Source organism: Bos indicus x Bos taurus, chromosome X (genome assembly GCF_003369695.1).
Source record: "Bos indicus x Bos taurus breed Angus x Brahman F1 hybrid chromosome X, Bos_hybrid_MaternalHap_v2.0, whole genome shotgun sequence".
Classification (NCBI taxonomy): Eukaryota; Metazoa; Chordata; class Mammalia; order Artiodactyla; family Bovidae; genus Bos; species Bos indicus x Bos taurus.
The window spans coordinates 129,684,102-129,972,459 of NC_040105.1; the positions used below are offsets into that span (position 1 = coordinate 129,684,102).

Consider the following 288,358-nt stretch of genomic DNA (forward strand, 5'->3'; position numbering starts at 1 on the left):
TTGCCATGCCCTCCTCCAGGGGATCTTCCCAACCCACGGATCGAACCCAGGTCTCCTGCATTGCAGGTGGATTCTTTACCATCTGAGCCACCAGGGAAGCCCTAATATTTCATTCTAGAACCTGGAGAAGGTGTTAGGATAGATGAAATTAAAATGAAGTAGTAAAAGGAATGACAATCAGCATAGAATAGAGGTTAAGAATACAAACTTAAGTCATTCTGTCTGGTTTCAAAGCTTGTATGGACAACTTACTAGCTGTATGACCTTGGGCAAGTTACTTACCTTCTCTTTGAAATGGGGTGACAATAATATCTACAAATATTCTTTGTTATGAAGATTAGAAGAGTCAATATTGCTATAAAAAATAGACTCTATGAGTGTAGTGTTCGTTGCTCAGTCTTTTCCGACTCTGTGACCCTATGGACTGTAGACGTCAGGCTCCTCTGTCCATGAAATTCTCCAGGCCAGAATACTGGAGTGAGTAGTCATTCCCTTCTCCAGGGGATCTTCCCAATCCAGGGATTGAACCCGGGTCTCTTGCACTGCAGGTGATTCTTTACCATCTGAGCCACCAGGGAAGCCCCAGTAAGCTCTATGGAAGTACTCAAAGAATTTAAAAAATAATTTCAATAATGATGACTTTATTTTTTCAGAGAACATTAGGGTTCACGTATCACTTATACAAATGTTATCTTGGTTAATACCCTCTGGGATATGCGTAAATAATCCCATTTTAGAGGTGAAAAAACGAAGTGCCAATAATGACAACAATCACTAACATATATGTGGCATCTATAGTGCACCAAGCACAGTAGTAATCCCTTTACACTTGAGTGTGTGCTCAGTCCCTCAGTTGTGTTCAAGTCTTTGTGACCCCGTAGACCGTAGCCCTCCAAGAGCTCTTCATGGGATTCTCCAGCCAAGAATACCAGAGTGGATTGCCATTTCCTCCTCCCAGGAATCTTCCTGACCCAGGACCACATCTCTGGCTCTCCTGCTTTGGCAGGTGACATCAAAATATGGTCATGCCTAAAACTTTATCATTCTAAACACAGGTATTAAAATGAAGGCAACTAATGCAACTAGGGATTACCATACTAAGTGAAGTAAGTCTCCTGCAGCTTTCTCTTTAATCCTTAAAATGTCTCTACAAGGTAAGGACTTTCCTACATATGTATATGTAACATATATGTATGTTGTGCTGGCTCAGGTGGTAAAGCATCTTCCTGTGATGCGGGAGACCTGGATTCGATCCCTGGGTCAGGAAGATCCCCTGGAGAAGGATAAGGCAACCCACTCCAGGACTCTTGCCTGGAGAATTCCATGGACTGAGGAGCCTGGTAGGCTACAGTCCATGGGGTCCCAAAGAGTTGGACACGACTGAGCGACTTCACTTTCACTTTCTTTCTTTCATACACATCATATTACATATATACATATAATATATGCAATTAGACATTATTTTATATGCATGTTATTTGTCCAAGTCATTTGAGAATAATTCGTAGACATAATGGCCCTTTATCCCTAAATACTTTAGTGTAAATTTCCCAGGGGTTTCCCGAGTGGCCCAGTGGTAAAGAACCTACCTGTCAATATAGGAGACATGGACTCAATCCCTGGGTTGGGAAGATACCCTGGAGAAGGAAATGGCAACCCATTCCAATATTCTTGCCTGGGAAACCCCACAGACAGAGGAGCCTGATGGGCTACAGTCCATGGGGTCACAAGAATTGGACATGACCTAGAGACTAAACCACCACATAATTTCCTAAAAGCAAAGACAGTGTCTGACATAACAACAGCACTATGATCAAAATCAGAAAATTAACATTGACACAGTATTTTTTACCTGTCTACAGACCTCATTGGAAAAGTCCCTGATGCAGGGAAAGACAGGGCAGAAGGAAAAGAGGGTGTCAGAAGATGAGATAGCTGGATGGCATCACCAATGCAATGGATATGAACTTGGGCAAACTTTGGAAGATGGTGAGCGAGAGGGAGGCCTGGCATGCTGCAATCCATGGGTTAGCAAAGAGTTGGACATGACTGGGTGACTGAACAACTACAGAGCTAGTTCAGATTTTGCTACTTGTTTCAATAATGTTCTTTTTAGAAACAAAATTCAGAAACACATGGTGCATTCATTCAGCTGTCACGTCTATTCAATCTCCTTTAACCTGAAACACAATCTTTTATGTTTAAAGACTTTTTAACAGCACTGACTAGATAGAATATCCCTGTTTATGTTTGTCTGAGGTTTGAAAGTGAAGTGAAAGTTGTTTAGTTGTGTCTGACTTTTTGCGACCCCAATGGACTTTATAGTCCATGGAATTCTCCAGGCCAGAATATTGGAGTGGGTAGCCTTTTCCTTCTCCAGGGGATCTTCCCAACCCAGGGATGGAACTCAGGTCTCCTGTAATGCAGGCAGATTCTTTACCAGCTGACTCCTACTTATATTCAGGTTATGCATTTTGGGCAGGAATAACTCTGAAGCGAAGTTGGGTTCTTCGTGCACCTTATCAGGGGACACATGATGTTGATCAGTGCCATTAGTGGTTATGTTAACTTTTTAATTTATTTTTTATTGAAGTATAGTTGATTTGCATTGCTGTGTTAATTTCTGCTGTACAGCAAAGTGATTCAGTTATATACATTTATAAATTATTTTTATATTCTTTTCCATTATGGGTTATCATAGGACATTGAATATAGTTCCCTGTGCTATACAGTAAGACCTTGATGTTTATCCATTCTATATATAATAGTTTGCATCTATTAACTCCAAACTCCTCCTTCATCCTTCCTCCATCTCTTCTCCCTGCTGGCAACCACAGGTCTGTTCTGTATGTCTGTGAGCCAATTTCTATTTCATAGATAAGTTCATTTGTGTCACAGTTTAGGGGCTTCCTTGGTCGGAAGAAGGAAGTAGGTAAAGAATTATTTACCTGATGGTAAAGTATCTGCGTGCAATGCAGGACACCTGGGTTCCATCCCTGGGTCAGAAAGAGCCCCTAGTGGAGGGCTCGGCAACACACTCCAGTACTCTTGCCTGGAGAATCCCATGGATGGAGGAACCTGGTAGGCTACAGCCCATGGGGTCGCAAAGAGTCGGACACGACTGAGCGACTTCACTCCACACACGTCATAGTTTAGATTCCACATATAAGTGATATCATATGATATTTGTCTTTCTCTGGCTTCTACATTTATTAGTTGGCTTCCTACTCTAGGAAGGATCTTCCCCTTCTCCTTTTATTTCTTATATTAATATGGACTCATGGATTCTTATTTTATTTAATGAAATAAAACCCTTTAATATCATTTATTTAGAAACTTGAATTATCCTTCATCTGGTTGGTGGAAGTCCCTAACAAATGGTTCCTGTTTCCTTTTGACATATGCCCTTCATGCTTTGGACAGTTTCCTACTTTCTGGCACACTTAGGTATTACAGACTCATCTTGCTTTTTTTTCCTGCCCAGTCTTGAAATCAGCCATTTAATGACTTTGGGTTCCTTTGAGCATTTGGAAATACCGGGCGTTAGATGTGCCCAATGTTTCTTGGATGTTATTCCTTCTAGGCCCCCTCTGTGAGCAAAGCTAAAAAGTAGACACATATATTCACCCATATACATCTATATCTATTTACATATCTATATATTAGTACACATTCAGTTCAGTTTAGTCGCTCAGTCATGTCCGACTCTTTATGACCCCATGAATCACAGCATGCCAAGCCTCCCTGTCCAGCACCAACTCGCAGAGTTCACTCAGATTCATGTCCATCGAGTCAGTGATGCCATCCAGCCATCTCATCCTCTGTCATCCCCTTCTCCTCCTACACCCAATCCCTCCCAGCATCAGTCTTTTCCAGTGAGTCAACTCTTCGCATGAGGTGGCCAAAGTACTGGAGTTTCAGCTTTAGCATCAGTCCTTCCAAAGAAATCCCAGGGCTGATCTCCTTCAGAATGGACTGGTTGGATCTCCTTGCCATCCAAGGGACTCTCAAGAGTCTTCTCCAACACCACAGTTCAAATTAGGTCACTCTAAATCCAATGGCACCCCACTCCAGTACTCTTGCCTGGAAAATCCCATGGATGGAGGACCCTGGTAGGCTGCAGTCCATGGGGTCGCTAAGAGTCAGACATGACTGAGCGACTTCACTTTCACTTTTCACTTTCATGCATTGGAGAAGGAAATGGCAACCCACTCCAGTGTTCTTGCCTGGAGAATCCCAGGGACGGGGGAGCCTGGTGGGCTGCCATCTGTGGGGTCGCACAGAGTTGGACACGACTGAAGCGACTTAGCAGCAGCAGCAAATCCAATCCAACAATACATGGTTCATTCTATCTTCCCCATCTTTCTGCATGGCAAACCCATGCCTCCGAGTAAAAGAAGCCTACAAACTAGAGTTTAATATTTTTTTTAGGGTTCTCTCCATCTTCACCCTGAGGTCATTGTCCAAATATTGTGTTTAAAAGTTACTGGAGGGCAGAAGGAGGGACAGACTGGCATCCCTGCTTCCAGAAGTGTCTCTGCACTAAGCAGCTTGTAGGCTCTGGGCACACACCAAGATGCCCCAGAGGAGGGTCAGCGCAGTCCAAAGTGCAGTGAAGAGAGAGCCCAAGAGATGTGCAAGGTTGTCAGTTAAACTTGTTGCTACAAATGTGAAAATGAATCCCGAGAAGGCAGCAGGAAAGGCTAAATCCTTAGGCAGAAAAGTGCAAACAAACGGGAAAAGGGAAACAAATGGCAAACAGGCTGAAGAGACTAAGGAGCTGAAGACTGACCTGCCAGAAAAGAACAGAGACCGAGCAGAATCTGGCCTCTCATGAAGCAGGAGAGAAAGAGGCCAAGTCAGATAATGAATGAATGAAGCTTGTATCTCTGCACCACCATAGCACTATTTTTCTCAACTATTTTGTAAATGCAAGCTTTTTTAAAGTAGCCTTAGAAACCTTCTTAAGAAGGGAATGCCTCTCCATCTCATTTGTTAAGTGCAAATGTTTTTATTCCAAAAGTGAAATCATTTGCTTCATTTTTGGTTTTGATTTGCTTTGGTTTAAACAAAATGGGGGAATATTGAATTATGGGTGGGTTTGACTATCATAGGTATACATCTAATATTTTATAGATTGAGAGGAGGTAGATTTTATATCCTATAATACAAAGTATGTGAAATGGCAATTTGGAACCACAGTCATGCATTTAACATCTTCATCATTTTAAATGATTTCTATCCCATGTTATTTTTAATAGAATTGCTTCTTAAAGAAAAACAGTCCTTAACCTTGGTTTTCCCTGTCAGAATTGTGTGCACTTTGTAATGTATTTTTGGTTGGGATAGTTTGGTTTTCCTAATAACTTAGTTATATGCTGTGAAAGATAAAAAAAATCATGTATGTAGTGTGTATGATATTAAATTGTGAACCAGTGAGACACAGTGCAGCAGCTTACCAAACTTTTGAAGGTATTGGTACTTGATACCCTTTTAAGGAAAATTTGCCTCCAAATTTTAAGCTGAAAATCACTTAAATAACTATTTAGAAAAAATTACAAGTACATGGCTTTGTATATTTTTGGTGCATTCATTAAAACTTGAACAAATTGTTTATCATATCTGCATACTGAGCTTGAAAACAACCAACAAAACTGCATAAATTTACAAATTAATTAAAAAGGTATTTGAATTAGTGTAGTTATGTTATTCATTAAAAATAAAATCTACTACATCTGTTACTATTCATGTTCCATTGTAGGGTTTTCCCCAATCCTTGTTGATTTTCTGTTTATGAGTGTGTGCAACATTAGCATGGTTCAAAAAGTTAGAAATATTCACAAAGGAATCGTCAGAGAAGTGTCACATTTACTTTTCCACCGTGTTCCCACCCACCCTAGAGGAAACAGATCTGTTAGTTTCTAGTTTGTTCTTCTTGTGTGTTTTGCATAAATGACCAGATGCATGTACATTTTCTTATTTCCCCTTATTTCTCAAACAAAATGTAGCATATTGCAAACCTGTTTTACACTTTGCTTTTTTTAACCTAACACTATCTCCTGGAAATCACCCCACATCAGTTCATAGAGATCTTCTTCATTATTTTCTGAAAATTTTTATTTTATGAAACTGCATAGTACTCCACTGTATGGAGGCACCGTAGCTTAGTCAACCACTTATAATATTTTGCAGCTATAAATAAGGCTGCAATGAATAACCTTGTGCATGTCTATTTTTGTATTGGTGGAAATGAATCTTCAAGGTAGAGTGGGCTCACTAGGTCAGAAAGCAAATGCACTCGCAGCTTTGTTAACTATTTCCAAATTCCCCTCCATAAGAGCTGTACCAATTTGCATTTTAACCAGAAAAGCATGAGAATGCCCATTTACTCACAGCTTCACCAACACAGTCTTTATACTTTTTTGTTTTTGAAAATCTGGTATATGAGAGATGGTATTCCAGTGTAATTTTACTACGCATGACTCACTATGAAGGAAATTGAATATCTCTTTATATGTTTAAGGACCATTTTAAAAATTGGGTGTCGGTAATTTTCTTTTCATGTCATTTGCCCATTTTCTAACAGATTTTCAGCCTTTTCTTTCACTTTTTTATATGGTAGAGATATCAGCGCTTTGTTTATGATATATGTAGCAAATATTTTCTCCCAGTTTCTCTTAGTTGTTTTTGCTTTGTTTCTTAATATTTCTTTATGTCTATTTTTTGGCTGCAGCACGTGTGGCCTTCATCGTGGTGCGCCGGCTTCTTTCTAGTTGCAGCTGGTGGGCTTAGTTGCCCCTCAGCATGTGAGATCCTAGTTCCCTGACCAGGGATGGAACCCTCGTCCCTGCATTGGAAGGTGGATTCCTAACCACTGGATTTCCAAGGAAGTGCCCCTCTCAGTTGTTTTTTGATCTTGATTGTGATGGGGGTGTGTGGTTTACATGCATCAGTTTTTATGTAATCAATTTATCCCCCTTTTCTTTTATTTCCTCTTCATTTTAAGTCATATTTAGCAAGCCTTCTCCCACATCTAGGTTAAAGAGGAATTCACTCATGCTTTTTTCCCCCTAGGATTTGTTTGCCTTCATTTTTTCCATTTAGATCTCTGATCCATATAAAATTAATCCTAGCATTTAATGTAGAGTTGTATTCTAGTTGTATTCTTTTTCCAAATGGCTAACTAGTTTTGTCAGAATCATTTATTAAAATCTCCATCTTTCTTGATAAGAACTCTACTGTCTTTTCCTTGATAAGGTCACTGAGGCTTAGAAAAAGTGAATGGCTTACCCAGTGCTACACAGGTGAGAAAATATAATCAGACATCTCTCTCTGAGGGGATGATGAAGACCTGAAGGGTAGGCGGGCTACTGCTATGTGAATATTTGGGGGAAAAAATGACCCAAGTAGGGGTAACAGCAAATGCTAAGACCCTGAGGCAAGAGCAAAATTGGCCCATACAAGGAGAACGTGTCTGGAGAATGATAAGCATGGGAAGAGTGTATGAAATGATGGCAGTGTTGGCAAATCCTTGGTGAGGATTTTGATTGGACTACAAGTGCCATGGGAAATTTCTGTAATAGTTTTAAGAACCTAAGTAGTGAGCTCTCATTTATGTTTTTGAATAATCAGAGCTGGCTACTGTCTGAAGAATGGACTGAGAACTGGGAGACCAAATATGAGCCTGTTGCAGAATTCCAGGAGAGAGTTGCTGGTAGTTTGCACCAGCATGATGGCAGTAGAGATGGAAAGTGGTAGATAGATTCACTTATCAATGAATGTAGTGAAGTCCAGAGCAACAAAGGGCTTTGCTTTGGCAAACTGTGCCTCATCCCCTACCATTCTAGCAATGGTAATTTGAGTTGAGCTCTACAGTGATAAGCAGACAAACTTAAGATGCTTAATCTACTAAATCTTTATTAGCTTCAAGTATGAAATGGTATACAGACAATTGTGTTCATCTTTGACGCTTCATGGTTTATTAAAACGATGACTGCAGGCTTTCCTGGTGGCTCAGTAGTAAAGAATCTGCCTGCCAATGCAGGACGTATGGGTTCCATCCCTGGTTCTGAAAGATCCCTCATGCTACAGAGCATCTAAGCCCTTGTGCAGCTAAGCCTGTGCTCTAGAGCCTGGGAGTTGCAACTACTGAACCCAGGTGCCACAACTACTGAAGCCCACACGCCTATGTCCTGTGCTCCACAAGAGAAGCCTCCGCAGTGAGAAGCCCACGCACGGCAACTAGAGAGCAGCGCTGGCTCCCTGTAGCTAGAAAAAAACCCACACAGCAATGAAGACCCGGCACAGCCCAAGATAATGAATAAAGAAATAAAACTTAGCAAAAAGACAGAGACGAATAACAAGTGTTAGCAAGGATGTGGAGAAATAGGAACCCTTGTGCCCCTGTTGGTGGGAATGTAAATCGGTGCAGCCACTATGGAGACAGTATGAAGGTTCCTCCAAAAATTAAAAATAAAACTACCATATGATCTAGCAATCTCACTTCTGGTTATATATCCGAAGGAAATGAAAACAGAATATTGAAGAGATATCTACACTCCTATGTTTATTACATTATTTACAATAGCCAAGATATGAAAACAACCTAAGTGTCCATTAATGGATGACTAAATAAAGAAAATGTTGCACACCCCCCCACACACACACACATGGAGGAATATTATTCAGACTTGGGAAAGAAGGAAGTTCTGACATTTGTGACCACATGGAAGGACCTTGAGGGCTTTATGCAAAGTGAGATAAGAAAAACAGAGAAAGACAAATACTAAATGGTATTACTTAAATGTGGAGTCTCCAAAAGTCATACTCTTAGAAACAGGAAGTAGAAATGGTGGTTACCGGGGTCTGAAGGATAAGGAAAATAGGCAAAGTTGGTAAAAAAGCTAATCTAAACTTCCATTTGGAAAATAAATAAGTTCTGGCATCTAATGCATAACATGGTAAGTATAGTTAACAATACTCTATTATAATCTTGAAAACTGCTAAGAGAGTAGGTCTTAAATATTCTCACCACATGCAAACTAGTACAGCCACTATGGAGAACAGTGTGGAGATTCCTTAAAAAACTGGAAATAGAACTGTCATATGGCCCAGCAATCCCACTGCTGGGCATACACACCAAGGAAACCAGAACTGAAAGAGGCACGTGTACCCCAATATTCATCGCAGCACTGTTTATAATAGCCAGGACATGGAAGCAACCTAGCTGTCCATTGGCAGACGAATGGATAAGAAAACTGTGGTACATATACACAATGGAATATTACTCAGCCATTAAAAAGAATACATTTTAATCAGATCTAATGAGGTGGATGAAACTGGAGCCTATTATACAGAGTTAAGTGAGCCAGAAAGAAAAACACCAATACAGTATGCTGCTGCTAAGTCGCTTCAGTCGTGTCCAACTCTGTGCGACCCCACAGACGGCAGCCCACCAGGCTCCGCCGTCCCTGGGATTCTCCAGGCAAGAACACTGGAGTGGGTTGCCATTTCCTTCTCCAATGCATGAAAGTGAAAAGTGAAAGTGAAGTCGCTCAGTCCCGGAGAAGGCAATGGCACCCAACTCCAGTACTCTTGCCTGGGAAATCCCATGGACAGAGGAGCCTGGTAGGCTACAGTCCATGGGGTCGCAAAGAGTTGGACACGACTGAGCGACTTCACTTTCACTTTTCACTTTCATGCACTGGAGAAGGAAATGACAACCCACTTTGGTATTCTTGCCTGGAGAATCCCAGGGACAGGAGCCTGGTGGGCTGCCGTCTATGAGATTGCACAGAGTTGGACACGACTGACGTGACTTAGCAGCAGCAGCAACACATATATATGGAATTTAGAAAGATGGTAACAATAACCCTATATGTGAGACAGCAAAAGAGACACAGATGTAGAGAACAGTCTTTTGGACTCTGGGAGAAGGCGAGGGTGGGATGATCTGTGAGAATAGCATTGAAACATGTATATTATCATATATGAAACAGATCACCAGTCCAGGTTTGATTCATGAGACAGGGTTCTCAGGGCTCGTGCACTGGGATGACCCAGAGGGATGGGATGGGGAGAGAGGTGGGAGGGGGGTTCAGGATGGGGAACACATGTACACCCGTGGTGGATTCTTGTCAATGTATGGCAAAACCACTACAATATTGTAAAGTAATTAGCCTCCAACTAAAATAAAGAAATTAAAATAAATAAATAAATAAATAAATATTCTCACCACAAAAGAGAAATGGTAATTAGGTAAGGTGATGGAGGTATTGACTAATTGTGGTGGTCATCATATTGTAACATATATATATCAAATCAATACACTGTACATTTTAACTTACACAATCTTATGTAAATTATATCTCAAGAAAGCTGTAAAAAGAATTTAGTTCATATTGTGTAAACAAAATTAAAAGAAAAACTAAAATTACAGGTTGAAGCAAATATAAGATTCTCATTTTTAATTTTTTGTTAATAAGAAAAACTTCATTATTTCCATTGGTTGATGTTATAATGAGTGAATATTATAACTTACAAAAGCCTTTATACTAAAATAATCTTCTTATTGCTTTTTATCAACTATTATTAATTATATTATGTTAAGCTTTAAAATAGTAGTCAAAATAAGCACTTCGCCCCTCCCCCCCCCACCCCAGATATCTCCACATCCTAATCCTCAGAACTGGTGGATATGTTACCTCACATGAAAAAAACTTCAAAGTTAAGATTAAGTCCTGGATCTTGTGACTGGGAAATTATCCTGAATTATCTATGTAGGCTCAATCACAGAGGTCTTCATAAGCAGAAAGGCAACGTGACTATGGAAGCAGAGAGAGAGAGAGAAAGGGAGAGAGATTGGAAGCTAGCTTTGAAAATGAAAGAAAGGAGCGAAGAGCCAAGGAATTCAGGTGGCCTCTAGAAACTAGAAAAGGCAGGAAAGGGATTCTCCCTTAGAGCCTTCATATGGAACCAGTCCTGCCCACACACTGATTTTAGCACAGACTCATTTCAGACTTCTGATAACCAGAATTGTAAGAACCTAAATAAGTCACTAAATGTGTGGTAGTTTGTTAGAGGCAATAGGAAATTAATACAGATTGACTATAATAACGTCTTAGATTAGTTGTTCATTTGGACAATCAAAGGATTAGATTGCCTTTTTAGGCTGAAATTTGACTGGTGTACATTCTGATTAATAGAATTTTCAGTTTTATCTTATTTAGTTAAATATGAAAAATTTTAAATACAGAAAGTACAGAAAATAATATAACCAACTATGTATCTGCTAGCTAGACTTAAGAAACGACATTTTGTCATATTTGCTTTGGAACTCTCTTCCTTCTTAAAGCATAAAATATTACTGAAAATATGTTACACTCTCCAGCTTTTCCCCTTCGCTTCTCTAGAGCTTGGTATATGTAAATACAGTGTATATTATTACATTACACTATACATGGATGTATTCATAAACATTTTGTTTCTGTGCTTAAGCCTATGTCCAGCTATGTGCTGGAAATTGACACTAAGATGCTCAGTTGCCTCTTTCCTTCAAAGTATTCTCCTGTCATAAACTTGCCGTTTCTATCCACCACACTATGAGTTCAGTTCAGTTCAGTTCAGTCGCTTAGTCGTGTCCGACTCTTTGCGACCCCATGAATCGCAGCACGCCAGGCCTCCCTGTCCATCACCAACTCCTGGAGTTCACCCAGACTCACATCCATTGAGTCGGTGATGCCATCCAGCCATCTCATCCTCTGTCGTCCCCTTCTCCTCCTGCCCCCAATCCCTCCCAGCATCAGGGTCTTTTCCAATGAGTCAACTCTTCGCATGAGGTGGCCAAAGTACTGGAGTTTCAGCTTTAGCATCATTCCCTCCAAAGAAATCCCAGGGCTGATCTCCTTCAGAATGGACTGGTTGGATCTCCTTGCAGTCCAAGGGACTCTCAATTCTCCAACACCACAGTTCAAAAGCATCAATTCTTCGGCACTCAGCCTTCTTCACAGTCCAACTCTCACATCCATACATGACCACTGGAAAGTTACATAGACACAAAACCATTCTTGTCTTTCTCAACTGCTCAGCCACCAAGTCCTACTGATTAATAGAAATAACAAACACCTCTACATGTTCTTTTATTTCAGTTACTACCATCATTATTTAATTCAAATCCTTCTTGTAAAATATCAGAACTAGTCTCCTAAGTATTTTCTTTCCTATAATTTCTCTCACATGTTTGTCCTTACTACACAAAGTCACCAGATTTTTCAAAACTTTTACTTGACCTTGTTTTCAATTCCCTGCTCACAAAGCATCAAGGACTCTCTACTGGACAAAGCACAAACGCTTTGTGATACAGTTAAGTCTCTGTGCTTTCTGACTCCAACCTATAGCCCTTTGTTCACACATCTGTTAAAGCCCTAATTTCATTGTTGGGTAATTACTCATTATTGTGCCTTAAACCCTCACCAAACTATGAGTTCCTAGAGGCCAGGAACTGCTGAATTCATCCTTGGCCTGGTTCATGTTTCATGTTCAATACACAGAAGTTTACCTGAATAACGCTATAATTTTAAATCACAGAAGTCGCCTGAGAGTGGAGTAGAAGGGTGAGTGGTCCAGTATGGTACTTGTCCTTTGCATAAAAGAGAGCTGTTTTCTCATTTTTCTTCCTCTCTTCCTTTCTCATATGGAAACTAAACTTTTGAGGTGCTGCTCTATAGTTTTCTTTTCTTACAATGTCCTTGTCTGGTTTGTTAGCAGAGTAATAACTGGCTTCATAAAATGAGTTGAGAAGTGCACTGTCTTCTATGATCTTTTGGAAAACTATGTGAAGTATTGGAGTTAACCTAATTTAAACATTTGGGAGATTTTACCAGTGAAGCTCTTTGGAACTGGGCTTTTCTTTATGGTATTTTTAAAATTACAATTTTAATCTGTTTATTTGATATGGGTCTACTCAGATTCTCTACCCTGATATCTCAGTTAGTGAAGAATCCGAGTTGATTCCTGGGTGGGGAAGATCCTCTGGAGAAGGGATAGGCTACTGACTCCAGTACTCTTGGGCTTCCCTGGTAGCTCAGCTGGTAAAGAATCTGCCTGCAATATGGGAGACCTGGGTTCCATCCGTGGGTTGGGAAGATCCCCTGGAGAAGAGAAAGGCTACCCACTCCAGTATTCTGGCCTGAAGAATTCCATGGACTATATAGTCCATGGGGTCGCAAAAATTCGGACACAACTGAGTGACTTTCACTTCACTACTCAGATTCTTTACTTCTTTTTAAGTCACTTTCTGTAGTTGGTGTCCTTTTCTATGTTAGTTTATTGTCCTGCAATTGTTAATAATTTGTTGTTTAGTCACTAAGTCCTGTCCAACTCTTTTGCAACCCCATGAACTGTAGCCCACCAGGCTTCCCTGTCCATGGGATTTCCCAAGCAAGAATACTGGAGTGGGTTGCCATTTTTCTTCTCCAGGGGATCTTCCCCACCCAGGGATCAAACCCTTGTTTTCTGCTTGGCAGGCAGTTTCTTTACCACTGAGCCACCAGGGAAGCCCAATTGTTAATAATATACTTGTATAATAATCTTTTTTATTTCTGTAGCATTGGTAGTAATATCTCTCGTTTAACCACAAGTTTAGTAATTTTAGTTTCCTCTCTTTTTATCTTGGTCAATCTAGCTAAACTTTTGCCAGCTTTCTCTGTCATTGCAAAAATCTAATTTTGGTTTGGTCAATTTTGTCCATTTTTTTTTTTGTCCTATTCTCCATTTCACTCATTTCTGCTCTAATCTTCGGTATTACATTCATTTTGCACACTTTAGGTTTAGTTGGCTCTTCTCTTTCTAGTTTCTTAGGTTAGAAGTTTGGACTATTTGTTTTAGATCTTTCTTGCTTTTTAATTTAGAGCTATAAATTACCCTTCAAGCTTAGCTTTTGCTGCATTCTGTAAGTTTTTGTTTGCTGTGTTTTCATTTACATTCATAGTAACATACTTTCTCTTTTGTTTTCTTCTTTGACCTGTTGTCTATACAGTGTGTGTGTATTTGGTAGTGTGTTAGTCTCTCAGTTGTGTCTGACTCATTGCAACTCCATGGACTGTAGTCTGCCAGGCTCCTCTGTCTATGGAATACTCCAGGCAAGAATACTGGAATCGGTATCCATTCCCTTCTCCAGGGGATCTTCCTGACTCAGGGCTCAAACATAGGTCTCCTGCATTGCAGGCAGATTCTTTACCACCCGAACCACCAGGGAAGCCTTATTTACACAGTGTGTTGTTTAATGTTTACATGTATGTGGCTTTCCTAGATTCTCTTCTGTTACTGATTTCTACTTTTACTCCATTGTTGTTGAAAGATGTACTTTGTGTGATTTCAATCTTTTTGAATTTACTGAGACTTGTTTTATGGTGTACCACATGGTCTATACTGGGGAATGTTCCCTGAATTCTTGAAAAGAATATTTATTCTGCTGTAGTTGTGAGGCATGTTCTATAGATGGACGTTAGGTCTAGTTGGTTTACTAGTTGATTGTTCAATTCCTCCATTTCCTTGTTGATCTATCCATTATTGTTCTATTGATCTACTGTAATTGTTACATCCATGATTGCAAGTGGGGCATTGAATTCTCTGTTATTATTGACCAATTTGTCTCTTCAATTCTGTCAGTTTTGTTTTATGTATCTTAGGACTGTTAGGTGTCTTCTGTTGTCAGGTGTCTATATATTTATAATTGCTATGTCTTCTTGAACGATCAACTCTATATCATTATGAAGTGTTCCTCTTTTTCTCCATTAACAATTTTTGTCTTAAAGTCCATTTTGCATAGCTATTCTAGCTCTTTGTAATCATTTGTATGGTAAATCATTTTACAGAACTCTGGAAATTAACAAAGACTTTCAGCTATCCAGAGTTCAGCAAAAGTTGTTTCTGAAAGTTTTTCCAGTTTTTTCACTGCTTTTAGGAAAGAAATTTCAGAGGTCCCCACTTTGTCATTTTTGCTGATGTCACTTCTTGATTCATTCTATAAGGACATTTAAATATTTTCCTAAGCATCAAGTTTTGGAATAATTTTGGTATTAATGTCTAATATTATTATGTTGTGATCTGGGAACTTACTCTATATGAATAACTTTATTTTGTTAATTGATGGAAGTTTTTGTTTTAACCTGGAATTTAAGAATTAGAAAAATCCATATTTAACTGAAGTTTAAATGGAAGCCTGCTTTAATTTCATTTTTTGCTGAAACTTTTTCTTAAGTATATAAATTTACTTTCATGGACCACTCAGGACAGAGATATTAATGAATATCAACACAATAATTTTATGCTGATTGAGGATTTTGCAATGTTCAAGGGTTATTCAAACATGTGCTATGGTGTGTAACAGACCTGGGTTCAAATACCAGGCCTATTACTACTATGTGAACTTGGACAAGTGACCTAACTTCACGGCCTCAGACAAGTGACTTAATATCACTAAGCCTCAATTTCCTCATCTACAGAATTAAAATATGTGACTTTTTAAAAACAGAGTTATTGTCAAGATTAAACAAAATGGCAGATGTTCAGAATGACTGGAAGAGAGGATATGTGAAGAAATACGTGTAAAATGTTACCCAGGGCCAGATCACAGAGATGGGCACATGCAAAGTGTTTCATAAACCTTTATTGCTTTCCCTATTTCCTTATATAGATATCATAGGAAAATTGTAGAAAACTGTGCTCAGTGTAAGACTAAGACATCCTTCCTTCCAGAAGATTTGGGGGTATTTGTTAACGAAATTGGCTGACTTCCATCTGTTTTTTGTTATTTGCTTCTCTCTGTGTAAAAGTTAATAACAGCAAGATTCCAGTAACTTGAGAGTTCTGATTGGTTGAGTTCCAATGAATTGAGTTTTTACCTACCACTAATAACTGAGAGTTGAGTTTAACTTGAGAAATAGCCTCATGATTCTTTGAGTATATTATTTGCAAAGGAAAAGTATTAAAACATGGGGAACACATGTATACCTGTGGCGGATTCATTTTGATATTTGGCAAAACTAATACAATTATGTAAAGTTTAAAAATAAAATAAAATTAAAAAAAAAACTAATCACTCAAAGACCTATGATAAATTCTGTATTTGATTATTTATTTTAACAGTCTTGAGCAGCATCAAGTATTATACTTCTACGAAGAAATTCATTCAGTAAAGTTTTCTTCAAATGAACTAAAATTAAGCTTTTCCCATTCATTTAGCTTCCTTTGTTTAAATGTGTTTTGTGTTGAAATACCAGTAGAAGAATAAACGCTCTTAAGTCAATTTGGGAATAATTTAGCAGCAGCAGCAGCAGTTACTGAGAATTCTTCTTTCATTATATTTAAATGTAGTCCTCTCCTCAAGGGTTTTAACCTCTTTTCAATAGCACCATTAGGCATTAACATAGAAAAAGTGAATCAATAGTAAATCTCAAGCCTCCTTATTCTACTTTTAAGTCGACATTCACCTTTCTATTCTATTAATCTATCTAAATTCAAAAGTGTATTCCTTTCAATTCCGTTCTCTTCAACTCTTTCTTATGTTCCCTTATAGAGATGACAGGAATACAATAGCATTGGTTTTTATAGTGTGTAAATATGTATAAATATTTATCCCTACTTATCTACATACACATACATCTTATTCTTGAATGTCTGTTTTGGGGTCTAAAAAATGTATCCATCTATCTCACTTATTTATCACAAAAGCCCTTTGAAATCAGTGCCTTTAACCCCAGGTTTTGTCTTTAGAAATAAGGGAGCCTAGATTTTCTTAATCCATCTTAAATTGAGTTTCTTACCCTTTCCTCACTATTCAAATAATATTCTATATTTTTTAAACATAGAAATAAGTGTTGTCCCTTTGGGGGTCGTGCATTTATTCCAGTGGGATTCTGAGATTTTGACCCACACTTTTGGGAACTGACTTCAGGGCTTATTCTAAGACTCTCAGTGGTATAAAAATTTGGTCTTTTGAGAGTGGATTTAATTTTTGGAAAGGATATACTGTCTCCAAAAGCCAAGCCTGATGAGCAACTGGGGGTGGATCAAACTGGGTAATGCTGTTTTTGTTCACTGATAAGGTGTGAATCTGAAGGAATGAGTGTGCTTTTTTTTTATATGACTCAGATACAGGCTCTAAAGGCATTTTCCCAAAGGTGCTCCAAAATGTGAAGTACTGGCACTTAAGAGGTTACTTTTGAAAGACAAAAGTCACTTGTTTTAAATGCTGAGACTTTTATTGAAACAAAGCAGGCTCTTTGCTTTTTAGGCAGGCAGTGGTCATTACAGCACAGGGGACCAGCCTGTTCTGTGATGATTTAAGTATAATTTTACATTCACTGACCGCACCTTCTATAGAACAAAGGCTCCAACCACTCAGTAGGAGTCACTTATTTTGAAAACTCTAGGCTTTGCCTACTTAAATAACACATAACCTCTTCAATGTCCTTGGTAAGCACTGGATCAAAATGAAGAGTGGACTGAATGTCCTGCTGCCGTAGAAATTGAAGTCGCTCAGTCGTGACCAACTCTTTGCTACCCCATGGACTGTAGCCCACCAGGCTTCTCTGTTCGTGGGATTTTCCAGGCAAGAATACTGGAGTGGGTTGCCATTTCCTTCTCCAGGAGATCTTCCCAAGCCAGGGATTGAACCCAGGTCTCTCGCATTGTAGGCAGATGCTTTACCATCTGAGGCACCAGGAAGTCCTGCTGTGCTGCTGTAGGAAATACCTTAATGAAGAGAAGTGCCTCTGTTAATCGGATTGAAGAATCTCAAAAGTTAGGTAACCTACTCCAAACCTCCCAAATATAAAGAACTGGTTGTAGATTTATCCCGTGCTAGTAGAACTGAGTGCTAGTAGAACTCAGTTCAGGACTGAGTAACCAATGGAATAGGCAACATTCAACATCCTTTCAATCCTGGGTGGCCACAGTGTGAAAAAGGACTTTAAGGGTCCAGTGACAGAAACATGCTGGAAAATAAATAATGGGATTCAGGAGAAATCACACTCAAAAGCAGTAAGGAGCAGTCACAGCTCTGTGGCACCTTTCTTCTTGCCACTGAAATGTAGCCAACACTTCATGGCAGGGTGTGCAGCGCATTGCACGCAGCACATGGCACAGTGCTTTCCTGAGGGTCACTAGATTTTCATATTCCTTTGAAGAAACCCTGATGCCTCTCCTTCTAATGCTTTGTTTGCAAAGTACAAGCATATAGAAATGAGCCTTGCTGGAGTTCTTAGAAGCTACAAACCCACGGTTGCCAGCTTTGGGTTTTTCTATTATATTATGCAATGACACAATCAAGGTGCTCAGTTCTTGAACCATTATGCAGTAAATGAGCACACAGGTATTCCTTTAAGAATGTCCACTAGTAATTCAAGTTTGTTCTGTGGCATATGTTTCCTTAAAAGAGAAAGAGCCCTTCAGAGGGATGGTACTGGCCAGAGAGGGCTACCACTAATGGATGCTTTGACAAGTGACTTTTACAGCTAAAGTTGGACTACTCTTTTCCTTCTGGCTTTGATCTAAGCCTTAGTCATTCATTACATATTATTATAAACCGTCGATTTAAATTCCACTGCCTTTCCTCACACTATCCTCCTTGGTCTTCCTTTCTAGGCCCATTAAAGGAATTGTTTCTTAGAAACAGTATGAAGAGAAACCAACAGCCCTGCGATATCTCCATATTTCCTTCTTTCCCCACCTCTTACTTACTTCTCTCTCTCAAAATCACCTGCATTATGAAGTCTTCCATTTGTACCTGAGTGTGTGAACCTTTTAAATTTCACATAATACCAAAAACATAAGAAAAAAACTTTAATAAATGTACTACTTAAGCATATGCCATTTTAAACGTTAACTTTTCCTCTGACCTATGTAAAATGTAAAGATCTAAACAGTATCATAATCACCCTCCCACTTAATTGTCACCAAGGCAACCGGAACCTTCAAGCAACTGGCAAAATTTTCCATTGCAGGTAAAATCTGGGGAAGCACTGCCCAGGAAGCCTGCATTCCAAAGCTGGCTGTCTAGGTCTTCCCACACATGGGAAACGTTGAAGTTACTCAGAAATAGATTACATGTGCTAATTGCAGCCATAGATGGTTTTGGAAGAGAAGGGATTCTGTGACTTTCACCTGCTGATTGTGACACATTATTGGTTTGTGTGCATCTGGGGCAAAGGGTTCAGGGTGGTATAAAAAGGGTTGCGTTTACTAAAGAAATATTGTTCCATACACGAATTGTCTTTAAGGTGCTAGAAAGTGGGTTTCTTTTATTCTTTTTTAGAGTAAACAATGACACAGACTAGTGGAGAAGTGCAAATGTCAATTTCTTTCTCTCTTTGCCTTATGAAATAGAAAAGCAAATCTTAGCCCTTAGGATGAAGTGGACAAAGATGGAGGGTACTGGGGGAGGTAGCGAAAGGAATCTGAGAGATTTAACACATTCATCTCTAATTTCCTACATTCTTCTGAATCATTCTCTTCTCTATTCTTGGACCTATACAAAATTTGGTTTTCATCGGTGTAGGGAAGTACTGATTCAGCTTGTCGTGGGGCACTCTCAGAAGATATCTAGTCCAGCCCTTTTCACTATTCTTTTGTTCTTTCCTTCATTTATTTACCAAACATTTTAAAACACTCACTCCATTCAAGGTGAAAGTGATACAAATATAAATAAAGCATAGTCCCTGCTCAGAAAGAGTTCACAGCCTAGTCGGGGGAGGCAGAGATGTAATAACAGAAAAGGAAGGGGTTGAGTTGTGTCCAAAGTACAGTGGAGGCACAAAAGGGAGAATGATTACTTTTTCCAAAGGAAGTTTAAATAATGATAATAATCCAAAGAGCAGGTGACACCATTACTGATGAAGAAACGAAGTACAGAGAAGGGAGGTGAGTTGCCTAAAGTCTTGTGGGAGGCAGACTGTGACATCACCTTACCATCGTCACCGATGTCACACTTCAGCACAGTAATAATAAATTTTAGCCTTATTCCTATACATTAGTGAGGATACCGGAACCATTCCCTCAAAGAACAACACAAACAAAATTATATTCTCTTGTGGAACACAGGATGCCAGAAAGAATGATTAGAGGGAAAGATTCAATACTTCCTCTCCTTTTACTTCTTCTTTCTTTTACTTCTCCCCAGCATTATTCTGCTCAGCCAGAGCTACCCAAGACAGCCTAGACTTGGGGCTTCATAAGTCTTTGTCTAAATAAGCTGTCACAAAGGTTCAAGGTGTATTTGTAAGAGTGAAGTCTTAGATTTGATAAAAGATTGTATTTCTAAACATCCATAGCTGAGAGCTTACACCAATGAGTGCACATGTCACCCTCATCTGGGAGTAACAAGGAGTCCACTCTGCTGGGGCAGCATCAGTAGAGAGGAGTTTTACTGCATGAAAGGAATACAGTCTTCCCTTCTCTCACATTAATCTAAACACCTCATTCCCCAACGATGCCACTCTCTGGAAATGTTACTCAAGTTACTTACAATACAGAATTCAAGGGGCTCCTTTATGAAGCCATCATCTGAGGGTTTTGCTTCACAAGGTTTGAACATTAAGAAAAATAACAGCAACAGCCGACACAATCTGGTAATCTGCTTTTATCATTACTTGTTAATAATAAAGACAAAGTTAAGGAATAATTAGCTTACTTCTTTCTGTAGCATATTTGTGAAATACGCCCATATCCCTTTTAGAGATAAGACATGTACATTAGAGGCCTTCCCAGGTGGCTTAGTGGTAAAGAACCCACCTGCCAATGCAGCAGATGTGGGTTTGATCCCTGGGTTGGGAAGATCCTCTGGAGTAGGAAACGGCAACTCACTCCAGTATTCTTGCCTGGAAAATCCCATGGACAGAGGAGCCTGGTGGGCTGCAGTACATAGGGTCACAAAAGAGTCGGACACAACTAAGCAACTAAAACAATAGCAATAATGTATACCAGAGGGAATAAGATGGTGGATGATTTATCTAAAGAATATGGAAAATATAATAAATCGGTAGTGCTAGAGGCAATGACACAGACACTCAGACTATATCTCAGGAGCAAAGATGGCTTGGGGTCCATGTATCATGACATGCTAAAGCTGAATGCTATTTTATTGCTCTATGTTCTCTTACCCAAGACTTCGACTGTCTTATTGGCTAATTTTACTTGTGTGAAAGAGGGAGACCAATGGATCCAGCTGCCAAGACAGACAGTGTGGACATGCGGTGCCAGGTTCATGCCGTAACTGGTGATCACACCTCAGTAGAACCTTGCAACATTTCTTGTAATCCCAGTGGGGCATCCCCTGAGAGGAGACAGCAATTACGTGTAGTGGCTTTCAGATGTAAACAAATGTTCATGGGGGACTGGCTTTTAATCAGTCAAGTCATTTCATTCATGGCTTGGGTCAAACTGGAATGAAGGTTTCTGATCAGGGAAAGAACGTATTCATTTACTGTGTCAGCCAGTGTTTTAAGAACTTAGGTACATTTCTCTTTTCCTTCAGAGATCTGACTGTACAGTATATTTAAGGCTCAGAAAGCACTTTAGAAACAGACTGTATCTTAAAAATAACTCTGTATCCCCTTTTGTACTTATCTCAAGTACACTAGTATGCATTTGACCGTTTTCCATGGCTATTATTTCTTATGACTCAGGGCCATATGCTGGAAAGGGGTAACATAGAATATTATGTTTTTATGGGAACTGTGGTAGTACCATATGGCTTTTGTTTCTCTGTCTCTATCTCTTATTAACTGTTCTTCACAAAATGCTCTAAGATGATAACAACTGAGAAAATCATTTTAAAAAATCCATAGAAAAGACATGTTAAAACTTTATATCAAAACGAGTTAGAAACTATAGTATCATTTCTTCATTCATTGGTTGGAATGAAACCAAAACTGTGCAAATGAATGGGCAGATGTGGAAAATGTGCGCTGTATACACCAAAGGATCCTGAACCATGATAACCTGCAATTCCCTTGTCTCACTGAAAATTTGGTAAGACCACAATTCCTCTGAAGAGCTGTGGGCAGGATGTCAACCCCAAACAAAGAGAGATGCTAGGCACATTGTGGCATAAAAAGAGGTAAGTCAAATCCTTAAGGAGAGTTGTATAAGCTAGTCTGGGAAATGAGATAACATGCAGAGGAAAGAAAAACACGAAATCATTAGGCTAGCAGTCTGTGACTGATTATTAAGCTGTGAATCAAAGTAGGGAATGGTTAGGGGCAAGTTTTCTGGGAGTTTGAAGACTTCAAGGAGTCCTTGCAGAAAAGTAAGATTTGGGTTTGGGTTCCTTGGAGGAGTCAAGAATTGTGCTAAGACTGAAACCTAGACAGTGTATTCAAATGCAGAGACATAACTTTGCCAACAAAGGTCTGTATACTCAAAGCTATGGTTTTTCTGACAGTGATGTATAGATGTAAGAGTTGGACTATAAAGAAGGCTGAGTGCTGAAAAATTGATGTTTTTGAATTGTGGTGTTGGAGAAGACTCTTGAGAGTCCCTTGGACTGCAAGGAGATCAAACCAGTCAATCTTAAAAGAAATTAACTTTACATATTCATTGGAAGAACTGATGCTGAAGCTGAAGCTTCAATACTTTGGGCACCTGATGTGAAGAGCTGACTCATTGGAAAAGACCATGATGCTGGGAAAGATAGAAGGCAGGAGAAGAAGGAGCCGATAGAGGACGAGATGGTTGGATGGCATCACCAACTTGATGGACATGAACTTGAACAAGCTCCAGGAGATGGTGAAGGACAGGGAAGCCTGGTGTGCTGCAGTGGGTCGCAAAGAGTCAGACACGACTAAGCAACTGAACAACAGCACTCATTTAACATTCCATAAGTGGTAGACACACTTGTAAGTGCTTTGTAATTCATTTGTCATAATCATTCTATGAAGTAAGCACTATCATTACTCTCATTTTTACTGAAGAGGAAACTGAGGAACAGAGAGATTAAGTTACTTGCCCAAAACCACCCAGCTAATGAGTGGCAGAACCAGGATTCAAATCCAAACAGTCTAGATCCAAGTCAATGCACTTAGCCACTACAGGATGCTACAATTTGCTGAACTTTTCTGAGATCAGTTTTCCCATTTAAAAAATACGGAAAATAATTCCTTTTGGTCCAATTGTGAGGAAAGATTAGACAGGCAGTGAAAGGAAGGCACTCCATAAAAAGCTGCTGCTTTTCTTAATTTCCTCTCTTGGAAACTCAGCCTTTTTCTGGTTCTTAGAAGGAACCCTGACTTGGTATTTTCCAGAATACCTTTCCACTTGGATCTTCTACCCCTGCTTGATTCTTGAGCCCATCACCATATTCCATTTGTTTTTTGAGTGCTCTCTTAGTACATATTATGTCCCCAGCCTCCAGTGCCTCCCTCACTATATGGAGTAAGTAAACCTCCAGAATATAAGCCCTCCTGGTCAGTAGTTACAGAACCATACCCAGCTGTGTTAAGACAGCACATCTCCGAAGTAATTGGAGACTTCTGTCCACTATAGGCACTTCTGTACTCAGCAGGTACTTCATAAATATCTCTGTTGATTGTGGGCTTCGCTCTGTGCTATGTGATGCATAGTATACAAAACAAAGAGAAAAAAGAAAAGGAATACAAAACAGGATAAAGGGAGTAGGGAAGACAATAGGGGCCAAGAAGTTCTTCCTCCAGGGTATTCTTCCTACCCCGCCCCCACCCCTGCCTGCACCATTTAGCCATTCTTCATCTGCTGGGCTGAGGTGCCAGCTTCCAGTGTCTAAATAATCTGATAAAAGTAACCTGTGCTAAAAGTGTTCATCTAGCTAACAGGTTAATGTGTTATTCTTCCTGGGTAATTTGTTCATTTAGAGAAGGGTTTTTTGAGGACATTATGGCATGATGTCAGGAAATTTCACATCTCTTTGCAGCTTGGAGAGGAAGAGAATGCCCCCCTCCAACCTAGGCTTTCAGGATTAGCCTTCGTCTGATTTCTGTGGTCATTTTCAAAATCTCTCTGGTGCCAATGCGACTGTCTGATGTCTTTTAATATGCCCCACCCAAGTGTGATTCAAAGGGAAAAACTCATGGTCCTCTTCTTTTGTATTTGGGATGCATGTGATCAGAGGTAAAGAATCTGCCTGCGGTGTAGGAGACTTGGGTTCAATCACTGGGTTGGGAAGATCTCCTGGAGAAGGAAATAGCAACTCACTCCAGTATTCTTACCTGGAGAATCCCATTAATAGAGGAGCCTGGCGGGCTACAGTCCATGGGGTTGCAAAAAAGGCAGACATGACTTAGCAACTGAACAACAAAAATCTCTCTGGCTGCTAAGTCACTTCAGTCGTGTCCGACTCTGTGCGACCCCATAGACGGCAGCCCACCAGGCTCCCCTGTCCCTGGGATTCTCCAGGCAAGAACACTGGAGTGGGTTGCCATTTCCTTCTCCAATGCATGAAAGTGAAAAGTGAAAGGGAAGTCACTCAGTCGTGTCTGACTCCTAGCGACCCCATGGACTGCAGCCTACCAGGCTCCTCCATCCATGGGATTCTCCAAGCAAGAGTACTGGAGTGGGCTGCCATTGCCTTCTCCGAATCTGGACCCAGGAAGAAAATTCTCCTGATTGCAAGAGGAGCTGAGAAATGGGCTATTTGTCCATGGATGAAATTAGTCAGCACTCTTGATCTGGTAGGCAGAATTCTAAGTGCTTTACCTATGTTATCATTTAATTCTCACCACAAACACCATGACACAGGTGCTATCTTTGTCTCCAGTTTTAAAAATGAATCACAGAGAGAGTAACTTGTTCAAGATCACACTCTTAGTAAGTGAGCACAGGGAACGGGGCTGTAGGATCTATACTTTTAACCATCACAATCAACATCTCAAATTCAAGTTTCCCTTCTTGAATAGCAACAGCAGATGGACCAGACATAGTCACTGGCTCACAGCGATTCACTACTGAGGCACACATTCTCATGCCACGCCTCCCATTTGCAGGCCAGAGACAGATCACTCATCTGGCACTCTGACCTTGCTAGTAAGAGCTAGTAGGAGTTACTCTGGGGCTGATATCACCTTGTTCTTTTCTGTGTTGCACAAGATTGACAAGGAACTGGCTCTCAAGTTCTCCTTTCTCCAGTCCACACCAAAAAGGGAAGGAGTGCTTAAATCCCAGTGGTTACTCTGAAGGTTTGGTAAGGAGTCATTCAAGTGTGACTAATTCTATTTTGTAAAAGTAAAAGGAAGATGTGCCAAATTATGCCTCCTGTATGACTATAGCCAAGAGAGTCTTGTCTTTGTCACAGGCAAGCCCTCCAAATCTGCAATGGCCTCCACCGACTCTCACGAGTGGAGCACTGTGTTCCAGGGCCTGTAGGTGCTTTCAAACCTTCATCATATATAACACTATAATATATGCTAAAAGGAAGGTTCTAGAATTTTCTGAATTTCATTCATGAGGAAATTGAGAGAGATTAAATATTGTCTGAGGTCACTACATTACCAATAGATATTTTTTAGCTTCTTGCTCATTTTCTGCCTTTGTTCATTACCATTCAGTATCATCTCAGGTTCCATGATTAAAGGTACTGGTTCATACTGATATTATATTCATAATATCATGAAAGCAAAAATGTAATGAGATCATAATTATTTTTTCAGAGACCATAATCATTGTACCAACATGTTGCATGGAGGTTAGAGCATGTTTTAACATGAGTAAAAGTTAGATATTTAAAACCTCAAAAATTGGAATAGGAAGGATTTCCTATACATGCGAATGTAAATCTTTCATATTTATGTTTACTGTTTTTTCTGTGGTGACAAATCTAATGAAATTATGATATGGAGTGTTTATTACTTCACATCGTTTAAAGCCTGGCAAAAGTATCTGATTCGGCCTTGGTCAGGCACAGATTGTTAAAAGACAATTCAACTTGGGTGCCTTTTAAAAAAAGAACTCAAATCTAATGAATTTGTCTCTCATTTTTAGAAGTAGTTGCTTTACAATGTTGTGTTAATTTCTACTGTGCAGCGAAATGAATCAGCCATACATATACATACATTGCCTCCCTTTTGGACTTCCTTTCCAGTCAAGTCACCACAGTACATTAAATAGGGTTCCCTGTGATATACCAATGTTCATTCACTTTCAAAATGAACAAAAACAGGAGGACTTGCCTGGTGGTCCAGTGGTTAAGAATCCACCTGCCAATGCCCAGGACATGGGTTTGATCCCTGATTCAGGAGGATTCCATATGCCGCAGTGCAATTAAACCTGTGTGCCACAGCTACTGAAGCCCGCGTGCCCTAGAGCCTGAGCTCTGCAATGAGAGAAGCCATAACAACAAGAAGCCTGAGCTCTGCAACTAGAGAGTAGCCCCTGCTTGCTGCGGCTAGAGAAAGCATGCTCGCAGCAAGGAAGACCCAGCACAGCCAAAAGTAAACTAATTTCAAAAATGAACAAAAACAGTGTTTATGTCAACACTTAAAAAGAATACATTTCTGTCTCATATTTTAACCATTCCAAAAGCAGAGGTACAAGAAAAAAGCTAAGGAGCATAAAAAGGGGGAAAAAATGTGGAGTAAAACAGGAGATGGGCTTCCCAGGTGGCAGTAGTGGTAAAGAATCCATCTACCCATTCGGGAGACTCAAGAGACGTGGGATCGATCCCTGGGTTGGGAAGATACCCTGGAGGAGAAAATGGCACCCCACTCCAGAATTCTTACCTGGAGAATCCCATGGACAGAGGGACCTGATGGGCTACAGTCCATGGGGTCGCAAAGAGTTGGGCATGACTGAGCAACTCACAAACAAAGGGGGTGATAGAAGAGAAAAAGAGAGTTGAAATACAGAGAAATGAAGAAAGAGGCAGAGGGCCAGAGGAATATTCATAAAAAGTAAAAGAACAGACGTTGAGAAATGCAGGGGAAGGCAGAAAGAAAAAGCAGAAGGTGAGAGAAATAGAAGCAGTTTATTTGATATAGAGGTCAAATATTTCTCGAATTTAATAGTGTTTTATTGGACAGGTTGCCAAAATAATAAAAAATTTTTAAAATGTCCACTATTAGGTTTTTTAAAAAAAACCTAACAGATTTAGATATAAATCTGTAGGCTTTCCTGATCATTATCCTTATGAATACTCATGGATGCATTTAAAGTGAAAAATCTAATCTTGCAGTGTAACATTTAATTAATGTTATTTCTTGTACAATTTTCTGCTTTCCTACAATGCTCACATTATTTCATTGTATTAATATATAGTAAATAGCTCAATCCTTCCTCTATTGTTGGATATTTAGGTTGTTTCAAGGTTTTTTGATATTCAAAATAAGCTGCTCTTTTTCCCCTTTCTTTTGAATTATTAGTTTAGGATAATTTCCCAGGGTTGGGATTCCTAGTTTGAGGACTATGAACATTTCTATGATTGTTGACCCAGTTAGCAATGCCATCAGCAACTTGAATGAGTCTATTCTTCCAAAGTCTGTAGAGTATTGAGTTTTATATTGTTATTTTGGGCAATTAAATTAAATATCAAATGGTGCCTCCTAGTTAGAACAATATACAATTCTTCTAGAGTGATATTCTTTGACCATTTGTCCCTTGAGGATCTGGTAATTGTCTTGTACAGCCTTAGTACCTCTGTCTACAGTTTAGATGCTAGTTCTATATCTGTGATCTTCCTAGCATGCTCTGGTGCTCAGTAGTGTCCGACTCTTTGTGAGCTCGTGGACTGCAGCCCACCAGGCTCCTCTGTCCATGGGATTCTCCAGGCAAGAATGCTGGAGTGGGGTGCCACTTCCTTTACCAGGAGATCTTCCCAATCCTGGGATCTAACCCTAGTCTCTTATGTCTCCTGCATTGGCAGGTGTATTCTTTACCACTGAGTCACCTGGGAAGCCCCTCTTCCTAGCATTTCCACCATTTAATCCTAGTTTTGAAAATGGTTTTACATTGTTTTTTTATGTTGTACTCTCCAACCAGTTTTTCCTTTACTATGTTTTCTATTACTTCAAGGGCTTCCCTGGTGGCTCAGCCGGTAAAGAATCCACCTGCAATGTGGGAGACCTGGGTATGATCCCTGGGTTGGGAAGATCCCCTGGAGAAGGGGATCTCCAGTATTCCGGCCTGGAGAATTCCATGGACTGTATGGGTCAAAAAGTCCATGGGGTTTAAAAGAGTCGGACATGACTGAGCAACTTCCACTTTCACTATTCAAAACTTTAAAAATTCCTATGAAAGTGAAAGTTTCATCTCTTTGTGACCCCAAATTCTCCAGGCCAGAATACTGGAGGGGGTAGCCTTTCCTTTCTCCAGGGAATCTTCCCAACCCAGGTATCAAACCCAGGTCTCCCACACTGCAGGCTGTTTCTTTACCAGCTGAGCTGCAAGGAAAGCCCAAGAATACTAGAGTCAGTAGCCTATCCCTTCTCCAGGGGATCTTCCTGATCCAGGAATTGAACCAGGGTCTCCTGCATTGCAGGGGGATTCTTTAACAACTGAGCTATCAGGGAAGTCATTAAAAAAATATAAGAAAAATTCCTATAGTTAAGTTAAATACTTAGTCTATTCCTATTTTTTTAAATTTTGTTTTAAAGAAAATTTTAAAAATTAAAGAAAATTTATTTAATTTTTTATTTCATGTGGCAAGAATCACTATATCTGGTAAGAGACAAAGCCTTCTGTTGATTCCTCTCCATACTCATGACCAGTTACCCCAGGTGAATTTACTTAATAATAGGTATTTCCCCATTGTTTTGTTATGCTTTATTCATCACATATTCTATTCTTACATTTATTAGAGCCTTTTTTGAGGTCTCACTTTTGTGTTTACTGATCAATATTTCTGATTTTCATCTGAATTCTGCCATTTCAACTAGTGTTAATTTATAACACATTCTAATATTTGATAATTCTTTTAGACTTTTGTTTCCCTAGGATGGTGATGCACAATTAATACTACAAATGAATGTGGTATCTTTTTTGGAATGAGAGAGAGCTTCATTTGAATAGTCTGCCTCTATAAATCAATTTGTGAAGTATTAGCTTTACACTATTGTTTCTTACCAAAAGGACTATTAGCTCAGTCGGTAAAGAATCTGCCTGCAGTGCAGGAGATCCGGGTTCGATCCCTGGATCTGGATGATACCCTGGCAAAGGAAATGGCAACCCACTCCAATATCCTTGCCAGAAAATCTCATGGATAGAAGAGCCTGGTGGGCTGCAGTCCACGGGGTCACAAAGAGTCGGGCACGACTGGGCGACTAACACTTACTGACTTATTGGTCTTACCATTCAGAAATGTAGCATGACTTTACATTTTTTCATACTTCCTTTATTTCTGCCATTAAGATTTCATATTATTTCTTTTTCTCACACTCTTGAATATATTGACTTATTTCCAAATACCTTAGTTTTTTTCTTTTTTTTTGCTTTATTGGAAATGTATTACTTTTCTGACTTAGTGATAGGTATTTTGATGTGTTGAACTCTGTAGTTTTGTCTAATCGCTTGAAGTCAATTCTGTGGCTTTTCCAGGTATCTACTAATGTTATCTAAAAATTATCTATCTTTAATTTCTTCCTTTCCAATAATTCTAATTTATTTTCATACCTTATTACCCAAACAAGAATTTCCAGAAACACCAAACTTATACATGAATAAAAGCTCTCTTGTTTAGGTCCAGTTTCTAGGAAATGACTTTGTTTTTCTAACAGGCAGAAGACTAATTCTTTGTTTTTTAAATACACATCCTTTATTATATTAAAGAGGTAGCTCACTATTCCTATATTTGAAAGATGTTAACTATAAGAAGGAGTTAGATTTTACCAAATGCCTTTTTGGCATTTACTGAGATGATCACACATTTGCCAATAATATTGATATTTTTTACTAACATCTTTACATTTCTTGGATAAACAATATGTGACCAAGGCTTAAAATTATTTTAGTACATTTCTATATTTTGCTGGCATCATTTTGATAATGCCCACATCAGTGAGAGGCAGTATGGCATAGCAAGTGTCTGAATTCAAATCTAACTGGACCCCACAATTGCTTAATTCAGTACTGGGTTGTAATTAAAAGCATGGGCCCTATCGGCTGAGACAACTAACTTTAGATCCTGGTTCTGCCACCTAATAGCTTTGCTAGTTTCTTACTTTGGATAGCCTCACTTTCCTGTTCTTAACATGGGGACATGATAATATTTACCTTATAGAGATTGTTGTGAGGATCAAGTGAGCTAACTTGTGAAAAACGCTTAGCACAGTGCCTGGCATGGAGTATTTCCATATTAGATGGCTGCTATTATAAAGATCAGGCTTGCCTGGTAGCTCAGAAGGTAAAGAATCTGCAATGCAGGAGGCCTGAGTTTGATCCCTGTGTTCTGGAAGATCCCCTGGAGAAGAGAATGGCAACCCAGACCAGTATTCTTGCCTGGAGAATTCCATGGACAGAGGAACCTGGCAGGCTATAGTCCATGGGGTTGCAAAGAGTCAGACATGACTGAGCGACTAACACTTTCACTTTCATTTTAAAGATCATATTCCTAAGTGATAATAAGCCATGTTTTTCATATCACTTTATCTTTTGAATCTATTCTTACATTTGTGCATCATTTTTATCTGTATCATTCTTACTATATTTCCCTCTGAAGATAATTTTAAGAAATATACTGTACATTTCAAAACTCATGGATAATTTGTATAATGTATCAAAGGATAGATTATATAACGTATTCAAAGGATCCTTCAAAGGCTTGGGGAAGAAATTGCCTTATAAATCCATTTGGCCTGGGTTTGTTTCAAAGAGAGTGATTCATTAATTTCCTGTTTTCTTCTCTGTTTATGAGAATATATTCAGGTAATTCTGAAAATTTTGTCAAAGTGAAAAAAAAACTGAATTTCAGAAATTTTGTTTCCAACCTGAGAACTGTTGATCTACTTATCTATCTTTGCAATGATTTCAGAATGCAGGCTGGTTAATGGATGGCTTTATCACGCCTTCTGTAAGAAATACGGTCTTCATCACTTTACAAAGGGGTTACCTTGGAAGCTGACATTTATTTGATTGTCTAAACCTTTTTAACAACTAGACTCTGAAGGGTTTTATTTTCCTGTTTATCTAATCAGAACTTTGTGTGAATCTCTCAATTCCCAACTACGAATGGAAAAGACTTTTCAGAAATGGATGAATAATTAGTGTCTGTAGCCCTTCAGTTGAGTTCAGTGGGCTCTTTGCCATCTCATGGACTGCAGCATGCCAGGATTCCCTGTCCATCACCAACTCCCAGAGCCTGCTCAAACTCATGTCCATCGAGTTGGTGATGCCATCTGACTATCTCATCCTCTGGCGTCCCCATCTCCTCCTGCCTTCAATCTTTCCCAGCATCAGAGTCTTTTCCAGTGAGTCAGTTATTCACATCAAGTGACCAAAGTATTGGAGCATCAGCTTCAGCATCAGTCCTTCAAATGAGTATTCAGGGTTGATTTCCTTTAGGATTGACTGGCTTGATCTCCTTGCAGTCTTAGGGACTCTCAAGTCTTCTCCAACACCACAGTTCAAAAGCATCAGTTCTTCGGAGCTCAGCTTTCTTTATTGCCCAATTCTCACACCCATACATGACTACTGGAAAAACCACAGCTTTAACAAGACAGACCTTTGTCAGTAAAGTAATGTCTCTGCTTATGCTGTCTGCTGCTGCTGCTGCTAGGTCGCTTCAGTCGTGTCCGACTCTGTGCGACCCCATAGATGGCAGCCCACCAGGCTCCCCCGTCCCTGGGATTCTCCAGGCAAGAACACTGGAGTGGGTTGCCATTTCCTTCTCCAATGCATGAAAGTGGAAAGTGAAAGTGAAGTCGCTCAGTCGTGTCAGACTCTTAGCGACCCCATGGACTGCAGCCTACCAGGCTCCTCTGTCCATGCTGTCTAGGTTGGTCATAACTTTTCCTCCAAGGAACAAGCGTCTTTTAATTTTATGGCTGCAGTCACCATCTGCAGTGATTTTGGAGCTCAAGAAAATAAAGTCTCTGTTTCCATTGTTTCACCATCTATTTGCCATGAAGTGATGGGACCGGATGCCACGATCTTTGTTTTTTGAATGTTGAGTTTTAAACCAGTTTTTTCACTCTCCTCTTACACTTTCATCAAGCGGCTCTTTAGTTCTTCTTCGCTTTCTGCCATAAGGGTGGTATCATCTGCATATCTGAGGTTATTGATATTTCTCCCAGCAATCTTGACTCCAGCTTGTGCTTCATCCAGCCCAGCGTTTCTCATGATGTACTCTGCATATAAGTTAAATAAGCAGGGTGACAGTATACAGCATTGACGTGCTCCTTTTCCAATTTGGAACCAGTCTGTTGTCCCATGTCCAGTTCTAACTGTTGCATCTCGATGTGCATACAGATTTCTCAGGAGGCAGGTAAGGTGGTCTGGTATTCCCATCTAAGAATTTTCCAGTTTGTTGTGATCCACACAGTCAAATGCTTTGGCATAGTCAATAAAGCAGAAGTAGATGTTTTTCTGGAATTCTCTTACTTTTTCTACAATCCAGTGGATGTTTGCAATTTGATCTCTGGTTCCTCTGCCTTTTCTAACTCCATCTTGAACATCTGGTAGTTCTTGGTTCATGTACTGTTGAAGCCTAGCTTGCAGAATTTTGAGCGTTACTTTGCTAGTGTGTGAGATGAGTGCAATTGTGTGGTAGTTTGAAGATTCTTTGGCATTGCTTTTCTTTGGGCTTGGAATGAAAACTGATTTTTTCCAGTCTTGTGGCCACTGTCAAGTTTTCCAGATTGGGTGGCATATTGAGGACAGCACTTTCAAAGCATCATATTTTAGGATTTGAAATAGCTCAGCTGGAATTCTATCACCTCCACTAGCTTTGCTCATAGTGATGCTTCCTAAGGCCCACTTGACTTCGCAGTCCAGGATGTCTGGCTCTAGGTGAGTGATTATACCATCGTGATTATATGGGTCATAAAGATCATTTTTGTATAGTTCTTCTGTGTATTCTTGCCACCTCTTCTTAATATCTTCCACTTCTGTTAGGTCCATACTGTTTCTGTCCTTTATTGAGCCCATCTTTGCATGAAATGTTCCCTTGGTATCTCTAATTTTCTTGAAGAGATCTCTATTCTTTCCCATTCTACTGTTTTCCTCTATTTCTTTGCATTGATCACTTAGGAAGGCTTTCTTATCGCTCCTTGCTATTCTTTGGAACTCTACATTCAGAGAGATATATCTCCTTTTCTCCTTTGCCTTTCGCTTCTCTTATTTTCGCAGCTATTTGTAAGGCCTCCTCAGACAACCATTTTGCCTTTTTGCATTTCTCTTTCTTGGGGATGGTTTTGATCACTGCCTCCTGTCCATAGTTCTTCAGGCACTCTGTCTATCAGACAAACAGATTCAAGGGATTAGATCTGATAGACAGAGTGCCTGTAGCCCTTCAGCCACCCTTAAATAGCCAGAGACTTCTGTATGGAGTCACCACAAATAGTGTTGTGGGTTGTAGGCTGCGGAGCTGTCGCTAGAACACAGCAGCAGCAAACAGTACTATTTGCTAATAATAATAGGTAATTATCACACAAGTTCAAAAGAGGAAGGTGATGTTTCACATTTCTCTGCATAGCATGACCCTGCCTGCATGTCTAGCAGTATCAGCTGACCATCTTTTAAAATGAATAATGAGTTATGTGACTTAGGAAAGGAGTAAAAGCATAATTCTGATAGAATAAATTGAGAATTCAAAAATCCCTCGGAAGCATGGTGCACTGATATATGAGAGAGTTTAACTTTTCACCTATTCAGTATCTTTAAAAAAAAATACAGCAACATTTGTTCAGTGGTGGATTACCATAATCCTTTTGTTACTAAACCATTACATAACTTTTAGAATTCTTTCCTGTATCAGTCAAAGTTAATTAGATTTATTGGAAGAACACGCCACTTGAGAGGCTTCTACATCCTTACCTCCAGTCTTAGCTTTTACATCTGTATGTGAGAATACGGAGAGTATGTTCCCTAAGTGTGTTTAAATGTTTGGTTACCCACCTCTATTTGACTGACGGAGGGAGAGTGAAGATCCATTAGGACTAGTGGTTCTGAGACTAGCCCAAAATGCAAGGGGAAAAGAAGTGTTAAGTATTCAGAGACTATAATGTACATACATTAAGAACTCATCTAGTGGATCAGTGAGTATACAACTTAATTTTTCCTGGGTCGTGCCCTCCAATCATGCCTAAGGAAAAGAAAATAAAAGAAAAGGTTGTCTAGCTCTACCCACTCTACTAAATTGGAAAGTAATTCCAAGGTGAGTCTACCCCCTGAGAGTAAATGGACCCTTTTAAAATGCTGAGGGAAGGGGACAGCAATTTCCTACCGCTTTTGAAAACACTCCCTAATGAACCCGTAGCATGGAAATTTGCCTACCTTCATTTGTCACACCAGCCTGGATACAAGGAGGACAGTTTACCAGGCTCAAATTTGTTTATAAGGTTTTTCTTCCCTTCAGTGTGGAGAAGAGAGAATAATGAAGTCTCATTTGCAACTTTCACCAGTCAGAAATGTCCAGCAAGAGACAGTGTTGAAGCTGTGCTACCCAGAGAACAACCAAGCCGTCCTCTTTGTGACCTGAAATTTATGATAAAACAATTATTTCAGCCATGAAGGAACACTAAAATCAAGCCAGCTTGTGTGGAATTAGGGAAAGCCAGTGTCCCATAGGAGACGTGGTTTGCAATGGTGGGCAGAGGTAAAGGAACTGGTGTTGACCCAAGTCACGTTTAGTATAAAGAGTCCTTTGTTGACTTGCTGTGATAACAGTTCCTCATTTGTTAGATCATTGGGTATAGAGTTATATAATTCAGCCTTGCCCTTCTCTCCAGCCTACTGCGGTAGCCAACACCTCCTACTTTTAGTCTCTGGACTGCAAAAGCCACTTCCTATACATCAGCCAAATTTGACTTTTAGAGTAGGGCAGGTCATTTGGTAAGTTGGAAGGGAGGTGCAGAAAGGTGGCTAGGAATTAGTCTCTTTTTTCCCCTCTCCTTCTTTTCAAATAACTAGAAACTCCTGCCTTTTGTTTGACTCATGCTTAGGATTCTACTCAGTATTACAAACCTATCAGACATCGCCCCTGCCTGTTGTCCTGATAACTTTCACAATGCTTGTCAAATGCCACAGAGGGTTTTTCTCAATTATTTAAAGGACAGTTTGTGCCAGTGTTCTTCCAACCATTATGATCCTGCTCCTATTATCTCACATTTAACAGAGATTGATTTCTTGCCTAATATTAGCTGGAGAATTCTATTTGGATCAGTCCGGTAGAATTTTTAAAAATGTAATTAGCCTGAGAATTCACCCCACTCTTCGATTTAACTGCTGCTTGAATACCTCCTGTGACGTTTCTGCACTTTCTGCAGGGCACGTGGAACTCTGTTACTGGGGTGAAGCAGTTCATGGCAGGAGAGCAGCCCATGAATTGCTATGAGCTTGTCACGGAGCATCCTGCATATACGTGTGTTTCAGACTACAATTGTCCTCCTAAGATTAAATAAAAAGCATGCATTGATTACCATTGGGCTCCAGTTAAGGAACAGCTGGTGTTCCTATCACACTTGCATTAAAAAGAAACTTGTAATTTAGCTATCCAGATGTACATTTTTTGAAAAAATCAAAATATATAATTGCATTTGCTTTGTCCACTTGTCATTCAAAAGTATCTGGAACTCTACCTTAGGGCTCCTCCTCCCCTTCAAACTCCGTTAAAGAGGGGAGCTATTCGTACAGACCAACATTTCCCTTTCTGAGATCAGGGTTTTAAAGGGAAATAAAGAATTTATAGAAAAGAGAGGACTCAGGAAGGCAGCTGATGAGTGTTGGTGAGTATATAAATATATATGTATTTTGTCTTCAGTGGGCCGACGTATTTATTGACTAAGGTCATTTTTGGAATTACCTATTTCATCTTATATCCAGAGTGTCTAGAAGCGTCCAGCTTCGAACCGCACTGCATTTCTCATTGGCACTTCAGGTCCTGCAGCTCTACAAACTTTGCTGCCTCCCTCCCCCACCCCCACCTCCACCCCCACCCCCATCCCCTCTGGGGCAGTGTGTAAGTTCTGTTCTCGCTTTTGCAAAACCTGAGCGTTATGATTTGCTGCCCCAGCCCCTTCCCTTAATAATGAAATGGCAAAAAGCCCTTGAAGTGGGGGCTGGGCTGGCGGGCTGGGGGAAGAGGCGCCACACCCCCTGAGAATAAAGCCCGCGCTCCGCTGCACGAGACCCGTGAGCTAAAGAAAGACTCAAAGAATATACACATCGCTACAGGAACACAGTGCCAACACTCGGAGCGAGCGTGATCTGGAGCGCTACTTTTTGGCGCTCTCCGGGAGCAGCGAGGGAGGCGGAGGACCGAGAGTCCCGGGCTGGGCGCGAAGTCGGGGGCTGCACGCCGCTGGATTCCCGCCGCGTCCGGAGCTGCGAGCCGCGCGCGCCGGGCCAGGTGAGGTCGGCGGCGGCGGTGGGGCCGGTGCGGGGCGCGCCGCGCTACCTGGCCGGGCGGGGCAGCGCGCCGCTTCCCAGCCCGCCGGAGTTGGGCGGGAGTTGCCGCTGGGGCGCCGGGAGTCCCCTTGCCGGCGCCGTGCCCTCGGCGCGCCGCGCGTGTGCCGGGCGCGGGGCACCGCGAGGGCCGCCGGGTCGGCGGGCGCTGCCGAGGACCGACCGGCTGGCCGGCCGGCGGGCCGGCGGAGGGCACGCCTTTGGCTGCGGCCGGGCGGGGTTTGGTCCCGGGTTGCCATGGCAGCCGCTCGCCGGGCCCGGAGTCCCGCGCCCGCCCGCCTGCCGCCGGGGAGCCCGGAGCGCGAGGTGTGCTCCAAGTGGACTAAACCAAGCGCTCGGGAGGCGCGGGGAGGGCCGCCCCCGGGCCCCCACTGTCCCCCAGCCCGCCGGCGGGCCCCAGGAAAGGGTCCCGGAGTAGTGGAGAAAAAGAAAATCCTCAGGTCTCTGGACTCGCAAGGAGGCTCGCCCGAGCCCGGGGGGTGGCGGGGAGGGGGGAGGGGGTCGGAGGGATGTCGCCTCCGTCCCGGAGTCCCTGTGTGCGTCTCTCACTTGACATTTTCTACCCCACCGCGGCCGACTCGAAGCCGGGTTGCCCGTCCCAGCCCCGAAGTTCTGTAGGTGGGGCGGGCTTTAATTTGCTTATATCTAATGATTTCAGGAGCCTCGCTTTAAAATGGCGGCATTGGGTAGCCACCCGTGCTAGAGGCTCTCCCCGCATCGGGGCCACCTAGCGCAGCGCGGCTTTTGCTTCTGTCGCTAACAGATGGCATGTGCCACTGTCCCCGCCACCGCCGCCGCTGAGAGCGGGACCCCTTAGCCCCTGGGTTCGCGCTAGCAGCAGAAGGTAAGGCCGGCGAGGAGTTGGGGTTGCCGAGCGTGGCTCCCTTTCTAGGGCGCCGGCGAAATCGAATGCTTTTTAAACTTTTATTTTTCAAAATGGCAAGTAGAAGGAAAAGTAGTCCTACAAGTTTGTTAACGTTAGGGGCTTTAATCTTTCTTCTTTTTCTGCTTCCTTTTTTCTCCTTCCTTTATATATCTGTATGGCATATATAATGCCTATTTTGTCATTGAAAGGAACTTCTTGTATGGCATACCATCCGCAAGTGCTTCTAGCCGCTCACGTTCCCGGGGCGGTGCGGTAACGTGGGCAGTGCCCTGGCTTTCCTGTTGCGCGGTCTGGTCTCTCTTCCCGCTGCAGAACAACACATTTAGGCAGCTTGCTTTTACTATCGGCATCCGAAAGGGAGTGAAGGTAAATTTCAGGAGACTCTTGAAAAGAGAACGTTCATTTTTAGCGTTCACACGATAAGCTTTTATGGTCAGAAAATGAAATTAAATAGACCAGCAACCCAAGCTAACATTCGGGTGATTCAGTTGTGTAGTTTTATCGTTAGTAGACCTACTGTGTGTTTTTCTGTCTGCTGACCCTTAGTTGGTGGAGCTTAATACAACAGTGAGGGTGAATTTATTGTTGCTGTAATTAAGATAGCATGTTTTCCAAAAGTTCTTCTTTTCAGATGTTCCTAAATTGCTGGTGTTTTTGAATTGGGTATGAATCCTCACAGCATAATGCCACAGGTTAATTGACGAGAAAACACCAATTAAAACAAAACTTGCAAGATTTAGTTTTGAAATAATTGCTAATTTTTCACTATGTTGACCCCTTGATAAGTCTTTGGGTAGTTACTGGTATAATGGTTGGAAAGTGGACTGTTGAACTAGCTGTACTAATGACCACACGTTAGTGTTTAATACAGTTCACCTGAGGTTTTTCCCCTCCTATGAAAGGCATATTGACCATGGAGCTTACCAGCGCCCTCGGATTTTTCTGGTTATAATCACATTTTTCCATTTTGCCTATGAGAAATCTAGTCCTTAATGTTTAAATACTGTTAAAAGTTGTTTTTGAAATGTTTCTCAATGTGTAATACTTCAGGGAAATGCTTTCATATTTGTTGAAACTTCCCTGAACATAGCCTAAAAGGGCTTCTACCCATAACCCAGGTGATATTCTTCTACCTCTGTCCACTTTTGACTTCTCCCAAAGCAATAGGAGCAACTTGGCTGGCAGATTCTCCTGTTATTAAAATAAGCAAGCTCCCCGAGGAGTGGTGGGGGTGAAGAGATTGTTTTGCACCTGTGCGAAATGCTGCAGTTTTCCTGTCTAGGTGCTGTGGTGTGCCTAGAAAGAACTTCACTGTTTGCAGTGGAATTTACTGTATAATCCATTTTTCAGATTATTGGTGGCAGAAGTGTTCAGGGAAGTTCATCACTTCACATCGAAAAGGAGAGTTCCTCTTGCAGGTAGAGAAATAGATACCTGCATTTGTGCAAGAGAGCAGCGATGACACAAAGGACCTTCTCTAGCTTTTAGTGATTACATCCTTAGACTCCAGCTCATGAAGCTTTGCTTCCTCACATCCTGCCTTGTTGCTGAATGACTTTGGGCAAATGTATCCTTAAAAGAGTGGGGGTGGCATGGGGTGGGGGGCTAAACCTTGGGGACAGAATAGACAAGCTGAACTAGTGTCAGACATTAGAAGACATTTTGTCAGTTACACATTCAGTGGCTTTCTAGACTGATGAGATTGGAGACCTTGTATGAAAATATAAGCAAAGGAGTTTGTCAGAAAAAAAAATATTTTGAGAGAGAATTGATATGGTGCTGGGCTAGAGGTGGTGACTGCATGTTTCACTCTGTTTCTTACCTCTTAGGTACTTCATTTCTCCAATTTCCTTTGCTGCTTTAATGATTCCCCTCAACTGTTCAGCCCACGCGTTTCACAACAGGTGCCTTTTATGGGGGATAACACCTATGATTCTGAGCTGGTATCCGAATTCTCTTTGGTAATCTCCTGCACCTACCTAAGCAATGCTTGGCACAAATTAGGTGCTTAATACATGTTGAGTTAAAAAGAAAAATGAGGAGTTGGTAAACTCACAGAGGAGCAGATTTTGTGCTCAGCTTTTAATTTAAACAGAAGATAGTTTGCTTTTTGTGCCCTGGCTAGAACCTCAACATTTGAAGTCATTTAGAACATTCTTTCCCTTCATTTCCTGCATTGTATTTGCCTCAAATGGGTTCCCTCGCTTCTCACTGCACTGCTAGGCTCCTGTGTAATTCATCATTCTGACCGGTAGGTGTACTATTATCTGCCCAGCTCTGCCATATGAAAAAGTAATCACAGCAGCCTGGGGAAAGAAAGGTCTTGCCTTGGGAGGCTGTACAGTACTGCACGTGCTTGGAACAGTGGCCGTGTCTGGGCTGCTGTGCAGATGCTTACTGTGTAGCTGGAGGTACAGTTTTGTCTCTCCCCAGATGTCTTTATATGTGAGAGGGAAGGGAAGGGAAGAAAAGAGTAAAAACTCCTAATGTGATGAAGATTTTCCTTCTGAAAACTGCACATTTATTCTGCTTATTAATAGCACAGTCCTTTCAGGAAGGTGGCAGAGTTGTTCTGTTTTGAAATAAATCAAACTGTCTGATAGGATTACAAACAGAGATTGGGGCCTAGCAGACAAGAATAAGTTACAGTCCATGTTTGACAAGTAATTTGATCCCGTAATTAAAGTTAGATAATGATCACTGCCATGTTACAGCTCTCAAGTGTCTGAAAGAGCATGCAGGCTACGTACACCTTGACTTTGTTAAGGTGCTCCATATGGTTGAGTTTTCTTATAATAGTGTAGTAGGGTCAACAGATGGATTTTTCTCCCTTTATAAATGTATGTGATGTCAGGAGAGTATAATTCAGAAGTTTTGTTTCTTTTGGGGGGTTTTTCTGTCCCTCGGTCCATGTGACAGAGCTCTCAATTCAAAAATAAAAGGAAACGTGTGCCTCAGATGAAATGACGTGGGCCCTTTCCCTCTAAGAGAATAAACTGGGAGCAAGTACCTTTAATTGCTGACCAACCCAAAACAAACACAAATTATGACCCAAAAGAAAGCAAATAGAGCCATATTAATGTAGGCTTTTAGATCTTATGGAATCTGGTTCTGAAGCATCCTGCTCTTCCTGAATGGGTTATATATTGCTTGAAGACAGCCAGATGACAGTGTTGGAAAGACAACTTTGAGAATTAGGATAAATAAGTTATCAATTACATTATCAGGTGTTAATGCTATCCGTTTGACCTAAAAGGGGTCAGAAAAGTTTTTTGCCCCAGATCCTTCTAATAAATACACAATATAAAACCATAATTTACTTCTCCTTGGTATTAAGTTGAGCGACTATGGGGGAAAAAAAAAAGAAAAAAATAAAAGAGTGATGGGGAAATAATGCAACTGGAAAGAAGGACCTTATTTTTATTTGCGAAATAAAGGTACGCCTAGGTTGTCTGGGCACAAAGAAGCACACGCAGTGCACAGTGTACAAAATAGTCTTCATCTTAGGACAGTTTATACAACCATGCATTGATTTATTCCCAGATGATTATAGAAAAATACCTATTTTTACAGCACTCCTCCAATTCTAAGAATGAAAGAAAAAAACTTCACAATAAACTATAGTAAATGTTTGCATTACACTATGTCTCTCCAAGGCTCTGTATGTTGAACTCCAGTAAGTTAATTAGAATATGTTGATTAGAACTCAAGAGGAAGCAGAAATGAGAAAGCTTGATTTAAGTATGTGTGTGTGTAGGGGTGTATACATGTAAGTGAATATACATGTGAATGTATATAACATGTACAGTATATATAACATGTATGTTATATATTCACATACATGTCACACACACATACATATATATATATTTTTCTCCTTCTATATGTATATGATCCTTTTCAAGGAACTCAAGCATAGTAACCCCAGAACTCTTCATGATAGCCATGAGACCAAAGTGTTAAGGGAAAAAAAGGAGACTGATTAATAGAGATTTAGAAATCAATTAGGCATGCTATTTAAAATATTATGTCTACTCTTAGGGCCTTTTTTTAATCAGCATTACATTGGCTCATGAGTAGAAGGAGTGATTTGTTTTTAACATTAGACAGAGGTCAGTTTTATGACGACACAGTGGATGAACTTGAAGGGCCCAGAAGGAAAGGGCCTCCAATTGAGAAAGGCAGTCTGGGCAGAATTGCAGGAGATTGGCACTGGACTTCTGACAGGCTGTGTGATCTCCTTAAGGCCGTAGGAGCATCCTAGAGACCGGCAGTTTGCTTCATCTTGTTGTCCAATGTGGATTACTCAAATTAACTTAAAATTGTCCCACCAGTTTTTTTGAATCTTGAGCTCCTTGGCATCGCCTGCAACTGGTGTGGAAATTTGAGACTACTTTCTTAAGGCTTATTCAGGTTTCCTTGAATGTATGCTGCTGCTGCTGCTAAGTCGCTTCAGTCGTGTCCGACTCTGTGTGACCACATAGATGGTAGCCCACCAGGCTCCTCTGTCCCTGGGATTCTCCAGGCAAGAACACTGGAGTGGGTTGCCATTTCCTCTTCCAATGCATGAAAGTGAAAAGTGAAAGTGAAGTATGAGTAACTCCTTATTAGGCAAGTTCCTGGGTCTCCTTTATATCCCCAGTGCCTGGACATAGTAGCTGGTACTAGTGTTAGTCACTCAATTGTGTCCAGCTCTTTGCAGCCCCACAGACTATAGCTCCCCAGGCTCCTCCGTCCATGGGATTCTCCAGGCAAGGATACTAGAGTGGGGTGTCATTCTCTTCTCTAGGAGATCTTCCCAACCTAGGGATCAAACCCTGGTCTCCTGAGTTGCAGGCAGATTCTTTACCATTTGAGCTATAGGGAGGGCTCTCAGTAAAACTTGGTTAAGTAAATGGGAGAATATTCTTTCTAACTTCTTGTTTTATTTTATGAACAGCCTTTCTGTGATTTCAGGTAGCGTTATCTATTTTTTTTGACAAAAAATTATCAACAACAAACAGGGTATCGTGCTTGACGCCATGGTAGCAGCTCTGCCACAAGTCCAGGGAAAAGCAGGCAATGGCAGCCTTTGGGCTGAGGCCTCAAGGAGTAGCCTGAAAGCCAGCTGCTCTTTTCCCGTCACCTGTATTTGCATTTAGTGTATCCCTAGCACATCCCAGAGAAATCAGTCCGCAACCAGAAGTTGTGTAGAAACAGTCCTTCAAACCGTTTTACCAGGTTAAAAAAAAAAAAAAAGGAACAAAATCAGAAATACCGTGACTCAGATGCCTCATGTCATGTATAGTTTAGAAAGTGATGAAGTCAGACAAAACCCCAAAAGGACACTGAGAGCTGTCTCATTTTCACTCAAAACACTGATTGCCCATTTAGAGGGTGAATTTGCATAGGTTTTTATTTACCAAGATACAGGTGTGAATAGCGCCTCTTTTTACTGTATCCAGAAAGCAAAGTCCACCCAGTGGAAGAGACGAGCTGCCATTTCAGATCCACCACAATCATCTTTTGTGCCCAGAGGACCATGAGGCTTTAGGTACAGCTTTTGCAGTCTCTCCTTATATAGCAGCATGAACAAACCAGACAAGGGGCTGTGTTTTTATTTGGCAGGGGGCAGTTGGCCTGTTAGCAGAAACCAAGAGAGTGGAAGAACCAGAGAGCTTGCATTTCAACTTTTGTTTTTAGTCTTCAGCCTTCACGCTGGAAAACAAAGCAGAAGAAAAGTACCATGTATAATATTAATTTGGACATATGTCCCATAGTATAATTTCTCACTTTTTTTTGCTTTACAAACTGAGAAAATGAGATTTTCACATAATGTTAGGGTGGTTGCTTTATTATGATTGGATCCATGTACTCTGTAGTGGTTTTTCCAAGTTCTATTTAAAATATATAGAAACACACTCAACTAGATGCGTGACACGCTGGCAGAGATCACATTCCTTCTCAGCACCCTACTGTCCACCGAAATGCAGGCACTCCATAAATAGCCCAAATTTTTATTAAAGAACAAACACATTGATGTGTCCCCCCGTCCTTGCTATCTGTTATCAGTGAGGCTCCCAGAGAAGAGGAGTGGATTCTTTTCAGAGGTGATTTTGAGCAAAATTTAAACTCTCAAGTTGTTGATGTCAGCATCTTTCCTAAGTGATTGGATAGCATGAAGAAAACCTTCTTAGCTCACCCAGAAGTATGAGGTGAAAAATATACAGATTATAGGGTCACTTTTTATGTCTAAGAGCTTCAAAATGTAGAAAACCATGGGGGTGGAGGAGGTGCTGGGTAGTCTGATCTTTTATAAATGCCTGTAGCACTGACCACAGCCACGGGAAGGGACTGTCTATAAGTGTTCTGCCGGCTTTCTGAAGCCAGGGTCTGGGCTGGGATCACACTCACAGTGTCTCCCCAAGGGAAGGCCTTTTTTCGGAGAAAGAGTTTGGCAGAACTTTGGCCAACTAGCTGCCCTGCTACCGTTTAGTAATCCTCTTTCTTTGATAAACCTGGTTTTGCTGGGGGATTCATTTGGACATCCCGAGAGCTTCAGTGTAGCAATAACATGAGAGCAAAACGCTTGTACTTTCCAGTTAAACTTCCCCTCCAAAGATCTTTGGTGATTGAGAAGTTGAGAGGCTACAGAAATGTGACATAGGGCTTGGCATTTCACAGTTCTGGAAAAAAGACAGGAATCCCTCCATATGGTGTGAAGTGTGTGTTGACAATAGTGAAGGATCTAAAATGTGATTCCCTTAGAGACCTCTCATACCTGTACATACTTTGAGGTTACACAGGTCATATTGTGGGCTGGTGAGAGACAGAGGGAGAGAGAAACCAAATTGAAGACGCTAGTTCCTCTTCTCTGGGGTATTATAGTCTGCAGTTCTCTCTTTACTCATCAGGTGCATGCAAATTGTTCTGAAAACTGACCTGAAATTAACAGGAAACATCTAGGTTATCTAATGTCTGATCCTGAACACTTTTACTTTTTACTTTTTCTCATGTGGTCTGTTATTCCTGTATTCATTAAAATGCAGAAGTTCAAGTGACTGGTTGTGTGACCAGTCCTAAGGAAATTTTTTGGTAAAAGTTACATTTTTCACTTTCAAGTCTAGATCATCTAACAGCTCCCTTCATTGCCTTCCATCTTATCCCCAAAGAAATTTCCATAATATTTTTAGCCATCTATGAAAACAGTTCCGACAGAGGCACTGAGAAATAGTGACAAGCAATGACAGGAAATGCCGTTTGCTCTGGTCTCCTTCATAACTTAGTGAGGCCACAGCTGCCTATTTGCTTTTCGCTTCCTGTTTGGGGGCTATTTGGGTCAAAAGTAGCAGTGTTTTCCGTATAGAGATGATTTTTTTTTTTTTTTTGGCTTTATTATGTAGGGCCACGGTAAATCTGTCACTGGACTGTATATTTTGTATATTTTATGAACTGTATCATGTGGTTTGAGTTTAATTTGGAAGGCAGTGCTTTTACAATAAAGATCTGCTCACCACCCCCCCACCACGTGCAGCTTTAGGGTCTGGGGTTGCAGGGGCATTCGAAAGTTTATAGCTCTATTTACACAATAGTGATTGCTGAGAAGGGCATTTCCTGCCAGTTAATGACTGGTCGGAAAGGCCAACGGTCCAAATCCAGGGAGAGAGGACCATTCATTAGATGCCACGAAGGGACCAGGACGCTTTTATCATGAAGTGGGGGGGAGAAAGTGAAAACACAGTCTGCCTTTTGAAGAGCCCAAAGCAGTGCAAGCAGAGCCAGATATGGAGGTGCTGCTTTGTGGTGTGAAAAATGGACCTTTTTTTCATGACCAGGACCAAGTGACTTTCCCAAGAGGGTACCCAATCAAGACGTGGATGAGGAGGGCATTTCCTGCAGGTTGATGACCCATGGAGAGAAGACAGAGAAAGATGAGGGCCCTGAGCTGGCCCAGGATTAGCTGCCGAAATGGTCAACTCACAGGTGTTACAGTGCCCTTAAAAACCTTTAAGATCACAGGATTGAATTTCCTAACTGGTTGGATAACCAATTCATTGTGAAGTGGACAAGCATTTAGGGATGGGAAGAATGATCTCTTTTCAAGGTCAGTTAAGCAGGACACCAATATTCTGTTTCAGTTTCCTAATATAAAGAAGGTAAATAATATGTATGAAGAATGCTTCACCTCTTGTGAAAGGAAGTATCTTTGAGGGCTGTAATAGTGACCATTTAACCTAAGACATTCTCAGGAAACAGTTTCGTCACAAGTATAATTCTTGCCTGCTATAAAGCAGCTGAGGTGTGAAGCATTTGGCATTGATTTAGAGCAAAAGCAGAATAGGCCCAAGATTAGGTTCACATCCAGGAATCCCTGACTTCCTGGCCTGTCCTTCACTCCCTTAGCTTCTTAAGCCTTCATTTTGCAAAAATGTTAAATGTTTATAAAGGGTAAACATCTGCTCTAAGTTGTTTAATAGATACCTCCATGTAAGGGGGTTCTGGGACACCCCCACTTCAGAACTTGGCTTAGTCTTTTACCTTGAAATTTCCTTCCATATCTTCCAAATTTGGTAGGGGAATGGCAGGGGTGGGCCCGGCCTCTGAAAAACAGGCGATTGTAATAGGCCAGGCACCTGGATTTCTTCATGGGATTGAGTCATCTGTCACAGGCAGAGCACACCAAATATTAAGTTTCATTTTTGGGTCTGGAAAATGTCATTATATGCTTTTTAAATATTCAGTAATCCAAAGATTGCTGGTCATCACCAGCTCCAAAATGAAAAGAGTTTTCTGAAGTTTAAAACACTCTACAAATTAACTGTATACCAGTTACTGTTGTTAATATTAGATGATACCTCGAACACATTTATAAACAAAAAAGTGACTTGGATGAACTAAACAAAAAATTACAACATGATTTTATTGTTGAGAATTCTTGCATTTGAATGTTAAGATACACTCAGATTTTTCAAGCTCAGATTCAATATAATATTCTGATTTACAAAATGTTTTGGATTAAGAACAAACAAGGTTCTTCTGAGTAGATGTCCCAATGACCTGAATATTAACATGCATTTATAGTTAGCAACACGGCTGCGTTTAAATAATGATCCAGAAACCTTAGAGGTATCTTGTTCTAAGAGGTTAAATACCCCTTCCATCTTCTTGACATCATGTTTTGTTTAGCAAACCCTTTCTTTGTGGGTTATCCCCAAATATATTTCATGCTGGTTCAGATTCAGTTACTGTAGTCTGTACTAGTGGCCTCATAATTAATGAAGATTTACCCAACTATTAGCAGAGCTAATACCATTACCGTGTGTCATGTGGTAAGTCTATTTTTTCTATCAGTGCAGTCTTCAAGTGGTGGGCAGCAAGTCATGTGCATAATGAAATCCACTTAAGAAGTTATGACTAGCATTTCTTTTAAACAAAATTGAATAGAATATGTAGCAAGAAAACATCAAAATATATCAGGTAATACATTTAAATATTTTTGATGAGACTGTTATTTCAGATCTATACATATATATATACTTAAGATGTTGAACTGTGTTTCTTATTATTTGTTGCTGTTGTTTAAAAGTTTAAAAGTCAATGTTTTAGTAGATTTTATTTCAAACCAGGTCAAAAATGATTTTTCCTCTTTTTTTTGAAGGGAAGGTAGTCAAGAGATACAAGGGACTTGGTTGCTGACATATTGAATGATGTTGTTTAAGTACCCTGACAGTTGTGTGTCTGTTTTTCAAACTAAGAAGTGAGACATTGCTGTAGGAATGCTGTAAGATTTAACATCTATGATATTGCTGTAGTTCTCAGGGTATGCACTTTATGTAAGTATTATGTTTTTACCAAGTGATGTTGATAGACCATGAGACACAGGAAACAATGGTACCTATGAACAGAAGTCAGAAGAGGACATCTTAGAAAAACAACAACAATAACTAAAAATCTTGAGCTGGCTGGATGTGAGGTGCTTCTAGCAGCAAAAGAATGGTCAAAAAATTTATGTGTAGAAAAAAAGCTCACATTATTATAGGATGAATTTAATGTAAGTGTAAAAAATTTAAAAATTGGTTTTTACAAATCTAAAATGGTCATATCAAGAAAGAAGAAAACTGATTTTTAAATAAGTTGTAAATGTACACATTTACCATATGTTGGAAGAAAAACCTGTGAGTGGCTTTTTTTTTTTTCTGCAGTGAACAAAGGCACACATTAAAATGAATTGTAAAATTGTGGATGGGAGGTGTAAGATGGAAGTTAAATATACCTAGGATGTTGATGAGAAAGTGAAAGCCACTCAGTCGCGTCCAACTCTATACCACTGAGCTATCAAGAAAGTCCTGTTGATGGGAATGATTACACAGATAAAGACGACAATAGTCATAGAGCCTTCCTAATTACTTTTTTGGGGCTTCTCTTGTGTCTCAGCTGGTAAAAGAATCCACCTGCTATGTGGGAGACCTGGGTTCCATCCCTGGGTTGGAAGATCCCCTGGAGCAGGGAAAGGCTACCCACTCCAGTATTCTGGCCTGGAGAATTCCATGGACTGTATAGTCCATGGGGTCGCAAAGAGTTGGACACGACTGAGCGACTTTCACTTTCGCTTTTCACTGATAAGAATTAAACCCAGCACTAGAGAAGAAAGGATTTACTCACATAAGGTACTGAGTATAATCCATTAAGAGGTTGGAAACAGCTTTAGAAATCTGGACAATTTGTGCATATTCCTTTGAATTAAATCATTGTTAGGGAGAGTACAACATAGCCATCTAGGGTACTGTTGTGTGTCCAGTAGGATCATAAGCATCCACCCCCATCCCCAGTTCTCTCCCAGTGCCATGAAGCCTCTTTTATGACTGGACATGTTGACTTCATTCCCAAAGGTCTTTTACTGTGGACATCTTTCAGAGCCTTTAAGCACTGCTGTTTTCTCCACACTAAGAATATGAAATGAAATTAGGCTTTTCATCACAGACATTTAAATGTTAAACTTAAGTTACTGCTCTGGAAATAAAATACAATCTTAGTTCTAATGAGTTGATAACTAAACTCTGTCACTGTAAATGAGTTTCATCTCCCTCTTCAGATATACCATATTTAAAACTTAAGAATAGAGAAAGGCTTACACATCTAATGGTTGTGTAATTAGCAATCAATTTATTAAATGGGATGTAAAACAAATTAAGCACTGTAATAAAGTGTTATACCATCACTGACAGAAATGTTCCGTGAATTACTCTATTCATGATGATAAAAACTAAAAAAGGATGGCTGAATCTGCATATATTTCCCTATCTTTGGAGTGACAGGTTTTAACTATTTCTTGTTCTGTTCATTAAAGCTGTTTAGAGAGCACTAATATGTATGTTTTTAGGCCACAGGATAACTTTGCCTATAGCATCTGTTTCATCATAAACATTTTAGTAGCTAGAGTAGTTAAAATAAGATGTGGGCCATTTAAGTGTGAGTTATTCAGGATTTTCAGCTGCAACAAGGATGTGATGGTTTTGTGTGTTTGGGGCAAACAAAATTTGCCATTGATTTGGGATGTCAGCTACTTTTAAATTTTTTAATACAATTTTAAAGGTTCTATTCCATTTATAGTTACTATAAAATATTGTCTATATTCTTTATGTTGTACAGTACATCCTTGAGTCTTTCTTATACCTGATATTTTGTGCCTTCCACTCCCTCACCCCTCTGTTGCTCCTCCCCTCACTGGTAATAACTAGTTTGTATCTGTGAGTCTGCCTCTTTTTTGTTATATTCACTAGTTTATTTTCCACACATAAGTGATATTATACAATACTTATTTTTCTCTGTCTGATTTGTTTCACTTAGCATATGTCCAGCATAATGCCCTCCAAGTCCATTCATGTTGTTGCAAATGGCAAAATTTCATTCTTTGTTCATTGCTGAGTAGTATTTCAGTATATGTATTTATTTTTATTTTTAAATTTTATTACAGTGTAGTTGATTTACAGTATGTTAGTTTTCTGTATACAGCAAAGTGATATATGATCTATACATGATATCTATATATATTCCTACTATATATATGATCTAGTCTATATATAGTAGTGTGTACATATTAATCCCAAAGTCCTAATCTATCCCTCATTCCCACCTTTGGTGACCAGTAGTTTGTTTTTGAAGTCTGTGAGTCTGTTTGTGTTTTGTAAATAAGTACATTTGTATAATTTTTTTTAGATTCCACATTTAAGTGATATTGTATGATATTTGTCTTTCTATGTCTGACTTAGTGTGATAATCTCTAGGGCCATCCCTGTTGCTGCAAATGGCATTATTTCATTCTTTTTTATGGCTAAGTAGTATTCCATTGTGTGTGTGTGTGTGTGTGTGTGTGTGTGTGTGTGTGTGTGTGTAGCACATCCTCTTTATCTTTTCATATGCTGATGGACACTTAGCTGCCTCTTTCACTTTAACCCTGTGGGGTTTTTTGTAAATACTTGGCAAATTAATAGGAATAAAAAGAAGCTATGGAAGAAGGTGTGTTACATCTGCCTAAACCCCAATCTGTCATTCATTTCACACATCATCCTAGCTTTTCTCAAGTCTGAGAAATATAATGATCTCTTGTGTAACACATCTGTCAAATTTCATTGAAAACCTCAAGGTATACACGGAACACAAGACCCTCAGTTGGTGAGTTTGTTGATTGTGAATGACTATTTCCCTTAGAAGGCAGTGAGACTGTGAGGGCATACTGTCTTCTAGAATGAAGAAGGAAGATTGAAAGAAAGAAAGAGATGCTATATTTACTAGTCTTTTGCTTTTGTAATTCCCTATAACTTATTCCTCATTTTTGTGGGACCCTATCCTAAAGGAGATCCGTCCTGGGTGTTCATCGGAAGGACTGATGCTGAAGCTGAAACTCCAGTACTTTGGCCACCTCATGCGAAGAGTTGACTCATTGGAAAAGACTCTGATGCTGGGAGGGATTGGGGGCAGGAGGAGAAGGGGACGACAGAGGATGAGATGGCTGGATGGCATCACTGACTCGATGGACGTGAGTCTGAGTGGACTCCGGGAGTTGGTGATGGACAGGGAGGCCTGGCGTGCTGTGATTCATGGGGTCGCAAAGAGTCGGACACGACTGAGCGACTGAACTGAACTGAATGGCCAAGAAAAATTAAGATGTTGGTATTCCTATTGGCAGAATTTTTCCTAAGTGAGGAAAGCTTCTTGGTTCTAAGAATTGCCACCATTTTATTTCAGGAAGCCTGCAACAATTGGACATAGGAAAAACAAAAGCTTGGTCCTCTCGGTTTCAGGAGAGGAGCTCTGGTTCCTGTTGTTCCTCATGTCGGGTAATAATTCAAACAAAACAAAGCAAACGCCTCTTGAAATGAGAGGTTGACTGGTTGGTTTGTTCTTAAGTGAAAATAAGCTGGTTTCCTTGAATCCCTGTAGAGGGAGTGTTGTGGAGGACACATCCAGACTTTGGAGTCATTAAACTTTTAGCTTCCTAGAGCAGAACAGAACTGAGGCAATAAGAAGTCAGAAAGTAAAATCAACACCCATTGCTTTTGTGTCATGAAGGGTCCCTTTCTGATTTGCTAGGTATAAAACTTAAGCATGTGAGATGTCAGAGGCTTGCAACTTCCCTTGACACCTTCTTATGCTGGCAGGCCCGGAGTTCTTGGGTGGCAGTGCTTACTACCACCTTTGCCTCTAGTAATGTATTATACTTTTTAAATCTTAATATCTGTAGGCAGGAGTTTATATATAGGAATAAAATTTGAACCCCCATTTTCACAGCCAATAAAAAGGTCCTATAATAGGTGTTTATTTAGAGTCAACTGACATTTATCGAATAGTTACTGGAGCCAGATGCTCTGTGCCCTGCTGCTGCTGCTGCTAAGTCGCTTCAGTCATGTCCGACTCTGTGCGACCCCATAGACAGCAGCCCACCAGGCTCCCCCCGTCCCTGGGATTCTCCAGGCAAGAACACTGGAGTGGGTTGCCATTTCCTTCTCCAATGCATGAAAGTGAAAAGTGAAAGGGAAGTCGCCCGTCGTGTCCGACTCTTCACGACGCTATGGACTGCAGCCTACCAGGCTCCTCCGTCCATGGGATTTTCCAGGCAAGAGTACTGGAGTGGGGTGCCATTGCCTGTGCCCTGCTAGGTGCTTTCATTGTTGTTGTGACATTTCCTCTAGCTACAAAATGCAGTTGGTTCTAGCTAGGCAAGTACGCTCTTTCACACCAGTAGATATTGGGCTAAATATTGTACCTTCAGCTCTTTGCTCACTTTTTAATACAACCCCATACCACCCTCACAAACACAAACTAATTTCTTCATTGTCCAGTCATATTCTCTTCATTATTTGGGGACCATCTCATGACCTATGGCCTCCCTCTTCCATCAGTAAAGAAATTTATTTCCTTTTCAGTCAAGCCAACATTAGTCTCTCAATCATCTTGATAGAACAAATGACTGGTGGATGGTGCTACAGTTGTTGTTGTTGTTGAGTTGCTAAGTTGTGTTGTCTCTTGATGACTCCATGGACTATAGCACACCAGGCTCCCTGCCCTTCACTAGCTCCCAGAGTTTGCTCAAACTCATGTCAATTGAGTCAGTGATGCTATCTAACCATCTCATCCTCTGCTGCCCCCTTCTGCTTAGCCTTCAGTCTTTCCCAGCATCAGGGTCTTTTCCAGTGAGTCAGCTCTTCACATCAGCTGGCCAAAGTATTAGAGCTTCAGCTTCAGCATCAGTCCTTCCAATGACCATTCAGGGTTGATATCCTTTAGGACTGACTGGTTTGATCTCCTTGCTGTCCAAGGGACTTTCAAGAGTCTTCTCCAGCACCACAATTCAAAGGCATCAGTTCTTTGGCACTCAGCCTTCTTTATGGTTCAATTCTCCTATCCATACATGACTACTGGAAAAACCATAGTTTTGACTAGATGGCCCTTTGTCGGCAAAGTGATGTCTCTGCTTTTTAATACACTGTCTAGGTTTGTCAGTTTTCCTTCCAAGGAGCAAACGTCCCTTAATTGCATGCATGCAGTCATAGTCCACAGTGATTTCAGAGCCCAAGAAAATAAAATCTGTCACTTTCCACTTTTTACCCTTCTGTTTGACATGAAGTGAATGAAACTGGATGCCATGATCTTAGTTTTTTTTAATATTGAGTTTCAAGTTCTACAGTAGGGTGGGAAATAACAGAGGATGAAGCATAAGGAGTCAGGAGTGTGAAATGATGTTGAGTGAAAGTGCTGCTGAAACAGCTACGTAGAAAAGCCTAGATCAAAGTTGTATGAAACTTTTTTAAAATGCAGAGACATAGCAGAGTAAAGCCTTGGAGTCAGTCTCTTACCCCTAGGAGTGGTCCGGCACAGCCCAAAGGGAGCATCAGAGGAGGAATCGCTTTGTGCCACAGAAGCAAAGTAGAAAGTTTTTAGAAGGAGAGTGCGATATCAACCAATATCAAAGGTATTATGTAAATTGAGTTTTGGTATTTTGGTATTTGGTTTTGGTATTTTAAATGTTATGGGTGACTTTTTAAACACACGAAACCAGTTTGCAGAGGGTTGAGGAGTAAATGAAAAATTGGGAAATGAAAGTGGTAATGATTGCTTTTTTGAGACACTTGATTAAGAATGAAAAATGTTGGAACTTAACAAGGAAATAGGATCCAGGGAAGGAAGAGTTTGTTGTTGTTTTAGGGTAGGAGTGGCTGAAATGTGCTTACTGGCCGACAGGGAGGCAGAGGTGAAGCGCTCTTTCATCCTACTTTTACTCTTCAAATGTAGAATACGAGAAATGTTTGTAAGTCACCAAATAGATATTGAGTGCCTACCCTACTTGCCTTGCATCTCGGTTAATATGCACAGTATTATTTGTGCAATCTGATTGAGTAATCTGTGAAGGGCTCTGGTGTTTATTCTCTTTGTACAGGATTAAGCCCATCGTAAAAAAACTGGGATAGGTTTGGACAAAAACAAGACAGTGGAACTCAGCCAAAATAATAGATAGGGTTGTTTTTAAGTAGCTTTAGAGACAAGTCAGTGCTACTGAATTAGTGAAAATGTGACTGACATCTTTGTATAAGTCAGGCTCAGTGAAAATGAACGAGAAGGTGGTAAAAGCTATAAAAAATAATGATTCCAATATAACTGCCAAGGATGGACTTTTACTCTGTGATTTCCCTTTAGACTCAGATTCAATGTCAGTCCTTCATCAAGTTAGAAATTTTAACATGGTAAGCAGCTTCCCTAAGTTGTATCTGGCAACTTTAGTTTTTTGTGGATTTTATACTTTTTAATATGTAATTTAAAAAATAAACTTTGGGTCCAGATTCAATTCCCCTCATTTTAATCACTCTCCCAATTCTCTCTTCTAGGATGTATTTTGTTCTTCCTTTCTTAGAAGCTGATGATAATTGGTACGAATATCTCTAATGTAAGCCTTGTATTTAATGTCTAGGGTGATGTCTGATTCTAGACAAAAAGAAATGGTTGCTGCTTTGAGATTCTGAAAATGCTTTTTACTCTGGAGAGAAGACAAAATGATGCAAATTTTGTGTCATGTTGAAAAACTTAAATCTTTGAAGTTACTGTAAAGGTACCGATGAGCTAAATCAGCATTTGCCAAACTGTGTTTATTTTGCCATATTTTTTTAAGTGGAATGCCTGGGAATTGATGGTTAAAATAAATACCATATTCTGAGGATTAAATTATACTAAAGTTACCATCCCTTTTCCCCCCACTCCCAAACTATGTATGTATGTGTGTGTGCTTAGTTGCTCCGTCGTGTCTGACTCTTTGCGACCCCATGGACTGTAGCCCACTAGGCTCCTCTGTCCATGGAATTCTCCAGGCAAGAATACTGGAGTAGGTTGCCATGCCCTCCTCTAGGGGATCTTCCCAACCCAGGGATTGAACCCAGGTCTCCCACATTGCAGTCAGTTTCTTTACCATCTGAGCCACCAGGGAAGCCCCATATATATATATGCACATACATATGTATACACACACATATATGTATAGATACATATATACATACATATGAGTGGGTATGTATGTGTAAATAATTTTTTTCAGCTTTTTTAATGCTACATTATAAATTGCTGTGCAAACATGACTTGTTGAGAAGAATTTAAGAATACTCCATCAACAGAAATCAAAATGGTTTAATAATATATTCCTGCCAAGAAGACACACTCTACAAAGTCAGCAGTAACTTAGATTAAAAGATGCCCCCCTCCGCTGCAAGGGAAATATTTGTTAAGTATAATTCTAAAATGACTATGAAGAATTTGCCTTTAATTTCTTATTTATGATTTCTAGTTTCAGCTTCTTCCTTACCATTTTATACTGGAGAAAATAGTATTTCTATACTATCCTAAATAAAGAAGCAAACGAATTGGTTTCACATTTAAGTTACTGAGAGTATCTTTTTACTTTGTTCTGGTAAAAACAGGCAGCAGATCCAAAGTTGAAATAATAGCCTGAATGGGCTGATTAAATCTGTGATCAACAATTTAAAACTCTGCTTGATAATTGGAAGAACTGCAAATGAAGACAAGTTTATATGGTTGGTTTAAATTAAGGCTATTGTTTTGAGGGAACCAGACAGCTTGATAATCAAGTTGTGAACTCTGTGCATCTCTTAACAAGTTAATTTAATCTGATATGTCTTCAAAGGCCATGTTCCGTGTTACCAGTTAACAACACCTCACAGGCATCTGAGCCCCTTCTCCAGAGTCTGCTCTCTGGTTTATTACTGTTACAGTGATTTATTGGATTCAGTAAAGACATTGAATTTGCAAATGAGCCCTTTGGGGGTTATAGTATCAATAATAACAACCTCGCTGAAACTATATTTTTTAACAATGATGTTTACACATTGAAATTAAATAATCAAAATTATTGATACTCATTTGAATTTTCACAATTAGTGATTAAAATAATTTAAAATATATATAGAAAATGTATTTTCCCCAAAGTCTTTAATGCATTATCTTTGTATGTGTGTTTGCATGTATGATTAATACTGTAATAAATGCCGAAGAAATGACAACTTGTTTGTCGAGCTTTGAGTGGAGAAATTCCAGCAAGGAAGACAAAAGTGAGTGATGAGAAAGTATTTCCAAACAAACCTCTCTTAAAATGGCTTTTCAGTAAAAGCCTTTGTGTCCACTTCTGCCCAGCTGCATTAAGTTGCGAGAAACATTTAATTTACTTTAGAATGCCAAGTAACTTGTCTTTTTCAAAGCTAAGGAAGTCTGGTTTTGTCAAACTTGCTGTCTTTTTTTTTTTTTTTGAAAGCACTAGCCGTCTGTCTTTGAGAGGTAGTTACTCATTTCTTCAGATTCCACTTCTATTCGATTTCTCTTGTGTCTGTTCATCACTGGAGCTCCCTTTTATCTCAAAAGGTAAGCTTGCATTTGTCCCTTTAGCCTCAGTTCCTGGAACAACAGTAATGTTCCTCAACATCCATGTTGACATCCAACGGTCTGTAGTTTCTTTTCTTGGCAGGAATTTGATTCTTCCAATATTCAAATTGAAAACCATAGTCTTATATGTGCAGAGCAGTTGACAAAGAGAAGGGGGAAGGGGCAATTTATCTGACTGCAGTCAACAAGCTAAACAAATTCATATGGAAAAAAAGCAAATCTGCAAAACATACATGGAGAAAAATTAGGTATACCAGCTATGTGTGATTTCTGCTGTTGATTTTCTACAGCATGTCAACCCTGGCACCACTCCCGCACCCCCTCCACAACACATATTCACACAAACATACACAGGAACGGTTTTAACTTATGTTATAGATTTGTAGTATCTGTGGATCTTTTTCAAGTATATCTTCCTATGTAACATCTGACCTAAAATAAAACAATCATACTTTTTTCTTTAAACATAACATTAACTGACAACCAGTTTTTTAGTGTCAGAGAAGGCCTAACCCTAGAACAATTTACTAGGAAGAAAAGAGGAAAATGGAACTAATATTAAGACTATATTAAGAAGTGATAGGAAGAGGTGATGCAATTTTGTACTGTTTGCTAATGGAAACAGCTGCCGACTTTGTGCCAGGCACTGTGATAAGCATTATACACGTATTATCTCATCTAACCCTCATTGCAACCTTGTGAGGTCGGTGTTATATCTCCTTTTTACAGATGGTGAACCTGAGGCTCAAAGAGATTAGGTAGCATGCCCAAAGACGTTCTGCTAGTAAACAGCAGCGTCCAAACTTGAAGTTTTTCAACTGTGACTCCATACTCTGTTTATATTGTGGAAATATAGAAAAGGTTTCATTGAGAACCTGAGTTTGCTGCCTGTCGCTTTCACTGTGTGATCTGGGACTGAGCACTGGATAAAGCAGTGCTGCTTGAAGGAAGTAAAGATCTGGAATGACCAGACGCTGTGGACTTTGCAGTACACTTCTAAGTTACAGACCTACAAACTGCTACAAGTGGGAGGGAGAAAGCATCACTCAGTCAATAATACCTTTGTGCAGAATAAGTCTGCTTGGCACAATATTGTCAGTAACAGCAGACTTTTTAAAAGTCATATTATGGTGAGATAGAATATTAATTTATTTTATTTTATATTGGAGTATAGTTGATTTGTGATGTTGTGTTAGTTTCAGGTGTACAGCGAACTGATTTGGTTATACATATGTATACATTTATTCTTTTCTGGATTAATTCCTGATTAGGTTATTACAGAGTATTGAGTTTAGTTCCCTGTCCTATACAGTAGGACTTTGTTTATGATTTTATATAGAGTATATATGTTAATCCCAACCTTCTAATTTACCTATCTCCCCACCTTTTCCCTTTGGTAACCATAAGTTTGTTGACTAAGTCTGTGAGTCTGTTTCGGTTTTGTAAATAACATATACTATTATTTAATGGTGGTAGTGCCTGGTATTTTTATAGGAATTGTTTGTTTAGGAGATTTTCATGTCAGTTGTGCTGAATGCATGTAGTTATCACACACATTTTAAATCTCAGGTTGATTTTTCCCTGATACTTGACTTCCCAGGACTTTTTCTGTTTCACTCTGCTTTCTATCCCACTTTCAGCTCTCTTTCTTCCTTTTTTTTTTTTTGCATTGGTTATTCATTCAGCGTATCTTTATTGAGCACATCCCATGAATCAGCCATATTTCTTGGTGCTGAGGTTTTAACTCTGAGAAAGTATTCAAATAAGTTGTAGTATTAAGATAAAGAACCTAGTTTTTTTTTTTTTTTAAATAACCTGAGCATCACAAAGCATCATTATCCATAATGCCTTGGGTCTCCTTCTTTAGCCTAATCATGTTGTTTTAAAATTGTACTGACTTATTCATAATAGCCCAAAATAGGAAACAATCCAAATGCACATCAGCTGATGAATAGGTAAACATATGTGGTATACTCACACAATGGAATACCATTCAGGAATAAAAAGGAAGGGTATGTGTATTCAACAACATGGACGAACCTTTAAAATTTTATTTATTATTTATTATTAAAATTTATTCTTAGGGAAAGAAGCCAGACACAAAAGGCTACATACTGCATGATTCCTTTTATATAAGATGTCCAGAATAGGCAAATCCACAGAGACAGAATGTAGATTAGTGGTTGCTCAGAAATGGAAGGGTAGGGGCATGTACAGAAATGCTTTGGCTAGGGGATCAAAATATTCTAAAATTGTGATGATTTTGCTCATATCTGTGGATATACTAAAACCACTGAATTGTACATTTTAAAGGCTGAGTGTCATGGTATGTGAATTGTATCTCAATAAAGCTGTTACTAGAAATTATATTGACTTATGTATGATGACAGTTATATTATTCCCATTTTAAGAATTACAAAAGTTAAGGAACAGCTAAAGGGAGGGGGTTGTTGATCTTCTTTTAAAGAGAAGCAGTGGATTGGGACATGTTGAGATTCGCACTCATTCTATAACCTTTATGGGGAAAGTTGATTTGTTACAGAAAGATTCACGCTCACCTTTTCTGTTATTTGGGGCGCCGCCACTATTGCTCCCACTTTGCCATGCTACCCTCCACATGGAACAGATCTTTTTCTCCCCCACCAGCAGAGTGTCTTCCATATAGCAGATACTCACTGCTTAAGTTGGTTTAGGAAGTGTTTTGTCAGTAACTTAGTATATATGAGGTATTGAGCCAAACACTGAAGATGAATAACACATGCCCTTGAGGAGCTCACAGTTGAGCAGATAAGCAAGGATTCCACTATAGTATGACAACTGTTGAGATAGAGATGGGCAGATGTGTTTGATGGGGATGCTGAAATCCTGAGTATAGTTCTGTATCTGGATCTCATTCATCCACTCATCTGATATGCGTATCACGGCTGAGGCATTCTCCTCTACATTTCAACACATCCAGTAAGAAGGCTTCCCTGGTAGCTCAGCTGGTAAAGAATCCGCCTGCAATGCAGGAGACCCCAGTTCAATCCCTGGGTCGGGAAGATCCCCTGGAGGAGGGCACGGCAACCCACTCCAGTATTCTTGCCTAGAGAAACCCCATGGACAGAGGAACCTGGCAGGCTGCGGTCCTTGGGGTCACAAAGAGTCAGACACGACTGAGCGACTAAGCACACGTGCACATAATAAGAAGGCTTTCCCCTTTTACCGACATGGTGAAGTTTAACTGCATTTTTCTCATCTACCAAATGCCATGTATTTTGACATTAAATCTATGAATACAATGCAATTACATACTTCATTTGTAAATAAAGCTTAAGTAGAACTGTTGTTAGTATTGCTTGGCACCTCCAGAAATGATATCCTAATAGAACCTAAAAGTACTGGGATTCATTCTGTGCCCAAATATCTAGGAATATGCCTATAAATTTTAGGTTATGTTTGTGTACTTTTGTGCCCATGGGAGGCAATACAGACTAGTGATTGCAGCAAGCATTCTAGAGCATGCCCCAAATTGACAAGGGCTTTTCCACTAATCCACTGTGTGACCTTGGAGCAAGTTACTTAGTCTTTCAGAATCTCAGTTCCCCCATTTATAAAATTGGGAAAATGCTGGTGTCTACCTCATAGGATTGTTATGAGCAGTAAATGAATTAATGTACATGAAAATGCTAAGATTAGTGCCAGGCTAAGATTAGTGAACACAATGTGCATGTTTCCTGTTGTTATATTTTCAAGTCATCTGAAATTTTATGCTTTAGTATTCTGTTTTTCATAAATCATACATACTCACCTTTAAATGAAATTTAAATCACTGGAGGTTGATGTGAAGTTTTCTCTATAGTCCTTTGAGTCTTTTCACCCCAAAAGCCAAGCAGATTCTCCATTATCTGTACTTGGAAATGAGAGGTCAACTTTGACATTCCTTTCTGCTCCTTTTACAAGGCCGCAGAATTTTACAGTAAATTACGTGGCTATCTGTCAATTATCTTGATAAAATTTCCATAGCTCACACACTACTCGTGCTAAGGGATCAGTGCTTTTAGAATGTTTGATGTGTAGTTTATAAACCACAAGAAATAGAGCATACCACAGAGTTGGATTTACATTTCTTGACTGCATTGATGCCATTCTGTTGGCAAGGTTTACATGGGCATTTTTTTAGTCAGCCACTAGCATCATTGGCAACCCACTCCAGTACTCTTGCCTGGAGAATCCCAGGGACGGGGGAGCCTGGTGGGCTGCCGTCTATGGGGCCGCACAGAGTCGGACACGACTGAAGCAACTTTGAGGCAGCAGCAGCATCATTGGCCAGTACGCTATCTAGGAGCTAGGATTTAGTGGTGACTTTCAGTCTCCTACTGCTGATAAAGGTTTTTACTTGGCTCAAACAATTGACAGATACAGTCATTTAGAATAATAATAAATTAACATTGAGATTACTGGTTTTGTCTTAATTTATGGTATCATTAGCCTTTCTTCTTTCTATATTGTGTCACATTATTTCTAGTACAATGATGATATAGTCATTTTCAGGTTTAAGCACATGAAAAAACACTGAGAACGACAGGGAGGAGTGAGGGAGCCAGTCTGGCACAGAAAACAGAAGACTGGAGAAACTAGACGCTATAGTAAGTGCAGCTCAGTCCAGGGTCCCAGGGAAATCCACTTTGTTCTTTTAACCTTTATGGACCAAGTTGTTGCAATGTCCTCATCATTATACTTAGATTACAATTTTATCTTTGTCATTAAATGCTAGCATATTTATATTGTGCCCACTAAGAAAGCTTTCTCAGTAGCAGTAAGCAAATGGCTTAATTATAGCTTTCACATATATGGTCATTATCAATTTTTAGTCTGAAGTTCCCTTAGATAAAATATGTAAACAGTTAAGTTGCGCTTAAATATTTACTAACAAATAGAATCCACCTGCCAATGCAGGAGACACAGGTTCGATCCCTGGGTTGGCAAGATCCTCTGAAGAAGGAAATGGCAACCCACTCCAGTATTCTTGCCTAGAGAATCCCCATGGACAGAGGAGCCTGGTGGGCTACAGTCCATGGGGTCGAGAAGAGTTGGACACAACTGAGTGACTGAGCACACACCCACAGTCTTTATAACGTACTGTAATTATCTCTAGAAATCATCATGTGTTCAGTGACTAATAATCTAGAGCTTGTACTAAGGTAAATAAACAGAAGCAGCAATAACCAGTTCCCTTGTATTTCCTAATCATTGGCATGCCTTTTAGTCACATTTTAGATTTAAGGCGGGCTCTGTCTCTCCCTAGGAATTCAAACTATGCTTTCTCTTAGTTGGCTTCCTGGAAAATCTAAGCCTCCCTCTTGCTCAACAGCTTAAGTTCAAGCAAGCCCTTTTACATCCCTTTATAATGTCAAGGGACCTGAGTATATGGCCTGCATTAGCAAGCACCTAGTGCAAACTATCTGTGATAGTCCAGCAGTGTATGTCTGTATAGGCATATTTTTCTGAAATATTTATTAGAATAATTCCTTATTGGCTGGTAGATAGACACTGACCAGAGCACCCTTTCCACTGGTCACCCCCATGATCAGTCCTGCTTGGCTTGGATGCATGTTTAATATTTTGGATTTCATTTCTGGCTCATAGCCAACAGTGAGATCTGTCCCCTTCCCACCACCCATGCGATTGGAGCTCTGAGGCCTCCACAGTCTTTTCATTTCATGGACTGTTTGTCCCCGGTTGCATCTTAAATGCTAACTAGCATTCTGCGAGAAGAGTCATGTCCCATAAAAAGATGGGGCGCTACTCCCAGACCTCAGCTTCTAAACAGACACTTGAGATCTTATGAAAGCCAGATCCTAAAGCATTTGAACTGTCCTCATAGAGAAGCCCCCAAGCTCTCCCTGAGAGCATTCCAGAAACCACGTCATTTGTGTCTAAGTTAAGACCTTACACAGAGCAGTTGTTGCCATGTTTTCTTTGTTTAAATCTGATTTTGTAAAGTGGAAGATTTAATCAGTGTGTGTGTTTGGGAGGTGACAGAGGCAGTTGTACTCTTGAAGTCATGGCTAATAAGCATTTGCCAGTGAGGACAAAGACATACAAACTACAAAAGTAAACACAAGAATTCCAAGCATATAGGCGTTTGGGACATTTAAAAAGTGTTGAACATTTCCTTCAAGGCATGACCAATGTTTTCTTTGTAATGATAATCTAGAATTATCAGAAAAAGCCTAACTTTTTTTTTTTACTCTCCTGTGTCTAAGGAAGCAACAAAATTTTAAAAAGCATTTCAGAAAGATTTGTTTCCAGATCGATGATAAGAGACAAATATTCATGTTTTTGAATTTTATTTTTTGAAATATCAATTTTTGTTGAACACCTCCTTGCCTGATAGTGTTCCAAGAAATGAGGTGTTACTGTAATAAGACCTTAATGTGAACTTATGCAGTTTTGTAGTATCTGATGGGCCAGCAATATTAATAAAAATGATTTGTCATAGAAATTATATGGGACCAGAATCAGTAGTATAAAGAGGTAACTACTTTCATTAAAAGCACTTCCAAATTCATAGAGTTTGTTTGTTGGGGGTAAAGAATACAGAATATTAATCTTCTGTGTCCTCTTTTTCAATGAAATATAATTGAATTATTTTCTCACTAATAATCGTTTAAGGGAGCCTGATGAAAAAGGCTAAAACTGGTGTCACTATTGAATTTTTGCATGTGCACCTTTTTGCTTGTAAATATGCATTTGTATCTGGAGGAAAAAATATTTTCTTTCATTAATATCATAACATACTCAAATATTTCTTTAATAATTAAGAAATAGAAGTGTGGGCTAAAATAAATATTTAAAATTTTTTTTTGAGTTTCAGTTTGCCAGTGGAAGTTTTTTCAAATGACAGTAACACTTTGCTTATCCTGCAAAGGCTGTGTGGATGGAATTTTCATGCTATCCTGTGTTAGAGGTAGTAATCTCCTGAAGAGCGTGCCATATAGATGGACATGTCGCTTGTGTATGCTTGATGAAAAACCACATGCATTTTCTTCAGAAGCAGAACTTTGAAAGTTAAGTTCAGCTTTGTTTCATTCACACTGTAAGGAACAACAACTATTCTAATTTATTTTTACTAAGTTCCTGGTATCATAACAAAATAAATACATACTAGTTTACAAGATGTACCGTAGAGTTTTCTAGGTGCAAATATATATACTCAACGTATTTGAGGGAGGCTTTCTGATCGGCTCTATGTTAGAATTGATATTTATACTAACATGTATTTGTGAAAACCTACTATTCCCTGGTGGCTCAGAGGGTAAAGTATCTGCCTGCAATGTGGGAGACCCGGGTTCCATCCCTGGGTCGGGAAGATCCCCTAGAGAAGGAAATGGCAACCCACTCCAGTATTCTTGCCTGGAGAATCCCATGGACAGAGGAGCCTGGCGGGCTACAGTCCACGGGGTCGCACAGAGTCGGACACGACTGAGCGACTTCACTTTCATTTTCACTTTCACTATTCACTCCTGGGCTTCCCAGGTAGTGCAGTGGTCAAGGCTCGCCTGCCACTGCCAGAGGCACAAGAGACGCAGGCACGATCCCTGGGTCGGGAAGACCCCCTGGAGAAGGAAATGGCAACCCATTTCAGTTTTCTTGCCTGGAGAATCCCATGAATGGAGGAGCCTGGTGGGCTACAATCTATGGGGTCCCAAAGAGTGGGACACGACTGAGCATACACACACACACGATGCACTCAGCACTAAAAAGTCTATTATAGCTCCCTTTCTTCTACATTACTCCCTTTCCTTTTCCTTTTAAATTCTATCATTTCAGCTTACATCTGGTTTTAGAAAATGGCATTTGTGTTGCATCAGATAGTTTTAAAAGCAGGCTCTTCTTACCTCTGCTTAGCATAACTGGTATATTTGGATAGCAAACCCAGTACCATCTTCAGCAGGCACAGCACTACTCCACTTAATTACTAATCATTTCTCTTGGTATGAATAACCTGGTAAAGGAATGGAATATGGAATGAGTGTTGTTTTCTCGGGTTTTAAGTCATTTCTGATTCCTACTAGATTTGAAAACTGAATGTTCTTCCATTCTTTACGTTATCATATCAACCTTTGCAATTGTGAAGAGCGAAGTTTCTTGATTTTTAGCTAGCATTATTTGTCTTACCGATTCTCAGGTGGCAGTAGTGGTAAAGAGCCCGCCTGCCAGTGCAGGAGATGTAAAAGATGGAGGTTCGATCCCTGGGTCAGGAAGATCCCTTGGAGGAGGGCATGGAAACACACTCCAGTATTCTCGCCTGGATAATCCCATGGACAGAGGAGCCCCAATCGGTGGGCTACAGTCCATAGGGTTGCAAAGAGTCGGACGCAACTGAAGAGTCTTAATACACACACACACATAAGATATATTTAATTTTGCATTTACATTGTAAGATCATAGTTTTCCTTTTACTGAGGGTTGTTTATACATTTTTTTCAAATACAGTGAGCTGCTAAATGGAACTCAATGGTCCAAAACCCACAATCAATAAGAATTTTATCTGCATTTGGTTATTAGGAGAGAGAAAACATGAATGTACCAGAGATTATAAGGAAAATTATCCATGTTGTAGTCTAAGGTCAATTCATATTGAAGCCAAACCCCAACAGCTTCTATTAACTTTAATAAAAATTGATGCATAGGAATGCTGCCCTTAAGCCATTAAAGTATGTCCAGTAGTAAGAGAAAGATTGAATTAGGTTTACTTTCCTGGGTGTTCATTGGAAGGACTGATATTGAAACTGAAACTGCAATACTTTGGCCACCTGATGCGAAGAGCTGACTCATTGGAAAAGACCCTGATGCTGGGAAAGATTGAGGGCAGGAGGAGAAGGGGATGGTAGAGGATGAGATGGTTGGATGGCATCACCGACTCAATGGACATGGCTTTGGGTGGACTCCGGGAGTTGGTGATGGACAGGGAGGCCTGGCGTGCTGAGGTTCATGGGTTCACAAAGAGTCAGACATGACTGAGTGACTGAACTAAACGGAACTGAACTGTATGTTGTTTATTAAGACCAAAAAAAAAAAAAAAAGAACATATATTGAAAAGATTTTTACCAAAGTGGTTTCTAGTAACCACAATTTTTAAAAGGCTCACCCAGTGTTTTTATTAATTGAATCTATTTTATATGAACTATAGATTTTATACAATAACATGCTTTATCTTTTCGTAAAACTGATGAAAAGCTATTCTCATTCATTCATTTTATATGTTCATAATCTACTGCCACATTATTCTCCTCGTATCCATTAAAAAAGTTTTACCCAACCTCTTTTTAGGTACAGTGATAGCTGAGCCTTTGTTTAATCTACTATCTATATAGAATATATTTGTTTAGGAATGAAAAATCCACTCATTTTCTAAATCTTATCCACTGAGAGAAGCTGATGTCCAGTTAATTCAGCTGTAATAATATGAATATATTTGAAATACTATAAAAGTGAGAAAAGCAGTTATTGTAAAGGCATGGCCTTAGTTGTTTGGTAGCATTTATGCTTGTACTGCTAGCATTATGAAGGCAAGCCACTATGCTTGCAATTCTATTTGCTGCCATTAGGTGGTGCCTGTTTGTAAATTTCACCTTCTGGGCTTCCAATGCATGAAGAACAATGACCATGAATTTATAGTATACATGTGGATCAGATTTTTTCAATGAAAATTAGTTATTAAATTGTTCAATATAAATATTCAGTCAGTCACTAATTATAGACAGGTCAATACACCACTTTAAATAATATTTAAAGACATGAAAGTACATAATTATGAGTACCTTTATCCCATCAGACTTTATTATTAATAACCTCATATGCTTTCTTTTTTTTCCCTCAGGGAGAATTTTTCTCTTCCTTTTAACTTTGTGTTTTAAGAAGCTTTAGGCTATACGCCTTTATACAGCTTCTTGTAGGCTTTCTGTTATAGCTCTCTTCTGCTGACCTAGTTATTGTTTTTGCTGCTAGTTCTAATTACTCTAAATGACTAAGCCTGGTTTCTCTAGCTCAGGTGAAGTATTATTTCTCGGCATTTTTTATATAGAAAAGAAGCATGTCATGTATTCAGTACGATTACTCACTAGGTTTAGCTCCTTTGTAGCCAGCAGTTACAACATTCTATGCCTTACCTCAGTAACACGCACACACACACACAGCCCGAGTGCATGCACCCTTCCCTCTCTTCATGCACTGGTTTCCAGCAATATAATATACACATGTAGATTAGTGGCTGTATCTTCTTTTGGTCTCAGAAAATCCTGTGGTGGTCTCATTTCCACCAGCTAACTGCCAGCCACTGTCATGAATTCTAACTCCTCCTTCCCTTTGGACTTTGATGCTTGTATTGTTTTGAAAGCTAATTTGCATCAAATAGTAAAGATTATCTATTAACTTCCCTAGCAAGTTCCTGGCAGTTTTATAGGCTGCTTTGTAGAAAGAGGCCAGTACTCTGTTTCTTTTGAACTTTTGAAAGCATTTGTTTCAACTTCCCTTTCAATAAAAAGAATGGTATTAAGTAGAGACACAGTGGCTTCAGTTCTTATGATCACATGTATTCTCATGTGTGAAAATCAAGAGTTTAAATATGAAGAGAAAGGACAGAGAGAATGACACTGATAGAGGAAGAGAAGAAGGGAGGGGAGACTCAGATACATATACACACACAGACCGAGAAGGAAAGAAAGAGAGATATTAAAATTTCTCCAAGATGTAGAACAAAGTGTTCAATTCTGATACTGAGCTCTTGTGCTGGCTGTGTCACTAACTTTCTTGTAACTGTCACCAAGTGATTTATCATTTATAGTCCTGTTATCTTGTCAGCAAAATGAGGAAACTGGCCTGTAGATCATCATTGCCCACGCTGTAAGTCTGTGACTTGTGCTCATATTAAAGCAAAAATGTGGGGAATGTATCTTAGCTTCAGATCTGCTTGAGTTCATGACTAAACAACTCAACTGCCAATATAAGGCACAGATTTTTGTGTGTCTTATTTTATGTGCCTTCATTTTTATAATGAAGATGTATAGGTTCACTCTTTCTCCTTTCCTTTCCTTTATTTCCTGGACCTGCTGCTATCAAGGCAGTGCTTCACATTTGGGAGACATTGGTAGATATAACACTTTCATATTCACACTAAAGGAAAACAGGAACCCTGGAGTGTGTATTTCTTTCATTCACATAGACACAGTCATTCTGATTTAGAAGAAATATTACCTTTGGATAAGAGAGTATTCTAAGAGGACACAGCTTGTCTCTGTATTTCTAGGAGTTTGTGGTTATAAAACAAAGGACGTTCAGAACTTAATTGTATGCTACCTCTAATAATTTGGAGAGGTAAGGTTATCTCCCCAAATAGATTATAAACTACTTGAGGGAAGGGAATCTATCTTAAATATATTTTTTGTTACTCAAAGACCAAATGTAGTGCTATGCATATAGCCTACAAGTTAGCAATGTACTTCCTATCTGATAAAAAGTTACTGGCTTAATGGCGTCTTAGTACGGCGATTTTGATGTTTCTAATGCAACTTCCAATGCAGTGTGATAGACATGCAGCGCAGAGGAGTAAGCACATCACCTAGTGAAGCAGGTCAATGCACTGTTGCACAGCTCAGGCTCTGAGCTGGCTCTTCACTGCGTTGAGCTAACATGTGCATCTCCACACTCTATTTTTGCCCCTAGATCCATCTGGAAAAAAGAAAACACGTAAGCTTCTTGCCTTTATATTTGCTTGTTTATCTGCAGAGTTCCTCATTTCCTAAGTGTGTATATAAGGAAGTTGATGGCTTCAGAGTAAATTCACAGCAAAACACTAAAAAAAATTTTTTAGTCATTGTAGTCATGGGATGAAGTTTGTCAGATTCCTATTTCCATATTGAACAAGACAAGTCTGATGATTTATTTCAGAAGCACTTTTTAGTGCCAAGCACTGTCCAGAGTGCTTTGTAAATATTAATATTAACACATTTTAATCTGCAAACCAACCCTCTGAGATTGATAGTCATTAGCACCATTTTATGGTTGGGGAACCTGAAGTACAGATGACTTAGATAAGTTGTCCAAGGTCTTTCAACTGGGAGGCGAGAGGTGTGATTGTGAACAAGGACTTCTTGTTTCAAAATTCTATATCAACCACTATGCTGTGGTAGGTTTTATTTTTTAATTTTTTAAGCTGAGTCATTTCATTTTTTTCTCTTTTTTGTTCTCATAAGTAAGTACCTAGTTGTTTAAAGTTTTCCAATTTTTCATGAGACTTTATTCAAGTTTTCTTTATAAGGTCTGAAAAAGGTACTGCTTAAAGATTTGGAAAAATTCTACTTCCATTTATTCTGTTCATTTTTGCCACCTTGAAGCACTGTACCTTTATTTTGATCATATAAAACTTTTTCCTTTTTAATTAACTGATGTGCTAATATCTAGTTAAGTTCTACTTCAGTCTCTAAGGATACAGTTACATCAGCTCTATTTTCTGCCCCAAGGGGAGCTCTTTACTTTTTTTTCCATCTAGGTCCTTTGTTCTCTCCCACACTGAATTTATTTAAATGTTTGCTTTGACTCAAGTCAAACCTAAACATCAAATTAATACCATAATTTGGTCATTTATACATTTTTCACTTTCTTTAAATGCCTAACAACCAGCCTACCATGTCTGAAACCAGTTCTATGTCATCAGCCTGGATCTTCGATTTATGGAGTGTCCACCTCACACCAGGGATTTTCACATCTGTCATATGATTGAATTCTACTAGGAAACTGAGATGATGAGGTTAAATGTCTTGACCAAGGATCAAATCCAGGTCTTTGTGATTCTAAAGCTCATTCTATATGCTACAGAACTGACCTTTTTATTTTTCTGGGCCTTAGTTTTCTCATCTGTGCAATGAAAACAAATGGATTGAGAGCCTATTAAGTTTCAGGTACCAGGCTAGGTCCTGTGCAAAAGTGGTTCACAGAAATAGTTGCACAGCTATGATCTAACAGGCTCATGATGAGGAGTTCTGTTTGAGAACTGTTTGAAGCCTTCTGCTTGATGTAGGTGAGAAGCTGCCCCCTGAGAAACAAGTGAGATTTCTCCATTTCTATGGAAGCACATTATACAATTCTATTCTGCCTTAAAATATACACATTAATAAAATCATGTTGTACCCTTCTTTCTATAAACAGTCTTATTAAGTGTGCGGCATCACGATTGTAGTTTGCTAGAGTATTAAAGTCCATGAGAGGGAGCTCACCTCCCTCTGTGATAACCTAGATGGGTGGGATTGGGGGGAGGGAGGTTTAAGAGGGAGGGGGTATTTGTATTCATATAGCCAATTCATTTTGTTGTACAGTAGAAACTAATACAACATTGTGAAGCGATTACACTCCAGTAAAAGATTTAAAATGAAACATAAAAAAGTCCATAAGAAGAGGAACCCTATCCAGTGCCTTGTAGATAGTGCCTAAAAGATATTTCGAGGATAAATAAAGGGGAAAAATAATTTTTGTAAATATATGCATTCTTGCACACAATGGACAATTCAAAGATTTTTTTTTAAATGAACACTATGTTTTGTATACTGCCACCTTTATTATTTATATAGTTTTCAACTTAGCATTTATTGAGAACCTAGTTGCTCTAAGTACTGTGCTAGGGGAGGTAACATTAAACATACTTACATTTCTGGCAGTGTTAGCATTATTCGGAGAAGGCAATGGCACCCCACTCCAGTACTCTTGCCTGGAAAGTCCCATGGACGGAGGAGCCTGGTGGGCTGCAGTCCATGGGGTCGTGGAGATTCAGACTCGACTGAGCGACTTCACTTTCACTTTCCACTTTCATGCATTGGGGAAGGAAATGGCAACCCACTCCAGTGTTCTTGCCTGGAGAATCCCAGGGACGGGGGAGCCTGGTGGGCTGCCGTCTATGGGGTTGCACAGAGTCAGACACGACTGAAGCAACTTAGCAGCAGCAGCAGCAGCAGTAGCATTATTCTTTTATTCTTGAGTGCAGTTATAGAATCTAGAACAGTTTTAATAGAATGGTGGAAATGGAAGTCATCTTGTAGTGAGTGCAAGAATGACTGGGAGTGAGGAAGAGGAAGTATCAGTTGGAAGATATTCTAGCAATGAAGGCTTAGGAAGTCTTCCTTGAGACAGACACAGAGCTGAACTGTAAAAAGTCGCATGGATATTTGTAGGAAGATGCCTGAGGAACATGGTCACACACGGAGTGAGTGAATTCCTAAGGATATTATAGTTTGGCCTGTTAGACAGTAACCTTGTGGGCCTTAACATAAGTCATAAGTTATTTTTAAATGAAAGGTATGTAACATCTGAATTCCTAAAATCATGTCATCTATCCATTAAGATTATCTTTTCCAAATTTGTTAAAATTTGAAAATAAAATGCAAACATGAGGAGCTGTGACTTTCCCATGTTTATAGCCTTGACATCTAGTTATATATAACCAAAGTTAATCCTGAATAAATGTCTGGGATTTCCCTGGTGGCACAATGGATGGGAAGCCCCCTACCATTGCAGGGGACACAGGTTCAATCCTTGGTCTGGGAAGATCACACATGCCAAGGAACAACTTAGCCCATGCTCCACAACTACTGAGTCTGTGCTCTAGAGCCCTTGAGCCTCAACTACAGAAGCCCACATGCCATAACTACTGAAGCCCATGTGCCTAGAGCCCGTGCTCTGCAACAAGAGAAATCACTGCAATGAGAAGCCCGTATACTGCAACGAAGGGTAGCCCACCTCACCACAACTAAAGAAAGTCCGTGTCCAGCAACGAAGACCCAGCACAGCCAAAAATAAATAAAAATAATAAATGTGTGAAGAATGTATTTATGAGAGAGATTATGGTGAACTACGATCCATATGTATTCAGTAATTGGACATGCACCATCTACCCTCACTGGCTTAAAGTCCTTCATTTACTTGCCTGAAGCTAGACTTGATCTTTTAGGATTATTTGCAACTCCAGCATTCTTAAAGTCTTTATCCCTTGGTGAAAGAATCTTTTTTGACTTTTGACAAAACTAATAACCCAAGTTGTATTGTTTTGGTGATTACTTATTGGAAAAATGTTTTCTTCCTTGAGGCTTGAATGATTTTAGTGGAACAAGTACAAGTGATGATATCATCCATATTTGGACACTGGGAATTTAAGCTCAGTTTTATGTCAGTGTAAATTGAAGAAGTTTCTATTATGCTGAGAACCTTTATGATCTTTTGTGACATATGTGTGTTAGTCGCTCAGTCATGTCTGACTCTTCATAACCCCCATGGACTGTAGCCTGCCAGGCTCCTCTGTCTGTGGAGTTATTCAGGCAAGAATACTGGAGTGGGTTGCCATTTCCTTCTCCAGGGGATCTTTCTGACCCAGGGATCGAACCCCAGTCTCCTGCATTGCAGGCAAGTACTGTTATTTAAAAAAGAATCGAGGCATTTTGATTTCCTTCATTGATATATTGAATTATATGGCAGTTCAATTTAGTCATTTTAGTCATTCAGTGCTTGGTGATAGAGATGATATCATGTTAACCTAATTTCCTTATCATTCATATAAGATATGCTCACATGATTTTAAGTTGATGAACACAACTTGGTAACTGCAGTATAGAATTTTATTCGTTTTAATGAGATTCCATTCACCTGAGTATAAATGTAAATACTCTCTGTAATTCAATGTTTAAGCCATTACTCCTTCTCTTCCTCCTCCCCCTTTTTTGCTTGGCCATTTAAACTGAGTTGATTTTTGAATGATTCTTATGTAAAGTTATTAATAGTTTCTTCTTTTCCATATATGTTGGTGCTTACCTTAGTGAACAGAGTTCCTTGTTGGTTTGATTTCACCATTTCCTTAAGTTTTATTTTAAAATCCTGCTTTCTTTTCAGGCTCTTACTCAGATCATGTCCTGAAATCTTCATGTAGAAAAATCCTTTTTATTTTGCCTTCTCATTTTGATTTACATCCTCCAGGTTTTGATATAGCAAGTTTACAAATTATCACAGAGAGAGGAGATTTAAAAGGTGCTGGCTACTTTGCTGTAGTATTATAGCTTCACAGTTTTTTCATAATTTCTCCATCTTGGTTCAGTTTTCACTTTGATTCGGATAGCCATTTTTCTTATAGAGAATTTTATTGTTGGGGGAGGGATTTAGTATGCCCAAAGGCTTTTATGCTTCCCTTCTGCCAGCTGGATGCCAGATTTCTGGACCACATGTTCATTTGAATGGGTGATTTTAAACCCAATGTGTCAAGCATTTTCTAACTTATTTGCCGGACATGCATGAAAAGATATATTCAAAAAATTTTAAGCAATTCACGATCCTCTGGCTTCCATGGATAGGCAGTAATGAGCTTTCATATTGTAATTACAGGAAGCTGGGAAGAAAATTGAGAAACTGGTGATTTTTAGATTAGAATCCATGACTCTATTACTGTGACATCTGAGAACTTTAAGTATTGAAAAACTCAGCACCACTATTTGGTGACAAGTCTGGAACTGAGATTTGTGACAGATTTTGTTTTGAAATTAGACTTTAACATTGCTCGTTAATATTATCTACTTCATAGAATATTGGGATGATTGAATGAAATAATGAATATAAAACTCTTAACACAGTGTCTGGCACAAAATAGAGCTCCATAAGTGTTAACATCTAGAAATACCAGTTGTTTAATAACTAAGATACCACTTTAGAATACATCTTAAAGTCTGTTCAGCGAAACATTTATCCTTCTCATTGTGTTTTAGTGGTTATTTTGTGAACCCTAAACACACTCTTGGAATTTTTTACTCAAAATTTCCAGTATCTCAATTGATTTGAAATTGATATAGAGAATATTTTTAATGGAATAGTTGGTATATTTATTCTGACCACAGAGGACAGAAGGAGAAATGGACTCATAGACAGAAGTACGAAAAGAGAAACCAAAACCAAACATTGGGTTAGCAGGAGGAATATGCCAGATTGTATGTTTTGGCTAGCTATAATAGCAGGAGGGTCAGATGGTTATAAGCATGTGAGCTCAGTCTGATTCTAAAAAGGTTATAGAAATTAAAGAAGACCAGGTAGACTGTAGTAGAAAAGTAGAGTCTAAAGTTTGTCCACAGTAGAGAGGAAATTTAGACAAAATCATGTGTGCAAAGGTGGTTTTCTCTGAAACTGAAAGAGGGTGTTGAGGCAGTTGCATTGAAATTAATGGAAGACACAGGCCCACTGGGGTCAATAAGTCCTTTTAATATTAGTGCCAAGGGACTACCTTTTCCCAGGGATTCAAAGCTTCAGAGATCACCCTTCTGGTTTTCAGAAGTGTGAAATTCACCCATAGCCAGGAATTAAGCTCAAACATGGAAACGTGATGTCAGTGAAAGGAACTAAATGAATCAGGACAATTGGGTTAAATGTTTGGAATCTTCCCACCCATCTGACCATAAGATATCAAATATGATGAAATCAGACTATGCACTCTTCATGTGTAAACTAACAATTTCAGGCATTTTAGCCAAGTAGATGAACCTTTCTGGGCCGCTCTGTTCAAGGCTGAAGTAATCAATAGTTTACTTTGCTCCTTACTGGCTTTGATAATTCTGCTGTAATTTACAGTTATTTGGGTTTTTTTTCATATTTGATATGGGCTTGATTTTTCTATGCCTTCCTTTTTAAAATCTGAAATCTGGATTTAAACTATACACCTTACAGAAGTAGAAACATAAGTTATTTTCTCATTTATTGAGACAAGCTAGAATTGAAGTTGATAGATTTCAGAATTGTTCTTATAGAAGATGAGTACTATATTTCAGGGTTTAGGTGTTGCTTTCCATTCTCAGGGTACAATTAAAGAGATCTTTTTTCCAATTCCTTTCAACTTTGGGGGTTTTGTAATCTTTCCTTTGAGACTTGTTGACACTGACCTTGAAAGATAGAAGAGAACTATTCTACCTGGGCCAGGAAGACAACTGTATAATGATAGTATTATAGTTACACATCTTTCTTTAGTGTTAGCAAAGCCATTTACTACTTGTCCAAAATTCGGTTAAAAGATGTTAAAAAAAAAACAGCCTATTTTACATTTTCTCTAAATTTTTCTATAAAGAAACACTCATAATTTCCAATCCAGTATAAATCACTCTGAAATATCGAGAGAGAAATGGAATTCTTATTTTAGAGGCCACTAAGGATATTCTCAGGACAGTATAAAGTTTGGGAAATAGAGAACTTAAGAGTCTGTCCTGTCTGTTCTCCAAACTCTTCACTTCTAATTCTTTTTAAAAATTTCAGTTTATTGAAGCAAACAAATAAAAATATTCATCCGTTTCTGCCACCCTCACCCCTGGCAGCCACCAATCTCTTTTCTGTATGAACACTTTGGTTTTATATATGTGTATGTATGTATTTTTTTCCATATGTAAGAGATCATATGGTATTTGTCTTTCTCTGACTTATTTCACTTAGCATAAGGCCTTCAAGATCCATTCATGTTGTCACAAATGGCAGGATTTCATTCGTTTTTATGGCTGAATAATATTCCATCATATATATATGTATATCACAGTTTCTTTATTCATGTACACTTGGGTTCTTTCTATACTTTGGCTAATGTAAATAATGCTGCATTGAACATGGAGGTGCATATATCTCTTCAATTTAGTGTTTTTGTTTTCTTCAAATAAATACCCAGAAGTGGGATTGCTGTATCATACGGTAGTTCTATTTTTAATTTTTTGAGGAACCTCCAACATTACCGCCAAGAGTGCACTAATGTTCCTTTTTCTTCACATCCAAACCAACATTTGATATTTCTAGTCTTTTTGATAATAGCCTTTCTAACAGGTGTGAGGTGATAGCTCATTGTGGTTTCTCTGATGATTAACAATGAGCATCTTTTCATGTATCAGTAGGCCACCTGGATATCCTATTTGGAAAAATGTCTATTCAGATCTTCTGCACATTCTAAAATCAGATTCCTTGGCTTTTTTTGCTCTTGAGTTATAGGAGTTCTTTATGTATTTTGGATGCTAGCCCTTTATCAGATATATGATTTGCAAATATTTTCTCCTATTTAGTAGATTGCCTTTTATTCTGTTGTTGGTTTCCTTTGCTGTGCAGAAGCTTTTTATTTCAGTGTGGTCCCACTTATTTTTTATTTTGTTGCTTCTATTTTTGGTGTCAGGTTCAAAAAATCATTGCCAAGATCTTTATCAAGGAAGTTACCACCTATGTTTTCTTCCAGCAGTTTAGTGGTTTCAGGTCTTATATTTAAATCTTTAATCCATTTTGAGTGAATCTTTGTGTGTGGTATAAGATAATGGTTTCGTTTCATTCTTTTGCATGTGGCTATCCAATCCTCCCAACACTGTTTATTGAAGACACTATCCTTTCCTCATCGTGCATTCTTGGCTTCTTTTGTTATATATTAATTGACCATGTATGAGTGGGTTTATTGATGGACTCTCTATTCTTTTCCATTGAACTGTGTGTCTGTTTTTATGGAATACTGTAATTACTATAGCTTTGTAATATAGTTTGAAATCAGTACCATGGTGTGATCCCTCCAGCTTTGTTCTTTCTCAAGATTCCTTTTGCTCCTTGGGGTCTTTTATAATCCCATACAAATTTTAGAACTGATCCACTATTTTTGTAAACAGTCTCATTGGAATTTTGATGGAGCTTGTATTGAACCTGGATATTGCTTTGGGTGATATGGACGTTTTAACAATATTAATTATTTCAATCCATGTGCACAGAATATCTTTTCATTTATTTCTGTCTTTTAAATTTCTTTCATAATGTCTTAACAGTTTTCAATATATATGTATTTTACCTCCTTGGTTAAATGTATTCCTATGTATTTTCTTCTTTTTGATGCAATTGTAAATAGGATTGTTTCCTCACTTTCTCTTTCCAGTAGTTCATTATTAGTGTATAGAAACACAGCAAGCTTTTTTGTATTGATTTTGTATCCTACAACTTGCTTGAATTCACTTAACTAGTTTTAAAAGTTTTCTAATGGAGTTTTTAGAGTTTTCTATATATAATATCACATCATCTGCAAATACTTTTTCCCATTCAATTTGGATTTCTTTTTGTTTCTTTTTCTTGCCTAATTTCTCTGGATAGGATTTTCAGTACGACGTTGAATAAAATATGTCTGAAGATGTCACTTGTCTTGTTCCTGATATTAGCAGAAAAGCTTTAAGCTTTTAATCATTGAGTATGATATTAGCTGTGGGCTTGTTGTATATGGCTTTTATTATGTTCCTCTATACCCTTTGTTGAGAGTTTTTAACATAAATGGGTCCTGAATTTTGTCAGATGATTTTTCTTGAGATTATCATATGATTTTTATCCTTCATTTTGTTAATGTTGTGTAGATGTTAAACCAGCCTTCTATCCCTGGAATAAATCCCACTTGACCAGGATTTTTAAAATAAATAATAAAAATTTAAAAAAATAAAATAAATTTCATTGAGGTATAATTGACATAAATTATATTAGTTTCAGATATATTGCATACTGATTTGGTATTTGTATATTATATGAAGGTGTATGATCTTTTTAATGTATTATTGAATTCAGTTTGCTAATATTTTATTGAAGATTTTTGTATCTATGTGCATCAGGGATATTGACCTGTAATTTTCTTTTCTTGTGACAGTTTTGGCTGGTTTTGATAGGGTAATGCTGGCCTTGTAAAATGAGTTTGGAAAAGAACCATTCTCTTCTATTTTTTGGAAGACTTTGAGATGGATTGATGTTAATTTTTCTTTGAATGTTTGGTAGAATTCACCAGTGAAGTCATCTGGTCCTGGACTTTTGTTTGTTGGGAGGTTTTTGATTACTGATTCTCAATCACCTTATTTGTTATTGGTCTGTTCTGGTTTTCTGTTTCATCATGATTTGGACTTAGTCAGTAGTGTGTTTCTAGGAATTTATCCAGTATTTCTAGGTTGTCCAATTTGCTAGTGTTTAATTCCTCATAGTAGTCTTTTATAATCCTTTGTATTTCTATGATATCAGTTGTAATATCTACTCTTTTATTTCTAATTCTGAGTCCTCTCCCTTTTTTTTCTTGGTGAATAACTCTTTACTAAAGTAGCCAGCTTTCCAATTAACTCCAGGCAATTAGCTTACAGATATACATTACAGCCATGTGTATAATGTGAATGTGAAATCATGCTTCTAGCAACAATAACTTCAGAGATAGAGGATAGAACTCTTGTGTATTCTTGCTCAGGAAATTTACTTTCCCAGAAAACTCCCTTCAAGTCTACTAGAACTTTGGGCATTGATGTATTAAATTACTTGATCCTTGAAATCAGGGTGTGTTTGGTCCTCGTCCAGCTTTTTCAGCCATAAAGCTTTTTTCCTCTATCCTTTCACTAGTCTTATAAGTGCTCCTAAAAAGGATTGGAGGTTTTGTACTGAGATTGAGAGTCTGAATTTATTGGACACAATACCAGTGATGAAGTCAGGTAAGGATGCCTACGAGATAGTGATGAATCCCTTTACATGATCAAATCATGTAGATGCTACTTTAGTTTACCTCTCTGACAATAGTCATTCTTATGTGACTCACAAATTTGACTAGAGTTCCTTGAGCTGTTTGTAAGTATTTAAAGGATAATTAAACATTTTGTGATAGCTTCTGATGATTGTTTTGCAATTTGTTGCACGTGTGTGTGTTGGTGAATAGTCAGTGTTCAACCAAATCTTATCAGTGAGTAAATTGGCCATGAAAATTCAATTGAGTTCAATTCAGTATGTACTTTGGGAGGAGTGTGAACATTTTCCAGTCACTGAGGTACTGGTTAAAGTCTTGTAGCAAGAATTTACAGGATGCCGTTACAGGCAAAAAATTGCTGTCTAAATGTAATTCCTGGCATGTGCTTGTTCTGTAAGAAAATCTGAAAAAAAAAAAGTCCTTGTTGAAATTTCAAGTATGTTTTTAAAAGGAATTTAAAAGATTGAGATTGAAAAGCATTTGAGCTACTTTGTAAAATTGGGATAGTTATGTGACCTTAATGATGGGGGTCATTGATAAATGTGTAATTAAAATGAAAGCAGGAAGCTGCACTTTCCATTTGTTTCTTTATCTACTTTTCATGCCAGCCTGATTTGAATCATTGCCTGTCATATCCTCCCAAAGCCTGTGAACTAGAGAGAAACACTCTGGCTTCCACCCACTTCTCTCTCATCTTTTCTTCTTCCAGAGTGTGTCAGGTGTGTAAACTTTGCTCTGATAGTGTTGTGGGCTCCTTAAATAAAACAATTTTTCAAGGGCGGATCATTGTTAACCATACTGTGTTTATGGCCACTAAGTTTCTACTCTGCTTAAAATCTTTTATTTGTGTAGTAAGCATACACTCCTGGAGCCATTTTTAAGAATCTTCAGAAACTACCTACACCATAGTTTCTCTACCACAGTATAACCTGCTATCCTAGCTAGCCCATGTCTGCTCACCATCCTACAAAAGCTTCTCATCCTCATCTGTGCTGTTCCTCTCTCCAGAAAGTCTCTCTGACCCTCCACCCTCACCTAGGTTCTGCCCTCACCTAGGTCCTTCTCATTCTTTAAGGTCCAGCTCCACTTTCTCTTCTTAGAAAACTCCCTTGACAACTTCAGGCCTGAGTGATATCCTCTTCTCAGAACTCTCATCCCGTTTGTTGTTAATGTCATTGAATTTTGCCGTTAATTGTCTACATTACTGCTGCTGCTGTTTCGGCGCTGAGTTGTGTCCGACTCTTTGTGACTCCAAGAACCATAGAGCCCACCAGGCTCCTTTGTCCATGGGATTTCCCAGGCAAGAATACTGTAGTGGTTTGCCATTCCCTTCTCCAGGGGATCATTCCCACCCAGAGACTGACCCGGTGTTTCCTGTGTCTCCTGCTTGGCAGGTGGATTCTCTACCACTGAGCCGCCTGAAAAGCCCCAGTTGTCTACATTTTTAGCTTTTATTTCACATCATGTTGTTTGTATCTCCCAAACTCGATAGAGGTTTGTTGAGTACAGGCAGTGTTTTAAACTCATCTGGTTTAAACTTATGCGTGTGACATAAGTCTGTGCCTATAGTTGGTGGACATAATGAATGTTTGTTGATTAACCGATATTTTCCCACATGAATATTTTTTTAATTTATTTATTGAGATATAGTTGATTTATGATATTATTAATATAAAAGTTTCAGGTATACAACATAGTGATTCACAATTTTTGAAAGATTGTACTCTGTTTATAGCTCTTATGAAATATTGGCTATATTCCCTGTGCTCTACAATATATTCTTGTAGCTCATTTTATGCATAATAGTTTGTAGCTCTTAACCCCCTACCCCTAAATTTCCCCCTCCCCTTCCCTCTCCCCAGTGGCAACCACTCATTTGTTCTATGTGAGTCTGCTTTTTTGATACTCATTTAATGTTTTTATTCCATATACAAGTGATAACATACAGTATTTCTCTAACTCATTTCACTAAGCTTAATACCCTCTAAGTCCATCCATGTTGTTGCAAATGGTAACATTTCATTCCTTTTTCTTGCTGAGTTGTATTCCATTGTATATGTATTCCACATTTTCTTTATCCATTCATCTGTTGATGGACACTTAGGTTGTTTCCATATCTTGACTGTTGTAAAGAATGCTCCTTTGAGCATTGGGGGTGCGTGTACATTTTCAAACTAGTGTTTTCAGTTTCTTGGGATATATTCCCAGGATTTCCTGGATCATATGGCAGTTCTATTTTTAGTTTGAGGAACCTCCATACTGTTCTCCACAGTGGCTGCACCAATTTACACTTCCATTGACAATGTACAAGGGTTCCCTTTTTTCCACATCTTCACCAACATTTGTTATTCCACATGAATGTTTTTAAAGACCTCATCTGTTTGAACTTTTAGGGAATCATAATAGGTATTTTTTAAATAGATAAAATGAATGATGGTACAAGTTTTTTTTTATTTTCGCCACTCTCCCATCTCCATTCATGGCCAACCAATTGAATGTACATTTCTCAGGACCAGGATTTAATCTTGTTCACCTTTGCATCCCCAGCACCTGGATCAGTGCCTAGGTCACTTGGATACCCAATAAATATTTGTTGAATGCATCTTCAGCAAAATCACCCTACACATATTAAATGCAATCAGTCTTGTGACATTTTGTATTTCTTTCATCTCAAATGCTTGAACATTATAGGGTTTTAATTGCCAAGTATATTAACTTCCTGTCGTCTTCAATTTTAAATTCAGTTTTTTTGTTATCTTTTAGTGGCTCTGGGATTTCTGTCCCACAGACATAAGCAATTAACCAGTGCTTTTATATAACGACTGTGTTCAGAATCCAGTTTTAGGTTGTTTTTACGTTAAACTGGATTAGTTTTAAATATTTACATGGCATTTATTAGCAAATTCTCATAAATTAATATATTATTTTTAAAGAGATAGATCTTTTTTTATTTTTTTAAAAAGATAAACTCCTCTGACCAACAAAACCAATCACATATGTTTGAAAGAGACACTGTAGCACCTGTTTTTTTTTTTTTTTCCCTTTTATGACCAGTGTATGAACTGAGGTTTTATGAAATAAAATAATGAAATATGAAATAAAATAATAAAATAATTGCTTTATGAAATAGAATAATTTGACTTACCTGAGTTTTGTAAAAGATAAAGCTATTATCCTGGGAATATTGTGAAAAAAATTCAGTGAGGCTTTTTTTTTTTTTTTTTAAAGCTTAATGAAAAAATTCTGCACATAGGTGAAATATCCTTATTTTCAGAGACTTATTTTTTTGTTCAGATAGAAAACTCAGTTTTCCATCAGATGCTTGTGAAATCATGGTTTCCATCTGTAGATCTGAGGACCTCTCATATGCTTGAAGAACACAGATTGGTGGACCACTAAGCAAAACACGTGAGGGAAATAGAACTTGAAGCAAATTCGAAAACTTGAAAGCTTTTAAACTTTGTCAGCCTGCCAATTCAAGCAGTGTGTGGCAGGCATGTCATATATTCATAGAGCCAAAATAAATGGCCACAAGGAATTCCGAGGTAATACAGATGTAAGGAAAGCTTAAAATGGAAAGAAAGAAAACATTGTTTTCATTGTTTATTCAGGAGGTTGATAAATGCATTTAAAGAAATGCCTCTTGAGATATTGCTTTAGCTGCCAGAGAACATCTTTGTGATCTTCTGGACCAGGCATTGGCAATGTTTCTGTGTTATGTGCTGACTTGTGAAGGGGAGGTAAAAGAAAGGAGGAGATGAGGAAAATGTAGCAAAAAGTGAGGGTGAAAGTAGCTGCTGTCAGTGACCTTGCAAGCCGCTCTGGAGCAAGGTACTATTTCCATTGTATCAGTTGAAAATATTTATTTATTTTGTTTTACCATCAAGAAAAATTCCATGAGAAAATGTGTGAACCTTTAAATATATGTAATATATATATTTTTTCATGTTCTTTTCCATTATAGCTTATTATAAGATATTGAATATGATTCCCTATGCTATACAGTAGGACCTTGTTTATTTGTTTATGTATAGTAGATTGTATCTGCTAATCCTAAATTTCTAATTTATCTCTTCCTGTCCCTTTCCCCTTTGGTAACTGTAAGTTAGTTTTCTGTGTCTGTGAGTCTGTTTCTCTTTTATAAATAAGTTCATTTATATCATATATTAAATTCCACATATTAGTGATATATGATATTTGTCTTTGTCTGACTTTTTTCACTTAATATGCTACTCTCTAGGTCCATCCATGTTGCTGAAAATGGCAATATTTCATTTTTTATGGCTCAGTAGTATGCCATTATGTGTGTGTATATGTATATATACATATACATATATATATATATATATATATACACACATATATATATATATAGGCTTCCCTGGTGGCTCAGATGATAAAGAATCTGCCTGCAATGCGGGAGACCTGGGTTCAATCCCTGGGTTGGGAAGATCCCCTGGAGGAGGGTATGACAACCCACTCCAGTATTCTTGCCTGGAGAATCCCCTTGGACAGAGTAGCCTGGCAGCCTACAGTCCATGGGGTTGCAAAGAGTCTGACGTGGCTAAGTGACTGAGCACGCACACACATACACATATATACACACCACATTTTCTTTATCCAGTCATCTGTTGGTGGGCACTTGGACTTTTTCTTTATCTTGGCTATTGTACATAGTGCTGCAGTGAAACTGTCTTTTCCATCGTATCTTTTTGCCTCCTTTGTTGAAAATTAATTGACTATAGGTGTGTCAGTTTATTTTCTTGCTCTCTATTCTGTTCCGTTGACATGTGTCTGTTTCTGTGTCAGTACCACACTGTTTTGATTACTGTAGCTTTATAGTATAGCCTAAAGTCAGGGAGCGTGATACCTCCAGCTTTTTTCTTTTTCTTCAAGATTGCTTTGGCAGTTTGGGGTCTTTTATGGCTCTGTATTAATTTTAGGATTATTTGTTCCAATTCTGTTTAAAAAAAAAATCCCCTTTAAAAATCACATGAAAAAATACTTAGGAATAAACCTGACCAAGAAAATAAAAGACTTATATTCCGAAAACAATAAAACATTGATAAAGGGAATTGAAGATGATTTAAAGAAATAGATATCCCATGCTCTCATATTGGAAAAATTGGCCATGCTACCGAAAGAAATCTACAGATTTAATGCAATCCCGATCAAACTAATCATGACATTTAAAAAAATCCAAGATAAGATATTGTTGCTATCAAAAGAGCAGTAATAGACCATTCCTTATGGAAACTGAGTGCTGTATATATCAATAATTTCAAATATTAATCAGATCAGATCAGTTGCTCAGTCGTGTCTTCAACTTGAAAGCTAGAATTATGAAAAAATACTCGACTTTACGTGTCTGATAGATATGAAACTGACAGAGGTGGCCAAAGCTTAGTCAGCCTAGAAGGTTCTCAACTGACAAAACTCCTTGCTTGAAAGGGTTAGTTACCATTTAATCTTTGACCTTTCACAGTAAGAATCCCAAGAAATGCTTAAATGCTCGAATTTGAAATGAGAAAAACTAAGTAAGACATGGTCTCTATTTTTATGGAGTTTACAATCTAATAAGGGAGAAAAGTTAAGAGCCTAAAAAGTGTGATCCGTACCATAAGAGAGATACAATATTGTGACATGATTAAGAAGGTGGGCTCTGGTCTCAGACTGGTGGGTTTGAACCAGGTGTTGATGGTAGCTACATGAAGTTGTGTAAGACTCAAACCTTCCCCACCTCTCTTTCCCCATCTATAAAATGGGAACAGTAGTACTGTCTTCAAGAGGAATCCTAAAGGCAGTAAAACTTGGTAATTTCTGGGATACTGCTTTTAGTGACTTGTTTCTATTCAATAATGTTTGAGTGTGTGTTTAAGAGTGTCGTTAAGTTACAGTGCTTGATGTACCATTCATGGGTGAATTGGAGGCTCATGTTAGAATACCTAGAGTCTGCTTCCAGCCCTTCATAAACTCTCATAATCATTCTACTTAACTAGGCCTTTTGTTTCTTCTCTATTTAAATGAACATAGGAAGTTCCATGACAGCAGGGACCTTATCTGTCTTGTTCCACATCTAGAACAGTGCTTGGCATATAGTAGACATGGATAAATGTTGGTATAGCACAACTTGGAGATATTATGAAGATGGCACTACAATATGTGTGAACATAACTTTGAGAAGGAATCATAAGTACTACACAGAAATGCTTGATTTTCCTTCTTTAAGAATCCTGAGAGAGATAAGAGATAGGAAACTGCTACATTTCTCTACCAGGATCTAAGCATGAGATTTAGAATCAGAGAATCTTGCCAGGAGCTGTGCTTCTACCACTAAAGGCTGTGTAACTTCAGATAAATAATTTAACCTCCTTGAACTTCATTTCTTTCTCTGGTCTTTTTTGGGTTATCTCCTATGCTGTAGAGTATTTTTTAGGGCTCCAAAGATCAATGAGATAAAAACACTATAAAAATACTATACAAGTACAAATGTACTAAGAAATGGTAACTTTTTAAGTTCTTCCTTAGAATCATGAAAAGCAAAATTGCATTCCTATTACTCAAGTCTAAAGTAGTTAAGATAAAGTTGTGTTGTCTCCCAAACAAAGTTGATTTTTAAAATGGACCCCCTCACCCCTGGCTTTTATACACAGATGAGCAAAGCTGCACGAGGGAACCAACGTCTCTGCAGTGTCACGCCAGCTCTTTTTAGCTGTTGCACCTAGCTGGTTCTGTGCCAGCTCCAAAAATAGTTCCAGTCTGAAGGAAGACATGCAGACAAGTTCTGGCTGGAAATGTTTTGAGGAACTGGCCAGGGGCCCATCAGAGGTTACAGGCCAATTTTAAAAATGAAGAAAATTCCTTCTCCCATTCCCTCTGTCTTATATAAAATGCATGGCCAGAGTTCAATTCCTGTTTGTATTTTTCCTTTGTCAAAGTTTAAAGTTCAAATTTATTATTTATTACTGTTCCTGTACTTGATAGACCGATAGAAAAAAATCTTCCTCCAGAACCTTACTCACTGTCTTACGCGCTGAGAAAAAAAATGTTATGTAGATATACATTCTTTTGTGTTATTTTTTCTTTCATATATATTTAGGCAACCTATATGATTTAGTTATAGGACTAAATTTGACTACTTCTTTAAATATAAACTTACAAACTCACAGGACATACTCATTTAGAAGTACTTTCTATAACACAGATGTGGAAATGAATTTACTCTTGAAGTTCAACTTAGGAATACTACTTAGAAGAATTTGTATCTAAGAAAGAAAAGATTGGGATAGCCAATTCTATCACCTGTGAGACTTTTTTGTTGTTGTCGTGTCTCTTTAGACTTAATAAATAGCTTTTTCAATATATAATCCACATACTGTCCAGCTCACTCATTTAAAGTACACAGTTTAGTGAATGGGCTTTTAGTATATTTGAAACCTTGCAACCATTACCACTATCTAATTCCAGAATATTTTCATCGCCCTCAAAGGAGACCCTATACACATTCAGTAGTCATTCCACTTTCTTCTCTTCTCCAGGCTCTTACAACCATTAACTTGCTTTCTGACTCAGGATTTAATATCAATGGAACCATACAGCATGTGGCCATCATGACTGGCTTCTTCCACTTAGCATCATTTTTTCAAGGTTCATTCATGTTGTGGCATGTGTCAATACTTTATTCCTTTTTAGGATAGAATGATATTTCATTGTGTGGATATATCACATTTTGTATATCCACCCATCTGCTGATGGACACTTTGAATGTATCCACGTCTTGGCTACTATGAATAGTGCTGCTATGAACACGAGTGTACAAATATGTCTTCAAGACCCTGCTTTCAGTTCTTCTGTGTCTATACCTAGGCATAGAAGTGCTCAGTCATATGGTAACTGTTCAACAGTTTGAGGAACCATCAGACTGTTTGCCACAGCAGCTGCACTATTTTACATTCCCACCACCAATGTTCAATAGCCCCAGTTTCTCCAATTTTTCTCTTTTTTTATTGTAGTCATCCTAATGGATATGAAGTGGTATCACTTTGTGATTTTCATTTGTATTTCCCAATCTGGCTGCTTAATTAAAGAATATACTTTAAATGTTTTGCTAGAGGTCATTCACCTGACAACCTTAACCCTCCAGAATATACTGCATGGAACATATTGCAAAAGGGTTTCCAAATCTGTAAGAGTAGTCACACACCACACACCTTCTGCATGAAAGCCTGGTACTTTGTCCCCAGACCTCTCTTATAGTGAATAACTAACTCTTAATTAACATTCACGATTATGTAGTCCAGAAAGGAGCTGGACAGTCCACCATGGCAGATACTGTGGCAAGAAGGGAAGTTACCAGTAGAAGTGACGATTAACAATCTGCTACTGAAAGAGAATTATAATACTTCCCAGGACATTTATAACCCTAAGTCTTCAACCAGAGGTCAAATTATGCTCAGGACTTTTTAAGAAGGCAAAGCTACATATAATACGTTTTGGAAATATTTCCATGAAGAATGACTTAGAGAAACACGTTTTGCTCTTAAATGGATAAGCTTGGGTTTTCCGTATATTTAATTTCCTAATAGTATCTAAAAAATCAGGTGAATGTAAAGATAATCCAAAAATTCAGATTTTGTAAAATTACTGAAGAAACTATTTAAAAACGATACTGGATGCTTGGGGCTGGTGCACTGGGACGACCCAGAGGGATGGTACGGGGAGGGAGGAGGGAGGAGGGTTCAGGATGGGGAACACGTGTATACCTGTGGTGGATCATGTTGATATATGGCAAAACCAATACAATATTGTAAAGTTTAAAAATTTTTTAAAAAAAGAAAAAAAATAAATGAAATGTTTTCAAGAACTTTAATACTGCTTTTTTGATGGATTAACAATCGGTTGATTTGTCTGGTACTCCGAGCTTACTTTGGCTGTAGAAAATCCCAGTTAATTTTGGTACGTGTTCATGGTAGAATGCTGGCAAATTAATATTTATCTTCTCTGAGTTCCTGGAAATTGTTGCTGGCTGACAGTGGGTTGAAGTGCAAACCCTAAAACTGCACAGTATTCAATGTATGACCAGTGTATGGAACAGTGCGTTCTGTCTCACTTATTTGTCCACGCTGAAACTTCCTTCTGAGTTTCTCAATATCCCTTCATAAAGACTGAGACCTAAATAGAGAATACACAGAAAAAAATAAATCCAGCATCATTTCAAGGGTTTCTTTCTTGAACTGAGGCACATTTTCCATTTTGCAGTCTTTCCCCTACCTCATTTGCAGTGGGTCTCCAGCTAGTTATGTCATGACTGTTTTATGTGATCATCAACAATTACATTTCAAGTACACAGTGTCCTCTTTCTGATTTCTGGATTCTGAGAGCAGAACGAGCCTTCAAGCAGACCACAGTAAAGCCAGTTTAATGGTAGGCCTCTGGTAGCCTCTAAAAGCTGGAGACACACAGGTGTCTAAAGGTGCATAAAGGGATGTCACATCAGGGTCTGGCATTTTCTGTGCAGTGGAACCCCAAATGAATTTCTGCCCCCAAACAGATCAAAATGCAAGTCTTTTTTTCCTTTTAATTGGGCTGTTGCCAAGTCTTATATTTCAACAGTAAGTCAAAGAGGTGGCTTTCTTTTACTAGTAGAATTCTACACTGGGAAATGGCCTTCTTACTGACAATGGCTGACTATGCTGCGCTGCACCGTCGGTATGTAGATGAATGCGTGTGTGCTTAGTTCCTCAGTCATGTCCTACTCTTTGCACCCTATGGACTATAGCCCACCAGGCTCCTCTGTCCATGGAATTCTCCAGACAGTAATACTGGAATGGGTTACCATTTCCTCCTCCAGGGGATCTTCCTGACCCAGGGATTGAACCTGCGTCTCCTGTGGCTCCTGCATTGCAGGCAGTTTCTTTACTGCTGAGTGACGGGGGAAGCCCCAGTATCTAGATGCTTCCTGTTTTAAAGAGGTTATGTTACTGCTTTCCAAATCTAGAGTTTAAAACAAAAGCATTGTGTTAAATTAGCTAATTTTAATTTATTTTATTTTTGCAGGTTTCTGGAGAAGTGCCTTTTCTGAAAACGCTGCAGCTTGGATTCCACCTCAGAGCTGTATCTTTCTAAACCCGTGTCCCTACCACCATCACTGCCCCCTCTCCCCACCTGTGCCCCCAAATTTTCTTAATTTTCATAGTCATTTTCTCTCCTCCTGATTTTGCAACCAAAAGAAAAATCTTGCAGTTCTAACATCCTACCAATCTTAATCTTTAAATCCACAATATAGGGAGAAAACCTTTTCTCCCCTTGATCTGAGACCATTCCACAAATTGACGGGCAGCCAGCAGCATATGCTCTTTTGTAAGAATAATTGAAAACATCAACTGGAGAGCACAGAATCCTTTTGAAATTCTGCCAGTTATTTGAAGTAACTTTGGCAGAGGAAAAACAAAACACTCAATATCTTAACGTTGACAGTTGCCTTCTTAAGAGTTGGTCTCTAATTTGACTTTTGGTTATTCTGATACAATTTTTATTTTACGGTGGGCCTTTTGTTTGACTACTCAGACCGAATTTGACTTAATTCAACCCTAAGTGCTAACAAAGAAGCATTTCACCAAAGCAACCTGTTAGCTTTTCACATTTAGCTGGAATTTATTTTTAACCTTTCAACAGCAGCACTAATAGTGCCCTAGAGAAGGTGTACTTGATTTTGAGTTCACTTTCAATATGACGGCTTTCAGCATTGCCCTGGTTCGTGATGCCAAGTGGCTGACTTTGGAAGTGTGTAGAGAATTTCAGAGAGGAACCTGCTCTCGAGCTGATGCAGATTGCAAGTTTGCCCATCCGCCAAGAATTTGCCATGTGGAAAATGGTCGCGTGGTGGCTTGTTTTGATTCTCTAAAGGTGAGTCTCATCTAAATGCATATCATTTAAAATTGACACTTGTTGATTTCTGGGCATTTTGAAATATGTTGTACTTTGAAATTAGTCAAGTTAATAGTATGAAAGTGATAGGTTTGTTTTTTAAGGCAGGATGGAGACTTTGTATTTGTAGAACTAAGCCAGACTAAAGCACACCCATCAAAGCTCACTGACCAAGATAGATAGAGAAAAAAGTTCAAGAATTTTTGTAGGAGAAACTGTAGCCTTGCTTTACTTTACTTCTGTATTTATTATTTAGATTTTTAATGCAGTGATCATAATCCTCAGATTAACTTAGAGAAGTCCTTACTGAAATAGTTTATTATCTGTGTTACCAAAAGATACTTGGCAGGGACCAATCAGAGGGTAAATAAAGTCAGATGGAGAGAGTAAAATGTGAAAATCTCATCATCCAGGAGGAAAATGATGGCATTTTGAATTTTCTTAGTCAAAGTCTACTTTGAACCTTTAACTTGAACTTACTGCTACAATACTAGGTTCATATCATTTTCTTCCTAAATAACTGATTGACCAATTTCAGATTTGTGAGCACATTTTATAAGGAAAGTTTTATTGCCAAGGTTATCAAACCTGAATATTATGTAGTAGAGTACAAATAAAATATGAGGGAGGATGAAATATTATATAGAATAGAACATATATGATTGCAGAACAAAAAATATACTGATTTCCATGTTTTATTCATGGTTATCCTTAAATTAGGGGTAAACATGTACAAATTAAAGCATAGGAGTTAAAAATGGTCATAGATTCCTGGTTTAACTAATAAGATTTGCTATGATGCATTTGAGATTTTTTTCAAAATATGTTAAAATGAATTGATATTAATAAGAACCTTTTCAATTTCTTAATACTGTTTTACTTTATCAAGACCAATTTTATCTCATTAACATTTTTATTTATGGCTGCATTGGCTAATAGAGATGTATTTTTTTGTATGATCACTTATTCAGAAAACATTTTATCATGATATCCTATGTAAGTAGTTACTTTTGCTTATGTTTTGATTGCTAGTTTTTGTTTCAAACCATTCCAGTTCAAGAATGGTCACTAGTTATAAAGATAATGGCAACTCCTAACATTGAAAATGTCTGAATTGCTCTTTTTTGTAGCAGATATTCTGACTAAAGGGCTTATTCTGTTTTCTTTATTTCATTTTCATTCAAGTTTCATCTATAATTATTTTACGTATTATTTAAATCATTTATGTATTGTTTAAATCAAGGACTGGGCAGTGCCTTGAATAGAAAAGAGCACTGGACTAGTTCGGGAGTAGGAGGGAAGGAAATGCCTTTTAGCCAGTCCCTATAGAGGGTCCACCACTGCACTACGCACTTTACGTATCTTTTAGCCAGTCCGTATAGAGGGTCCACCACTGCACTACGCACTTTACGTATCTTGTTTCAGAAGTTCCAGACAAAGCTTGAGTTGCTTCATTTCTAATGCATGGATAATTCTTCTCTCCCTAACTTCCATGATTATTGCTGAGATTCCAGTAAGATGACATAAATGAAAAACCATGTATCACTATAAAAATGAATTAAGGCCTTCCCTGGCGGTCCAGTGGTTAGGACCTGGTGCTTTCGTGTCATGGCCCCAGATTCAGTCCCTGGTCAGGGAAGATCCCACTAGCCAAGTGGCATCCCTCCTCCCCACCCAAAAAGTGAATTAAGTGCAAAGTTACCTTCTTACTATTAACTAAACTGTTGTTTTAGGAGTTCTTCAAAACAGTTGTTTAGTTAAGGCTCTATTATTTAAAACTACACATTCATGTTTCAAAGGGACACGCTCGTATCCTCAAGCAAAGTATCACTGTCTATATGGCTTGCTCTTAAAAATAGAGTTCCTTGCAGGCTTTGTAAATTCTATCTTTTCAGGCATCTGGCAGGAAGAGATGTGTGATCTTACTAATCATTGATATAGTTCACATCGATTTTCCCATTTAAAGGCAAAAGAATGCCATAATGAAAACATTTTGAAGAAAAGTAATACGGAGCATGATTGTTAACAAAATGCAATACTGCACTACCACTTTAAAGCTTGGAAAATGTTTAGTTCAAAAACTACAAAGATACTGGCCAATGAATACTAATAAGCCACTTAATTATTTAAATACACTGTTTACTCACTGTATCCAGTGTTTTTTAAATAATTTTTGATATGTTAAAATTTTGATGACCAGACACACAGGATAAAGACGATTTGCATAATCCTTACATTCTCAAATTTTAATGAAAATCTTAGAATTTCAAATATACAATGCCTTTAAAAAAATTAATTTGCCATTTAGATAGCACATGCATCACAGTTCCATATCTGCACAAAAGCTTTGTAGTCCTGTTGTATTATTCCTTATCCTTGATATACACAAAAACCATACCATGGTATGCATGAAAACTATGCATGAAAACAGTTGACCTAAGTGGGTTGTACTACTACCATATCTACAATATACAAATAACATACCTCGATGGTTACTGCAGCGTTCACTACCACTTTGAGTTTCTGTCATTGAAACACTTTTGAAATGTATCTGTGTTCTGTTTCTTCTTCCATGAGTGGTTAAATAACTGAAGCAATCACTTGATGAGCTTTGGGTGACTGCTTTTGGTTTTTTGGTTTTTATCAGGATTCCATTAGCACTAAGTACTCTACCAGATGATGATGGTTCTTTGCCTTCATAATAGGCATAGTAGTTCACAATATCCTATACTCCTCTCATAATGAGGGAATGTTAGGAAAATAAGGAGGTTAAGCTTGATGGCTTATTGTGCATTATGCTGAAGTGCTGGGCCTATCACTCTATGAATGTTGAGTATTCAGTGATGAAGCATGCACCATCTTCAGTTAGAGATCTAGACATCACAGCCCATAGATTAATTTCCAGCTACATAAGAGTCTCATTTCATGTTGATATGTAGCTGTTTTTCTTATAACTCAGTTGCCCTGTCCACTTGGCAAAATTGATTTCAGAAAGTATTGCTTAACCCATTCTGGGCCAAATTCTTGATATTACAGTTCACAATTAATCTAGGTTAGTATTTTTAGTGACTCTCCCTTGACTTTAACGAAAGATCGTCACAGAAAATCCCAACCCAAAATCTGTGATTGTTTTCATAGCCAATATTATCTTCCTCCATACTTGAAGCAGTGTGATATCTGCCACTTGTTATCCAGGAAGGATATAAATTCTGTCATTATCTAATTATGAAAGGTCAACATCCATCACATCTGCCCACCCTACTTACTACCTTGTGTAGTTTTTTAACAAAAATTTCCTGGCAGGGGCCTTAGCAGCTGGCATAGTCACAGGACAGCCATGTCAACCTATATACATTCCTAGAAGATGGGAACTGAGCGAGGAAAAACAGAAAGCAGTGCCACACTTTCTTCAAATATTGCATATGATCACAAGCATAATAATAATATTTCGGCAAGTGAAACCAGATGTATAGGTATATTGATGTGAATATATCCTGTTAGGTCCTGAGTTAACTTTGTCCTGAGTTACCAGTATATTCTGTGTAATTATCACTAGTCACAGCAATTTCCATCCATTTGAAATTTGATTATTTTTGACTGAATATTTACCACATCCCTGTTTGCTCAAGGAAAATTTAGCAGGAGCAGAAGACTCCTAGCAACATAATCCCAAGGGTTTCTGGATTATTCAAGTTTTAGAACCATTTATGAGCTGATCAGAGAGGTCTGCCTGCACTGGAAAGAATATATAGACACCACCTGTCACCCTGAGACTCAAGGAAAGTAACATTTTACTTAAGGATCTTCTTACATTACTGACGTTAAAAAGGAAGTATCTTTGACCAGTAAAAGTCAATGCTATTTTGGACATTTCAAAAACCTCTCTTGAAAGAAAAATGGAATTAAAATCAGCATCCAAGTAAATACATATCGATGGCTCAGCCTCAGTTTAAAGTTTTTATTTTGAAGTAATTTTAGGCTTATAGAAAAGTTTCAAAAATAGTATAAGGAGTTCCTGCATACCCTTCACCCAGCTTCCTGTAATGTCAACAACTTACATACCATACATAGCACAGTTATCAAAACCAGGAAATAACTCTAGTTCGATACTATTAAGTAAATTACAGACGTTATTTGAATTTCACAAATTTCCCTCCTAATGACCTTTCTGGGCTCCAGAATTCAATCCAGGACCCCACATTCTGTTTGGTGATCATGTCTCCTTAGTCTTCTCCAATCTGTGACAGTTACTCAGTCTTTCCATATCTTTCATGACCTTGGCACTTTGGCTGAATACTGGTCACTCATCTTATAGAATGCCTCTCAATTTGGGTTTGTCGAATGCAATGTCATGATTTGATTGAGGTCGTGCATTTTTTGGTAAGAAAACCATAGAAATGATGTGCATACTTGAGGGTACTTGATGTATCTCCTCTCTCATGGTTACCTTTATCACCTGCTAAACATGGTGTCTGCTGGCTTTTCTGCTGTAAAGTGATCAGGTCTCCTTTTGTGAAAATCGATAAATATCTTCATTTATTCAACATCTCCTCAACATACCATTGATTGAAGGGTCACCCAGTATCCAAGCTGTCAAAATGTGGAAAAGTATCCATCTTAGAAGTCTCTACTTACAGTCAATCAAGAAAGATAGGAGAAAATGGACCATAAGAGAGAAACAACAGTATTACTACTGGCCACCAGAAAGACAGAACCCTGGAGAATGGGAAGCCCAAGAAATGTTGTGATGTGCTTGTCCTTGTCACCTGCTCCTATGGAGCGGCCCCTGTGCTGGAGTCAGCACCGCCCCCCCTCCCCGCCCCCAGCACCTCTAACTTCTGCATCAGGAAACAGACTTTCTGCCTTTTGTTTCATGATAAATACCATTTTCCCCCAATTTAGACAGTTATTCATCTTTATGAAGGGAAGGAAAAATACAAAAGAAATTTTTAAAATCATACACAAGAAGATAAAAATAAAGTGTAATAAACTGTAATAAAATGTCATCCCCAGTACCACTGCCAACATTATGCATTTCCTTTCACTCTGTATAGAATTGTATGTGTGCTGCATAAACCTTGCCTTACCTTCTGCCTTCTTATAGACCTCTCTCCTCCTCTCACTCCCACTTGCTGATCCTGCAAAGTCAACCTCTCCCTCCCTTTATCCTTCCTGTCAGCTTCAGATTTTTCCCCGAGTATCAGAAAATATCTAAATACTACTTGATCTTCTCCCATCATAGACTTTTAAAAAATATACCAATTATCATGGTTATTTTTTTTTCTGATCAGAAAATAAAAACATATGCTTTCTAGAAAACTGTAATATAGAGATAAAAATAATTATGAAACCTAACCTGTAATTCCATTACCCAGTGAAACCCTTCCCATGTTGGTATATGTTCTTTCAATATTTAATGAGAACTGTTTCTTTTTTTAAAAAAATGTTTCACTTGTTCCATGCAATGCAAAAGGCTTTTAAAACTTAGGAAGGAATGGTATTTTATAAATATTTTTAAATTAAAATATATTACTTTTCAAATTCTATGAGGCCATCAGAAATTATGTTTATGAGAACCATGTAATAATAATAATAGTAGTAAATTCTACCTTCTATTGACTGGGGCTTCCCTGGTGGCTCAGACGGTGAAGTGTCCGCCCTCAATGCAGGAGACCCGGGTTCAAGCCCTGGGTCGGGAAGATCCCCTGGAGAAGGAAATGGCAACCCACTCCAGTATTCTTGCCTGGAAAATCCCATGGACAGGGGAGCCTGGTGGGCTATAGTCCATGGGGTCGCAGAGAGTTGGACACGACTGAGTGACTTCACTTTCACTTTCTATTGACTACTATGTTCGAGAAACTTTTCACATGCCAACTGTATTCCTTAACCCAGTTTAGGCTTTCCCACTGATGGGTCAGGTTTCACCAGCTATATGGTCTTGGGTAAGTACCCACCCTGCCTGTTCCTAAATTTCCTCCCCTATGAAAACAATGTTCCTATTAGCACGTACCTCCTGAGTTCCTGAGCGTTCAGATGTGGTGGTGGCTCACGGTAAAGAATTCGCCATGCAGTTCGATCCCTGGGTTGGGGAGGATTCCCTGGAGAAGAGAATGGCTACCCACTCCAGTATTCTTGCCTGGAGAATCCCATAGACAGAAGAGCCTGGCGGGCCACAGTCCATGGGGTTGCAAAGAGTCAGACACAGCTGTGTGACTAACACCTGCGTTCCTAAGCATTCAAATGTGATGATCCGCCTAAGGCACTTGGAATAGATCCTGGCACACCACAAGCATTCCAGACATGTCTTTTCACCAAATAAATTCCATTCTCCATTAAAGGAACCAGGGAATCCTCAGAGTAATGACTATAGCTGGATTGAGGCAGGAAAAATATGAGTCTGTGACATCTTGTGCTTCCAGAAAGTAAGGAAGTGCTTGGAAAAGGAAGGGGCCTGATAGCTGGACACTGGAGCCAACCTGAAGAAGCACCCAGCGAGCGAAGTGTCAAGCTCAGGGAAGACAAGGAAAGACTGAGAAACTGTCAGAGATTGGAGATTAAAATAAACATGACAGATAAATACTATGTGGGATCCTGGATTGGATCCTGGAGTGGAGAAAGCACATTAGAGGGAAAATTGGTGAAATTCAAGTAAGGTCTCCAGTTTACTTAATAGAATTACAGTAAAGTTAATTTCCTGGTTTTGATAACTGTGGTATGTATGATGGATGTATAAGTCATTGACATAGGAATCTAAGTTAAGGATCTCCAGGGGTACTCTCGGAGAAGGCAATGGCACCCCACTCCAGTACTCTTGCCTGGAAGATCCCATGGGTGGAGGAGCCTGGTAGGCTGCAGTCCATGGGGTCGCTAAGAGTCGCGCACGACTGAGCGACTTCACTTTCACTTTTCACTTTCATGCATTGGAGAAGGAAATGGCAACCCACTCCAGTGTTCTTGCCTGGAGAATCCCAGGGACAGGGAGCCTGGTGGGCTGCCGTCTCTGGGGTCGCACAGAGTCAGACACGACTGAAGCGACTTAGCAGCAGCAGCAGCAGGGGTACTCTGTACTATTTTTTGCAATTTCTCTGTAAATCTAAAATAATTTCAAAGTTAAATGTTTTAAAAAGAACTTTCTTAGTCTTGCACATGCACCTTCTGTTTTTTTTGGTGCTCAGAAATACAGTGGAGTATTAGTTTTTTTGCTTTTCTTTCTTCTTCTTTTAAACTCTGGGTGTGGTAATGAGAAAGCTCTGAAATCCATGCAGTGGCTGATCCTGAAACTCACCTCAACCAGCTAGATGAGTCAGATAATTGAAATAGTTAATGAGAGCACTCATACCCATAATAGCGCTTCACAAACCTAGCAAATCAAAACCTGCGAATGTAGAATATTCAGTTGAGATTGTTACAACTTACAGATAGGAAACTAGGGATCTAGTGAGAGGGAGAGTCCCTTGCCCAGGGTCACATAAGCAATAATCAAAAGAACCTGAAAACTGCAGTGTTCTTCCAATCATTTCAGTCTTTTTTCCCATGGAGAAAAAGGAGATAAGAGAAAACATCATTTGGGATTATTGTATTTTGTTTCTGTTTTTGACCTTTGCAGCATTCATTTCATTCTGAGGAGAAACATAGAAACATACTGCTTAAAAATATGGAACGCTTCACAAATTTTCATGTCAGACTTGTGCGAGAGCCATGCTAATCGTCTCTGTATCTTTCCAATTTTAGACTATGTGCTGTCAAAGCAAGCATTGGGCTATTGTTTTACTAAACCAAAAGCATCCAGCGCTTATGGTCAGACTGTCCCATGTGACACTGGGATGCCCTGCTTTCGACGTTGTGTGGTTCTCCTTTACTTTTTGTTACTTTAGAAAGGGGGAAAAGTCATCTTTCCTTTTCCTAATATCTCCCTCATTTGTTGTTTCACAATATTGTGTTTAGATGAAGACTTTAAAATTCTTTTATTTATTTCTTTGACAATTATTCTGGCTGTTAATTTTGAAAACAAGAAGGAAGAGGGGCTAGGGTGTTTTATTTTTAGAGCAAGTTATCTAACTTAGTGATACTGCGCTGTTTTAAATCACTGAGAGTCAGAACACTGAGCTGTCTCTACTCACTTGCCCATCCTTCTCTCCAAACCCTGCAGCACTGAGTTAGCTAGCCAGAATCGGGTATTGTAATGGGCTGTGGATCATGTATAGCTTCACTGCAAGAAACTCTTTGATGTCTGATGCCGTTATAGATATACTCATTAGTACAAAGTCTGGGCCAGCTAGGGAGGTACCTGTCACAGATCAGCTGAAGATATTGCAGTAGCAGGTCAGCCTTGTTATGGGTCAAATACAGTTTTGTAAAGGAAAACAGAATCTAATCCAATGAATTTAAAATGTTGTTTTATGGAAGCATAGCTCAAGATCATTTCTCACTACCCCTTGCAGCCAAGGCTGCAGTTGGCTGCATAGTAAGAAAGGAGTTGTGATATAGCCAGGAAGGTATTTTTCAACCACAGTTTGATACCATTAAGATGGACCTTTTGTCACAGGAATCCCATTTAGTATGAGTGATCTGAAGTTTGAATACTGTCTACTGTATGTCAACTCATGTGTGGAAGAAGCTCTTTATATGTTAGGGACATAGATGTCTGATTTTACTTTATCATCTAATACTTCTCTCATGTCACATACTGTATAATCATTACAAATACTTTTTCTCTACTTCACTTTTTTGTGAAATGTGGACATAAGATACTTTTGTGCATCTGGAAATAGCAATTAGTTCTTCTAGGAACATGACTTTTCTCATATAACATCATTTACTCACTGCTGTTTTTGCCCTTACAGATTAGTTTTCTGATTGTAACATCCCCAAGGTTGTCTTGTTTTCCTCTGTCTCAGCCTGCCACTTGATTGTTGACCTACAGGTTTATATATTCCAGAGGAATTTTAGCTGTCTGTTCTTTCCTCAATATTTCTAAATAATCTTTTCATTTTTTTCTGTATTTCCTCCACTGTATAATAAGTCTTTGGTTTCTTAAATTTATGTTTTTTGTTCCCGTTAGTGTCTAATCCAGATTTGCAGCCCTGCTTAGGTTTTCAGTGTTTTTATTACTGTGCATTCAGTTATCACCACAGGGTCCAGTTTTACTGCTAGACGTAATGAGAAGTTTAACTCATGCTTTTTCCTATCTTTCTTGATACTGTTTTTTTAAAAGTCAGTAAACAGTTCCATTTGTTCTACAACCTTTTATTTTGTAAATAATCTCCACCATTTAGATTAACCATGTTGTTTAGAGTTCAAGTAAATTATTTTTCCAATATTATTCATGATGAGTTTGTATAATATGGCTTAGTGTTGCTTAGTTGCTAAGTCATGTCCACCTCTTTTGGAACCCCATAGACTGTAGCTCGCCAGGCTCCTCTGTCTGTGGAATTCTCCAGGCAAGAATACTGGAATGGATTGCTATTCCCTTCTCCAGGAAATCTTCCTGATCCAGGGATTGAACCCAGGTCTCCTGCGTTGCAGGCAGATTCTTTACCTCTGAGCCACCAGGGCTTAGTGTCATGCCTAATCTGTTTAGTGAAATAGATGTAACAATAGAGTCCATCAATTTTTGCAGCTGTTACTGGTTCATAAGCATGTGAATATATGCTTTCAGTTGGATTTTTTCTATTGTAAGTAGACATTTTATTGTAGTTGAAACTCAAATTTTTATTTACACAGTGGGAATTGGTAGAAAAGAGATATTAGCCTTTTGCTCCTCCCCATGTTCTTGTGGGTACACAGTAGACAGTGAAGGCAGTTTCCACACTGAAAAACATCCAGTGGCTTGAAAACATAGAGTCCACAGTGATAGAACCAATTTCCTGAACTAAGATATAACCAGTGTGTTAGGCATGATTTGCCTGCTAACTAGTTAAAACTAAGGTTCTGGTTTCTGTCTTTAGCATGCAGAAATGCAAACAGAAAATGTTTTTTCTCTGTGACTTTAAACTTCACCCATCTTTTATATGTGTCTGGGTACAGTGAGTAGGCAGCATTGTAGTATCGATCATCTCTTATTCCATTCCAAATACATTTTGGAGATTATATTTTTAAGATGACATTGTGTTAAGATCACACTGTCATACTGTCTTAAAATTTTTGTTCATCCTATTTATGAAAAAAAAAATAGTAATCCTGAAGTAGCCATTTGAGAAGTTTGAATATTTAAAAACTCTATGTGGTTTGAAAACATTTGCTAAATACCTATCTTAGAAGTTGTTTCTCTGTTGTTAATGTTTATACTTATCACATGCTTTGGTAAACGAACTTAAATCTTTTACCAACATTTGTAAAAACATAATCTCTAGAGGGTTTTTTTTTTTTTTTTTTTTGCAATTTCCTGGTTATTTCACTTTTTCTCTTAGCCAGAAAAGCATTCTATATGGACGCAAATTCAATTTTAACTTCCAAGCAACCGAAAAAAATTTTTTGTTTATTTTCATTCTGCTAGCACTACAACAAAGAAAGGATTTTTCCAGCTTTATTGAGATATAATTCACCTATAACATTGGTTAAGTTTAAGGTATAAAACATGACGATTTGATACAACTATATATTGGGAAATGATTACCACAGTATGCTTAGTCAACACCTCTGTCACCTCATATAATTACTCTTTTTGTAGAACATTTCCAGACTTACTCTCTTAGCAACTATCAAGTATATAATACAGTTTTGTTCACTATGGGCTTCCTTGGTGGCTCAGATGGTAAAGAATCTGCCTGCAATTCAGGAGACCTGGGTTCGATCCCTGGGTTGGGAAGATCTCCTCAGGAGGAAATGGCAACTCACTCCAGTATTTTTGCCTGGAGAATCCTGTGATCAGAGGAGCCTGGAGGACTATAGTCCATGGGGTCACAAAAGAGTCAGACATGAATGAGTGAGTAACACTCTCTCTGTTCACTATGATGCTGTACATTATATCCATAGAACATATTCATCTTATAACTGGAAGTTTGCACCCTTAGATCATATCTCCCTATTTTCCGTACTCCCCTGTCCCTGGTAACCTCCATTCTACTCTATTTCTATGGGTTTGGCTTTTTTCAGATTCCTCATGTCAATGAAATGATACAGTATTTGTCTTTCTGTGTCTAGCTGTCAAGGTACATGCATGTTGCCAAAAAAGGATTTCCTTCTTTATCATGGCTGAATAATATTCCATTGTGTATGGTTTGGAATATTGTCTTGTCTTTCAAAGATGCCCTAGAGGTAGTCTTCATAAATACCTCTTTCTTCAGTGAACCACAGATGTAACCATGGAAATGTTTGATGTGAATCATGGTATCAGCAATGGAATAAACATAGAAAATGCTGCCTTGTAATAACAGCTCTAAAAAGGGCTCCTTGTGTGGCCTTGAGCAAGTCATAAGAATCCTCCTACCTCTGTTTCTCTTCATACAAGAGCACGGAGCAGCACTCAATTTGTAGGCTTATTGATTATGGTTTACTACAAGGATTTTAAATATTAGGGGTCATTTGATGCTGAAAGTCCTGTTAAATCCATTAAGAGTTCTATATACACCCAGTTCCTCAAAGAAATTATTCATTCAGCAAATATTTATTAAAACATGTTACTTGTTAGGCAAGGACTGCACCGAATGCAAAGTTGTGGAAGATGTGGTCCCTGCCTGACCTCCTAGTAGGAAGCTGCTTGTGTTATGTGCCATAAGCCAGGTACAAACTAATCATGAAAAGAATCCAAGGGGGAAGGCGGGGGACTGGAATTACACCCAGCTGTGGTGGTTAAAGAAATAGTCATTAAAGTGGTACCATGTGAGATATTCTTGGAAGGAGGGATAGGAAGAGATTCCAGGCAGAAAGGATAACCTCAGCAAAGACAGAGGAAAAACTGTAGCATGGATTTGGGGAGTTGAGTGTTAAGTCAACCTCTGAAGTGTAGATCGTATGTTGGTAGAGGAGTAGCCTTAAAAGGAAGTGAGGAATTTGAACTTGATTTTGTAGCTCTGAGGAATCTGACAATTTTTAAGTAGAGAAATGGCATCACCAGCCTATGTAAGATGAGTGGATAGAGCCAAAGAGACTGGCGACAGGGGAACCACTTAGAAAGCTCCTATTGAAGCTTAGAAAGCTTCATATTGATGGAATGAAATGATAAGAACTTGAATTAGTGGGAAGGAAAAGCCACTGATGGGTTTGAGATGTTGTTCAAGTCAACATGGTTAAATAAGAGGGGGTTGAAATTTTACTTCTGCCTACTGCTGTTGTGTTCACCTCCATATCCAATTTCATCACATTTGAAGTGAGGATTTCTCAGACTTTTTGGGGGGTTTCACATTAGATGATATCATTTACCACCACAGCTTTTGTGCCTAGCACACACAGTACATATTAGGAGCTTGAAAAGTGTTCATTGAATGAAACATACCCCCACTTTGTTGCATCATTTTGACAGAGGAAGAACCAATATGGGCTCCCCTACAAGGGGAGTCATCTCTCCATGTATGTCTATATTTCTACTCCCAGTTCAGTTTTTACCTGAATATGAATGAAAATTGTGTACACCCATGTGTCAACATTCCTCACTCAGTCACATTTTAACCTAGATTCGATAGCCTACCGATTGCTGATTTTTGTGAATTTCTGTCCCTTAGCATTATAGAAATGTTCCTTGGCCAAGCACCTTGGATGCTCTCCAAATGTTGCATTTTGAGTGTTTTTACCCTCTATGTGGATTTTTTAAAAAATTGCTGAGTGGCCACTGTAACATCTTGGGTTTCCCTGGTGGTTCAGATGGTAAAGAATCTGCCTGTAGTGCAGGAGACCTGGGTTCGATCCCTGGGTCGGGAAGATCCCCTGGAGAAGGAAATGGCAACCCACTCCAGTATTCTTGCCTGGAGAATCACCATGGACAGAGGAGCCTGGTGGGCTACAATCCATGGGGTTGCAAAGAGTTGGACACGGTTGAGCAACTAAGCACTGTAACATTAATATCTTAAAGTAATTAGTGTGATAAGCTAGTAATATTCAAGCATCGTTTTTTGCCTTTGAATGTTTGAAATTTAATTTCACAACAAATGGCTACCTTGCAAGTAAAGGTATTCTTGGAAGCACAATTAGTGCTAATAAGGTCATTCTGAGTCACTTACAAGGTCAAAATCTGCAGAAAAGTGTTTTGTGTAAAAGGTAACTGCCTATTCCAATAAAACTATATATTTAAAGTTTAATCAATAAAGACTGTCCTGAATGTACAGTGATCTTTTAAAAGTCCAAAGAGTTTGAGCATGGAAAGGCAAAGAAAAATTCTTAGAGAGCCCATGTATTGACATTCTAAAATAAATGTACCAAGCAATCTGCTTTTTCAAAGACATGGGGAAATAATGAGAAATGTGAAAGTAATTTCAAGATGGAATTTTTAAAAGGGATTTCTAGGCTTACGCGCTGTACCTTGATATTTGTACAGTCAGTTCAATCTCTTATACCATCTCCATCTTCATCTCCATTTCACATAGTGATTTCAGTTTTTCAGGACAGACATCCTGAGGCCTTGGGTGAATCAGGACATGATTCAGGGTTAGGCAACTGACTCTAGTTCAAAAATAAGAAAAGTACCTGGGACATTTTTAGAAAAATGTTTCAAAAAAGAAGAAAACTTAAGATGGTTTTAAGTATTTAGCAGCATTCAGCTGATGTCATTAATAGTTTATAATAATGTTCATAATTGTAACTTGCATATTTGAATAAGCGACTGACAGCTAAGATGAAGCCAAGACTCTCTTTCACTCTTCCCAACTTCTAAAGGTGTCACTCTGGTGGCACATGACATTTACTCCATCTCTGAAATATTCATGATAAATTTAATCATCACATTTCACTATTCCTCCGTCAAATCGCCTACTAGAGAAACACATAAGAAAAAAAAAAAATAATAACATTACTTCCTAGCCAGAGATTGTAGAGAAAAAAGAGAGAGAAATTTGGAGACATCTATCTATCGCTTCCCTGATAGCTCAGACGGTAAAGCGTCTGCTTGCAATGCTCGAGACCCGGATTTGATCCATGGGTTGGGAAGATCCCCTGGGGAAGGAAATGGCAACCCACTCCAGTACTCTTGCCTGGAAAATTTCCATGTACTGAGGAGCCTGGTAGGCTACAGTCCATGGGGGTCACAAAGAGTCAGATACGACTGAGCGACTTCACTTTTCTTCTTTTCTTTCATCTATTGAGACAGGCTTTTCATTCTGAAATACTTCAGCTCTAATAATAATGTATTTGAAACAAAACCAGAATGAAAGTGTAATGAATAAAATAACATGCTAATGAAAGAGGGGGTGATAGAGAAAGGGAGACTCCCCCAGAGAGAGAATTATTTGTGCCATTTTTATCACAGATTATAAACTCCATTATCAATTCCTTGGCTTTCCTTGAAGCAAAAATGAAGAACTGTGATTAATTATGGCTCAGAGACATCTCGTTCTCCCCATCAGATTTCTCCTCCTCCTCAATAGCATCTCTAGACCCCTATTTTAGCCACCTTTGATTACTACCCCACTGTCTTCCTTTGATTTCTATCCCATACTGTCAAGTGCTAGAGCCCCTCTCAGCAACAGTCCCCAGGCCCCTGCAATTGCAGGAGAGAGAAGATGTATAAACTCCTTGTAGGCAGGTTCCCTGCCTTACTCTTTGTGTCGTCCATAGTATCCAGCAGTCTTTTTACAGAGAGGTGCTTATTAACCAGTGTACTTTCTTTTATCGAGCAATAAGAACAATGCAGTTCAATACATTTTCCTCTCTACAGTAGTTATCAGAAAGCTCAGAGCTACACTTAGGGCCCAGCTGAAGTGATTAACCTTATCTAGCTTTTTGAAGTTTTTGATGTAATTGCCACCACCTTCCCCATTACATCACTCTGATTCTTTGCTGCTGCTAAGTCGCTTCAGTCGTGTCTGACTCTGTGCGACCCCATAGACGGCAGCCCACCAGGCTCCTCTGTCCCTGGGATTCTCCAGGCAAGAACACTGGAGTGGGTTGCCATTTCCTTCTCCAATGCGTGAAAGTGAAGTCACTCAGTCGTGTCCGACTCTTCACGACCCCATGGACTGCAGCCTACCAGGCTCCTCCGTCCATGGGATTTTCTAGGCAAGAGTACTGGAGTGGTGTGCCATTGCCTTCTTTAGGCCCATGATAATGGTGTTTTTGGAAATGTGTCCTTATAAGAAGGACATTTCCAAGCCATTTTGGGAGAATGTAGTTGTGTAACTAGTGAGAGGGCAAGGGAAGAGGTTAATTCTATTTCCAAATTTCTTATTTGCAGCTTATTAAGCTGTTTGAGTGTTTTTTATTTTTGACATGTCAATGTATTACAAGCATTACGGTATTGCAAACTGGGGGCTTCAGTTTAAGTAAGCTGCCAGTGATACTCAGAAGTAAACGGCGTGCTGCTGAGACTACTCTTAATCAGAAGGGAAAGAATAGCGAATACTTGGAACTCCTTAGCAAGGTATTTATTTTCTTCACAATGAAAAGACGAACGTATCTTATGGGATGTCCTGTTTCCTTACTGCATCACTGCAGGGTACAACCGATGAACTTTGGTGCTTGCTTTGAGGTTTGGGAGTCTACCAATACTTCACCTTTTGGTTATCCATGTTGAAATGCTGTGGTCAACATTGTGTTGTTTGCTTGTCTAATGTGAAAAGTATTTCCTTCCTTTGAGCTTATCCTTTTTTTCCAAATACCTTTTCTGGGAGTGAAGAGAAGAGGTAGTGCTTTCAAATGAGTGTGGTTTCTGCAGTGTAGTAAAGGTATTAATTTATTGGAGAGCCAAGGAGAATTTACTAGAAAATCTTCTGCCTGCTTAAATTTGGGTACCTAACAAACATTTCAAAAGCACACCCTGGGGAGATTTGTAGAGCAAATATAGGCAACGTAGTACAGAGCTCTTAAGTACTTATCTCCATAGCTAATTGCACTACGTTTGTAAACAGAAAATGAATGTAAGTACAATAGAATTTTGAGAGGTCCAATCCTTGTTTTTGCATGACCTGGACTGGCCTTCTTTTATGCGACTGCTAACATCATTACTGAGGTCAGAGATGTGGAATTAAGATATCAAAAGCCCTTTGATATGACCTTTTAGAAACTGAATTATCAGCAACATAAGAAAATGCTCAGTAAATGGCTCAATCTATTTTTGGATTAGACAGCTGCGTTCCCAGTGTTGGGAAAGTGTTGTTGGCTGACTGGCAGCACCACCTTCACCTGGGAACTTGGTAGAAATGTAAATTCTTGGGCCCCACCCAGAAGTGCTGAATCACAAACTTTGAAGGTGAATCTGACAGTCTGTTTTAAAAGGCCCTCCTGAACACTCGAATTTGAGGACCACTAGTTTAGAGAAACCAGTGGCTCAGTTGGTAAAGAATCTGCCTGCAATGCCGGAGACCTGGATTCGATCCCTGGGTTGGGAAGATCCCCTGGAGAAGGAAATGACAACCCACTCCAGTATTCTTACCTGGAGAATTCCATGGACAGAGGAGCTGGGCAGGCTACAGTCCTTGGGATTGCAAAGAGTAGGACACGACTGTGTGACTAGCTTTCACTTTCACTGTCTAACAGTCCAGGAGAGTATCAACTAAGAATAATGTATCTCAGTTTCAGAATTCTCAGCAGTTATTATTCCTTCAATGCTTTTTCTTTTTTTCCACTTTTTTTTCAAATGGCCTCATCCTTGGCTTATTGTTTATATTCAGATCTGGTGGAAAGAAAATGACACATGTTCTGGAAGACATATATCTTTGGGAAAGTTATATTATTCTCCCCAGGGAGCACCACAATGCTTATTAGCTGAGAGAAGACATACTGCATGAGACGTACTGCACGAAAGAGCAGTTTACTTTTGTTGCTGTTCAGTCGCTCAGTTGTGTCCAACTCTGTTACACTCAGCATTTCTCAAAAAATATTTCACCACAGAACCCTCTTTTTGTGGAGCTCATGGAAACTTTCCGTGGAACATCTCATCACAGGTAGTTGGGCAAGAATACCATTGGTATGTAAATGTATGAAACCGAAAAGAAAAAGATTCTTTTAATCATTTGTCTATTGTAACACTTTGGAAGGATTAGTGACGTTTTTTATACTCCAAAAGCTCTAATGTAGGTGTCGCTAGCTGCCACAGGTGGACTTTCAAAATGTTATATGCAGCAAGTGTGGGGACAAAAAGGGTCTAGATATGTATATGGTATATATAATATGCGTTTGTATATAATATTTATTATTCTTTATAATAGAAATATATTCAATATAGTATTCAGTATAATGAGAATATTCAGTAAATGAATAAATATGTTCAAATGTGTTTCACATTTATGTGAGTTGCTCTTGGCTTCTAAGCAGTTGGCCTATTGAGAAGAAAAACAAGAAAAATGAAAAACTAGTTCAAATATTTAGAAACCGTTTTATAATGAGATTCATTTTTATTATTTTACCAACTTAGATGAATCATATTCAGAATCCCTTTGTGATAATTAATTATGTGTTAGAATTTTAAGCACCATTAATATCTTTTATAGCCTGTTATTTGTTTTGCTTTATCCTCCTAACTTTCTAGGAAAAAATGACTTGCCTGATTTTATTATTTTAATATGTGTTATAAATAAGATATAGATGGCCCCAATGGCTCAGTGGTAAAGAATCTGCAATGCAGGAGCCACGGAAGACATGGGTTCAATCCCTGGGTTGGGAAGATCCCCTGGAGGAGGAAATGGCAACCCACTTCAGTATTCTTGCCTGGAGAAATCCCATGGACAGAGGAGCCTTGTGGACGACAGTCCATGGGGTTGTAAAGAGTCAGACACTACTGAAGCGACTTAGCACAGCATAAATAAAATACAACAGCTGTTTTGGCAAAAATAAAATATAGAAAGTACCAACCAAAAAAAGTGACACTCCAAACTTTTTTATATGATAGAAATTACTTGGAATGTTTTATTCACTATTAATTCTATAGTGAATTTGTGTTGTGTGAGATCTTAAAGTAAGAAGCTTGTAATAGTAGAGAAGTGCCTCTTGACTAGATAAACTTGTCTTCTAAGTAGGCACTGGCTTGTTGCCAGTTGTAAAGGGAGCAATAATTCCTTTCTCTTTTCACTTATTTCCAAGGATAAAATTAAAGCCTGGATCTGCTTCTTTACCCTCTGCTCTTTCACCTACCATTACCAGCGAGCTGCGGGACAGCAACTGTATAACAGTCTCCAGTTCTAAAAAGAGAAATGTCCTTGGTTTTTTAACACTGTATATAAATTCCCTCCCTAGGCACATGATAAGTTGTAGTACAAAATCAAAAATTCCTCATATAATGATGCATTATTTTTTGTGGGGAAATCAAATGGTAAAACAGTTTGTAATCTATCAATTTTGAAAAAATTCACAGCAACAATTTTAGCTCTGTTGTAATGAACTAATGAAAATAAATTTTTTTTTCTGATTTGATCTCCAAAGCATACTAAACTTTACTTTTTCCCTTTGTCCTTTCAAAGTAGTTATGAAGTGTGTAGGAGCAGGAATTATTCCTAGAAAAACTAATTAACAGATTTGGAAAATAATTTAGTCGTGATCTAAAGGTAATTAGAATCCAGGGCATTTAAATCCCAGTTTAGCCCTCTTCCTAATAAAATACTACATTTATACTTAGTAAAATACTACATTCATATTAAAAATTTAGGTTTATTCCTGCTTTGTCTTGGAATAAATGCATTAGAAGTCAGAGTGTGAACTGCCGGTGACCTGATTCCAAACAGTAGATTCATTTCACCATTGGTTTTATTTATCATGATTATTTTCCCCATCAAATTGTCTTTGAAAGTATAAATACCCTTTTGGACTCTACATGTTCAATTGTGTAGTCACTTAAAAGATCTAGATTCCCTACTATATATATCATCAGTAAATATCTAGAACATTTTGATTTTTCAAAGCTGTGGAAAAACCTCAATGATAAGTTAGATTGAATAGAATTGATACGTTGACATCATATTTATATGTTTACCTGATGGATCCCCATGTTAATTTGCATTTGAAGTCTTCAGTCTTATTTTGTGAATAATGTTTACTTAACCAAAAATAAATTGACCATATAGAAAAGAAAATAAACATAACTCTTGCTTACAGGCTGAGTGGAAGCACTGGAAACAACAAATCCTAGTTCCCAGGTTCCCATATCATCACCCCATGTAGCACTTTGTCTGGTCATTAAAATCAGGTCCCCCCTAAAACTGAACCTTTGGTGGCATGTCTTTCGTGAGGTGTGTGTGAATTCTTATTTGTCTGTGTTCTTTGTGGAATGAAATGCTTCAGAAGAACACTTTGTACTTCTTTGCAATAAATTCAATCTTCTGTCATTGTTTGGGATCTTCTCTGCTTTGTCATAGTGTTGAACCTACAGCCCTCAGCACTTTTTGTAGTCTGAGTAAACCTGCTTCTAAATGGCCCTGTCGTGTTCCTGTTTTTAATTCTTCTTTTAGTGTGGCAATAATAATAGTCCCAAAAGGCACACAACCAGACCTTTCACCGAGCCCCACTTCTATCCATTCTCTATGTCCATGGGGTTTTCAGGACTGTTACTCTTGTCAGGCTGTGGTCATTTGTGCTTAAGTTTTCATAACCCAGCTCCTGATTCCAGGACACTGCTTCTTCCAGACCAACTGGCAACATTCCTATTATGTATTTACTAAAAAGCTGTGCTAAGAGATGAGATATCTGTACTAATTGTTCTGCTTTGGTTAGGATAAAAGACTTAATAATGCGTTTAAAGCCGTTTGAACAGTGCCCAGCACATGGTAAATACACAGTAAAGTTATTCAGGTGGATGTGGTGTAAAAAAAACACTGGACATTCAGTTACCTTGTCTTACTCATTCTCAAGTCACCCAAGATGCCCAGGTACTTAACAAAACAGGCCACTTGGCATACATTCACCATTTGAATAGTTTGGGGACATAGCTGACAGCCAGTTGGTATGTAATCTTTATTATAATCTTAGACGGGAAAATAGTGACCGGAACACTGGAAATATTTGAACAAGTTCGTTCTTCAGTTTAGCACACCGAGATGCTGGGAAGCGCTCGTGTACATGTTCAAATCCCAGCTCTGCTGCCTTACTTCTGTTACCTTGCGCGTGTTCCTTCCGCTCTCTGTGCCTCAGTTTTTCAGTAGAGCACTGACTTCCTAGGGTTATACTGTGCAGATTACAGGAGGTAATGCACAGACAGCACTTTGAACAGTGTCTGACATATGGTAAATATACTACAAAGTCAGCTGATATTCAAGTGGACATGGTGTGAAAAAGATGCCAACCCAAACAGCGTTCAGTAAAGCCCGCAAATGAGTTGTACTTTTATGACTACTTTCATGAAATTAGTAGAAAATATAATTTTACAAGGGCCCCAACCTGGTCTCTAAATGTGGGTCAATAATCATCACATGCCAAGGAACATGAGCTAAACCTGTAGATACCATTACTCTGTAGCCCACTCATAAAAGGTCAGAATTAGTTCGCATCTGAAGGGGGTCATTTGACCTTATATGCCAGAGTCTAGTATATAAAATCAGTGTAAAACATAAAACAACGTTAAATGCTCCACTTATCTTCAGGAGAAAAATAAGTGTGAAATATTAGCACACTTATATATATATTTTTTTTACATGGCCTAGTTTACTTCATTGTATCACTTGATCAAATATTCTTCTAGAATGAAATCTGGTTTACCTTGTATAAGGGACACATAAACTGGACTCTATTTCGGCAAGACACCTTTTGTGAAGTTTTTTAATTTTATTCTGATTTTCAGGAAAGGCACAACAAAGCTAGAGTAGATTTAACTTTTCCCTCAGCAGAATAAGGATTCTGCTAATTAAAAGGCAGGGACTAGATCTCAGAAACCTTGCTGTGCTCTAGAGGGTTTATGTTTTTAAGAAACACTGCATCCTTACAAACATTCTGTTCTCCCCATAATTCTTGTTCTAACTGCTTAAACTGACTTGTGGAGTACAATTAATAGATTTTTTAAAACTAATTAACTTTTGCTGTCCTTTGCTTCACTTTGTTTTAGATGTGGAGACAGGCATTCTCTGGCAGAGGTCTTATTTCAACTTCTCTGTAAAGCTATGAGAGTTTTATGGTTGAGGGATTGATTTATTTTAAAACATAAAACTTCCACTTATCATTTTATCTTCTTTAAACAAGCCCATTTCTAGTTACATTGTTTGTGGATGGCCTTGTTTAGTTCTTTAAATACCAGGAACAGTTTCATCATCATCAAATATTAACTGCTCGCTGAAAGCAAAAGGTGAGTTTAACAAGGTTGCCATATTTACCAAGTGAAACTGAGAGAAGATCATTGTAAAACATTTCTTTTAAAAAAGTAGTCTTAGTAGTTTCATCAAGAAGTTTTCTAATTCTGTTCACATCTCTGAAATACATTTTGGATGAAACAGTATATTTGGTAGATATTCAGGCCAGGCAGAATAGATCTTTATTTTTAAAGAGAAAGAATTTATATCAATAAACTGCTTGTTTTTATGTCAGAACAAAAACAGCAACTTGGCCTAATAAAGAATCACTTGGCAAAAAAAAATAGCCACTTTATTTAAATACACACTGCATTTGGAATTTGGAGCTTTCTTTGGAGATTGTCTGATACTCTTAAATGCCTACAGTTTTAATAACAAGTTAGTGTAAAGGGATATTTCAGCAGGACTTTTGGTGATAAAAAATATATTATCATTAACAAAATGTAGACTTAATCCATGCCTCTGAGTATTCTCATGGCAGTCCGTGTCACCCAGTAAACCTTTCTGCTTGGAAGCTTCATATTTGTTACTAATTAGGTAGTTGGGTAGGAGCGTGAGCTTATTTTAAAGTGCATACATTTGGCTCTATTGTTTGAAATATTTCTACTTATGAATTTAGCAAGACCCTGTAAACAGCCATTTGGTATGCTTTTAAATTTCTTTATCTGAAAGAAAACTTACGTTTAGGAAAAAGAAAAAGCGAGATGGGGACTGATTTTCATCTCTGTGCCTCTAATTTCAAAAATACATAGGTAAATCAATAACTATATTTGTCCTTTATATAACCTCTGGGTGGAGGGGTAGTGACTGACTCTAGAGATGTAATTATTTAATTTATTCTTAGCAGCATACTGAGCTCTGCAAAGATAAATTGTTTAAATCTAAACAATAATCAGTGCCTTTCTCACCTTTTACTCCCCTCAGTTTGCAAGATACTTGTCTACATTTAATTCTTCTTTGAACCTTGCTTTTTACTTCGAGACAGGAAATTTAATTTTGCCAAGTGGAAACCGCAAGGCTTAAGTTTAGTGCACAACTAAGACCCTTAGGAATTGAAGGGATTGCCAAATACCTTCTGACTTCCCAAATTTTAGTGCCGTTAGAACTCACTAGAGACCCTTAAGTCATGGAAAACCTAAGGTAACTGGCATGGTTTCAAGGGTTAGAAGTCACAGTGTAGGAAAGCCAGTTAGACAGAGAAGGCTTGAAGTTGTGGTTTTCAAAGTTGCCTGAGTGAAGCATTCAAACAAAAGAAGAAAGTGCAGCAGCCTTTTGGAAAGCTCTGGCAGAACTTCCAACTTTGGCCAGGGGTGCTGGGAAGCTGACTGTGGGATCTTTGTAGCCATCATAGGAAAAATCTCCATCTTGTTAGCTGTGTGGAGATCAAATATGGACAGAAATGTTCAATGTCATTTTAACAGGCCATCCAGTTCCTTGGAGTTCACTGAATGCCATGGGGCTTGCTTTGAGTTTTAAAAGGAGGAAGTTAAATTAGTATTTTCATAAGGATTCTCTAATGAAATATGTTACAGGGTATCTTAGGGAAAAAAAAATGAGGGAATGGTTTCTGCGACTGAACTGTGTTTCTTAGTTAAAGACCGGCCGATTTCTTTCTTTAGGACATGTGAGAGGGAACGTTTACTCAGCTCTGGTGGACTGTTCATCTCCAAGAGGGGAACAGAGTGTGCCATTCCTTACAAGTATTTCACCAGGAAGCTCAGTTTCTGAGCCTCCTCTCTTAGGAATATTACACAGACTGATTTCTAAGAGCCTTTCCAGCTTTACCATTTAATGTTTTTATGACATGTTGTCTATAAACATATAAGCTTCCCCAGTGAAGTGCAATTTCCTTCTCTCTGATCTAATTCTGACTCTTTGATAATCCCAACAAAAGAGCCTGAAATCTTAATAAAAAAAACTTTAGGACTGTGTCTCGTAACTGATTCCTGAATTTTCACCACTGCCACTTTTGTGTTATACCTAGTCTGTCATGCGGGGCTGTTATGAATCACCGTTTTTCCTGAATATATTATTTTGTTCATTAGAATTAACCATGTTCCTCTATATCTGCCTCTGTTTTAATATGAGTAATCAAGGCTTGACTGTAAAAGACATCTATGCAAATAATGGCTATTCATGCCGTTTTTTGCACGTTGTGAATATGTATCTGCATCCATCTTCTGTGTGCTTGTAGAAACATGATGCTTAAGCAGATGTTTTCCTGGGCTTCACTGGATGACTTTTGCTTGAATTTGAGTATGCCACCGACAGGACTGAAGAAATGAAAGTTAATCTGCTCTCCTCTCCCTCCCCCTGCTAAAAAAAAAAAAAACAACTTTAAAACATAAAAGCCTCCTCTTCCTGTAATAATTCATATGTTCAAGAAAATTTATATAGACTTAAAGAGTCAGGAGATCGGCACAGTGGTCACTCACCACGCCCTCCCCCCATCCTAGTCTAAAGGAGGAGCTCTGGCAGGCAGGCATCAAAGTCATTTGAATACACAGTTGTTGCGCCACAGTGGTTGGGAAAGTGGAGTGGCTGACTGGGTAGGGAGCCGTGTGAAGCTTTTGGTGGGAGGAGCCAGGGAGTAAAAAATTGCTTTCTCCAACAGTCAACTTCCTTAAATTCCTTGCAGCTGGTCAGGTAAGCTGGGACTGAGAGGGCCTTCTGCTTTGCTCTGGGGGAACTGAAGGCCTAGTAGAGCCTAGGCTGTTTCCAATGGAGGGGGCTGCTTATGACCTTAAGGTAAAGGGAGGTAAATGGGTTTTTGAGGATTTGACTTTATTTAGCTTAACTCACTGGAGTGGACGAATAGATAGGGAGAGGGTTGCCAGATAATATTTCGTATGGGGCATACTTATCCTAAAAAAAATGAGTCCTTGTTTATGGGAAATTCAAATTTGATTGGGAGTCCTGTGTTTTCATTTGATAAATCTGGCAACCGTAGATGTGAGCCCAGATGGAAGCCCTAGCCGGGAAGAAAGGGTACAGGCAGCCAGTGTCCATTCTGTCCTGGTTCTGAGTCGCTGTAGTGACTGGACGGGTGTCCAGAAAAGGGAGCCGAGGCAATGCTGAGAGCCAGAGATCTGACTGCCTAAGGGTGGAGGGAGACACCCCTTTTATGTTGCTTCCTAAGAAGCCTATGTAGCAAGTAGCTTCTTGAAGGTGCATGATTTTCTGTGTATTTTAATTCTTGGAGTAACAAATTCAATGTCATTCTTTTCATTCTTTCCTCTTTTTCTGTGTTTTAATGACATTTTCTGTTGGCAGCCATCAACTACTTTAAAGACAGCTTCCATGAATACTTAGCATCAGAAACGCCTCTGACTTTTGGTAACTCGGTACCTGTGTGCTTCAGTTGTTTGGGGATTTTAATTTGATTCTGGTTGTCTGTTTTGTAAACAGAGATGATACATTCCTGAGGAACATATTGAACAGATATCACATTTTTCTCAAGCAACTGAAGGTGTTAGACCACAGGGGGAAAAATTGGGAAGTGGGCAGGGAGCAGACCTGGGGTATTGGAGAGGCAGGCTTGGTTTCACTATGAACAGCAACTATGATTTTTGGTGTTATTTGTTCTTCAGAAAAAGTTCAAGCTCATGATTATTTGAGAATCAATGTTCAACGTGAATACAGCTGAATTATGGGTCTTAAGCACAGCAGAAACATTTTTGTTGTAAGAGGTCAGTAGAGATGCACAGGAAGGCCTCACCCGGTGTGATTATCCTAAAGCCTTATATTCCACCTTTGTCTAAGTAGCTTCAGGGAATTTGACTTGCAGCTGGTTAGAGAAATGAAGAGTGGGAATGGAGCAGTTGGAGGAGGCACTTTATTCTAAACTGACCCTCGAAAAGCAGTGCTCCCCTTGGGCAGGCCCAGGTGCTGATTAAATATGAATCTGCTGCAGGTTCCTTTATTCAGTTTTATAGGGGCTCTATATCCTGGGCGGTTCTTGTGACCACAGACCCCTGGGAATTATACCAGGGTTTGTGTCTGCGTGCCTTGGGTTCGTAACATTTCTGATTCAGTGTATACTGAATGACCAGGAATTTTCAGCCATGATGGTCACATACATGTCAGAGTATATATTCATTTAAAAAAATAAGCAGTAACAAATGAACTATTTACTATACCTGAATAAAATAACGGTTCATTTGAATCAGAAAACCAGGAACAGCCTCAGTCATGTGTTGGCTATTGTTCTCTTCTGGAGGAAGAAGAAAGAACTTAGGGAAGGAAATAGCAAGAGAAGCAATTAGGCTTCTAAGGCAGGCTTAGTGTGATACCCTATAAAATTATTCCCACGAAGTTTATCCACTCAGCAAACTTTTATAGAGTAGTCACTATTCACCAGGCACAGAAACAGCCCTGGAGGTTCAAAGATGAGGAAGATACAGTCTTGCCTTTAAACAAACTCAAAGTCAAATGGGGAGATAGGCATGCAAACAATTTATCAATGTACACAGTGATAAGTGCCATGATAAAACTGAGTACAAGATGCAGCTGGAAGCACAAACGAGGGAGAGATAAAAGGGAGTGGAGGAGTGGGGGTGGGAACATGGTTTCAGGAAAATCTTTATAGAGAAAGAGTCATTTGAACTGAAAATCCATATTGGGTAGTGAGAGTCTGGAAACTTGGCTTCTGTCCGTACTGAGCTGCTTGTTAATTAGGACGAGCCACATCATCAATTTGGCCTTCACTTTCTCTGTAAGATAAAGGTGCAGGAGATGTTCCTTAAAATCCGGTTCAGCCCTACATGTTTCAGTTCTGGTAATCAGGTTATCTCGTGGGCTGTTGCAGAGAACAACAGTGTGATTGTTGAGTTCCTCCTCCCTTCATCTTTTGGAGGTCACCATTCGAAAGCTTTCTTGAGGCAGATAGGCAAGAAAATTCTTCTGCTCTCCTCCCAGCTTCTTACTTATTCAGACTTGGTCTCTGGTTTGCACCAAAGTCATTGCCCTCTGTATATGTATATGGGATGTCAAGAAAGCAGAGTTCATGAGTTTGGGATGAGCAGATGCAAAATATTATACAGAGAATGGATAAACAACAAGCTCCTACTGTATAGCTCAGAGAACTATATTCAATATCCTGTGATAAGCCAGCATGGAAAAGAATATGAAAAAGAATATATATATATATATATATATATATATAAAACTTAAATCACTTTGCTGTACAGCAGAAATTAACACAATATTGTGAATCAGCTAGACTTCAATAACAAAAAAAAAAAGGAAAGCAGAGTTCAGAAGAGACGCAGTGCTGACTTGGGGGGGCGGTGGAGTGCTTGCCTGCCCTCTCCATGGTGGAGGGACGGTCAGCCTCATTAATTTTGCCTTCAGTATACTCAGGAAGTGGTTTATTAAAGCCTTTTTAAAGAAAGATTTTTTTGTCTGTATCCCAAGTTTAAATTGAGTTGTATGTAAGATTTTAAGGATGCTTTTTGTGCATATATTCATAAATGGTACAATTCTGGAGGATACACATTTTTATAAAAACAACTCTTAAGAGAAAGAAAGTGGGAAATTGCCATTAGTGTGTTGATATCTGGTGATACTCAGTTTATGTTGATGTTGCCTTTTAGCTGTTTCAGATTGTTCCTAGCCTTAAAAGGTCCGTGATGGTTGTAGGAACCATGCAACCTAGTACGGATCATGTGTTGATTGTTCCTAGCCTTAAAAGGTCCATGAGGGTTGTAGGAACCAGGCAACCTAGTACGGATCATGTGTTATTCTAAAATCACTGTTACTTCCTCTGAGAAGCCATGTCCATGCATGTAAGTATGTTTTAGTTGGGCAGTATAATCAAGAGGTTTTTTCATTTAATACATGATCATTAAAATGAAATCATTTTCTTATAGAAATCAAATCACCTATTTGTTGGCTTTATTTAACATTTAACTCTAGGTAGTGTAGCAGAGCAATGAGATGTCTTTGAAAAGGTAATCCAGTTATTATTGTATTTGAGAGGTTCCCCCCCGCCTCCCATAATTCCTAATGTATTTGAAGAAGCAAGTCATTCTGCAAACAGCTGTTCCTGTTAAGATACTGGTGACTGACAAAGGGTAATTTTCAGCTTCCTGGGGTCCTTTTCTTATTCTGATGGATGGTAGAGCTTTGTCTCATGAACATAAAAAAGTACTTTTCACAGGAGTTTTCTACCACCAAGTGCCTGGAAAGTCTTGTCTCTGACAGACTCATTCTCAAAACTCCCAAGACTTAGGTGGATTTGAATGTCTACAATGCTACTTTTCTCTTTCAGTCGAAGGCTTTGTACTGTGAAAAGCCTGAAGGTAAGGAAAAGGAATAGATTGAATTTTGGAGGTTTTATGAATGCTCTGCAACTTTTTCCTTTGTCTGTCATCAACTTTTTGATGTATTTCAGAAATTTCATTGGTCATTTTCTCCCTGTGCTGCTTTTTGGGTGTTTTTGTTTTTTTTTTTTTCAAAGAGAGTAGATGGAATAGGGGAGCAGGGAGATGTGTAGATATAGTAACACTTATTTCAGCAGAGAATCACTTTCTTATCAAATCACTTTGCTATTTTCTTGACTCAGTATCACAGTGAAAGATCTGATGAGAATGATTTGTTTTTAAGGCCAAAGGAAATGGAAAAGGCGTGAAATTGAGGCAAGCCTAAATGAGCTTGCACTCTGATTTCTTTAATTTTGTGAGTCTGCACTGAGCACATGGCAACTCTTGAACCTGTGGGTCTAGAAGGAGGTTGGACACCACTGACTTGGCTTGGGAAACCCAACAGGTGATATTTTTCTGCCAAGATAGCTTCTGGGCTGTTACAGACCTGGTGTGATAGTCTTGTGGCCCATTCACAGTGCTTAGCTGGCCTCTGGAAAACTTCACAGTCACTGGTTTTCCAAAGGACAGAAAAACAATAAGTGATTACTGTGGTGGGCAAATCCATCCTTTGCCTCCACCCCATCTCATCCATACGTGCTTATGAAATCCTTAATCCCCTACAGGGACTAAAAGCAAATGTTAGCAAATGTCAAAAACAAAGTTTGCCACCCCCTCCCCAACTCCAATAAAAGTATTTTGCCCTATAATTAAGTTTGGGCGTCTTGAAGAATGAATACAGAGGAGATTTATTGCTACCAAGTGTTGTACATATAAATATATTACCCTGAGTCCTAAAGTTGTTTTGAAAAAATTTAAGGGGCTTGGCTTTCTTTTGAAATATTGTATTTCACAGATAACATTGATATTAAATTATTTGGTCTCATCTATTGTTTCGATTGAAAATGCAGGGTTTTTTTTTTTTTCTCTTTTATAAGCGTTCTTTAACATAAGCAGCAATCTCTGGTAAGGTAGGGTTGTGCATTTGCATTGTTATAGAATTAAATTATGGATTCTGTCATTCAAAAAAGAATGCTTTATAAATCAAGTACAATCTCATAACTAAGATGAGTAAGTTTTTTTAAAATCTTAGGCTGCGTCATATTCCATACTTTAGTTTTATAACCTACCTTGATGTGATTTTTAAAGTGTAATTCTTTTTTTTTTTCTATTTCTGTATACTGTGTTTACTTGGTAAAAATCTCATTAGTTTCCCAAGAAAAAACTTAAGAAAACTTATTATTTGTAAAGGACAGTAATGTAAAAGCACAGAGGCAGGTAGCAAGCCTTTATCTGTACATTGGCAGGAAATGGTCCAAATAAACCATGTTCTCTCCCGCCCTCCCCTCCCCTCTTGATTACATTCAATGTAAATGATGTTAAAAGTCTACCCTACCTGGAGGGAGGTGGGAGTGGAGTTCAGGGTGGGGAACACGTGTATGCCCGGGGCAGATTCAAGTTGATGCGTGGCAGAACCAATACAATATTGTAAAGTAATTAGCCTCCAATTAAAATAAATTAATCAAAAGATCCCTCTAAACTGTTAACAAATGGCAAAAACTTATTGTATTCCTTTTCCTTTAAAAAAAAATCTATTGTTTTTTGAATTCCGGAGTATAAGAGACTGTCCTCGTCTGATTGGGGGTGGGTTACAGATTGTGTCCTATTTAAATGGTTATGGTTGTGTTTGCCACTGGTCAGGGTAAACTATCAAGGTGGGTTTGTGATCCTAAGGCAGTCCTGCTCAGCAAGAGCCTGGTTTCTTTTTTCAGTGCTGCTATGTACCTATCCCAAAGCCTGGGAACTGGAGCAATAGTCCTAAATGCTAGTAGGCAGGAAGACAAAAGATAGTCTAAGGAGAAGGAAGGTCAGGAGTAAGTTACTTAGAGCTGGTTAGGGGGAAGGATTTCTAAATGCAACTGCAGTTAGTGATTTTAAAAAAGGCCTGAAATTCAGAAGAGAGGTCAGAGATAGAGATCGAGATTTAAGATCTGAGCAATTGCAGTGAGAGATGAAACTTTACCCGGACTTTATTTCTCCAGGGGAAAGAGAATAAAGAGGAGAGCAGAGGATTTAGGACTCTCCCTTGGGGAAGTAGGAGGAGAAAGAGAAACCCTAAAACTGCCATGCTTGGCTGTGGAAGGCTCCACGTGCCACCAGTTCCCTTGAGCTGTTAATTTTGACCCAGATAATCCCAGTTACGCTGGGTAGAGAATCTAGAGACTGAAATCGTTGTGACTATCTTTGCCTTGCAGTAGATGTAAAGAGAATTAACATTTTCTCTTAGGGGGACATGTTAATGGAGTGGGGGGACTTCCATTTCCGCCAGTTTTAGTGCATATAAGGATTTCCTTGGGGCTTCCCTTGGGGCTCAGCTGGTAAAGAATCCGCCTGCAATATGAGAGACCTCGGTTTGGGAAGATGTCGTGGCAAAGGGAAAGGCTACCCACTCCAGTATTCTGGCCTGGAGAATTCCCTGGACTGTATTGTCCATGGGGTCACGAAGAGGCAGACACAACTGAGCGACTTTCACTTCAATTACAGTCCTTATATGTGCTGAAATTATGTGGTTGTTCCTACCTTTATGAGTTCAGGAGGACTGAGTTCATACCACCCTCAACTCTACCGATAAATGCTTTCTTTTCTAAGGTACGTTGAAACTAAGAAATTGTTTGATTTTATAAATAATTTGATTAAAAATAAATTGATCAAATTGGAGAAACAGAATGAGAAGCCTAATGGAAAATAATAGTGGCTACCTTTATTTATCAAGCTATGTTTTAAGTTATACTCAGTTCCCTGCCAGGGGAGGTAAAAGAGCCACCTCATCCCATTGACCTGATATTTAAAAGAGCATTTGCAGTGCTTCTGGTTTTGCATTATAGAAAGTGAAAATCGCTCAGTCAATATCCGACTCCTTGTGACCCTGTGGACTATACAGTCCATGGCATTCTCCAGGCCCGAATACTGGAGTGGGTAGCCTTGAGGGGATCTTCCGAACCCAGGGATCAAACCCAAGTCTCCTGCATTGCAGGCAGATTCTTTACCAGCTGATCCACAAGGGAAGGCCAACATTATAGGTAACTCTAATTTTCAGGGCCACACCTTGTTCCCAGTGAAATTACGGGAGTGCTTTAATAACAAGATAACTAAATATGAAGGAGTGATTAATATAGTCCATTCAAGCATCATAAATACGGAAAATTCATAGCATTTGTTGAAAACACTTGAACTGATTTTCTCCTGGGAATTCAGGTGGCCTAGCAACTTGCACTCTTGGGTACAAAAAAAGTTGCCTTCCCACACCCCCCCCACCAACCCTTCCCTCCAGTAAGCTCCTGCTATAAAGCATCTAAGCAACTGTGGGAAAAAGAATGGCTTGCAGTTGTGCTTATCTTAAAGGGATTATGGCAGACTTAGTAATCCAAATGGGATCATCATTAGCTGCTTTGTACAGTACTTGAGTTAAACAAACACAACATAACACATTTGACAATGTGATAAATACCTGGTCACTGACATCCTTTGCTGCCACACAGTAAACACCATAATTAGCAGCCACATCAGCATGTAGGTAACACCAAAGCCATGTTTGGTTCCACAGGACTGCCATATGATCCTGTCTGGAAGTGCTGAAACCATCTCTAAAACATTCAAATACCTGACACTCCCAAATATACTTGGGTGTCAGTTATCCAAATGATCCGGGGCCATTCCCTCTAGAATCTAAAGAACAGCATAACTGTGAGGTAGAAGAGGTTTATTTTTCAGTTAACAAAATATCAGTGAATTTCAAGCAGTTTCTCACATTATATGGATTCAGGAAAAAGAACTTTAGAGCCAAAATTGTCCAGAATAATGGATCTAAAAGTTACAAGATACATTTATGTGTATATATTTAACACTTTTCCGTATTTTTCCTGATTACATATGTAGATCCACATCCTAGATCATATTTGATTTTATGTCTCACGTTGGGAAATTTCTATTTACATCTGTAATGTTATGATTATATACTGTCCCTGATATTTTATATTTTAAATGTAAGTTGATGCATACCAAAGTGGAGCAGAGCAAGGTGGCTATGAGAATGAGTTCTGGGGTCAGACTAACTAGGTTTTAGTTCTGGTTTTGTCACTTGTTAGCTGTGCAACTCCTCTTCATCTCCTCATCTGGAAGATAAAAATGATGAGAGTATCAGTCTTAGGGGTGGTGTATCAAGACAGAATACATTAATTCACATAAAGTACTTATAACAGTTCATCCCGCATGCTAAGAGATTAATAAACTTTTCTTATTTTCTTAGCCACACCAGATTTTTAAATATATTAATGTCAATTAATAAAATCCTTCATTTTTAGGGCCGGTGTGCCAGAGAGAACTGCAAGTACCTTCACCCTCCTCCACATTTGAAGACGCAGCTGGAAATTAATGGACGGAACAATCTGATTCAACAAAAGAGTGCCGCCGCCATGTTCGCCCAGCACATGCAGTTTATGTTCCAAAATGCTCAGATGCCATCAGTTGTAAGTCACAGCTCTGCTTTTTCAAAATTGCATATGTGTGTCCTTTTTTTTGAGGGTGCATATCTACACTGGAATAACCTGGCAAGGACTTTGGGAAGTTGTCACCGAAGGATTGAGGATGCGAACTAATATGTTAATTGACACTCCGAAGATGTTATGCATGTGAAGGGAGCAATCAGGTGTGAGATTTAAACACTGGGTTGCAGGCACCCAGAATGTAGCTTATAGGGACTTCCCTCGTGTTCTAGTGGCTAGGACTTCATGCTCCCAGTGCAGGGGGCCTGGCTTCTATCCCTGGTTCAGGGAACTGAAGATCTTGAGTGCCAGAACTAAGACCCAATGCAGTAAATTAATAAATCAAAAAATGTAATTTATCGAAGAATACTAATAAAAGGAGCAGGGACATTTTGAGAGGAGGTTTGATGATTATTACATAAAAACCTTTTAATTTAGGATATTAATTCAGATAAATTTCCTTGCTCTTTGATAGTTCTGTTGTTACTTTTAAATAGATTTTTCACTTTAAAATAACTTTAGATTTAAAGGAAAGTTGAAAAGATAGTACTGAGACTTACCATATTACCCATCACCTGGTTTTCCCCACTTTTAATATCTTATATGCAGTTTATTTGTCAAAACTAAGGAACTGACATCTACACATTACTATTAACTAAACTCCAGACTTTCTTTAGACTTCACCAGATTTTTCACTAGTGTGCTCTTTCTGTTACAGTGTCCAATCCAGGGTATCAGTGTATTTATTTGAATCCTATCTGTGCTCTCTCTTCTGGTCTGTGATTGTTTCTCGGTCTTTCTGTTTCCCATGACCTTAACAGTCTTGAGGGATACTGGCCAGGTGTTTGATGGGGGTTTTAACTTAACCTAGCCACAGAGTTTCCCTTTGGTGAAATTAATATTTTGGTGTCATTCTAAACCAATGTCTAGTATTTGGATCATTGAGTTTAAATGGATCACTTAAAAAGTGATTTAAGTGTCCTACAGAGAATTCATTTTGTCTTAATACCTTAAAATATACAGTTGCAGTTTGGCCTTAGACTCTTTGAGATGGAATTGAAAACTGTCCCTGTCTACTGAGTTCTTCCAGGTCTCATATTTGGTTCCATGGTGTCTCATTCTAATTCCAGCTGGCCTACTTCCTTTAAACCATTATCAGGCTAGTACTTGGAAAGGGTTGTGTTATCTTTATTTGTAACCCATTTCATTGGTGACTACTATATAATGAACACACTGAAAACTGAAAGATGTACGTAATATTTAGATACATGGAAAGTGTGGGAGTAGGTCAGTCTGCTCTCAGCAAAACCTATCTCATTACAAAGTTGTTTCTCAGAATTCAAGGACATCTGTGTAGATAGGGCACCCCTTAATTGGTACATCTTTATGAATAATGCAAAAAACGGGTCCTAGGGGCATTAACAAGTCACTAAAATTTTGTTCCATGATACTTTTTCCAGGATGTCTAGAAAATGTTAAGTAAAATAAATAGATTTCATGTGTTTACTCGTTTGCCAAAAATACTCGCCTTGGAATTCAGTGCTGATTAATTACATTGATAAATTCGTTCCCAGAATGTCACCAGTGAGCTCCCTGGAGTTCCTCTTTGACCTTTAGTAATACTTTATATGGTTGAACTCCTCCAAACTCTGTCCTTAGCTTTCAAACGCTGAAGCATTTCAGTTTGTTCTTGGTTTTGAAGGGATAGGGAAGAGAAAGTGTTCTAGATACTGAGAATAGTATAAATAAAGCCACAGAGAAATGAATATGCTTGGTGAGTCCAGAAAATGTGAGTAGATGGGGAGTAAAGCAAGGGAGCCTTTTACCCACCGTTACCACTCTTGGCCTCTTGTGGGATGTCCCATTTTCAGACTGAGCAAAGAATAGGAGCCAGATTTTATCACACACCTGAGCCCAGCATTTCGTATGCAGCTGGAGCCTATATTTTTTCAAAGGTCAAGGGACATCAATCAACTGCCCTATTTCAGAGAACCAGAGAGCAAGAGCCTGGGGTAAAATAGGGGTAAAGACAGAAGGCAGACTATTCATCTTCTGTTGAGCCTCCTGTTGAGTATCTCCATGCCAAGTCTCAACCCTTCATGCATTATTGATCAGGGAGTGACTTTTTTGGAGTCCAGTGAGAGATTCATTGAGTTTTTCAGCTTCTTATGCTTTCTAATTTGATTCTCCATGCTTTCTATAATAGAATACATTTCCCTTTTTTCTTCAATGAGGGTAATTTCAGGCTGCAGAATATGACTGTTATGACTCACAGGAGTACTATTTATTTTGTAGCATAGCAGAAGACATGAGACATTACTTAGAAGACCCCAGGGAACAATTGGAAATTGCTTTTCTACCTTGTAGATTATTTAACAATAGCTGTTATGATGTGATAAACTGATGAAAGATTAATTTCTTCAGTTATTATGTGTACAAAAAGCTAACCTCGAGATGGTTGATATGATCCTCTTTTGTGGTCTAGAAAGCTGCCTTGTGGGCATGTTGTCATTGAGCTAGTGTGAGCAATTTTAAGTGACATTTACCAGTCTGACTTGAAAGAAATTTTCTTTATTATGGATCTTGATTTTACTATGGAAGTAACATATAATTTTACTTTGTTTCTTTGGTACCTAGTCTCCCTAAACAACTGTCTATCCCTTCTAACTGCACATCCCTCCTGCTCTGATCATCTGATTCTTTTCCCTAAAATATTCAAGCTAACGTTTAAATTTCCAGTCCTGTTGTTTGTCTGCCTGCATATTAAGACCCATTGGTATCACTGCCTTGAACCTTATGTCTTCCCACAAACCACTCTTTGATCTGTTTCTAGGATACCGGAAGAGCATGTCTGCTTTTGGAAAATTGAGTACGGTTTGCTTATTACAAGGCCACAGATAAAGGGAATGACAACCTAGATGTAGCCAGAGAACAGATTCTGTTCAGTGTGACTGAACAATGAAAAAAAAAGCCACACCTAGTCAATTTGGGTGGAATGCTTGCTGTAGCAGGCAAGTTTGTTCACTGTATCTAACAGATCTGAATTGACATTTGCAAGTATAAAATTCCACCTCAGAAAGCTTTTGGTAGCTTTATTGAGGAAGTTTAGTAAGTGACACAAAGGCTGTGACTCCCTAGTATTTTTCAGTGCAGTTTAAGAGACAGAGCTGCTGATGTTCACAGCAAAAAAAAATTATACAATTAAGAACTCCCTTTGGCATAATTAAGAGACAAACAGCACTGGAGAAGAATTTTAGGGCAAGCGGACACACTGGGTTCCAACTTCTGAGAACAGATAATGTTTGGAATTTCAGATCTTCTCATAATTTGGAATATTCATTACAGAAAGAAATTTCCAAGGAAGGATTCTCACTGCTACATGTAATGTGTGTGTGTGTGTGTGTGGTGGATATGATGTTATAGGCTATAAAAATATTTTTGAATCAGACATTTTGTATAATCTAATAAATACCTTTCCTTTCTCTGTTTGAATGTGGTTGATTCACATGGAGGCGGTTCTTTACATGAAGGTAAACTTGACCCAGTTGAGTGTATGCACCTGATGATTTATATAGAGGTTATTGGCTCAGCCATAGCAGTGTGCCAAGTCCTCTGGTCTGCTGTATGCTTTTCATGGCTTGCATTCCTGTGGCCAAGTCATAGTATTCCAAACCACCGAGTCTATAAACACAGGACTTCAGCCTTTTTCTTTATCGCAGATAGAATCATCTGATGTTGTCTAGACCTTCCCCACCATTTTACATCATTTTTACAATTCTATTTACCACATACATTTCTCAGAAACAAGCTTATATGGGAAAAAAAAAAAAAAAAGAAACAAGCTTATATGTCTATCTGAAACTGTACTAAGGAATAAAGGTGAGGTGACATTTCAGGACCAAACAGGGATAAGTAGGAAGTTCAGTAGATAGGAGGAAGGGATATATACTAATTAATAATATCAGTATTTTTAGACTCCAGTGTTTCAAGTGTTTTTATTTAATTAAATAGGAGCTCTAAGATATTATGTTACTCTGTGCACTTTTGGACTAGGACAGATTTAAACGAATAGAAGTAAAATTGCAAAATATTTATTTACTTTTTAATTTTTGAAAATGCTAAATCATTTCATAGTTAAAGATGAAAGGATAATATCTTTTCCTCACCATGATACATTATACATTTTACATAGTCACATCAGAGTTATAGATTTTCTATTTCATATAAACTATTGGCGGAAGTATTTCTGCTATCTCCCTGTTTTCAGGGCTCTTCTGTTAAAAATTATTAAAATTTCCTAGATTACCAGTCTCATGGTCAGTACAGAAGTTACAGTGAAAGTTAATGAAGATTCTTCAATGAGTTTCTCAGTTTACCTACTCATGAAATAATAAATGATGACATTTAATCTCTTTCATCTTAATGTAGTGACATTCAGTATTTTGTAAAGTGATTGTTGTGAAATGTTCAAGTCAGTAGAAGACAGGCATTATGTAGTTATAAGATTAATATGCTCTTAATATATTTATGGCTATTACGTCGTAAATATCCACAATGGCTTGAGGTTAATCAGATCATATCACAGGAGTGTTTGAAGTGGTACCATGCTACGAGCCCCAAATTTTATCAAGATTTTACTAAGTTTTCTAAAAAATTAGAAAAGATTTTACTTTTAGATATAGCAACTGAGACCTAACATTATGTGTTTGTTCTATAGATTGTTCCCAGGCTTTCCTTGAGGTTAGCAAAGGAAGGCTCTGGGCCCCTTATTTGCATGGTCTCCTTCCAAGGTCCTGGGAGGAGGCCTAGCAATGTGTTTATAAAATTTGCCAAAAATATTTGTATATTCTTTGTTCTTAAGGCTCCCCTCCTCTACCCAACAACCTAAACTGCAGGCCCCTCAGATCCTGGATTCATTCCTGATTGCAATTACTGGTCCAGGGTAGAGTAGTTATCGAGGTCCCTTCCTGAGGCTGTGTATGTCACACAGCTTAAAGCCCCTTTAACAGTAAAACAAAAGAAATCACAACAGCAGGAGCTTTGCTGCCTTGTCCCAACTCGGTTTAATACAGTGAAACGAAAATGCTACACTTCTGCCACCAAATAGAGGGCATTTGTACATGCTGTCTTTCACAGTGCGTAGTTTCTTTGATAGTAACCAATCTCAACACTCTCCCTTTATCCTCCCTTGTATATTCCCAGGGGATAAATTAAAATGTAATCGTCTCTCAGCCCATTTTGTGTCTTACTCATCTGGGGCCGGTTAGCTCAGTTGGTGAGAGTGGGGTGCTAATGAGACCATGTGGGCCTATTAGCTTTCCTGCTCATGGTCACAGTCTAAGCTCCAGCAGGTACCTCACCATGGCTTGCCGTTCATCGCCATCGAGATGAAGGCAGGAAGTTGGGAAGGTCTGTGAAAACTCATTTTCCCTGGCGGAGGATAAAGAAATCACAGCAGCAACAAGAAACAAACCCAATGCTTGGTAGCCTCACCTAGAGAGGATTTTTTTTTTTCTTAACACCATACTGTTGCCTAGATCAATAAAATTCAATGGTTTGTCAGTGACAGGGCCATGAGGAGACCTAGTGTGAAAAAACATGGCTGCCCTCCCCACCCAGTAATCTTTCCCCCCAATAATCCTAATCTGCCATAATAATCTTTATGTGCGTGCTAAATCACTTCAGTCGTGTCTGACTCTGCGACCCTATGGACCATAGCCTGCCCAGCTCCTCTGTCCATGGGATTCTCCTAGCAAAAACACTGGAGTGGGTTGCCATGCCCTTCTCCAGGGAATCTTCTCGAACCAGGGACCGAACCTGTGTGTCTTATGTCTCCTCCATTGGCAGGCAGATTATTTACCACCAGGGCCACCTGGGAAGCCATAACAATCTTTATAGATGAACTAAATATTATTTGAAACCTTCCTTCACCTAGTCTCCTCTCTTCAGCCATTCTGTGAATATCACATTAGCAATTCACTTGTCCCCTGGAACCACATTTTTTGTAATATGTTGTATATTTCAGTCTATATCACTAAACCTTTTCTTTTTTTTTTCAAAACTCTTCATTGGATACCTTTTGATAGTGATGACTTAGCCACTCCAGTTAAAAACTGCATGCATACATATGTGTGGGTGTGTGCATGCACACATGCAGGTATGTGTATACAATACCCCGTGCTTCTCATACTGTTTTTATGTAGCATTTCACATCTGTATCAAAAGACAGTTTGGGAGTGGTCTTCTGCTTAAAGTTTTCCCCACCAGAGAGCAAAACAGATGGAATTCTCTGCCACTGGTTTTGATCCCTGAGTGCTTGTTTTGTTTGTTTTTTATTTTGATTTTTGTAACTGGTCAACCTAAAAGTAATCAATGGCTTAGGAATCCATTTTGACTCAATTCACTAAATATTTCTTGAGTGTCTACTCATGCCAGGCATTTAAAAGAGTAAGAAACAGATAAAAAGGTAAATTAGAAATAGTCTCTATCCTCTACAAATATATGATCTAGCAATAGTAAGATGATGGATTAATTTTTGTTTTTGATCCCCTTAGTTTCTGATTTCTACCTGATCCTTTGTATTATTTAGCTTTGAGCTTTTTTTTTCCCCCTCTGTAGAGTGATTTTTTTTTATATGAGCCATTAAAGGTTTTGTTTTATTTTGTGTTGTTTTGGTGGTGGTGGTGCTCTGTTAAACCGCTGATAATTAAAACCCCTTGCATCCATTTATCATGGATTTGCATTGAGATATCTCTAGTCTCCAGGCTTTCTGTGGCTTTTTTGCTTTTCTCAGCTCTTGTTATTTTCCCCTTCCCCCCAAACCCTTTTTCTCATGCCTGTTGTTAAAATTAAGTAGTCATTGATTTTTAAAATACTTTCTTTCCTAGTGCTATACTGAAGTTAATTGAATTACCAATGTTATTATATAGTGATTTAGCAACAAATAATTTTTACGGCAGTTCTTGTTCATGTCTCAGTAACAAAGTTAAAATCCACCCCCCCCCAACTAAGAAAAAAGTCATTTACCCTTTTACCAGATCCTTCTCTAGGAATCACCTGCTATTATGCTGTTGGTTATAATTCGTGGCCTGCTCTACAGCTTCTTACCACCTACAGGGAGATCCAAACCATAACTTGTTCCCTCTTGCTTGCTCAACTTTATACCTATGATACCCACAATAATCTATCAATCCTTCACCTACCTTCCTCCCTTCAATGCTTCCCCTTATTTGGAGACTTCCATGATTAATAAGGTCAGAAAAGCCAGGTTTAGTTGAGGATAACTATTCACTTTTGATTCTTGAATGTATTTTTCTTCACTCTCTTTTGGGCCACAGTGGCTTATTTATTAACAAGTATGATTAGTACATAAACACCACTATCAGCTTGCATCTGTTTATAAAGTTCACTCTCAATTACTGAGGGACCAATCAACTAGTCTGGAGATTATGTGGGCCTCCTTCGGTGTCCCAGTAACACCAGTCAAAGAGTGTGGAGATGACCAAGGAAAAACTGAAAATGATTCACTTGTGCTCTTTGTGAACATCTAGTAAAGTCTGATGAAAATGAAAATGATACATTTCATTGTGCTTTGGGATTATCCAAGGATAGAAATATGCATGGTGATGGTGAAAGGGACTGCTTTTTATACTATATAAATGCTTGTAAATGAGTAATAAAATTAAGATATTATGAGTGCTAAAAGTTAAGAGTGCTATATTTCTGGCATTAAAATCAAGTCAACAAATTGTTACCACATGTTTCAGTTCAGTTCAGTCCAGTCACTGAGTCGTGTCCGACTCTTTGAAACCCCATGAATCGCAGCACGCCAGGCCTCCCTGTCCATCACCAACTCCCGGAGTTCACCCAGACTCACGTCCATTGAGTCAGTGATGCCATCCAGCCATCTCAACCTCTGTCATCCCCTTCTCCTCCTGCCCCCAATCCCTCCCAGCATCAGAGTCTTTTCCAATGAATCAACTCTTCACATGAGGTGGCCAAAGTATTGGAGTTTCTGCTTTAGCATCATTCCTTCCAAAGAACACCCAGGGCTGATCCTCTTTAGGATGGACTGTTTGGATCTCCTTGCAGTCCAAGGGACTCTCAAGAGTCTTCTCCAACACCACAGTTCAAAAGCATCAATTTTTCAGGCTCAGCTTTCTTCACAGTCCAACTCTCACATCCATACATGACTATAGGAAAAACCATAGCCTTGACTAGATGGACCTTTGTTGGCAAAGTAATGTCTCTGCTTTTCAGTATGCTGTCTAGGTTGGTCATAACTTTTCTTCCAAGGAGTATACGTCTTTTAATTTCATGGCTGCAGTCACCATCTGCAGTGATTTTGGAGCCCAAAAAAATTAAGTCTGACACTGTTTCCACCGTTTCCCCATATATTTGCCATGAAGTGATGGGACCAGATGCCATGATCTTAGTTTTCTGAACGTTGAGCTTTAAGCCAACTTTTTCACTCTCCTCTTTCACTTTTCATCGAGAGGCTTTTTAGTTCTTCTTCACTTTCTGCCATAAGGGTGGTGTCATCTGCATATCCATCTTATAAAAGAAAATGTTTAGTTGTCCACCTTTAAACAGGAGCTTAGAGGGAAGGCCTCAATTATGATATTGACTTCAGGCCAGGATTAGCCTAAGTGAGTTAAGTATCTTGCATTCATCCAACAATAATTTTACTGACACTGGATATTATTCAAGTTACTACAAAGAGATCTAGGCTGTTATTAGGTTTTATTTCTTTATACTACCTTGAGGAATAACTCATTTTAAGTAATAAATCAATGTTCCTAAGATGTCTGTGTAAACTAGAGATATTTATTTGAGGCATCGTTTTTCACTGAATTGTATTATTATTCAAAGGTGCTTCAGAATCCTTTAAGATCAAAATGCGGTGGCTCCTAAAGTTTTTCCTTTACAGGATTCCATCTCTCTCCCCATTCTTAGTTACCAAGTAGTTATTATTCTATAAATAAATAGTTAAGAATGTGAATTTTAGTAATTATGTAAAAGAACATTTACGTGAACACTTTACTATTTGTTTCTAAAGCCTGACTTCTTCAATTTGTGTAATCTTGCTACAAGTATTAAATTCACATCCATAGATTTTAATACAATTAGCGCTTTACTTCAGAAATTGAGTGCTTTATATTTTTGAATCCTGTAGAATGAGGGTCAGCAAAATTTTCTCTAAATGACTAACAAATAGGTCAGCCTTTGTGGGACAAGAGACAAGATTTGAGGATACTACATAGGTTCTTCTGTAATGAGAAAAAACAGATATCCATGCTTTTCGTTATGTCAGTCTACAAGTGAGCAGAGTGTAATTTATTTATGGAAACTGAAACATGAATTGCATATAATTTTCATGTGTTATGAGATATTACAATGTAGAAAATAACAAATGCTGGAGAGGATGTGGGACAAGAGAACCCTCCTATACTGTTGGTGGGGTTGTAAATTGGTCCAGCCACTACAGAGAATGGTAAGGAGGTGCCTCAGAAATCTAAAAAATAGAGAGTTGCCATATGATCTATTACAGGCTTCCCAGGTGGCTAAGATGGTAAAGAATCTGCCTGCCAGTGCAGGAGATGTGGGTTCAAACCTTGGGTCTGGAAGATCTCCTGGAGCAGGAAATGGCAACCCACTCCAGTGTTCTTGCCTGGGAAATCCCATGCCCACAGGAACCTGGAAGGCTACAGTCCATGGGGTCAAAAAAGAGTCGGACATGACTTAGTGACTAAACAACAACAATGACGTGGATCCATGAATACCACCCCTAAGCATAGATCCAGATAAAACTTTGGAAAGATACATGCAGCCCTATGTTCATATCAGTGCTATCTTATAGTACCCCATATATATATATAAAAGCTAATTGTGTGTATATTGGAATATATATATATATAATGTAATATTAGCCATAAAAAGGAAGGAACTTTTCAATACCATTTACAGCAAATAGATGGACCTAAAGATTATCATACTAAGTAAAGGAAGTCAGAAAGAGAAAGACAAATACCATATGATATCGTTTATGTGTGGAATGTAAAATCTGACACAAAGGAAGTTATCTATGAAACAGAGACAGACTCACAGATACAGAGAACAGACTTGTGGTTGCCAGGAGGATGGGTGAGGGGGTTGCATTGAAAGTTTGGGACTGCAAACTATTATTATTATATGCAAGCTATTATTATTATAACTAGAATGGATAAACAATAAGGTCCTGCTGTATAGCACAGGGTGCTATAGTCAATACCCTGTGATAAACCAAAATGGGAAATAATATTTAAAAGTATATGCATATAATATATAAAACTGAACCACTTTGCTGTACACCAGAAACTAATATTGTATATATCAACTACAAACAAAATAGAGAAACCACTCTTAGCATTCTGGCCATACAAAAACAGGGCAGGCTGAATTGGTTCAGGGGCTGTGGTTTGCCAACTATTACCCTAGAACACAAGCTCTTGAACAGTAAGTACTCTATAATCCCGGGGTGAGTTTCATGAGGTCCTTGAACTTCTTGAGATCACAGTTTGTACCCATATGAATTTTTCCATGGGCAGGGTCCACAGCTCTTATTAGACTCCCAGAGAAGTTCAGGACTTGAAAAATATTAGGTGCCACTGTTCTAGAGACAATTCGCCAAATTTTAGAATGCATTTCCTAAGGCCCCAATAGTTCTAAGTACTTGGGGCTTCCCAGGTGGCACTAGTGGTAAAGAATCTGCCTGGCAACACAGGAGACAGAAGAGACGTGGGTTTGATCCCTGGGTTGGGGCGATCCCCTGGAGGAGGGCATGGAAACCCACTCCAGTATTCTTGCCTGGAGAATCCCATGGACAGAGGAGCCTGGCGGGCTACAGTCCATAGGGTCACAAAGAGTCAGACGTGATTAAAGCGACTAGCACACACACACGTGCAAGTAACCAGTAACTTGTGGGAATTCCTACCCTAGCAGCTAATACTGCAAGACACATTGAGGGTAAATAATTGTCTAGGTGATCTTTTTATTCATATAGTCAGTTGTTGCCATCATTCTTGTTGGTTTTACAAGATTCAAGAAAGATGAAAATCCATACCCTTTGTTCTAAGAGAAAAGCTTTCTCATATTTTCAAATATTTAGTAAACGATTTGTAGGCTTGAGTGAACATCTGAAACATATTTAAGTGCCTGGTCAATTTGGGCTGTATATAGAAATCAGATTCAACCTGTTAGGTACCTTTTTATTTAAAATTAAGACTACCCCACAGGTTGGTTCATGTTTAGCTCAACTTACATCAAGGGCTGCAAGACAGGTACAGGAAGGATTAAATTTGCTTATTAAAATTGAATGTGTGAACTTGCGGCTGCCTGATATAACAGGTGGCTGTTAAATAAAGCTAAGCCCTTGAATGTTCAAATTCATGAAATGGAATACTTACCCTGGGGCAGAGGTGGTGGTGAAAAACAGAAATGTCCATTTGAAAATAAATAAGAAACTCAGGAGTTCCAGCTGTGCCCAAGGGTTGAGAATTTTAAAAAAGAAAAAAAAAAAAGACCTACTTCTTCTCAATAAACAGCATTATAGAATCAAGTTTATACCAAAGAGGAAATAGTTGTAAAATCTACAATGCTAACTTTAAAATGTAAATATGATACAGTATAATCTTACAAACCCTAAGCTTTTTCAGCAAGCCCCTTGCACTATTTATATAGACTTCCAATTAATTTACAGCTTGTTTTCATGAGATTGGAACATATAACAAACCTAAGAAGGTTAAAATATATTCCAGGTTAACCAGTAAATTTTCCCCCAAAAATGAAGGAAAAAAATACAGAAGTTCAGAGCTATTATAACAGGAAGCATTGCTACATGTCCATTATTCCTAAATATTATTAATTGATCAGTATTTATTAGTGATTAATAATTTTGTAATCTAGATAATTCACTCATCTGCCAGTTTTCCTTTTAATTCAATAGCTTTAGAAAATATAATAATGGCTCTTCTTGGTTCTGTACTTTTACCATTTGAGATTTTTGCTAATTTTGAGACAGCCTGAATCATCAAATTGATAGTCTGTCTTCAGTTCAGTTCAGTCACTCAGTCGTGTCCGACTCTTTGCGACCCCATGAATCGCAGCATGCCAGGCCTCCCTATCCATCACCAGCTCCCGGAGTTTACCCAAACCCATGTCCATCGAGTCGGTGATGCCATCCAGCCATCTCATCCTCTGTCGTCCCCTTTTCCTCCTGACCCAACCCGTCCCAGCATCAGGGTGTTTTCCAATGAGTTAACTCTTAGCGTGAGGTGGCCAAAGTATTGGAGTTTCAGCTTTAGCATCAGTCCTTCCAATGAACACCCAGGACTGATCTCCTTTAGAATGGACTGGTTGGATCTCCTTGCAGTCCAAGGGACTCTCAAGAGTCTTCTCCAACACCACAGTTCAAAAGCATCAATTCTTGGGCGCTCAGCCTTCTTCACAGTCCAACTCTCACATCCATACATGACCACTGGGAAAACCATAGCCTTGACTAGACGGACCTTTGTTGGCAAAGTAATGTCTCTGCTTTTGAATATGCTATCTAGATTGGTCATAACTTTCCTTCCAAGGAGTATGCGTCTTTTAATTTCATGGCTGCAGTCACCATCTGCAGTGATTTTGGAGCCCCCAAAAATAAAGTCTGACACTGTTTCCCCATCTATTTCCCATGAAGTGATGGGACCAGATGCCATGATCTTCGTTTTCTGAGTGTTGAGCTTTATGCCAACTTTTTCACTCTCCTCTTTCACCTTCATCAAGAGGCTTTTTAGTTCCTCTTCACTTTCTGCCATAAGGGTGGTGTCATCTGCATATCTGAGGTGATTGATATTTCTCCCGGCAATCTTGATTCCAGCTTGTGCTTCTTCCAGCCCAGCGTTTCTCATGATGTACTCTGCATAGAAGTTAAATAAGCAGGGTGACAATATACAGCCTTGATGTACTCCTTCTCCTATTTGGAACCAGTCTGTTGTTCCATGTCCCGTTCTAACTGTTGCTTCCTGACCTGAATTCCTGATTTCTCAAGAGGCAGGTCAGGTGGTCTGGTATTACCATCTCTTTCAGAATTTTCCACAGTTTATTGTGATCCACACAGTCAAAGGCTTTGGCATAGTCAATAAAGCAGAAATAGATGCTTTTCTGGAACTCTTGCTTTTTCCATGATCCAGCAGATGTTGGCAATTTGATCTCTAGTTCCTCTGCCTTTGGTAAAACCAGCTTGAACATCTGGAAGTTCACGGTTCACGTATTGCTGAAGCCTGGCTTGGAGAATTTTGAGCATTACTTTACTAGTGTGTGAGATGAGTGCAGTTGTGCAGTAGTTTGAGCATTCTTTTGCATTGTCTTTCTTTGGGATTGGAATGAAAACTGACCTCTTCCAGTCCTGTGGCCACTGCTGAGTTTTCCAAATTTGCTGGCATATTGAGTTCAGCACTTTCACAGCGTCATCTTTCAGGATTTGAAATAGCTCAACTGGAATTCCATCACTTCCACTAGCTTTGTTAGTAGTGATGCTTTCTAAGGCCCACTTGACTTCACATTCCAGGATGTCTGGCTCTAGGTGAGTGATCACACCATTGTGATTATCTGAGTCGTGAAGATCTTTTTTGTACAGTTCTTCTGTGTATTCTTACCACCTCTTCTTAATATCTTCTGCTTCTGTTAGGTCCATACCATTTCTGTCCTTTATCGAGCCCATCTTTGCATGAAATGTTGCCTTGGTATCTGTAATTTTCTTGAAGAGATCTCTAGTCTTTCCCATTCTGTTGTTTTCCTCTATTTCTTTGCATTGATCGCTGAGGAAGGCTTTCTTATCTCTTCTTGCTATCCTTTGGAACTCTGCATTCAGATGGTTATATCTTTCCTTTTCTCCTTTGCTGTTCGCTACTCTTCTTTTCAAAGCTATTTGTAAGGCCTCCTCAGACAGCCATTTTGCTTTTTTGCATTTCTTTTCCATGGGGATGGTCTTGATCCCTGTCTCCTGTACAATGTCACGAACCTCATTCCATAGTTCAGCAGGCACTCTATCTATCAGATCTAGGCCCTTAAATCTATTTCTCACTTCCACTGTATAATCATAAGGGATTTGATTTAGGTCATACCTGAATGGTCTACTGATTCTCCCTACTTTCTTCAATTTAAGTCTGAATTTAGCAATAAGGAGTTCATGACCACAGTCAGCTCCTGGTCTTGTTTTTGCCGACTGTATAGAGCTTCTCCATCTTTGGCTACAAAGATTATAATCAGTCTGATTTCAGTGTTGACCATCTGGTGATGTCCATGTGTAGAGTCTTCTCTTGTGTTGTTGGAAGAGTGTATTTGCTATGACCAGTGTGTTCTCTTGGCAGAACCCTATTAGCCTTTGCCCCATTTGCCTGTTACTCTGGATGTTTCTTGACTTCCTACTTTTGCATTTCAGTCCCCTATAATGAAAAGGACATCTTTCTAAAAGGTCTTGTAGGTCTTCATAGAACTGTTCAACTTCAACTTCTTCAGCGTTACTGGTCGGGGCATAGGCTTGGATCACTGTGATACTGAGTGGTTTGCCTTGGAAACGAACAGATATCATTCTGTCGTTTTTGAGATTGCATCCAAGTACTGAATTTTGGACTCTTTTGTTGACTATGATGGCTACTCCATTTCTTCTAAGGGATTCCTGCCCACAGTAGTAGATATAATGGTCATCTGACTTAAATTCACCCATTCCAGTCCGTTTTAGTTCACTGATTCCTAGAATGTCGACGTTCACTCTTGCCATCTCCTGCTTGACCACTTCCAATTTGCCTTGATTCATGGACCTGACATTCCAGGTTCCTATGCAATATTACTCTTTATAGCATCAGACCTTGCTTCTATCAACAGTCACATCCACAACTGGGTGTTGTTTTTGCTTTGGTTCCATCTCTTCATTCTTTCTTGTGTTATTTCTCCATTGATCTCCAGTAGCATATTGGGCACCTACCCACCTGGGGAGTTCCTCTTTCAGTATCCTATCATTTTGCCTTTTCATACTGTTCATGGGGTTCTCAAGGCCAAGAATACTGAAGTGGTTTGCCATTCCCTTCTCCAGTGGACCACATTCTGTCAGACGAAGTCTTAGCTCATTATATAAAATAATATCACATCAGTTAATTCCTGAAGCTTTGTATCTCATTCTGTGAGAAGTATGATATGTTCCTATAACCTGTTATATCACAGTGCTAGTTAGGGTGGGTCAGCCTTTGGCTTTTGTCCTCAAACCTTAAGGCACTTCCTCTGACTGCCCCATCATCTTTCCTCCCACGTGGTGTCACCCCTTTCCTCTTAAAACTCTTGGCCACCATGCCTTCTCTACTTACCGTGATGAGTCTTACTAGTTTGGAAGCGGGCGGGACATGTTCTTTCCATTGTTCCTAATTTGCCAGTTAGCTAATGATAAATTCACTGTGGAGAAGGAAATAATAACCCACTCCAGTATTTTTGCCTGGAAAATTCCATGGACAGAGGAGCCTGTGGGCTACAGTCCATGGTGTTGCAAAGAGTTGGACACAACTTAGCAAGTAAACAAAACTCATCTAAGGCTTCCCCAGTGGCTCAGTGGTAAAGAATCCGCCTGCAGTGCAGGAGACACAGGAGCCACACGTTCAGTCTTTGGGTGGGGAAGGTCCCCTGGAGTAGGAAATGGCAACCCACTCCAGTATTCTTGCCTGGAAAAATTCCATAGACAGGAGGAGCCTGGCAGGGCTACAGTCCATGTGATTACAAAAGATTTGGAAACAACTTAGTGACTAAACAACAAAGTCATCTTAAGGTAGAGTGCTAATGGGGAAGCCCTTCCTTCCAAGGTGAATGTGGTTTATAACACGGGTTTCATGGAGAAGGCTATGCTGGTGAAAATTTCAACTCCAGCTAGGGGGTGGCTGCATGAATATAGACTGTCCCTCACTTCCTACTCTACAGAGTCCTACTCTACCTCCATTTAGAACCGTTCCTATTATTGTGATCTAGCACAGGATGTGGGCACAGCTTGACAGTGCAACAGATGTTTTTTTTTTTAGTGAAAGAAATTAAAAAGAAAGCAAGAACACATGCTCTTAGTAATACATGAGACATCACCGGTTGTACCGCAGTGCACCTACAGTATAAAGTCACTATTAGAAATATACTACGTTTAACCAGGATTTGTTATTCATTCATTAAAACGTTTACATTTATTTTTAAATTATGTCATTGATTTTATCAGTCATTCACTATGTATATTGGGTGCTGTAGGGGAGGCAAGAGAACTATCAAAGAAATTATCACCACATTGAGAAGAAAAGATGCTCCCATGTGGAACACACTGGAAAACAGCACAGTAAAGTGATACATTATTTCATCACAGATAATAATAAAGGCAATACATATATTACACTCTTTGAGATCAGGACTGGTAAAAAATTTAAAAACCCAGTAATAGCCTTTTGCATTTCCAAGCCTTTACCAGTTATACTCTAGTGTATGTACCTTATAATCCTGTTATCTCTCCCTGCCTAACAGGAATCCTATTTAGGATATTTAGGGCCCTCTTTTAAACTGTGCATATTATCTGGTCCCTTAGATAAAGACAAGGCTAGTCAAGTCAGATTCGTTTGTAAAATAAGACCTCTTTTAAAAAAATGACCATACCATTCTCCTTTTAGGTAGACAGCAAGAAGTTGTGAAAGCTCTCACCTTTTAAAATCCACTCCTTTCTTCCTCCCTCTTTGCCTGTCTTCATAATTGATAGTGGGCTGGGAAGAAAAGCAAGTGTTCGGTAGGGCAGGTGGGAACCATGGTGGGACCAGAAGCTTTGGAGCAAAGCAGTACTGCCAGGAAGAGAAAGGAGGACAGTGAAATGAATGGGGCCTTCAGAATGCCCACATATATGATATCGATGGTGACAAGGTTTTTACGTAAAAGTGGAAGTGCTAGGGAAAACATGTTTGGAACAGACTCCATCAGTGCGATTTGATTTACCTAACTCATAAATGTTAAAATTATGTGGCTTGGTTTATCAGCTTACCAGTAAGTTTGTTACTCAAAGAGATTTGTTGGTTTAAAAGGAACTCTTATATGGGAATTAATATGATACTAAAAATAAATCAGAAGATACAGTGGTAAATTTTGATATGGCTTATGCTTTTTGAAAGACTGCTTCTTTGTGTAATAATAGGAATAATCTATTGACCTCTAACACCTTTTTTTCTTCTTTTAAACATACAGAATTCTTTTCCTGTGAATCCTGCAATTGCAGCTAATCCTGCCATGGCTTACAATCCTTACTTACCTCATCATCCTGGGATGGGCCTGGTCCCCGCCGAACTGGTACAAAACGCACCTGTTCTGATTTCTGGAAACCCACCTCTGCCACTGCCAGGGCCTGTTGCTCCAAAACCGATACGTTCAGATAAACTGGAGGTATTTGTGTAGAAATCTATGAATACTCATAAGGGTAGATATTAGCCTTATGCATAAACATTTCCAGAACCTGGTGTCTTAAATGCTTTAAATAAGTACATCTGGGTTTTAAGCTGCTGGAATATAACCTCAGAGAAGTATTAGACGTTTTACTGCTGCAGTTTTACCCTGTTATGAAGTGCACAGTTGTACAGTAGGTCAAACAATGTCTTAGTTTGCCCGGCTGCTGATTGTGTGTCTCCTCTGTTATGGCACAGAGAGTCTGGTGGGCATGCTCCAGCTTTACAGTCTGGAATTACAGTCTGTATTCACTGGTGGATCTCTACTTGCTAGAATAATCAAACTGAAAATAAAAGACCCATTAACTGCCTATGAATGCAGAATGTAAATGAGTCTCATAGAGTCTAAACCTGTTTCTCCATATTATGAATGATGTACTAGATCAGAAATATCCTTATACCTAAGAAAAGGAAACTAAAAATTGCAAACAGCTTTTTGATTTATGGAAATCCTTCAAACTATGTCCTTTTTCATAAGTTGAAATAAATAACTAGTCAGTTTCTTACAAAGTCAGCTCCATTGGCAGCTCCTCAAATGCTTGGCTATGTATCGGACTGGAATCTGTACATGTCCTTTAGTCATGGTTCACACGTCTGCTTGTAAAAAGCACATTGTTGTGTGATAAAGACATATCTTGGCCCTTAACAAAATAATCCTCTCCTGCAAATATAGCTAATTACACTTTAGGCTGTGTATCAAGTGGAGGATTAAAAACTGGTTTTCAATAATTGGTTGTTGTTGGTTAATCGCTAAGTTATATCCAACTCTTTTGCAACCCCATACACTGTAGCCCACCAGGCTCCTCTGTCCATGGGATTTTCCAGGCAAGAATACTGGAGTGGGCTGCCATTTCCTACTCCAGGGGATCTTTCCAACCCAGGGATCAAGCCTGCGTCTCCTGTATTGGCAGGTGATTCTTTATTGCTGAGCCACCAGGGAAGCCTAATTTTCAAGAATACTTTCATTTCAATGTAAGGAAAGCTGACAAACTTCCTTTGGGGACAATGGATTGTTATCTTTCTTGGAAGAGAAATTTTGTTTATGTTTATGTCTCATAGTGACTATGGCTTGACTTTATCCTTCAAGTTTTGAAATTTTTCCTAAATAGATGACAAAAGAATATGTACTGTTGCTCTTACATTCACTGGCAAAATAAATAAAAACTGATAACCTTCCAAGCGTCAATGTGATTTTTTTTTTTTTTTTTTAAGGTTTGCCGTGAATTTCAGCGAGGTAATTGTACCCGTGGTGAGAATGATTGCCGCTATGCTCACCCTACTGATGTGTCCATGATTGAGACAAGTGATAATACTGTGACCATCTGCATGGATTATATCAAAGGTCGATGCTCCCGGGAGAAATGCAAGTATTTTCATCCTCCTGCGCACTTGCAAGCCAAACTCAAAGCAGCTCATTACCAGATGAACCATTCAGCTGCCACTGCAATGGTAAGAACAGGCTAGGACTTGTCGACTCTCTGTTTGGGGATAAATGATTCATATATGCCTCAATTTGTCTAATACCCTGGAATCACAATCTTGGATAGTCATGAGTGGACCTTAAAATGAATCTCCTAGGATATAAACTGGAAAGGAAAGAACCTATTTATTCTAATTCACTAAAAGTGTCTAAAGGTAATTATTTAAAAGCTTTCCTAATGATTCTTACTGTGCTTTTTCTCCCATTTTTTAAGAAGGAGTAAATTATACAACTTAAGCAGTAAATTATTTTTGAGTGATTTTTACAGCCTAACTAACCTTAATATCCTGTGAGCCACCTAGATGGGCACTTTGCTGGTAATATCCTTAGTAACTTTCAAAAACAGAGGACTTGGAGGATGAGTTGGTAATTAAGTTCTGATTCCCAAAAGTTGATGATTTCAAGGCAGCAGCCAGGCAAGGCTTGAGGGGGAATTTCTATATGGTTGGGAGAAGAGACCTGACTATTGGGTTGCCATAGTAAGTAAATTTTGGAGAAAAGTTAGTTCTACTTAACTATGTAAGGTAGGAGGTAGAAAAAATACTTTCATAACACTATTGTATGATAGGCTGAAAAGTAGGAATTATGATTACTTAGGTTTGTCATAGCTGTCAATTATTTTGATAGGCTGTAAGCTATCCATTTCTTTTACATCCTGGACCTTTCCTCATGTAATACGGTATAACCCAAATAAGGGACAACATTCTGAGGAAAGCTCATTTTTCCTGGCTGTGGGAGAAAATCACCTCCATGACCCTGAAGCCCATGACAGAGATCTTTCCTTTTCATGAGAGAGATACATTTATTTTCAGGCATCCCTATTTATTAAGAAGGTTTTCTCATACTGAGTTAAAATCTACCTCACTTTAACTGGCACATACACTTATTTTATTACCAAAAAACGTCTATCCCTATTTCATAGGAACCTGATTCTCATGTCTTTTCTCTAAACCAAATGCCCCAAATTTCTCCAAACTTCTCTCACAGATGACAGCTCTGGGGCCACCGCACCAATGTTGGACTTGTCCCTCTTTCTCAGTAACCCTGCTCTCTCATAACTGAACCCACGACTTTGTGAAAGAGCTGAGCACCAACATAGAACACACTTATTTTCTCCCTTCATCTGGACAGCAGAATCTGTGAATGAATGTTAAAAAAAAAAAAAAAAAAGACTTCTTCACATTTTTTGTCTTAAATTCTTTTGAATGAGGGAGTTTTTAGCTATGAAAATAGGAAGGTATCCAGAATATCAATGCAGAATTTAAGCCTCCAATTGTTAGTTATTTCTGTTGGTGGCATAGAGAAAATACAGTTGGCTCCCTAAAAATAAAGGTTCTCATATGCATGGGATGCATGAGAAATGGCTTGCCTGTGCTTTGGTAAACCTGTCCCATGCTCAGTCATGGGACTTTCATATGTATGTGCCTATTTCTGATGATTTTGGTGTGTTTGGTAAGATATATATGTCAGTCCCAAATTTCCATGTAGAGTTAAATATACTATATAATAGGCCTTCAACTGATATTTTTGAACATCAATATAAAATGCCTTTCTGAGTCATCAGAGCAGAGTCTTCAAGGTAAAAGTTGCATTTACCCATAGGAATTTGTGTGAGATAAGATTAAACAAAGGGGGCTGCATGAAGAAGTTTAAACTTTCTGTATTGTAAGGATTCACAGTTGAAATGCTTTTTGAAAGGAGATTTTTTTTTTTACTCTGTTCTTGTTCATGCTCAGGTTGAAATCACTGAAAGCAACTTGTATGCATATAAAAGACTTGAAGACGTGCTATAAAGTTCCCAAATAAAAATAGAGATACTGTTAGGCCTTCTTTATCCACAGGAATAAGGAGGTCATGGCATGCCCTCTTTGGCATATGGAAGGCTAGGTACTCAGCATAAATGTGCCCATCTCCTTAAGAATTTAGAGCATACCCAGTTGTCAGCAGGACATGTTTTTAAAGTACTCTGCAGTTAGTAGAGGGAAAAATGTCAGGTCCAATTTCTCTAGTGAATCTGATCCAGGGGCAAGTTTGACTGAATATTATAAGCACAGTAGGATTTTAAAGAATTGTAGACATGAAAGGAAGATTTTAACACAGTAAGAGTAAAACCTCTTACCTTAAATTCAACCTTACAAGGTCTTAACAAAGCAAATGGTACATACCGAAATGCCCGGCGGGTCTCTAAATAAATGAGAATTGCGTACATTTTGCTAACTATGGTTTCTAGGTGAGGTGGATGGTGCAGGCGATTCATTCATTTGCTTTTTCCTTACACATTAGTTGGGAAATATACAGTTATAGGGTTTGGACCTGAAATCCTTATATAAATTGAATTTCGGAGCTACAGAATCAGACTCAGATCTACTGACATCTGTTTTTTTTCACCTATATGCCATTTATCTCCTTGATTTAGATCAGTTTGAACTGGCAAAAATCCCTTTCCTGTTAATAAGTTGCTTCTGCTAATCTCATTGTAATAGGTGAATAGATGAGCATCGCTTACATGTTAGTTTTATGTATTTTTCATTTTTGTTTTTTTCTTTTTGGTTGCACAGGGTCTTTGTTGCTGCGTGTGGGCTTTCTCTAGTTGTGGTGCACAGACTTCTCATTGCGGTGGCTTCTGTCGTGGCGGAGCACAGGCTCTAGGGTGCCCAGGGTCCAGTAATTGCAGTTCCTGGGCTCTAAAGCACAGGCTTTGTAGTTGTGATGCTGGGGTTTGTTGCTCCACAGGCATGTTGCATCAGGGATCGGAACTGTGTCTCTTGCACTGGCAGGCAGATTCTCCACCACTGACCCACCTGGGAAGCCTTCGATGTTAATTTTAAATGATTCTTTGCTGTCAACAGCATCCTGTCACATCTTGCCCACCTGATGAAGTCCTTTTCAACTTCACTCATTTGTCTAAATTAGTGAAGCTGAAAAACTTCTTCCACCCCCGATATGTTCATTTTCTATTTTGGACTGAGTATGTAGTCATATAGTGAACGACTTCATCTCTTTAGTTGGTTACCTTGCTCAATGGTGACCCTCGCAAAGGGTGCCCAGGCCAGACTTTATTTAACTGCTGCTTGCTTGGTCTGAGTACATATTTTACTTTCCTTGGTATTACTTATTAATCTATCCTTCCCTCACAGGGCCTACAGCCTGGTACACTGCAACTGATACCAAAGAGATCGGCACTTGAAAAGGTCAGTTGTGCCCCACCAGTCTTTAATCCCAATGTGTTCCACCGCCAACAGGCTCTGCCTAACGTGCCGATGCCGCAGCCACAGCCGCAGCCGCAGTTCATTCCTACAGGTGAGAATGGGGCTGGGCCCTGTAAGTTGAGTGGTGTTGTGAGTGAATACACTTTACACCAGCTTTCAAAGAAATGGTCAATGGGTATTTTGATTAGAAATAAAACAACGCAGTTATGCTCAGTCTGTTTGTATACAGAACCAACTGTTTTCCTGTGATTCCTGAAAATTAATGGTTTTGAAATCAAACTAGGAAATGCTATCAGCATTTTTCTTTTGAGCATTTCTTAATTTTTGCTTTTCATGTTTGATTCACTTGTTTCAGTCTTAAACTAATTCTTTGACTCTTAGGTATCACTTTCAAAGGCAATGGTCTGATCTCAAAAAAGTTTCTGAGCTTCAGCATTGCAAAAATAGGTAGTCTGTATGTCTTTGATATGCCAAAGATAGCTATAATAAAACTACCTTTAAATTTAGATTACAGAATAATACAGTGTATATATATATATATATATATATACACACACACAATATATATATACAGTATAATACAGTGTGTATTTATATAATACAATATAAAACAGGGAGTTTTAGCCTCTACTCTTAAATCAGTTAATATAAAATATATGGAAGTTTATCACATTTTCCTAATACTTTGCAGCGTATTCTATTACCTCCTATATTCAACTATATTTACTAGTATAACAGTTTTGTACAAAATTGAAAAGAAAAATTTAAGCCATAGTCTTTTAAAATAAACATCATATAATAGTATTATATGCCTGGACTTAAAGAAACCCATTGATTCACTGATATATTAATCAGTTAATTAATTTTGAAAGAAGCCATAAAAATCTTAACTTCTGTCTAGTTACTAACCTTAATAGTTCTTCATGATACCATTTAAAAACACAATTTTTAGCCTTTTTTGACCTGGATTTGGCTAATTTAAAACTCTAGATTTATAAGCAAAACTGTCAGAAGAATCCCTTTCCCCTTAATTTATGGCAAAATAAAACCTTGTCGGGTTGAGAGCCCCCCTTGATGAAAATCCTGTTCGCCGTATGTTCACAGTCAAGCCGTTGATCACTAGGGGGTGGGGGGACATAACAGTAGATTAGTGCCCTAAGTAGAACTTCCTGGCACCAGCTGCCAGGTCTTGGTGCATATTTTGAAAATCATATATGTAATAAATTAAAACTCTCCCTTTCATAATCAAAAGCACTTAGGCTATATTAGTCCAAAATAAATATACAACCAAGTTGAGCTAATGCCTTTAAAGAAAAAATTAACATTCATTTTTATACCTAAGAATCCAAGAATTACTCTGATCACCTGGGTTTGGGGTCTTAAGCCGTAATTATGAGCATGGGAGATTACTGGATATGCATGTGCTGGTTCATTAATATTGCTAAGAATATCATTCTAGTTAAAAATTATTTCTATCAATAAAGCTTTAATAATGAAATATCTCTTTTCTTTACTTTTCACGCTTTTCTGCATGGTGTCCAGGGCCAATACTGTGCATGGCACCCGCTTCAAGTGTTGGTAGGTTTTGTACAAAAATTCTCAACTTTTTCTAATCTGAAAAGAAAAGTGTTTTTTATTGTGACTGTGAAAGAAACAAGCAACTGGATGATATAGCTGAAAATTTTCTGAGTATTTTGGTTTTAATATGGTGCTGTCTGTTACATGTTTTTGTGAAATCACAGCAGTCGTACACTCTCAAGTTCTAGTTCATTGCTGCTGTGGTTGAATACTGACCTTGCCATTTCTGTATTTTCACACTAAAAATTGTAGCTAAAATATCTTGAAACATTTCCTTATCTAGCCAGAATGGGCAGTTTTAAGAAACTAAGAAATTGTAAAATATTTAAAATACTTCAAATGTATAATTTGTAAAGTACAACAAAACCATTCCTCCCAAAAAAGGTTACCCAAAAGATCAAAATCATTCAATATTTAGATGTTGCAAAAAAGCAAAACTAGAGCCTTCTGTAGTGTTTTGTAATGCTGTCTATAGTGTTCTAGGATGAAGTGCCATCTGCACAGAAACAAGGCACCACAAAATCATTTCAAAATGACTCTTTGGGGGTATGTGATTTTTAATAAACAGTAACACACAGAACGTTTAATTAGCCACCCATCCAATATGGTAGCCATCTCAAAACCATTCTGTGCATGCGTGTGTGCTAAGTCACTTCAGTCATGTCCAACTCTGTGACCCCATAGACTGTAGCCCACCAGGCTCCTCTGTCCATGGGAATTCTCCAGGCAAAAAGACTGGAGTGGGTTGCCATGCCCTCTTGCAGGGGATCTTTCCCACCCAGGGATCGAATCCATGTCTCTTAACCTCTACCTGCGTTGGCAGGCAGGTTCTTTACCACTAGCGCCACCTAGAAAGAAAACAAGGAAAGCGACTGGTTTGCCTCTCAGAACTCCGGGGGAGTTCACGGCTCCTGTCATTTCCATAGGCACCAGGAACAGACCAGGAGAAAATAGCCCTGTTCCATACAGGGAAGAATTACCCCACCTCACCCCACCATCTCATATCAATCCAGTTCCTTTTATCCTTTTCGAGAGTTTGCAACAGCTTGACCTGCATCTCATTGGTCAGCCAAAGTTGATGCAGAGTCAAGGGGTTTATCAAGATAAAGCAAAAACCTCAAGATGACAGCCACATAGTAGATGCACTCACTGACAGGTGAGGCCACTGTTATTAGTGATGCCCTGTCAGAATTAAAAACGTCTCCACTGATACTAACAGAAGCATTATATGCATATGATTAGGAGAACAGACTTTTGCAAGTTCATGAAATGTGTCTCCATCTACCCATTTTGTGCCTCTGCTCCCTTGTCCTTTTGCCTAAGAGCTTTGTGTAGGAATGCAAACTGCATGCTCCACTGGTACTGCTCCCTGTGCAATTGCTGTGCTCCTAAAGGGGAAACAAGAGTGTTTTTAGAACTCACATGTGCTACAATAAGGGATGGACTTCCCTGATGGCTCAGATGGTAAAGAATCTGCCTGCAGTGCAGGAGACCCGGGTTCAATCCCTGGATTGGGAAGATCCCCTGGAGGGGAGGGTATGACTACCCACTCCAGTATTCTTGCCTAGAGAATTTCCATGGACAGAGGAGTCTGGCAGGCTACAGTCCATGGGATCACAAACAGTCAGACGTAACTGAACGACTAACACTTTCACTTCACTTTTCACAATAAGGGGTGTTGATAGGTAGAGATAGATGGGCATGAGCAATTATTGCAGAGTTTCTGTTAATCACCACTTGGGGTACATTTATGGTTTCTATGACATTGCATACGTTGATTTTCCTCTCCCTAGGCCATTCACTTTCTCTGTCAACTTTCAGAAAATCTGAATTCAATCGATGTAGATGCAAAGTATTACATATGCCCACTTGCCATTCACACATTAATTCCTTGGTTGGCTTTGCAAAATGAGTTAGAAAAAAAGAAGAGCATCCAAGAAACTTTGAAAATGACATAGAAACTAGAAAAGGCAAAGAGAAATCCACCTGAAAAAAGTTGTTACTGCTGCTAGTCACTGTCGCTGTACTATTTGCAGTGAAGGCAAGATTTCATTGGATATTTACTATGAAGTTCCCCTTGGAAACTTGGGCTATTTATGAAACAATAAATAAGCAGCCTGAGTAGTTTCATAAGTAGCCCAAGTTTCCAAGGGCTTTGCCACAGATGTGCATAAAACCTGCACACATAGTCCACTGTATTCTTTGTATATGCTCTCTACCATATACCCACCAAACTATAATCTTTTTGTATGCAAATCAGGTAAGTATATTTATATGAAACTGTCCCTCTGCACCTACAAATCTAGTGACAGCACTCATGTCTGTCATGAGTTAATGAACCCAAATACCAATTTACAGTTCCATATTCCCATTGTGAATACACAACCAAGTTACTTTTCTGCTTGACTAGCTATTCATAGAGATAGCCTTGGTAAAAACAGATTTGTCCTAGGCACCCGTTGTAACCCCTTCTGAAAATTTGGCCCTTGAAGTCAACTACAGTGTGATTCTGTTCAAAAACTAACTATTGGTAAATGTTGAGAATGATTCCATTTTCCTTAATGGTAACTATAATTGGCTTTCCCCTTTTCTCTTTTTAAATTTTTCCCCCTTCCATGCTGTGTTGCTTTGCACTGACTGTGATTGCATGTTGCACCCTGGCGTATTCATCATGATGATGTCACATGGCTTGTTGCTGCGATACCTGCCACGCCCCATTCCATCGTTTATATCGTGGTTGCTCCACCCTCTCGTGTGTTGCTTCCATGATTCCTACTGAAAGTGCCCATGATGCACAGTGCTGCACCCACCACTATGTCTGCAGCACCACCACCTGCTACCAGCATTCCCTTCGTTGCAACAGCTCCAGGCAATCAGGTTTGGCCATTTATTTCACCTGTTTGGACCTAGCTAACTACAGTGTGTTGATAAGGCACAGTATATGCTTTGGGGATTGGTGAGAGATATTAGTCTTTCTTAAGCCATTCTTAGATTTAGAATTTTTCTTTTTCTGTATATTCTGGACAGATGTTCCTGCTTTGCTACACATCCTGAGATGAATCAGCAGAATAGGCTCTTTTAATTGGTTACAGATGTTACCCAATAGATTATATATACAGTTGTTGCTACTACACCAATCCTCAAATACATATACTAATTTTTTTTAATGTTTCCTCATTGGTTGAGAACAGAATTTACTTTACTACCATTTCTAGTTATTGCATTTGAACTTTTGCTTAGTACTGTCATCACCTTTGTCTTCAGGTCTACTGGAAAGAAAGATAACACATTTCTTTCCAAGGCACAGATATGCTTATCATGACCCAGTGATTACATGAGAAATTCCTTCTTATACATTAGATGTGTTTGTCATGTTTTAATTTTCATTTGCTTGAGGTTTTTACAGGCAGAGTCACAAGACAAATGATGAATTTGGGGGAAGTCTTGAAATTGTAAGGAGATACTTAAAATAATTATTGTGTAATATGATGGGTATTTCACCTTATTAAAATGGTAACCACACTTTAAGACTTTAAGTCCACTGTTGTTTTAAGTACAAGTTTGATAACCCTATAGGACACAGAGCATTAATTCATTGGGGAAACAAACCACATTCTAACCTGTGCTTTGCAACATTAACTATTACTGGATATGGTTAATATGTCAAAATTTTTCTATGAAATTGATTATGGTTTTTGATTACCATGTCCAAGCAGTGAACAAAATAAATGGAATTCTCTCAAGAAACTGTTTTAATCTAAAATCTTTTTTACTACTATAGATACCCCCATTATCAGTAGATGAACTGAATAACAGCATGTTTGTTACACAGATGTAGAAGTTCCCAGTAGAACAGTAAGTTTCTTTAAGTATTAATGTAATATTTGTAGGTTATATCTTTTATCTACGCAGTTGCATTTGCTAAAGAGTTTGGTAAATATTTTCATTAATAGACATTGCTTATCATTTTAGAGCTCAATTTAAGCATTCTAAATTTTCCACCTTGAATTGTGGAGAGCAAATATGCGATTTTTTAATATGAAAATGACAGCTGGTATTGTATTTTCCCAATGAACTTATAAATTCCTAAATGTTTTCCCATTATTCAAGGGGTATGACTGGTTAGCCAAAGACACAGATCGCTTCTGAATTTTAATCTTTTAACATTTTTCTAGCTTTGTTTTTTTTTTTTTCAATTGAAATAAAGCTAGGTAATTTTGTCACAATTTGATGAAGATGATTGTCTTAAAGATAGCAAGCAATGCACTTCTCCTGAGAATTAAAGAGCGCCTCCACATTCTGCCACTTTGTGTCGCTCCCCATGTAGGTCTAGCAGATTTGCTCCAGCTGTTTGCAATTTTCAGCAACTTAATTTAGCAATTTAATCATTATTTTCATTCAAATCATGACACCTTTTTTTGTGGTTTTTGTTGCTGTCTTCAGAGATTCCCCCCTTCACCTTTGATTTCCTATGCTTGGTCCAGAGCCTGGTCCAGAGCAACGCACTTAAATTGAGCAGTCCTTCACTTGGAACGAGTGACTTTGGAAGTCACTTAAGACTCTGAGGCATCTTAATTGATTATAGGGAGTTACTAAAAAAAAAAAAACAATACCCTGGTTCTGAATTGCATCCATTAGTCAGTGAAAGCTTGAAGTTTTCATCATGGGAGTGTCTGACTTGGTTGAAGCAGGCAACAGTGCCGATCTCTTGATGGACTGGTTCCCCAGAAGCTGACTAGCATTTGTTTCTTGCTGAGGACATGCAGGCCCAGAACACTAATGGTTCTGGACAGAGCATATAGACAACTGTACAGTACCCAAACAGGTCCCCTTAATCATAAGGAATGTTCTAAAAAGACATCTTGGCATATACAGAATAACTGAAGTAGCTGTATATTGTAGTCATCTTCAGAGGTATCGTTTGTTATAGTGGCAACTTGGGAATAGTACCAAATGTGAGAATAATAGGTTTTATAAACATTTGCCTGATTTTCATGGACTGCTTCACATCAAGGTAAACAAAAGTGGTCAAATACAGTTAAGTTTCCAACAGAACATGTTTGGGAATAGTGATTCCTTTTTGCTTGATTCCGTGAGAGAAGTTAGATTTGGCACACCATAATCATTGCAACATGTAACACATGTTGATCATTTTTCCAGAATGCAAAAATGTAATCTTGTAAAATACTGTGTACCCAGAATTCACACTTAGGCCATTCATGTGTAGGTCCAAAACATTCAGATCAAATAAAAGTTTGTTTAATACTTGCATATTTCAAAATGGAATCAAATATATTTTCTCAATATATGCTTGTTGGAGGAAGTGAATGGATGGGTCGATGTTCATCAAACAGTTTTGGCATTGTGCAGATAATACCTGAAACAGTTGAGTGCTTCTCTGATAACTTAAGGGCAACTGTCTACATTGGCATTCAGCGAGAACCATGGACTGTCATGGTATGTGACTCCTTAGTAAACATTCCCAACAGTTCAGTTTTCACAGATGTAGACTATGAAATTCAGGATGGGGAATATCTTGGCATATGGTTCACACACAGAACTAGAACAAAAACCAAATATCCTGACTCCTACCTCTATAACCATCCAATATTTCTCACTCTTTTTTTTCCATTTCAGTTGAAATTCTGAACAACAGAGTTACAGATTACCAGAATCTCTCCGTGAGGACCTCCACATGGCCTTTCTATATTCATTCACGTATGTCCTCTTCTACCAACACAACAATAAGCGTGGTGCAGTCAATATATTAAAACAAACATGCCAACCAACACATTCAGAGAAAAAATAAAGCATTAAACAAAGGAGATGTTAAAACACAAATGGAAAACAAATAACTACCATCTGTCTATCTTATTTGAATTACTATGTAAAACAGCATAACATTTTGTAATTTATCACGTGTTTCTCTGTGATTTCCCAGTAACTGTTATGCTGAGTGAATCTCTACAGTGGACTGTTGGCTTATTGTGCATTCTTGGTGGATAAATATTCCTCTGTTTTGAAGTGTTAACCTTACCAGTTTGTTTACACAGTAGTCTATTGGGCTGATTCAGAATGTAACACGTATGTCCAGTACCATTTTCCTCATTATTGTATCATATTGGATTGTTGTGTGTTGTTAGGTTTTTACATAGTATATAGTGTTTTACTGTAATGTGTGATGTTTGATTTTAACTAAAATGTTATCAATGGGAAACAGAAACACACGTGCTTGAAAAACATGACAGGTTAATATTGATATGCTCTCTCTTTAGAATATTTCTGTAGGTTTCTTGAGGCAGACATTTAAAAGGCCTCTCTTTTGAGTATATCTAAAACCTGTCCATAAACATGCATGTATATAATTTGTACCTGTAGATCTGACTTTGTATAGTACAGTCAACGTTACTAGATTTTTTTGTGAGAGAGGAAAATTACCTGAAAATAGCCGGGAACGTCTTAAAACATTAACCTGAATTTCACTTCTTAAGTAGCTTGCAAAAGCTACTTAAGGAAAATTCTGGATTTACCTTTAAATGGTTTTCTCAGCATTTAGACTATAAATTGTGTAAAGTGCCCATTACAGGTTTTGTGGCTCAAGAATCCTGTCTTCTAGGCTGAGTGTCTAAAACTGAGCGATTTGTAATCTTCAGCTGAAAAAGTGGTTCTTGGAAGCTTAAAGGTATTTTAATTACAGGTTATAAATTAAACAGAGAGAGGGGGGGCGTGGAGATAGTTTTTACATTTTGGAGGAAGTGTGTAAAAACCATTGCAATGTAACCTTTGATACAAGTGCCATTTTCCAAGTGGAAATGGCTCATGCTCTTTACACTACTCTTTGAATAACAAGGAAGATGCAATCTGGAAAAGTCAGTCAGGGTGAAGGAAAATTGGTTCCAAGTGAGGCCTTTCCTCCCCAAATGGACAGTCTTTTCTGTTGATCACAGTTGGAGACTTTGAGTATAGGCTTGGAGAAATGGCGGGGCTGGGGAGAGAGGGAGCCACTTGAAATTACTCTTCGATTCATTTAAACTTTCTTGAAAGGATGGCCACAGTTGTCTTTAGTTTCAGTTCAACTGAGTTTTCCATTTTGTTAAAACATTTCAGTGAAGGAGCAAGCACCTGGGATATATGTTATTAATACATTTTCGCCTTCCCAAACTTTATTAGCAACAGAATCTCTCATATCACAACCAAGCCTCTTTTTTGTTTCTTTGGATTTCTTTTTTTATATGTTTTGAAAATTGTAAGAGTTTGTAACACCCTTTAGGTGAAATGGAGTGGCTGCACTCCACAGAACTGACCTGAATTCACACTACTAATACTTTTGAAATAATTGAATAGCCAAGTAGAAGAGTAATTAATTCCTATGGTATGTCACATACCTCCTCCACCCCACTCAGTTATTAAAGTTACTATTATTGATCAGTGGTAGAACCACATGATAATTTGCATCGGTTTAGATAGATTTAGTATTTTCTAGTAAATATATGTTCCCTCACTGGAAAGCATAAAGTCATCAAATTTGTTGTATGTCCCAAGTTTACCATTCTCCTTCATGAAAATGACAAGCCAAGGGAAAATCAGGTTTTGGATACCTCAAGCCAGCCAGTAGTATTTGAAGCACAGACCAATGGAACTGGCAGAAACCTTTTCACCACCAGGGCATGTGACTTGTCCAGGACTGCCTAGCTACTTGGTAGAAGTTGGACCCAGAAATATCTCCAGACCCCGGTTGTTCCTCCATTTCATGTTGTCTGTGCTTCAGAACATTTGAGACTCCAGCCCCAAGCAGATCAATTTGGCTCAGAATACAAAAGAGCAAAATTAGCTCTTCAGTGGCTCATATCCTGTTGATCTTAATTACCAATTTGAATTGTGATCATCAGTGATTTCTAAGTGATCTTGCTTGTATTACACCATTGTCATCTGCTAACAGCATTGTCTGGAGTTAGAGAACAGGAGGCGTGTTGAATTTTACCTACTGGTCCTTTGAACCACTTAATTTCTATTTCCCAAAATCTTGACTCTGCACTCTAGCAATGTTACTTGTGTTTGGAGCTGAGTTTTATAAAACCTGTCCTCGGGCCTCTCCAGAAGGGCAGATTTGATCGAGGAAGGATGTATACTCTAGATGTATTCCTTAAAAGAGACAGAGACATCTTCAGTGTGATACAAAGTTTTTTGGGTCATTTGACGTTTTGATACAGCATACTGTCTCATTTTTTAAACTTCTGACAAGGATGTACATGAACAATAAACCTAGAGTACAGCTGTTTGCGTGTTGCCTTAAGCACTGGAAGACATGAATAGTGATGTGTTTTTGAGTAAGAGGTTCAGTGAGAGTTATTCAGGGTAGTGGTATTTTTGGTGCCACAGTTTTTTTATATTGTTGGCATTGTAAAAGTTGCTTTGTGAGTGAATTTAGAGAAAGAAAACTCAAATCACTAAGGTTCTGATGTGAAAGAATTTTGACAAAAATGCAATATTAAGATAGCACTCTTTAGCTGTGCAATGACTTATTCAAATGATCTTTATTCAAGAAAAGACAAGTGATAGACTATAAAGTTCTGGTGAAAAAGAGAAGTCACAAAACTAATCAGTGACTCTAAATGACAATTAGTAGATTAAGTGTATATATGTAAAATTCTAATCACTTGTGATTCTTAGTTAACATTTTATAAGCTTTGTAGTTTACAAGGGCCTCTTTTTTATTTATCCAAAATTATTCTTTTTGTCCCCTTCTCTCAGTCTCTTTCAAAAATACACAACTGTGCTGCAACTTGGAAAATAATCTAAATGTTTAAGAAGGTTTTAGTAATGTCAAATTTCCAAAAGCACTATGTGACCGTAACATACGTACGTTTTAAAGAGGGATTACAATTACATTTAAATGGATTCATAAAATCGCTATGTGAAGTATAGTATTTGCTTTTGCAGTTGGAGCATGATTCCTCAGCTAGCTGTTGCATTTCATTTCACTTGTCTAGAGTCTTTAATTTGTAGTTAATTGCAATGTGTAAAGCCATCTTCTGCCTACTCCATCAATCTTCTCCATCCATTCCTGAACACACTGAAGCACTTTGATCTTGCCGTAAGTGTTGTCCTATACCACTAGGCTGTGTTCACTAATGGGCAGCCTCAGCTCACCAGCTTTCCAATTTGGGCAAAGCAAGTACCTCCTCCCTACCATCAGCAGGAACCAAATAAAAATGAATCATTACAGCATGAATCTCTTTTTCATGATACGACCAAGAAGCACAGTGAGGTCCAATTAAGGACAACATTGGCATTAAATTTTGTTAAATAACGTATAGGGAAGGCCCATGTGCTACTTGGAACGTTATTTCAGCCTTCCGCCACTCCTTTAGAGAGTTTATGAGGATGCTCTTAGATAATGCAGCCACAGGTTTTCAGGTTATTTCAGTCTGTAGGGTAGGCTGTGATGCACAGAATGAATAGAAACTGGAATCTTCTTGCTTTGAATCTCTTTTGCATTTCACACATGTTTAAATAGAAATAGGTACATATGATTTCCCAATTCTGTTGAATAGATTTAGGAAGATGGTGGCCTCACTTTTTATTTTATCAGTGCCTGGCAAAGGCAATAGAATGAACACTAGGTAACAGAGTATCACAACTTTTTTTTGCAAGTTTAACTGATAGCACCTAATCCAACTGTAAATATAATTACAAATAAGGTTCTGAGCACCAACTCACTAATCGGTGCCATGTTTTCCTTTTTCTTGTTTTTAAAGTTTTTATTTTGTTCCTTTTTCATATCTTTAAGTAGTTCACGAATTTAATCTTGAAGGAGAGTTAGAGAAAATTTTAAGATTTTACTACGTGTATTCAACCCGCCTAGATAGATCTTCAACTGACACTGAAGCAAGGTGTAGAGTCTAGTTCATGACTATTTCTTACAGTTCACAATTTAAGAACAAAGTTAACTTTATATACAAATAATAATTTTTAACTAATTATATTTAGTTGTTGCTTCAGCAACAAACCTACAACATGGCTACCTTTAGACATTTTTGTGTGTGTGAAAATTTTACTTGTAAAACTGTGGCTTTTTTGACAGTGTAGCATGTAGCAGATACAACTCAAAGCGCAGATATAGATATGGTTGATTTTTCTTTTTAATCCCAAAGTTCCCTGTGAAAACTGAATTTGCGTCCTTCTGTGACTTTTTGAGCAAAAAGTTTACAACATGTGGATTCTAGATCAGGCTTTAGAGCTGATAGAATTTGTTGTGTGGATAGGGTTATTCCACAGTATTTAGACACAATTGTATTCATAATATGTCCTGATCTCTTTTTATGACCTTATTCAAAATTACTCAAGTGGCATAGCTGTAGCTACAAAAATTTTCTTACTCAAATCTATCCAAAGGAGGGTTAAAGAATGACAAAAGCGCAGATTACATTCATTCACGTTGGTGAACTCATTCATACAGATACTGTGGAATGACCCCATAACAGTGTTGAAGAGACATATGCTGCAGTTAACTGATGGTCTCAGTTAGGGTGCGAACGTGTGAGACACACCTTTTTTGCACTTATGTACATAGTTCATGAAAGTGACCCTTGGAGTTTTGTTTTTTTAATATAAGAAGTCTGTGATAATAGTGGAAAAGTTAGTAAGAGAGAGTTATTTCTAAGACTTTGAGAAGAAGGTGTTTTTTTTTTCCTACAAGACTTAACTAAAGCATGATGTTGCTTTCCTGTTGTGGAGGCTTTCTAGTTTGCTACAGCTCACCATAAGACAAGACTGGTGGCAGGTAACAGGTCAGCTTCAGCCAGTGGCACTAAACAAAAGTTCATGTACTTCACCTTTTAGCAAGATCGCTAGCAAAGATTGTTTTGTGAATTAATCCTCAAATGCACACACACAACCCCAGGCAGGTTTGTGGTGCTAAGGTCTTTTTTCAATGGTTACAAGCAGTGAAGTACCTTGTAAGCTGCAAGATGGATATTCCCATTCTGATCCAATTAGATTTCATCTTTCACAGAAAATGATCAATTGAGATATATTGGTTACATCAATTAATATATATTTATGTGACAATCAAATTGTTAACCCTGGCCACTATTTCCCCTTCAAGATCCAGAAGCCAAAACCAAATTGGCAACTATTGAAAGATATAATTTAACAGTTAAGTATGGCCAGCACAGAGCATTTGATCCCCTCCAACAAAGGGAAAAAAATGTTCCTGACACAATTTTATATTTACTTTATACCTGTTCAGTGGAAGCTATTTTCTGACTTAGCTTTAGCAGATTAGACAGTGCTTCACTGTGCCACTTCAGCCTCCTACTCTTTTAATGAAACAGAAGAGAACCAGCCAAAATCTTACATATTAATACACTGGAGCTAGAAAAGAATGTCAGACCATCTCTTTCAGCTCCCGCGTCACCTACAAATCACCATTTATCTTTTTGTTGCCTCCAGGCAATGAGGCTTAGAAAAAGGTCAAGATTAGAAAGGTTTAAGGATAGATCATCATACAGACTTTGAGTCCTTCCCATCTTGAGACCCGTTGCCCTTGCCCTGGAAAAGGAGCCCATCTTGGGGTTGACAGAGTTGGTGTTAGTATTGTTACTGATCTTGATAGTTCTCACTTACAGAGACATGAAAATAAGCCAAAGCCAGAAAGCAATCCAAGCCTTACAGTTGTCCAATAGCTCAGGGCCAGTTGGTCAGAAATTTGTTCCCCCCCACCCCCTACTTCAATCCATGATCACTTACAGCTAACAGCCTGACCATCTGATCAGCATTTCCATTGATGTAAAATGTAAGCATTCATTCATTTTGTAGTTACCACCAACGTATTTTCCCAGCTTAACCCATGTTCTTGTGTTAATATTTCCTTGTGAAAATATAAGCCACACGGATATATTTTCATAAGGTCAATAGAAATATAGTAAGATTTTAAGTTAGGCAGAATCAACTATAAAATAGTAAGAGTGAACCTAGAAGCATCACAAAAGATAATCAGTTCACCGATGGCATGTTGTACGTACTGACAGCCACCGGGTCACATTCTTTGGAGCTTAAACACAGTGCTGTCTTTTGAGTAAGTAAAATTAGAGGATAAAAGGACCTCTGTTAAACCCAGAAAAGGATTTAGTTTCGTTAATTCAGTTTCCACCCGCTACACTTCTTCCCTGGAAGAGAACTACCCATCAACACCCCAAAGCAGGATTATCCCAGAGGCATTTTCTCTTTAACCATCCTCAATTATAGCATACTTAGGAAATGTATCACTGTGAAATAAATCAAGCTGCATCGTATTACTTTAGTTGTTTTAAGAAAAAACCTCTATAAAATAACCCAACTTTAAGCAGTCCTCTTTCCCCACACACAACCTAAGCATTTATCTGTCATAGAACTGCATGATTACAAAGCTTTATTTCTGTATACAGATGCTATTTGTTAATGATGGAAACCAAATTATTTTGTTGCTGTGTCTTTTGTCTCTAGCAGTTGAGAGAATTATTATGACTAGTATATCATTGGATTTGAGGGTTGCCATTGTCAAAATCAATTTTCTTGTATTACTGTAGTTGCATTAATTATTAGAAAATGAACCATTCGTTACATGCACCAAAATTACAATAATTTAAATAAGACTTTTAAAAGATGCTCCTAAATATATTCTTTTTTAAGATGCTAACTATGCATTCATATAACAGCAGTCCGGTATAATGTAGAAAATGGAAGCACATATTTTGGACAGAAAAATGCCAATTTACATACAATATAAAATTATTAACCCTGTGCAACAATTATAGATTTAAATAATGGTCATAATATTTAATAAGTATAGACTGTTCCCATAATATTTTGCCTCCAAAATGCAATAGCTCATTTCCTCAACTGCTATCAGTAGGTCAGATGCTTTGATTTTCTTGTTTTTGTTTTTCCAAGTTATAGTGCTATACTGCTTGTTTGTGTTTAGAAGTGTGCATTATGCGATTCATTTTAGTATGCTATTTCCATGTTGTTTATTTTTTGTTCTTTTAATAAAACGTGTAAATTTCCTGGTTTTGTCTTTTTTATGAATCCATATTCACACATTAGGAGTTCACTTAAAAGCTATTTGTCTTCGAGTATATTAATCTTAATATTTGGTAATTCTAATGTAAAATTTGATTTGGTTTAATGCTATATTTCATACATAGAATAAATTTATTTCTAAATATATACCTTCAGTATTTTGAATTATATAGCTAATACATCCAGTGTATTATATTATTCTTATAATATTGAGATCACTACCACAAGAAAGACACACTTAGATTTTAGCAAAAGAATGCTAAACATTGTGAGATAGTGCTCACTGGTTTCTATTGTGCTTCAGAAATTCCGAGGCATATTCTAAAATATATTATTATTAGGAGTTTGTATTTTCCTGTTATTGATTTCTATCCTTTATCTTGAGTGTCATGAATGAAACCAGTGTCATTCATTTTATTCTTTTCAAGATGGGCATCACTGGTTTCACAACACCAGGATGGATGACTTTCCTTTTAAATGTTTTCTCTCACTTCAAATTGGCTTTCTCCAACCAATGGCACAGGAATGAAAGGATAATCAGTTTTGTTCTTTAAGGAAAGCAAAATGTAACTTGGTAACACTTTATTTAGTCAGATTTCTGAATACTTAAAACACTAATCAGGAACTTCTCCACTGTCCAGTAGTTGGCTTATAGAAAACTGAGGTGAAGAGACTTTGGATAAGAGGTTGTGACAGAGTGAAAAAGCCCCTGATGCTGGGAAAGATTGAAGGCAAAAGGAGAAGGGGGTGGCAGAGGATGAGATGGTTAGATAGCATCACTGACTCAATGGACATGAACTTAAGCAAACTCCAGGAGATAGTGGAGAACAGGGAACCCTGGGATGCTGTAGTCCATGGGGTCACAGAGAGTCGGACACGACTGAGCAACTGAACAACAAAGTATTATTCACACATCTAGGACAATGAAAAGGGCCAGAAAGGAGGCTGCATTCTTTTCCAGTATCAGCTGAGTCATACAGAGCTACTAGCTTCCTGGCCCCTTGTGCCCTGCTAGACTATTTCTCAGTGTGGTTCCCACTGCAGCATTTCTTGATAAGCTGACTTTGAGCCCTTTGATGTGTTTGATATGTTTCTGTGACTGATAATTCCACACTAAAACCAGTTCAGTATATAGACATTTACAAGAGGTCTTTGGCCTCTAAATAATTCAGCTAATGTCTCTCTCTTTGAAGCTGCTGAATGATAACAGCAAGAATTCAGGGCAGGCATTCTCGACTGTCATCAAAATGGAGTTTCTACCAGGCAGAGGGAAGTTGACCCAGGGGCAAAACCAGGTGTTAACTGAGTTTACCTTGGCATTTGCCGACCATTTCCACAACATCCTTTTAAGTCCCTCCTTTTCTCATCCCCTGGCCTTCCAGAAGCCCCAAGATAGCAACTTATCAGGCCTGCTTCCCCAGATATGGGTTTTTTTTTCCCATTAGAACTTTCCTATTGGTTATCTCAGGCTATGGACAGCAGCTCATCACTGAGATCTAAGAGACAAAACACACTAAGGTGTTAGCAGCCGTGCTTAATGTGCGGCCCCTCCTGGGAGTGTTTATATTTTAAAAGGCATGACTCTGGTGGTCAAGTATCAGAGGCCACATGCACGGATGAGGGAGAAACGCTTTACTGAAGCAAAACCCTGGGCACTTGAATCACAATATTTAACCAGCAACCAAATTGCTATGGATGGGCGGTACAGCCATTCACTACCTCAAGAAGGCCAAAAAAGGCAGACTCCTGTAATTTTCTCATGGTCAGGAAAGTTCTGATATAATAATGAGTCTAAAATACTGACTTGATACTGGATATCCCCAAATTCCACAGACCTGAATCCACCCTCATGGTCCACTTTGGTAGTAAAGAGCATAACAGAGTGATAGGCCTTACAAGTGATGACATTTCTGGAGTAGCCTCATGCCTGTACTTGTTAATCTCCAACAGATGGATGCACATACTTGGCCTTTTTACTTGACGCTTTCCTGTACTAGAAGTGTCCGTTTAACCGAGCCCTCCCAGATTCTTCTCTGTGTCTGGACTCTCCCGTCAACAGGAGGACAGTAGGAGTCTGGGGAACAAAAGCCGACAGCTCCACTGATAGAAAGGATAGCCACCCTGACAGAAGGGTGAGGTTTGTGAGAGGAACAGGAGATTTGATTTCTGTCCTCTCAAACAGATGCTCCATTCCAAAGTGCATGCTGAAACCTGGATAAGAAGGAAGTTCTGGTCAGCCCAGCATTTTTCTGTTTTTCCTGTTAACAGTGCAGTGCAGAGGCAGGCAGGACACCCGGGCAAAGCAGATGCAAGAAAAAGCAGAGTTTTGCTTTTTCACCCTATAAGTGAGGTTTCACCCTATAAGTGATTTAGCACACCGCCCAGCATGTATGTCTGAGTGCAAAGAGAAAATCTGGTGGAAAATCATTGAATAACTGGATGCATAGCAGTAAGCAGTAGTAACAGCACCTGTTAAAGCAGATAGCCTGTACATGAGCTGGACCTGAGAATGCAGAAGGAACCTGAGGTATCTCTGCATTCTCCATGCTTCTAGAGACATTAATGGCTACAGGAAATGATGGTCAACCCATGGAGAATCAAGAAGTGGGTGGGGGTTGAGACTTTGCCTTTTGCCTTTGTGACCTGAAGAGGTGAATAATTCTTTGGGGAAACTGGTAGTTAAGGGAGAATCATATGTGTATTAACTATATATAGTAAGTGGTTATTGCTGTGCCTTTGTTAACTGTTTAATAAATGTATATGGAGTTCATTCACAGTGTTTTGACTCTTCTCAATTTCTGTTTACAAAGTCCCAGGTGAAAGAAATCCATTTAATGGGTTGTTTTAATAGGAAAGCCTGAACTCACATGGATCCAAGGAGTCAATGGTCACAATCAGGGGCTTCCCAGTAGGGGCTGCCAATAAATGAGGCATCTGAGCTAACCGGCACACCTCAGTGCGGCTGGTTTACAGGACCTCCCTAAATATCAAGCAAGTGTTTATCATAAACCAAGCACCAGCCAATGGTAGACATCCCTGCAATATAAGCAAGCCCCTTCTCCTGATGGGAATCACCAGAGATAGTCTAGAATCTGAAGATACTGAGGACCTCAAGAGCCACTGGGTGGAGGCTGTGGGGCCAGAGGAGCTCCCAAACTATAGAGGAAAAACAGCCAAGGAGCGTCAGACATGCAGCTACATTCACTATTGTCCACTACTCTCTATATCCTGGAATGCAGATATTGGTAGGGGGCTTAGGGAAAGGTCCGTCCAAGAATAATCTTTGGGTGATATACACTAAGATTGTGTCCACATGCGGTGCTATGTCACTACATGCTTCTCCCTTCCAACCCACCACATACACTACTGCCAGGGTCATTTTTCTGAGGTAGAACATTACTTCATTTCCCGGATTAGTTCTTCCATAGCTCCTTCCTGTCTAGAATAACACTGATCTGCTCACATAGCCCACTTGTGCTCTGGCCTTAGGCTCGCCCTCTCACTTCCTGTCTCACCCACCTTCTGAAACCTGAACACTCCAAACAAGCCAAACCCCTGGTGAAAGTGAAGTCGCTTGGTTGTGTCCGACTCTTTGCGACCCCATGGAACCCACCAGGCTCCTCCATCCGTAGGATGTTCCAGGCAAGAATACTGGAGTGAGTTGCCATTTCCTTCTCCAGGGGATCCTCCCAACCCAGGGATCAAACCCAGGTTTCCCAGATTGCAGGCAGACTTACAAGCTGAGCCACCAGGGAATCCCCAGACCCCTGGTGGGGAAATTGAAAAAAATGAGATCTTCCAGCCCCCAAATCCTCTCCACAAAAATAGTCATGAAGAAAAACATGTTTATTATTGAATAAACATTAAAGCAGAATGGGATGAGCATCAGAGGCAACCCACTATGTGACTGCAGAGACAGAAAGGAATCTTGCCCCTCTTTTGCGGTCAAACAGAACCAATGCCATACGTGTTTTCAGGATACACCATAACTAATCCTCAATTAAGAGCACTTGTGGTCATTCAGACTCTGTCCTAGCTTTCTCATCTACTGGGGAGACCACCTATGTAGACTGTATCGCTTGGAGAAACAAACTTAACATATCTTTACCACAGGAGATACTTTTGCAAATTGGAGCAAGGTGCTCAGAGAAGTTAGACTCCTAGACTCCTACAGCAACTGAGAGATGGGGCTATACTTCCCTTGATATTTGCATTTCAAAGAGAGAGTTCCCAGGTCCTCCAAGTAATATTCCAGAGCTGTGAGACCTTTGAGAGGCTTCTTTAGCCATTTAAAAGATTTACATTCATTTGAAAGGGACAGGGAATGAAATTTGGAAACACATGGGAGAAGTGGGGAGAAAGTTTCCTCCCTTATTCTCAACCAGGAGAATTAAGGGTCTCATTTTTAATCTGCATTTGCCTTACACCACTCACTGTTTCACACACCCCATCGGTTCCCATATCTTTGTGCTATTTTTCTATTTGGAAGACCTTCCCTTCTGCTTTCTCCCCTTCTTTGCACTCATTATTCAAGGTATATATTAACTACCGCCTCTTCCTTGAGGTCTTCTTTGGCCTTGCTAGATATTGAGATGCAGCTACTACAGATGGGCCCTGACCTACAATTTTTTGATTTTGCAATGCCAGTCAGCTGGGTGATCACGAGAGTAAACATCCAAAACACAACCATTCTGTTTTTCAGCTTTAGCACAGAATTCAAGAAATTACATGAGGCAGTTCACACTGTATTGTAAAATAAGTTTTGTGTTAGGTAAATGGGCCCAACTGCTGCTTAATATAAGTGTTCTCAACACATTTACCAATCTCAGTTCCTTTCAGTTCAGTCACTCAGTCGTGTCTGACTCTCTGCAACCCCATGCACTGCAGCACGCCAGGCATCCTTGTCCATCACCAACTCCTGAATTTACTCAAACTCATGTCCATTGAGTCGGTGATGCCATCCAACCATCTCATCCTCTGTCGTCCCCTTCTCCTCCCTCCTTCAATCTTTCCCAGCATCAGGGTCTTTTCAAATGAGTCAGTCCTTCGCATCAGGTGGCCAAAGTATTGGAGTTTCAGCTTTAGCATCAGTCCTTCCAATGAACACCCAGGACTGATTTCCTTTAGGATGGACTAGTTGGATCTCCTTGCAGTCCAAGGGACTCTCAAGAGTCTTCTCCAACACCACAGTTCAAAAGCATCAATTTTCTGGCGCTCAGCTTTCTTTATAGTCCAACTCTTACATCCATACATGACTATTGGGAAAGCCATAGCTCTGACTAGATGGACCTTTGCTGACAAAGTAATGTCTCTGCTTTTTAATATGCTGTCTAGGTTGGTCATAACTTTTCTTCCAAAGAGCAAGCACCTTTTAATTTCATGGCTGCAGTCACCATCTGCAGTGATTTTGGAGCCAAAAAAAAAAAAATGAAGTCTGTCACTGTTTCCACTATTTCCCCATCTATTTGCCATGAAGTGATGGGACCAGATGCCATGATCTTCGTTTTCTGAATGTTGAGTTTTAAGCCAACTTTTTCACTCTCCTCTTTCACTTTCATCAAGGGGCTCTTTAGTTCTTCTTCACTTTCTGCCATAAGGATGGTGTCATCTGCATATCTGAGGTTATTGATATTTCTCCTAGCAGTCTTGATTCCAGCTTGTGCTTCTTACAGCCCAGCATTTCTCATGATGTGCTCTGCATATAAGTTAAATAAGCAGGGTGACAATATACAGCCTTGACATACTCCTTTCCCTATTTGGAACCAGTCTATTGTTCCATGTCCAGTTCTAATGGTTGCTTCTTGACCTACATACAGATTTCTCAAGAGGCGAGTCAGGTGGTCTGGTATTCCCATCTCTATAAGAATTTTCCACAGTTTGTTGTGATCCACACAGGCAAAGGCTTCAGCATAGTCAATAGAGCCGAAGCAGATGTTCTTCTGGAACTCTCTTGCATTTTTGATGATCCAGTGGATGTCGGCAATTGGATCTCTGGTTCCTCTGCCTTTTCTAAATCAAGCTGAACATCTGGAAGTTCATGGTTCACGTACTATTGAAGCCTGGCTTGGAGAATTTTGAGCATTACTTTACTAGCATGTCGGAGAAGGCAATGGCACCCCACTCCAGTACTCTTGCTGGAAAATCCCATGGGTAGAGGAGCCTGGTAGGCTGCAGTCTGTGGGGTCGCAAAGAGTCAGACACGACTGAAGCGACTTAGCAGCAGCAGTTACTAGCATGTGAAAGAAAGTGAAAGTGAAGTCGTTCGGTCGTGTCTGACTCTTTGCGACCCCATGGACTGTAGCCCACCAGGCTCCTCTGTCCATGGGATTTTCCAGGCAAGAGTACTGGAGTGGGTAGCCATTTCCTTCTCCAGGAGATCTTCCCGACCCAGGGATCAAACCCGGGTCTCCCACCAGGGAAGTCCACTAGCATGTGAGATGAGTGCAACTGTGCAGTAGTTTGAGCATTCTTTGGCATTGCCTTTCTTTGGGATTGGAATGAAAACTGACTTTTTTCAGTCCAGTGGCCACTGCTGAGTTTTCCAAATTTGCGGGCATATTGACTGCAGCACTCTCACAGCATCATCTTCTAGGATTTGAAATAGCTCAACTGGAATTCCATCACCTCCACTAGTTTTTTGTTTTGTTTTGTTTACCAACATAGACAGCATATTAAAAAGCAGAGACAGGAGTTTGCCAACAAAGGTCCATCTAGTCAAAGCTATATTTTTTCCAGTAGTCATGTATGGATGTGAGAGTTGGACTGTGAAGAGGGCTGAGTGCCGAAGAATTGGTGCTTTTGAACTGTGGTGTTGGAGAAGATTCTTAAGAGTCCCTTGGGCTGCAAGGAGATCAAACCAGTCCAGCCTAAAGGAGATCAGTCCTGGGTGTTCAATGGTAGACCTGATGCTGAAGCTGAAGCTTCAATATTCTGGCCACCTGATGCAAAGAACTGACTCATTTGAAAAGACCCTGATGCTGGGAAAGATTGAAGGTGGGAAGAGAAGGGGACGACAAAGGATGAGATGGTTGGATGGCATCACGGACTCAATGGGCATGAGTTTCAGTGAGCTCTGGGAGTTGGTGATAGGCAGGGAAGCCTGGCGTGCTGCAGTCCACGGGGTTGCAAAGAGTTGGACACGACTGAGTGAATGAACTGAACTGAGGCTAAGCTTCAATGTTCTGTGGGCTTGATGTTTCAAATGCATTTTCAACTTCCAATGGGTTTATGGGGATGTAATTCCATTGTAAATGATGGAAGATCTATATTTAGTTTTTATCAGATAATCTTCAAGTTCAGGAGCCACTTCCCCTACAGGGCTTCTAACATTCCTCCTACATTAAATGGAGCCTCGCAAGGGCAATAACTAGGTAGGTCTAGTTGATCTTGTTATCCTTTATAATGTCTTGTACAGTAGCCATACAGTCAATGCACAATAGATTTTTGGAAAAATAGAAAACTAAGAAATCAGGCATTTTATTGTAAAGAATAAAACGTCATTCAAATAAAAGGGATTTGTGCAATGATGCAGGGAAATTTCACAAACTCCAACTACAGGAAGAACAACTAGGACTCATGGAACTGGGAAGTTATCAGGTAGCTTGTTTCTCCTCTCTCTGTTTCTTTGCCTGACTGCCTGTCTCTCTTCAGCCTCCTGCTTCTCTCTGCAAATCAGCTTTCTCTGCTAACTTATTATCAGCACTTGGTTGCTTGATCAGGGTTACTTCCAGAATGGCAGTCTTATCCTTAGAGTCTCTATCAGTGATAGCCTGTAGTGGAAAGAAAGTGTGTAAAACATATATTACTGAGACCCATTCAACAAGCTCTGATTCAGTAGCCAGGGGAAGAGGTATGAGATTTTACATTTCTAACAAGTTCTCAAATGATTCCGATAATCTGGGGATGCAATTTGAGAATGATGGATCTATCTGACCTTTAAGTTCGGTTCCCCATGAAACAAAGTCATGGGGCCCCAGTGCCTGATTCTCATGAGAGATCATTTCAACAGTGGGTCAAATGTTTATCCCTATAACATTCAGCTGTGGACAAAGTTTGAAGTCACATGGTATATAGAAAAGGTTGCCTTTTTTGAGGCTGTGGACTGGGAAGCTTTTCAACACAGGTGGATCTCTGGTAGAGTCATTCCCATAAGAATTTCCACACTGAACTGGATTCTTGGTCTATGCAGTTCATTTCTCCATAGCCAATAGAGCCAGTAAGAACATAATGACCATCTATTGGGCATATCCAGCCCATCAAGGTAAATAAAATCTTTATATCCAGCCCTAAATCATAATCTTCCATCTTAAATATGCTGCTTCTCCATCCAGTGGTCCAAGCAGGAAACCTGGGAATCACTTTTGACTCCTCCTCCCCATCCTCTATCTTTTTTAAAATTAAATTTATTTATTTTAATTAGAGGCTAATTACTTTACAATATTGTATTGGTTTTGCCGTACATCAATATGAATCCACCACGGGTGTACACATGTTACCAATCCTGATCCCCCCTCCCACCTCCCTCCCCATACCATCCCTCTGGGTCATCCCAGTGCACCAGCCACAAGCTTCCTGTATCCTGCATTGAACCTGGACTGGCGATTCGTTTCTTATGTGATATTATACATGTTTCAATGCCATTCTTCCAAATCATCCCCCCACTCCCTCTCCCACAGAGTCCAAAAGACTGTTCTATACATCTGTGTCTCTTTTGCTGTCTCCCACATCACTCATTATCAGAGAAATGCAAATCAAAACCACTATGAGGTACCACTTCACGCCAGTCAGAATGGCTGTGACCCAGAAGTTTACAAGCAATAAATGCTGGAGAGGATGTAGAGAAAAGGGAACCCTATTACACTGTTGGTGGGAATGCAAACTAGTACAGCCACTATGGAGAACAGTGTGGAGATTCCTTAAAAAACTGGAATTAGAACTGCCTTATGATCCAGCAATCCCACTGCTGGGCATACACATTGAGGAAACAAGAAGGGAAAGAGACACGTGTACCCCAATGTTCATCGCAGCACTGTTTATAATAGCCAGGACATGGAAGCAACCTAGATGTCCATCAGCAGATGAATGGATAAGAAAGCTGTGGTACATATACACAATGGAGTATTACTCAGCCATTAAAAAGAATACATTTGAGTCAGTTCTAATGAGGTGGATGAAACTGGAGCCGATTATACAGAGTGAAGTAAACTAGAAAGACAAACACCAATACAGTATACTAACGCATATATATGGAATTTAGAAAGATGGTAACGATAACCCATCCTCTATCTTTAATCTATCAAGTCCCATCAGTTCTATCTCCTAGTTATATTCTCTATCCCTGCTATACCTGGTTGACACTTTGCCTCTGGTGCTGTTTTCCTCCAACCTGTTCTTCACATGACTGTCACCATGATCTATCTAAAACACTTTCCCAGCAGTCTCTTAGCTCTCGAGACAGCTGTGTTGGACCTGGGGAAGCTAAAGCCTGGGCTTGTCATCTCCAGCAACATGCAGCTGCAAGTATACCTACCTCAGAATGCCATACAAAACTCATCACGCTATGTATACCATGATATAATATGAAAAAAGATCGGGAAGATTTGATCTAACATGCAAGTTTCACTATGTAACTCCTCTGTTTAAAATTCTTGAATGACTCCCCAGAGCTCTCAGGATAAATCATAAATATACCTTATAACAGCTTATAACATCTGGCATGATCCAATCCCTGTCTAGCTCTCCAGCCTCATCTCTTGTCCTTGCCTTCAGTGGACTTCCCATTCCATCAGCAGGGAAATGCTTGGAGTTTCCAACACATGCCCTGCTGTTCCATGTCTGCAAACCATTGCTCATCATTTCCTTTCTGCCTGGAATGTGAACCCCTTTCCCTTTTTTGTCTAGCTAGCATCCTTTGAGATTCTAAGTACCATATCACTCAGGAAAACTTCCATGTCTGTGTCCCACCTCCACTAGTGTACCCCTCTTTGAAACTCGAATAATATCTTGAGCATATAATTATCACTGGGTTCACCACACTGCATTAGAATATTGTCTGCTTCTCCCACTAATTTGTGAGTTTCTTGAGGACAGGGTCTATGTCTTACTCATTACTGTATTTCCAGCATTTAACATTGTGATTCAAAAAATAGAATCATACAGCTCAACAACAAAAAAAACAAATAATTCAAAAATGGACAAAGGAAGGACTTGAACAGGTATTTCTCCAAAGAAGGTAAAGAAATGGCCAATAAACACATGAATAGATGCTCAAAATCATCTTAGTTAGTTCAGCTCAGTCGTGTCCAACTCTTTGCAACCCCATGAAGCACAGCATGCCAGGCCTCCCTGTCCATCACCAACTCCTGGAGTCCACCCAAACTCATGTCCATTGAGTAGGTGATGCCATCTAACCATCTCATCCTCTGTCATCCCCTTTTCCTCCTGCCCTCAATCTTTCCCAACATCAGGGTCTTTTCAAATGAGTCAGCTCTTCACATCAGGTGGCCAAAATATTGGAGTTTCAGCTTCAACATTAGTCCTTCCAATGAACACCCAGGACTGATTTCCTTTAGGATGGACTGGTTGGATCTCCTTGCAGTCTAGGGCCTCTCAAGAAGACTCTTGAGGAGTCTTGAGGAGACTCTCCAACACCACAGTTCAAAAGCATCAATTCTTCCCACTCAGCTTTCTTTATAGTCCAACTCTCACATCCATACATGACTACTGGAAAAACCATAGCTTTGACTAGACGGACCTTTGTTGACAAAGTAATGCCTCTGGTTTTTAATATGCTGTGTAGGTTGGTCATAACTTTCCTTCCAAGGAGTAAGCATCTTTTAATTTCATGGCTGCAGTCACAATCTGCAGTGATTTTGGAGCCCAAAAAAATAAAGTCAGCCACTGTTTCCACTGTTTCCCCATCTATTTCCCATGAAGTGATGGGACCGGATGCCATCATCTTAGGGAAATGCAAATCAAAACTACAATGAGATGCCACTTCACATTCACTAAGATGGCTATAGTTTTAAAAATGGAAAATAACTAGTGTTGTTAAGGATGTAGAGAAATTGGAACCCTTCTGCATTGCTGGTAGCCATGTAAAATGGTATAGCCTTTTTGGAAAACAGTTTGGCAGTTTCTCAAAAATTTAAACAGAATTACCGTATGAATCAGCAATTCCACACCTAGTATATATCCCAAAGAATTGAAAACATGGATTCAGATACTTGCACACCAGTGTTCCTAGCAGCATTATTCACAATAGCTATAAGGTAAAAACAATCCAATTATTCATCAACAAATGAATGGATAAATAAGATGTGATTCACATGTGCAATGGAATACATCCCACCATTAAAAGGAACAAAATTCTGACACATGCTACAACATGGATGAACCTTGAGGACATTATGCTAAGTGAAATAAGCCAGACACAAAAGGCAAATATTGGATGATCCCTCTTGTATCAGGTCTTCAGTTCACTTCATTTGCTCAGTTGTGTCTGACTCTTTGCAACCCCATGGACTGTAGCCCATCAAGTTTCTCCATCCATAGAATTTTCCAGGCATGAGTACTGGAGTGGGTTGCCATTGTAAAATAAGGCAGTCACAAAAGGACAAAGACTCTGATTCTACTTATATGCGGTACCTAGATTAGGCAATCATAAAAATAGAAAGTAGAATGTGTGTGTGTGTGTGTATATATATGCACTTCCCTGGTGGCTCAGACGGTAAAGAAAATCTGCCTGCAATGCAGGAGACCTGGGTTCAATCCCTGGGTTTGGAAGTTCCCCTGGAGAAGGAAATGGCTACCCACTCCAATATATGTATATATGGTGATATACATATACATACATATATCTGTATATCACCATGTGTGTATGTATGTGTGTCTGTAAGTATGTATGTATATATGGCTTCCCAGGTGGCTCAGTGGTAAAGAATCTGCCTGCCAATGCAGGAGACATGTCTTACCCATTACTATATCTCCTTCATTGTAGCACCCAGTCATTTCCTTCTGGCGTTCTGCCATGGAGCACTGAAAGGGTACAGGGTGGGCAACAAAATAGAAATTGCTTTCTAACTGAATGCCCTTCCTTCTATTTAGTGCTTTAGGTCTCCCACGGAGTTTCCCAGACTTCTCTCCCATTGAGCCTTCTCCTGTGTTTTCCAACTCCAAGCCTTCACCTCTATTCCTTCTCCCTTTAGGACTATCCAGAATAGTTCTTTGCACAAGGCAATGCTTAAGAACAAGCTGCATCAACAAACAGGGTGGGAATTGGCTTCTCACATGTAGTTTAAAAGTGGATCAGATAAGGAGGAATAAATGTAGAAGGGAAAAATATCAATAGATTTGAGAAAAAAAATGAAAGCTACTATCAGTAAACTATTCTTAGCATAAGTATAATGTGGGCAGTGGGGGGCATTATGGGATATGGGTATCTATTTGTCAGAATTCTTCTGGTTATAAGTGACAGAATTAAAAATAAACTGGTTTAAGGAAGAAGGGCATGTATTAGGTCAAATTGTTGAAAGGTCCATGCATGGTTTCATTTCAGGCACAGCTATTTGCTGGCACTCAAGCACTGTGTTTATCACTGGAAGGTCCACATTTGCACCTCACTAGATTAGAAGAAGAGACTACATTGTTTCCAATAGTTCCCCTGTAATTCCAAGGGCTGGTTCACTGCCCTAATTCACCTCCTCTTTGAACCAGGGAATGGGACATCTCTGCACAAACCTATGGACTGAGAGAGAGAGAGAGCTGGTTCCTTAAAGGAAAACCAGAATAATTGGGAATATATATCGAACAGACAAAAATAACATATGAACTTCATAGCCCACATCATTCACAAAACATTTTCAACTAATATAATGCCACTATTCCACATACAAATGAAAATGTACTCATAGCTTCCATACAGAGAGTCAATCCAAATTCATGTATCCCAATGATCAGTGCACCCAAGTCCAAGATCTTTGAACTCCCAACTTAATAATATTTTCTGGTGGTGAACAAGTTCCTCCTTGCCACACTTCTTCCATCAAGTGATGACTATGGCCTCATATAAGAGTTCTTGATAACTAATAAATCAATAATGAAAATACTAAGTGAAGTGAAAGTCGCTCAGTTGTGTCCAACTCTTTGCAACCCCGTGGACTATACAGTCCATGGAATTCTCCAGGCTAGAATACTGGAGTGGGTAGCCTTTCCCTTCTCCAGGATATCTTCCAACCCAGGGATCGAACCCAGATCTCCCACATTGCAGGCAGATTCTTTACCAGCTGAGCCACAAAGGAAGCCCAAGAATACTGGAGTGGGTAGCCTATCCCTTCTCCAGGGGATTTTCCCAACCCAGGAATTGAACCTGGGTCTCCTGCATTGCAGGCAGATTCTTTACCAACTGAGCTATCAGGGAAGCCCCCAAAATACTAAAGATGAATATAAAAGATGTCTCTGAATATATCCTGGTACCAGCCAGAAGAATTCTCGATTAGGAAGCCAGAGCTTTTGCCTGAAGATATGAAGATAGGACAAGATATGGTCAACACATTTCATAGCTTTTCTGGGGCATGAGTATGATCTACCCAAATGGGCTCCTCAGAGCTATTATATGCAGGACTTGAGTAACTAAGCAAGAAAAAGAAGCTGTGGTCATATTATATACATATTTTAATATATTACATTTATATTCTTAATATTTCTATCAACAACAGTGGATGATTGGTTGGATGGCATCACTGACTCAATGAACATGAGTTTGAGTAAGCTCCGGGAGTTGGTGATGAACAGGGAAGCCTGGCGTGCTGCAGTCCATGGGGTCACAGAGTCAACACGACTGAGCGACTGAACTGAACTGAATATTATTAATATATTATATGATATATATATTATATTATATATAACTATATATAGTATATTTTAGTATTCTTTCTTACCATTTCCCAATGATAACAATGACGTTAGATCTAGAATCAGAATCAGAGACAGGACAAGATCAGAGAAACCAGATATAGTGGATGTTAACCTTATGAAACTGAGCCTAAGGAAAAAAACATGCTATGTTTATTAGACAAAGAATCCAGGCAAAAAAAGTAATCACACGTGGTTAACCCATGATTCTATCCCTTTGTGTTCTTTAAGATAGGAATTATAGAGATTTAAAAGTATATGTAGACAAAAAACAACTTCTGAATGCTGGCAGAGGTCATCAGACACCCAGAAAAGCAGCCCATTGTCTTTGAAAGGAGGTAGGAAAAAATATAAAAGATAAAAACAGAGACAAAAGAGGTAGGGACGGAGATCCTTCCTGGGAAGGGAGTCTTAAAAAAGAAGTTTTCAAACACCAGGAAACACTCTCACTGGTAAGTCTGTGGCGAGCCTTGGAACTTCAGAGGGCAACATAACTGGGAGAAAAAATAAATAAATAATTAAAACCCACAGATTATGTGTCCAACGGTAACTCCCAGCAGAGAAGCAGTGCAAATGCCCGCATCCGCCATTAGCAAGTGGGGGCTGGGCAGGGAGGCCTAAATGCCCCGAGGGCGATCTGAGGGAACTAACTTGAGATAGCAAACCAGACTGTGGGACAGCTATCCCATAAAAAGCCCTAACCTAAGACACCACCAGGCCCGCTCACAGAACAAAGCACTGAGCAGAGCTAGCCAGCTGCGGACCGGCCCATCCCCCACTGGAGACAGGCAGGCGAGGGCAGCCAGAGCCGGAAGTGGGCAATCATGGCTGCAGAGAGGCATCCTCTACCAAACTGCAAGCAGGCTTCACTGCTAAACAAGACTTCTTGGGATTCTAGATGGTAGACATCCTCCGGGAGGATCGCAGCCAGAGATTAGCTCCCCAGAAGAGACACATGGCACACATGAGAAGGCATACCCGTTGTACACCCAGAAAACCAAGCAGCAGGGACGGGGGAGGTGATAAGTCGCAGAGACTGCTCTCGCCAAGCACCTGGTCACTTGAGCTGCTCAGACCTGGGAAGGGTACAAAATGCAGGCCCAACCGAGTCTGCACCTTTGTGGAGTACCCAAGTACCTGAACCTGAGTGGCTTAGACCTGGGAAGTGCATAAAACCCAGGGCCGCCTCAGACAGTTCCCAGCAGAGCAACCTAGAGCCTGAGCACTGTAGACAGGGAAAGCACACACACCGTGAATGGGGCAAACCCAATGTGGCCGAGACACTGCGAGCACACGCCAGGGTTATTTGTTTGCAGCGTCCCTCCCTCCCCACAGCACCACTGAACAAGTGAGCCTAAAAAAGTGTCCACCACTGCCCCCTTGTGTCAGGGCGGAAATTAGACACTGAAGAGACCAGCAAACAGAAGAAGCTAAAACAAACAGAGGGAACTGCCTTGGAAATGACAGGTGGAATAGATTAAAACTCTGTAGTTAGCACCAACTACATAGGAAGGGGCCTACAGATCTTGAGAAGTATAAGCTGGATCAAGGAACTATCTGAAAATGAACTGACTCCATACTGTCCACAACAACACCAGAGAAAGTCCTAAATACATTTTTACTATTATCATTTTTTAAATTTAAAAAATAAATTTTTTATTTTTAAGTTCTCTCAGTTCAGTTCAGTTGCTCAGTAGTGTCTGACTCTTTGTGACCCCATGAATTGCAGCACACCAGGCCTCCCTGTCCATCACCAACTCCCGGAGTTCACTCAAACTCATGTCCATCCAGCCGTCTCATCCTCTGTCATCCCCTTCTCCTCCTGCCCCCAATCCCTCCCAGCATCAGAGTCTTTTCCAATGAGTCAACTCTTCACATGAGGTGGCCAAAGTATTGGAGTTTCAGCCACAGCATCAGTCCTTCCAAAGAACACCCAGGACTGATCTCCTTTAGGATGGACTGGTTGGATCTCCTTGCAGTCCAAGGGACTCTCAAGAGTCTTCTCCAACACCACAGTTCAAAAGCATCAATTCTTTGGCGCTCAGCTTTCTTCACAGTCCAACTCTCACATCCATACATGACCACTGGAAAAACCATAGCCTTGACTAGCAGACCTTTGCTTGCAAAGTAATGTCTCTGCTTTTGAATATGCTATCTAGGTTGGTCATAACTTTTCTTCAAAGGAGTAAGCATCTTTTAATTTCATGGCTGCAATCACCATCTGCAGTGATTTTGGAGCCCCCCCAAAATAAATCTGACACTGTTTCCACTGTTTCCTCATCTATTTGCCATGAAGTGATGGGACAAGATGCCATGATCTTTGTTTTCTGAACGTTGAGCTTTAAGCCAACTTTTTCACTCTCCTCTTTCAATTTCATCAAGAGGCTTTTTAGTTCCTCTTCACTTTCTGCCATAAGGGTGGTGTCATCTGCATATCTGAGGTTATTGATATTTCTCCCTATTACTCCTTTAATTTTCATTTTTATAACCTACTATTACTTTGCAAAAAAAGACCCTATTTTTTAAAGCAAACTTCATATATATATATATATATATTTTATAAATTTTGTGACTTTGTTTTTTCTTTAATATTATAGTTTTGAGAACCCAACCTCTACTCTAGATTTTTAATCTTTGCTTTTTGGTATTTGTTATCAATTTGGTATCTTTAAGAACCCAATCTTCAGTACCCATTTTTACTTGGGAGAGAGATTACTGGCTTGACTGCTCTCTCCCTCTTTGGACTCTCCTGTTTCCCCACCAGGTCGCCTCTATCTCCTCCCTCCTTCTCTTCTCTACCCAACTCTGTGAATCTCTTTGTGTGTTCCAGTCTGTGGAGAACACTTAGGGAACTGATTACTGGCTGGATCTGTCTCTCTCCTTTTGATTCCCCCCCTTTATCCTCCTGGCCAACTCTGTCTCCTTCCTCCCTCTTCTCTTCTCTGTATAACTCTGTGAACATCTCTGAGCAGTCCAGACTGTGGAGAGCACATAAGGAAGTGATTACTGGATAGCTTGCTCTCACCTCTTTTGATTCCCCCTCTTCTCCTCCTGGTCACCTCTATCTCCCTCCTCCCTCTTCTCTTCTCCATGTAACTCTGTGAACCTCTCTGGGTGTCCCTCACTGTGGAGAAACTTTTCATCTTTAACCTACATGTTTTATCATTGGTGCTGTATAGATGAAGAAGTCTTGAGGCTACTGTAAGAATAAGACTGAAAACCAGAAGCAGGAGGCTTAAGTCCAAGTCCTGAGAACACCAGAGAACTCCTGAATCCAGGGAACATTAATCGACAGGAGCTCATCAAACACCTCCATACCTACACTGAAACCAAGCACCACCCAAAGGCCAACAAATTCCAGAGCAAGACATGCCACGCAAATTCTCCAGCAACACAGGAACATAGCCCTGAGCTTCAATATACAGGCTGCCCAAAGTCACAACAAACCCACTGACGTCTCATAACTCATTACTGGACACTTCATTGCACTCCTGAGACAAGAAATCCAGCTCCACCCACCAGAACACCGACACAAGCTTCCCTAACCAGGAAATCTTGACAAGCCACCCGTCCAACCCCACCCACAGCAAGGAAACTCCACAATAAAGAGAATTCCACAAACTGCCAGAATACGGAAAGGCCACCACAAACACAGCAATATAAACAAGATGAAAAGGCAGAGAAATACTCAGCAGGTAAATGAACAGGATAAATGCCCACCAAACCAAACAAAACAGGAAGAGATAGGGAATCTGCCTGATAAAGAATTCCAAATAACAATAGTGAAAATGATCCAAAATCTTGAAAATAAAATGGAGTTACAGATAAATAGTCTGGAGACAAGGATTAAAAAGATGCAAGAAAGGTTTAACAAGGAGCTAGAACAAATAAAAAAGAGTCAATATATAATGAATAATGCAATAAATGAGATCAAAAACACTCTGGAGGGAACCAACAGTAGAATAATGGAGGCAGAAGATAGGATAAGTGAGGTAGAAGATAGAATGGTAGAAATAAATGAAACAGAGAGGAAAAAAGAAAAACGAATTAAAAGAAATAAGGACAATCTCAGAGACCTCTGGGACAGTGTTAAACACCCCAACATTCGAATCATAGGAGTCCCAGAAGAAGACAGAAAGACCATGAGTAAATACTTGAGGAGATAATAGTTGAAAACTTCCCTAAAATGGGGAAAGAAATAATCACCCAAGTCCAAGAAACCCAGAGAGTCCCAAACAGGATAAACCCAAGGCGAAACACCCCAAGACACATATTAATCAAATTAACAAAGATCAAACACAAAGAACAAATATTAAAAGCAGCAAGGGAAAAACAACAAATAACACACAAGGGGATTCCCATAAGGATAACAACTGATCTTTCAATAGAAACTCTTCAGGCCAGGAGGGGATGGCAGGACATACTTAAAGTGATGAAAGAAAATAACCTACAGCCCAGATTACTGTATCCAGCAAGGATCTCATTCAAATATGAAGGAGAAATCAAAAGCTTTACAGACAAGCAAAAGCTGAGAGAATTCAGCACCACCAAACCAGCTCTCCAACAAATGCTAAAGGATCTTCTCAGGACAAGAAACACAGAAAGGGTGTATAAACTCAAACCCCAAACAATAAGTAAATGACAATGGGATTATACTTATTAATAATTACCTTAAATGTAAATGGGTTGAATGCCCCAACCAAAAGACAAAGACTGGCTGAATGGATACAAAAACAAGACCCTTATATATGGTGTCTACAAGAGACCCACCTCAAAACAGGGGACACATACAGACTGAAAGTGAAGGGCTGGAAAAAGATATTCTGTGCAAATAGAGACCAAAAGAAAGCAGGAGTAGCAATACTCATATCAGATAAAATAGACTTTAAAACAAAGTGAAAAAAGAGGCTGTGAAAAGAGACAAAGAAGGACACTACATAATGATCAAAGGATCAATCCAAGAAGAAGATACAACAATTATAAATATTATGCACCCAACACAGAAGCACCGCAACATGTAAGACAAATGCTAACAAGTATGAAAGGGGAAATTAACAATAACACAGTAATAGTGGGAGACTTTAATATCCCACTCACACTTATGGATAGATCAACTAAACAGAAAACTAACAAGGAAGCACAAACTTTAAATGATACAATAGACCAGTTAGATCTAATTGATATCTATAGGACATTTCACCCCAAAACAATGAATTTCACCTTTCTCTCAAGCACACACGGAACCTTCTCCAGGATAGATCACATCCTGGGCCATAAATCTAGCCTTGGTAAATTCAAAAAAATTGAAATCATTACAAGCATCTTTTCTGACCACAATGCAGTAAGATTAGATGTCAATTACAGGAGAAAAACTGTTAAAAATCCCAACATATGGAGGCTGAACAACACGCTGCTGAATAACAAACAAATCACAGAAGAAATCAAAAAAGAAATCAAAGTATGCATAGAAATGAATGAAAATGGAAACACAACAGCCCAAAACCTGTGGGACACTGTAAAAGCAGTGCTAAGGGGAAGGTTCATAGCAATACAGGCATACCTCAAGAAACAAGAAAAAAGTCAAATAAATAACCTAACTCTACACCTAAAGCAACTAGAAAAGGAAGAACTGAAGAACCCCAGGGTTAGTATGAGGAAAGAAATCTTAAAAATTAGGGCAGAAATAAATGCAAAAGAAACAAAAGAGACCATAGCAAAAATCAACAAAGCCAAAAGTTGGTTCTTTGAGAAGATAAATAAAATTGACAAACCATTAGCCAGACTCATCAAGAAATAAAGGGAGCAAAATCAAATCAACAAAAATAGAAATTAAAATGGAGAGATCACAACAGACAACACAGAAATACAAAGGATCATAAGAGACTACTATCAGCAACTATATGCCAATAAAATGGACAACTTGGAAGAAATGGACAAACTCTTAGAAAAATACAACTTTCCAAAACTGAACCAGGAAGAAATAGAAAATCTTAACAGACCCATTATGAGCACAGAGATTGAAACTGTAATCAGAAATCTTCAGCAAACAAAAGCCCAGGACCAGACAGCTTCACAGCTGAATTCTACCAAAAATTTAGAGAAGAGCTAACACCTATCCTACTCAAACTCTTCCAGAAAATTGCAAAGGCAAACTTCCAAACTCATTCTATGAGGCCACCATCACCCTAATACCAAAACCTGACAAAGATGCCACAAAAAAAGAAAACTACAGGCCAATATCACTGATGAACATAGATGCAAAATCCTTAACAAAATTCTAGCAAACAGAATCCAACAACACATTAAAAAAATCATACACCATGACCAAGTGGGCTTGATCCCAGGGATGCAAGGATTCTTCAATATCCACAAATCAATCAATGTAATACACCACATTAACAAATTGAAAAATAAAAACCATATGATTATCTCAATAGATGCAGAGAAAACCTTTAACAAAATTCAAAATCCATTTATGATAAAAAACCCTCCAGAAAGCAGGAATAGAAGGAACATACCTCAACATAATAAAAGCTATATATGACAAACCCACAGCAAACATTATCCTCAATGGTGAAAAATTGAAAGCATTTCCTCTAAAGTCAGGAATAAGACAAGGGTGCCCACTCTCACCAGTACTATTCAACATAGTTTTGGAAGTTTTGGCCACAGCAACCAGAGCAGAAAAAGAAATAAAAGGAATCCAAATTGGAAAAGAAGAAGTAAAACTCTCACTGTTTGCAGATGACATTATCCTCTACATAGAAAACCCTAAAGACTCCACCAGAAAATTACTAGAGCTAATCAATGAATACAGTAAAGTTGCAGGATATAAAATCAACACACAGAAATCCCTTGCATTCCTATACACTAATAATGAGAAAATAGAAAGAGAAATTAAGGAAACAAACCCATTCACCATTGTAACAAAAAGAATAAGATACTTAGGAATATATCTACCTAGAGAAACAAAAGACATATACATAGAAAACTATAAAACACTGGTGAAAGAAATCTAAGAGAACACTAATAGATGGACAAATATACCGTGTTCATGGATCGGAAGAATCAATATAGTGAAAATGAATATACTACCCAAAGCAATCTATAGATTCAATGCAATCCCTATCAAGCTACCAACGGTATTTTTCACAGAGCTAGAACAAATAATTTCACAATTTGTATGGAAACACAAAAAACCTTGAATAGCCAAAGCTATCTTGAGAAAGAAGAATGGAACTGGAGGAATCAACCTACCTGACTTCAGGCTCTATTACAAAGCCACAGTCATCAACACAGTATGGTACTGGCACAAAGACAGAAATATAGATCAATGGAACAAAATAGAAAGCCCAGAGATAAACCCACGCACCTATGGACACCTTATCTTTGCCAAAGGAGGCAAGAATATACAATGGAGAAAAGATAATCTCTTTAACAAGTGGTGCTGGGAAAAATGGTCAACCACGTGTAAAAGAATGAAACTAGAACACTTTCTAACACCATACACAAAAATAAAATCAAAATGGATTAAAAATCTAAATGTAAGACCAGAAACTACAAAACTCCTAGAGGAGAACATAGGCAAAACATTCTCTGACATAAATCACAGCAGGATCCTCTATGACCCACCTCCCAAAATATTGGAAATAAAAGCAAAAATAAACAAATGGGACCTAATTAAAATTAAAAGCTTCTGCACAACAAAGGAAACTATAAGCAATGTGAAAAGACAGCCTTCAGAATGGGAGAAAATAATAGCAAACAAAGCAACTGACAAAGAATTAATCTCAAAAATATACAAGAAACTCCTGAAGCTCGATTCCAGAAAAATAAACGACCCAATCAAAAAATGGGCCAAAGAACTAAATAGACATTTCTCCAAAGAAGACATACAGATGGCTAACAAACACATGAAAAGATGCTCAACATCACTCATTATCAGAGAAATGCAAATCAAAACCACTATGAGGTACCATTTCACACCAGTCAGAATGGCTGCTATCCAAAAGTCTACAAGCAATAAATGCTGGAGAGGGTGTGGAGAAAAGGGAACCCTCTTACACTGTTGGTGGGAATGCAAACTAGTACAGCCACTATAGAGAACAGTGTGGAGATTCCTTAAAAAACTGGAAATAGAACTGTCATATGACCCAGCAATCCCACTGCTGGGCATACACACTGAGGAAACCAGAATTGAAAGAGACACGTGTACCCCAATGTTCACCAAAGCACTGTTTATAATAGCCAGGACATGGAATCAACCTAGATGTCCATCAGCAGATGAATGGATAAGAAAGCAGTGGTACATATACACAATGGAGTATTACTCGGCCATTAAAAAGAATACATTTGAATCAGTTCTAATGAGGTGGATGAAACTGGAGCCTATTATACAGAGCCAGAAAGAACAATACCAATACAGTATAATAATGCACATATATGGAATTTAGAAAGATGGTAATGATAACCCTGTATGTGAGACAGCAAAAGAGACACAGATGTATAGAACAGTCTTTTGGACTCTGGGAGAGGGTGAGGGTGGGATAATTTGGGAGAATAGCATTGAAACATGTATATTATCATACGTGAAATGAATTGCCAGTCCAGGTTTGATGCATGATACAGGATGCTCAGGGCTGGTGAACTAGGATGACCCAGAGGGATGGGATGGGGAGGGAGGTGGGAGGGGGGTTCAGGATGGGGAACACATGTACACCTGTGGCAGATTCATGTCAATGTATGGCAAAAACAATACAATATTGTAAAGTAATTAGCCTCCAATTAAAATAAATAAATTTATATTTTTTAAAAAAGTATATGTAGTGATTTTTTTCAACTTCCTGCTTAGCATCTTTATTAAGATCAGATCATAAAGCTCATCAGCTGAGTAGAAGATTTTTCAAGACATGCATCAGTGAAACTCCTCTTACATGTGATTATATCTAAATCATCTATATCCTTTTATGTACATAAACTTTAATGGCTGTCAAGGTGAATCAGTTTGCAAACATCTGGGCTGGATAATTAGCCCTGCCTCTTTCTATTCTTCATATTTACCACACTAACTCTTCTTTTGATGCTTTCATCCCGGTTAGATTCTCCCCAACTCTTCACCTCCTTCTCTTTAAAAATGTGAATCATATATTCCCTTCAGGACTCATTTTATAGCCCGATGATAGCCATGGCATGATACATTTGGAGATACCCTTAGAGCTCTCCAAAGCTCCCTTACTTGTTTCATAAATGAGAAAGCTAAATCCTAGAGAAGAGATGTGATCTACCTGCTGGTTTGGAGACCTAGGTCACCTAATCTCCAACTTGGTATACTTCCTATCACTGCACACCAATTCAAGTGGTCATATCCCTTTGACCATGCACATTTAGAAACATTTCAAAAATAGATATGGAGTCAGAGACCAAAATATCAGCTTTCCTTCTGCTAAGGTTTGATTGGAAAATGTGGCCTGGATCTGTGGCCACAAATGGGATTCTAATACCTGTTGCTTTGCCCCTCCCCAAGTCAAACTGGACTGACTAGCTACCGAGACAAAGCAGCCTAGACTCAGTGCATTTACCACATGGCCACATAGTGGGGGAAGGCAGGTCTGAGCTACACATAATCTCTTTTCCCAGTTTCACCAAACACATAACTCATTCCTCTTGGACAGAAACAGTGAGTGAGAGGTAGGAAAAGAGAGCATAATCTCTAATATTTATGAAGGGGTCAGAATTCCTCTTCAATAGACCAGGGTGGGAAGGAAGACATGAAGAAGAAAATTGCTCCACAAATCTTCTATTCCCAAAGAGTTTGTTACTCAAATCTAGGACTGTGCTTTGCCAAGATACTATAAATAAACAACTGCTATTTATAACTGCCCAACATCTTATTTTGCTTCTTTAAGTAACAAAATCCTGATTTTCCTTTGAGAAATCTCAACTCCTATTAACTCAATCAATAGAGTTGTAGCAGAGCTCACACCCCTTTTCTGCCCCCACATAACATAAATAAAATTTACCATCTTAACCACTGTTAAGTGTACAACTCAGTAGTGTTAAGTATATTCACACTAATGTGCAAATAATCTCTAGAACTTTTTCATCTTACAAAACTGAAACTCTATACTCATTAAAAAGCAGTTCTCTAGTTAGGGAGCTTGGGATTGACATGGACATACTACTATCTTTAAAGTGGATAACCAACAAGGACCTACTGTATAACACAGGGAAAGGAACTCTGCTGAATACTATGGAACAATCTAAATGGGAAAAGAATTTGAAAAAGAATAGAAGCATGCATGTATATATATATAACTGAATCACTTTGCTGTATATCTGAAAGTATTACAACATTGTTAACCAACTATATTCCAATATAATATAAAAAGTTTAAAAAATAAATAAAACGATTTGCTTTAAAAAACAATTCTCTCCCACTATAAGTTATTAGATGATATTGCTTATACTTCCCTGTGCTATGTAGTAAATCTTTGTTGTCTATTTTATATATGGTAGTGTGTATCTGTCTATCTCAAATTCCAAATTCATTTCTGCCCACTTTCCCCACTGGTACAACTGAAACTAATGCAATATTGTAAATTAATTACACTTCAATTAATAAAATAATTCATCAAAACTACAATGAGGTACCACCTCACCCTGGTTTGAATGACCATCATTAAAAACTCTACAAATAGCAAATGATGGAAAGGATGTGGAGAAAAGGGAACCCTCCTACACTGTTGGTGGGAATGTATAGTCACTATGGAAAACAGTATGAAGGTTCCTCAGAAATCTAAAAATAGAATTACCATATGATCCAGCAACCCCACTCCTGGGTATATATTCAGACAACACTCCAATTCAAAAAGATACATGCACTCCTATGTCCACAGCACTACTATTCACAATAGCCAAGACATGGAAACAACCTAAATGTCCATCAACAGATGAATGGAAAAAGAAGTGGTACATATCTACAATGGAATACTACTCAGCCATAAAAAGAATAAAATAATGCCATTTGCAGCAGCATGGATGAACCTAAAGATTATCATACTAAGAACAGTAATTCAGAAAAAGAAATAAAAATACCATATGATATCACTTACATGTGGAATCTATAATATGACACAAATGAACTTATCTATGAAACAGAAACAGACTCACAGACATAGAAAATAGACTTGTAGTTGCTGAGAGGGAGAGGGTTGGGGAGTGATGGAATGGAAAGTTAAGGTTAACAGATACGTTATTATATATAGCATAGACAAACAGCAAAGTCCTACTGTATAGCACAGAGAACTATAATATATTCAGTATTCTAAGATACACCATACTGAAAAAGAATATTTTAAAATAATATATATAACTAAATCACTTTGCTGTACAGCAGAAATTAACACAACATTGTAAATCAACCATATTTCAATACAAAAATTTAAAAATTCTCCACTTGGACCTCCCTTCAGCCCCTGACAGCCACCATGCAAATTTCTCTATGACTTTGACTACTCTTTATACTTTATATGAGTCAAATCATAAAATATTTGTCTTATTGTGACTAGCGGCTCATTTCACTTAACATAGTGTCCTCAAGGTTCATCTTGTTGTAGCATTTGTTAGGGAAAAAAACTCCACACTTATGTATATTATAGTCAAGCTGCTCAAACCAAAGTTCAAGTGAAAATCTTTGAAGTGCCTAGAGGGAAAAGAAACATGTTTCCCTAGGAGAACAATACAAGGAAATAGTTGCCTTATCAACAGCAACTATGGAAAGCAGAGGACAATGAAACAACGTCTTTAAACTGCCAGAAAGAATAAAGGAAAGACAAAAATATGACCAACTTAGAATTCTATACCTAATAAAAATATATTTCAAAGGTCATTGAAAAAGAGACATTCTCAGACCAAGAAAGGCTGAAAGATTTTTTAACAGCCACCTTAAAGTAGAAAAAATACTAAAGGAAGTTCTTGTAAACTGAAAGGAAATTTTTCCAGATACAAGCATGGAAGTCTAAGAAAGAATGAACAGGAATGGAAAGTATAAATATTTTGGCAATTATAAAAGACTATTTAAAACAACAATGATAATGTTTTGTAGGGTTAAATGCAAAATAAACTATGTTAATTTAAAAGACTGGAGGGGTAGATAGAGCCAAACTGCTATACGGTTCTTGTATTGTTCTGAATGTCGTAGAAATACTAATTTAAGACAGATTGTAACAAGTTACAGATGGATTTTTAAAATTTTTTAGAGTGACTTCTAAAAGAATGATGCAGAAAGGCGTAAGAAAAAGGCTAATAAAGGAGATAAAATATAGAATAATAAAAAAACACTTCTTTAAAATAAAGAAGGTAGAAAAAGGAAGAATAAAGAAATTAAAATAGATGAGACATAAAGAAAGCAAATAGCAAGGTGGTAGACTTAAGATCAACTGAATCTACCTGCCAGTACAGGAGACATAAGAGATGCAGATTTGATCCCTGGATCACGAAGCTTCCCTGAAGGAAGGCATGGTAACCCACTCTAGCATTCTTGCCTGGAGAATTCCATGGACAGAGGAGCCTTGCGGGCTACAGTCGTATGGTTGCGAAGAGTCAGACATGACCGAAGCAACTTAGCACGCATGCGTGCTTATCAGAAATTACACTAAATATAGACAAAACACTCCAATGCAAATAACTAAATTATCAGACTTGGATTTTAGAAAATATAGCCCTCAACTATATCTATTTACAGAAAGCACTTTTTTCTTTTAGGCCACATCATGTGGTATGTGGGATCTTATATCCCTAATCAGGGATCAAACTCATGCCCCCTGCAGTGGAAGCACAGAGTCTTGGACCACCAGGGAAGTCCCAACAAACACACTTTAAATGTAAAGATAGAAATAGATTGAAAGTAAAATTAAGGGAAAAGATGCACTATGCAAACACTAATCAAAAGAAGTGTGACTATATTAGCATCGGGCCAACTATAGTTTAAGGAGTGAAGTATTATGTAAGATAAGAAAATTTTATAATTATAAAAAGCTCAACTCAAGAGTGCATATATGTATAAGTAAATAGGAATATACCTAATAATATAGTTCATATGTATTTAGACAGCTGCTGGAGAATGTACAGTTTGAATCAACTGGCTAGTAACCAAAGCAAGAGATAGTACTAAATCATGGTCCTTAAATCCAGACCAACTCCCACTTGAGGATTTCTTTGAAACAGGCTCCATCTCTGATAAATGAGCTGGAGTAGAGACAGGGATAATTTATTCCTTGTTACTAGGCTGTATTCCAAAGGATGATAATTACTAACTTGTTTCAGGAAGGGAATGTATGTAAGTATTTTGGGGATAGAGCTAATGAATCAAGTGACCCTCAGTTTTAAGGCTCACCTGGTCCCAGTCTGATTTACCAATATTTCCAGACTTCCTACTTTTTTCTTTCTCTAACATGGGAAATACTTAAACATATACAATGACTCTCAGCCATCTAACATTTTTGGCAGTAGGAAGATATGGCCTCATTAAAGCAAATTTTGTGCTCTTTCCTTTCCACTTACATATGGGCCAGCATGGACTAAAACTTCTATCTATGCAGACACTTAAAAAAGCTACAAAAAGTAGCAACCACCTCGCATCTTCATCTTTTCCAAACTTCAGACAAATAGGTACATGAACTTATCTACAAGAATCAACAAAACCAGTTTAACCTGATGGCGTGCACATTCATATTAAAGATTATCATCTTTCCAGTCAGCCACGTAGGGATCTGTTGTCCAACTTTCCATGTCAATGCAGCAAATTTCGTATTATAGGTCCATCACTTTCTAGATATGGGTTTTGTTTCCAACATTGCTTTAGTCAGGAATCTTTCAGATACAGGCAACAGAAACCAACGTTAAAACAGCTTAAGCAACAAAAAGGTGTATGGGCTCACATGTCCAAGCGGAGATCTGGCAAAGCTAGATCTAGTTGCTCAACAATGAAGTCTGGGACCCCTTTCATTTCCTAGCTCTGTGCCTCTCTACATGCTGATTATTTCTTTGCTGGGCTCTCTCCATTTGGCATGAAAGATGTTTTGTGGCAGTTATTTTTATAACTCAAAATTTAAAAGGTAGAGAGAGTTTTTCTCCCCCAAAATACTCATAGAAAATCTCAAGTCAGGCTCCACTTGGCTCATGAGCTGTTCTCTGTACAAATTGATATGTCTATGGGAATTCAGTGTGAAGATCGGCCTACTCTGAGTACCATACCCATCTCTGTGTCCATGAGAGAAATGTATTATTTGTGAAAACAACTTACATAGGGTAATTAGGGAGGGATAGTTCCTAAAACAAAGTACTGTTGGGCTGAATCTAAGAGGCATTATGTTCACTATAGACCTTGACCCTTACATGTGTTATTTTTCTACTTACAAAAATAATAACTGTTCATTGTTTTAAAGATACAAATATATAGAAATTCAGTGTATCATTTTGGTGCAAAGCATGTCTCTGAAATCAGATAGATCTCAGCTTTCAGTATTACTCAAACACATTTTAATTTTGTGATTCTGGATAAGATACTGATCTTTTCCGAATTTCAGTGTCCTCCCCTGCAAAGTAGGGAACATGTTAATACTGACTTCATGGGTTATTTATGAAAATTAAATGTGGTAATGTACAAAAGTGCTAAGAACATTGCCTCTGTTCTTATGATAAAGTGAAATGAAGTGAAAGTCACTCAGTCATGTCTGACTCTTTGTGACCCCATGGACTATACAGTTCATGGAATTCTCCAGGCCAGAATACTGGAGTGGGTACCCTTTCCCTTCTCCAGGGGATCTTCCTAACCTAGGGATCAAACCCAAGTCTCCCACTTTGCAGGCGGATTCTTTACCAGTTGAGCCACAAGGGAAGCCCAAGAATACTGGAGTGGGTAGCCTATCCCTTCTCCAGAGGATCTTCCCAACCCAGGAATTGAATTGGGGTCTCCTGCATTGCAGGTGGATTCTTTACCAACTGACCTATGAGTGAAGGCATATAGTAAATATGGGGTTTTCTAGGTGGTGCTAGTGGTAAAGAACCCACCTGCTAATGCAGGACACATAAGAGATGAGGGTTCAATCCCTGGATCAGGAATATCCCTTAGAGAGGAGAATGGCAATCTACTCCAGTACTCTTGCTTGGAGAGTCCCATGGACAGAGGGGCCTGGTGGGCTACAGCTCATAGGGTCACAAAGAGTTGGACATGACTGAAGTGACTGAGCACAACACAGCACAGCATGGTAAATATGGGCGTACAATAAGCCCTTAATCAATGTTAGTTAAAATCATTCATAATATAGAGTATTCAAGTCATCACTATTCCCATCTTTTGATTCCAACTTCAGCCCACTAAACTGTTTCTCCACATTTTATCCTATATTTAAATTGACACATGTCTTTTGTTCATGGAGTAATCATAGGATAATATCATATAAGCTATGATATTTTTTTTAAATTAGCAACTCTACCCTCCTTTAATATAACAAAGAAAATGTCCCTGTTCCTATATGAGGCAATCCCTATTTCTTTTTCTTTAAATTGGAGGTTAGTTGCTTTTACAATGTTGTGTTGGTTTCTGCTGTACAACAAAATGAATCAGTCATAACTATATATATATTCCCACCCTCTTGATCTATTTCTGTCCTTAAATTCTCCCCTTTCCTGCTTTCTAGAGAAACCTACACTATCAGCAATCATCAAATCCTATCTCTTGTAAAGTCAACTTCCTTCTTTCACTGTGACCTTCCTCATTAATAGTTATGACTCGTAAAGTCCATTCCTAATTTAAAAATCCTGCCCTAGATCATACAGCCCTTTCCAGATGCCTCCTTATCTCTCTCTTCCCATTCATAAATACAATTCTCTAACATTTTTTCTATATTTATTAATTTCCTCATTCATCAACCCACTCTGATTTGCTCTCTACCAGTCCAACAAAGCAGCCCTTGGGAAAATGTGTCCATTTGAGTTGGTGGCATGAAGGTCACTGATGACTTTCATAAGGGCTGTCTTGTCTCTATTTTTATATGAATTTAAATTTTTTCTATTTTTCCTGAGTTAAAAAAAATATTTATATTTATTCATTTATTTGGCTGCACCAGGTCTTAGTCACGTCATGTGGGATCTAGTTTCCTGACCAGGATCTAGTTTCCTGAACCCAGGCCCCCTGCTTTGGGAAGGCAGAGTCTTAACCACTAGACCACGAGGGAAGCCCCTATTTTTCCTGAGTTGAGTCAACTTTTATTTCATATCTGTTTTTTTTTTTTTTGTCTATCTATGTTCTTTTTTTTTATATATGATTCAAGGTATTTAAAAATATATCTAAAAGCTTTTGGGGGGATATATAAAATTCTTTTTTTGGAGATAACTTTCACCACCAAAAATTCTTTGATTCATATGTTCTGACTATTTTTACAGTATCTTTGTATGAATATGATCTACTTTTTTCTATTATTTTCATGGACAGAATTCTTAGAGAATGCTGTTGTCCATTCTGCCCTCTTCCTTGAGGTTTCTTTTATGGACAGTGCTGTTGGTGCAAGGGAGAGAGAGAGGGGTTGATCTGTCTTATTTTCCTTTCTTTTTGGCAGCATCTTTATTTTTACCCTTATCTTCCCCTCTCTCCTTACACAGCCTCATTTTTCTAGTTTACTGACACCCCTCTGTGACTTCCTTGGTGGCTCAGATGGTAAAGCATCTGCCTACAATGTGGGAGACCCAGGTTCGATCCCTGGGTTGGGAAGATCCCCTGGAGAAGGAAATAGCAACCCACTCCAGTACTCTTGCCTGGAAAATCCCATGGACAGAGGAGCCAGGTAGGCTACAGTCCATGGGGGTCACAAAGAGTCGGACACGACTCTATGTATCTGATTTTCCCACACAAGCGTATGAGGCAGCCTTGCTGGTCTCACACTCTTGCAAACCCCTGCTTGCAATCAGCACTGTGAAATGCCAAGTCCCAACCTGTGTTCAACATTGTCTCAATATTTTGTTCAATATATGTTTATATATATGCTAAAATATATGATGTGGGTATATTTTACATAATATGTAAAAACACTGATTCATATGTTATATCTAAACATTTTTTTGTCATTTAATGTTGAATGCTCACATTTTGGGTTAATTTTATCACTGCTTCATCTAAGTCCTCTGGTTACATGAACTGTTTTTCCAGAAGCTTCTTAAACCATCCCTCTCCCATTTTCTGCATGCACAAGCTTCCAGCAACAAGTAGGCAGCAAGAACTCTGCCCATTTGATTATTTTATCATATTATTATTTTCTCTTTTTAGGGGTAGTTTTAAGGTTGCCATGTTCTTGATTTTCCAGAAATGCTGAAGGTATGGGTAATGTATGCTTTAATAGGTCCTCCTTGTTGATTTTATGGGCTTTTAAGAGAAATATATGGAGGAAATTTAGAATCAGGCAGCCATCACTGTTCTCTAAATCTGCTTCTCTGGCTTTTAACAAATAGTTTGATGTACGTTTCCCTAAATTTACTTGGCTTAGTTTTGCTTATGTTGAGCTTTATAAAAATGCAGTCATACTATATGTATTCTTCATGGAATTGCATTTTTCACTCATCATTCTAATACTCAACCATGTTGTTATATAGCTATAGTTGTCTCATCTTTACTGCTGTAAAAATGCATTTCATTATTTGACTGCTTATTATTGATACTACTACTGACACCTCGCTGATGACACCTCTCTACTGATGGGCATATAGATTATTTTTTATCTTTGTTACTACAATCAATGCTACTATAAACCTAAACAGTACATATCTCTTGTTGCTCATGTACAAGATTTTCTCTAGGGCTGCACTGTCCAATGTGTTATGCACCAGTTACATTTCACTACTGAGCATTTAAAATGGTCAAGTAAGAATTGAAATATGCCAACAGTATAAAATATACACTGAATTTCAAAGACTTAGTGTGAAAAAGAGGGATATAAAATATTTCACTTATAGTTTTATATTGGTTACATGTTGAATTTGTGATATATTGGATATATTTCTTAAATTAAATATATTATTAAATTAATCACCTGTTTCTCTTCATTTTTTTGTTTAGCTCCAAGAATATTAAAAGTGACATATTTGGCCTTCATTTGTGATTCATACTAGATTTCTGTTAGAATGTGCTGCTAGGGTAAGGAATTCCCAGGTGGCACACTGGTAAAGAATCCACCTGCCAATGCAGGAGACACAAGTTTGATCCCTGGGTTGGGAAGATCCCCTGGAATAGGAAATGGCAACCTGCTCCAGTATTCTTGCCTGGAAAATTCCACGGACAGAGGAGCCTGGTGGGCTACAGTCCATGGGGTTGCAAAGAATCAGATACGATGGAGCAACTGAGCATGTGGGCCCACTATAGGGTAAAGACTTAGGAACAGAATTTCTGGGAATAAGGTTATGTGACTCTTCATCATTAATGATAAAGTCAAATTATTTTTCAATACTTTATTAATAATTTTAAATATTATTTTCAATGAGATTGTACAAATGTATACCAACAGCAGTACTGTATAAGAATTCCCATTGATCTACATTCTAATACTTGGGATTGTCAAATAATTTAATCACTGTCAATCACTTGTAAAATAGTACCTTACTGAGGTCTTCATTTTCACTTTTCAGATTATTCATTTCCTATTTTTATACTGTCATTCATGTTTCTGCTAATGTGAAATGCCTATTTTTTCTCTTCACTCCCTCCCTGCTTTTATCCACTGAATTTTTTGTTTTTCTTTACTGATTTGTAAGAAATGGTTTCTGTATTTAAGACACCAAAATTTTGTCTATTACATATGTTTCAAGTATGCTTTCCCAACCTAGAGTTTATCTTTTCGCTTTCTTTATGATATATTTTCATAAACATATATTTTAATTTTAATGTAATCAAATTTATCAAACTTTGTTTTTTTAAATAGTAGTCTTTTTTTTTTTGGTCTTCAATGTAACCTAGCCTGCGGTCATAAGGTGGCGCTAGTGGTAAAGAACCTGCCTGCCAGTGCAGGAGATGTAAGAGACTGAGGTTCGATCCCTGGGTTGGGAAGATCCCCTGGAGAAGGAAATTGCAACCCACTCCAGTATTCCTGCCTGGAGAATCCCATGGACAGAGAAGCCTGGCGAGCTGCAGTCCACCGGGTTGCAGAGTTGGACATGACTGAAGCAATTTACCACCACCATGAGGTCATAAAGATATTCTTCCATAGTTTCTTCTAAAAGTGTTAGAACATGAACATGAATTTCATAGACATGCAATATATCTCCATTTACTTAGGTCTTTTGTAATGTGATTAAATGTAGGTTCAGATACTTCTTCATAGATATCTTGTTCATCTTTTATTATATTTATTTCTAAGTACCTTAATAGTTTCCTAGCTCCCATAAATGATAGCTTTTTAAAGAAATTATGTTTTTCTATTTGTTGCTATAATATATAAATGCAATTAAATTTATATATTGATCATACTGTAAGCCATGTAAGAAACTCTATTATTTGTAAAAATTTGCACATAGATTCTTTTTGGTTTTCTATGTAAATAACTGGAGAAGGCAATGGCACCCCACTCCAGTACTCTTGCCTGGAAAATGAATTATAAATAAAAAATAGTTTTGTTTCATCCTTTTCACTCTGAGTTGTTTCACATTTCAGTCCTTAATTCATATGGAACTTATTTAGCTGTAGGGTGTGAAGTGGTAGTTTTATTTCATTTTCCATGTGGATAACCAACTGTGCTAGTTCCACTTATTGAACAACTAAATCTTTCTTACCCAGTGAGTTTAATGCCTTTGTCATATGGTGCTCAGTCACTCAGTCGTGTCCGACTCTTTGTGACCCCATGGACTGTAGCCTGCCAGGCTCCTCTGTCCATGGGATTATCCCGACAAAGAATACTGGAATGGGTTGCCATTTCCTCCTCCAGGGGGTCATATATCAAGATCTTAAATGTACATGTTTCTGTTTCTGGGTTTTCTATTATTTTACATTGATTATATTATTCTCCTTCTTTAAAGAACTTTAAAAATTTCTTGCAAAGCAGGTCTACTGGTAACACATTCCCTCAATTTTTGTCTGAGGAGGTATTTATTTATCCTTACTTTTGAAGTATAATTTCACAGGGTGCAGAAGCATAGATTGATGGGGTTTTTCTTGTCATCACTTTAAATATTTCTCATCACTCTCTTCTTACATGTTTTCTGAAGAGAAATCAGATATAATTCTTATCTTTGCTCTTTTATAAGGTGTTCCTCCTCTCGGCTTCTTTCACAATTTTTTGTTTGTGTTTTATTTTCTGTAGTTTGAAATGATTTGTGTAGGTGTCTTTCAAGGGCATTCATCCTGCTTAGTGTTCTCCAAGCTTCCTGGATATGAAGCTTGGTATCTGATATTAATTTGGAGAAGTTTTTGTTATTCTTCCAAATATTTCTTCTATCCTTTTTTCTCTTTCTCCTCCCTCTGGAGAGGGTATGCCCATTACATGTATGTTACAGCTTTTGTAGTAGCCCCGCAGTCCTTGGATAGTCTCTTCTTTTTTCAGTCTTTGTTCTCTTAGATTTGCATTTTGGAAGTTTCTTCTGAAGAGATACCCTCAAGCTCAGAGACTCCTTCCTCAGGAATGTCGTCTACTAATAAGCCCATCAAAGCCATTTTTTATTTCATTTTTTAAAGATCTCTAGTATTTCTTTTTGGTTGTTTCTTAGGAGTTCCATCTCTTTGTTTATATTACCCAGTTGTTTTTGCATGCTGCCTACTTTGTTAGACTCCTTAGCATATTGTTTATTGTTGTTTAAATTCCTCATCTGATAATTTCAGCACCTTGCCATGTCTGGTTCTTATGCTTGCTCTGTCTCCTCAAATCACATATTTTTATTTTTAATAGGCTTTGTAATTTTATTTATATTCAGACATGATGTACCAGGTAAGAGGAACTATGGTAAATAGGCCTTTAGTAATATTGTGGTGAGATGTGAGGGGAAGGGAAGCATTCTATAACCTTATGATTAGTTCTCATTATTTAAGAGAACCTGTACCTCAAGACTGTGAACTTCACAAGTGCTTCTCCATACCTCCCTATTCCCACTAAGGTGGGACAGGTTGGCTAGAGGGGGCTGTAGCTGAGTATGTCCCTTCTCTCAGGTCAGTTAGGCTCTGATAACATTCCAGCAGGTTAAGCTCTTGTTCACTAATTTCCACTGTCTGGCATATTGCAAAATGGTTTCTTCTCCTCCCCCCTTGCCAGAAGAACAAGAGAATCAGACACAAATAGACTGCCAGATATTTGTCCAGTAAAGATGGGTTTATTGGCGATCAGCATAAAATTGCAATTCAGAAGTCTTCAATAATGGCAAACCAAGTCCTGCCAAGCAGGGGAAGGAGAACTCTTTTACAGAGAGGAATAGGAACTTGGGACAGTGATAATAAACAGTCTATGGCTTTTCATTGGCTGAGTCTTCAGGAAAGAAGAGAAATCTTTCTTCCTGTTGAGCTCTGCTATCTTCGCAGGGCACGAGAGCTCCCCCTTCTGGTTTCCCAACTCTATTTAACTGAGGTTTTTGTTTCTTATTTATTTATTTATTTTACAGAAATTTTCTCCAACATTTACTGTCAGAACCTGGTTGAGTTCCTGGATGTAAAACTCACAAAAGCATAGGGTCCCCTCTATGACTGGACCCCCATGGAGTTTTTAAATCTCAGTCTTGTCTACACTGAATCTCCAGCAATTTGTCAGTTACAGTTTGGGTTTTCCTACCTTGGCACAAGTTGCTGCGGCAGTTTGCACTTTTGAGTCAGCTCCAGTAAGCCATGACTCCCTGTATTTGCTTGTCTGCCTCTCTAATCTTGCGGGCAGTGGTTTGTCCTGTGTCCTCGCCTCTCTATTAAGTGTCCAAGAAGAGTTGTTGATTTTTCAGTCTGTTCAGCTTTTTACTTGTTACTAGGATATGATGGTGACTTTTAAGTTCCTTACATAGGAAACCAGAAAACAAAAGTTTAGCACTTATTTATTTGCTTTTAATGTTGATTTGTAAGAATTGTTAATGTAATCTGGATATGTCTTATCAAATATATACTTTGCAAATATTTTCTCTCATTGTGTGAGTTAACTTTCACTTCATTGATAGTATCTTTTGAAGCAGAAATGGTTTTAATTTGATTAATCCCAATTTCACTATTTCTTTCTTTTGTCATTGTACATTTGGTGTTATCTCCAAGAATCTATTGCCTAACTCATGATCACAAAGATTTATTCCTATGTTTTCATTGAAGAGTTTTACAATTTCAGATCTTACATTTAGATCATTGATCTTTCCTTTTACTCTTTGTGCCCTTGAATTCAATCCATGTATTTTGTTGAGAGCATATAATTGGATCATATTCTAAAAATCCATTCTTCTAATTTCTACCTTTTCTTTGAAGTGCTTAATCTATTTACATTAATATAATCACTGATAAGGTTGGACTTTGTGTAAGCTATTTGTTTCTATATGTGTTTTTTTCTTTGCTTGTTTCTCTCTTTCCACATTGCTGAATTTTCAAAACTATACACATGTGCTGTATTTAGAATTACTATATATTTCTGGTGAATTCAGCCTTTGTTCTGTGGTGACCATCTCTAGCCTTAATAATGCTTTTTGTCTTAGTCTTTTTTTATATTTAGTAATAGTGCTATCATAGCTTTCTTTATTCTATTGTTTTGCCTGGTACATATTTTTTCTGCCCTCAGTGTATGTTTTGATAATCTACTATTTCAACCCTTCCTAGAAATATTTTCTTATTGAGATTATATATATTTGTTAGCCACTCAGTCACAGTTTATCACAGTGGAAAATTCTTCAAGAGATGGGAATACCAGACCACCTGACCTGTCTCTTGAAAAACCTGTATGCAGGTCAGGAAGCAACAGTTAGAATTGGATATGAAACAACAGACTGGTTGCAAATAGGAAAAGGAATACGTCAAGGCTGTATATTGTCACCATACTTAACTTATATGCAGAGTACATCATGAGAAACGCTGGGCTGGAAGAAACACAAGCTGGAATCAAGATTGCTGCAAGAAATATCAATAATCTCAGATATGCAGATGACACCACCCTTATGGCAGAAAGTAAAGAAGAACTAAAGAGCCTCTTGATGAAAGTGAAAGAGGAGAGTGCAAAAGTTGGCTTAAAGCTCAACATTCAGAAAACGAAGATCATGGCATCCGGTCCCATCACTTCATGGGAAATAGATGGGGAAACAGTGGAAACAGTGTCAGACTTTATTTTTCTGGGCTCCAAAATCACTGCAGATGGTGACTGCAGCCATGAAATTAAAAGAGGCTTACTACTTGGGAGAAAGTTATGACCAACCTAGACAGCATATTAAAAAACAGAGACATTACTTTGCCGGCAAATGCCCATCTAATCAAGGCTATGGTTTTTCCAGTAGTCATGCATGGATGTGAGAGTTGGACTATAAAGAAAGCTGAGCACCAAAGAATTGATGCTTTTGAACTGTGGTGTTGGAGAAGACTCTTTAGAGTCCCTTGGACTGCAAGGAGATCCAACCAGTCCATCCTAAAGGAAATCAGTCCTGAATATTCATTGGAAGGACTGATGCTGAAGCTGAAACTCCAATACTTTGGCCACCTGGTGTGAAGAACCAACTCATTTGAAAAGACCCTGATGCTGGGGAGGATTGAAGGCGGGAGGAAAAGGGGACAAGAGAGGATGAGATGGTTGGATGGTATCACTGACTCAATGGACAGTTTGAGTAAACTCCGGGAATTGGTGATAGACAGGGAGGCCTGGCGTGCTGCAGTCCTTGGGGTCGCAAAGAGTCAGACACGACTAAGCGACTGAACTGACTGACTGACAGTCATGTCTGACTCTTTGAGACCCCATGGACTGTAGCCTACAAATCTCCTCTGTCCGTGGAATTCTCCGGGCAAGAATATTGGAGTGGGTAGCCATTCCCTTCTCCAGGGGATCTTCCCAACCCAGGGATCAAACCCGGGTCTCCTGCATTGCAGGCAGACTAGTTTACCATCTGGGCCACCATATTACTGCTTCATTTCTATTCAAACTTCTTTTTCCATTCTTCTAATTCTTTCTCTCAGATAAAAATCTCATGATTTTTATGGTAAAATTATTGTATTTTATTCTTTTTCATATTCCACTCTTTTTGTAACAGTTTGGAATTTATGCATCAAGTAATATATATATTTTTGGCCACACTACATGATATATAGGATCTTAGCTCATTGACCAGGGATCAAACCCATGCCCCCTACAGTAGAACCATGGTGTCTTAACCACTGGAACACTAGGGAAGTCCCTCAAGTAATATTCTTTAGGTAGTTATTAGTACATTTTCTTTCATAACACAGCCTAAAATTACAAAGAATACCTTACTCTCCCTCCCCAAAAAGCCATGCATGATAGTACCTTTTAACTCTAAGCAACCCTACCCCCCATTCCTGCCTACAGCAGGCTGTTTGGTCCAATATTTTATTTTTGTCCTCTTTCTAGGCCAATAAGTTAAACATGATTAATATTTTATACATAAAATGTTTACTTAGATTGACATACATGCTTACCACATAATCTGTGCAACATTCCTTCCTTTTCCAAAAAGAACCTTAAAAAAGTAGAATGCATACAGTTCAAGTATATAGTTCAATGAGTTTTGACAAATACGTACACTCACTGGATATGTGGTCATGCTGCACACCCCCCAGCCAGCCTCCTGCCACTAGCTGTCCAGAGTGCAGTCAGCAGAGAGGGAGCCATGTGGAAGAGGGCTAGGAACTGTGGTAGTCTGGAAAGTGCCTACTCTCTTCTAAATCAAGAAGGTGCTACTTTACTCGATTGTTGCCATGAGGGCCCAGTCTTGTCACTTCTTTGGATTTTTCATGAGATGCAGGAAATCCAGAAATTATGAAAAATCCTCTGACTTGTAATTCTTGGCAATGGATTCGAATGCCTTAAAACACTGAGCAGGCCAACACAAAATATTTCTACAGGCATAATATTCCCCTTCAATCACTACTTTTCTACTTTTGCCATAGATAATGGTAGTCTGTGTATTAGGCTGAGGTTGGGTTCCCTCAATTTCAGTGGAAGCTGCTCCCCCTGTGGAAGAAGAACGTGTGCCTCTCAATCTCTTTCCATGGAAAACAAAACTACCCGTGGAAGAAGGTGAAAAGAGGGACACCCAAAGTAACTGAGACAGTCACAGAAACTCTCAACAGGACCTCTCTTGGTGGTGAGTGAAGATGAGAACTTTGCAGGGTAGAGATATGCCCTGAGAAAGAGCCCACTGGCTCTCAGAGTTGGAGAGAGATATCACTTAGGAGTGTTTGGCTGCAAATAAGGGGTTTCCCCTTCTCCTTTTACAGTGGGTTTGGTGGTTGGCATCCCAGGATTGGTTTAATTACTCAAGAGCAGTCCTGATCCAATCTTCTTTTTCTGCTTTCTTACTATTTGTCTTTTTTCCCTGTGCGTTTAAGATAGCTATTGTAGCTCCAAGGACTGCATCCATGCTCCAAGGATGATAGCTGAATCTCTATCTTCTTAGAAGGAAAACAGCTTTCCTGGTAGCCTTCCTTATCTATTAGACTTCTGTTTACGTTTAACTGGCTGAACTCTTAAATATGGCTATTCCTAAGATGCAGGGCAAGCTCCTTTGAATAGAATTCTGTTTTTTGTTTTAAGGAGCAAACAGATATTGAAAAAGCATTACCCAAATATACAGTGCAAGTAATTCTGAGGACAATGTGCTGCTGTGTTGTTATTATGATAATACTTGTTACCTATTGGCTGGATGCATCATCATCAGTCAGAATGTATGTGATGTTTGGGAGAAGTCAAAATAGAAAAGAGTGAAGTCCACATCTCCCTGGTCCTCAGGAAAGTAGGTTAAGACCATTAATATCTCTTTGTTTCTCTTCAGTCTGAGCTCAATAGCTTTGATGAAGAGATGGTAAGAGAACCAGGGTATGGGATCAGCACAGAGAGTGAAGTTGACTTTGCCATAACTGTCTTTTGCCATATTTTTAATGTAAGATTTTGGCCCCTTAGGCTCAGCACTGTAAACCAGGGGTGGAGCACGTGAGTCTCAATCTGTGGATATCTTGAAATTAGGGCTTGGCGATTATGGGGCCAAATTCAAGACTGATAGAGTGGCTAATGATTTGACTCAGAAAGACGTTTTAATTTGTTAAAAAATACCTGTCAACTTGGAAACAGCTACTGCTACCTTGGCAAGGTGCAGAATACCTCTAAACTAGGAATCTTTTAGGGCTCCCTCTACCATGGTTTTTGGAGAAGGCAATGGCACCCCACTCCAGTACTCTTGCCTGGAAAATCCCATGGACGGAGGAGCCTGGAAGGCTGCAGTCCATGGGGTCGCTGAGGGTCAGACATGACTGAGCGACTTCACTTTCACTTTTCACTTTCATGCATTGGAGAAGGAAATGGCAACCCACTCCAGTGTTCTTGCCAGGAGAATCCCAGGGACGGGGGAGCCTAGTGAGCTGCCGTCTATGGGGTCTCGCAGAGTTGGACACAACTGATGCGACTTAGCAGCAGCAGCAGCAGCTACCATGGTTTTAAAAAACAAAACCACAAAGATACGGAAAGATGAACCGCAAAGTGAACGTTTGTCTTGGTTCACTGCTAGTGCCTATTTGATATTGTTTGGGATTTGGAAATCTGTTTCAATCATTCCTTCCTTCCATCATTTCATCACTGATTTCATTCGGCAAGTATCGGAGTACCTAATCAATGCCAAGGTGCTGCGTTCAGAGTGGATACTGAAGTTAAAGAAACATTTCCAAGGGCATCATTTAAAAGGGGAGTTATTGGCTGAATGTGAAAGCTTCAAAGAGACTGTAAAAGTGTCATGGGTTGGGTGGAAGAGACTACTGCAAGATCCTTGCGTGTGGACCTAATTTGAAATATATATTAGAAACTTGAGGATATTAGGAAACAACTAAATGGACTCGAGTTTACAAGGGGGTCCCCTGGCAGAGATAGGGAAGGGGATTTAAGCACTGAAGAACAACAACCAAAAAGACTTTTCAATAAAACCTCTGGAAGGGGGATGGAATGGTAACTGTAGAAGTCAGATCACTCACCATGGAGTCAGAAAGTCAAAACATCCTCTTTGTAGTTCCAAGTCAGGGAGAGTAACAGGAATATTCCCAGGGCAGCATGATGAGGTGTTACTAAAATGTTCCCACAAATGGTCCAAAGTGAACTTGTCTGATGTTCCTCAAAGAAGATGATAAATTTGAAAGGTACTCTTGGGGTTTGGGGAGTAGATAGAATAAGCTTAAAAGTTGTAGTCTCCTGAATGCTAGACAATTTATATTTGACCAAGAAATCTGAAATCAATAAAGGGTGACGATTGACTTCCAATTTTGAAAGTGGTAAAGTAGAACCTTGAAAGTGGAACCTCAGAGGTGTGGACCTATAGAGCAAAGCACAGCTACAGAGTGCCAGTTCATGCCAAGAAAGAGCTCCTTGGGTTATAAGGGGAAATGAGAGGCATAAGATAAAGGAGAAGGTTGTAGTTTATTAACCAAAAGTTGTGGGGCTCAGAGGCAAATATCACTGAGCTTGTCTTAAAGCCTTTGACTGTTCCTGAGTCTAGATTGCCATGGAGAAGCATATCTTGCTTATACTAATTAACTTTACATGAGCCTGTATTTGTAGATTATATGTTCACCTCTACTACATAAAGTCACATCATTCACACATCTATGCATTATTTTTCTGGCATACAACATTTGAAAATTTTTAACACTATTTTCTGCTTTGTGTTTCAGTATTTGTCAGTCTGATTTAATGAAAACTTTATCTAGAATCAACTCTATGGAAGTTCTATGGCAAGACTTCTAAAATTCATGTTTTAGGGGCCTCCAACAGCACAGAAGGGAAATGGAGTTTTCATTTTTCCTGCTTAGCACCTTTTGATTCACTTTTGCTCTGAGAAGAATATTTAGTAGGAAAAAATATTTTAAGAGTTTAAATGTAATAGAGGCTTCTGAAATAAGGGACTATTTCATCAAAAAGTTATTGTTTTAGGATACTGAAACTGAAACAAGTTTGAGGGGTGGGGGGCAGGAACTGGGAAGTTGAGAACCAAGGTATTGAGTCATGGGTTTTATTCTTGAAAGAAAACAATAGAAAGGACTCCATTAAAATGAGCCTCTCATTTGCCTTCCTGCAAGAGTCCTAGTGTTGAGTCTGGTGAGTGGATATTTGCTAGGCAATAGATATACTTTCCCTGGTTCAATTCCTGGGTCAAGAAGATCCCCTGGAGAAGGGATAGGCTACCCACTCCAGTATTCTTGGGCCTCCCTGGTGGCTCAGACAGTAAAGAATCCACCTGCAATGTAGGAGACCTGGGTTCAATCCCTGGCTTCAGAAGATCCCCTGGAGGAGGGCATGGCAACCCACTCCAGCATTCTGGCTTAGAGAATCCCCATGGACAGAGGAGCCTGGTGGGCTACAGTCCATGGAGTCATAAAGAGTCAGACATGATTGAGTGAGTAAGCACAGCACAGATACACAGAATTGAAGTAATAAGACTTTAGATGCACAGGTGCTGTAAGCCAAGTCAACACAATCAACCCACACACCATGTATCCAGGTACCTGCAAGGATATGAGCAAACACCCAACAGGACCCACTGGCTGGCTGCCACTCTCAGCCTTCATGTCACCACTGGCCTTCTGGACTTTTTTATTAGTGTTTGCCTTGTCTAATGCTCCCTGTGTTGCTTCAGATGGATTATCACAATTTTAGCATGCATTACCCACAAACCAGTCTCTAAACTAGCCATCTCCCTACAGATAATCCCTACTCTTCTGCAGGTGTATAGAAACTTGCAGAAGAAGTTCCTGTATAAGAACCAGAAGAGGTCCAGATGCGCAGCTTCTCAGTAGTCATAGGAACTGAGACTCACAAGTATAAAAACTGTTGGCCCAATCTACCATTCCCTTAAACTTCCAGCCCAGAGGATCATTTTGTAAAATGAAAGATTAATTAAGAGTGGACAAGATTCCATCATCCACTTGCTCCTGCCACAGCCCAGGGCTGCTCCATTAATCAATAGCTAATTGTAGTCCAGGTCACTTGATCTCAGGAAGCTAAGAGGGGTCAGGCCACTGTTCATGCTCATGTGTCTACAGGGTGCTGGTGTGGAGTGCACAGAGGTAGGTCTTCTCACCCTTCCCTGTCTTTTTGTCATCAATCATCATATCAAAGGACCTGGGTTTCACTATGATGGAAACCAAAAGCTTACTTTTTTCCGAGAAGGGCTTTTGTGTGTTTACAGGCAATCTGTTATTATACGTATCATTGGTGGTGACTTTTAAGGATAGAAAAGCTTGCAGTAGTCTTGATGGCAATCATTTAATTTACTTCGTTCCCTCCTTGGCTTTAAAACATGAACCAAATATAGCCTCTAAGTAAGGGAAAATAGTAATAATGCTGTTGCGTATAGATTTTACTTCTATAGTAACTGTAAAATGACACTGATAATACGTTAAAAAATAATTGTATGTTGGGATTGACTTTTAGTGCTATGACTAAAACCCAGGAAAGCAAATTTAATAAAAATGTAGTTGTCAGGAGTTTTATATGTCATGATATAGAATCTAGTGAACAGGACAGATCAAAGGTTTCTGACTGTAACTGATGGTGGAGCACAAGGATTAAACAGTCATCCTTCCAGATGTCTGGGGGCTTGGGGAAGGAGCAGAGACACAGTGGATAATTTTTTACATGTAAAGCTGGAACGTGCACATCAAAGAAATGACATCATGGTAAGCAAGGGGGACAAGATCAGGAAGAGAGAAATGGAGTCTCTGAGGTTACTCTTTTAGCACTGAAAGGTCACATCACAGAATGATAACCCTCTGTCAATACAACAGGTGCAGGTGGGAATTAAAGGAAGAATTTCTAATGTAATAGGTGGGGTAGAATAGCACTTGAGCTCTGTGCTTAGTTGCTAAGTCGTCTCTGACTCTTTATGACCCCATGGAATGCAGCCCTCCAGGCTCCTCTGCCCATGGGACTTTCCAGGCAAGAACACTGGAATGGGTTGCCATGCCCTTCTCCAGGGGATCATCTCAACCCAGAGATTGAACCCACATCTCTTGTGTCACCTACATTGGAAGGCAGGTTCTTTACCACTTGAGCCATCTGGGAGCTACAAAGAGGAAAAAGGGACAAAATAGTGTTTCTGATTAAATCTTCACCAACTAAATTTCACTTATATTTCACTTAATAATAGTCACTGCTTATAAAATGCAGCATGTATGCCAGGCCTGGTTTCAGGTGCTCTGTTTATTTACATTATCTCTCATTCTCATACAATCTTGTGAGGCTGTAAGATTCAAACTGCAAAATCCACTACCATTGGAAGCCAAGACTTCAGCTTATATTTCTTGTGACTCCTGTAGCTTCCTCTCTCCCCTGCTTCCTCTCACATGGCCTCTGTCCTCATAGCTGCAACCCTCATGTGAAAGTCAGTTTGTGTTTAGTTCATACACATGCATGCACACACGCATGCACATTCACCACCAGGGCTCTTCACAAAATCTTTGTGAATAGTATATTTGGTAATCATGGGGATGGAGCTACACTGTGAACTATAATTAATTCCCTTTTCCCCCTGTCCTTTTCAGTTTCTTCTTCTCTCTCCTGCAGAGACCCCTTCAGTTCAGTTCAGTTCAGTCACTCAGTCGTGTCCGACTCTGCGACCCCATGAATCGCAGCACTCCAGGCCTCCCTGTCCATCACCAACTCCCGGAGTTCACTCAGACTCACGTCCATCAAGTCAGTGATGCCATCCAGCCATCTCATCCTCTGTCGTCCCCTTCTCCTCCTGCCCCCAATCCTTCCCAGCATCAGAGTCTTTTCCAATGACTCAACTCTTCACATGAGGTGGCCAAAGTACTAGAGTTTCAGAAGTCCCAGGGCTGATCTCCTTTAGAATGGACTGGTTGGATCTCCTTGCAGTCCAAAGGACTCTCAAGAGTCTTCTCCAACACCATAGTTCAAAAGCATCAATTCTTCAGTGCTCAGCTTTCTTCACAGTTCAACTCTCACATCCATACGTGACCACTGGAAAAACCATAGCCTTGGGACCTCAAATTCCTATCATTTTATTTTAACTGACACTGGCTCCACCCCTCTCACACTTTCTTAGTCAATTCCTTCGAGATACTCAGCAGATAAAAGAACATTCCATTTTAAAAGATATGCTCTCTTCATATATCTGGGCAAAACTGTAATTCAAATACATTCATACATCCCAATGTTCATAGAAGCACTATTCACAATAGCCAATACATGGAAACAACCTCAATGTTCACTGACAGATGAACAGATAAAAAAGATGTAGTATATATATACACAACAGAATATTACTTAGCCATAAAAAAGAACAAAATAATGCCATTTGCAGTAACATGGATGCAACTAGAGATTATCATACTAAGTGAAATAAGTCAGAAAGGAAAGATGAATAGCATACAATATCACTTTTATGCAGAAACTAAAATATGGCACAAATGAAACTATCTACAAAACAGAAACAGACTCATAGACATAGAGAGAAGACTTGTGGTTGCCAAGGGGGAGTAGGGGAGGGAGAGGGGTGGACTAGGAGCTTGGTAGGTGTTGGTAGGTGCAAATTATCATATTTAGAATGAATAAACAACAAAGTCTTACTGTATAGCCCAGGGATCTATATCCAATCTCCTGGGATAAACCATAATGGAAAAGAATATAAAAAAGAATGTGTGTGTGTGTGTGTGTGTGTGTGTGTATATAAGCATAACTGAAAAACTTTGCTGTATAGCATTAATTAACACAACATTATAAATCAACTATACTTGACAATAAAAATAATATATAATAGAATAATAGAATATATGTCCTCTTCAGTAGGAAGTTGTGATTATAAATATTAAAAAGAGGGGGGTTCAGGATGGGGAACACGTGTACACCCATGGTGGATGCATGTAGATGTATGGCAAAATCAATACAATATTGTAAAGTAAAAAAAATAATAATAATAATAAATAAAAATAAAATACTATTTATAATAAAAAAATCCAATTTAGGTAGGTACAGATGAGGAAGCTGAGACTCAGAGAGGTAATATCACTTGGCTAGGACTAACCAACTAGAAAGTTATGACTGTGAACAGGTCTGTCTGAATCTAAAGCCCATATCCTGTCTGTGCTGTGTTGTGCTTAGTCACTCAGTCGTGTCGACTCTTTGCAACCCCATGGACTGTAGCCCTCCAGGTTCCTCTGTCCATGGGGATTCTCCAGGCAAGAAAATTGAAGTGAGTTGCCATGCACTCCTCCAGGGGATCTTCCCAACCTAGGGATCGAATGCAGGCCTCCCACATTGCAGGCAGATTCTTTACCATCTGAGCTACAAAGGAACATCAAGAATGCTGGAGTGGGTAGCCTAACCCTTCTCCAGGGAATCTTCCCAACCCAGGAATCAAACCAGGGTCTCCTGCACTACAGGCAGATTCGTTACCAGCTGAGCTACCAGGGAAGCCCATTCTCTCTACTATACAATAGAAATCTCTCCACCTGGCTTGCAGGGAGGAGAGAATCCTAGAATACCTTACTCACTGCTTTGGTCTCCATATCACACCTGGCTATTGATTTTTAATTTATTCATTGGTTTTCTCAACTGCTCCTAAGACATCTGGGTGAACGTGCAAAAGCCTTCTGAAGCCACTGCAAAAATCTGTAGTAGCCAAGTGGGGATATGATTTCTTAGCCATATACAGGAGATGCTTCTTTCTATAAAGCTCAAAAATGGGATGCCTCTGCGTCCCAGGGATCAGTGAGTCTCAGCAGAGGAACTATTCTTTATCTAGACCTTAGTGGTGTACCCCATGTGAGATAATTTGGCATTTCCAAGTCATTTTCTGACCATAGCTCCATCATAGAAAAAAAATAAGCTATTTCAATTTTATACTTGAAATATTCACTAAATATTTCTGCACACTGTGCTTTGAATTGTGTGCATATTGGGGATAGGAGGGCTTCCCTGGTGGCTTATATGGTAAAGAATCTGCCTGCAATGCAGGAGACCTGCATTCGATCCCTGGGTCAGGAAGATATCCTGGAGAAGGGAATAGTCACCCACTCCAGTATTCTTGCCTGGAGAATTCCAAGGACAGAGGAGCCTGGCAGGCTACAGTCCATGGGGTCACAATGAGTTGGACATGACTGAGTGACTAATACTTGCACTTTGGGGATAGGAAGGTGATAAATAGAAAACAATCCCTGGACTCCAAAACCTTAAAGGCACTGGGAGCTGAAAAGTAATAGTGTGGGTCAGACTTACACAGACATTAAGAATACAAAGCAGAAAGTACTAAGAGCATATGCTATACCTTCTATCTGGAATATTCTTTGCTCCCAGATCTTTCGGCTCTCATCCAGTCTTCTGAGGAAATTGTATCTTGATTCCCCCTGTGGACTTGGTGTCCCTCCACTAGGCTCACACAGTCCAGTTAGCATCCTTCTGCCATATTATTTCTACAACACGGTCTTCCACTTTCAATAAAATGTGAGTTTTTAAAGAACATGGACTTTGTATTTCTATATCCTCAGAGTTTATCAAAAGTGAACAATCATAAGATGAGCCAGGAATAAATAAAGTGGTCACTTTATGATTGTTTGTTTTTTCCCCAAGTAAATGAAGGAATGTATAGATGTTCCTTGGTGAGTAAAGCTAAGAGAAATTGCTTCTGACTGAGAGGTAACTGAAAGGCTGCATTAGGGAAATAGCACACATCAAGTCTTGAAGAATGGTTATGATTTGGACATAAGCAAAGGCACAGAGACCAGAAAGAACCTGGTCAGAAATGTGCTCTAATACCCTGAAAAATAAGAATACTTCGAGAGGACTTTTGCTTCTACAGTGGTGAAGTAACTGGTATCAAATCAATTACCCCACCATAAATGTCTAAAAAACTGTACAAAAGAGAAATCAAACTGAGCCCTACTTTCTCGTCAATAGTATAAAGAGAGGGAATGGAAGCAGAATACAGGAGACACACTGAGTTAAAGGAGACAGGGATTACAGTTATGGAAAGAGGAAGTGAATGTAATTTGTTGGACAAGGTACAGGAGAGGAAGGAGACATGAAGGAAAAGACATTCAGAAATCCGTACAGCAATACCCCAGAGTCCATAGTTGAACGCTAAGCCACACACACACATATGATAAAATTACACAGACCAAAGGGAAACTAACAGAGTGTGTAAGCTGAAAAATTCACAGAGTTCACATAGGCATAGAAGACATTTGAATTCCAAGCAGGTAGAGACAACTTGTTGAACACCCAGGGAATTTAGTAGAGGCCCAAGAAGGGGAATATTTTGTATTAGGGCTAAATAAGCCTTGAGGAAAGTCTACAATAGATGTGCTATAACAAAGTGTGAAAACAAGACTTAAAAGTATGGCAATAAACTGCCAGTTACATACCTGCCTCCCAGACAATGTCCAAAATTCTTTGAAAAAAGACAAGTCCAAACACTCAACAACATACTATTCTCAACTCAAAAATTATTAAACTTACAAAGAGATAGGAAAACATAACCAATAACTAGGAGAAAAGTCAGTCAATGGAAATAAAGCTCAAAATGACAGAGCTGGTGGAATTAGTAAACAATAACTTTGAAAATAGCTACTTTAAACATGATCAAGAAAACAAAGGAAAACATATGAAAATCATGAGAGCAGAAATGGAAGATATTTTAAAAGAAATATAACTCTAAATCTAAAAAATACAACAAAAAGAATATATACATATATGTGTGTGTGTGTATATATATATGTATGTATGTATGTGTATATATATATGTATGTATATATAACCAAATCACTTTACTGTATACCTGAAACTAATACAACATTGTAAATCAACTATATTTCCATTAAAAAAAAAAGAAAAACAAAGAAGACAAAAAAGTTCAGGAGTATCAATAGGAAGGTGATACTATATGTCCTTTATTTGAAGAAAACATTTTTTATTTTTATTGTTCAGTTGCTAAGTCATGTCTGACTCTTTGTGATCCCATGGACTGCAGCACCCCAGGCTCCCCTGTCCCTCACTATCTCCCAGAGTTGGCTCAAACTCATGTTCATTGAGTCAGTGATGCCGTCCAACCATCTCATCCTCTGTCGTTTCCTTCCCCTCAAGCCCTCAATCTTTCCCAGCATCAGGGTCTTTTCCGATGAGTTGGCTCTTCGCATCAGGTGGTCAAAGTACTGGAGCTTCAGGTTCAGCATTAGTTCTTCCAATGAATATTCAGGGTTGATTTCCTTTAGGATTGACTGGTTTGATCTCCTTGCAGGCCAAGGGACCCTAAAGAGTCTTCTCCAACACCACAGTTCAAAAGCATCAATTTTTCAGCACTCAGCCTTCTTTCTGGTCCAACTCTCACAACCATACATGACTACTGGAAAAACCATAGCTTTGACTATACAGACCTTTGTTGGCAGTCCTTTTTCTTTTTAGTATTTCTGAAATAATCATGAATCTTACAGTGAAGTTTTGTAAAGCTATTACTGAGTCAATGTCTTACAATTCATGACATCTTAAAATTATGGAAATATAGTATCTGAGGTACAAAGAGTGCTAAGAAAATGTGGCTGGAGGTGGAGCCCTGGAGAACACATATTCAGGGATTCAGTGAAAGGTTACCTGGGTAGTTTAGCTATGTACTATAAGACTCCAAACTTCTCTTTTTAATTGAAACCAGCTTAATTATAATTTATTCAATGAATTACACAATTATCTTCTTCCTTTAAACATCATTGAATTTTTTTCTGGTAAGCAAAGGGAACTAGAGATGGAAATTTGGCAAGAGCAGCAGGGCTAGAAGGTAGAGGTGGGTACCAAACCCTGGGGACAGACATTTTTAGATTTCCAGGTGTTTCTATAGCCCTGCTCTATTGGGGAACAGCATTGCTTTCTTCAGCCTTATCATGGAAAAGATGAGAAAATGCCAGTGAAATAGGTGGGCAGGGGCTGTCCTGATGGTCCTGGAGGTTGAGTTTCTGACGCTGAGAGGATTTTGTTTTGCTGTCAGAATGTTTCCTCCATTAGCAACTTCCCTACAACTAGCCCCAGTCTCACTTTCCAGTGCCTGCTCCCATGGACCTTCCTCTCTAGAGTGGGACGTGAGCTACAGGTTTATTTAGGAAGCAATTCAAGCCTAAATAACATACTGTTTATCTCTTGTCAAGTCTCTCCAGGATGACTTGGAGGGAACTCGGAGGCCCAGAGCTGGAAAAACAAGTTTGACAGTTAAGTGATTGGTAAACTGAAAGGAAACTTTTTGCACATGACCTGAAAGAGTTCTCCTCACTCCAAGGAAAATCTGACCTTTATGTCCAAAAGCCATTTCCAAAGGCTTCTTTCCAAGTTCTGAGAAGTTAAATAAATGTTTAAATGCTACAGAATATGGAATGTTTCTTCAGTGTTTTTTGTCATCTTCCTCTCTCTCCAGTCAAAGGCCAGCCCTGGGACGTGCTCCTGTGGCCGGGAGCCATTTTGCCTGCTGCTCCCCTTCCAGTTAGGACTGGGCTGGGCCAAGCCGCTTGAGTCTTGGTGTAGGAGCTAGCAGTCTCCCAGGCCAGGGAGCTTCACATCTAGGCCCTGAGAGGTACAGGGCCTCTGAAAAACCTCTGGAAGGGCTTAGGCAAGGTAAGCAGGTTATTCCAGGACATCAAATTCTCCTTGGAATCCAGGAAGGCATTGGAACCTATCAGATCTCTATAATACCAAAAGGAATGGTGAAGCAAGGTCCTACTGTATAGCACAGGGAAATCTGCTCAACGTTATGTTGCAGCCTGGGTGGAAGAGGGGGTTTGCGGGAGAATGGATGCATGTGTGTATGTATGGCTGAGTCCCTCCTCTGTGTACCTAAAACCATCACAACATTGTTAATTGGCTTTACTCTAATACAAAATATAAAGTTTAAAAAAAAAAAGGAATGGTGAAGATATGGCCCATGGGTGAACCATTTCTCTGCCTAAAAGTATTCAAATTCAAATCTTCCTTAAATTTGTGTTGGCCAAGTAAGCTCTGTTGGCCAGGTCTAGTTAGCCTCCAGGACACCAGTATGCAAGCTCCAGCTGAAATCTGCAAATAATGAAGTGGATGGATTTTACATGGGAGCCTTGGAGGCATGATGACAAGCACCTAAGGAGATGGTATTATGCAGTGGAAACTCCCCAACCCCCACTCCTCACAATGAGGTAGTGAGGTGACCACGTAGGTGTGGTCACCTCCCCACAAGGCTGAGTCTTATGCCTGGCAGACACTAGCTCCTGGGAGGCACCCCTTGGGACCCAGCTCTCAATGCAAAAGTATTTCCTTCTTCAGGGAGAACCAGAATCTCTAGAATCTCCAGCTGCTTGTTTAATTACATTCCCAAAATGGATTGCCCACTTGTCCTGACAAGAAATCAAACCAGCAAAAAGGAAACTGTTGTAAAACTGGACCCACCTAGTGAGTTATGCCAGACACGTGAGCATATATGCTGGGATGCAGCACAATTTTTTCCTCCCAAAATGCCTAATGAGGACTTCCCTGTCATAGATAGTCAGCACTGGCTCTTTCCTCAGGAAATGTTGCATAGAATATCAGGATTGGCAGGGCTTTAAGTGACAAAGTCCAGCCTTTCACATTCTTGATGGAGAAAGGAGGTACAAAGAGGGTAAATGATTTGCCCAAGATCAGATACACAGGGTAGAGCGAAGGTGTTTATGCTTTATTTTGACTCTTGGGAATGTCAGAGATTTCAAGGTCCTTTGCAATGTAGACTACACTTCTCACTTTACAGGAGAAACTGAGGCTGAGGAATTGAAAGGTATTCGTTCAAGACCACAGAACTAAATAATGGCTCACTAGAACTCAGTCTTCTGAATTGCAGACAAATGCTCTTTTCTCTTTATGATGCTACTTCTTGGGTTCTGTTTGGGAATAAAGAGGAACTGCATAAAGGAAGGAAATGAAGTCATTGGGATCATAGACGTCCAATCTCGTCAACTGTTCTCAAGACTGCTCGAGTCTTTAACCCCAAAGAAAGCTCTGAGTCAGAGGAGTTGGGGTCAGTAGGGCTGAAACGATGGGTTTCTGAATGTACTTTTTGTACCTTTAATTTGCCTCTGTGGTTCCACTGTTCTGCTGTTGGCTGTCTTCTGCTGGTTACTAAGGGATAGTGCCAACTTTGACCAATGGCAGGCTGTTCTAATCATGTAACTCAGGCCTGATTCCCTTCTATTGGGATTGATGTGACTGAGAGTGGAAAGGGGAAGAAGCCTGGGGGGTGGTGGTACCTGAGGGTCACTTGCTAGTCTCTTGTGAGCTACTTCCTACACTCCCTGCTTTGCTGGTTCTGCCCAAGAATAGTGCAGAGGGGTATTTAGGCATAGACCCCACCAGAGAAGCCACCCAAGATATGCACCTCAAGAGAAGGAGAGAAAGAGAAATTTGCAAGTGGGACTTGATGAGCATTAACATGACAGGGGAATCTGAAGGGAAAATCTGAATAAAGTTCAGTCTCAGTTCAGTTCAGTTCAGTTCAGTCGCTCAATCATGTCCGACTCAGCGACCCCATGAATTGCAGCACACCAGGCCTCCCTGTCCATCACCAACTCCCGGAGTTCACTCAGACTCACGTTCATCGAGTCAGTGATGCCATCCAGCCATCTCATCCTCTGTCGTCCCCTTCTCCTCCTGCCCCCAATCCCTCCCAGCATCAGAGTCTTTTCCAATAAGTTAACTCTTCACCTGAGGTGGCCAAAATACTGGAGTTTCAGTTTTAGCATCATTCCTTCCAAAGAAATCCCAGGGCTGATCTCCTTCAGAATGGACTGGTTGGATCTCCTTGCAGTCCAAGGGACTCTCAAGAACATCCATACATGACCATAGGAAAAACCATAGCCTTGACTAGATGGACCTTTGTTGGCAAAGTAATGTCTCTGCTTTTGAATATACTATCTAGGTTGGTCATAACTTTCCTTCCAAGGAGTAAGCGTCTTTTAATTTCATGGCTGCAGTCATCATCTGCAGTGATTTTGGAGCCTAAAAAAATAAAGTTCAGTCTAGAAGCATCAAAAGCAGCCCCCGACTGCCAGCATATAGACCACTATTTCTGGTAGAAAATGAAAGTTGCTCTGGTAATGTAACCATTTTGTGCATGTCATGGCTACAGTTTTTCTGAGTAGCTGCCTTTATTCAGTGACCTGTTTTCTAAGCACATAAAATGAAAATCTTGTAGTGTTTAAAAAAGTAGGGTCTAAAAATTAAAATTTTTAAAAAAGAAACCATCTAAAACTGGATTGTGATGATGACTTCACAGTTTAACCTTAAAAGTGGTGAATTTTATGGTATGTAAATTATACCTCGATAAAACTATTTTTTAAAGATTAAGCACCCCTCCCACACACACACAGAATGAGGAATAAGCATATTGACTATTTGATAAAAAATAGTAGGGTCTGTCACCCAAGGTATGAGATTTACTTTCAGAGGAACCAAAACCTGAGCAGCAATCTCTCCCTTGACCAGAATCTAGCACAGAGCAATTCAGTTGCATTCCATTTTAATGTGCGTTTTACTTCATATTCAGGGAATTTTAAAGGGCAAAGACCACATCAGCAGCAGGAAACAGTGAGCTAGCTACACATGATGAAAAGCAGAGCCTTTTCAAATGAGAACAAAGAGGTGCATCTTCCCTCTTACTACCAGCTTCATCTGTCATTCCATCAACTCTTTAAGACTGAGGGGACTTGCTCTTTCCAATAGATAATGTGGGAAGAAAGCAATGTTCAAGACAGATGTGTTAGGGATCAGTGGAAGAACTTCAGATTCTGAGCTCTTAGTGGAGAGAGATTTGGTGGGATGCAAATCATGGTTGAAACTTCTTTGATTACATCAATGTGGAACCCCCATGTCACTCTGTCTCTCTGATAGCACTTGACACATTTTCCTTAATGTATTAATAACACCTTGGAATGATTTGCAAGGAGAGCCCGTTTCCAAATAGTATCCCATCATAACCACACTCTGATTCTAGAGGATGATATCCATGAGCTTTCCTTTCAGTCCAATCAAAGCCCGTTTGTGATGAGAGCCCCAGTCTCCCTCTTCTCCCCTCAACTCTTCCCAGCTGCCTACTGCAGGTTTTTCATACTGTCTGAAGCTTCTGGTGTAGCTGAGGCTGGACTTTCTAAATTGAGGAGGTGGCATGATAGTGGATCCTCCCATCCAATGGCTCCTTACAGCCTCTTTAGGGAGCAGGCTTTGGTCTGTTAAAGCCTTTAGCATATGACAGCCATAAGATCTTTCTTCTTGCAGTGCTGAACTATCTTTAATGGCAAGACTTTGGTGCATCATTATAAATTATAACTGAAAGCACTTTCTCCACTAGAACAGAGGAGCAGAAATGATGAGAGCTAAGGAGAAAAAGAATCCTTTCTCACTGTACTTATGTTAAACTTATCTATCTTTTCCTCTACACATGGTTTCCTAAAGGGCAGGGACCGTGTCTCCAAAGTGAAAACATTTAGTGACTCATCAATATTTGGGCAGAAAATGAACAAGTACATGTATGAATATTCCATCAGCACACTTCTTTGAGAAGACTGGTTGCAAGGAAATCCATCTTTGTAAACGGATTCAGAAAACTGCCCCCAAAGAGAGAGTGAAGTAAAATAGTTATTCCTGCCGTTTGTGAAATCTCTGCATGTGGATGGAAATGCCTGACTTCTGCATGACTTTTGGAGAGTAGTTCTAGCTATGTTTTCATTTCCAGTTGTCCAGAAGCCTTCCGTTTGAGTTGCTAACCTCTGCTCTGATAATCTCATGGATCTTCATCAAATGTCTCCAATTCTTGCATCAGCCCAGATTCCTTTGTAGGCCCAAATAAATTCATTCCAACTCTCTATGTCTAATTTTATTAGTTTCCTATTGCTTCTCTAACAAATTACCACTTGGTGGCTTCTATAAGACAGATTTATTATCTTACAGCTCTGGAGGTCAGAAGTACCAAATGGGTCACACTGAGCAAAAATCAAGGTGCTGGCAGGACTGCTCCTTTTGGAGGCTCTGGGGAGAAAGTCTTCTTGCTTTTTTTAGCTTCCAGAGGCTTCCCTTCTGAAATTCCTCGACTATTGGCTCTATTCCTCTTTCTTCCACACCAGCAGTGGCAGATCCAGTCTTTTCTTATACTGCGTGACTCTGTTGTTTTTTCTTTCCTCTTCACATCTCCTTCTGTGACTCTTCAGAACTCTTAGAATTGCATTGGACCTACTTCAGTCATCCAGGATCATCTCACTGTGTCAAGGTCCTTAACTTAATCATATCCATAGAGTCCTTTTTGCCCTGATTATGAGGATTAGGTCATAGACCTCTTTGGGAGAGACCACTATTCTGCCAACCACACCAACTCAAGATCATTTTATTTCCAAAGCCTTTCCTGATTTTCCTAATGCCCTACAGTCTCTTTTTGTTCAATTTTTATTGCCTAAGAGTGAGTACCACTTTGTTTAGCATCTGATTATGCACTAGAATATGATTAGATTAATTAAATTAGCAGTAGAATATGATTATATTAGCATTAATTAATTAGATCACATCCAAATATTCACTCACTAATTCCTACGTTTAACTAGTATCTATTGCCTTGCATATCTATTCCAGGCTTCCCTGGTACCTCAGGTGGTAATGAATCTGCCTGCAGTGCAGGAGACCCCGGCTTGATTCCTGGGTCAGGAAGATCCACTTGAGAAGGGATAGGCTACCCACTCCAGTATTCTTGAGCTTCCCTGGTGGCTCAGCTAGTAAAGAATCCGCCCGCAATGCAGGAGACCTGGGTTTGATCCCTGGGTTGGGAAGATCCCTTGGAGAAGGGAACAGCTACCCACTCCAGTATTCTGGCCTAGAAAATTCCATGGACTACAGAGTCCATGGGGCTGCAAACAGTCAGACACTACTGAGCAACTTTCACTCTCACATGTCTATTCCATGATCCACCTCTTCTGGGTACTGGGGAAAATACTTGGCCTTTGTTTTAAAGGAGCTCACAGTTTAGTGAGAGAGACAAACACGTAAACAAAGAAATATAAGGAAGTTTTTAAAGAGCAAAGATACAATACCTGTAGGATAGTGTTAGGTTCAAAGGAAAGCCGTTGTTATTTCTACCCAAGGAATGACCTCATTCAGGAAGCCGGCTTTGAGCTAGATGAGTAGATATTGGCCAGGCACAAAGGCAGACCGCAAAAGGGAACAGTGACTTCATACCTGTTTATCTTTGCCCTTTGGCTTATTTGTAAGCTCCTTGAAGTCAGGGATGCTGTTTTACTTCTCTTCTATATATAATTTGGGATTTACACAGAATGGGAATACAGAAGATGCTGAGTATAAATCTGTGGATCAATGAATTAGGAAGGTGACAGAAATCCTTTTGGCCATGACAGAGTAAATGGCAGCAGATTTGACCATCTGCATAAATAATTGTAAAACTGGACCAAATATATAAACAGCTGTTGTCCAACACTGGGCAACAAAAAGTGCAGAACTATGATTCCTTAGATGTGAGAAATAAATAAGGCAGGCCCTGTGATCGTCTCAGCGTTCTGACTGGATGTACTTTCCAGACGATTAGCTCAGGGAGGGGAACCTCAAAGCAGAACACAGCAGTCTTGTTTGCTAAGTTAAGAAGACAAAGATTAGAGTTCACTGAAGATGAAATAGCTGGAATTTATGGGACAGAAAACCAGGGAAGAGGGAGCTGTGCAGAGAAAACACCCCAGAAAACTGCTTGGGATCCCCTTGAGTCTTTTTGTTGAATATGAAGCTGACATGCATATGGTAAAATTCCACAAGGCCAGGCAAGGAAAAACTACTGGGGATCTATAATCTGAATAATTCTCAAAACTAACACTGGCTAGGGGACATTTAAATTCTGACCAAAGTAGAGAAGCCATATTCAACACCCAGAGCAGAATGAAAGGATCCCTCACACCACACACAAAAATAAACTCAAAATGGCTTAAAGCTTTAAATACAAGACGTGACACCATAAAACTCCTAGAAGAGAACATTGGCAAAACATCCTCTGACATAAATCATAGCAACGTTTTCTTAGGTCAGTGTCCCAAAGCAATATAAATAAAAGCACAAATAAACAAACAGGACTTAATTGAACTTAGAAGCTTTGGCACAGCAAAGGAAATCATCAGCAAAACAAAAACACAATCTATAGATTGGGAGAAAATATTTGCAAACAATGTGACCTACAAGAGCTTAATTTCTAAAACATACAAACACCTCATACAGCCTGGAGAAGGGAATGGCAACCCACTCCAGTATTCTTGCCTGGGAAATCCCACGGACAGAGGAACCTGGTGGGCTACAGTCCATGGGGTCTCAAAGAATCAGACACGACTGAAGGACTGATCGATCATGCACATGCATACAGCATATATTAAAAAAAATCCAATCAAAAAATGGGCAGAAGACTTATATAGACAGTTTTCCAAAGAGGACATACAGATGATGGCCAATAAGCACATGAAAAGATGCTCAACACCACCAGTTATTAGAGAAACACAAGTCAAAACTACAGTGAGGTATCACGCCAGTCAGAATGGTCATCGTCAAAAAATCTACAAACAATAAATGCTGGAGAGGGTGTAGAGAAAAGGGAACCCTCCTACACTGTTGGTGGGAATGTAAATTGGTATAGCCACTATGGAGAACTGTATGGAGTTTTCTTTAAAAATTAAAAATAGAGCTACCATAAGATCCAACAATCTCACTCCTGTGCATATATCTGGAGAAAAGTCTAATTAGAAAAGATACATGCATCCCCAATGTTCACAGCAGTACTGTTTACAACAGCCAAAACGTAGAAACAACCCAAGTGCCCATCAACAGATGACCGGATAAAGAAGATGTGATATATAGAGACTATCACACTAAGTGAAGTAAGTCAGAGCAAGACAAATGTACGATATCACTTATATGTGAAACCTAAAATATTATACAAACGTACTTGTTTACAAAACAGAAACAGACTCATAGACATAGAAACCAAACTTACGGTTTCCAAAGGGGCAAGGGGGGATAAATTGGAGTTTGGGATTAACAGACACACACTACTACATATGCAATAAATAAATAACAAGGATTTACTGTATAACACAGGGAACTATATTCAATATCTGGTAATAACTATAACGGAAAAGGCTGTGAAAAAGAATATATAACTGAATTACTTTGCTGTATACCAGAAACTAACAAAAAATTGTAAATTAACTATCCTTCAAAAAAAAAAAAAAAAAAAAAAAGAATGAAGGGCCACGCATTTGTAGTGGGCTAAATTACTGCTAGTTTAGAGGTTATGCTAGACTCACCTGAACAAAACTTAAAAGAAATCCTTGAAAGGACCAAGATGATCCACAAGTAACTTGACTTCATGTCAGGGTAAACTTCTACACTCTCCATGACTGCAACAAAATCCAGACCCTCAACAATGTATTATTCACAATGTCTAGCAATCAGTAAGAAATTACTAACATAAAAAATGCAGAAAAATGTGACCCGTATCCAGAAGAAAAATCAGTCCATATAAACAGATTCAGCACTTACAGGGATGATAGAATCAGCAGACAGGGGCTTTTTACAGGGTATTATAAATATAAATGTTATCATTATAAATGCATTTCATTGTAAAAAATAAAAGGAAAACATGAACTCAAAGAGGAGAGAATTGGAAGATATTAAAAAAACAAAACTATTTCCATAATGAAAAAAACATAATATCTGAAGTGAAAAGTTCACTGAATGGGCCTAATGGCTGACTATATGCTGCAAAAGAAAAGATTAATGAACTTGGAGGTGACAACAGCTAACTATAGGATAGGCTCTGCTCCCTTTTGGGCACATGAGCTATGGTGAGGAAGGTAAACCTGAAATTCTGGTTCAGCTTATCCCATACTCCCTCCTATTATTTAAATCAATCCTACCTTCTCAGGGGATAGAGGGGACATTTTTAGGTTAGTTTCTTGGAGGAGCATTAAACACTCCAACAGGTGTCACCCTGATGTAATTCACAAAGCATTGCACTGCATTTTCAAGGTTTCCCATTCATCCAGAAATCATTTATCAAGAATGTACAAAATTCCAGGCATAGTGCTAGACATCAAGGGTAGAAAAATAAATAAGAATGGTCCCCATCTGTTGGGAGAGATAGGAATGTACCGATCAGTATAATACAGAGTAATAAATTTGCTTCAACATATAGTCACTAAACTTTTACTCTTTTGTGTTAGTCATTCCTAGTTGCTGATGAAATAAGAGTTCCTGTTTTTACTTTGCTTAAAGTTCATTCTACAGATGTGATTAAAATGTAGAGCCAAAGAGTAATAATGCTCACTTCTCATGGATAGGGGGAGATTTGGGATATGTAGGGTTTTGTTTATATGAATTGACTAGTTCTTGATATTAATGGACTGAATAACCTCAAGAGGCTACCACACAGCCATTGGCCCATAAAAATGAACTATGAACACTGACTGGTGTCCAAGAAAATGTACTTGCTCCTGATATGCATCTACTGAGATCCAGTTTCTTCCTGATCCCTCAGTCTGGACTCTATCCTTCATTTATCACCCTTGTCATGCCATTCACATTGGTCTATTCTGTTCTTTAGTCTTGTATTCATTTCTAAGACATTTTGCTTGAATTTATCCTATCATCCTCTCAAGAGCCAAGTTCCATACTTGCCCACCATAACCACCATGAGGATGGGTAGGTAGAGACAAAAGTTTTCATAGACATGTATCACTGTCCCCTTGAAAATCTTAGGACATCTCATATTTGTACATATTATTTTTCAAAACTTAATCAAGAGCAGATGACCTTATTTGTATATTTTGGAAAGCAGGTAGTTGAGTGGCCAAAATAAATTACTAAGACAAAGTTCAAATGCAGAGATCAGTTGCTTGGCAAGAAGTCACTGGAGAGACAGAGATGGGCCCTAAAAGGAAGATTCCAGCATATGAATTAAGGCAGAATATCAAGCTGATGCATGCAGAGATGTATTTACCATGTAGTTAAGAAATCTTAAATCTTCAGGGCCCCTCATGTGCAGATTCCTTCCAAGACCCTGGGAATGGCCCTAGCACTGGTCATATTTCTGTAAGATTTGCAAAAGTAAAATAGTTTACATTGAGTCAGTTAAGACCAACTTCCCTTCCATCATCCTTCCCACCCAGGATTGGGTGGTGTTGGAGCAGAGTTTTAGGATCCCTGACATGACTGCCAAAATCACTGCAGATGGTGACTGCAGCCATGAAATTAAAAGATGCTTACTCCTTGGAAGGAAAGTTATGACCAACCTAGATAGTATATTCAAAAGCAGAGACATTACTTTGCCAACAAAGGTTCATGTAGTCAAGGCTATGGTTTTTCCAGTGGTCATGTATGGATGTGAGAGTTGGACTGTGAAGAAGGCTGAGCACTGAAGAATTGATGCTTTTGAACTGTGGTGTTGGAGAAGACTCTTGAGAGTCCCTTGGACTGCAAGGAGATCCAACCAGTCCATTCTAAAGGAGATCAGTCCTTGGTGTTCTTTGGAAGGAATGATGCTAAAGCTGAAACTCCAGTACTTTGGCCACCTCATGCGAAGAGTTGACTCATTGGAAAAGACTCTGATGCTGGGAAGGATTGGGGGCAGGAGGAGAAGGGGACGACAGAGGATGAGATGGTTGGATGGCATCACCGACTCGATGGACATGAGTCTGGGTGAACTCCGGGAGTTGGTGATGGACAGGGAGGCCTGGCGTGCTGCGATTCATGGGGTAGCAAAGAGTCAGACACGACTGAGCGACTGAACTGAACTGAACTGAACTGACATGACTGCATCTAATGGAATCCCCTGGCCTGACATCTAAAGGAAGAAAACTAGAACAATCAAGGGAATTGGGGGGGGGGCGGGGGGGCGCGGCGTGAAGGCACCAATCTTCATTCTGAGAAAACTGTCAGAGTCTATAGCCAAGTGAGATGTGGGTTTACCAATCTAAAGAGACAAGGACAGTTTTCATCAGGGTGGAGATGAAGAGGCACGGTATATCCTTTTGTGAAGAGACATGGGGCCTCTATTCTGTGTGTGTCCTGAGCGTAGCCCATGGATTCAGAGTGGTCTGCAACTAGATGAAATATCTGGGACAAGGTCAAGAGGAGGATCACCGGCAGCATGAATGAAGAAGCTGTGAGATTGTTAAAAGAGTTTTCCTTGAAGATGGACTTCTGCTTCTGGTTATGATGAATAATAGGAACCCACTCACTTTAAATTACCAAAACAATTAGATTAAAATATATGAAATAACACTCTTCAATACACTGGACATCAGGAAATGAAGAGTAATTCCTGAGCTATTGGAAATAAATGAAGTGAACCCTATGGTTGCCCCATTTTACTAGAGAGAGCTTCAAGGCCATGGCACAGGAAGGGGTGACAGACTCCCTGAGTTAAGAAGATGGAGCTGATAATATGAGACAGCAAGGAGGCTAGGGTTCTTAGAACAGAGGACCAGAGAAGAGAGGGTTGCACAGAGAGTGAATGATCAGCATTTACAAAGGGTTCCTCAACAGTGTTCAGCGGAATACTGAACAGTGCATGTGAGACAACTAGCTGATGCTGGGGAAAGTGCCCCCAACAAGGAGCAGGAGTAACAGTGCTGAGCAGTCCCACAGGGCCCACAGAGTACCTGTTCCCAACCAGTCAGATTGGAAAACCTCCAAATTCCAGGGCATTGGGTAGAGCACTCAGGAAGGCCTTGCCTCAGTTGTGGGGAACAATTAGCCCTAAGATTACACACTGTTTTAGACTTTCCTAACAAATTGGAGAAGGCAATGGCACCCCACTCCAGTGTTCTTGCCTGGAGAATCCCAGGGACGGGGGAGCCTGGTAGGCTGCAGTCTATGGAGTCGCTAAGAGTCGGACACGACTGAGCGACTTCCCTTTCACTTTTCACCTTCATGCATTGGAGAAGGAAATGGCAACCCACTCCAGTGTTCTTGCCTAGAGAATCCCAGGGACGGTGGAGCCTGGTGGGCTGCCGTCTATGGGGTCGCACAGAGTCGGACACGACTGAAGTGAGTTAGCAGCAGCAGCAGCAACAAATCGTAAAGGCTAGCCCATGAAAGGAGCAACTTGTTTCCAAGTAACTTAACTGCATCCCACAACAGAAGTCCATACTATAAGAATACAAAATTACCTTGCATGCAATGAAGTAGAAATCATAATGGCTGGCACCCAATCAAAGATTACCAGACATGCAAAGGGGCAGGAAAACATGACCCATGGTGAGGAGAATAACTATGTTAGAATTAGCAGGAAATGACATTAAAATAGTTATCATAACTATGTTTCATAAGTAGAGACATGGAAGATATAAAAAGAGCCAAACTGCACTTTTAGAAATGAAAATGACAATGTCTAAGATGAAAAACTCAGTGGTTTGGGATTAATGGCAGAGTACGCTAGTGGTAAAGAACCTGCCTACCAATGTAGGAGATGCGAGAAACACAGGTTCGATTCCTGGGTTGGGAAGATCCCCTGGAAGAGGAAATGGCAACCCACTCTAGTACTCTTGCCTGGGGAATCCTATGGACAGAGGAGCCTGGTGGGCTACAGCCCATAGTGTCGCAAAGAGTAGGACACAACTGAGCGACTGAGTACAAAGCACATACAATGCAGAAGAGATTAGTGAATATGAATACCTAACAGTAGAAACTGTCAAAATGAAACACAGAGAGAGGGAAAAAATTTATTAATGGAGCATCAACCTTGAGGTTGCAACAAGTGGCCTTAATATACAATGTAATCTCCCCTCCTTGGTGGGGAGATGGGGAGCAGAAAAATATTTCAAAAACTAACAGTTGAAACATTTCTAAATTTGAAGACAATGGTAAACCCACAGGACCAAGAAGCTCAATGAACTCCAAGCACCTGAAGTATGAAGAAAACTAGAGTGAGGCACATCATAATCTAATTGCCCAAAACCAGTAATAAAGAGGAAATCTTTAAAGGAGCCAGAGAATAAAGGCAGGTTATGTTGAAGAACAAAGATATAGATGGCAGCAGATTGGACACTATGTGAGTGGAAAGACCATGGAGTGGCATCTTGTTACAGAGTGGGGAAAAAATCCAACAAAAATTCTGGGGTCTTCTATATCAGTGAAATATCTAGGGTTCCAGGGGTTTGGAGGGTGTCAAGATATCCCTTCTAAGGTGATGGCTAAGCTGTTGCATCTGGCCCCTCCCCCAACCAAAAAAGAGGCCCAACACGTGGTGGGCCTCTTGAGATTTTGGAGGCAACGTATTCCTCATTTGGGTGTTTTACAGCAACTTGTTTACTGAGTGGCCTGAAAATTGGCTAGCTCTGAATGAAGTCCAGGACAAGAGAAGTCTCTGCACCAGGTCCAGGCTGCTGTGCAAGTTGCTCTGCCACGTGAGCCAGAGGATCCAGCAGATGCAAAGGTGCTTGAAGCATCAGTGCAGACAAGGGATGATGTTTGGAGCCTTTGACAAGCCACCATAGGTGAATGACAGCACAGACTCTTGGTATTCTGAAGCAAAGCCCTGCTCTCTTCTGCAGATAACCACTCTCCTTCTGAGATACAGCTCTTGGCACTACTGGGCCTTTGTAAAGACTGAATGCTTAACTATGGCCACCAAGTTACCGTGTGACCTGCATTGCCCATCACGGACCAGTTGATCTGGCCCACCAAACCATAAAGTTGGGCATGCACAGCAGCACTCTGTCGTCAAATGGAAGTGACATCTACATGACTGGGCCCATGCAGGCCCTGAATGCACTAATAAGTTACATAAAGAAGTGGCCCAAATGCCCAATGTCCTCAATCCAGCTTTCAGTACCTTCCTTCTCACAGTCTATACCTATGGCCTCATTGGAGTTCCTTATCATCAGTTGACAAAGGGAATAAAAGGCTCTTCTGGGTTACAAATGGCTCTGCATGATCTACAACCACTATTCCCAAGCTGGACAGCTGGAGCACTATAGCCACTCTGGGGTCCTTGTGCCTCTGACTCCATAAGCAAAGAAAAGAGTTACTGAACTCATTGGGGTGACTGTTCCTGACTACCCAGGGGAAATTGGACTACTCCTCCACAATGGAGGCAAGGAAGACTATGTCTGGAATATAAGAGATTCCTTAGAGTTTCTGGTAATACCACTGTGACCTGTGGTTAAAGTCAATGCAAAACTACAACATTCAATACAGACAGGACTAATAATGGCCCAGACTCTTCAAGAATGAGGAATTTGGATCACTCCATCAGGTAAAGAATCATGACCAGCTGAAGAGCTTGCTGAAGGCAAAAATAATATAGAATGAATAGTAGAAGAAGGTTGCTATAAATACCAGCTACGACCATGTGACCGATTTATCCTATGGACATAGCCTGCCAGGCTCCTCTGTTCACAGGACTTTCTAGGCAAGAATATTGGAGTGGTTGGCCATTTTCTTCTCCAAGGGATCTTCCCAACCCAGGGATCAAACCCGCATCTCTTGTGTCTCCTACATTATCAGGTAGTTCTTTACCACTGAGCCATCTGGGAAGCCCTTTGTCTTTCTTATTTTGTTATAAGTGTTTGTGTGTGTATACACACACACACACACACACACACACACACACACACACGTATGTATAAAACAAATATCTTTGTTTGACAACATTGGTGATTCTGTCCCTGATGCCAGATCTTGAACATTCTCCAGAGAAAGTATCTCTCTAGGCAGCATCTCCTTCTCCCACCGGGGAGCCAGGCCCCCTCCCAGTACCCAGCTGTGTGCTAAGCTCATTGACAATATGGTGTTAACACCAGTTGATGAATGGCCTAATTAGGGACTTCAGACTGGGGGATATGATGGGTCTAGAGCAGGCAACGCTTCTCAGACATTCAAGTTATACCCATACATCAACTTTAAAACCAAGTGGAAAAAAGAAACAAACAATCCCCACCAGCACCCCCTCCAAAAAAACCAAGCTGAAGAACACTTGGACCATAATAAAAGTGAAAGTGAGAGTTGCTCAGTCGTGTCCGACTCTCTGCGACCCCATAGACTATATAGTCCATGGAATTCTCCAGGCCAGAATACTAGGGTGGGTAGCCTTTCCCTTCTCTAGCCGATCTTCCCAACCCAGGGATCAAACCCAGATCTCCCACATTGCAGGCAGATTCTTTACCAACTGAGCTATAAGGGAAGCAATAATAGTAACTACCATTTGCAGAGCCTTCAAAAATATCCTTAGCTCTTTTATACCCAGTATATTATCTGAGCCTCCTTCAATCTCCTGAGGCAAACAGGGTAGAGAATTTTATTGACAAATGAAAAGGAGGAAAGGCAAGACTGGAAAGGTTGAGTGCTAGCAAGTACATGGCAAAGCAGGAACATTAAGGGCATCGTGAACTTGCTACCGTAACCTTGCCCATGACAGCCTCGGTTGCTTATTTTCAGACATAGTTTATCCTAAGTTTCTCAGGCCCAAAAATGTCATTCTCGACTAGCTTAACATCACTGAACTCATTTCCCTTGCTTCCTCATTTAGATTTGTATCCTATTTGCCTCCCAGATAAAGCCATGGCACCAGTATAACTTCTTTATTTTTAGTTGCTGAACCTTTTTTCTGCCACCTATCTCAGATCTATTGGACTGGTTAATCAGTCTATGAAATCATCTCTGGGCTGGTGTCTTGAAGTCTGCTCCCTGATTTGGAAATGTACTTTTCATTTTGATGTTGAGATATTTCTCCCTTTGGTATTTAAGTCTAAGTTGATTTATGGGCAGGAGCAGTCAGGTTTCGGAGAAGGCAATGGCACCCCACTCCAGTACTCTTGCCTGGAAAATCCCATGGATGGAGGAGCCTGGTAGGCTGCAATCCATGGGGTCACTAAGAGTCGGACATGACTGAGTGACTTCACTTTTACTTTCATGCATTGGAGAAGGAAACGGCAACCCACTCCAGTGTTCCTGCCTGGAGAGTCCCAGGGACAGCAGAGCCTGGTGAGCTGCCGTCTATGGGGTCGCACAGAGTCAGACATGACTGAAGTGACTTAGCAGCAGCAGTCAGGTTTAGCCATTTGTTTAAATTAATTCTATGCAGAATTACATTGTAGAAAACAGGTTAAGTGGAGCTGCTTGAATGGGAGAGGGAGGAAGAGTACAGAATCATTCTCTTGGTGAGGCCTAAGGCATTTCCCTTGAGCCGTGGGGACTATAAGTCTCTCACTGGGTTTACTCATTTATTCGGCCATGCTGCAAGGACTGTCTGGGATCTCAGTTCCCAAACCAGGGACTGAACCCGGCCCTGGCAGTGAAAGCCCAGAATCCTTACCGCTAGGCCACCAGAGAACTCTTAGGCTCTTAGTTTAAAAGCCAGTAGTAAAACAAAATAGAGAGTCTGTGTAATTCCTCTTTTTTAATCATTATTGAGACATAATTGATAAATATGAATTGTATACATTTAAGATGTACAACTTACATTTTAGATTAAAGCATCTGCCTGCAATGTGGGAGACCCAGGTTCGATCCCTGGGTCACGAAGATCCACTGGAGAAGGAAATGGCAACCCACTCCAGTGTTCTTGCCTGGAGAATCCCAGGGATGGCGGAGCCTGGTAGGCTACAGACCACAGGGTCGCGAAGAGTCAGACACAACTGAGCAACTTCACTTTCACTTTATACTCTGTTAAATGATCGCCACAACCAACCTAACATACACATGACCTCACATAGTTACCATTTCCCCCCTTCCTTTTTATCTTGGTGAGAACACTTAAGATCTACCCTATTAATCCTGAAAGATGATGCTGTGAAAGTGCTGCACTCAATATGCCAGCAAATTTGGAAAACTCAGCAGTGGCCACAGGACTGGAAAAGGTCAGTTTTCACTCCAATCCCAAAGAAAGACAATGCCAAAGAATGCTCAAACTACCGCACAATTGCACTCATCTCACATGCTAGTAAAGTAATGCTCAAAATTCTCCAAGCCAGGCTTCAGCAATATGTGAACCATGAACTTCCTGATGTTCAAGCTGGTTTTAGAAAAGGCAGAGGAACCAGAGATCAAATTGCCAACATCCGCTGGGTCATGGAAAAAGCAAGACAGTTCCAGAAAAACATCTATTTCTGCCTTATTGACTATGCCAAAGCCTTTGACTGTGTGGATCACAATAAACTGTGGAAAATTCTGAAAGTGATGGGAATACCAGACCACCTGACTGGCCTCTTGAGAAACCTATATGCAGGTCAGGAAGCAACAGTTAGAACTGGACATGGAACAACAGACTGGTTCCAAATAGGAAAAGGAGTACATCAAGGCTGTATATTGTCACCCTGCTTATTTAACTTATATGCAGAGTACATCATGAGAAATGCTGGGCTGGAAGAAGCACAAGCTGGAATCAAGATTGCCGGGAGAAATATCAATAACCTCAGATATGCAGATGACACCACCCTTATGGCAGAAAGTGAAGAGGAACTAAAAAGCCTCTTGATGAAAGTGAAAGTGCAGAGTGAAAAAGTTGGCTTACAGCTCAACATTCAGAAAACGAAGATCATGGCATCCGGTCCCATCACTTCATGGGAAATAGATGGGGAAACAGTGGAAACAGTGTCAGACTTTATTTTTCTGGGCTCCAAAATCACTGCAGATGGTGACTGCGGCCATGAAATTTAAAGACACTTACTCCTTGGAAGGAAAGTTATGACCAACGTAGATAGCATATTGAAAAGCAGAGACATTACTTTGCCAACAAGTTCCGTCTAGTCAAGGCTATGGTTTTTCCTGTGGTCATGTATGGATGTGAGAGTTGGACTGTGAAGAAGGCTGAGCGCCGAAGAATTGATGCTTTTGAACTGTGGTGTTGGAGAAGACTCTTGAGAGTCCCTTGGACTGCAAGGAGATCCAACCAGTCCATTCTGAAGGAGATCAGCCCTGGGATTTCTTTGGAAGGAATGATGCTAAAGCTGAAACTCCAGTACTTTGGCCACCTCATGGGAAGAGTTGACTCATTGGAAAAGACTCTGATGCTGGGAGGGATTGGGGGCAGGAGGAGAAGGGGACGACAGAGGATGAGATGGCTGGATGGCATCACTGACTCGATGGACGTGAGTCTCAGTGAACTCCGGGAGTTGGTGATGGACACGGAGGCCTGGTGTGCTGTGATTCGTGGGGTCGCAAAGAGTCGGACACAACTGAGCGACTGATCTGATCTGATTAGTATATTTCAAGTACACCATAGAGGATTATTAACTCTATTCTCATTGCTGTACATTAGATCTCCAGAGCTAATCCATCTTGCCTAACTGAAACTGTACTCCTTGACCAACATCTTACCACTTCCATCTCCTCCTAGCCTCTGACATTATCATTCTACTTGCTGCTTCTAAGAGTTTGGCTCTTTTAGATTCTATATATAAATAAAATCATGCACTTTGGGGCTTTCTGTGTCTGGCTTACTTCACTTACTGTTGTGCCTCTAGTTTTACCCACATAGTCACAAATAGCAGAACCTTCCTTTATTTTTGTGGCTGAATAATTTTCCACTGTATAATTATATCAAATTTTCTTTATTCACTTATTGACAGATATTTAGGTTGTTCCCACATCTTGTGAAAAATGCTGCAATGAACATGAGGATGCAGGTATCTCTGAGATACAGATTTCAATTCTTTGCATGTATGAAAAGGCAAAAAGATAGGACACTGAAAGCTGAACGCCCCAGGTCGGTAGATCCCCAATATGGTACTGGAGATCAGTGGAGTAATAACACAAGAAAGAATGAAGAGACAGAACCAAAGCAAAAACAACACCCAGTTGTGGATGTGACTGGTGATGGAAGTAAAGACCGATGCTGGAAAGAGCAGTATTGCATAGGAGCCTGGAATGTTAGGTCCATGAATCAAGGCAAATTGGAAGTGGTCAAACAGGAGATGGCAAGAGTGAACGTCGACATTTCAGGAATCAGTGAACTAAAATGGACTAGAATGGGGGAATTTAACTCAGATGACCATTATATCTACTACTGTGGGCAGGAATCCCTTAGAAGAAATGGAGTAGCCATCACGGTCAACAAAAGAGTCCAAAATGCAGTACTTGGATGAAATCTCAAAAACGACAGAATGATCTCTGTTCATTTCCAAGGCAAACCATTCAATATCACAGTAATCCAAGTCTATGCCCTGACCAGTAATGCTGAAGAAGCTGAAGCTGAATGGTTCTATGAAGACCTACAAGACCTTCTAGAACTAACACCCAAAAAAGATGTCCTTTTCATTATAGGGGACTGGAATGCAAAAGTAGGAAGTCAAGAGACATCTGGAGTAACAGGCAAATTTGGCCTTGGAATACAGAATGAAGGAGGGCAAAGGCTAATAGAGTTTTGCCAAGAGAATGCACTGGTCATAGCAAACATGCTCTTCCAACAACACAAGAGAAGACTCTACACATGGACATCACCAGATGGTCAACACCGAAATCAGATTGATTATATTCTTTGTAGCCAAAGATGGAGAAGTTCTATAGAGTCAGCAAAAACAAGACTGGGAGATGAATGTAGTACAGACCATGAACTCCTTATTGTCAAATTCAGACTGAAATTGAAGAAAGTAGGGAAAACCACTAGACCATTCAGGTATGACCTAAATCAAATCCCTTATGATTATACAGTGGAAGTGACAAATAGATTCAAGGGATTAGATCTGATAGACAGAGTGCCTGAAAAACTATGGATGGAAGTTCATGACATTGTATAGGAGACAGGGAGCAAGATCATCCCCAAGAAAAAGAAATGCAAAAAGGCAAAATGGTTGTCTGAGGAGGCCTTACAAATAGCTGTGAATAGAAGAGAAGTGAAAGGTAAAGGAGAAAAGGAAAGATATACCCATTTGAATGCAGAGTTCCAAAGAATAGCAAGGAGAGATAAGAAAGCCCTCAGTGATCAATGCAAAGAAATAGAGGAAAACAAAAGAATGGGAAAATCTAGAGATCTCTTCAAGAGAATTATAGACACCAAGGGAACATTTCATGCAAAGATGGGCACAATAAAGGACAGAAATGGTAAGGACCTGACAGAAGCAGAATTTATTAAGAAGAGGTGGCAAGAATACACAGAAGGACTGTACAAAAAAGATCTTCACGACCAAGATAATCACGATGGTGTGATCACTCACCTAGAGCCAGACATCCTGGAATGTGAAGTCAAGTGGGCCTTAGGAAGCATCACTACAAACAAGGCTAGTGAAGGTGATGGAATTCCAGTTGAGCTATTTCAAATCCTGAAAGATGATGCTGTGAAAGTGCTGCACTCAATATGCCAGCAAATTTGGAAAACTCAGCAGTGGCCACAGGACTGGAAAAGGTCAGTTTTCACTCCAATCCCAAAGAAAGACAATGCCAAAGAATGCTCAAACTACCGCACAATTGCACTCATCTCACATGCTAGTAAAGTAATGCTCAAAATTCTCTAAGGCAGGCTTCAATAGTACGTGAACCATGAACTTCCAGATGTTCAAGCTGGAATTAGAAAAGGCAGAGGAACCAGAGACCAAATTGCCAACATCCTCTGGATCATGGAAAAAGCAAGAGAGTTCCAGAAAAACATCTACTTCTGCTTTATTGACTATACCAAAGCCTTTGTGTGGATCACAAAAAACTCTGGAAAATTCTTAAAAAGATGGGAATACCAGACCACCTGACTGGCCTCTTGAGAAATCTGTATGCATGTCAGGAAGCAACAGTTAGAACTGGACATGGAACAACAGACTGGTTCCAAATAGGAAAAGGAGTACGTCAAGGCTGTATATTGCACCCTACTTATTTAACTTATATGCAGAGTATATCATGAGAAATGCTGGGCTGGATAAAGCACAAGCTGGAATCAAGATTGCTGGGAGAAATATCAATAACCTCAGATATGCAGATGACACCACCCTTATGGCCGAAAGTGAAGAAGAACTAAAGAGCCTCTTGATGAAACTGAAAAGGAGAGTGAAAAAGTTGGCTTAAAACTCAACAATCCAAAAACTAAGATCATGGCATCTGATATCATGAGTTCATGGCAAATAGATGGGGAAACAGTGGAAATAGTGACAGAGTTTATTTTTGGGGCTCCAAAATCACTGCAGATGGTGACTGCAGCCATGAAATTAAAATATGCTTGCTCCTTGAAAGAAAAGCTATGACCAACCTGGACAGCATATTCAAAAGCAGAGACATTACTTTGCCAACAAAGGTCCGTCTAGTCAAGGCTATGGTTTTTCCAGTACTTATGTATGGATCTGAGAGTTGGACTATAAAGAAAGCTAAGTCCCGAAGAATTGATGCTTTTGAACTGTGGTGTTGGAGAAGACTCTTGAGAGTCCCTTGGACTTCAAGGAGATCCAACCAGTCCTTCGTAAGGGAAATCAGTCCTGAATGTTCATTGGAAGGACTGATGCTCAAGCTGAAACTCGTACTCTGGCCACCTGATGCAAAGAACTGACTCATTTGAAAGGCCCTGATGCTGGGAAAGATTGATGACAAGGGGAGAAGGGGACAAGAGAGGATGAGATGGTTGGATGGCATCACCGACTCAACGGACATGGGTTTGGGTAAACTCCAGGAGTTGGCGATGGACAGGGAGGCCTGGCATGCTGCATTCCATAGGGTCACAAGGAGTCGGACACTACTGAGCAACTGAACTGAACTGAACTGAAACCCAGAATTGGGATTGCTGGGTCATAAGGTAGCTCTGGTTTTAGTTTTTTGAGTGATCCCCATGTTGTTTCCTGTATGGGTACACCAATTTACAGTCACACCAAAAGTGTACAAGGACTCTCTCTTCTTCATATGCTTGCTGACTCTTGCTATCCTCTGTCTTTTTGATAATACTCATTTTAACAGATGTGAGGTGATATTCCACTGTCATTGTGATTTGCATTTCTCTGAAAATTAAGTAACGCTGCAAGTCTTTTCCCATGTCTGTTGGCCATTTGTATGTCTCCTTCACAGAACTGTCTATTCAATTCCTTCATCCATTTTTAAATTAGATTATTTATTTATGTTTTTGCTATTGAGGTGTAGTAGTTCCTTATATAGCTTATATATTAACTACTTATTAGGTATATGGTTGGTGAATACTGTCTCTCATTCTATAGGCTGCCTTTTCACTCTGTGGACTATCTCCTTTGCTGTGCAGAAGCTTTTAGGTTTGATACAGTCCTACTTGTCTATTTTTGCTTTTGCTGCTTTTGCTTTCGGTGTCATATCTAAAAAAATCATTGCGAATATCAATGTCAAGAAGCATTTCCCCTGTGTTATTCTTTTGACAGTTTTACATTTTCAGGTCTTATGTTTAAATCTTTAATTCATTTTGATTTTTTATGTGTTTATCCAGTTTTCCCAAGACCATTTATTGGAAAGACCTTCCTTTCCTCATTGTATGTTCTTGTCACCCTTGTCAAACACCAGTTGACCATAAATGTGGGGATTTATTCCTGGGCTCTCTATTCTCTTCCCTTGATCTATATGTCTGTTTTTATGCCAGTACCATACTATTTTGATTACAGTACCATACTATTTTATAATATATTTAGAAATCAAGAAATGTGATATCCCTAGCTTTATTCTCCTCTTCCAAGACACTTAAACTATTCAGAGTCTTTTCTGTTTCAATACAATTTTTCTTTTACTTTCTCTGTTGTGTAAAAAATGCAATTGGGATTTCAATAGGGATTGCATAGAATCTGTAGATAACTGAGGATTGTACAGATGTTTGAACAATATTAAGTCATCTTATCAATGAACATGGGATGTCTTTTCATTTTTCTCTGTCTTCTTTAATTTCCTTTCTTGGTGTCTTATAATTTATAGTGTACAAGTCTTTCACTTCCTTGGTTAAGTTTATTCCTAAATATTTTATTCTTTTTATTGCAATTATAAGTGGGATTGCTTTCCTGATTCTACTCAAAGTGTTTCTGAGCCTCACTGACCTCATTTAGAAACTGAAGAGATTAGATCAGTGAGAACATTCCCTTTCCTTCCAAAACAAAATCCCTATCCAGTGTCCAAACCATTACTTAACATATAAATATAGAGTTCCCTTTGTTGATTCAGCCATGGGGGCCTGCAGCCTGCCTGTTCTCCAGCGGCCTATTTTCCCAATGACCCCTGAAGTGACTCCATGGAGTCCAATGCCTAGATAATCTGTAAGACCTATCCAGAGAAAGAGAATGCTATTTATTGAGCACTTACTATGTTCCAGGCCCTGAACCAAGCACAAGCCAAGATGTAAGGCATAGCATTCTGGGGAGGGAGGAGAGGCAGCAAATGGCAGGAGTATAGATGGAGGGAGCTGAGACAGGAATATCTACTGCACCTTGGTAGAAAAACAGACTTGGAACCATTTGAGGATATGAAGGGAGTGTTCAGAAGGGGAGAGAGCAAGCTTGTTTTGCTTTGAAACGTGGCTGGTCAGACTGCTTGGGTCCTAATGGACTCTTGACAATCTGAAAGGGCTCTTTGATTGCTCCTATGTTAAGATTGCTTTTAAAGAGCCTTTTTGTTTGGAGGCCTCTTTTGGAATTGATGTGAAACCATGCTCACCTCCTTTAGGTGTTGCTTAGCTATCAAGAGCTCTCCAACTCTTCTAGAAGGCCCCTGGTGACAAAGGGAGCTGTGGGGTACGGAGGCTTGTTGCTCAGACTCCTATGAGTGGGTAGGGAATGGAAATGAAGTAAATAGGGTTTAGAGCCAGAGAATGTCCACATTACTCTTAGTTATGTCTCTAGGAAACAGGTATAATGGAAACAAGCACCAGTAATTTTCAGCTCAACTTCATCTCTGAGGCACTGAGACTAATGCAGGAAAGTAGGGCAAAGTGAAGAGGCTACTTCCGGGGATTCAAACTTAGGGGAAAGTTCCCACTGAAATTAGAAAATCTGAAGGTTCAAAGCCTTTCAAAGTTCCTGTTCAGTATTAGCAGGAAATTGTTGTTTTTTAGTTGCTAAGTCCTGTCTGAGTCTTCTGCGACCCCATAGACTGTAGCTTACCAGGCTTCTCTGCCCATGGGATTTCCTAAGCAAGAATATTGGAGTGTGTTGTCATTTCCTTCTCCAAGGAATCTTCCTAACCCATGGATCGAACCCACATCTCTTCCACTGGCAGGCGGATTCTTTACCACTGAGCCGCCAGGGAAGCCCAGTAGGAAATTAGCCTACTAATTTCCAATTAGACATTTGAAAGTCTGAACAGTATGATCCCAACCCACCAATCTAGCCTTATCTCTCACTTCTCTTTGAGCATCATCTTCTGCTTACGTCAGTCTAGGGCTTGACCTCTGAATAATTATAATTGTTGAATTTCTCATCTCCAAGCTTCACCTATTTCTCTACCCTTTCACCTCCCCCCATGGCTTTGTTTCCCCTTAGAGCTCTCTCTTCTCTGAATCCCTGAGCCAGTCACCCACATTAGCTGTTTTCTTATACCACCTTATCTCAAAAGCAGTATCTTTTTATTGTATACCAGTGTGGCTTCCAGACTAGATTCTAAGTGCCTGGAGGACAGATGTCATGTCTTCCATCTCTTGCCTCTGTCCTCTTTCCAGGCATCTAGCTGTGCTAGCACAATTTATAAGTCAAAATGATTTTATGTTTGTTATACTGATTTTTTTAAAGTATGTCAAGAGACTCTGACCCATATGACTGCTTGAATTCTTTATATCACCTTGAACAAGTTTCTGCTCTTTATATGCCTCAGTTTCCCTGACTTCAAATGAATTATAAGAGCCCTCAAGGCCATGCTCAAAGTGAGGAAAGGAGATCAACCTAATTTGACAATCAGGTTGGGTAGGGAAGGGGAAATAAGTGTGCCTACAAAACTGCCTGAGGTCAGGGGTGGCGGCTGAGAGGAGCAACCCCACATCCAAGGAGTGGTGGCTGCGCAGGCGCAGGAGGGCCGAGAGGAGCCACTCCACGTTCAAGGTCAGGAGGGGGAGCGATGAGGAGATACCCCTTGTCCAAGGTAAGGAGCAGCAGCTGCGCTTTGCTGGAGCAGCCGTGAAGAGATACCCCACGTCCAAGGTAAGAGAAACGCAAGTAAGACAATAGGTGTTGCCAGAGGGCATCAGAGGGCAGACACACTGAAACCATAATCACAGAAAACTAGTCAATCTAATCACACTAGGACCACAGCCTTGTCTAACTCCGTGAAACTAAGCCATGCCGTGTGGGGCAACCCAAGATGGGCGGGTCATGGTGGAGAGATCTGACAGAATGTGGTCCACTGGAGAAGGGAATGGCAAACCACTTCAGCATTCTTGCCTTGAGAACCCCATGAACAGTATGAAAAGGCAAAATAATAGGATACTGAATGAGGAACTCCCCAGGTCAGGAGGTGCCCAATATGCTACTGGAGATCAGTGGAGAAATAACTCCAGAAAGAATGAAGGGATGGAGCCAAAGCAAAAACGATACCCAGCTGTGGATGTGACTGGTGATAGAAGCAAGGTCCGATGCTGTAAAGAGCAATATTGCATAGGAACCTGGAATGTCAGGTCCATGAATCAAGGCAAATTGGAAGTGGTCAAACAGGAGATGGCAAGAGTGAACGTCGACATTCTAGGGATCAGCGAACTAACATGGACTGGAATGGGTGAATTTAACTCAGATGACCATTATATCTACTACTGTGGGCAGGAATCCCTCAGAAGAAATGGAGTAGCCATCATGGTCAACAAAAGAGTCCAAAATGCAGTACTTGGATGAAATCTCAAAAATGACAGAATGATCTCTGTTCTTTTCCAAGGCAAACCATTCAATATCACAGTAATCCAAGTCTATGCCCCAACCAGTAATGCTGAAGAAGCTGAAGTTGAACAGTTCTATGAAGACCTCCAAGACCTTTTAGAACTAACACCCAAAAAAGATGTCCTTTTCATTATAGGGGACTGGAATGCAAAAGTAGGAAGTCAAGAAACACCTGGAGTAACAGGCAAATTTGGCCTTGGAATACAGAATGAAGCAGGGCAAAGGCTAATAGAATTTTGCCAAGAGAACGCACTGGTCATAGCAAACACCCTCTTCCAACAACACAAGAGAAGACTCTACACATGGACATCACCAGATGGTCAACACCAAAATCAGAATGATTATATTCTTTGCAGCCAAAGATGGAGAAGCTCTATAGAGGCAGCAAAAACAAGACCGGGAGCTGACTATGGCTCAGATCATGAACTCCTTATTGCCAAATTCAGACTGAAATTGAAGAAAGTAGGGAAAACCACTAGACCATTCAGGTATAACCTAAATCAAATCCCTTATGATTATACAGTGGAAGTGACAAATAGATTCAAGGGAGTAGATCTGATAGATAGAGTGCCTGATGAACTATGGACAGAGCTTCATGACATTGTATAGGAGACAGGGATCAAGACCATCCCCATGGAAAAGAAATGCAAAAAAGCAAAATGGCTGTCTGGGGAGGCCTTACAAATAGCTGTGAAAAGAAGAGAAGTGAAAAGCAAAGGAGAAAAGGAAAGATATAAACATCTGAATGCAGAGTTCCAAAGAATAGCAAGGAGAGATAAGAAAGCCTTCCTCAGCGATCAATGCAAACAAATAGAGGAAAACAACAGAATGGGAAAGACTAGAGATCTCTTCAAGAAAATCAGAGATCCCAAGGGAACATTTCATGCAAAGATGGGCTTGATAAAGGACAGAAATGGTATGGACCTAACAGAAGCAGAAGATATTAAGAAGAGGTGGCAAGAATACACAGAAGAACTATACAAAAAAGATCTTCACGACCCAGATAATCACGATGGTGTGATCACTCACCTAGAGCCAGACATCCTGGAATGTGAAGTCAAGTGGGCCTTAGAAAGCATCACTACAAACAAAGCTAGTGGAAGTGATGGAATTCCAGTTTAGCTATTTCAAATCCTGAACGATGATGCTGTGAAAGTGCTGCACTCAATATGCCAGCAAATTTGGAAAACTCAGCAGTGGCCACAGGACTGGAAAAGGTCAGTTTTCACTCCAATCCCAAAGAAAGACAATGCCAAAGAATGCTCAAACTACCTCACAATTGCACTCATCTCACATGCTAGTAAAGTAATGCTCAAAATTCTCCAAGCCAGGCTTCAGCAGTACGTGAACTGTGAACTTCCTGATGTTCAAGCTGGTTTTAGAAAAGGCAGAGGAACCAGAGATCAAATTGCCAACATCCGCTGGATCATGGAAAAAGCAAGACAGTTCCAGAAAAACATCTATTTCTGCTTTATTGACTATGCCAAAACCTTTGACTGTGTGGATCACAATAAACTGTGGAAAATTCTGAAAGAGATGGGAATACCAGACCACCTGACTGGCCTCTTGAGAAACCTATATGCAGGTCAGGAAGCAACAGTTAGAACTGGACATGGAACAACAGACTGGTTCCAAATAGGGAAAGGAGTACATCAAGGCTGTATATTGTCACCCTGTTTATTTAACTTATATGCAGAGTACATCATGAGAAATGCTGGGCTGGAAGAAGCACAAGCTGGAATCAAGATTTCTGGGAGAAATATCAATAACCTTAGAAATGCAGATGACACCACCCTTATGGCAGAAAGTGAAGAGGAACTAAAAAGCCTCTTGATGAAAGTGAAAGAGGAGAGTGAAAAAGTTGGCTTAAAGCTCAACATTCAGAAAACGAAGATCATGGCATCTGGTCCCATCACTTCATGGCAAATAGATGTGGAAACAGTGGAAACAGTGGCAGACTTAATTTTGGGGGCTCCAAAATCAGTGCAGATGGTGATTGCAGCCATGAAATTAAAAGACGTTTACTCCTTGGAAGGAAAGTTATGACCAACCTAGATAGCATATTCAAAAGCAGAGACATTACTTTGCCAACAAGTTCCGTCTAGTCAAGGCTATGGTTTTTCCATTAGTCATGTATGGATCTGTGAGTTGGGCTGTGTAGAAAGCTGAGCGCTGAAGAATTGATGCTTTTGAACTGTGGTGTTGGAGAAGACTCTTGAGAGTCCCTTGGACTGCAAGGAGATCCAACCAGTCCATTCTGAAGGAGATCAGCCCTGGGATTTCTTTGGAAGGAATGATGCTAAAGCTGAAACTCCAGTACTTTGGCCACCTCATGCGAAGAGTTGACTCACTGGAAAAGACTCTGATGCTAGGAGGGATTGGGGGCAGGAGGAGAAGGGGACGACAGAGGATGAGATGGCTGGATGGCATCACCGACTCGATGGATGTGAGTCTGAGTGAACTCCGGGAGTTGGTGATGGACAGGGAGGCCTGGTGTGCTGCGATTCATGGGGTCGCAAAGAGTTGGACATGACTGAGCAACTGAACTGAACTGAACAAGACCAAACCAAACAACAAACAACAGCTAAAGAGGTAATAAAAGGATATCTAGGTGTCCATATGTCTCCTCCCTCTTGAATCTCCCTCCCACCTCCCACCCATTCCAACCCCTCTAGGTTATTACAGAGCTCTATTTGAGTTCCCGGAGTCATAAAGCAAACTCCCATTGGCTATTTATTTTACATATGGTAGTGTATGCTTCCATGCTATTTTCTCCATTCATCTCACCCTCTCCTTCCTCTCCTCCCCAACCCTTGTCCGTAAGTCTGTTTTCTATGACTGCGTCTCCATCGCTGCTCTGCAAACAGATTGATCAGTACCATCCTTAGTTAATTCATATTGATGTATGACAAAAATGTAACAAATACTGTAAACCAATCATCAATCAATTAAAAATAAATAATTTGAAAAAAAAGGATATCTAGAGAAGGTTTGCAGCTAGGAACTGTGTGAGAATGGAGGTGGGGGAAAACACCAGCTTAAAGGACAGGATTTTCCAGCCCTGGGTGTCCTACAAACATGAATCTTCTTCTCTGTGGACAAAGGAATCCTACTAGGTATAGTGCCTTTTGTTAGCCACTGGTTGTAGGAGTATAAAAGCAGAATAACCAAGTAAAACTCCCCACCACTCAGCAGTCAGGCACTTGTAAAGATCTAGGCCAGGTTAGCAAAGTTCCCAGATGCTGCCATCTAGTGGTAATTCAGAGGTGTTGCTGTTAGGTCATTAAGACTAGGTGACCTCATGAACTGCAGAATGCCAGGCTTCCTTGTCCTTCACTATCTCCTAGAGTTTGCTCAAACTCAAGTCCATTGAGTCAGTGATGCTATCTAACCATCTCATCCTCTGCCACCTCCTTCTCCTCCTGCCCTCAATCCTTCCCAGCATCAGGGTCTTTTCTAGTGAATTGGCTCTTCGTATCAGGCGGCCAAAGTATCACAGCTTAGAGGTATGTGGGGGCAATTGGCCCTTGCATTCTCAGATGGAGCTTCCAGCCTTTCAGAGAAACATGGGCCAGCCCAAGGATGAGATATTGAGCTGATGAATAATGAAAAAGTCCCCTGAGGAAAAGCCTGACAAAGAAACTAAGAAAGACAAAAACCGAGAAAGACAAAGATGAGGCCAAAGCAAGTGAGACATAGACACAGATGTTCATGAGACTAGGTGAACCTTTCATTGAAAATTGGGGAGTGAGGGATGTGGAGAATGAACACAGTCACTCTCTGGCCTGGTTCTCACATCACAATCTTAGGACATTGATGACAGAAGAAATTCCTAGTGTGTCTTATGTCCTTCCTTTCTCATATGACCTCATTTTCTTCCCTCTCTCACTCTTTCACCTAATCTTTATATGTTCCTCCCCGCTATGGCCACTATCTAGCCAACTTCCTTAAACAAACAAAAAACAAAACAAAAAATACCAAACAACGAGAAAAACCCTTCTTGGGGTTGTAGGTAAGCATAAGAAATTATGGAGATTGTGGCTGTGAATGTGGCCACTCAGCTTCCCTTGCTCCTGCCCGTTGCCAAAACCAGGCTCCCCAGCCTTCCTGCTATGTCTGGGAACCACTCAATGCCCAGCCAACAAATTTCTTGTTGATTTACTTGGCCAGAGTCAGTTTGAATCCTTTGAAATTAAGAATCTTGACCCGTGTACCTCCATCACTGAAGCCTCCCTGCTAGAATTTCTCAACAGTTTTTTGTTTGATCTGGTCCAACCTTTTCTCTAACAACAATCCATTGAAGAGGATACTTTAAAATAATTTATAATAAATTATACACTGGTGAGGTAGCTATCATCATTACTCTCACTTTAAAGGTGTGGAAACCTGGGTTAATAGAAATGGATGAGAACACCAGCGTTCAAATCCTTGCTCTGATACTCAGCTCTGACTTTGGGAGAATCTTTTTACCTCTCTTCACTGTCTTGTCTTTGAAAAGGAAAGAGTGAGTACCTATCTTCTAGATGTAATAGAATGTATCTTAAATTTTTTTTTAAAAGAGATTCTGTACAGAGGGCCAAATTTTGTTTTTGAAAACAGGAACACCAAAGATGTCTTGATTTCTGGAGACATCTCTACCCAAATATGAATGTCAAAATTTCTGTGCTGTTACATGTGGAGACTCACCTTGCTCCTGAGCTACAGATCTAAATCTCCTATGCCTACCAGGCATTTCTGTTCAGATGTCCTCATGGCTTTTCAAAAGTAATTTTTAAAAAATTATCTTCCTTCTCCCTACAACCAGTCCCCATTTTTGTTCCTTCAGGGTCTGATGTTTTAATCCTACCAGTAATCCAGTCCCAAACTCTCCCCTCTCTCCCTCTCTACACATTTCAATTCTCCCATCAGGCATCACGTCTTTGCAACTCCTCCAAAGAAGTATCTATTACTTTCCATTTCTACTTATACTGTCCTAGCTCTGGCCTTATAACCTCTCAACCGAACCACTGAAATGGCCCATAGCTTCAGCATTTAATATCAGTGTCCAAGCCTTTCACCTTTCTTGATCTTACTGGCAACAATCCATTGAGCATCCTATTATTTTTCACTTGTGTTTCTTCAACAGCCTTTTAAGTGGTCTCTCTGCTTTCAGACAGGTCCTACAAAGGCCTTCATCCATATTTTGGTTAGACTGGTCATTCTATCCTGCAAAACATTATATGTTACTTCTTTATTTCCAGCCCTTCCACATGCCTATGGCTGAATAAGGAGACAGGCAAATCTTCCCACATAAGTCACCATACAACTGAACAAGACTGACAAAAACAATAAGGTTAGTGCTTTGGAAATCAAGAACTTCCACCCAACAACCAAAGAACACATAGAAACTTCTCCGGTATACAGCATATTCTAGACAATAAAGAAAGCTTCAGAAAAATTTAAAGGATGGAAATTAATCAAAGTATGTTTAATAATAAAATGTTATGAGAAGTTGACAACAGAGAGAAATCTGGTAAATTTCCAAATACTAAAAAAAATTAATACACTTCTAAATAGCTCATAGGTCAAAGAATAAAGCATGAAATAAATGAGAAAAATGAGAAATATTTAACTGAAAAATGAAAATGTAACACATGAAAATTTATGGATTGCAATTAACACAGAGCTTAGCAAAGAATTAGTTTTCAGTGACTATGAGAAGTCTCATCCATAAGTGTCCACTTTACAAAAACCAATAAAAGAAGAGAAAACTAAGCTAAAGCAAAATGAAGAAAGGAAATAATTAAAATCAGAGTAGAAACTGAATTGGTAAAATAGGAAAAAAATTAGAACAATTAAATCAAAACTTGGTTCTTCAAAAAGATCCACACAATTGACAAATACTAAGTTAGACTGACCAAGAAAAAAGAAGACACAAATTGCCAATGTTAGGAATTAAAGAAGAGCTTTCACTTTCAACATGACAGAAGTTTAAAAGATCATGAAATTCTATAAAAACTTCATGCCAAAAATTAGACAACAAAGCTGGAATGGAAAACTTTCTAAAAAGACGTGAATTATCAAAACTGACAAAGAAGAAATAGAAAGTCTGAAGAAACATATACCAAGTAAAGAAATTGATATAGCAACTGAATATCTTCTCACAAAGAAAAGCCCAGACTCAGATGGATTCACTGATGAATTATATTAAACATTTAAAATAGAAGTAATATTTATTATTCACAAACTCATTCAAGAAATAATGGTGGAAACACTTCCCGACTCAATCTATGGGGTTAGAATTGCCCTGATTCAAAGCCAGAGAAACACATTATACACAGAACAACCCCAAAGTACAGATCAACATCACCCATTATCAAGACACAATCTTTATTAAAGTATTAGCAACTCAAATTCAGCAACATGTAAAATGTATTATAGCCCATGACCAAGTGAAAATTATTCCAGCTACATTAAGTTGATTAAACATTTGAATAATAATTCATGAGATACATTATATTAATAGAATAATGGGGACATCCCAGTGCACCAGCCCCAAGCATCCTGTATCCTGCATCGAACCTGGACTGGCGATTCGTTTCTTATATGATATTATACATGTTTCAATGCCATTCTCCCAAATCATCCCCCCGTCCCTCTCCCACAGAGTCCAACAGACTGTTCTATACATCTGTGTCTCTTTTGCTGTCTTGCAAAAGACAAGATGCTTGGGGCTGGTGCACTGGGATGACCCAGAGGGATGGTATAGGGAGGGAGGTGGGAGGGGGGTTCAGGATGGGGAACACGTGTACACCCGTGGTGGATTCATGTTGATGTATGGCAAAACCAATACAATATTGTAAAGTAATTAGCCTCCAATTAAAATAAATAAATTTAAATAAAAAATAAAAAGAATAATGGGGGAAAGTCTTATAATCATCTCAATAGATGCACACACAAAAAAAGCATTTTCCAAAATCCAATACCCTGTGATGGTAAAAGCTGTCTACAAACTAGAAATAGAAGATTTGGTCAAAATGAATAAGTATCGTCTTCAAAAACAAAACAAAACCACATCTTAGCATCACAGTTGATGTTGAAAGATTGAATGTTTCTCCATAAGATGGGGAACAAAGTGAGAGTCTATGCTTTTATCACTTTTATTTAACATTGAATCACAAGTTCTAGACATTGTAGTAAACAAACAAACAAATAAATGAAATCAAAGGCATCCAGATTGAAAATTAAGAAGTAAAACTGTTTTTATTTGCAGGTGACTTGATCCTGTATGTGGAATTCCAAGGAATCCATAAAAATATAGAACTAGACACGCTTGTAAAGTAATGCTAAAAATTCTCCAAGCCAGGCTTCAGCAGTACGTGAACCATGAACTTCCTGATGTTCAAGCTGGTTTTAGAAAAGGCAGAGGAACCAGAGATCAAATTGCCAACATCCGCTGGATCATGGAAAAAGCAAGACAGTTCCAGAAAAACATCATTTCTGCTTTATTGACTATGCCAAAACCTTTGACTGTGTGGATCACAATAAACTGTGGAAAATTCTGAAAGTGATGGGAATACCAGACCACCTGACCAGCCTCTTGAGAAACCTATATGCAGGTCAGGAAGCAACAGTTAGAACTGGACATGGAACAACAGACTGGTTCCAAATAGGGAAAGGAGTACATCAAGGCTGTATATTGTCACCCTGCTTATTTAACTTCTATGCAGAGTACATCATGAGAAATGCTGGGCTGGAAGAAGCACAAGCTGGAATCAAGATTGTCGGGAGAAATATCAATAACCTCAGATACGCAGATGACACCACCCTTATGGCAGAAAGTAAAGAAGAACTAAAGAGCCTCTTGATGAAAATGACAGAGGAGAGTGAAAAAGTTGGCTTACAGCTCAACATTCAGAAAACTAAGATCATGGCATCTGGTCCCATCACTTCATGGGAAATAGCTGGGGAAACAGTGGAAACAGTGTCAAACTTTATTTTGGGAGGCTCCAAAATCACTGCAGATGGTGATTGCAGCCATGAAATTAAAAGACACTTACTCCTTGTAATGAAAGTTATAATCAACCTAGATAGCATATTTAAAAGCAGAGACATTACTTTGCCAACAAAGGTCTCTCTAGTCAAGGCTATGGTTTCTCCAGTGGTCATGTATGGATGTGAGAGTTGGACTGTGAAGAAGGCTGAGCGCTAAAGAATTGATGCTTTTGAACTATGGTGTTGGAAGACTCTTGAGAGTCCCTTGGACTGCAAGGAGATCCAACCAGTCCATTCTGGAGGAGATCAGCCCTGGGATTTCTTTGGAAGGAATGATGCTGAAGCTGAAACTCCAGTACTTTGGCCACCTCACGCGAAGAGTTGACTCATTGGAAAAGACTCTGATGCTGGGAGGGATTGGGGGCAGGAGGAGAAGGGGACGACAGAGGATGAGATGGCTGGATGGCATCACTGACTCGATGGACATGAGTTTGGGTGAACTCCGGGAGTTGGTGATGGACAGGGAGGCCTAGAGTGCTGCAGTTCATTGGGTCACAAAGAGTCAGATGCGACTGAGCGACTGAACTGAACTGAACTGAATAGAAGGTTTAGAAAAGGCACAGAATAAAATATCATTATACAAAATTCAATTGTATTTCTATATCTCAGCAATAAAAAACCAGAAGTTAAATGTTTAAAATATCATTTACAAGAGCATCAAAAATATGAACTTAGGGATAAATGTAACCAAAGATGTGAAAAAGATCAGTGTACTGAAAATTATAAATTATTATAGTGACAGGACAATAAAGATCTTAATAATGCAGACAGAATGCACAGTCAGGGATTTGAAACTCTTGGTATTGTCAGGATGGCAATTCTCCCCAAATTGATGTACAGTGCTAATCCAAACTCTATCAAAATCACAGCAGGGCTTTGTGTAGAAATTGACAAGCTGGTCCCAAATTTTGTAGAGAAATACAAATGACCTAGAATAGCTTGAACAATTTTGAAAATGAAGAACTACCTGGTTTCAAAGCTTAGTATAATGCCACAATAATCAGTTAAGGGCTTCCCAGTGGCAGAATGGTGAAGAATCCACCTGCCAATGCAGGAAACACAAGAGATGCAAATTTGATCACTGGGTCAGGAAGGTTCCCCTGGAGTAGGAAATGGCAACCCACTCCAGTATTCTTGCATGTCATTCTCCCATGGACAGAAGAACCTGGGGGGCAACAGTCTATGGGGTCGCAAAACGTCAGACATGACTGAGCACAGCAGAGCAGCAACAAATCAATTAAGTTTAATACTGGGGCAAGGATGGGCAAAAAAATATCAGTGGGAGAAAATTGAGAGTCCATTTATGGTTGATTAGTTTTTGACAAACATGCAATGCAAGTCATTGGAAAGGGATAATCTTTTCAAAAACTGGTCTGGGACAACTGGATGTGCACATGCGAAAAGACAAATTCAGATTCTTAGTGTTCATCATACACAATAGTTAACTCAAAATGGATGACAGACCTAAATGTATGAGCTAAAACTCTAAAGCTTCTAGAAGAAAACTTGCTATGACTTTGAGAGGCAACCAAAGATCCTTCATTCATCAAACAGCTATTTGATGCCAGGGCTTCTCTGGTGGCTCAGATGGTAAAGAATCTGCCTGCAATACAGGAGACCCAGGTTCAGTCTCTGGGTTGGGAAGATCCCCTGGAGAAAGGAATGGCCACCCACTCCAATATTCTTGCCTGGAAGAATCCCATGGACAGAGGAGCCTGCGGGTCATGGGGTCATGAAGAGTCAGACATGACTGAGAGACTAACACTGTGCTAGGTATAGGGCTTCAGAAGGAAATCAGACACAGTCCCTACCCAGTGAGTCAATGACTTCAGGCAAGTGGGATTAAGAGGAGTCCTCAGTACTGATGTTCCCTCCCCTTTCTATCTACTTCTTTCAACACCCGTGACCCCTCCACAGCTACTCCCCCAGTCACATGCCTTTGTTGGCCTCCTGGCTGCTCAGGGTTCTGCACTGCAGTGTTCTGGCCAGGCTTGCCTTCTCCATGCTCCCCAGATATGTCTGCCCTCCTCTTCCATGAGTTCAAATCTCATTGCCAGCTCACGAGTCACTGGATATCCCTTTCATGAATTGGAGTAACAACAGGCTATGAGTAACTGATAATCTACTTAGATTCATTCCTTCAATCAATAAATATGTACCTAAAGCCTACTGTGTTATCAGGCCTTCTGTGAGGTGCTGGGTATAGAGAGGTAAATCCAACATGGTTCCTGCCCACAATGAACTTATCATCTGGTTAAGCAGACAGACAAACACAGACAGCTGCCACACAATGTAAGAAGAGCAGTGAGACAGGTGTGTGCTGTGAACAGTTGTGGCAGAGAAGAGGGAAGAATAACCCTTCTTGGCCTGGGAGAGTGGAGATAAGGGAGAGAGAAGAGGCTTGAGATGCTTTCTAAAAAATAAGTGGCCATTCACCAAACACACAAGGCAGAGGAGACATTAGAGGGAAAAACAGGAGCAAAGGCACAATTGTGTAGTCATGCACAGTCCATTGGGAGAACAGAGAAAAGGCGATGGTTAGATGTGGCACAGTGCATGCCAAGGATTAGACATGTATATAGTAGTGAAGGCTCGAATGTTCCAGGCAATGAACCTTGGACTTAATGCTAACAGCAGTAGAGAACTATGGACCTTTTAATTCTTTGGTAATAACTTTATTGAAATATAATTCTTGTACTATACATTCATATTTATATCCTCTAAGTATACAACTTGTGGGTTTTAGTATATTCACAAAGTTGGGCAACAATCACCACTAATTCCAGAATGTTTTCATCACCTGCCAAAGAAACTAATGATGAGTCACTCTTCATTCCTCCCACATTAATCTACTTTTTGCATCTATAAGTTTGCCTATTCTGGATATTTCATGTAAATGGAATCATATAATATGTGGTCTTATGTGACTGGTTTCTTTCACTTAGCATAATGTTTTCAAGGTTCTTCCATGTTGTAGCTTGTATATTTACTTCATTCCTTTTCGTGCCCCGATAACATTCTATTGTATGAGTACATCACATTTTATTTATCCCCTCATTGGTTGATGGATATTTGGGTTGTTTACCCTTTTTCACTCTTTTGTTCTAAATAACGCTGCTGTGAACTTTTTATGCAAGTTTGTTTTAATAAGAAAGAAAAATTTATTTTATAGTTTTAAAAAATGCAGTATTTGGGCGAATACAAAGCCAGATTGTTCTGAAATACAAAATTTCAAATGTAACACACTATTCACAGACTACGTATTTAGCTAAAACAGGATCTAGCTCTTTACAAGAACTAATTTCAAAATATACATATGTAACTCTATACAAGCGGTATTTGGAAGTTCTTCAAAATCTATCTGTAAACTAGAAAGTTAAGCAAAGTTGTCTTTGCCTCTACAGCTTAGAGCTGCAGACTGACTGTCCCTCCCGGTAGGCAGCCCATTCTGGTCCACTCCCACTCCAGCTGCGGTGTGGGCCTGGGGAAGAGAGGCTGTTGTCTGGGTTCCTTTCCTGTTGGCTATTTATGGCAGAGGTACATTATGCTCGGTCTCAGCCGGAAAAGAACATAATGTACGTGAAGTCTCTGGGGGGTGGACAGACTAAGGCCTGCTTCAGAGTCAAGTTGCTAATCCAGGAGGGTCCTCACCAGGCTGATTTTTGGGGGTTAGAATTCTGCTTCATCGACCTCACTCTCATCATTGTTGTCATTCTCCTCCTCCTCTTCTTCTTCCCTCTTTTCTTTAAGCATTTTCAGATATTTACTAGCTAAAATCTTCTTTGGTAATATATCTGCAATGAACTGAAAAGCTTCTGACTCCTCTGTAGTATCTGATAAGTCACTGGAGGTGAGTGCCTCCTTTTCTTTTCCACTGCCATGTCTGAAGGAATAGCTGGTGACATATTGAACAAAGGGGCTTCCCTGCTGGCTCAGGCAGTAAAGAATCTGCCTACAATACAGGAGACATGGGTTCGGTCCCCAGGTTGGGGAGATCCCCCAGAAAGGGGGATGGCAACCCACTCCAGCATTCTTGCCTGGAGAATCCCGTGGACAGAGGAGCCTGGTGGGCTACAGTCCATGGGGTTGCAAAGAGTCAGACATATTTAACAAAGAGTTCCATAGCCTTGGTGGTGAGCACCAGCGCCTCCTGGTTGATGCTGGTCACCTAGGGGGAGCTTGTCATGATGACCTGGATGTGGGACAGGGGCAGCGACACCAACTGCTGCATATTTATTTCCATTTCTTTTGGGTATGTACCTACAGGTGGGATTTCTGAGTGATGTGGTAACTCTTTAAGGAGCTTCCAGACTGTTTTACAAATGATATAGCCATTTTACATCCACACCAGCACACATAGGAAGGTTCTAATTTCTCCACATCCTTGCCAACATATACTACTTCTTTTTGATTATAGCTATCATAGTAAGTGTGACATGGTATCTTGTCATTTTGATTTGCATTTCCCTTATGACTAGTAATGTTGAGCATACTTTCATGTACTTATTAGCCATCTTATATCTTTTGCGGGGAGAATTTTCCATTCAGAGCCTGGCTCAAATTTTCATTGGGTTGTCTTTTTAGTATTGAATTGTGAGAGTTCTTTCTTCTGACAAACCCTTATCGGATATATGATTTCTAAAAATTACTTCTGACTCTGGGGGTTGCCTTTTTTACATTCTTGATGGCATCCTTTCTTGAAGCATAAACATTTTTATTTTGATGAAGACCAGTTTATCACTTTTTAACTTTATAGGTGGTGCTTTGGGGATTATATTTGAGAACTGTACCCAACCCAGAAAGTGAAATGGAAGTTGCTCAGTCGTGTCTGACTCTTTGCGACCCCATGGACTGTAGCCTATCAGGCTCCTCCATCCATGGGATTTTCCAGGCAAGAGTGCTGGAGTGGATTGCCATTTCCTTCTCCAGGGGATCTTCCCAACACAGGAATCAAACCTGGGTCTCTCGCATTGCAGGCAGATGCTTTACCGGCTGAGCCACCAGGGAAGCCCAACCCCAGGTCACAACAATTTCCTCCTGGCAGCAGCCAGGCACAATCAGATCTTCTCTCTGGCTTCTTGGAGCACTGAGAACTGGAAGAGACTGGTGAGTACTCTTTCATTTCAAAAGAATTGGCCAGCTTAGTGGAGATGGGCAGTATGGAACAGGGAGGGTCAAACTATTGTGACTTAAAGGCAAAAGATGGCCTTATAAAGCTCTTCAGTCACTGCCTACCATGGAGCTCTCCTGCGAGACGTGACAACCCATGAGTATGGCTCTCTTGACACAGCCCCAGAGATTCTTGTGATACATGCTGGGAGCATCAGACAAATGTCCCTGTCTACCCCTCCTGGCTTTCTAGTTCTACAGGGAACCCTACCATACTTCCTCTGTGGACCACACCAACAACCTTGGATAACCAGAAAGGGCAGCAGGCACTCACCCAGTCTAGCTTGTTTAGCTAAAATATGGACCAAAAGATGGCCTCTACTACCTGAAGTTGAAATGCCAGCACTGCCTTACTGTACTGGAGAAGGGCACTGCCTTACTGTACCGGAGAAGGAGGAAATCTGTCTCAAGTCTGTAACACAGAAATCCTGCCTGAGTTTGCAGCCAGCTGGCCTGCCCTAAGGATTCTGAACTTGCCAGCCCCACACAAGCATGTGAGCCAACTCTTTAAGATTTCTATTTGTTCCCTCTCTCTTTGTCCCTCAAAAAAGATACATATACATATCAAGACGAATATATGGATATATTTCTATTGGTTCTGTTTCTCTCAAAAATTTTGACTGATCCACCTTGTAAAGGGAAATAGGTGAAGAGAAAGTGTTCAATGTGTCTGTTTTCCAATTTTGTCCAGCGGCAGGTTTCTCAGGGAAAGATCAGCTTCCCTTAGTGGTCTGCTGGTCATCTTCCAGTTTCTTATTCAAACCAGTTGTTTCTTTGCCTGGCAAAACCCTGTGTGACAACAGACAGTGCTGATTAAATGCACACACTCAGGGGCCTGTGACAGCACCGTTGCCAGCAAGCCTTGCTTTTTTTTGTCATCTCTGTGGCAGAAGGACATTTTTGTCTTTCTTTCCCAGTGACAGACAGAAGCTAGTCTGAAGACACTCCTGACTCAGCCTGGGTGTGGTTTTGATGAGAAGCCAAGCAACTCAAATGAGAGAGGAGGTTTTTTGGGGGGACAGGAACTCATCAGCCAATACACGCCTGAGGCAAAAACAGCAGGTTTTGCCACTTTCCAAAACTGCAAAGAAGTGAGACAATGTTGCTCTGCATGACCCATCAGCATCTGCGGACAGCGCGGGTGCAGGAGCACAACACTGGAGCTATGCTGATAATTAAGTGAGAAGAAGACAAGGGTGTTCTTGTTCAAACCATCTGGGGAGAAAGTTCAGGAAAGAAAGTTATTTTGATGGAGTCTTGACCTCTCTTCTAATACCTAAGAAGCACAAATATTGCTTAATAGTTTGCCTCTTTAGATCAAAACCCAAATACATTTTGTACAAGACACTAACAACTATGATTAAACTCAATTGCTCCCCCTCATCTGTATTCATAGTCACGATCCGCTGCCAGCTCCAGATGTTTCTAGGAGTGGTTAGCCCCAGAGCTCACTTGACATCATTCCGTGGCGTTCCTTTCACTGATGATTAACAGAGGACACCAGGCCTGACGCACAGCTTGGCCAGAGGCTGCACTGATTCAGGCAAGCTGTGAAGAATCCCAGCTCCCCTGCTGATTGGAGCCAGTTCTGTGCATCCACAGCCTTCTACCAGGAGCAAAGGTCTCCCTTGCCTAAAATAGGCTTCCTCCCACGACACTGGAGAAAGGGAGGATCCCAAACTAAAAGCCGGATGAAACTAGCTCTTGAAATAGAGCAACACATACTGTGCAGCTAAACTGTAAACCGGTCCCAGGTCTGAGAGCAACGAATTGTAAGATGTGGTGTTTGTCCTATCTGGAGAAGGCATGTTCTCTTGTCTAATAAACAGTCCACTACTTAAACATTAATGCACATGGATCACTTGAGGATCTTGTTAAAATGCAGATTCTGACTCGGGAACTCTGGGAGATGGAAGATGGTGAATGAATAATGAGCCCCCAGGTGATACTGAAGCAGCTTGTGTTGGGGCCACACTTGGGAGATTCTGAAGCAAGCGGTAGGCCTGCAAATAGGCCCTGCCCCTCTCCTGTTGCCTGAGTCTTGTCAGCCACACAGAAAAGACCCGGGGCCCTCTGTCCCATAGCTTACGGCCTAGTGTAGAATTCGCCTTGTGTGCATGTAATGGGATCAGTGCCACAGGGGAAGGTGAAAAGGGCTGGGGATGTTGGGAGGAAGAAGTGGTCATTTGCAGCTGGGAGAGGGAACTGCCAAAGCTTCAGAGCAGGCTTTTAAGTCGGCTCATGAAAGGGAGATGGGACCTAACAGGCAGGACACAGAAAGGGCTTGTTAGGTGGATACATCACCAGAAGCAATGGCACAGAGGTTAGAAAGAGTAAGGCATGGACCCGGAAAAGAGCACAGGTCCATCTGACTGGAGTGTAGGCTAGTCTAAGCAGAAACTGAGACAAAGTTATTTGTTATTCTAAACACGTAAGTTTAGAACCAGATTACAGAAGATCTTGACGTCATATCATACAAAAGCATTTGGACTTCATTCTCAAGGAGAAGGGGAGAATTCTTTTTCTTTTTAATCTCAAATGCGATTTGAGTGGAGATTCCAGGCTTAGGAGATCACCCTGGGGGCAGTGGAAAAGACAGGCTGGAAGGGAAGACTGTGGACGAAGGGAGACCAGTTAAGCGGCTATCGCTTAGTCAGCCATCCAGAGTGTATTTACTGAGCTCCTCTTCTGTTCCAACCACTGTGCTAACAACTTGAGCAGAGAACACAGACATACATGTCCTGTCACCCTGTGGCCCCCACAGAAGGAGGAGAGCTACAAAGGAAACATCCAGGGTGGCTATGAGAGCATAAAACAGGAAGACTTAAAAGTCTAGAGTATCAGAGAAAATTGTCCTGAGTCAGTGACATTTGGATCCAGATCTGAAGGAGGAAGAGAGCCAGATGAAGAGGAAAGTGAAAAGGTGCCCCAGACAGAGACAAAGGCCTCAAGAAAGGCTCAGAGATGAGAGAGTCTGGCATGTCCTGAGGTTGAGAAAAAATAGAGCACAGCTGAAATGGAGAGACCACAGGGAAGAGAGATATAACATAAAGCTAGGTAGGAGTTACCTTTTTGTAGGACCTTTGTTGGAGAAGGAAATGGCACCCCGCTCCAGTGTTCTTGCCTGGAAAATCCCATGGATGGAGGAGCCTGGTGGGCTGCAGTCCATGGGGTCGATAGGAGTCGGACATGACTGAGCGACTTCACTTTCACTTTCATGCACTGGAGAAGGAAATGGCAACCCACTCCAGTGTTCTTGCCTGGAGAATCCCAGGGACGGGGGAGCCTGGTGGGCTGGCATCTATGGGGTCGCACAGAGTCGGACACGACTGAAGTGACTTAGCAGCAGCAGCAGCAGCAGCAGCAGGACCTTTGTAGGCGAAGCAAGGATTTTGAACTTTGACCTGATGGCCATGGGAAGCCATTGAGTGACCTGATGAGATATTGTATATTAGAACAATGATTCCCAATGGGTACATGTGTATGTATGGCTGAGTCCCTTCGCTGTTCACCTCAAACTATCACAACATTGTTAACCGACTGTGTGTGTTTGTGTGTGAGTCGCTTAGTTGTGTCCAGCTCTTTGTGACCCTATGGACTATAGCCCACCAGGGTCCTCTGTCCATGCAATTCTCCAGGCAAGAATACTTTAGTGGGTTGGCAACCCACTCCAGTACTCTTGCCTGGAAAATCCATGGACAGAGGAGCCTGGTAGGCTGCAGTCTATGGCGTCGCTAAGAGTCGGACACGACTGAGCAACTTCACTTTCTTTTCTCTTTCATGCATTGGAGAAGGAAATGGCAACCCACTCCAGTGTTCTTGCCTAGAGAATCCCAGGGACGGGGGAGCCTGGTGGGCTGGCGTCTATGGGGTCACACAGAGTCGGACACGACTGAAGCGACTTAGCATAGCATAGCATAGCATGCCCTCTAACAGGGGATCTTCCTGACCCAGGGATTGAACCCGGGTCTCCTACATTGCAGGCAGTTTCTTTTACTGTCTGAGCCACCAGGGAAGTCCTAATCGGCTATACACCAATACAAAATGTTTTTGGTGTTAAAAAAAAAAAAATATATATATATATATATATAAAATTTTTAAAAATAAAGTAAAATAAACCTTCAGTTACTAAGATCAGTATACACTAGCTGGCAGAATTTCTGAGAAGCTGAAGGAGAGTAAGGAGGGTCAGTTTTTTTTTTAAACTGCATTAAAAAAAAAAAAGAAAATAAAGAACAGTGTTTGTGTGTCTTTCCTGTGTGGAAGATGGATGGGGGTGGGAGCAAGATTTGATGTAAGTCAATTATGGGAATGTTTGTTTTGAACAGACAAGAGGTGATAGAGGCTTGGTTTGAGGGGAAAAGAGGGCAGAGAGAGATAGACAGAAGTAAAAGTCAAGGGGGTAAATCACCAAGAACTGGGGCAGGTGGAGAAGGACAGAGATGAAGAAGAGAAGACAAGGGAGATTCCCAATTCTTAGTTTGAGGACTAGATGGAAAGTGGTACCAGCCATCGATATAAAAGTACAGAGGAGTAGATTTGGAAGGCAGTGAGGAAGAGAAATTCAGGTGAAGGTCCTGTGGGACATGCAGGGGAGATAAATAGGCATATCCACACACCAGAAGATCTTGGGAGAGAGGTCTGAGCCAGGTACAGGAGTTTAGCAGTAATCAGGATAAATAGGGGGACTGAAGCCATGGAGGTTTATGGCTGATCCCAATGTGTTCTTCCCTGCCTGCCCATCAAACCTCTCATCTAGCCCCCAGAGTTCATCAGGGACAGACATTACAATGGATGAGTGAATACAGCAGCCTGGATTATCTCATGACTGACAGGGGGAAAGGAAGGCAGGTTTCAGAGGTGAATCATGAAGAAAGATTTTGAGAATATGAGAAATGATGGCATCTTTGGGACTGGTATGCAGCCTGTCAAAATGAGGACAAGCTCTCAGTTCATATGGGGAATCTGATAGATTCATTACAAAGAGGATTCAAGATTTTGTAGGGAAATTGTACATCAAACAGCTTCATAAGAATCCTGGATCAGCCCTCCCTGCTCAGTTACCAACATGTTTTTAGTATATATGTGCTCAGAGTGTGTGAGTTAATTCTAGTATTAGTCTAAGCAAAATCAATTAGGCACACCTGCTGCTGCTGAGGGGGGTGAACTATATTACACCCTTAAGGCAGATATAAATGACCTTTTCTCCAATGTTATGGATTATTTACACCACTTAGCCCTTTCATAGCCTAGATAATCGAGTTGGCTATATTAACAAAATAAAGATGTGCATAATAAATAAAACAATGCAAAGAAGATTTCTTTATACAAATGGTCTTCTTGGATTATACGCTTATCAGCTATTTCAAGAAGATACACTGAAATTATCACAGTAGCAAATTAATGTTTTCACAGGACCTGTTGAAGTAGAACTCTTAGGGAAATGAAAATCAGATATGTCTTTACTAAATAAGCAGCAGAATCATGCCTCTGAACTCAGTCTGATTCAAACCTCACTCAGGATGACATCAGGCATTCATATGGGAGAATTTTTGAGTGAAACCAGTACTTGTAAGGGTATGCAGTGGTCATGGATGGATACGGTGCCCTAGAAAGGCAGTGTGCTTAGTCGCTCAGTTGTGTCCAACTCTTTGTGACTCCATGGACTGTAGCCCACCAGACTTCTCTGTCCATGGGGATTCTCCAAGCCAGAATACTGGAATGGGTTGCCATACCCTTCTCCAGGGGATCTTCCCAACCTGCAGAAGAACCCAGGTCTTCTGCATTGCAGGCAGATTCTTTACTGTCTGAGCTGCCAGAGAAGCCACCATTGAGCAATTATCAGCCTTTGGACAGGCAAACAAGTAGAGGGAAGAGACGACTGGGCGATGGATTAGGAATCATTCTGTGAGCTTCCTCACCTGCCGACTGATGCTAGAAATGCTAATGTCTGGGACTGAAGTCTTTCTTGCACCGCTCACGAGGAGACTTGGAATAATACTTTCTACCTTCTGGGAAGAAATTATACTGAGGTTTGGCTCAGACGGAAGTGAGGATGATCTAGGGGCAAAGCCTTTTTCATGGAGAGTTGAACAGTTTTCCAGCGAGGAAAACTGGCCTTGTGTGCTGAGGAAGCATCAGATATCAGATCCCCAGTACCCTAGCTCATAGTATGGGGTATGGAGCCGTTATGAAAAACAGTATATCTATTACCTATTGTCACCTGACAAACTACCCCCAAAATATAATGGCTAAAACATCCATCTTATTTTCTCCCACTGTTCTGTGGGTTGACTGGGTTCCACTGGGTAGTCCTTCTGCCAGTATTACTCAGGATCTAACCTGCAGTTGTAGTCAGATGGCAACTGGAGTCATCCAGAGGCTAGGCTGCATCTCTGAGATGCCTGGCCTTCTGTTCCTATACATAAAAGCTCAAGGCCACTCCTCTCCGCATGGTACCTTCAGCAGAGGAGCCAGGCTTCCTACAAGGCTCCCCAGAGTGAGTGTTCTAAGAGAGAGGGACTGGAAATTGCCAATCTTCTTAAAGAATATGCCTAGAACTGGCATTTCACTTCTGTTGCCTTCTATTGGTTATTGCCAGTCGCAGGCCAGATTTCCATTTGATTCTTTATAGATTTCAACAACTAGATTAAATTCTTTTTTCATATAATTTCTCTACCTTTCCCTCTATTCTTTGAACACATAGTTATTAGAAATTCTTTATCTGCGAACCTAAATATCTGGATCACTTGTGGGCTTGTGCCTACTGTCTGTATTTTCTTCCTAGGTTTTCAGTCATATGACCTTGTCTCTTACAATTCCTAGAAAGTTTTGAATGAGTGTTAACCAATTGTGTATAAGTAATCATCTAGGCTCCAGATGATGTTACTTCCCTCAGAGAAGATGCACTCTTTTCTCTGTTAAGTAGGTCAGGTAAGGGCAGATTACCTTTGCTGAATTCATGACTAAGGTGAATCAAAGCCAGGTTCAATGTTGGAAAACCATCTACTTTACTTTTGCCCCTACTTCTAAGGCAGCTTAGAAGCTGTACAAGGGTTGCAATTTCCCCACATCCTCATTAACATTGGTATCTCTTTTCTTTCTGATAATAGTCATTCTAACAGGTATGAAATAATATCTCCTACACACACAACACTCTTTGAAATCTTGCCCCCCACCATGATGATTGCTTCCAGTTTCCAATGCCTTTATGCACACACGTTTAAATTCTAGCTTCATTTCTAGTTGTTACTGGAGACTGAAAGCAGGAGGGATTTAAACAGAGAACCAACATGATGGACTTTGCATTTAATAAAAGCCACTCTGGAGGCAGTATGGAGGATCGTGTACTAGTTTGGTCAGGGTTGCCACAAGAAAGGATCAGTGACTGAGTGGCTTAAACAGCAGAATTAATTTTCTCACAATTCTGAAGGCTGGAAGTCCAAGATCAAGGTGTTGGCACCTTGATCTTTCTCCTGTGTCCTCTCTCCTGAATTTGTAGGTCACCATCTTCTCACTGTGCCTTCACTTCGTCTTCCTTCTGTACCTATTTCTTAGATCTCTTCTTCTAAGGACACCAGTCATATTGGATTAGGGCCCAGCCTAATGGTTTTATTTATACCTAATTACCTCTTTAAAGATCCTATCTCCAAATATAGTCACCTTCTTTGTTACTGGGGGTTAGGACCGCTACATACAAATTTTGGTGGGCTGACACAATTCAGCACATAACAGATGGATTGTAGGGCAGCAAAAGGGGAGTCAGGGAGGCCAGGGAGAGAGCTGTTGCTTTGATTCAGGAGAGAGATTTTGTTATAGGTTGAACTAAATAATGGCAGAGGGCTGGAAATAATTGGATTTCTTCAAGAGAACATCCGAAGATAGAATACATAGGATTTGCTCATCGTGAATAGTATAGGCTAAGATGATGAGGAAGAGTCAAAGATGACACCCAGTTTTCTAATTTGAACATAGAGAATAACAGACATAACATGGACTGGGAGGGGGTTGCCTTCTCAGAAGCAAGCATAACCTCCTTCTCTCCTGCACTGTATGACAAAGCTTAAGCTCTGGAATACTTGCTTCTGAGTCACCATCCCTCCTTCCTTACCTGAACACCAGAGCTCATAACACTCTGCATCTGCTTTGGTCTCTACCTGACTCATTTCCTGCAATCTCAGAGGTGCTCACATCTGTCCCAGTGCTTGGGGGCAGAGCCCTATCTCAGAGCCCTAGTCAGCGGCGGAGGCTTTGCTCCCCGTGGACAGATGGCTGTCAGTTTCTTGGACTCCTCTACTCCATGGCACCAGTCCACTAATTGGACTACTCTATTCCAGGAACTCCTCTGTTGGGCCACATTTCCCCTTCATCTCAGACCTCCTAGTGCTGATTGCTTGCCTTAATATGTGCCTGTCCCTGCTTTACATCTCATTTCAGTGGACTGATCTAGCCCGCATCTCTGCTTCTGTTTTGCCATGTGTCTACAGCAGTGCCATGTCACTGACTCCCAGCAATTGACATGCCAACCTAAAAGAATGATATCAGTGATCTGGACCAGACCCGAAATATTCAGATCCCCCTTCTCAGACTTCTCTGTCCATCGGGAGAATACGCACTTGTCAGGGAATATGAACAGACAGGAAGACTGACCTGACATTTTCATAACAGGCAAAGTAAAACTGAGTAAGTAAGGCTGAATGATGCAGTTTAAAGGTAGCAGTGACTCTACTGGGGACACTCTGGTCAGGATTGTGTCACCTTATCCTGCTAAATTTTGGCGAGTAGCCAATCCAGAATGTGTAAGCATACTTTTGCTGCCCTATTATCCAAGCCAGCAACCTTGAATCACTATTAACTCTGGTTGGTCTTGCCTCAGACCCTCCCTAGCCTACCATCAAACCACTTTCCCTCTAAAAGTGAAATTGCCTTTCCCTATACTCATTGGAAAAGACTCTGTTGCTGGGAGGGATTGGGGGCAGGAGGAGAAGGGGATGACAGAGGATGAGATGGCTGGATGGCATCGCTGACTCGATGGACTGAGTCTGAGTGAACTCCGAGAGTTGGTGATGGACAGGGAGGCCTGGCGTGCTGTGATTCATGCGGTCACAAAGAGTCGGACACGACTGAGTGACTGATCTGATCTGATCTGATACAAGGGAAGCAAATCAGCACATGCTAGAGACTGCAATGTTTCTACCACTGTCCACTTTCTTCTTTTATTTCTTTTAGTAACATAAATCTCTGAGATTTAGCAATGAACCTGGCTCCTCAGAATAAAGATTACATTTCCCAATCTCCATTGCAGCAATGTGTGGTCATATGACTAAGTATGTGTAGGGAAGTGATACCTGCAATGTCTGAGTTATTTTCTTAAAATGAAATGGTTCACAACATTGTGAATCAACTATTTTTCTATTTTGATTAAATAAAATCCATCCTAGAACTAAAAAAAAGAGGTGATTCCTTAACCTGTACTTCCCTTTTGTTCCTCCCTTCCCAGGGACAAAACCACAGACCTAGCAGTGATGAAACAGTTTTACTATTCAGAGAAGGAAAATATTTCAAGGGATGATGGAACCACAAATAGAAGAACTTGGGTTATCTGCCACTAACTCCATAAGCACTATGAGGAAGTCCCTCCCTCTCTCTGGGCTTCAGTTTCCCCTTCCGTAAAGGGAGGCTGTGGACAGGTGAGTTCCAGGAGTTGTGCTAGCTCTAAACTTCCATGGGTTTTTGAATGTCTGAAGTGCTATGTAAAGAGTTACTCTCTCTCATGTCTCCTCTGTTAAAATGCAAAGCATCCAGGGAAAGTCTCAAATACCTGTTTGTGAATGCGTGTCTGTTCATCTCATTCTTTTTGCTAGATGGACAGAGTGGGTAATCTGTGATCTATAGCCATCTGGATTGGTCACTAAGACAGACAAGAAGGAGCCATCAGAAAATGGAAAAAATGTGGCAGAGGCATTTTTACTGCTCAGGCACCACTAGCCTCCATCCTAGCTTCATAGGGAGGCCAGCCTGAGGAGACGCAAGCACTAGAGGGTCAACAGTTAACCAAATCAGATTCTCAAAACCAGACCAATAGTGGATGCAAGGGCATTCCCAGAGGCCGCCCCCTGAAGAACTTCGGAGCAAAGTTCTCATCGTGTCTCTTTCACTTCCCAGGCTTGGCGCCTCCCAATATTCCCACAGTGGGGAACCTTCCAGGCTGTTGGCTAGAGTTGGCAGGTTTGCTTGAGGTGCTGATTGGGACACTGCTCTGGATGGCCTCCAACTTGCCAGGTGTCTGGTTGGAGCAATCAGAGAAGCCCTGATGGGACAGACCTTTCATGCTCTTTTGGTTCCTTGCTGGGAAGACTGATAAAGTTTCTGTGAAGACTGCTACACCTGCACTTTGGGAGGTTTGCTGATCAAAGAGCACCAGTTATGCCTTTGTTCACGTTTTCCTCTTAGTACGTAGGACCCTAAAGGCCCATATTCTGCCTTGAGTACTAGGCACTGGAAAGGGCTAAAGTCTGTGAATCTGTATGTGAATGAGTGTCTGTTCATCTCATTGTTTTTGCTAGATGGATAGAGGGGGTAATCTGCGATCTATAGCCATCTGGATTGGTCACTAAGACAGAGATGAGATGAGCATTGAGTATATAGAGGGGCCATGTTTATAATTCCAGCCATCAAACAGAAAAGACACTGGGGCCCTGTTTCTCCCCAACCGCTTCTCGACTCAGCCTCACCTGCCTGACCTTTCTTTGCTGATGCTCTTACCTTGCCTTTGCTTACCTTGGAAACAAAAGGAGCAGGGGCCAGGGCAGATTAGTGGAGACATTCTGGAAGAGCTGGGCCATGTGCAGCATTAGTTCAATGCCAAGGGGGGTTTTAAGGGCAGCAGGGAGGAAAGCACCTTGGCAGAGTGATACCGAGGGTCACTGCTGCTCCATCTTGATTCACGTATTAGCTGGATCATCTTGATCTTATGCATGTGTGCTTAGTCGCTCAGTCATGTCCGACTCTCTGCGACCCCATGGACTGTAGCCCGCCAGGCTCCTCTGTCCATGGGATTCTCTAGGCAAGAACACTGGAGTGGGTTGCTGTGCCCTCCTCCAGGGGATTTTCGCAACCCAGGGATTGAGCACGTGTTTCCTACGTTGCAGGCAGTTTCTTTACCCATTGAGCCACCAGGGAAACTCCTACTTATGGGCCTCAAATAAAACAATCTAGGCAAAAACCTTTTATAAATGCAATACAAATGTTTGGTTTCATTATATGACTCTATTTGAGAACACAGTGAAATCTTCCACGCTACGAAGTATATCACTCACTAACCCATGTGATCAAATCCCATACTGATCAGGACTTGTGCTAATGCCCATGCATACATATTCAGAAATTATTCCTTGCTTAGGATTGCCCTGCTCCAAACTCCTATTTAAAAAACATACACCCCACTCCCCAGGACACTTCCCCTCAAGGACAGCCCCTTAAGCATCTAGGATGTCAGCATGAAAGAGTTTATCAGACTTATCCTCTCTGAAAATGAACAGTACAAAACCACAGGTTATCTGTGGGAAGAGGATTTAGACTGGAGGTTTAAAAAACCTGATGTCCTTATGTTTAACCCCCATTGATTCTTTTTAAAATCAATCATTATTTTATCTAATATATGCTGATTTACAATAGCATACTACTGTGTCTAAAGGTTTATACTACTGAAGAAAAAGGAAAGCAAGACCCCATCTCTTTGTCTTCCTTCCTTTCCTCCCAATTTGCCCTACCTCACTTTCAATATTTTAGCTGTCTTTCCTGACATTTGCTTCCATATTGCTAAATAACATGCATGCATTGTTATCTTTTGAATCATTATGATTAATCTATTGGAGTCATATGGTAGTAGATGGGGATTCAATTTTCTTACAATCCCCCCTCCTCTCTTCTTGCAATAGTTATATTACAATTTAAAGTTTGCCTCATTGCTACTGCTGCTGCTAAGTCACTTCAGTCGTGTCCGACTCTGTGTGATCCCACAGACGGCAGCCACCAGGCTCCCCCATCCCTGGGATTCTCCAGGCAAGAACACTGGAGTGGGTTGCCATTTCCTTCTCCAATGCATGAAAGTGAAAAATGAAAGGGAAGTCGCTCAGTCGTGTCCGACTCTTAGTGACCCCATGGACTGCAGCCTACCAAGCTCCTCCATCCATGGGATTTTCCAAGCAAAGTACTGGAGTGGGGTGCCATTGCCTTCTCCGGTTTGCCTCATTATGAGTACACAAATGTTATTTACTGGTAAGCCAGGCAGTTAACTCGGAAAGCAGAGCTTTCAGATTCTCTCTCAGTTCTGTTATTGTTGTTTAGTTTTGTTTGGGTTTTGAGGCCTTTTTCTCCCTAGAAATATCCCTCCTGGGGCCCTCTGCCCTGCTCCAATCTGAACCCTTTTCTTTCTAAACTTGCTGCGCAGTTGTTATCTTATAAATCCCTTTCACCTCTCCCCTGGATGGCATTCCTGTTTTGTGAATCTCTTTTTCGGTGTACATTTTTATTTTGGTTGAGCGTCACCACCTGAGCAAGGGTGCATGATAGGCAACATTTTTAAGACCTTGCATATTTGAAACTATTATTTTTATTCTGCCCACGTTTTCCTCCTCTTTCCACTGCAGTATTTACTGAGCACCTGCTGTCAGGCACTATGCTAACTGCTACGTTTACAAATACAAAATGACTAAGACGTGGTCCCTTCCTTCAAGGCATTCGATACTTAAGGAGGGAAGCAGCTGTACAGCAGATGACATCCACATAATGTCATCTTGCCCTTGTAAAGAAACATATAGAGTGCTATGGGAACCCAGAAGAGGTCCTTAGGGAAGCCTTCCCAGGTATGATGTTTAAGCTGAGTGTTAAAGGGTGCTATATTCATTTTCTATGGCTACTATAATATCATTGCCTTAAAAAAATCCATTTGTTATTTCCTAGTTCTGCAGGTTTAGAAGTGTGGGTACAGGGTACGTTGGCTGGTTTCTGTGCTTTGAGTCTCATAAGGTAATGCCAAGGTGTCGGCAGCTACATTCCTTTCTGGGGCTCTGGAGTTGAATTCACTTCCAAGCTCATTCAAGTTGATTGCCAAATTCAGTTCTCTGCAGTTGTAGGACCGAGGTCCCCATTTCCTTGCTGGCTGTCAGCCAGAGGCCAGTCTTTGTTCCTAGAAGCCACCTTCATTCTTTCCCATGGTTTCCATATGGCTTCCTTCCAGCAAGAGTGAGTTGAGTTCCTCTCACACTTCCGCTTTCTCTGACTCCTCCTTCTGCCAAATATCTCTGACTCTGTGCTTTCAACGGCTCATGGGCTTAGATCGGGCCCACCCAGATACCTTACATCTAACCTATCTTGGGGTCCATAACCTTAATTATATCTGCATAGTTCCTTTTACGATGTAATGTAGCATACTCACAGGTTCCAGGGGTTAGGAACTGGATATATTTGGGTCCCATTCTGCCTACAACAATTGCATTCAGGAAAAATGGGAGAAAGAGTGTTCAGGGCAAGGCCTGGAGAGATGAGAAAACAGTTTTCTGAAAACTATAGGCAGTTCAATATGACTGGCACAAGAATCAAAATTAGTCTGAAAAGAGAGGCAGGGGTCAGAAACTATGAGACCTCACTATTCCAGCTCTCTTATTCTCTTTAGTGTCTCTATTTCCTTGTTTTCTGTTGGGTGTGCTGTATTGGAATGATCAGAATGTTTCATCTCAACGCTTCTGTACAGTTGAAACTATCTGTTCTCCCCATCTGAACTCACCCAGGTTGGTCCTAGCCTCCATCATGGCCTGATTTCATGCCAGCCTTCAGCCTCTTTCCTTTCACAGTCATCTCACTGCTCACAGTCCTGGCAAGTAAGTGTCTTTGCAATTGGTGCATTTGCCATCTGGATGGCCATATGTAATCCCATAAATCCTGGTCTAATGTTCCCACAACACTACTTTCATAATGTCGGTACAATGCTCAATGGATCCTGATGGCTCTTCTTTGCCTGTGGAACCCAGACCAAACTCTTAAGCCTGCATTGACAAGTCTGAGTCTACCCTACCATGCCAACATTCTCACATCCTCCACCCTAGTCAGCCTGGCCTCTTCTTTGCTTTCTGCCCATCATATTCACTCTCTCATGCTTTTGCTCTTTCCCGCCCCCCTTTCAATCAGAATGCCTCATTCAAACTGTTCCTAGCTTTTGAAATCACACATTCTTCATGAAACTTTAAGACTTGAGCTACCATTAGTCTTTTGTTCATTTTCCTAACTTCCCAGAGCTCCTGATGCGTGCCTGCACTGTGAAGCTTTACTTTTAGTTATACCCATTTCACTCTTCATAAACTTTCTTTGACTTTAATGATGATATTTTTGGAAGTCTTATCTTTTCAACTGCACTATAAGCTATTTGAGGACAGGTCCCATGCCCCATTAGATTTTGGTCAAGGTTTGTTTTTTTGTTTTTTTTCCAGCTTTTATCCAAATATCAGATATATTGTATACAAATTAGAGAAATGTGAACATGCATATGTATTTCTGTTCCATCTATAAATTAAATAGTCATCTAAACTCAATGGGAGAAGCTTCCCATAATATTTTTTGGACAAAATTGTGAAATCATTCCCTTTGCTGTCAAAAATTTTTACCAAGTTTCTCTATTTAATATTCCATGGAAATGAATATGTATACTTATCCTTGTTTTCTCTGTTTTGTTTTTTCCTACACAGGCCAGTGTTCTGTCAGTGGGCCAAACATGTACAAGATTTATTGGCAGTGGTATTGTTTAATCTAATTCTTACATAGTTTTCACTGGGCAATGATGGAGGAGAGAACTACCCTTTGGAGAAGTTGCCAAAATTTGCCCTAAGACATTTTGCAAATAAGATACTGGATTTACTGCAAAATTCATTCCATGAAACAAGTGTATAGCCAATTCAGTTCCAAATCACGAAGTCCATAAGGTTCTAACTAGAGGGCTTCGGGGGGACTCAAAAACTCAAATCTTTCTTTGATTTTAAGCAGAAAGCTATTACTGCAAGTGCCGACAGTTGATAAGTTTGAGACATATGGTCCTATTCTCTTTCTCCAAAATGAGAATGGTGCGTTTAGTGGTAAATTGATAGTGTAAGTAAATCTAGCACTTGAAAGAATTTAATTACATTTCCTCCATCTTCAGTGTAAACACCAGACAAAATCTATCCTGCTGGTAAGGGGAGGTAATGGAATTCCCCTATGGCAAATGGCTATTGAACCAGGACTAGCTCCTTTTGAAGAGGCGGGAATGATGCTCCTGCAAGATAGCCTGGAGTCAACTGTAGATAAAGACTCTGCCATTTTGAGAGGGAGATAGATCACAAAAGAGCACTAACATGTCGGCTTCTCAGGAGCATCAAGCACTCATTCCTATGAACTGTTACACAGTAGCCAATAGGTGATTCCCCAGCTAAAGAACCCATTCTCAGCATGCTGGTAAACTGTATGCAAATACAGACACACACTGCCGGGGGTGGGGGCAGGACGAAGACTTCAGTTAACAAATACTCCAGAATACAACTAATATTTAAGGATGTAATAACTGCTTTGGAATTCTAGAAACCTGAATGGCTACTTGAAGTTTTCATGACTGTTTTTTTTCCCCAACAAGGAAAAGAATTCACAGAGAGACTTTAACCAACTGGGATAACTATGCAATAGATAGTAATCAGTTCGGTTCAGTTCACTCACTCAGTCACGTCGGACTCTACAACCCCATGGACTGTAGCACGCCAGGCTTCCCTGTCCATTACCAACTCCCGGAGCTTGTTCAAACTCGTGTCCATTGAGTTAGTGATGCCATTCAACCATCTTATCCTCTGTCATCCCCTTCTCCTCCTGCCTTCAAACTTTCCCAGCTCAAGGTCTTTTCCAAAGACTCAGTTCTTTGCATCAGGTGGCCAAAGTATTGGAGCTTCAACTTCAGCATCAGTCCTTCCCATGAATATCCACAGTTGATTTCCTTTAGGACTGACTGGTTTGACCTCCTTGCAGTCCAAGGGACTCTCAAGAGTCTTCTCCAACACCACAGTTCAAAAGCATCAATTCTTTGGTGTTCAGCTTTCTTTATAGTCCAACTCTCACATCCATACATGACTACTGGAAAAACCATAGCTTTGACTAGATGGACCTTTGTCGGCAAAGTAATGTCTCTGCTTTTCAATATGCAGTCTAGGTTGGTCATAGCTTTTCTTCCAATGAGCAAGCATCTTTTAATTTCATGGCTGCAGTCACCATCTGCAGTGATTTTGGAGCCCAAGAAAATAAAGTCTCTCGCTGTTTCCATTGTTTCCCCATCTATTTGCCATGAAGTGATACACCACCTCAAAAAAGTCAGCTCATCTTTTTTTCCTGTGCCTCTTCCCTTCCCACAGTTCATTTCAGTAGTGCCACTTACTCCCCAGGCTCTCTGCACCCCTGCCTTTTTGTTCATGCCTTTCCTTTGCCAGAGATGTTCTTCCTTTCCTGCCTCTTGTCTGCTTGAAGGAGTCCTCCTTCTTCTTTAATATTTAAATATTTAATATTTAAAGGGAACCTTCTCCATGAAGTTTTCCAGATTCATCCCAACCCCCAAGAGCTAATCACTGCTTCCTTTGTGCTACCCCTTACTGGAACCTGTCCAAGTGTCCCCCATTACACCTGAAACTTTGTATCATGTCTTTACATGTTTGGACTTCCCTGGTGGCTCAGATGGTAAAGCGTCTGCCTACAATGCGGGAGACCTGGGTTCAATCCCTGGCTCAAGATCTCCTGGAGAAGGCAATGGCACCCCACTCCAGTATTCTTGCCTGGAAAATCCCATGGACAGAAGAGCCTGGTAAGCTACAGTCCATGGGGCCGCAAAGAGTCGGACATGACTGAGCGACTTCGCTTTCACTTTTGCATGTTTATTTCTTCTCTCTTAAGTTCATTGAAAGCAGGAACCTGCATTTTTAACTCCCAGTATATCTGTAGCCTTTAGCACCGGAACCAGCACATAGTAGTTGCTCAGTAAATGTTTGTTAATTGAAAAATACATTACTTAAGTACAAGGAATAAAGCAAATATGCTAAAGCAGTTTGCCTAAAAAGGGTCATTTCCTCATGTTAATCATTTTATTGATCAATCCCAATCACCACCTAGTTTATTTATTTGTAGCACTGACAATTGTCTACCTCACATTTCTCATTTTTATATATTTTATTCTTTCTTTGATAGACTGCCAGTTTTTGAGGGTAGGTGAATGTTTCATTGGTGTGCACTGTGTACGATAGGCACTCAAAAACCATTTGTTGGTTCCTTACTCATGCATAGCTCTCTACAGTTGACAAATCTCTTCACAGTGACCCAATGAGATAAGCAAAGCACTATTCTCTGTCCCTCTTCTTGTTTTAGTTTTTTTAAAAACTGATGATCTGAATGCACCAGAGCCTTGCCTGCCTTCAAATTGTGGGCAAGAATCAGGGCTGAAAGCCCTGGGAGGGCCCCTGTTTCTTGGGCTGAGATCTTTTGGTCCTTCCCCTGGTATTTCCTGTCTAGACCAACCAGCTTCCCTCTGCAGCAGGTGCCTTTCGGGAGAATAGTCCCCATTTGGTTCATTGATGTAGAATATCTAATTGAATGGGGTTTGGGTGTTTGTGTGTACTACTCATTTCAACTTTTATTGTCTTGTAACATAACTTACAGCAAATCTTATACCACATTCTGTATCTTTTTCACGAAGCAGCAACAATGTAGACTTTAAGAAAACTTCTCAACTCAAAACTATACTTTGCATGTTTTAAACTTTTAAAAAATTGAGATATAATTGACATATAACATTAGTTTTAGGTATACAACATAATGATCCAGTATTTGTATAAATTAAAAAATGTAATTGACTGTTTTGACAATGCGTAGTAACAGCTGCCATACTTAATTGTCCAAAGGACATCTGACAGGGCCTGGTCTTTAGTAATGTATGACTCCTTTCTGCTTTCTGGAGCTGAAACTAAGAAAGTAATCTTTCTCTGGAGCCAGCCTAGATCAAATTACATCAATAGCCACATTGGTTCAGTAGTTAGTCAATCACATAATCAATGTGAAAAAAAAAACAACTCTGTGCATTTTACACCATGCATTATACTTCAACATCCATTCAAATACATTACTGCGTTCAGACCATCCATCAATCCTGAAACGGGAGGTAAGGTAAATATTTTTATCCCCAGGTGCAAGATAAGAAAATAGTTCAGAATTATTACCTAGGTAATCAGTGAATTACCCAGGGTTGGATAGTTACCATTTTCTTGGCTGTACAAAATGTTAGAAGTCTGGAGATGAGTTAAAAGAACTATTACCAGGAACCAAGGTAAATATGTGCTATGGATCAAGAGACTTGAAATGAAATAACAGAAAGCAAACCATGCGACAAAAGAGGGGACAACCCTTTTGTAACTAACTGGCAAATTTGAAAGGGTTAGTGTTGAGAAACAAGTAGCAAATAAATAATAAAAAATCATGTTGATTACGTTACCCTCTGGCAGGCAAGTATGGAAGCAGTGGTGTACTTGGGTTGGTTAAGCTGGTGTTACAACCACCCCACAAAAGAAAGTGTGCTAATACTGCCAACATTGCTAACTGTGCAAGAACTCTTTAAATACACTAAGGAGAAGGGTTTTTTTATGATACTTGGTGAACTCCAAGATCTTGATTACTATTGATATGCCACTTAACTTTTTTGAACCTCAGTTTTTTCATCTATAAAATGGAGGATATGATGCCTACTTCAAACAGAATTGCTGTGGGAGTTATCTAGCTCATTTAGCACAACGGATTCCTGAGTGGAGGGAGAGGTTCAGTACGTGTTACTTTAAAAGGTCTTCCTTCAGATGAAAGATGCTATTTGTCCCAAAACTGTAACAGCAAGGATCAGTCAGGTATAATATATAACTGTTTATAATGTAGCTGGTGTTTGTAATGAAACAAACCCTGAAATCACAAGCATGCCAGAGGAGTACTGTTGCCTTTCAAACTGTTTCCCTCGGGAGAATATCTACTTTTTCTCGTGATGCTCAAAACATCTCTAGGAATAAGAACTGCTTTCAGAGTCAATTACATGGCCGTCAAGAAAACCAATCTCATTTGTTAATTGTCACACTTCATTTTCAACTCAAAATGTATGGCCTATCTATCACTCGTCTTATTCATTTGACTTCACTCTAAGTGACACACGGCTATTCCCAAACACCTTGTCTATTCTCCAGTGACCAAGATCTATTCCAACCGAGTAAATTTGAACATGTGCCACAGGCTACGAAGGGACTTATCAAGTATCTGAATACTCTTTCAAGGATATTATTTCAAAGAGACCGAACACATGCTTCAGTTCTGGCATGTTTGTTTTTAAATCAATGTTATCACTTCATATTAGCCATGTATAAATAGATATTTGGAGCAGAATAAACAAAACTGAAGCTAAGACAAACATCAGAGCTTTGTTATGCTGTTGGAATTGTGTCATTGTCATATAAACTCCATCTCTGCCTCAGTACTTGAAGCCTTCTTGAGTACCTGTAGCAGATTTGCTAAATATGCATAGAACCATTCAAATCCTTATTTTGATTTTTAAGAACATGGACAGTGTCTTGTACAACTTAGGCTCCCCTGAAGCACCTAGCACAGTGCCTCATACTGAGTAGAATCATAGATTCATAGGCAACAGAGCTAGAAAGAGCCTTAGGAGATTGAAACTCAGAGAGAAGAAGGGATGCTTCTGTTGTGTAAGAAGTTAGAGTGCTGTTTTAGAAGCAGGCTTTCAAGCCCAGACCTTCATGCTTCTCTGTGCCCTGTTATAGCCAGCATGCCACATTTCAGTGGTTGATAAGATCTCCTAGTTGCTTATTATTTGAGTGAACTTTGTATATCCAACATGGGTTGGCAGCCTTATTTCTGTAACTCCTCTGGCTTCAGATTCACTGTAACTCCTCTGACTTCTGATTTACTGCTGGAAATGCATTACACTTTGGTATAATGGTCCCAGTTCAAGCCCCAGCCACTCATTTCCTAACATGATACTGCACATGGGCTTTTCTTGATGTACAGGCAAAGATCAGCAGAATCTCTTTTATAATACCTAGCAGTCAGTCTCAAATACTTCACAAAAATCCCCATTATTCATAATAATACATGTCCAATTTTACTTCACTCAAATAATAGCATTAGCAGATATTAACGACATATTGGTTTGGATCAATATAAGCAGATATAAAAATAAACAAATAATTCAGCTTGTTTACCTTCAGCCCATATGGAGTAGTAAGTAAACATTGTCCAATTGCCAGTAACACCCAAAATACGAAGTTGTGTTCAATCAAAATGTTGGTTTAAACGATGTGATTATGTGATGTGATTATATTATGACTACATTAGGCAAAAGTCCAACCAGAAGAACCAAAGATTTTTACTTGTGTTATTTTTTTCTCTGTGTAGTATTTTTAACTTTTTATTTTATATTGGTGTATAGCTGGTTAACAGTGTTGTAATAGTTTCAGGTGGACAGCAAAGGAACTCAGCCGTACATATACATGTATCCATCCCTCCCCAAACTCCAGGCTTCCACATAACATTGAGTGGAGTTCCCTGTGCTATACACTAGGACCCTGTTGGTTATCCATTTTTAAATATAGCAATGTATACATGTCAATCGTGTAAGCTCCCTAACTACCCTTTCCCCCCTGCCATTCTTTCCCCCTGGCAACCATAAATTTGTTCTCTAAGTCTGTGAGTCTGTTTCTGCTTTATAAATAAGTTCATTTGTATCATTTCTTTTTAGATTCTGAACATAAGGGATGTCACATGATAATTAATATTTAATAATATACCAGGGCGTCCCCAGTGGTGCCAGTGGTAAAGAACTTGCCTGCCGATGTGGGTTCTGTCTCTGGGTTGGGAAGATCCCCTGGGGAAGGAAATGGCAACTAGCTCCAGTATTCTTGCCTGGAAAATTCCATGGACAGAGGAGCCTGACGTACAAATTTGCTAGTTGTTTGGGATCACTTTTCAAATCGTAAAGATAGCATTTCTAAATAATACAACTATCTACTGCCACAAACCTTCAATATCTTGTCTTTTAACTCATGGAAACATGCTATGAGCTGCCACATGCTCAGTGGCTCAGTCACGTCTGACTCTGTGACCCCATGGACTGTGGCCTGCCAGGCTCCTCTGTCCATGGGGATTCTCCAGGCAAAAATACTGGAGTGTGTTGCCATGCCCTCCTCCAGGGGATCTTCCCAACCCAGGGATCGAACCCCGGTCTCCTGCATTGCAGGCAGATTCTTTACCACGTGAGCCACCAGGGAAGCCCATAATATGGGAAGTATGCTGTGGATTAGCAAAAACAGAGTCTTTGGAGACTGTAAATTCTGAGACTATCCCTGGTAGTGACTCTGAATTAGATTCTCCACCTTCAGGTAAAAGTCTTGAAGTCTCTTATTTTTCTTAATTCTCTACCTAACCCATCTTCTAACCCAGTGTCAGTAAGTTGGTTTTATTGCATATGGATGAGTGGACTCAAGTTTGATTTGGTAACAGAAGTAGGCAAATTTTGGATATATTATGAAGTTAATACCTTTAGCATCTCCACGTGGATTGGATATGGCAGGAGAGAAACAAAAGACTCAAGGACCACTGCAAGGATTTGACCTGAATAGCTGGAAGCTGAAATTGCCATTTACTAAGATTCTGAAGATCACTGAGGAGCATGGGTTTTTCTTCTTCTCCTTCTTTTTTTTTTTTTTTTGTTTGTTTTTTGAGGAGAGGTGGTTGTCAAAGTTCAGTGTTGGATATGTTAAATCTGAGATGTCTGAATAGAGACAAGTATAACTATACAGTAACAGTGAATCTAGAGCTGAAGGGAGTAGTCTGGACTGCATGTGGAAATTTGGGATTCTGCAGAAAAACAGGTGGTATTTGGGCCCTTGAGACTGGGTGAAAATTTACTAAAACCAAAACCATGATGAGCTTAGTTGTACTAAAACATAAAACATAAAGGATGTGAAGGGGAGGGATGTACTTAGAAGGCAAGCAGGGAAGAGCAACTATACATCAATAAAATGGACAACCTAGAAGAAATGGACAAATTATTAAAAAGGTACAATCTCCCAAGACTGAACCAGGAAGAAATAGAAAATATGCACAGACCAATTACCAGTAGTGAAATTAAATCAGTGACTTAAAGACTCCCAACAAAGGTCCAGGACCAGATGGCTTCACAGGCGAATTCTGCCAAACATTTAGAGAAGAGTTAATGTCTATCCTTCTGAAATTATTCTAAGAAGTTGCAGAGGAAGGAATGCATTTGAACTCACTCTGTGAGGCCACCATCACCCTGATAACAAAACCAAAGACAGCATAATAAAAGAAAATTACAGGCCAATATCACAGATGAGTATAGATGCAAAAATCATCAACAAAATACTAACAAACTGAATCCAACAATACATTAAAAGGATCATACATTCATGATCAAGTGGAATTTATCCCAGGGATGAAAGGATTTTTCAATGTCTGTAAATCAATCAGTGTGATGCACCATACCAACAAATTGAAGAACATGATTATATGATCATCTCAATAGATGCAGAAGGTAAGCAGGGACAAGATTATAGACGACCTTATATTCTACGCATACGTATTTGCAGTCTATCTTGATAGGGAATTGCTGAAATCAACAGAAAGATGTAGTCAGACTTGCTTCAAACACACTTGCTTCATGACACTGGTGAAGTGTAGGAGGATTAGAGATACACACACTATTATTTAGGTTATTACAAAGTTTAGGAAAGAACTATCACACAAATGTTTCTCAAATCTCTCTACATACCAGACCAGACACAGCATGGGACAAACTCCCAGGGCTCAAAGTGAAACTTTATGTTAATTTTGTTCATCTTGTCCACATGGGAAGAGCATTCAATGAGTTAATGGCACCAGGGCTGTGGTCAGCTTGAAAATTAGATTTCTGTGTGTGAAGTAATTCATTATTTAGACATTTAGGAACTGGCTCACCCTTACCTCAACACTTTAATCCCGAAGCTTTCCAGTTGACATAAAATTGAGTTCCACGCCATTCAAATTTGAAGGTCAAACTAAGACTTACAGTTTCTGGAGCCATGGTTATTCTCTCAGGGGCATCTTTTCCACTGATGTCACAGCGGCAAGGAAGTGTGTTGTGTCTTCTTTTCTAAAATCCAGGAAATGTACTTTATTTTTATTGTTATAAAAACTCTGAAAATAAAAGAAAAAAAGTGGGAGTTTCTAATTTAATCTATTGCTGACACCTAGTGCTGGAACTCTGCATATTCAACTAGCTGCTCCAAATTTTTTCTAAAAAAATTAACAGGATTTATACAGTACCAGCCTTTTAAAGCATTCAGGCACCAGTTCTTTTAAATGACTAAGAATTCAATGTTTAGGCAATTTCTTTCTAGTCTCAATTTTGGTTACCTGCTGGGGAAGTTCCTGAAAGCACATGAAGGCCCAAGTAAGTCTGAATTTCCCTTTCTGTAAGTTGTGAACATATAGGATAAATTCCCCTCGGAAGTTGAGTCAGATGGGACCGAAATCCACAATGTTTTCATAACCGTACTTTCATCAATTGAAGAATCCTCAAGTTCACATTAAGGGTTTATACTCAACAGGTGAAATTTAGCCTGCATGGAACTACTGTAAACTACCATTTGCAAAAAAAGAATGAACTAGTAAATGAGGGAGGGGGAAATGACTTCTTTTTATCCCCAGCTTTATTGAGATACAATTAGCACAGAACACTGTGTAAAGGTCACGTGTGCAATGAGACAATTCCATATATGTATATACTGTAAAATGGTTAACACAATAAGGTTAGTTAATGCATCTGCACCTCACTTAGTTACCTTGTTTGTCTGGGTGGTGAGAACATCTAAGATTTACTCTTAGCAACTTTCAAGTACACAATACAGTATTGTTAACTATAGTTGCAAGGCTGTGCATTCCAACTCTAGAAAGTATTCATCTTATAACTGAAAGTTTGAACACTGACCACCTTCACCCATTTCCCCCATACACTTCCCCTGGCAATCGCCAATTTACTCTCTGTTTCGGTGAGGTTTTTGTTTTTTTGATTCTACATATGGGTGAGGTCGTACCATATTTGTCTTTCTCTGTTTGACTTCTTTTTCACCTAGCATAATGCCCTCTAGGTTTATACATGTTGCCACAAATGTCAGTACTTCCTTCATTTTTTATGGCTGAGAAGTCTTTTATTTTACACATATTAAATTAAAAATATATAATATGTATAAATATGAATAATACTTAGTTGATATTTGAACTAGCCTGGTAGTTTCAAATAAAGAAATGAATAATTATCTGAGAGGTATGTCTTTCATGTCTTTAGCTTTCTAAAGTTCAAACCTGATCATAATCACCATTCATTAAACACATGCCAGGCATTTAGGTAACTTTTTCTTACTTAATCGTCACAACACCTAAATAAGGTAAATGCTATTTTCCCCTTTACACATGAGGAAAGGGAAAGCCAACGAAGGTTAAGTAACTCGCCCCAGGTCATACAAGTAGCACAGCCAATATTAGAACTTAGGCCTGGATTCTGAATCCTCTGCTTTTGCTCAGTGCAGTACTGCTCCACCTTCGAAAAACCACCTTCCATGACTTCCTACAGCCTCCAGAGCAAAAGTCAGACCTCAGCTTACTACATAAGGCTTCTCTTTATCTGGGTATGGCCCCTACTACCCTGTCTGGCCTCGATGCCTACAGGCAAATCACTGACTCCCCACATCCTCCCCCTGATGCCCTACAGAAGTCTTTCAGAGCATCCTGGCCATGTCTCTATCATGGCTCTCACCACACTTTAATATAAATATTGACTTCATTGTCTGTGTTCCTCAAATGGCCATGAACTCTTTAGGGGACTCTGTCTTACCCATCTTTTTTCTCCCACTATCTATCAAAGGGCTTCGGAGAAGGCAATGGCACCCCACTCCAGTACTCTTGCCTGGAAAATCCCATGGATGGAGGAGCCTGGTGGGCTGCAGTCCACAAGGTTGAGAAGAGTCGGACACAACTGAGCGACTTCACTTTCACTTTTCACTTTCATGCACTGGAGAAGGAAATGGCAACCCACTCCAGTGTTCTTGCCTGGAGAATCCCAGGGACGGGGGAGCCTGGTGGGCTGCCGTCTATAGGGTCGCACAGAGTCGGACACGACTGAAGAGACTTAGCAGCAGCAAAGGGCTTGGCATAGAGTAGGAATTCAACTAATGTGTGTTGAGTGACTAGATTAATGAATTTTGATCAGGGAAGGTCTAACTACAAAGTCCTACCACTTTTTAGAACAGTGCGCTTAAAGTGTACTCCTAGGACCAGCAGCAGCCGCGTCATCCGGGAATCTAGACATGCAAATTATTGGCCCTGCCCTGGAGTTGGAAACTCTGGGGCTGAGATCCAGCCGTCTGTAATGTAACAACACCTCCAGGTGATTCAGATGCATGGAAATGAAGAGTATGGTTAAACACCAGATTAAAAATTTCAATAAACATGCAGATATAAACAATAAAAAGATCCTGGTTATTATTAAAACTAATTCCTTACATTTATTTGGTACTTAATTAATTAGAAAAGGCTTTTTTCCTTACTTCTACCTTTGAAGTTAAAAAAGAAATGGAGAGGGAAAATGATTAAGGAGATCGGATCTGTTTTAGGTACATACCTATTTAGTAGGCCTCTGAGTTCCAAGGAACTAGCTCTCTGAGCTGTCACATCTGGAAAACAAGAGTTTTGTGTCTCCAGAGGAGTGTTTGCGTGGCTGGACTGTGGTATCGGCCTATGTGGTGAGCAGTCCTTCCGGTGAAATCCCATTGGGTGGATGAAGGATTCCAGGTGGGCAAGGTTAAATACCAATTGGAAAGCTAAAGGTACGAGGGAAAAGACATACTCAGGCTATGAGGAGTACATGAGCATTTTTAATACTTTACACAGACATGAAGATTTAGTAAGTAAAAGCAGCAGCTTGCCAAATTATATGACCCCATTCTTAGTTTAAAAAGTATTATTTCATTCTCAGAGAAAAAAAATATATGAATGGCATTAAAATATAATGGTGATTTTTTTCTTTGGCTAGTGGAATGGCCTTTAAATTTTTTTTTTCAAAATGTTTTACCAAAGCATTTTTTAATAACGAGGAAAAGATAACAAAGGTATAAAATGGATTCTGTGTGTACCCGGCGGGGACTGACATGCAGAACTAACAGGTGGTGTAGCTGGAGGCAAGATTTTAAAAAGAAGATTGGAATCTTTGAGGCTGGAAAGAACCCAGGACAATCTGATAGCAAGAGGCCTCCCGAAAACACTGAAATAAGAAGAGGCAATTCTCTGCTGAAGATTTCTGTAGGCAAAGACCAAAGACACTACCGACTCCGCCTTCTGCAGTTTAACTCAAAGGCAACTTCAAGCAAAAGAGAAGAGCCTGCAAGGTGGATAGAACATGGCTTGGTCTTTCCCCCTACCCCCACCACCCAGGACCTGGAAAGTGAGAGGGTTCAATTAACGAGAAGAGTTAATGACTCCAGCAATCACCACGGAAGGAAGTATAAACTAAAAGTGAGGAATAAGAGAAATGAACAACTAGTGCCTGAAGCAAACTGTTTAACACTTTAAACCTGTGCCAAGCTAATTGCATAAAAATGAGATTATGTACCTGTAACTTACATACACTGCATACAGTTTATACTCTAAGATTTCTTGGCTGTGGTAAAAATCGGCTATGTTCTTGAAAATGATTCCCCCAGCAATAGTTACTTTGGAGTAGAGATTCATACAGAATTAAAGCAAAAGTTCTAAATCTCAGGGGCACACTCTTGGGAGAAGTGACCCCTCCTCCCGACTTTGAGCCTTGGGAGTGGAAAGTTATTATTTGCGCAGTTACATTTATTGAGCAGTTAGTGTTTGGAAGGCTAAGAGCTTTTAATGGATTGACTCATTTATTCTTCAGAGGAGCCCTATGAGTTAGATACTGCTATTATACCCAGCTTTATAAATAAGGGAATCGAGATCTAGCTGGCAAAGGGCAATGTTAGGACTGTCTGACTTTGACACCCAAATTCCTTCTGTAACACTAGCCTGTATTTGTTAGTCTGGAAAATACCCTAAAGCAAGTAACAATAGTTATAAAATACTACAATTAATAATGCCTAGGGCAAGGTTATAAAGAAACAGATACATTTCTGTGTTGGTCACACTGCATTCACAGGAAATGTGAATTACTTGTGATCTCTTTGAAGGACAATTTGGTAATATTTATGAGAAGAATTTTAATGCAAGTACACTTTGTTTCCATTACTGAGCTACTGGAAATTCACCCTAAACATTAAACTGGCAAGAACACATGCAAGATGTTCAGTGCAAAGAACTAGAAGCAACCAGCATTGTTTAATAGGAAACTGGTTGACTAATTTATGGTTCAGCCATTTAAAAAAACTGAAGTGGGTCCATATGTTCTGAAATGGAAAAATCACCAAGATATGGTAAGTGGAAAAAGCAAGGTGCAGAATGGTGTGTGTAGTAAGATTACTTTAAGAACACACATAGAAGATGGATTGATAGCTATACTAGCATATAAACATTTTGCCCCAAAAGGAAACACAAAAGGCCTTTAACAATAAATGCTTTTGGAAAGAGTAACTGAATTATTATTTTTGTCCCATTTGGAGATACTTGGACTTGTAAGTTTTGTTTTCTTCTCCATGTTCACTGTTTTTTTTTTTTTTTTTAAGAAAAACATTTTATTAAATCTTGAAAAAAAACCTAATAGCTAGCATTTATTGAAGTTTCATAATGAGCAAGGGACTGTGCTAAGCATTTTGCATATAATAATTCATTATAGTCTCACACTTAATGATTAGCTCCATTTTGTAGGTAAGGCATTTGAGGCTCAGGTGAAATCACTTGCTTGAGGTCCCACAGCTAGGAAGTGGGGGAACTGCTATTTTAATTGCTTGGCCCCCTCAATTTGGAGCCCTTGGCTCTCAACTGCCAAGCTGTGCTCTTGTCACTAGTCTTTATATTCTCATTGCCTAATAAAAGTAAACTGGTGAACAACTGGAGTCTAATGAGATAATGTATGTGAAAATACTTTTCTAAGTATAGAGATGTTTGGAGAGGACAGGAGGAGCAGGAGGAGGGAGTTTAAATGGGGCAGGCCTGTCCACTGACCCCTAGACAGTTAGGATATTGGGTTTGGTTTAGTTTTGAGGAACGGATGATCAACAAATTTTTTTCTCCTTTAAAATATTATGAAATTATATTTATTCCTTCCCCCCGCCAAGAATACCTGATTACTGTTTTAAAATTAAAATGACACACGGAAATGAAAATCCTTTCACAATATCCTTCACTAATAATGAATGACTTTCAGGTTTTAATGGCTATATAACTATATGTTGCACCACTCCCACATATTTTACACAAATGGGGGCAACTACCTATTTGTCCCTGGTGGCTCAGTGGTAAAGAATCTGCCTGCAATGCAGAAAGCAAAGGAAACGCAGGTTCAGTCCCTGGGTTGGGAAGATCCCCTGGAGGAGGGCATGACAACCCACTCCAGTATTCTAGCCTATAGAATCCCATGGACAGAGGAGCCTGGTGGGCTACAAGTCCATAGGGTCGAAAAGAGTCAGACACAACAGAAGCGACTGAGCACACATGTATTTGTTTAGTATCTTGCTTTTTTTTTCATCCTTACAATATATCTTGGCCATCTTTTCATATCAGCATTTACAAATATACTTTTCTCTTTTTAATAGCTGCACAGTATCCTATTTTTTGTGTATATACACATTATTTTTTAAATTATCTATTGAAGGATGTGTAAGTTACTTCCAATTGTTTACTTTCCTAAACACTGTAATGAATAACCTTCCTAAGAAAGTTTAGAAGGATCTTCAGGCTGTGTGACATTTGTCAACTCTGTAGTTGACAGTGACAATGACAGTGTCGATGAGAGTGACCCAAACAGACTCTGCACCGAAGGGAGGAGTATGTTTCCTTGAGTAGAGGAACAATTCTCTACAATACTGTAGCCAACAAGTTCAGAGATATTAGAGTTGTCAACAGGTGAAGCCACCTTAGCAAGAGGGCCACCCTGTTTTGACAGTTTAGTAACAGCAGAGACTTGAGGCAATTGCTCAGCACTGATTGTGAGATCAGAAGAGGAATTTCCCTGTTACAAGCAGGGCTGGGGAAGGGCTCTGGGTCCCCCCACCCCCAGACTGTCTGGAAACAGACAAGGATGGGCAGCAGAGCTCCAAATCAGGCAACAGCACGTGTGAAAACAGCAGTGATTTATGAGGAAACTCATAATTCACAGACCAAACCTCTTCCAGCAGAGGGCAGTGCCTCAGATATCAGGCGGGACTCGGGCCAGCTGGAGCCAGAGCTGGAGACTTCGCGGGACAGATTACACCAGCCCTAGGCTGAGAAGAAACTGAACTGAACTGTCCTTTGGATACTGTAAGTGACATTGGGGAGTACTGGAGAGACATATCAGGACTTCACACTAATTTGCTTGTTTTCTAATATCTAACAATTGGGGCTTGGTAATCTCTTTTTATACAGTTGGGCCATTAGGGCTTGCAAGGGGGGTTTGAGGTCATTTTTAACTCCACTGGCTACTTACTCTTTCAGGTTTCTGGGTGCATGCCCGAGTCAAAAAAGGAGTGACGTGCCTAAAATATAATCTAGGCTTCTGAACCCGGGGCTCTGTGGATGTGACACAAAGTTTACAAATAGAAAGCAGAGGGAAAGATATGTAAGAAGGAATAATTTTATCTAAAAATAGAAACTTAGTGTGTTTAACCTTAGAGTCCTTTGATTTGAATTTCAAAGATTATGAAGGATGGTCATTAAAACAAACTTTAACTTGGGAGAGCCAGTCATGCAAATTGCTGTGCCTTACAAGATAATGAAAAGAGTTAGTCTGCTGGCCTAAACAATTGCCAATCCACGCTTCCCTGCTGCGTAGCGGTTGGAATCAAAAAAGAGGCAAAACTGAGTTAGAGTACCTTAATAAAGTCTACTTCTAATCCTGTTGTTTTTTTGAGCCTGGTGATAAAAAAGAAAGGAGCGACTCTGGCATTTGCTGGTGGAGACAAGGCAGATTTGCCAGGTGATAAAGTACCCTGTGTGCGTGTGTGTGTGTGTTCAATTATTTGTCAGCACGGCTAAAGAAAACACACCACAGAGGAAATCAGAACCATTAGTGAAGTCGAAGGCTACTTTGCACGCGTTCCTTCGAAAAATACCAAGTGGAAGGAAGATCAGCAAAGAGAATCCACTTTCTTGGCTGTTTTATTTTCCCTGCCGCTTCTAGTCCAGGGATGTTTGGCTTGTGCTCCGGGTCGTCAGATCCGCCCCAAGCCAATCGACTCTTCAGGCCGGGCTGGGGTCCGCTGAGACGCGGAGGGGCTTCCGCGAGGTCGGGGTGGGACTGTCCGCAGCATCAGCAGCAGAAACAGCAGCTGCGGGCGACCGAGCGGAAAAAGGAGACTCCGGAGGTCCCAAGAGAGGCCCTTTGCCAAGGCCGTAGCCCCGACCCGAAACCGTCCCCGCCGTCTCGCCCAGCAGGGCGCGGCCCCAGCGCCACCCGGCTCGCCCCAGAGAGGTGGGACTTTCCCCACCGGAAGTGATCCTGTCCAGTCTCGGGGAACTGGGGCACCTCAACCAGTGTGTCAGGGAAACCCTTCCGGGTGTGTGCTGGGGGGGGGGGGGTGGGGGGGTGAGGAAAAAAAAGAGGTGGGTTCGCTTGGAGTCCCAGCGGCCGTCGCCGCCGGACGGCCCCCGCCCCTTTCCCCTCTGCGAGCGGTAGCGCAGGGGAGGCGGTGAGACCGAGGAACCGGCCTCTCGCCATGGCCTTGGCGTGACAGAGTTTCCCGGGCGGCCGGGCGGGTGCGGACGGCAGGGTAAGAGGCGGCGGTGGCGGCCGGGTCCGGGTGGGAGCCGCGGGAGGCGGCCGGCCGGGCTGCCCGGCTGGGGCGGGGGTCAGGCTGGTAACCCGCGCCTTCTCCCCCGCTTCACAGGCCAGACGACACCCGCGGGAGCCGCGGCCCAGAGACCCGCCCGGGCGACAGCGACTGGAGCGGAGCCCACAGGCCCGGGCCGGCTAGGCGGCGCGAGCAGGAAGCGGGGTCCCTGGGCCCCTTTGTGTGAAGGGCGAAGGAGGGGTGCGGGGCAGCCCCCGGCCGCGGGCTCCTTGGACGCCTGTCTTCCCGCGGGGGTCCCCGTCGGTCCTGCGGCGTCACCCCCCCCCCACCTCCCTTCGCGGGGTGCGTCTCGCCTCCCCCCGCCCTCCTCCGGGCTGCTCAGGGCTCGCCCTTTCCCCACGCCCCCTGCCTGGGCTTCAGTTCCTATAGGAAGGGCATTACCATCCCATCCCCACCCACCCCGACACTTCGCTCTTTCCCCTCCCCCTCCTTTAACTTCCTCTTCTTCCCCCGTCGGGCCCTCGGCTCCTCTGCACTCTCCTCCCGGGTTCGCAGATTTCCGCCCACCTTCCGCCTCTCCGAGCCGCGCCGCAGCGAGCGGGGTGTTATTTTTCCCTCCCTTTGGTAGGAGTTGGTGAAGGTGAGACTCAATGAGGGAATACAAGGTAGTGGTGTTAGGGAGCGGAGGGGTTGGCAAATCCGCCCTGACTGTGCAGTTTGTCACTGGGACTTTCATTGAGAAATATGACCCCACCATTGAAGATTTCTACCGCAAAGAGATCGAAGTGGACTCTTCCCCCTCCGTGCTGGAAATTCTGGACACCGCAGGAACTGAGCAGTTTGCTTCCATGAGAGATCTCTACATCAAAAACGGCCAAGGTTTCATCCTGGTTTACAGTCTGGTTAATCAACAGTCTTTTCAGGTAACCAAACCAAGTCTTAAGATTTGTAAGAAGGGGGTGTGGTAATCCTACATTTACTTCTGGTTTGCTTGCACCGTGCGTAAATGACTGTTTTGCTTTTGAAAGTTGGACATGGCGCATTTTTGAGGTTACTCCTGGCACGGAAAAGTATCCAGTTGTTACTGTAGAGAAGACTAAAGTCGCAACCGTCAACAAATGTTTTAAAGTTATTTTTAAGTGAAAGAGAAGTGAAAAAAGAAATGTCAGCTTGTGTATGTTTAGCCTGGACTATAGCCTTCTGAAGTTGCTTGTTCAAGTCCACAAGCCTTCGTTAAGGTACTCAGGCAAACAACATTTAAAAGATAATCTCGGGCAAATAGAGCACTTTGTAGGGAAAATTATTTGGAAACGATTATCTGTTCCACAGATAAATTCCTCTGCGTCTGCTTCGCCCTCCCCCTTTTTGTTCTCACCCAAGTCTCTCAACCAGATTTCTAAATCTTAGGGCTACAAGATGATGAACTCAAGACCTGCCTTCTAGGTACTCTACTTACTTGGAGCGTGTGAAGGGAAGTTAGTAATTGAAAAGACTAGTATCTAAAATTAATAACAAACAAAAATCTAGAATGACTCTCTCTCTTTTTTTTTTTTTTTTCAGTTCAGCCAAATTGATTCTGATAACATTGACTATATAGAAAATATGTGGATCTGGGAACACGGAACAAGTGCAGATTTTTAACCCCCGGCTAGGTGGTGGTCCAGTTTCTCTGGAAAGATCTGTCGTGTCCTTCACTGGGAGACAGACTGGAGGTTTAACATTATTTTAAGAGATGCAATAAATGTTGCTATTTATTCCTTGAAAATAAATAACCTCATATTGACCCATTATATTGACTTTCATTGATTTAGGAAATGGATATTTTTTTTCCTGCATTTAAAGGTATGCACTTAATGTTGCTTACTTAAGAGACATTAAGTGCTTTAGCCAAGCCATTGTGCTAATTTCACTTTTCTTAGTATTTTATCTTAAAATGAACTTTCCCAGTGACCTGATGTAGCAACTTCAGGGTTTCTTTTTTCTTTTAAAGATAAGTAATGGGTACATTAATCAAAGTTGCTGTGACCAGACTAAAGTTCATTTTATGCAGACTTAAATTCCAAAGCACAACTGTTACAAAAGCATTTTTCTCCAGAAAGTACCAATGTGCTAAAGGTGCTATTTGACAGACGTTTTCTTTCTACAGGATCCTTGGGACATTTGTTATTCTATTAGCTGACTCTCTTCAGGCTGGCAGTCTTTTGAAGGGTTTTTCATAAGATATCCATTATAGCTACTTCTTTTATACACATACATAGGGAATGAAAAACTTCCATTATTTCAGTAGAGACTTAAAACTCTTTTAAACCCAAATGCCATCAGTTTGGATTCTCGGCTGAACTTGTTTCTATAAGGACACAGGGGAAAGAAGCTTAACCGAGAAGACTGAATTGATACGTGATCCAACAAAATTGTTGCAACTATCAGCTGTATGTTTTTGTAAATTTTCAGTCCCTTCTTTTTCCTTCATCCTGCATGTAAATTCTGTGTGCTGTAACTGTTCAGATTAAGCACATGTGTTATATTTAAGTCAAACTTTTCAAGCTATTTACAAAAAATTTCAAGAAGTGCAATGTATTGGTAAATTACACTAACTATACAATTATTACATTGTCTTAAATCGATACTACCCCTTGAAAATTGACCCTCCTAGAGAATTGCTAAGGCTCTTATCTTTTGCAATTAGTTGTAATTACTTAGAAAAAGTAATATATACGAGGGAGAAAATTCACATAATATACCCGAACATAGGCAAAGGAAAATTTGACTTCTTCCGGCCCAAATCTGTCCCCCTCCTCGGCATTGTCCCTCCCAGGAGCTGCTCACTAGTGTACAGTAACTTCTAATACTGAAGGGTATTTTAAGGATCAAGGCATACCATTACATTTAAAACGAAATACTGAAGTGTGTTTGGTCTTCTAGGCACAAGGCTGTGTTTTTCTTCCCACCTAAAACACTTTCTCTCAAGTGCTCTTGCTAAATGGCTAGGAATGCATAGATGCTGCAATCCTGTGCTGGGGTAACAGGTGTTACCAGGAGTGATGACAAGCTGGCATGTTTAAGGACATGGCCAAACACCCTTTTGGATTCATCATATTTGGGGATTTGCTTTTGAAATCAGTGTCGACTGAGGGAAAGAAGTGACTAAATGAGGCCTAAAGTTATTGTTCAACCTACATTTTATATTCTTGACAAATCCAGCAGGAGGGCCTGTGGAAAATATCTATTCCTACTTCAATGGAGAAAGTGACATTTTCTCCATTTGGGTGTGTGGTTTTATTGTGGATTCAGCTTTCTCTACTCACTGAAGGATGACTTCTTGGGATATTGCAATATTTCTTTTATGGTTATGCAAACAGCGTAATTTTTTTCTTTCTCTTTGTGATTGTTTACATAGGATATCAAGCCAATGAGAGATCAAATTGTCAGAGTGAAGAGATATGAAAAAGTCCCACTGATCCTAGTAGGAAATAAAGTGGATCTGGAACCAGAAAGAGAGGTTATGTCTTCAGAAGGCAGAGCTCTGGCTCAAGAATGGGGCTGTCCTTTCATGGAGACATCGGCAAAAAGTAAATCAATGGTGGATGAACTTTTTGCTGAGATCGTCAGGCAAATGAACTATTCTTCCCTACCCGAGAAGCAAGATCAATGTTGTACAACTTGCGTTGTCCAGTAAAAAATAAAAAGATAACCTCAATCATGGCCATACCGAGCAGGTTAGTTGTTGATGGAACCTTATGTTTTTGATCAAGTATAACAAAAAGCTTAATATTAATACATGTGGTACCTTAAATTTCTTTATTTTTGAAACAAAACATTTCCATTAGCACAAAATAATCAACATTCAATATAGATAATTAAAAGAGAGACAGATCAGTAAAATGAAGGTAAGAAACTGTCTGTACTCCCAGTACCAAGATTCGTTTTTTAAAGTGAGTTTACTGTTCTCTCTCTGATCTGTAACATTCCTTTGGGGTGGGGTGAGTTAAAAGATAATTTTCCCTGTTTGGGTGATTTAGCATTCAAAGTGCGTGGGAGAACATCCAGTAATAACTTGAGAAGATGATTAGTTTTGTGTTTTCTGTGCTTTTCTATCATGAGCTGGAGAGCTGCTTTAATTGAAATCATCAATTTACTAATCACCCAAGTGCTAGATTTAGCAGAACGATCATTTAATCAAGTTCATATGTATGTTGCACTGGAGAGACTTAAGCGACCTCTGATAATAACAAACTACAATGCCACAGCGTACCTTGACTCATTATGAATAACATGGTCCAGATGAGAGACCGGTGAGATCATCTGCAGTGTGTTTAGAATGGACAACTCCAAGCCCAGGAAACACTTACATTCAGCTTAATAAATAATGGAGTTAATAAGAACAATGGCAAAATCATCAAACCTCTCATTGGGCTAAATAACTTAAAAAAGGTGTTTTTTAAATGAATGCAGTTTTTGAAAAGTAAGGTTCTATAAAACTTACCGATCATTTAAAATAAGATAACTTTATTCATATCACGATCTTTTCATCTAGATTGTAATTAGGCAGATAGTCTCACTTAGGCAATAATACCTAGATAATAAGATAAGACAACCAATATCCTGGATGACTGAGAAACTGCAGAAAATGCCAGACTAGCCAGACAATATCAGGAATGGAATTGATTGTTTTGAGCCAAGACTGACCTCAAGTCTAAGAGGCAGTGTTGCAAATGGCAACAGCCATTTCAGATCACACAAATGATTCCTAATCAAAGGTCTGGCTTTATATGTGCTCCCTGGAGAAAAGACTAACGGTCCCTAATTTATTTTTTCAGACAAGATTTCCTGTCAGCTAGTGTCATCTTTGAAAATGAAGGATGACAACGGTGCTTTATTATTCAAAATGCTTTCACTCATCAACTTTTGAGCATACCAGAATGTGATGAAAACACATTTGTTGTCTTATACCTAGCTCCATCTGTTATCATATGGTGTCACTCTGCAGACTGTAGCCCAGTGTATGTTTTGTTGATAACATCATACTTGCAATATAGTTTTTTGAGGCAGTATGTAGGTGACTGAGTCCAGTGTTCTTGTTTCCACATTGTCTCTTCTTAAATCTCAAGCCAGCTTCAAGTTCGAACAAGTTGTGTGTGGTGTTGCATCTTTACCATTATGCTCTACTTCTCTGACATTTTTAACCAGGCAAATAACATGTTGTATGCATTTTAGTTTTATCATCTTTATAAAAAATTAACCAGCTCCTGCAAAACATTCCCAATTTTTCCCCCATAATTATTGCAGACAGCTATTGGAAGGAAACAATAAAATGGATTTCATACATGTGGAGGGCCACTGTCTTAGTCAAGTTGGCAAATGAATGATGTATAAAGCTATGTTTAAAGCTTTCTTATTCTGAGTTATTTCTGAGTTTATTTTATTTTGCAGCTTTTGTGATCTAAATTACTTTTAATCTGTTTAATTACCTACAGGAATAATTAAATAGACTTTTTAATATCTCAAGCAAACTATGTTTGTATTTGTTAACTAAAGTACTAAAATCAGAAAATAATAGTATCAATAATTGCTTCTTTTATAATAATGGATTAAGTTGCCTGGGTAGTTTTTGTTTGTTTTTTATAAGCAGAATACACAATTAAAGGTGTGAGCCTTGAAATCTAATCAGCTGGATTTCTAAAAATGTTACAGGGTGTCCCCTGACCAAGATCTTTTAGAACAAAACACTATATGCAGTGCAGTTTTTTGCTATCAAATATGATTGAACTGATGTGGTTAGGTTATCTGTAATCAGAGGTCCATAAAGTTTGTTCTTGCTTACTATTTAGTTTTAAAAAGTAGGTGATGGATTCTGAGTCCTGTAGCTTGAGTCACAGAGCTCTGAGGTCCATCAGTCCCAGATCTAGATTGAAGATAAACTTGGACAAGTAAAGGTGATTTGAGAAATGTTTGTCCTTAATGTTTAGAAGAGAACCTTGTCCACATTAGAGATAGTAAGACTCAGATAAGTCAGAAGGACTGTGATTGTTGTAAATAGTTTTCTCTTTAATTGAAAGGGAAAGTTTATTAATGCTCTAAGAATTACTTCTGATAATACCTCACATTTATTTCTTATCACCCTTCAATTGGAGTCACCAGTCTCCTGCCCAACACCTGTTTATCTGCACGTCTCCCAGGATGGTTTCCCCACCTTTCACCCTCCCATTGGCAGTAATCTCAGTGTAAGTTTGGAAGCAGTGCCAGATTCCTTACGTGCTGCTTTCATGGCTGCTTTCCCTACTGACCTGAGGAGCCTGCCATCAAGTGCTTTGAAGGACTTCATTACTGTGATACAGTGTTGCAGCCTTATCTTGATTTTGTTAACTATATCGTAGCTCCTTTCTATTGATGTAAAGAGTTAACATTTGGCTGTTGTGATATACTGTTGTTGAGAATGATTAGTGTTTTCTTAACCATCTTATAATACTATAACAGAAGTAAATCACAGTGCTGTGGGGGTTTAGGGAATGGAGAGACCAAAGTTAGAGCAGGTTGCTCAACATTCAGGGTTCTTTGTTGTAGGAAGCATTGCATTCTGTGCATTGCAGAATGTTTAGTAGCATCCTTGGCCTCTACCTATCAGATGCCAGGAGTATTTCCTCCATCCCTCTGTTGTGGTGAACAGAAATATTTCCAGACATCGCCAAGTATCTCCTGGAGGGCAAAATTGCCCTGGTTAAGAAGCACTGATTTAGAGGAACTGGGAAGCAGTAGCATTTCAGTTAGGCCTTGAAGAATGGGTAGGATTTGAGTAGATGGGGGAAGGGTAGAGGCGGTTTCAAAACAGAAGGAATGCAAAAGAGAAGCAAAATAATATCCTAAAAATGTTCTGTTAATTCCCTGAAAAGTGGGAAGTAAAGTTACTCCTAAAATGTGAGCTTTTGGTAAATACTGGCATATAGGGTTTTTTGGTTTTTTTTTAAGATTATTTTTTCAAGGATCCCTATATCTCAGTCCAGTATTGACAGAAGTTACTGTTTTTTTTTTTTTTTATTAAAAAAAAACAGGAATATAAAAAGGTGTTCTTCACTACAGTTAGAAGGTCTCCTGCAGGATTTTATCGTATTTTTCTCTGTATTATGAACAGGTTCTCCCAACGAGAGTAAGTGGTGCATAAGAGTACCAAACACCAGGAATCAAACTGAAAGAACAAAGATCATTATTTATGTCGGCCTCAGTTCATTATATATGTCAGCCAGAAGAAAAAGGGAGATTCTTGATTCAAGACTAGCACATCATTTCACGTGGCAGCAGAATGCCCAGGATGTTAACAAAGGCTCCTGAAAGGCTGAACCATCTATGAATGTCATTTTAGTCTAGCTGGCCTTACTATTTCTAAACACAGTGAAATCAATTAGCATTTCCAGCTGTTTAAAATAAGTGTGTGGAATCAGAATTGTTTCAAATCTTTTTTCTACCTTTTAATTAGATATGACATGCTGGGGATTTAGCAGACGTGAGGGGGACATCATGAAAATTAAATCACATTGTATACTTAAAATGCTGGCATTTTCATGTCCAAGTTAAGTATTAATCATATTAGTAAAACACCAGGGTGGAATTCTGTTGCTGAAGTTACAGTTTCAGATAGATACTTCCTCCCCGCACCCCCACATCTTGCATGTCACTGTAGAGAAAATACCTAAGCTTATCTAAATGCTTATCTAAATGCTTGTTTGTCATCCAACTCACATAATGAGCCAAAATGGAGCCTGTAACATGGCAGCCGTGGGGGAGTGTGTACTAGGGTACACACAGACCTGCAGTGGACCTGGGGTAAAGGAGAGAAGAGAGTTGCCTCGTCCTTTCTGCCCTCTACTTCTCCCAGACCTTCACTGACATTTACAGGGCTCATGGTTTGGGACTGTTCAGAGTGGATAGGTGCCTAGTTAGACCTGTTCTAGGTGTCGAGGTGTCTGGTGACTAGAATGACTGTATATCTGTTCCTGCTTTGTTTCCTTTTAACCTCAAGATTAGGCTTTTATTGCAGAATGAAATGCATTTGAGCCATTCACTTTTACTCTTTTACCTCTATATCTTAGAATGAACCATCAGTAGAATTAACAAAAATTGCATCATGGAGTTGGAGAATTGCCACTGAGGACGTATTCTAGCCATACTTCAGGAAAGATTCTCCTCGTGGGATTACTTCACAGTGGAATTCTAAAATCCAGAAGATAACTATAACCAAGAAAAACTTAAATCCTGTCAGCTGTTGGAAAAATTTATCCTACTAAAAACATACTCCCAAATTCCTTTGATTAGCCACAGTCTTAGGAATATAGGATTCAGAAAAAGCAATTTAGGGTGGAAGGGAACAGTCCCCTACCTGTTTAATTCAAAGTTAGCACCTGGGATCAGATCATTGGGCTTACATTGCTGCTTATTGTCAGTGGGCATGGTCATATTATTTGAAATCTCAGAATTGAATTCATCATATTAATTTAAACTTAGAGATTTTAGGTCTAGGATGTAAGAAAAATAGTTTTTTCTTTCTACCCTGGGTTTACTGTCAATTTTCAGGGTGCATGTTCTCCTTGAAGCACAGGTCCCCTTTCATTTGCATATTCTATGCCATAGGTTCAGCTTCTGCTCTCTGTGTTTGACCCTAGTTCTCTCACTTCACCCCCTAAGAAGCTTCATCAGTGTTACTCGTTACAGTGGAGAAACAAACAAGATATTTAACAGAAATATTAACTGTCAACAGAATTCTAGCCTAGTGCTTTGTTAATATAACTAATATTTAAATGGGATACGAACATGCCAAGTAAAAAATGTGAAGCAAAATGTAGTTTTTAAAAAGCTCCTTTGGTTAAGTCCCCAGAATATCATATGTATAAAACTGGAAAAAATTAAAATTGATTATGAGTACACATTTATTTTTGCTAAAAAGAGTGGTAGTAAATACCACTGTATTTAGAAATGCTAAATCCAGCTAAGCTAAAAAGACACTCATAAACTGCTAAGCCTTTCAGGAGCCTTTGTTAATATCCCAGGCATTCTGCTGCCACGTGAAATGATGTGTTGGTCTTGAATCAGGAGTCTCCCTTTTTCTTCATGCTGACATAAATAATGATCTTTGTTCTGTCAGCTCTATGTTTGCTATTCTCGTGTACCGATTTACCCCACTTGGGAGACCCTATTTCATAATTTCCTGAGCAAAAGGTTTGGACTGTTTGGGATTTCTTTTTTTTTTTTCTTTCCTCTCTCTCTTTCATAACAAAATCTAATTAGAAGAAAGTGGAAAAGTGAAACCAGTCAAGCAAGAATTTGAGCAGAAGCCTCCACAGTTCAGATTTGTTGCATGTCTGGCTGGAAAGTTGAGAGTGAGGACAAGGATCACTTGTGTTCTATCTCACAAGCAGCAAGTTATACTTCTGCAGTGTGTCTAGATGTGATATCCTGAGAGTTAAAAAGTATGACTTTGACCAGCTGCCTTCAAAGCTTCTGGAATGTTTTTTAAATGAATGAGAGTTTTGGTACACTGGAAAGTTTGCTTTCACAGTATGGAGCAGTAACATTTGCGTTCTGTGTACTTCTAATCTTAGAAGGACTGTCGTTTTTCTCTTAATGCATGCTTTTGCCTCAGGATTTATTACTGCAGAGCATTAAAATGTAACACTCTCTTGAAAAGTAGTAGGTATTAATACTTTTAATAGTATGCCTTGTATTAATATTGTTGAATCTGACCTGGGATTTATTTGTGTCTCTTGATTTCACTGGAGTATTCTCATCCTATGGAATGTGGGTAGACCAAATGTTAACCAGGTTTTTAGAGAGTGAGAAATATCACATATATCGCCTTTTATTTAATGTAGATTATGGTTAATAAGCTGATTTGTATTCTTAGTGTTTATTTTGGCTAGAAATAATTACTATTTCCTCAATTTTATTTCAGAGAATACCTGAATTATTAAATCATCCAAGTCTTCCCTATTTGAGACATATTCATATTTGAAAATCCCCAACTCTTTGTAATTGCTTATTTTGAAAAGTGTGGATTAAAATTTATAGTCAACTTATTAATTCATATTAATTGAGGAAAGTCCAGTTTGAATTACTGAAAAATCCTCACAATGAATTACATATAGAATGAAATACTGTTGTGTTCAAATAGGTATAAAAATGCAAATGGATTTCAAAATAAAAATATAAAGGTCTTTAATTTGGATATCAAAGACATAATCCTGTTCCTCTAGAAATTTAAACATAGTTGAGAAATGAAAAATTACCTGACATTGACACACAAAGTGCTTTCACATAGTGCCTTATGTGATATTTATTACCACAACCCTGTCAGGAAAGAATTTTATCCTTATTTTCATGATGAGCAAACTGACTTTCCTAAGCTTAAATAACCAATGTCCTGATTAACAACTTCTTTTAATGCAAAAATTTTTTGAACTTTTGCATATTATCAAGTTAGTTTATAATCACTATACATTTAATACTATTTCCCATTAAAAATATGAAAAGATCAAAGTAGAAGTAACATTCGCCACTTTTATTCTATTAACATCTTTTAAACATGTAAGAATTTAAATATTGTATACTTTATTCAACGAAGTATGTATTTCATCCAATGCATCATTATAGTCTTGCTATAATTTACTGACTCTTGAACTGCAGAAGATTATTTTTACTTAAATTTATGAGGAACACAGTGAAATTCCACTTTACGATTTTGGTACCACTTGCATGTGTATAGAGATCTGTTGTCAGTGTTCTCATTTTAAACTGTAATCTATATTTCTGCAT

General features: G+C 39.7%; 2 protein-coding genes, 2 non-coding genes and 1 pseudogene across 21 annotated transcripts in view; 3 read left to right on the plus strand and 2 right to left on the minus strand.

The window, feature by feature from the left end:
* Positions 1–4,576: 4,576 nt before the first annotated feature.
* On the plus strand, positions 4,577–4,874 carry LOC113888183 (annotated as a pseudogene).
* A 31,439-nt stretch (positions 4,875–36,313) lies between these two features.
* Positions 36,314–157,416, plus strand: MBNL3 (muscleblind like splicing regulator 3). Of its 14 annotated transcripts, none has more exons than XM_027533096.1 (11): positions 36,314–36,520; positions 87,462–87,518; positions 88,000–88,310; positions 120,405–120,569; positions 137,850–138,044; positions 139,316–139,552; positions 142,721–142,883; positions 144,335–144,370; positions 147,153–147,247; positions 148,152–148,225; positions 150,008–150,097. In XM_027533096.1, the coding sequence occupies exons 3-10, from the start codon at positions 88,134–88,136 to the stop codon at positions 148,206–148,208; spliced, it is 1,125 nt and encodes a 374-aa protein (XP_027388897.1). In that variant the 5' UTR covers positions 36,314–36,520; positions 87,462–87,518; positions 88,000–88,133; the 3' UTR covers positions 148,209–148,225; positions 150,008–150,097. The 14 variants fall into 14 exon arrangements, with proteins under 14 accessions (XP_027388897.1, XP_027388898.1, XP_027388894.1 ...); XM_027533097.1 differs by having other exon boundaries at positions 88,080–88,310; XM_027533095.1 differs by lacking the exon at positions 36,314–36,520 and adding an exon at positions 37,163–37,420.
* Positions 95,980–96,082, minus strand: LOC113888247. The gene has a single exon (XR_003509887.1). It is a non-coding gene; the product is annotated as a U6 spliceosomal RNA (small nuclear RNA).
* Positions 157,417–170,777: 13,361 nt separating the features above from the next.
* Positions 170,778–170,849, minus strand: TRNAC-GCA. Its single transcript has one exon. It is a non-coding gene; the product is annotated as a tRNA-Cys (tRNA).
* A 105,153-nt stretch (positions 170,850–276,002) lies between these two features.
* Positions 276,003–288,358, plus strand: part of RAP2C (RAP2C, member of RAS oncogene family) — a 14,885-nt gene continuing 2,529 nt past the window's right edge. Inside the window, exons 1-4 of one of the 5 annotated variants that reach the window (XR_003509579.1) lie at positions 276,020–276,092; positions 276,683–276,747; positions 277,658–278,484; positions 280,959–281,277. Coding sequence is in view for 4 of the 5 variants with exons in the window: in XM_027533566.1 (XP_027389367.1) it covers positions 278,212–278,484; positions 280,959–281,237 (552 nt within the window). In the remaining variant the exon portion in view is untranslated. Of the gene's footprint in view, positions 276,748–276,779; positions 277,243–277,370; positions 277,541–277,657; positions 278,485–280,958; positions 281,278–288,358 lie in introns of those variants that run through there. The other 4 variants (XM_027533566.1, XM_027533564.1, XM_027533567.1 and 1 more) reach the window with 4 other exon arrangements.

Bases quoted from the DNA above. Each gene is read 5' to 3' on its own strand.
- MBNL3 (XM_027533093.1), top strand. From the start codon at position 88,134: ATGACGGCTTTCAGCATTGCCCTGGTTCGTGATGCCAAGTGGCTGACT. The intron at 144,371-147,152 runs GTAGGTTTTGTA...TCCTACTGAAAG, and splicing joins GGCACCCGCTTCAAGTGTTG to TGCCCATGATGCACAGTGCT. The intron at 147,248-148,151 runs GTTTGGCCATTT...TTACTACTATAG, and splicing joins CAACAGCTCCAGGCAATCAG to ATACCCCCATTATCAGTAGA.